General features: G+C 35.0%; 2 protein-coding genes across 2 annotated transcripts; both read left to right on the top strand.

Moving 5' to 3' along the window:
• Nucleotides 1–110,030: 110,030 nt before the first annotated feature.
• On the top strand, nucleotides 110,031–245,537 carry KLHL4 (kelch like family member 4). Its single transcript, XM_069463274.1, has 11 exons — nucleotides 110,031–110,546; nucleotides 197,671–197,838; nucleotides 198,183–198,319; nucleotides 206,609–206,805; nucleotides 210,764–210,976; nucleotides 213,733–213,919; nucleotides 225,084–225,308; nucleotides 226,631–226,793; nucleotides 229,203–229,415; nucleotides 243,829–244,000; nucleotides 245,478–245,537. The coding sequence occupies exons 1-11, from the start codon at nucleotides 110,125–110,127 to the stop codon at nucleotides 245,535–245,537; spliced, it is 2,157 nt and encodes a 718-aa protein (XP_069319375.1). The 5' UTR covers nucleotides 110,031–110,124.
• LOC138378026 (transmembrane protein 258) lies at nucleotides 177,779–178,170 on the top strand. The gene has a single exon (XM_069463275.1). It carries the CDS (start codon nucleotides 177,820–177,822, stop codon nucleotides 178,057–178,059), a length of 240 nt encoding a protein of 79 aa, XP_069319376.1. The 5' UTR covers nucleotides 177,779–177,819; the 3' UTR covers nucleotides 178,060–178,170.
• Nucleotides 245,538–288,358: the final 42,821 nt, after the last annotated feature.

Raw genomic sequence — 288,358 nt, 5'->3', positions numbered from 1 at the left:
TCTGCTGAAGCTCATTTTACTCAGATGAAAATTCTAAGTCCTTACAATGGCCTACAAGGTCCCTCATGATCTGCTCACCCTTACCAATCTAATTTTTCTTTGACATCACCTTTTACTACTTTCCTCCTTACTCATTCTGTTTCAGCCACACTAACTTTAATATGCCAATCACATCCTCAACTCAATATATATACCTGCTGTTCACTCTGCCTGAAATGCTCTTCCCTCACGTATTGCTTGATAAAACCCGTTGTTATTTCTTAATTTCATTGTTTAATATTGTTTCCCTTGCTAAAATATAAGATCCATGAAGACAAGGATCATTGCATGTGTCACTGACTGATATATCTCCGTTTTGTTTGTTTTGGGAGAAGTATCACACAACTGGTAGCAATCTTCAAGTTTTGTAATTTGAAGTTTGGAATTAAGCCATGTTGTTTTCCTACACTTACAAAAAAAAAAAAAACCCAAAAAACAAAAAACTAGGAGTCCAGTGTATTTCAAAAATAGTTTCTTTATCTAACTGGCACTTATTTTCATCATCACTTGGCACTATACATACATGCTCAACAGAAAATGTCAAGTTAATTTGCTACCTACAAGCCCTTTTAACATCCTATGTACCTTTTTTCCTCTTGAGGGAAAAGTTTCCATTTTATACATTGACCTTTTGAAACACCTACAAGGGAAGGACATTTAAAGGTACAATAATTTAAAAATGATGCAAAATATTAAAACCTGTAAGATGTTAGAGTTTAATATTTGGACTTCTCCCTTAGAACTCTAATAATGCTAAAAAAATATACTCTTCAGATGAAAGTGACCTATAGTGCCATTTTCCTACTTGACCCATTGAAGTGTCCTCTTATTGTCTTTCAGGCTCCACAATAAAATACTTGTGAAATGTAAAAGATAATTTCTTTCTAGTTGATATAGTTATGTATGCATTAACCAGTACTCATTTTCAGGAACAAACTTTAAAGATTCTAGATGCAATTAATAGTAAGTTTTGTGTTTTACATAACTTTATCATATAGGCATGTAGAAAGCTTACTCTCTACAGAGAAATACATTTTCACTTTGGAGCACAGGATGCCAGGGAGAGAGGGGAAAGCCATGGGGAGTCATGGAGCCCCCAAAATATGCCTTTGCATGCCTGACAACTTAACTGTGGGATGATCTTGGGACATATATTCCTAAGTAATTATTCAGAGTTGAGAATTTTATAATGAATCTATAAATGTCTGTCTCCAACAAGGTTATGCATGTGATCACTATTTATAATAATATTAGAGTTATCCTTCCCAAACTATCCTCCTTGGCATAGACCTATATTAGTATCCCAAAACTCATGTGGTAAGAGTTCTATTTTATGAGACATTCAGGACTGGAAGTTGGTCTGATAACTTTGAAAGTTATTAAAAGCAAGGGATCTCTGAAAATATATAATATAATTTTTATTTTTATAAAGTGGCTAAACATTCATTCATTCACAAATCTTTGATAGAAGATTTTTTTTGAATGTGAGTCAGCTGATAGAAAATTTTTTCATATATAATACCCATTTTTTCACAATTTTCAATTTCTTCAAAGAAGAACAAAAAGTTAAAAGACATATTGAAATTGATCTGAATACAGAATTTTTCTAGAATTTTGTAGATTTAAATTTTTTTCCTTATTGCCTTATGACTGATTGAACAGCAAAGAAATCAAGCAGGGAGGAGGCTGGAAGAAGGGATAGATGAAAACGTACCTAATGGGTACATAAACACTATCTTGGTGACCTGCACACTTATAACCATAACTCAAGCATTAAAAAAGCAATCCATGTAACCAAAACTATTTGTACCCCTGCAATACTCTGAAATTTAAAAAAATTTGTTTTTTATAGAAAAAAAATTAAATGACACACTTTTAAAAAAGCTTTCTAAAACATTGAATTAATTTTATAAAAATAATACATTTCATTTCATGCTCATGTTTTTATCATTTTCCATAAAATATACACATGTAATTATGATAAGTATAATTGCTATAATAAGGTTTGATGAAAGATATGACTGATTCTTGGGAACCATCTGATAGGAAAATAAATGAGTAGGCATATTATGCAAAGTAGCCTATTTACTGCATAAGTCAGTGTGCAGTAAATATTGCTAGATTTTTAAAAAGGAAAAAAAATAATGTGGTTATATAGTAAGTTAGTTAAGTAGATGGTGGTTAAGAGAGTTTTACTGCATTCCTCTATGTCACCGTCTGTGGAAAAGGGGTGGTTATTACTCATTGCTTTAAATTTATTTTCTTTATTTGCTGTTTTTTAAATTACAAAAGACACAAAACAATACTAACATGCAAAAATTTAAAGGAAAATGCCACCCACATCCCACTGTTTTCTTCTGGGCCAAGTGATACTAACAATTTAGTATTTATAATTGCATATGTAAGTCCTTATTCATGCAATTATAAACATATATACTTATATATTTTTAAAATTTTCATTGAAGTAAAATTCATGTAACATAAAATTAACCATGGTAAAATGATCAAATCAGTGGCATTTGAGTACATTTGCTATGTTGTAAAACCATCCCATCTAGTTCCAAAACGTTTTCATCATGCCAAAAGGAAACCCGGTACTGATTATGCAGCATTAAGGTGTAAATACACACACAGAAACACACACACACAGTTGAACCTTGAAAAACATAGGGATTAGGATCACTGACCCTCTGTACAGCTGAAAATTTTTGTATAAATTTTGACTCCCCAAACATATATCTATGGATAGCCTACTGTTGATCAGAAGCCTAACTGATAGTGTAAACAGTCAATTAACATATAGTTTGTATATTATATTTATTATATACTGTATTTTACAATAAAATAAGCTATACAAAAATGTTAATAAGGAAATCATAAGGAAAATATATTTACTATTCATCAAGTGGAAGTTGATAATCAAAAAGGTCTTCATTCTTGTCATCTTCACATTGAACAGGCTCAGGGGGAGAAGGAGATCAGGTTGTACTTGCTGTCTCAGGAGTGGCTGAGGTAGAAAAGGTGAAGGAGATGGAAGGAGAGGCAGGAGAGGCAGGCACAATTGATGTAACTTTAATTGAAAAATATCTTCATATAAGTGGACCTGCACAGATCAAACCCATGTTGTTCAAGGGTCAGCTGTACATATATATATACACACACATATATGTGTATATTTAATGTAGACATATGTATATGTACACACACTTATAAACATATATATATATATATACACATACTTATATACACATATATACAGGTTGAGCGTCCCTTACCCAAAATGTTTGAACCAGAAGTGTTTTGGATTTCGGATTCTCTCAGATTTTGAAATACTTGCATTACTTATGGATTCAGCATCCCTTATCCAAACATCCCAAATCTGAATTGCACCAATGAGCTTTTTCTTTGAATGTCATATTAGTCTTTAAAAAGTCTTGAATTTTGGGGCATTTTGGATTCCACATTTTCAGATTACGGATACTTAGTTTGTATACACACACACACACACACACACACACATACTTAGATGAGTTGTATTTCAATCTAGGTAGATATTCTGAGAGAGAGAAAGAGAAGTGGGAGAGAAAGAGAAGAAGAGTGAGAGAGAATGGATCAATCTGTCAGTCCAATCTATACTGGATTAAGAAACTTTTCTAACATGTGGCCTGGTTTTTCTGGGCCTGAGCTATGTAAAATTATTTCATTACAACTTAAAATCATGTTTGATTTGTCCCAGATCAATACATGACCCTTACAGAGTACAAACAAAACTATTTTCTTTATTCATTTTGAAATATGGTAACATGCTACCTTTCTTCTTCCTTTCATATTGTAATGGAAAAAAAATGAGATCGCTGTTCTTCTTTCAGAAAACCGCTAAAAAAGACAATTTTCACAAAAAAAACAGGGACTTTATCTCTTAGCAGTTACACAGGACACTTTATTAAAGAAAAAAATGATGACACTAAATGTAAGGCTTTCTTACAATTCTGCATCTGTACCTCAATAATTTGCCATGCTTTAGTTCAAAACTAGTTATCTTATACTTCAATCATAAATGTCTCACAGTTCATCATGCATATTATTAAATTTAGTGATTCTCCCCATGTTTTTCTAAATGCACAAGTGTGAAATGCGTCTGAATACCTACCATTTTGAATTCATAGGGAGAATATGTCTTAATAGATATCTAAAAGACAAATATAAGAAAAGGAGTGAGTAATAGAAAGGAAACTCTTTAACTAAAATCAACGTTCGGGTTACTTCAGAACTGAAAGCGTTCTTAGGAAGAGTGTGATTAACAACTGATACATACACCTTAAAGAGTATTCTATTCTCCTTATTAAGAAACACCTACCCAAAATTCATATGCTTCCTTTTTCTATCCTCCAGAACAGCGGTCCCCAACCTTTTTGGCTCCAGGCATTGGTTTCATGGACCACAATTTTTCCGCTGATGGCGGGATGGGGGGGATGGTTTTGGGATAATTCAAGCATATACATTTATTGTGCAAACTTCTCTGCTAATGATAATCTGTATTTACAGCCTCTTTCCCGTGCTAGCATCACTACCTCAGCTCCAGCTCAGATCATCAGGCATTAAATTCTCATAAGGAGTGCACAACCCAGATCCCTCACATGCTGAGTTTGCAGTAGGGTTCGCATTCCTATGAGAATCAAATGCCTTCGTTGATCTGACAGGAAGCTGAGCTTATGCAGTGACGGAAGTGATGGGGAAAGGCTGTAAATACAGATGAGACTTAGCTGGCTTGCCTGCCACTCACCTCCTGCTGTGTGGCCGGGTTCCTAACAGGCCCAGACTGGTACTGGTCCATGGCTCTGGGATTGGGGACTGCAGCTCTAGGAGACAAGAATAGGCAGCCTCATTAAACCTCATTTCAAACTCTGCAGCCAGATTACCCTCACTATTGAGAAATAAAAAGGCAATTTGATAATGTATGCAGAGTCCATAGCAGAGTTTCTGCCTCATTGTAGTCTTTCCTTAAAAGTCTGATTTCCCTTCTACATCCTGAAGAAGAGCTTACCACCTTACTTTCTATAAGAATGCCTAATACACAGTGAGACCCACATTAATTTATTTCTTCAGCTGGAAAATTAATGATCTTTAATAAAGTCAGGACATAACCAATTATTAAAATACAAACCATTGGGCTTCTAGGTTTGGAGTATGTGTGCCTAGTCATTCTCATGATTTTGAGAGATAAAATATAAATTTGCAGAGTACTTTCTTTAATGCCAGATATTTTAATATTTAGATCTCAGATGTCTACAGTGGTCAGAGAAAAAAGAGCAAAATGTAGGGATGAAGTGTCACTGTTCTTTAATATTTTCCTCTAATCTTCCACATGAAAGGGAGTGGAAGACCTAAGAGGCCTTGATAACATTGTGCAGTGGAAGAAAATATGTCTGGGATTTACGAGATTCATTTCTAGATACACTATTGGTCCTTAGTTAAACCACTTAACTATTATTTGACTTTCAGTTTTCTCATATATCAAAGCAGTAGATTGGGGAGAAAGAAGAAAAAATTCTAGCCTTGCTTATCTCATGGGACTGTTGAGAGGGAAAAAATGTGGCTAAATACATTTCCCAGTACATCAGAAATAGATATGTTATATAAATAAAAACTGAGGATTGTTATTATTATCTATGGAGTCTTTATTTCAAAGTTTCATCTGTATCTTTATGGGGGCATTGTCATAGGCATACATATCTATTGTTTTTATTTTTCTTTTAATATACTTTATTTTTAGAGCAGTTTTAGTTTCACAGTAAAATTGAGTGGAAAATACAGAGATTTCCCATATAACCATTGCTTCCAAATGTGCATAGACTTCTCCATTGTTAACATTCCCCACCAGAGTGGTACATTTGTTACAACTGATGAACCTACATTGATACATTATTACCCAAAGTCCATAGGGTTCATTCATGGTGTAAACTCATGGTTTTGACAAATGTATAATGACTTAGCAAAAGACCACCCATAAACAGAGCTTCCCCACTGTCAGCATCCCACACTAGAGTTGTGCATGTGTTACTCTAAGTGAACCAACTTTAACACATCATTATCACCCAAGGTCCATAGTGTACATTAGGGTTCATTCTTGGTGTGTATGTTCTATGGGTTTGGACAAAAGTCTAATGGCATTTATTCACCATTATAGTATCATACAGAGTAATTTTACTCCCCTAAATATTCATCTGCTTTTCCTCCTTAATCACTAGCAACAACTGATCTGTTCACTGTTTCCATAATGTTGCATTTTCCAGAATGTTGTATGTTGGAACCATATGGGATGTAGTCTTTTCAGACTGGTTTCTTCCACTTAGTAATACGTATTTAAGTTTCTTTTATATATTTTCATGGCTTGATAACTATTTTTACTTCTCAGTAATACTCCAACTTCTGTATGTACCATACTTTGTTTATACGTTCATCTATTAATACTAAAAGACATCTCAGTCACTTTCAAGTTGTTCAAAAATATGAATAAAGCTTGTAGAAACATCCATGTACAGTTTTTTTGTGGATATAAATTTTCAACTCCTTTGGGTAAATATCAGGAGCATGACTGCTGGATCCTATGGTAAGAGTATGTTTAGTTTTGTAAGAAACTGTCAAACTGTCTTCCAAAGTGCTGTATCATTTTGCATTCCCACCAGCAATGAATGAGAGTTCCTGTCAATCCACATTCTTGTCAGCATTTGGTGTTGTCAGCATTCTGGATTTTGGATATTTTAATAGATGAGTAGTGGTATCTCATTGTTTAAATTTGCATTTCCCTGGTAACATATGACATGGAACATGTTTTCATATGCTTATTTGACTTATGTTTATCTTCTTTGGTGAGATTTCTATTAAGGATTTTCTATCACTTTTTAGTTGGGTTGTTTATAGAAATTTTAAGTTTTTTTTTTTTTTTTTTGAGACAGAGTCTCACTCTGTTGCCCAGGCTAGAGTGAGTGCCGTGGCGTCAGCCTAGCTCAGAGCAACCTCAAACTCCTGGGCTCAAGCAATCCTCCTGTCTCAGCCTCCCGAGTAGCTGGGACTACAGGCATGCACCACCATGCCCGGCTAATTTTTTCTATATATATTTTTAGCTGTCCATATAATTTCTTTCTATTTTTTAGTAGAGATGGGGTCTCGCTCTTGCTCAGGCTGGTCTCGAACTCCTGAGCTCAAACGATCCGCCCACCTCGGCCTCCCAGAGTGCTAGGATTACAGGCGTGAGCCACCGCGCCCGGCCAGAAATTTTAAGTTTTAATGAAGTCCAGCTTATCAATTTTTTTTCCTTAATCTATTGCACCTTCGGTGTTGCAACTAAAAAAGTCATTGCTGAACTCAGCAGCACCTAGACTTTCCTATGAGTGGGGGAGGATTCCATCCATATTAGTGTTGCGGAATGATTTCTGCAGTGTAGGTTTGAGCTCTTCTTCATGAGTTTGGTAAAATTCAGATGTGAACCCAACTGGTCAGGGATTTTTATTGTTGGAAGATATTTTATTGATGCTTCAATTACTGTGCTTGACATTGGTCTGTTCAGGAATTCAAGCTTTACTACAAGGCTATAATAACCAAAACAGCATGGCACTGGCACAAGAATAGAGATATAGACCTTTGGAGCAGGACTGAGAACCCAGATATAAAACCATCCTCATATTGTCATCAAATCTTTGACAAAACAGACAAAATTATACACTGGGGGAAAGAATCTCTAATCAATAAATTTTGCTGGGAAAATTGGATAACCACATGCAGAAGATTGAAACCAATCCACATTACTCACTTCTTACAAAAATCAACTCACGGTGGATAACAAACTTAAGGCATGAAACCTTACGAATTCTAGAAGAAAATGTTGGGAAAACACTTACAGACATTGGCCTAGGTAAAGAATTTATGAAGAAGACCTCCAAAGCAATCACAGGAACAACAAAAATAAATAAATGGGACCTAATCAAATTAAAAAGCTTTTGCAAAGCCAAGGAAACTATCATTGGAGTGAATAGACAAATGGAAGAATGGGAGAAAATATTTGCATGCTACATATCTGACAAAGGGCTGATAACTGGAATCTATATAGAACTTAAAAAAAATTAACAAGAAAAAAATCAAACAACCCTATTAAAAAGTGGGCAAAGGACATGAACAGAAACTTTTCAAAAGAAGAAAGAATAATGGCCAGCAAACATATAAAAACATGCTCAATTTCTCTAATCATTAGGGAAATGCAAATCAAAACCACAATGAGATCTCACTTAACTCCAATGAGAATGGCTTTCCTCAGGAAGTTTCAAAACAACAAATGCTGGCATGGATGTGGAGAGATAGGAATGCTCTTACACTGCTGGTGGGACGGCAAATTAGTGCAACCTTTGTGGAAAGTAATTTGGAGATATCTCAAAGAACTAAAAATAGAAATACCATTTGATCCAGCAAACCTACTACTAGGCATATACCCAAAGGAATACAAGACATTTTACAATAAAGGTATCTGCACTTGAATGTTTATGGAAGCACAATTCACAACTGCAAAGATGTGGAAACATCCCATGTGTCCATCAGTACATGAGTGGATTAAAAAAATGTGGTATATGTATACCATGGAATATTACTCAACCATAAAAATCACTGGTGAACTAGCACCTCTTATATTATCCTGGGTGGCACTAGAGTCCAACCTTCAAAGGGAAGTATTACAAGAATGGAAAAAGAAGTACCACATGTACTCACCATGCAGTTGATAGTGACTGATCAACACTTAGGTGCTCACATGGAAGTAATATTCATCAGGTGCCAGGTAGGTGGGAGAGGGGTGGTGGGGATGGGTAACTCACAACTAATGGATGCAGAGTGCATTGTATTGGGGATGGGCATGCTTGGAGCTCTGGCTTTGGCAAGGCAAATGCAATATATATATCCAAAATATTTATATCCCCATAATATTCTGAATTTTTTTAAAAAGAAGGAATATAAATAAATAAATTTGAAGAAAAAGGGTATTTTTTGAAGGAAAAAATCCTTCTTAAAATTGAATGTCTTCTCTCTGAAATTTATTTAGTTATTTTTAATAAAATTCTTTATGCACCCTAATCTGTCAAATACTATGGAGATAAGAAAAGATTCTAAAAGGATAAATTACTTTTATTCAGAACATAAGGAGAGAAGTTCATGTGTTAATTGGATTTAGAATGAATGACTGGAATTTAATAGGGAATTATTTAAGGTCTGTCACAAATTTGAAAATCTATGATTTATTCAATGGGTATAACAAATTGAAAATATCAATTGAATATTTTATTATACTGCCACTATATTATCAATTTTTATAAAAAACATTAATTGACATTACATACATATTAAGTCATTATATTTATGTAAGCATAATATAGATAGAAAACTTTATATAACATTACTTCTATGGTTTCAAAGGGTCTCCCCACCCCAAAATTAACATATTGAAAACTAATCCCCAATGCAATTATATCTAAAGGCGAAAACCTTTAGGAAGTGATTAGGTTATGGGATTAGTGCTCTTATACAAAATGCCATAAGAAGCTTGTTTGCCCCTTACACCATGTGACAAAGCTGCAAGAAGGCATCATCTTTAAAGAAGAGAGAAACTTCAACAGACACTGAGTCTGCTGGCACCTTGATCTTGGACTTCCCAGCCTCCAGAACTGTCAGCAGTACATTTCTGTTGTTTATAAATTATCCAGTCTAAGGTATTTTGTTATAGCAGCCCGAACAAACTAGGAAAGTTATCTAATGCTAAATCTGAAGTGGGTTCTAATGGAAAGGCAAAGAACTCAGAACAGTGTCAGTCAAGTTCAATTTTTTTTCACATAATACATCATATTTTAGTGATTATATATTATAGTACTGGAAGGTTCAACAAATGAAAAAGCCATCTTTGTATTTTCTATTTTTTACACAAATGTTCATCTCCTGATTTAGGTTCCCATCAACAGATAGGCTTAACTTCATTGCTACGTAAGATAATGGAAGAAATGATTTATTACATTCTGTCATTCTTTCTAGAGAAGAATAATCTTCTTCCTCAGTATTAAAGTGGCTTTCAGGCAAATCAATCAACCATAGATCATGTCATAAGACTGCTTTCTGGTGATAATAAAGCATTCTGTAATAAGGAGTTTTTATGTGTTGTATTTATGGACAGTGAAAAAATTATAATAGGCTGCTTAAGAAAGGACTATAGTACCTTAATTTCTGAAAATATTATGCTTCAAGATTCTTAGCTGCATGGTTTTCTTTGTAAATACTAAGTATTTCAATATACCAACATATATTTTACTCATGCTGTGTTTAGAAGATTATATAAGAAGCTTTAGAAGTATATTTCATTAAAAAAACATATTTGGAAAATATGGAGACAAAATGACTCGTTATTCTGTTCTTGAGCATTTTCTTATAGATGATAGAATATCTTTATGCATTTATGTGCTTCTTGCTAGGATATGTTTATACAAGACTGAAATGAAAAGTTTACAATAACAAATCATTCCATTTTATTACTTATAATACAGAAATATTTTTGTATAATATGTGATGGTAGAAAATGTAAAAAATGAGATGGAAAAAATCAGTGCATATCAATTTCTAAAATAATGCCATACTTTATTTCAAATAGAGACAATTTTCTGGTTAGATATTCAATAAAGTAAGCAATATAAATTATCTATGAATACTTTTGGGCCAACTATAATTCATTGACTCCTTATTAACAGTGGTAAAGAAAGAATGACATTTACTACATATTTGAAATATTTAGGAGTATAACTGAATAATGACTTATCTTATGATTATCATATTCAGTTTGGTAATAGAGCAATGCATGTCCTAAGAGCATAGAAATAGAAGCATTGATAATCTTTTAGGAAATGGATAAGTAATTCCCTTTTCTATTATCTGGAACTCTGGTAATAGTTATTTGATTATATGTGTCAAATGCTTAATTTTGTAAGCTGGAATTTGATAGACATATCTGATGTTACTCAATATGCTCCTCAATAATTTATTTTGACAGTTCAAAAGTGAAGGGACAGCCATTGTGATCCTTGATTCAAAAAATAATGAAAAGAGGTAAATTTGCGAAGTGTTATGAAAGTAGTTTCAAAAAATAATGGAAGAAGCTAAATTTGCAAAATGCTATAAAAGCAGAAGACGTATGAGCAAAATCTCTTTTTAGAATCTAGAAGCATATTATTTTAAGCACAATGACATCCATAAATGGCATAAAATATTGAGATTTAAACTTTTTCTTTATTTGTTGATACATGTGGTTTCATTACTAAAGTCATATGAAAAAACTTTGAAAAATATGTGACTGCATTGTATTGATTAAATAAGAATTTCAATCTATAAGAGAAATGTACTTAATAATGACCCAAACATAAACCTCACTTACTTTATAAGCTTAAGCAAGCCTGGTGAATATGATGTTCTATTTCATACTAAGAAATTTATAGATATTTCTACGGTGTGTTGTTTATTTATACACAGTTCACCAGGTTATTTTTCATTTTAACTTGGTTTTCCCTTTGAATGACACAAATAGCATTCTTGTCCTCAGAGAATCATCTAACAGGAGTTTAGGTTTTTTAAAAAGTCAGTTAGGTTGTTAGGTTACTTATCAGGAAATACTAGTGAGTTATTTGATGTCCTTATGACACTGAATTAGATTGTCAAAGTACAACCTTTGCAATCTGTCACTTTTTCAGATTTTTTTAAGTGCCATTGATATCATCCTGGAAATTTCAATTACCACAGTGAGGATGGGCTTTAGAGATTATTGATGCCTATAATATAGTAATATGTCAAGGCAACAATGTCATTTTTGTGTGGCTCCCAGTTTGTGTAGGTATTAAAAGAAATGAAATGGGAGATAAAGCAGTCAAAAAACCTTTGTAAAATCATTCAGGAGTATTAAAATATTAAATTATTTTAAAGAGCTATAATTTAATACAAAACAAAGAACAGATGTCAAATGGTGAAAATTAAGTAATGAGGGTTAAACAGGTTTACAGAAATACAAAGAACTGCAAATTTAGTATATTTGTCAATCTCATTTCTTAAATTATCAAGAAATATTCTTTCTGTGGGGATCTAAATGTTCTAAGTTCATATTGAACTTTTATTCAACAAGCTGCCTTGTAGTCATGTTTTATCCAGTTAAAACAGTATGAACATGTGATCAGATAGCATATTATTTTCTTTTACCAATAGTTTAAAATGTAATAATGAACTTATATCAGGATTTCATAGAATAAATAGTAGCTATAAACAATAAAGGGATTATAAATATAATCAAGAAATGTCATTGTGCTTACATAGCTCCAAAGATATTATTGACTTGGAAATGCTAATCATTTGGACAATGCACACTCACTTACAAACTAAAAAATAATTAAAATGTAGCTTTTTGGTTTCCCTGAAAATCCCAAATTACTGGAATGTGGTAAATTAAAAATAGAATATAAAATGTGTTTGCTTAAAGAATGATTGTATAATTGTTTAAAAAAATCAAATAATTCAGGTATTTTCTAATTTATTAAAAGGGTTTTTTGTTTCAACTGGTTGTTTTGGCACCATACATGTATACATTTTTAATCATTTAACACAGTTGTGCTTATGTTTCCTTAATAAATTATATTATTTAATTCCATAGTCAATATATATAATAAAATTGTCCTTAGCATGATTTTTCTCTTGGGGGGGTGAGTAATATTTTCAATACCACCCATCAAATATCCCCTACTCTGCAGTCCAAGGAGAGCATTTCCTAGGAAATGTAATAGCTAGACAAAGCAATGCTATGATACAAGGACTGGAGGAAAGGCAGAGGAACAAAACCATGATAAATCACTGACATAAATATTTTCTTAACAATCTTAATTAAAAATATTCCCTAGGTAGAGCTAGTCACAAGAATAATTGTGTGGATATCACAAAATTAATTAACTTATTATCTATATACCTATAACCCCCCTAAGGTAGGTTTACCTATTATGCTTGCAACCTGTTCCCAAATAGTTCATTATTTTCAGTTGCTCACTTGTTTTCAACCTCAGAAATTTAATATTCTATAAACTAATTTTCCCTCAAACTGCCCCAATTTATTATAAGCAGCAAAGTCTGATCTTCCACCTTCACTCTGGATGTACTATTCCGCTTTCCCTAAGCATCGTCTAATTTCCATCTCCATTTATTCATTTACCTATCTATCAATCTATCATACCAGAGACTGTGATTTATACTTTATTGGTGTTCTTTGTAACGTCTTCCTGCCACTGAACAGCAATGGAAATAGAAAAGACTCATTAGTATTTATTGAGCATTTATCCCTTACTAAGAATTGTATTAATGCTAAATGTGTTTGTATTATTATTACCCCTAATTTATAGTTGAAGAAATAAGGGAAATAGATGTTAATTAACTTTCTGATTCATAAATGAACAAAGCTGGAATTCAAATCCAGAGCCCAATAAGCTAAAAAATGGACTATAGTGAATCCCAAATAGTAGACACTTATTTTTTCTTTTAGCATGCATTAATTGAATAATATTCTACTGGATCTTGGACTGAGAGGAAACAAGAATATAGGCCTACTATCTGACCAGAAAGGTAAGAATGTAAGAGCAAAGTTATCTCCTATAACTTATCTTCCTGACCCCCAACCTATTGGGTGGCAAGATTAAAAATAAAAATAATAATAAAAACATTTAATTTTTCAGGTAAGCATATCTCAATATTCTTTAGTTAAGCACATTTTTTTTTTTTTGGCTAACAGCTTCTTTTCCATAAATTCTTAGTTGTTCATATTCCCCCTTCCACAAATATCTCCATAAGAAGGCATCTGGGTAAATGGTCATGGGGGAGTGCTTATATGACTTCATGGCAATGAGGATGTATATGTATGTGGGAATTCTGCATCCCTGATAAAGTCTTTTAGCTATGGAATAGCTTGTTTGGTATAGTCCACGGATCATTGGTCTGACCTCACTTCCACCTGTAGTCTAAAGCATCTTCATCTGGACAAAGACCTCTGCTTAATGCTCTACTCGTACTTTACACACTTCTGTACTTGTCACAGGAGATGGGGAATTTCTGCGTGTTGTGTCAGGGCCTCGCTGAATCAGGAGCACTGTTTCAAGATCATTTACTTATTCTTACCAAAATTGTATTATCACTACTGCTGCCACCACCACTACCATCACCCAATGTACTCATGGTTTCTTTTCAGGTTTTCAAGTAGAGTCAAAAACTCTATTAAGACGTGGAAAAGTGGGCCTAGAATGCCAACACCTGCTTATCATACCACTGACTATATCCATATTCCTACAGTTCTTTGAGACATAGTTTTGCTTTCTTATCTTTTGAAAGACTTCCCTGGGTCATATTCTTCTCTTTTCAGAGGTATTTTTACAATGTGCCTTGCCCTGAAATAAAATGGCAAATTTTATACTATGAGAGAAAACACAATTAGAAAAATACGTTTTTTAAAAAAATATGTAATTATTCTAAATATATAACATTACCTGAACTTCTAATTTCTTTCAGTTAGCATAATAATTTTTGCAATATTAATAAATGTTCCATGGTTTTTATTAACTGCATGATATTAAAATGGTTGATTTAACTTTAGCTACGTAAACCTATTAACTTCATTATTAAGCATTTCACTTGTAACCTTTTGTCTTTTGATAATAGCCATTCTCACAGGTGTGAGTTGATATATCATTAGATTGATTTAATCATTCCACAATGTAAACGTATATCAAAACATGACATTGCATGCCATAAATATATGCAATTATTAGTTGTAAATTAAAAATGAAATTTAAACAAAAATTCAATTTTTACTTTCCCTGAGAAATAACATTGTAACAATATTCCCCCCCAGTTAGGATTATTTCCAAAGGATAGATTGCCAGATTGTAATTAATGGACCAAAGAATCTTAACATTCTCTTAAAACTTTTATTCATTTTTTCCAGCTTGTTGAAATATGATTGGCAAATGAAATTATATATATTTAAGGTTACAACATGATGATTTGCTATATGTATATATTGGGAAATGATTAACCCAAAAGTTACTTAACACATCTATCACCTCACTTGGTTACCATTTTTGTATGGATGTGTGGTGAGTACATTTAAGATGACTCTCTTAGCAAATTTCAAGTATGCAATACCATGCTGTTAACTATAGTCACAATGCTGTACATTAGATCCCCAGAACTTACTCATCTTATAACTGAAAATTTGTACCCTTTGAACAACATTTCCTCCACCCCTCAGCCCCTGGCAACAACCATTCTGCTCTCTGTTTCTAAGAGTTCATTTTTTGTTATAGTCCACATATAAGCGAGATCACACAGTACATGGCTTTTCCCTTTGGATATATTTCACTTAGCATAATTTCTTCAAGGTTCATCCATAATTGTCACAAATGGAAGACTTTTATCCCTTTTTAATGTCTGAATAATATATATACATACCACAATTTCTTTACACATTCATCCATCAATGGATGCTTAGGTTGTTTCCATGTCTTGGCTATTGTAAATAATGTTGTAATGAACGTGGGAGTGAAGATACATCTTCAACGCACTGATTTTAATTCCTTTGGACATATACCGAGAAATGGGATTAATGGTTCATATGGTGGTTCTATATTATTTTTTGAGGAACCTCCATGATGTTTTCTATACTGTTTACACTCATTTCCATTCCTATGGACAGTGCACAAGTGTTACCTTTTTTCCCCATCCTAGACAACACTAGTAATCTCCTACCTTTTTGATTAAAAAAATCCTAACAAGTGTGAGGTGATATCCAATTGTGGTTTTGATTTGCATTTTTTGCATAATTAGTGATGTTAAGAATATTTTTATATGCTTCTTGGCCATTTGTATATCTTCTTAGGAGAAATGTTTCTTCAGATTCATTGCCATTTTTAAATGGATTTTTCTTTTGCATTGAGTTGTATGAGTTTCTTATATATTTTGGATATTAATCCCTTATCAGATATATGGTTTACAAATATTTTCTCCCATTCCACAGATTACCTTTTCATTTGTTTATTATTTTATTTGCTTTGCAGAAACTTTTTAATTTGGTATAAACACACAAATTATTTTTGCTCTTTTTGCTTGTGCTTTTGGCATCATAGATAAAAATCATTGCCTAGACCAATGTCAAGGAGATTTTTCCCTATATTTCTTCTAGAAGTTTTACATTTTCATCTTACATTCAAGTCTTTAATACATTTCGAGTAAATATTTGTAAGTGGTATAAGATTGGGATCCAATTTCATTCTTCTGCATGTCGATATCCAGTTTTCCCAGCACCACTTATTGAAGAGACTAAAATTTCCCAATTGTGTATTCTTGGTATTCTTATCAATGTTAGTCGATTATATATGCAAGGATTTATTTCCGGGCTCTCAATTCTGTTTGGTGATGTATGTGCCTATTTTTAGGTCAGTGCTATACTGTTTTGGCTACTATGACTTGGTAATATAGTTTGAAATCAGAAAGTGTGATCCCTCTAACTTTGTTCTTTTTATAAAGATTGGTTTGGCAATTTGGGGTCTTCTGTGGTTCCATATGAATTTTAAGATTGGTCTTTCCATTCTGTGACAAATTCCCTTGGAATTTGATAGAGATTACATTGAATCTATATATCATTGAGTAGTATGGACATTCTAAAAATATTAGTTTTTCTCATCCATGAGGATAGTATACCTTTACATTTAAGTGTATCTTCAATTTCTTTCATCAATGTTTTAGAGGTTTTGGTGTGAAAGTCTTTCACCTCCTTCTTTAAATTATTCCTCAGTATTTTATTTTTTGATGCAATTGTAAATGGGATACTTTATTTTCTTCTCAGATAGATTGGAAAGTAAGTGAAGAGACGCCCAACTGATTTTTGTATGTTGATATTATGTCTTGCAAATTTACTGAATTTGTTTATTAACTCTAACAGTTTTTTGGTGGGGTCTTTAGAGCTTTTCTGTATTATAAGCTCTTGTGATCTGAGAATTTTACTTTTTGGTTTCCAATTTGTATGCCTTTTATTTTTTTCTCTTATCTAATTTCTCTGGATAGGACTTCTAGTGCTACATTGACTAGAAGTAGTGAGAATAGGCACCTTTTACTTGTTCCTGATCTTAAAGGAAAAGTTTTCAGCTTTTTGCCATTCAGTATGATGTTAGTGGTGGACTTCTCACATATGGCCTTTATTATGTTGAGATACATTCTTTCTATGTCTAATATGTTGAGAGAATTTATAATGAAAGGATGTTGAATTTTATCGACCTCTATTTTGCATCTATTGAGATGATCATATGATTTTTATCCCTCATTCTGTTTATATGATATATCATCCTCATTTATTTCAGTGTGTTGTATGATCCTTGCATCCCAGGAATAAATCTCAATTAATCGTAGTACATGAAATTTTTGATGTGACATCAAATTCAGTTTGATAGTATTTTATTGAGAATTTTTGAATCTCTGTTTATCAGGGATATTGGCCTGTAATTTTCTTTTCTTTAAATGTTTTTACCAACTAGCTTTGGTAAAAGTATAATTCTTAAAAAGATATATTACTTCCTGTTTCCAGTCTGTCATGTAAAGAGCACGGAAGTCACCACTCTGTCCTTACAAAAAAAAACCTGAACCAATTGAAAAACCAACAACTATTCTTAGTTGGTAAGCTAAATGAGGCCACATGCAAACTGGTACCCCTAAAATTGGAGAGAAAATACAAGTGAGTACATGGGATCACCATTGACCAGAGCAGAAATCCAAAAGGAAAAACATTTGCATGAACCAACGCGAGGGTAGGGAAACCTAAACTGTAGTTGACAAACTGCTGAGGTTCACTCTATGCAAGTGTGAGAGTTAAAAAATGAAGAAAAAAATATAATACATACTAAAAGGCAATGAACAAAATTTAAGATACATAACAAGTATATATTTATTATTATTACCTTAAATTCCTCGCCATCTACCAATAATAAATTTGAGTAATATACAGATAATCTTTACATACACACACACCCCCACATGTGTATGGAAGAAAAAAATGGAGTTTCTTGGTAAATTTATTTACAATAAGATTCCTTTTATTTTTATTTATATCAGCAATGTGCAAGAGTACCCTTTTTCACTCACCACGTTCAACATTGGCATTTCTCTTTTAATAAATTCTGTCAATTTTTTAAACTTTTTGAATGGCCTCAAATTGTAAGAGGTCAAATTATCGCCCTTTGCTAATGATATGATCTTATATCTAGAAAACCCCAAAGATTCTGCCAAGAGACTACTGGAATTGGTAAATAAGTTCAGCAAAGTCTCAGGTTACAAAATCAATGTACACAAATCAGTAGCATTCATATACACCAACAGCAGTGAAACTGAGAATCAAATCAAAACCTCAATAACTTTCACAATACCAACAACAACAAAAAATAAAATACCTAAGGATATATTTAACTAAGGAGGTGAAAGACCTCTACAGAAGAACTATGAAACACTTAGGAAGGAAATAGCAGAGAACTTAAACAGATGGAAAATAATGCCATGCTCATGGATAGGCAGAATCAACATTGTTAAAATGTCTACTCAACACAAAGTGATTTACAGATTCAATGCAATCCTTATTAAAATATCAACATCATTTTTCTCAGATAGGAACACTCATACACTGCTGGTGGGACTGCAAACTAGTACAACCTCCATGGAAAGTAATATGTGGATACCTCAAAGAGATAAAAGTAGAATTAAAATTTGATCCAGCAATCCCACTACTGGGTATCTACTCAAAGGGAAAAAAAAAGACATTCTATTAAAAAAGACATCTGCACAAGAATGTTTATAGCAGCACAACTCACAATTGAAATGATGTGGCAACATCTCAAGTGCCCATCAATACATGAGCGGATTAACAAAATGTGGTATACGTATACCATGGAGTACTAATTAGCCATAAAAAATGATGACCTACCTATTGTATTGTTGTGGATACAGCTGGATGACATTATTGTAAGTGAAGTATCACAAGAATGAAAAAAAGAAGCTCACCATTTGTACTAATTGATTGACACTAATATGCACATATAGGAAGTAACACTCATAGGGTGTTGGGCAGGCGGGGGGAGGAGTGGATGGGTAAATCCACACCTAATGGATGTGGTGTGTGATGTCTGGGGGATGGGTATGCTTGTTGGGTACTACAAAAGCAATTTATGTAACCTAAGTTTTTGTAACCCCATAATACTCTGAATTAAAAAAAAAGATGTTAATTATTTGATTGTCATCTGACATGTTTTCTGATTTGTTGATTACCTTTTAATTCTATGAAGTCTTATAATAAACAGAGTAATTTATTATGTTTTTATTTTTAAAATTATGTTCCTGTTAGGAAATTGGATTAAAAAAAGAATATTTCTAAGGAACGAATTAAGTCTTCCATAATTCTACCAACCAGGCTTGATTACTATAAATGTATTTTATTCCATTTTTTTAGATATGGACATATGTGTGTGCCTGTTCTGATTTTTAATACAAAATTAAGAATAAACTGTAGATTAAATTTTCTATCTTTACCTTTCCCATACACATTCATCTTGTTCATTACATTTTGTTTTATTTAATTGGAAAATATTTATTACCATCTTTGTGTGCCAGGCTCTGTTCTTATTGCTAAAGACTTTTTTAAAAGTACACAAAGTAAATTAGAAATGATGTCTGCACTATATTTTAGTAGGGGATACAATCAAGTAATCAGGCAATTGCAGTTTGGTGTATTTAAGTATATATTTGTGTGTGTGTGTGTGTGTGTGTGTATATAATATATATAATATATACTTACTTTTCTGTCTCTGTCATAGTAATCTGTTCTATAAATAAACCTTACTTTACTTAATTAGGGCTTTATTATTTATAAGATTCTGAGTGAATGTTGTAAAACAGCCTATAGAAATGTAGCATTAATTAATAATTTAATTAATGATGTTTTAAAGTACACTTGGAAAAATTAGGCATTATACTTAAAGTAAAATTCACTAATTTGGTAGAAAGTTACATCTCAACAGTATTTTAATTTTAATTTCTCACTACTGACATTAAACATTTTTTTCACATGCCATGGCCCTTTGTTTTTCCCTTGTTTTGTTGTTTTTGTGATATTTTTTTCATGCTCTTTGCCTACTTTTCTATTAAGATGCTTGTACTTTGCATATTATTTTGTTAAAACATTCTTTATATTAATTTTATTGAACTTTTCTCTTTCATCATCGTTTCTCATTTCTTCATCTGCCATTTTTCTTCTGATTTTGTTTATAAGCTTTTGTTTATAAGCTTTCCTATTTAGAAATACTCACAATATTTCTTTTTTATCTTCTTTTTTTGTTTGTTTGTTTTATTTCAGCTTATTATGGGGGTACAAAAGTTCAGGCTATATATATTGCCCATGTCCCACCCATCCGCCCGAGTCAGAACTTCAAGCATGTCCATTCCCCAGACAGTGCGCATTGCACTCATCATGTAGGTATACCCCCATCCCCTCCCCCACCTCCATCCCCCCGAGTCAGAACATTCAAGCGTGACCATTCCCCAGACAATGCGCAACGCACTCATCATGTAGATATACACCCATCCCCTCTCCCCACCCTGCACCTCAGTCCGATACCCAATTGGTGTTATTTCCAAATGTGCACTTAGGTGATGATCAGGTAAACCAATTTGATGGTGAGTACATGTGGTGCTTACTTTTCCATTTTTGGGATACTTCACTTAATAGAATGGGTTCCAACTCTCTCCAAGAGAACAAAAGAGATGCCATATCACCGTTATTTCTTATAGCTGAGTAATACTCCATGGTATACATATACCACAATTTACTAATCCACTCATGAATTGATGGGCATTTGGGTTGTTTCCACATCTTTGCAATTGTGAATTGTGCTGCTATAAACATTCGGGTACAGGTGTCTTTGTCATAGAATGACTTTTATTCCTTTGGGTAGATGCCCAATAATGGGATTGCTGGATAGAATGGTAGGTCTACTTGGATCTGTTTAAGGTATCTCCATAATGCTTTCTGCAGGGGTTGCACTATTTTGCAGTCCCACCAGCAGTGTATGAGTGTTCTGTCTCTCTGCATCCACGCCAACATGTGTTGTTTTGGGACTTTTTGATAAAGGCCATTCTCACTGGAGTTAAGAGATATCTCATTGTGGTTTTGATTTGCATTTCCCTGATGATTAGGGATGTTGAGAATTTTTTCATAGGTTTGTTAGCCATTCTTCTATCTTCTTTTGAAAAATTTCTATTCATGTCGTTTGCCCACTTTTTGATAGGGTTGTTTGATTTTTTTCTTACTGATTTTCCTGAGTTCTAAATAGATTATTGTTATCAGTCCTTTATCTGATGTGGAATATTTCATTTTTTATGAAGTCAAGTTCATCAACTTTTATGGCTTCTGCCTTTTGTGCTTAAATAAAGCTTTTCAACTCCCTCTCATATAAATATTCACCTATGTTTTCTTCCAAAATATTTATGATTTTTGTAGAAAATTTAACTCTTTAACCCATTAAGCATTTGTTTTGGTATGTGATATGAAAGGAACCAGTTTACTTTCCAATGCTTACCTCCACCATTACCCTGGTAATAAACCCATTGCACAAACTTTTTCATATTAATTTGAAATGTCATTGTATATGAATTTCTTATTTATTCTTCAGACTGTTTGTAAGCTTCATATTTCACTACATACAATGTAGTGGTTCAGAGCGTAGTTTCTGGAGTCAAAAAGACCATCATGTACTAGCAGTGTGCTTTTAGAGTTACTTAACCTTTTCTGTCTCAATACCCACATTTACAAACCAAGGATAATAATTATATCTACTTCTTAGGTTTATGAAAATATTAAATGAGATAACATATATAAAGTCGTTTAAATGAAATAGTCTGCATAAAATATTAAAAGTACTGCCTGATAAAGAAGGAATAATCAATGAATGCTAGCAATCACTGTATCTATTTATCAATTCCTATGTCAAAATCCTCATAGCTTGATTTTAATAAGTTTAAAACACATTTTGATAAATGGTATTCTATTCTCTCATTATTCTTTGATACAATTTTTTATTTTTGCTTATCTATTTTGCCTGATGAACTTAAATGCGATCATATGTTTAAAGAAATAGTCCCATCATCCCATGATTTTGTTCATTAGAATTGAATAACATTTATTATGTACTTTGCATCTTTTTATTTTTCAAGTATTACATGTATTTTAGTAAAGTTTAATTATTTCTTCATAGAAAGTCATAAATTTAATGTTAAAGTTATGTCACTGTTTTCTTTATTAAATTTCTATGTGGGAAGTAATTATTTTAATTTCATTTCCACCTTACTATTTAAACAAGACAATAAAGAATGAAATTCTGGCTCTGCCACTTTCTAGCTGTGTAAACTGGAGCTATTACTCAGTCTTCCTATTCTTTGTTTTTTCACATACAAAATAACAGATATATCAGGACCTATCCTATTAAATTCTTAAGAGGATAATTATGTAAATATTTTCTAATTATTATATTTATTTTGCAGCTGATTCTCTTGAATTTTCTCTGTAGCTATTATATTGCCTGCCACAAATAATTGAGTTTCTCACTTCTCATAGTTGTACATCTTATTTCTTTATACCAGTGCCAGAATGTACAAAATATTTTAAGTAATAAGAATTGTATATATCCATGTCTTGTTCTTTCTTTGACTAGGATGACAATGAATCATGACCATGGCTATTTGAGATAGAGGTGCTTTATCATACACAAAAAAATATGCTTCCATTCCTATTTTACTATGGATTTCTACCATAAATTGGTTGTTCATTTTATGAAATACCATTTTAGCATTTAGAGGAAATGTGTATGTGTGTGTTTGCGTGCCCATGCATGTGTGTATTACTTCATTTGCTCTATTAAGGAAAACCATCATAAGAAGAGATTCCCTGATTTTGAGCCATCCTCACATTTATGGAAGAAATTGTGCTTGGCCATAATATATGATTATGTTAACATGTTCATGAATTTCCTAAAATCCATGTACTAAATGTGTGAAACCTATGAATCTAAGATTACTTGTTGGATTCTTTTAAATTACTTCCAAATCTATGATTATAGCCTCTTTCTCATTCTTAATATTACAGGTCAGGGATCCCCATCAGGAGATAAATTCTCAGACTACATTTCCAGTCTTGGTGGTAGGTTGGAATTTAGATGGCCACCTTAAAATGCTGCAGAACATATTAGTATAGGAGGTGCCAGAGTCTACTAGCAAAATATGCCTTAGTTTCCTTCTACATCAACAAATATGCATGTTAACTTGTTTTTAGATTTTCTGAGCTAGAAGAAAGAAACATAGCTAGGAATTAGAGCCTTGCAGTTTTCCTGGGTCTTGTGGGACATTCCAATAGGGGAGGAGTGTAACAGTAAACAAAATGTTTCCTGGATTCATGTTCTGTCCCTTCTCTTTGCATTTAGCTACTTTCTGTCAGGATTTGCCTTAGATTATACAAGATGATTCCAAAAAAAAAAAAAAAAAAAACAGTATGGCTACAAAAAGTCATATTTTCCTCTTATTTTATTACCTCTCTCTAAAAGTTCTTCACACTCTATGTACATTTATATCATTGATATAAATATGCTTCTACATGTCACCAATCTTCTGAAAGAAACCAAAGGAACAAAAATTTAAAATATTTGCATCTTTATCCCAAATATACCTGATTCCAAAAGTTTTCACTATATTTTACTTCACATTGAAACAATACTGTAATGCATTTTCTGCTGATGTTTACATATTCCTTGATGTTTGGGCCCTGCTACCAATTATCCTCATTGGCTTCATTCAATGAAATAGATAATGTGAAAATCTTGCTGTACATAGTAATAGTTATTATAATTAGTATTTTTAATACTTTTATAATCTAGGAGCATGTAGAAATTGCAAAATAGTGTAAAAATATAAATTACCTAGTAGAAAGGTTGAAAACTTTTGCTATTATAATAATTTTCTCAAATATGCTTTAAAATATTAATCTGGCAATGTTGCTAAGAGTAACTCATAACAGTATCAATTTCAGAAATAATTTTCTAATATAAGAAACTAGAGTTTTAGCACACTCTAGTGGCAATTGTGTAATTTAACATAAAATAAAAGTCCTATAGCTTATAATAAACTAAACTAGCAGGTTATGCATATAAATAATTTATCTTACAGTGATAAAATAGCAGTGTTGTACAATAAATAAAGATATGCTGCAAGCATTTATACTTTGTTGCCTGCTGTAATTTTTTACTTATTTCTGTAAGATTAATCTAGCATTTATTAACAATAATCTACTGAAGCATACTTTTGATTCTCATTTGGTATTATTTATATTTAAAAATAATCTTAGTTTGAATTATCTGTTTTCATATTTCTGATATAGAAATTACCAATAAATGCTAATATTTGTTATGGATGGAATTTTTTGATACTGTTATCCTTTTCCTCAAGTTAGAAGTGACTACATTGTAATTTAGCTATATAAGTTTTTAGAGTTAACCAAAATGCAAGGTTGAAGCCCCAGTCCTACAGATGGCCAATTCTCATCAATGCTTCTCACCCTCACTGCAAGCAGTTAAGGTCCAGTGACAAAGTTAGAGGGAAGTGTCCACACAAGAGAAGTGTCCACCTTCACTCTGACACCATCTATAGGTTTGGAGGTTTCCCAAAGCTACCCTCAGGTTTGATAATTCACTAGAAAGACTCACAGAATTCACTAAAAACTATTATACTCTCAGTGTTTACTTCAGGGAAAGGGTATAGAAAATTGGCTCAAAGAAAGGAGAAATACGGCAGAGTCTGGGAAGATTCCACATGCAAAGTTTTCATTGTTCTCATGATGTGTTATCCTGCTGTCATTAATGTGTGACAACATACACCAAATATGCCAAGCACACCTGAATTTTTGTGCCCAGAATTTTTATTGGGATTTCAGTAAGTAGGCATGGTTGATTGATTGATTATTTATGTGTTTGAATTTAGTCTCTAGCCTCCCTACTCAAGAGGTCTGGCTAATATCACCTTATCACATGACTGGAGGGCCCACCAAGAGTCACCTTATTAGCATAAACTGTTAGATATGGTTCAAGGGGCCCACAATGAATAGCAAAGAAATTCATGTTTCTTGGGCTACTATAAGTGTTTAGAGGATGCCTCCCAGGATCCAGGGGCAAGGGCCAGAACTCTATTTGGGAAAGGCCACAAAAGAAATGACAGAGTAAAGAAGGAACAAGGGAAAGGACTATTTTCAACCTTGACAGCAGAAACTTCCAAAGATGACTTTAGTCATTAACACTTTCCAGTAACTGTCATACCAATTTAAAAAATATATTCTGGCCAGACTAGATCCATACCATTACAGGTTTCCTAAGGATTGCAGCCATACAGAGTAAGTAGCTTTTGTTAATAATTTATTTCTTAACTTCTTCAATTTGTGGATATGGAAAATGCTGTTTCAAGTCACACAGAGTCATGATTGTCAGCACTCTACCCTGGTCTTCCCTTTTCTGCAGGGATTTGGTACTTTGACAGAATTGAACTCAAGTCTTGATCCTGCCACGTATAGCTGTCTGGCATTGGACAGATTAAGCAACCTCTCTGAAAATTAGTTTTCTCCTCTGAAAAACAGAAATAATAAGGGCAACCTCATATGGTTGCTAGGATAATTAAATATTAATAAGATTATATATGATAAATCTTCGAAGAATCTCAATGTTTTATGGTTACCAGAATGAAGGTGTGACGGACCCTGCCTTATTAATAGTCAGATATGAAGACTGATGACACTTTACCCACCTTGAGAATTTGCCAGAAAGTTTATTATTCACACAAGGAACTCTGTATAGAGCAGAGTAGGTACAACCTTTCTGACTGGCATGACAGGAACAATTAACAGAGTTGTTTTAACTTTTATAATGGCTACAGAGTGGGGATGGAAAGGAGTTCTCACTCACATACTATGGCTGTGGGTTTCCAATTCTTTTTTTTTTAATTAAGTGAAATATTTATTAAGGTTAATGTCACCTTTTTTTTATTTCAGCATATTATGGGGGTACAAAAGTTTAGGTTACATATATTGCCCTTGCCCCCCCGCCCCCCGCCGCGAGTCAGAGCTTCAAGCGTGTCCATTCCCCAGATGGTGCACATCACATTCATTATTAATGTATGTGTTTTTTAATATGTTGAAAGATAGGGGTACAGTTTCATTCCTCTGCATATAGATATCTAATTTTTCCAGCACCATTTATTAAAGAGGCTGTTCTTTCCCTAATGCATGTTTTTGGCACCTTTGTTGAAAATCAGTTGGCTATAAATGCATGGATTTACTTCTGGGCTCTCTATTCAGTTGCACTGGTCCATGTATCTGTTTTTATGCCAGTACCATGCTGATTTGGTTACTATAGCCATTTAATAAATTTTGAAGTCAGATAATGTGATACCTCTAGCTTTGTTGTTTTAGCTCAGGATTGCTTTGGCTATTTGGGCTCTTTTTTGATTCCAAATAAATTTGAGAATAGTTTTTTCTATTTCTGTGAAGAATGGAATCAGTATTTTGATTGGGATTGCACTGAATCTATAAATTGCTTTGGGCAGTATGGTCATTTTAATGATACTAATTCTTCTTATCAATGGGTGTGGGATGTCTTTCCATTTGTTTGCATCCTCTTCAATTTCTTTCATCAGTGTCTTTTAGTTTTCCTTGTAGAGATCTTTCATGTCCTTGATTAAATTTGTTTCCAGTTTTTTTTTTATAGTTGTTGTAAACGGAATTGCCTTTTTCATTTCTTCCTTAGCTAGTCCATTATTGGTGTATAGAAATAGTACCAATTGAATGAGTGCTCAATTACATTTTATCCCTTGTAAGGTTTTTGTAAGATAGTCCTCTTTTATTATTATTATTATTATTATTATTTTGCTACTTGCTGTAGGGATTGGAACACAGTCATACCTATTGTTTGTTTATTGTCTAAGAATATTTTCCTGCTTCAATGACAAGAGTTTACTAGTCACAACAGAGACTTTATAGCCAGTAAACCAAATTAGTGTTCCTAATCTAAATTTATATATGCAAGCTCTAATCTTCAGTACTTCAGAACGTGACTGTATTCTCAAATAGGGCCTTTAAAATGGTGATTAAGTTAAAACGAGGACAATAGGGTGGGCCCTAATCCAATTGTATTAGTGTCTTTAAAGGAGAGGAAATTTAGACACACAGAAGGACACCACGGATGTGCACACACAGAGAAAAGACCATATGAGGACGATTAGAAGAAGGTGGACATCTTCAAGTCAAGTAAAGAAACTCTAGGAGAAACCAAACTTTCTATTTATTGGACAATGGGATCTTGGATTTCTAGCCTTCAAAACTGTGAGAAATTAAATTTCTGTTGTTTATGTCACCCAGTGTCATATTATATTATGGCAGCCCTAGCAAACTGTTAAACTGGCCGTTTATTTTAGAAGTAGACCTTTGTGCCTAATTCTTAGCTTTCCTGATGTTTCAGCTGAGTTCTAAGTGTATTTATTAATGAGGTTGTTCCAATAAGCCTCACCTTGAACTCTAATATTTGTCATATGGGACTGCGATCTCTTGTTTTCTTGTTTTTATGTTTTACTGTCAACTCTACAGCAGCTACTATTTATGAAGGATTTATGAACTCTAACTGTGAATGTGTAGTCCAGCTGTCTGTCAAATAATTGTAAGGTTTCCCTTACAATTACACATATTCCGGGCTCTTATTTCACATCATATACAAAATCGACTCAAAGTGAATTAAACAATTAAACACATAAGACATGAAACTGTAGCACTACTAGAAAAAACTATAAGGGAAAGCTTCATGACATTGATGTGGGCAATGATTTTTTAGACAATGACCCTAAAAAAGCACAGGCTACAAAAGCACGAATAGATGAATGGGATTATATCAAACTAAAAAGCTTCTGCACAGCAAAAGAAACAATTGGTGGAGTGAAGAGACAGCCTTCTGAATGGGAGAAAATATTTGCAAATCATATATCTGATATGGGATTAATATCCAAAATATAAATTTAAACAACTCAAGAAAACAACACAATTTTAAAAAATGCGTAAATAACCTAAATAGACCTTTGTCTAAAGAAGACATATGAAAGACCAACAGGTATATGAGAAGGTGCTCAACATTATTAATCATCAGGGAAGTGCAGGTCAAAAGCACAGTGATATGCCACCTCACACTTGTTGAAATGGCTATTATCAAAAAGACAAAGGTAACAAGTACTGGCAAAGATGTGGAGAAAAGCAATCCCTTACACACTGTCAGTAAAAATTTAAATTGTTACAGCCATTATGGAAGCAGCATGAGCTGCCTCAAAAATTTCAAAATAGAACGACCATATGATACAGAATTCCCACTTCTGGGTGTATATCAAAAAGAAATGAAATAAATACACGGAAAAATATCTTAACTCTCATGTTTATTTAAGCATTATTCACAATAGCCAAGATATGGAATCAACCTGTGTCCATCAACAGATTAATGGATAAAGAAAATGTGGTATGTATACATTATGAAATACAATTCAGCCTTATAAAAGAAGCAAATTCCATCATTTGTGACATGAATGAACCTGAAGGACATTATGTTAAGTAAAATAAACCAGGCATGGAAAGACAAATATCATATGATTTCTTTTATATGTGAAATGTAAAAATGTTTAATTCATAGAAGTAGAGTAGAATGGTGTTTTCAAGGGATTGGGTATGGGGGATGGGGTTGGGGAGATGTTGGTCAAAAGACACAAAATTTCATTTAGATAAGAGGAATAAGTTCAAGAGATCTCTTGTACAACACGGTGACTATAGTTAATAGCTTTATATTTTATTTTGAAAAACACTATAAGAGTAGATTTTAAGTGTTCTCACTACAAAAATAAGTCTGTGAGGTAATACTTATTTAAATAGTTCAATTGAGCCACTGTACAATGTCTACATATTTTAAAATATTATGTTGTATTTGAAAATTATATATTAGGTTATTAAGTATGGAATGTCCTATTTCCTTAAGTACTAAGTCTGACTGATGATATCTGACATTTCACTTTGACACTTTTTTTTTTCAGACAGAGTCTCACTTTGTCAACTGGGCTAGAGTCCCATGGCATCAGCCTAGCTCACAGCCACCTCAAACTTCTGGGCTCAAGTGATTCTCTTGCCTCTTCCTCCCGGGTATCTGGGACTACAAGTGTGCACCACAACACCTGGCTAATTTTTCTATTTTTTTAGTAGAGACGGTGGGGTCTCATTCTTGCTCAGGCCAGTCTGGAACTCCTGAGGTGAGGCAATCCTTCCACCTCCCAGAGTGCTAGCATTACAGCTGTGAGGCACCTTGCCTGGCCCTGACACCACCTTCTCCTCCTTTCTCCTCCTGCTCCTCCTTCTCCTCCTCCTCCTCCTCCTCCTCCTCCTCCTCCTCCTCCTCCTCCTCCTCCTCCTCCTCCTCCTCCTCCTCCTCCTTCTCCTCCTCCTCCTCCTCCTCCTCTTCTTTTTCTCCTTCTTCTTCTTCTTCTTTTTTTTTTCTATTGTGAAGGAGCATCCTCATCTTTCAAATGCATGTTTTGGCATGTGATCATCTTTCACATTTTTTAAGAGCAATTTCTGTGAAACCATGCATACATCAAAAATTCATGCTATTTTTTAAATGAGTTCTGTCGTGGAACCAGTGCAGCACAGACAGATAGAACTATCAATGAAGTGTTTGGGAAGAATGTGGCTAATAAACCATTGACATACTTTAAGAAGTTCCATTATGGTTATTTTAATCTTGAAAATGAGCCACGTGGGTGACCTGAGACAAAGGTGGATAATGATGAGCTGAAAGCTGTAGTGGAAGTGAATCCATATCAATCTATGCATGAATTATCAGCAAGGTTTGGCACTACTATTCCAACAACATTGGACTATTTGAAACAAATGGGTAAGTAAATAAGCTGAATAGATGGGTACTGCATGAATTAAATGAGCATCAGAAGAGAAATTGTCTCAGAGCTTGCCCTTCTTTGCTGTCATGACATAATGGTGAACCATTTCTACACCATATAGTTACATGTGATGAAAAATGGATTCCTTTTGACAAAGGAATGACAAATGACAAATGTTCAACACAATGGCTGGATAAAGTTGAAGTAGCAAAACATAGTCCAAAACCAAATATCCATCAAAAAAGCTAATGGTGTCTATTTGGTGGTCCAGCGCTGGTATTGTCCACTACAGCTTCATGAAACTTGACCAATCAATTACAGTGGATGTCTGCTGCAACCAATTGGATGAAATGATGAGGATACTTGCAATTAAGCAGCCAAGATGGGTCAATAGAGAAAGGACAATCCTTTTCCAAAAAAATAACTCTGCTCAAATAACAGAAGCTGGACTTGGAAACTCTCTGTCATCCACTATATTCACCAGATCTTACATCAACTGACTACTTCTAAGCTGTGGACCACTTCTTTCAAGGAAAAATATTTAATTCTCAACAAGCTGTGGAAAGCACCTTTCAAGATTTCGTTAGTACTGGCTCTCCAGGCTCCTGTGCTACTGGTATAAATAAGCTACCACTAAGATGGCAAAACTATGTCGATAGTTTAGGTGCATACTTTGATTAATTGTACTGCTTCTTATATGAGATATAATAAACTAAACTTTTGATTCAAAATAAGACATTTCATAAAACAATTCTTATTGACCAATTAAAAATAAAAGTATCAGCTAAAACTATAAAATATATAAAACAATTAAACTTATAAGAAAAGATGGGGAAATCATTATGACATTGGATTTGGAAATGATTTTTTTTAAGATAGGACACTAAAAGTACAGATATCAAAGAAAAAATAGATAAATCTATTGGACTTCATTAAAATTAAAAATTTATTTTCACCCAAGTAGACTATCACACAAGTGAAAAAATGACTCACAGAATGAGAAAAAAAATTCAAATCATATATTTGATAAAGGATTGATTTCTAGATTATATAAAGAACTTCTACAACTCAGCAAGAAAAAGGACACAATTCAATTGATCAATGGACAAAACACTTAAGTAGACAATTTTCCAAATAAATATGGAAGTGTCCAATATGTGCCTGAAAATATTCTCAACATCATTAGCCATTAGGGATATGATCTCAAAATCACAATGGGATTTCACTTCACACTTATTATAATGGCTACTAAAAAAAAAAACTAAAACTAAAACTAAAAATAACAAGTTTTGTTGAGAATGTGTAGAAATTGAAACATTAGTATATTGCTGATGAGAATGCAAAATGATATAGGTAGCACCTGTGGAAGACCTTATGTTGTTATTCAAAACATTAAACAGAAATACCATATATCCATAAATTCCACTTTTAAATATGTATCTGAAAGAATTAAAAGCAGTGAACTCGAACAAATATTTTACACCAATGTTCATAGCAGCATTATTTACAATAGCCAAAGAGTGGAAATCACCCAAGTGTCTACTTATGGATGAATGAATAATTAATATATGATATACATGCAAGCAAATACTCTTCAGCATTAAAATGGAAAGAAATTCTGACACATATTAGCACATGGGTGACTCTTGAAAATTTTATGCTAAGTAAAATAATCCAGATACAGAAGGACAAATATCGTATGACTCCACTTACATAAGATACTTAGAATAGTCAAATTCATAATGACGGAAACTAGAGTAGTGGTTATAGGATCTGGGAGGAGAGGGGAATCTGGAATCATTGTTTATTAGGCACAGAGTTTCATTTTATGAAGGTGAAAAAGATCTGGAGATGGATAGTAGTGATAGTCGTACATGAATGTGAATATTCTTAATTCCACTGAATTGGATACTTAAAAATGGTTAAAACAGTAAATGTTATGTTATAATTTTTTATCATCATAAAAACTGATAACAATAAAAAGGATGATTAATATGGACCGGTCCAAAAAGAGATGAGAAAAAAAATGGGTGAAATGGTTTTGGAATTAAGGATGTAGGCATAGGAAATAGAAGAGAGTTAGAAAAACGTGAACAAAGAAACAGAAATCGGTACAAAGACAATTGGTAGGTTAGGAAGGTAACATCAATTAGGTTATATGAAATAGAGAAGATATTTGTTGAGAGTGAGGGGAGCAAGGGTGGAACTTGGGTTTGTCCTTGGAAAATGGGTTGTGGTATAACAGTTTTTAACAGAAGTTCTCTGAATAATTTATGGGTATATTGATAAGTATATTTTGTTGTATTTCATTAGCACAATTAAACAGTAACATGGCATGATTAATTTATTTCTAAGCAGCAGAAATATTTTGGATGATTCATTTTAGAAATCTGAGCATGCTCTGTGTGAAGCATTAGTTTACATTTCAATAGTCCCATACTCCAGCAGAGGGACATCTTGAGTTAAAAATTAACAGAGCAGCAGTGGAAGCACAAGGGGAAGGATGAATCTATTTCCCTCACTCAACTGCCAGTATTATACAAGGTGACAAAAAGAAAATTACATTTTATTAAAAGTTTTAATGTACTTAATATGCTTTATAGCAATTAACGTCTAACTTTTCAAAATATAAATTGAGTTAACCCTTGGGTCTTACCAGCTACACATCAGTAAGATAATTAGCACTTGGACATAAAATTTTAGATCTTTTAATTATTCTGTTTAGATATAACATACATTATGTTCCATGTTCACCAATTATTTTTGGTTTTGTCTCCTATTATTTTATACTATTTATACATTTTTACTCTTATAAGTAGTCCCAAATTAAACAAACAGCAGCATTTGATAATAAGTTACATATTTAAACCTTTTGTCCTCCTCAATGTCATCATTCAGCTTTTAGTAGTTTTTTGTTTTAATTTAAAACAATTTTAAAACATAAAAATATAAATTTTAAATTAAAGATTTGCACATTTTGGATACTGTTTGCATTATTTTATGAGTTGTTTTATTTTTTTAAAAAATCAATAGGTTTTTAGTGACTTTTAAAATAGAGATTATGTAAATGAATAAAATACAGCAATTACCCTGTTACAAAATTGTGCTTCTAGCAGTAAAATGTTTGATAACATATCCAATTTGCAAAAAAAAAATTACAAAATCAAATTATGTCCTAACACTTTTGGTTTTGACAACATATATAAGAATTAACATTTTTCAGTTTTGATTGTTGTCAAAACCATTCACCTACTCTTTGGACAGAATTTCTTTAGCTTATCAAATATATACACTGAGTGACTAATTATGTTTCAGGTACCTATGTTCTAGATTCTGGGTATACAGCTGTTAAATAATAATAATGATAAACTCTATGCCCTCATGAAGAACTTGAATTTTAAATGTTAAAGGTTTACTGGAAAACCAGCACAATGAATGATGGTGGTTTTTACACAAATAATCATAACAATAAAATTTCAGAACACTGGAAGCAAAGAGATCTTGAGCATCTTTAGAGAGGAAGAAAGAAAATAAAATAGACTAGTTGCAAAATTCTAAGAACAAGAATGGTATTTGATTCTGAACAGTAATGCTTTTAAAAAATGACAGTTAAGTAATGCATTCAAAATTCTGAGGGAATATCAAACATAGAAGACGTGGTTCAATCCCTGATATTCTATGTTTGATATTTCTTAATTATTAAATTGTATAACTCTTTCCTCCAACTTAAACTTTTATCAGCCACTAGTGTTTTGAAACTATTTAATACATTAATTCATTCAATTCACCATGGCACATGGACATAATTTGTATAAAGATAAAGCATTATTTCTTGCTTCTAAATGCATGGGAGTTTTCTTAAAAATAAACTACAGATACATCCCTTAAAAATATTCTGAATGTAAGTTATATTCCACATAAAATTCTATATGCAGCTAAATTATTAATTAAATATGAGGGTAGAATAAAGGCATTTTGAAATGTGCAAGGTCTTAAATAATGTTTCCTCTCATGCACCAGTTTTGTTCTTGAGGGTATGTTCTATCTAGACAAGGGCATATATCCTAGAAAGAAAGAAACAAAACATTGGATCCACAAAACAAGGAACTCAACACACAAGAGAGGCAAGGAGAAGTCTGGGGATGATGGGGTAAGAAAACACTAAGAAAGAGGGAACGAGCCAGGATGACAGACTAGAAGCAGCCAGGCACACATTGCTCCCACAGAGAGGACCTAAAGTGGAAAGTAGACACTCACCTTCAGATGGGTACTCTAAGAGAGAGCATGATGATTCAACAGAAAAATGATACAAGGCACTGAAAGGAAAGGAGAGGGATGTATGGTGGCCCCTTCAACTGGATCAGCAGTAGCTGGGAGAGGTACCCACATGGGGGAAGGGATGAGGGATAGTCCCTTGGGGCTCCCACACTCCCACAACCGACATTGTAATCTTAGCTATGGGAGCACCATCCATCCTCATGAGCCTCCAGACTAACACAAGGAAAAGCCTAGAGACTGCACAGTGGCATTGTTCCCGAGAGGAAGCACAGCGGACTCCCATGGGCTTCTGAGCTCTGAACACTGCAGCCAGTGCCATTCTGAGGGCCCAGTCCCAGAGCACTACATCTGCCCAGGAGCCCGTGCCACCACCCCCTTCTTACCATAGCCGCTGTGCAGGGAGTCTGGGTGCTGTCACATGCTCCAGGGACAAGTGCCATCATGCTGCCACAACTGATGCCTCCACTGCTACCTCTGCTGCTGGACTTGGGTCTGGGAAAACTCCTATGGCTACCCACCCATACTGCAGCTGCTGAGGAGCATCTGCCCTGCTACCACTGCTGCTGCTGTAGTGGTGGGCCCCAGCCAGGAGTAAACCCCCATAGCTACCTGGCCCACTGCCATCACTGAGGGGTCCCTGCTCTACCATGCTGCCAATGTTGCTGCCTGACCCAGGCAGGAGGAAATCCCCATGGCTCCCTGCCTCTGCTGCCACCACTGAGAGGTTTCATCCTACTACCTCTGTTTCTGCTATTGATGCTGAGGGACCTAGGTGCCAGTGAACCCCTAAACCTGCCAGCCTCCACTGCCACTGGTTAGAGGAGCCTTCCCTGACCTTGTGCAAGCTTTCAACAGTGGTCAGGAGACCAGACTGCCCATGCATAAGAATATCCCTCGGTATCAGCTTGGACTATGACAACCACAGGGAAATGAGGTGATGCAGTAGAGTAACAGTGTTTCCAGAGTCCTGACCCATAAGGTGGGCTTCCCCAAGGGGACTAGGAAGTGTAGAAAATGCTTCTTAGGACAGAGGAGGGCAGAGAGTGCACTATTCCTCACCAGACAGTGACTGGCTCCTTGTGATCAGAAGTTATCTGCAACCCTCCCAGTGGAGACACAAGTGCAGAGAGGAGTCTGTACAGTAGGATAGTAACCCCACCCCAGAGCAGAAGTAGTATCAGATCCCAGGAAAGGATGTGGAAACAGGGACTGCCCCTCCTCCAACCTCTCAATGATGTGGCTATAGCTGCCTCTGCTCTCAAGCAGGAGCTTTTGGCACAGTGGTCCCACCTTAGGAATCTCAGCCCCTGGGTCTCTACATCACTGGATCCACAGCCAATGCTTTCCAGCACACACCTAGACTTCAGCAGCTTTGGGAGATTGCATTCCGCAGAGCTTGGGGCTTACTCTTTTCCCTCTAAAAAGCTGCAGCAAGTACTTCTGAGTGCCCCAAGGACAAAAGAGATTCCAGATGAGAAGTAACAAGTGTGAAAACACTGGCAATGTGATAACCCCAAAGGAATACACCAGTTCTCCAGCAAAGGACTCTAACCCAAAGGAAACTTTTGAAATCTCAGACAAAGAAATCAAATATGGATCGCAGGTAAATCCAATAGGATCAATGAAAAAGTTGAAAGCCAACACAAAGATACCTAAAAATAATTCAGGGCATGAATGAAAATTTCACTAAAAGATAGTTTTTAATTTAAAAACAAACAAAGAAAAAACAGACATCCTGGAAATGAAAGAGTCATTTAGGGAATTTCAAAATACAGTGGAAAATTTTAACAGACTAGAACAAGCAGAAGAATGCCAGAGCTTGAAGAAAAGGCTTTCAAATTAACCCAGCTAGTCAAAATGAAGAAAAAAAGAAGAAAGAGAAATGAAGAAAGTCTCTTAGAAATATGGGACTATATAAAATACCCAAACATAAGAATCATAGGTATCCCCAAGGGAAAGAAGGCAAAGCAAAAGGGTGGAAAATCTATTCAAGGGAATAAAGGAGGACATCTTCCCTGGTCTTGCTAGAGATTTGACATCCAGATACAAAAAGATCAGCATATTCCTGGAAGATTTATTGCAAATAGGACATCACCAAGGCACATGGTCATCAGTCTGGCCAAAGTCAAAGTAAAAGAGAAAATCCCACAAGCTGCAAGATGAAAGCATAAAGTAACTTACAAAGGAAAACTCATCAGACTAACAGTAGACCTCTCAGGAGAAAACTTATGAGCCAGCAGAGACTGTGGTCCAACTTTAATGTTTTTAAACAGAATAGCTTTCAGCCACTAATTATGTATTCTGCAAAACTAAAGCTCCACAACTGAAGGAGAAATAAAATGTTTTCCAGAGAAGCAAACTCTAAGGAAATTTGTAACCACTAGCCCTGCCTTACAAGAAATGCTCAAAAGTGCTATAAATACTGAAAAGACTAGTTGATACTCCCAGTGTAAAAACACTTGAAAGTAAAAACTTACAGCTGCTATAAAACAGTAACACAAAGGAGAAAACAAAGCAAATAGATAACATTATGACTGGAATAGTACCTTACTTATCAATATTAACATTGAATGTAAATGGTCTAAATGCCTCTACTTAAAAGGTAAAGATTGGCTGAATGGACAAAAAGATATCTGCTGTCACAAGAAACCCATTTAATTTGTAAAGAGTCACATAAATTCAAGGTAAAGGGATCAAGAAAAACATTCCATGAACATGGAAACTAAAGGCAAGCAGGGGCAGCTATTCTTGTATCTCATAAAATAGACTTTAAATGAACAACAGAGAAAAAGGAGATGGATGGTCGTTAGATAATGATAAAGGGATCAATTCAACAAGAAGATATAACAATCCTAAATATATATGCATGTACCAAAAAATGGAGCTCCCAGATTCATAAAACAAATACTACTGGACCTAAGTGATAAAATAAACAGGGACATAATAATAGCGGGGGACATCAACACTCCACTGACAGAACTGGGCAGAGCATCCAAGCAGAAAATCAAAAAAGAAACACTTGCCATAAACAGGACTCCAGAAAAAATGGACCTAACAGATATGTGCAGAATATTCTACACAAAACTGCAGAATATATATTCTTCTCATCATCACATGGGACATTTTCCAATATAGACCATATATTAGACCCAAAATCAAGTCTCAGCAAATTTGAAAACATTGAAGCCATACTATGCATCTTCTCATACCACAGTGGAATAAATCTAGAAGTCAATTACAATAAGAACTCCCAAAACTATACAAATACTTGGTAATTAACTTGCTTCTCAGCAATCTTTCGGTAAACAAAGAAATCAAGAAGGAAATCAAAATATTTTTTGAATTGAATGACAGTGGTGACACAAGCCACCAAAATCTGTGGGAAATTCATAGTGCTAAATGCCTCCATCAAAAATACAGAAAGATCATACTTTAACAACCTATTGTCACACCTCAGGGAACTAGAAATACAAGAACAAACTAAACCCAAAGCCAGCAGAAGAAATGAAATAACAAAGAACAGAGCAGAACTAAATGAAATTGAGACAACAACAAAAAAGTACAAAGGATCAATGAAACAAAAAGTTGGTTCTTGAAAAGGAAAACAAAATCAACATACCACTTGCTATATTAATGAAGAAAATAAGAGACAGCATTCAAATAAGCTCAATTTGGAATCAAAAAGGAGACATCAAAACTGATACCACAGAAATACAAAAGATCATCTGAGACTACTAAGAATACTTCTATGCACACAAATTAGAATATATAGAGGAAATTGATAAACTTTTATAAACAAACAATTTTCCAAGCTTGAATCAGGAAGAAATAGAAATCCTGAACAGATCAATATGGAGTAGTGAGATTGAAACATTAATATAAAAGAACTAAAAGTAGATATACCTTTCAGTCCAGCAGTCCCATTTCTGGGAGTCTACCCAAAGGAAGATAAGTCATTTTATAAGAAAAGAAAACTACACCTGTATGTTAATTTTAACAAAATTCACAATTGTAAAGATATGGAACCAACCTAAGTGCCCACCAACAATGGATTAGTGGATAAGAAAATGTGCTTTATATATATATGTATATATATAAAATCACATATATATATAATTTTATACACACACACACACATATATATATTATAGAATACTACTCAGCCATCAAAAGGAATGAACAACATGGATGGAACTGAGCTCATTATTCTAAGCAACGTAACTCAGGAACAAAAACCAAATAACACATGTTCTCATGTACAAGTGGGAGTTTAGCAATATGTATGCATGGTCACACAGAGTGACTTAGTGAACATTGGAAACTCAGAAGAGAGAGGATGGGGGGTGGAATGAAAAATTACATATTGGGTACACAGTATACTATTCACTTGACCAGAATATTAAAAGCCCAGACTTATCCACAATGCAATTTATCTATGTAATAAAGAACCACTTGTACCCCCAAATTTATTTAAATTTAAGAGAGTAAAGGAAATCCTAAGAAAGAGTTATTTAATAGGAATAGCTATCAAACTATCCAGAGAAGAGTATGTCAGATGGCTTCAAGTTATATCTCTTCCAGAAGAAGAAATAAATCAAGTACAAATAAGGTGAAACATATAAAGAAGAGACTTTAATAGTGTTCAATTTGAGGATAAAATTATAATAGAAAACGAATCTGATAAACAAAAAAACTCCACAAGATAAATAGTAACTTCAGTTGGAAAATTATAAGAGAATAAAAGTAATCATTTCTTTTTTTATTAAATGGATCACTTATACACAGTATTAATCATGATATTATAAACACTCAATAGTAACCTAACCAAAATTAAAATAGATCAGTTTTGATGGGGGGAGACAAGAATTTCTCTCATGCAGGTGGTAGAATTTGTGTGAAAGAAAGCTAAATCCTCATTTTTCATGTAAAGGAGTCAATAGATAATGCCTAACACTGAAAAATCAAGAAAATCAACTAGCTAAATAGCCACGTTAGAGGTCGGTAAATTTAAAAACATGATCAGTTAAAACAGTTGATAACATTTGCCTCTGAATTGCTGGGTGCAGGGCTTGGAAAGTGGTAGGAGAGTTTTTTGTTAGTTTGTTCTTGTTTTGGCTTTCCAAAATAGTCACTGTAAAATTATTGGGCTTCATGTTCTATGCACATGCATAACTTTGGTACAAATGGAAATAAAATTAAGAAAAACAATAGTCAATCTAGCATATAGACATACAGTAACTTATTAAAGACTTGTGGGCTCATATTGAGTTTTTATAAAGGATATCATTGATGCTTTCTGATGATATTCACAACATATATGATGGTCTTCACAGGTTTTTAGACTAAGGAGTCTATAAACCTGCCTCTCCTGAAAAGGAGAATTAAGGGTGCATTGTTTTGTCTAATGAAGAGCTGGATAAATATACATTAAATAATACTTATGGAATCTTAGGTTTGGAAATGGCCACATATGTCATTAATTTTAAAATTCATTCACAAATATTGGCCAGGAGTGGTGGCTCATGCCTTTAACCCTAACACTCTGGGAGCCCTAGGCAGGAGGATCATTTGAGCTCAGGAGTTCGAGACCAGCCTGACCAAGAGGGAGACCCCATCTCTACTAAAAATAGAAAGAAATTAACTGGAAAACTAAAAAATTATGTAGAAAAAATTAGCTGGGCATGGTGGTGCATGCCTGTAGTCCCAGCTACACGGGAGACTGAGGCAGAAGGGTTGCTTTAGCCCAGGAGTTTGAAGTTGCTGTGAGCTAGGCTGACACCACAGCACTCTATCCCAGGCAACAGAGTGAGACTCTTTCTCTCTCTCTCTCTCTCTCTCTCTCTATATATATATGTATATATATATATATATATATATATCATTTGTAATGTGCTACTAGCATTGTGTTAGATACTAAAGATTAAAAAATATGAGATAAGGTTATGGCCTTAATTAAGTTTAAAATTCAGTTTAGTGATCCCCTACTTCTTCCATCTTTTCTTTTAGTGGGGTGGCATAGAAATACAGGAAAATCACAAAGTGTAGTATAACACATGTTCATATGCCACTGCCTATAATTGAAACCTGATAACATTTTGTCTTATATGCTTTCAATCTGTTTCCCTATAAGTATATTTTATTAAAAATTCCCTCAAGTGATATAACATTAATAGTAATTATAGCAAATATTTATAAACTACTTATATGCAGGCACAATTATCTGTGCTTTTCATATAGATTACATCATTCATTCCTAATGTAATCTTTAGGAACCCATGTGGTAGGCATTTTACTTATGGCCATTTAGCATTTTATGGAACTGAAGCACAGAGAAGTTAATGACTTGACCAAGATCACATGGCTAAGAAGAGATTGATGCTTGGAAAAGAAACCAAGGAGTCTGTTTCCAAACCCCAGGCTCTCAACTAATTTATATTGCCTCCCAGTATGCATGTATAATGTATATATACATATTCTTTTCAATAAAACTAAGAAAGAAAATTAAAGTACCTTTAATTATAACCCACAGGCCTGTTCACATCTCCACATTCCTAGAGCCAAACACTTTCCTGAGTTTGCTGTGTATCCTTTCATCCTAGCTTTTGCATTTTATATATATGTATCCATGAATAATGTATAATAATGTTTTGTCTTGTCAATATATTAATGGTATACTTACTGTATGTGCTATCTTAAAACTTACTGTTTTCATTAAGGCTGCTTGGTTTTCTTTCTTTCTTTTTTTTTTTTTTTTTTTGCCAATACATGATTCCTTGTTCTTATATGTCTGCTGGTAGAATATGGATAATTTCAATTTTGTTAGATAGTATCCATCACTCACACACTGTGTTTTAACAATTTATCCTCCCATCAGCACTATATGAGAATACTACTCCCTCACCAACACTTGGTATTGTCATATTTTACAATTTATTCTATTTTTCTATTTAGTTGTGTCCATGACAAACACCTTGGTTTTTGAAAAATGCATATTTCCAGGTCCCACACTCTGATATTCTAATTTAAGAAGTCGTATGTACATCTGGGCTTATTATTTTATTTTATTTTGTTTTGTTTTTATTTCAGGATAATATTGGGGTAAAAACATTTTGGTTACATGTAATGCATTTGCCTCACCCATGCCAGGGCTACAAGCATGCCCTTCCCCCTTACAATGTGCTCTACCTCCATTAGTTGTGAGTCTACCAACCCCCACCTCCACCACCTGACTGGTATCCAATGAATATTATACCATGTGAGCACCTTAGCACCAACACTAAGGTACCAATTAGTAGTACCAATTTATCAGCAAGTGCATGTGGTACTTGTTTTTCCATTCTTATGATAACTCACTTCGAAGGATGGGCTCAAGCTCTATCCAGGGTAATATAAGAGGTGCTAGATCACCATTGTTTTTTGTACTTGAGTAGTATTCCCTGGTATACATGTACCAAATTTTGTTAATCCACTCATGTATTGATGGGTACTTGGGTTTTTTCCATGTCTTTACAATTGTGAATTGTGCTGCCATAAACATTCAAGTGCAGATGTCTTTATTATAGAATGTCTTCTTTTCCTTGGGGAGATGCCTAGTAGTGGGATTGTTGGATCAAATGGTATTTCTATTTTTAGCTCTTTGAAATATCTCCAAATTACTTTCCACAAGAGTTGTACTACTTTATAGTCCTATCAGCAGTGTAAGAGTGTTCCAGTCTCTCCACATCTATGCCAGCATTTGTTGGTAATGTCATAGTAGCTGAGTATTTCAACACCCCAGTGACTGAACTGGACAGATCCTCCAAGTGGGAAATAAGCAAAGAAACAATGGATTTAAGCAGAGCTCTAGTACAAATGGGTGTAACAGACATCTACAGAACATTCCACCCAATAAAGTTGAATATACATTCTTCTCATCAGCTCATGGAACTTTTTCCAAAATCAATCACACCCTAGGTCACAAATCAGACCTCAACAAATTTAAAAAAAAAATAGAAATTATACCATGTATCTTCTCAGACTATGGTGGTATATAATTAGAAATAAATTCTAACAGAAACACTCACCACTTCACAAAGTCATGGAAATTAAACAATCTATTTCTGAATGAGTATTGGGTCAAGAAAGAGATCCAGATAGAAATCAAAAGATTCTTCAAACTAAATGATAACAGGGACACAAGTTATCAAAATCTGTGGGATATAGCAAGAGCATTCCTGAGAGGAAAACTAATATCATTAAATGTTCACATCCGAAAGACAGAAAGGTCAAAAATCAATAAACTAATAAACCATCTCAAGAAACTGGAAAAGGAAGAGCAAATTAATTCTAAACCTAGCAGAAGAAAAGAAATAACTAATATCAGAGCAGAGCTAAATGAAATTGAGAATAAAAAAACTATAAAGAAGATCAATAAAACCAAAAGTAGATTTTTCAAAAGGCAATCAAAATTGACAGCCTTTTTGCTAGATTGACAAGACTAGAAAGGAAAGGACTCTAATAAACTCAATTAGAAATTAAAAAGGAGAGGTCACTACAGACATCACAGAAAGATAAAGCATTATCTTTGAATACTACAAAAATCTATATGCCCCCCAAACTACAAAATGTGGAGAAAATGGACAAATTCTTGGAAACATACAATCTCCCTAAGCTCAATCAGGAAGAAATAGAATTCCTGAACAGACCAATATCAAGCACAGATATTGGAACAGCAATAAAAAAAATCTTCCAAAAAAATAAATAAATAAAAGCCCTGGACCAGATGAGTTCACACCTGAATTTTACCAAACCTACAAAGAACTCATACCTACACTGCAGAAATGATTCCACAACATTGAGAAGTGTGTTATCTTCCCCAGCTCATTCTATTATATTACATTTTTTAAAAAAGAACTCCCCAAATAACATCAGCATCATCACCCAACTCCCACTGAGAGCCACATATGGAGAAAAATTTTAAACAATATAAGTTTAACACTATGTTAACTTTGCTGGAATAGAGGTGTGCAGAGTATAGTGGGAAAATAGAGGAGGTAGTGACCAATTTCCTCTAGGGTAAATCAAAGAAGGTTATACTGTGGTTAAGAAGACTCATGTGAGGTCAAGGGTGGTAGGTGAGTACTCCTGGTGGAGAAGGATTGATGTGACCAACGAACCAGAATCCTGGGGATATACATTGTCTTAGAGTAACTGTAAGTTGTTAAGTAGTCTGGAGCATATTGTGTGTATGTAGGGATGTCCGTATAAGTATCATGATATATAATAGTGGTGCTAATTTTAAATTTATTGCAAAACAGTAAGTTTAAATATAAGGTTCTAATCTAAAGTTTATTGTCATAGTGTAGCCCAATTTTAGTTTCACCAGAAGTTCTTGGTTTTCATTATTCATTGTCTTTTTCTCTCTTGGGTTCAAATTATTTAACAGTAATTCTTAATTTCCCATGCTTAGAAATGCTGTGACTAGGTGGTGTGGAAACACCCTACCTTACATAAGGCACTGATAATATGCTATGGATCAATGTACTCTGGGGTAGATCTTTGTTTTTTATTTATTTATGTATTTATTTTTTTATTTCATCTTGTTATGGGGGATACAGAATTGCAGGTTACATACGTTGCTCCTGTGCCGCCTTTCCCCCCAAGTCAGAGCTCCAGGCGTGTCTGTTCAACAGGTCGTGCACATTGCACCCATCATGAGGTATATATCCCTCCCTTCCCCACCCTCCTTTCCCGAGTTAGCACCTTCAAGTGTTACCACTCCTCAAACGGTGCGCAATGCACTCATTGTGTAGGCATACCCCCATCCCCTCCCCCACCCCCCACCTCAGTCTGATATCCAATTGGTGTCGTTCCCAGATTTGTATTTAGGTGATGATCAGGGAAACCAATTTTCTGGTGAGTACATGTGATGCTTGTTTTTCCATTCTTGGGATACTTCACTTAATATAATGGGTTCCAACTCTCTCCAGGAGAACGACAGAGATGTCGTATCTTCATCATTCCTTATAGCTGAGTAATATTCCATGGCATACATATACCACAGCTTACTAATCCAATCATGTATTGATAGGCATTTGGGTTGTTTCCACATCTTTGCTATTGTGAATTGTGCTGCTATAAATATTCGGGTACATGTGTCTTTGTTAAAGAATGACCTTTTTTCCTTTGGGTATATGCCCAGTAATGGGATTGCTGGATCAAATGGCAGGTCTACTTGAATCTGTTTAAGATACCTCCATAATGCTTTCCACAGGCGTTGCAATAGTTTGCAGTCCCACCAGCAGTGTATGAGTGTTCCTGTCTCTCTGCTTCCATGCCAACATTTATTATTTTGGGACTTTTTGATAAAGGCCATTCTCACTGGGGTTAAGTGATATCTCATTGTGGTTTTGATTTGCATTTCTCTGATGATTAGGGATGTTGAGCATTTTTTCATATGTTTGTTAGCCATTCTTATATCTTCTTTCGAGAAGTTTCTATTCATGTCATTTGCCCACTTTTTGATAGGGTTGCTTGATTTTTTTCTTGCTGATTTTCCTGAGTTCTAAATAGATTTTTGTTTTCAGTCCTTTATCTGATGTGTAGTATGCAAAAATTTTTTCCCATTCTGTAGGTGGTCTGTTTATTCTCTGGACTGTTTCTTTGGCTGTGCAGAAGCTTTTTAATTTAATCAGGTCCCATTCATTTATTTTTGTTGCTGCTGTGGTTGCCTTGGGGGTCTTCTTCATAAATTCTTTGCCTAGGCCAATGTCTGTAAGAGTCTTTCCTACATTTTCTTCTAGAATTCTGATTGTATCACGCCTAAGGTTTAAGTCTGTTATCCACCGTGATTTGATATTTGTGAGAGGTGAAAGCTGTGGGTCCTGTTTCAGTCTTCTACAAGTGGCTAACCAATTCTCCCAGCACCATTTATTGAATAGGGATTCTTGTCCCCAGAGTATATTCTTTCCCGCTTTGTCAAAAATTAGGTGACTATATGAGGATGGTTTTATATTTGGATTTTCTGTTGTGTTCCACTGGTCTGTGTCCCTGCACTTGTGCCAATACCAGGCTGTTTTAAGAACCACGGCCTTGTAGTATAGTTTGAGGTCTGGCAAATTAATACCTCCCATTTTGTTTTTGTTGCTTAAAATTGCTTTTGCTATACGGGGTCTTCTCTGGTTCCATACAAAGTGTATAATTATTTTCTCTACATCTGTGAAGAATGATGTTGGTAATTTAATAGGGATTGCATTGAATCTGTAGATCACTTTGGGTAGTATAGACATTTTAACAATGTTGATTCTTCCGATCCACGAGCATGGTCTATTTTTCCATCTATTTGCAAGTTCTGCTATTTCTTTTCTCAGTGTTTCATAGTTTTCCTTATAGAGGTCCTTTACCTCTTTAGTTAGATATATACCTAGATATTTTATTTTCTTTGTTGCTATTTTGAAGGGTATTGAGTCTTTAACTTGGTTTTCCGATTGACTGTTATTGGCATATATAAATGCCTCTGATTTGTGTATATTAATTTTGTAGCCAGAGACTTTGCTATATTCGTTAATCAATTCCAGGAGTCTCATGGTTGAATCCTGGGGGTTTTCCAGATATAACATCATATCATCAGCAAAAAGTGAGAGTTTGATCTCTTCCTTCCCTATTTGGACTCCCTTGATTCTGCTCTCTTGCCTGATAGCTCTCGCAAGGACTTCCAATACTATGTTGAAAAGTAATGGAGACAATGGGCAGCCCTGTCTGGTTCCAGTTCTAAGTGGGAGTGCTTTCAGTTTTTCCCCATTCACTATGATGTTGGCTGTGGGTTTGTCATATATGGCTTGTATCATTTTTAGGTAGGTTCCATCAATGCCTATTTTGTTAAGCGTTTTTATCATAAAAGAGTGTTGAATTTTGTCAAATGCTTTTTCTGCATCTAATGAGAGTATCATATGGTTTTTGGTTTTGCTTCTATTTATGTGGTGAATTACATTTATAGATTTACGTATGTTGAACCACCCCTGCATCTCCGGGATGAAGCCCACTTGGTTGTGGTGGATTATTTTTTTGATAAGTAAATTTTAAAAAGTCACTCTTTTGAAATAATGGTTCTCAGACCCAGTTATGCATTACCGTCACTTTGGGAACTTTTGAAAATATATATTACAGGGTTTTACCCCACACCTACTGAAATTAGAAGCCTTAGGGATGGAGTTTCAAATATTCATTTTTAATAAGGTCTCTTGTTGATTTATTTGCTTTTGAATTTTGTTTATTTCAAAATATTAAAGGAATAAAAATATTTTTGTTGCATGGATACCTTGTATAATGCTTAAATCAGGGCTTTTGGTGTGCCTATCACCAGAATAGTGTTCATTGTACCCAATCTCATATACAAAAAAATAATTCAAGATGAATAAATGAATTAAATGTAAGGCATGAAACCATAAAAATTCTAGAAAAAAATGTAGGAATAACTCTTTTTTTTAATTGGCAATAGTTTTATTTATTTTTTTTCAACAAAATTAAAATTATTTTATTAGCAGATACATAGAAAATATTCTTATTCTTTTTTATGGTTGTAATTGTTTATGTTTCATGCATTCAAATTAGTTTATTTGAACCAAAGAATTTCTCACTGTTACAATGACCTATTTGGTAATTTTTTTTGAAGAAACTGAGAACTGGGGTATATTTCTTTCTTTTTTTTTTCATCTTATTGTTATGGGGATACAAAATTGCAGGAATAACTCTTCTATACATTGGTCTAGATAAAGAATTTATGACTAAGATCCCAAAGACAAATACAGCAACAACAAAAATAAGTAAACGGTGGCCAGGTGTGATGAGAGGCTGAGGTGGGAGGATTACTTGAGGTGAGGAGTTCAAGACCAGCCTAAGCAAGAGTGAGACCCTGTCTCTACCAAAAATAGAAAAATTAGCCAGGCATGACAGGGTGAACCTTTAGTCCCAGGTACTCAGGAGGCTGAGGCAGGAGGATCACTTGATCCCAGGAGTTTGAGGTTTCAGTAAGCTGTGATGACACCATTGCACTCTAGCCAGGATGACAGAGTGAGACTTTGTCTCAAAAAGTTTTCAAAAAATAAATAAATGGGACTTAATTAAATTAAAAAGCTTCAGCACAGCAAAGGAAATAATCAACAGAGTGAATAGAAAACATACAGAATGGGAGAAAATATTCATAAAATATACATCTGACAAAGGACTAGTATCCAGAAACTACAAAGAATTCAAACAAATCAACAAGAAAAAAAGAAAAAGAAAAACACTGTCAAAAAGTGGGAAAAATACATGAAAATAAGTTTATTCAAAAGAAGATAGAGAAATGTCCTGACTACAAACATATGAAAAATCCCTCTTGTTGATTTCACTGCCATTCATACACTGGTGTTTTGGAACTATTGTTATAAAGAAGCTATCCAAAACTGTTTTTGTTTTTAACATAACATTTTCATATTCATTTACTGAAAATTAACATGACAGCCATTATTTTTTTCCTTTTAGAATAAGATCCTATATCTTAAAATAGAAATGTTGATTAGAGCACATCTAGTACTACCTCTATCCCAGTGTCACAATAATCACTTCCACAGAATCCCTGGTCTTCCAGCATCCACTTGCAAACTTCTGGCATTGACTGGGGAATGCCACCATGACCTGTCACACAAAATTAATTCATTTAAACATATCTATATATCAGGAATTCCTTCAGTTTTACTTTTTCATCTAAGTGCTAATAAAATTTAAAAAATTTTATTTTCTTTTAAAAATACCACGAACTTTGATCCTACTCTTACAACTTTAGTTCTGACTATAGTTGTTCACCTCTCCATTCCTACTTTCTTGTGTGTATTTTTAGACAGATATATAGACTCATATTTTATATGGTGGTATTCGTGTATACTTTTTTGTATTTACCCAAACTTTCATGAGGATGTGTCATTTCCATAAAAATAATAAAATAATCTCTTTTAAAATTATTCATTTAATTAAAAGCTTTTTTCAGATGTAATTTGCATAACATAAAATTCCCTCTTTTAAGAATATACAATTAAGTCTTGTTTAGTATATTCATAGAGCTGTGCAACCATAACTACTATCTAATCTTGTAACATTTTCATCATCTTCAAAAAGAAACACATTAGCAGTTACTTTCCTATTCCCTCCTCTCCCCAGATCTGGGTAATCATTAATTTACCTTCTGTCCCTATAAATTTTCACATTAAGCACATTTAATATTAATAGATTATACAATATACAGGCTTTTATGTATGTCTTGTTTCAATTAGAATTGTTTCATTTATGATTTGTCGTGTATCAGTACCTCATTCCTTTAATATTTCATTGTATGATTATACCACATTTTATTTATCCATTCTTCACCTGATATATATTTGGGTTATTTCTACATTTCACTGCTGTAAATAGTGTTGCCATTAACATTTGTGTACCAGTTTATTACGGACATACGTTTTTAAGCTCTCCTGGGCATGTATCTAGGAATGGAATTGTTGAATCATCTTGTAATTCTATGTTTAACATTTTGAGAAACTGCTAGACTTTTTTAAAGTAGCTGTACCATTTACAATCTCACCAATATTGTAGGAGAGTCATAATTTCTTTTTTGTTGTTCAGCATATTATTGGGGTACAAAAGTTTAGGTTACATATATTGCCCTTGCCTCCCCTCCCCTCCCCTCCAAGTCAGAGCTTCCAGCATGTCCATCCCCCAGATGGTGAGCATGACATTCATTATGTATGTATACACCCATCCCCTCCCCCCCACATCTGCCCAACACCCTATTAATGTTATTCCTAAATGTGATGTTAGGTGACGATCAGTGAAACCAATTTGACGGTGAGTACATGTGGTACCTATTTTTCCATTCTTGGGACACTTCACTTAGTAGAATAGGTTCCAGCTCTATCCAGGAAAATACAAGAGGTGCTATATCACAATTGTTTCTTACAGCTGAGTAGTACTCAATGGTATACATATACCACATTTTATTAATCCATTCATATATTGATGGGCACGTGGGTTGTTTCCACATCTTTGCAATCATGAATTAATTACGCTGCTATAAACATTCAAATGCAGATGGATTTTTTATAGAATGTCCTATTTTCCTTTGGATAGATGCCCAGTAATGGGATTGCTGGATCAAATGGTAGTTCTACTTTTAGCTCTTTGAGGTATCTCCATATTGCTTTCCGCAGAGCTTGTACTAGTTTGCAGTCCCACTAGCAGTGTATGAGTGTTCCTGTCTCTCTGCATCCATACCAACATTTATTGGTTTGGAACTTTTTGATAAAAGCCATTCTCAGTGGAGTTAAGTGATATCTCATTGCGATTTTGATTTGCATTTATCTGATGATTAGAGACGTTGAGCATTTTTTCATATGTCTGCTGCCCATTAGTCTTTCTTTTTTTGAAAAGTTTGTTTTCATGCCCTTTGCCCACTTTTTGATAGGGATGTTTGATTTTTGCTTGCTGATTTTCCTGAATTGTATATAGATTCGAGTTATCAGCCCTTTGTCAGATGTGTAGCCTGTGAATATTTTCTCCCATTCTGTAGCTCATCTGTTTGTTTTTGTGATAATTTCCTTGGCTGTGCAGAAGCTTTATAATTTGTTCATGTCTCATTTATTTATCTTTCTTGTTGTTGTGATTGCCTTTGAGGTCTTCTTCATAAATTATTTTCCCAGACCAATGTCTATAAGAGTTTTCTCAACATTTTCCTCTGATTTCAAATAACTTACTCTCCAAACAACAAAATGAATGAATGACAAAGATGGTCACTATATAATGGTGAAGGGTAAAATTCATCAAGAAGATATAACAATTCTAAATATTTATGCACCTAACTCAGGTGCACCCAGATACATAAAGCAAATCCCACTTGATCTAAACAAAATGATAAACAGTAGCACTGAAATAGCTGTGGACTTCAACACTCCTCTGACAAAATAGGACAGCTCCTCCAAAGAGAAAATAAACAAAGAAAACATGTTCTTATACATACATCTAGAACAAATGGGTCTGACTGATATTTATGGAACATTCTACCCCCAAACCACTGAATATACATTTTCCTCGTCAGCTCCTGGGACATTCTGTAAGATTGACCATTTCCTAGGCCACAAAACTTGTCTCAGGAAATTAAAAAAATATATATAAATCATACAATGTGTCTTCTCAGACCACAGTGGAATAAAATTAGAAATCAGCTCCAACAAAAACTCTCATCTCTACAAAAAGTCATGGAAATGAAGCAACCTTCTGAACTATTATTGGGATAAGGTGAAAATTAAGATGGAAATCAAAAGATTCTTTGAGCTAAATGGTAAAGGAGGCACAAATTATCAAAATCTGTGGGATACAGCTGAAGCAATACTGAGAGGAAAATTTATGTCGATATGTGCCTAAATACAAAGACAGAAAGATCAGAAATCGACAATCTAATGATTGTCTCAAAGAACTGGAAAAGGATGAGCAAACCAACCCAAACCAAGCAGAAGAAAAGAAATAGCAAAGAACAGAGCAGAAATAAATGAAATTGATAATAACCATACAGAAGATTAACAAAACAAAAAATAAAAAAAATTGACACAACTCTTGTAAATTTCATGAGACGCAGAAAAGATAGGACCCTGATAAGCTCAATGAGGAATGAAAAAGGATAAATTACAGCTGATATCACATAAATACCAAATATCATTTATGAATACTATAAAAACCTCTAGGCATATATACTTTAAAACATGGAGGAAATGGATAAATTCTTAGAAACATACAGCCTCTCTAGGCTCAATCAAGAAGAAATAGAATTCCTGAACAGACTGATATCAAGTACTGAAATTTAAACAGCAGTAAAATACCTTAAAAAAATTCCTGGAGCATATGATTTCACACCAAAATTTTCCCAGACCTACAAAGAAGAACATGTGCCTATGCTGTAGAAATTATTCCACAACATCGAGAAGAAAGAAATCCTCTCAGACACGTTTTATGAAGTCAACATCACCCTGATACCAAAACCAGGAAAAGATGCAACAAAAAAAGAAAACTACAGACTAATATCCCTTATGGGTATATGTGCAAAAATTCTCAACAAAATGCTAGGAAACCAAATTCAGGTGCTTATCAAAAAAATAATCTGTCATGATGAGGTGGACTTCATCCCAGAGAAGCAGGGATGGTTCTACATAAGCAAATCTATAAATGTAATTCACCACATAAATAGAAGTAGAAACAAAGACCGTATGATCCTCTCAATACATGCAGAAAGAGCATTCAACAAAATTCAGCACCCTTTTATGATAAGAATTCTTGAAAAAGATAGGCATAGACAGGACTTACTTAAAAATGATAAAAGCCATATATAACAATCCCACAGGCAATATCATACTGAATGGGGAAAAATTGAAAGCATTCCTCCTTAGAACTGGAACCAGACAAGGTTGCCCTCTATCACCACTTCTATTCAACATAGTGCTGGAAGTCCTAGCCAGAGCAATCAAACAAGAGAAGGAAATCAAGGGCATCCAAATGGGGGGAGAAGAGGTCAAAACTATCACTTTTTGCTGATGATATTATCTTATATCTAAACCTGGGTTTCTTAGTTAAAGTGAGGAGGAAGAGCATTGCAGTTTACCAGTCAAAGAAATGGTAATAGGACAATGGTCAACTTGGTATCTTAGTGGGTCTGAACCTTTTTGAATCTCAACATATCTGAAGGATTTAACTCACACCAATCAGAAACATTGAATAAACACTTTCAGGGGCATTGATTATTATGGAGATTGTGATAGTGGTGGCAGACATGGGGTCCTAAAAAGTAATATGTAGTTTGACAAAGCCCTAACAGGTGATACTGATATGCTCCCTGTCAGGCATGGGATTTGAATTTACTCTATTCACAAGCTACTGAGTTACCATGTGATCCTGGTAGAACACATACAAATCCTTGTACAGAGTAAACAGACTTTATTACTCATGGTACAAAAACAAGCATGATAATCAGCATTTTTGCACAGGTCTCACTTGCCCTGAAGTACCACAGTGACAATGTAGTATGGCCCAGAAAGATACACACAAGGGAGTTTGTGTCACAGTTGGGAGCATAGTGCTTGGGAAATCTACTGCTTTTGTGTCAAGCAGTATACAAGCATAGTGTTTTGTCCAGGGTTTAGGGAGAAGATATTACCTCATCCCTCAAGGTTATTTGTTGTAAACTGAACTCCAAAAAATGGTCTGGTAAAGAGCAGTTGTGGCCTGTCATTCTTGGCAACACAACAAGGTGTGTAGAAACATAAGAAGTTCAAAGAGAGTTGTCTCTTGCAACACTCCTCCTGTATTTTCAATCACTTCTCTAGAGTTACCTTTTTCCCTGTGGTCTAAAGTAATCATGGTACTAATTTTATGGAAACTAGGGTATGATTAGGTGATTTTAGACCATCTTAATGTTTTAGGTTTTTCACTTGAATCTTTGAAAGGTGAGTTCGCAAGAAAGATTTTTCCTATGGGGTCATCCCTGAGAAGAGAGACGTCATTCATGTATGTTTCTGTCAAATTTCCAGTCTCTTGGGAAGAATAGCTATCTTTACCATTGTTAGGGCTCAAAATGAATCACCCTGAGGTGTAACTGCACTCCCATAAAGGAATTAGCTTTGACTGCTTCCACCATTTGTCAAATTATTGTGAATTTTTTTTTACATTTGAATGTTAACTGATTATAATACTATTATGTCTATATGTGCTACAGCTCACAGATATCAATGTTCATTAGGCTAAATATGACATGTAAGGCTAGTAAAAATGATATTATTTAATTCTTTGAAGAGGATTATTATATTCTCAGTGACCCTTAAGTATAAAATACTACAAATAATTAATTAACAATTTAACTTATATTCTTGGCTACAGTAACTTTGCAACTGAGAATATCCAAACTGAAGGTCTCTGTATGCTTTGATGCTCTGCCTCACTGTGAGTAACTATAGTGAGTTTGATCAGCAGTAGATCCTCAAAATATAATTTGCAAACATAAGTACAATATAGATGTGTCACTAATTCATCAAAGGAGTATATCATGTGGCATAGTGTGTAGTCATATTCTCAACAATGTCTTACAATTAAAAAATATAGAGATCATTAAAACTGGTAGAGAATAGCTGGTATATACTTTTTACTGCTTACTTACATGACCAAACGCATATTTACATGAGCATATTGCAAACAAAACATTCCATCTAAATTCTAAATAACTATAACACACAATGAGCATCTTTGAAATTCATGCCTCTTTTATGCTAGCATTTGAAATTCTGTTGAATATCTTGACTAGCTCTGTTCTGATATAAATTTAGTTTTATTTTCCAGGTCAGAAAGATAACCACAGTATACACAGGTTACAAACTGACAACAAAATGCATAACAAATACAGCAAAATGCATAACATTTAAAACAGTGAGGAGGACCTAACATTTTTTTTTTAAAATCTGAAAGCACTTGGTGTTTCCAGTTTACTTAACAGACAAAACAGTATCTGAATTTGAAGTGTTAGTTATTCAATGAAGTGGGTGAATTTAGTCAAATTTATCAAATAATTTTTATTGGGAGGAAATAAAAAGTAAATAAATAGTAAACTTAGTTAATTTCTAGCAATGGTTATAAACATTAAGAGACTAGGAAAATAGAAATATTAACATTCAATATCTCTGTTTAAAAGTTACATTTATCTTCCTATCTAAATTTTTAGAAAAACTAAAACAGATTTATATGGCTGAGTTCATAATAGAGAAAAATAATTTTTCTTGAGAGGACAGATATTATCATATTCAGAATGTATGTGCTATTAAAATTCAGAGACTGTAAGTGTATCAAGCAAACAACAAATGTAAAGTTAAAATCAAGAAAAACTGTATAAGAAGAGAGATTATAGTAATTTAAATCAGTTGACCCAAAGAGGTGCTGAAAGGTAATATGATATAGTATTTAATTATTTTAATGGTAGCAGAACAGACAAGTAATTATTTCCTCTCATCATGGCAGACTAAGAAGAAAAGTGTTTACTTGTGAGAGGTTTAGGGTAGACATAAGGAAAACTTCTCAAACTATAATGCCTGTTGACATTGAAACAAGATGCCAGTGTGCTTGCCAAACATCTAATATTGACCCTAACATTTGGGAATACAGGTAGACTTTCATAAAGTTCATTAATATACTGTATTCCTTTAACTACCTATTTTATTCCTATAATTCTAGTTTATGTTAATGCCAGAAACAAACAGTAAGCCATACCAGAAGACAGCACTATATACCAGAGGATGAGAGGGACATATGCAGTGCTTCAATTCTTACCCTTCCAGGGTCTACTTTCTCTCTTCCCTCCTGTTCTGAAGATGGAATTTACAGTGGAAACATAAGATGTTTCAAATTTATTGTTCCCCAAAATATCACCCTGACAATGTTTTAGTACAGAATGGGGGAAGGTAATAATAAAAATGTACTATGTATTAAAAATGCACTTGTTTTTAGCATTGAGATTATTATTTATAATGAGTGCTACAAAGGTTAACATACATATGGAGGAATTCATGGAGAATCCTGGTTCTACCTTATTAACTTTTTATTTTCCTTGAAAAGTTGGATTGTGCTAAATATTATTGACTTGCAATATAATGTGCACAAATCTGGTATATTGAAATCTAACAGCATGGAATTTTATAAATAGTAGAAAAACCCTATTGTAACACAATTGTAAGTCATGAATTTGAAGAGGAGCATTAGAGTAAGGTTTCAAATGTAATTATATTTTCCACATGGTTGGCCTAGGAATTTTCAAACTAAGTTTTTGCAAAAAAAATCTGTAGGAGTCAAAACTAGACTTTTAGTCTTGTACAGTTCACATAAAACCTAGATACTTTCTGGCACTGTGTTTATTATCTGTGATAAACCTGAAGATAGTAAAGGAAATAAGATAATTTTTAAAAAATGAAATAATCAGCAGTTTTTTTGTCATCCTCAATACAATTGCCTAGTGAAAGGTCATTGGAAACATTAAGAATTGGACAACATATTTAAAGAGCCGGGGGAAAATATTTGAAACCCATGAATGACATTTTAAACAAAGATTTACTACCATAGGATATATGTTGTGGAACTAGCCTTTGATTGCCTGTACCCTGAAATAACAAAGCTGGTCACAAAAGAACAATGGGAGTACAGGGAATTGCTGACAGTGGAAACAAAACAGTATCATGAGATTTTCCAGTGTCTGGTTTAATGTTATTGAATGATAAAATTTGTCACCATTCTTTCATGGAACCAACACATCTATGAGAAGGCTTGGGATAATAAATGCATATACTGAAATGATGAGTATGAATTTTATTTGGTGATACAACTCATGCATGAGATAACTTTTTCTTTTTTTTTTTTTTTTACAAATAGAGCAATATGTCTCTGTAATAAATTACATTAAGTTAAAATTTTATGACTCAAGCTTCTTAAACAATTTTTGTAAATTTACATCTAAAATAAAAGCAAACTGATGAATACTTATGTAAATTAATTAATTTATCTATTTAACAACATGTATTGAGTGTCTATTATGCACCAGACACTATGCTACAGGTGGGTATACATTAATGAAAAAAATGATATATAATTTTTCCTCAAAGAGTTTATAATTTAGTCTAATTCATATATATTCATGTATGGTCCCAGTAGAAATTTAACTGAAGGTGTTCAGTGATGTAGACTGGTAACCACATATTGCCAACAAAGTTGCCATACCATAGTTGAAAAGTCAAAGATTTAATGCAGATTGCTCATTTTGCTATCTTATTAATAGATATCACATGTGAGGAGAGAATAAATCAAGTTTAATGAGACTGATGAATTAAATCAGACTGCCAATATTTTAATATTACATGAAAAACATACGGCCACATATTCTTTAAGAATTCTTTTTTTTTTATTGGAAACCATTATGCTAAATGAAGTATCTAAAGAATGGAAAATCAAACACCACATGTACCCACTATTAAATTGTAACTAAACAGTGTGCACACATGTGCATAGAGGGAAGTATAAATCAATGAAAATCAGTTGGTGGGGGTGGGAGGGGGGGACCGATGAAAACATACCTAACAGATACAATGAACACTATCTGCGTGACACACACACTTATGACCCTGACTCAAGCATTACAAAAGCAATGTTTGTAAGCAAAAACATTTGTATCCCTGTAATACATTGAAATTATAGAAAAAGAAAAAAAAAGAAAAATAAATAAAATAATTTTTTATTTGAACACATCACTAACTCTCATCAAACTTTAGTTATGGAAATCTTCTTTCAACATATTTAAGCACATTAGGAATCCTATCAATTTATTTCTTTTTGTATGGACATATGAAGATCATATTGTTTCTCTCTAGGTAGGACATATACAGGAAGCTAAATTATCATTATTTTTATTTCAGCATAGTATGGGGGTACAAAAGTTTAGGTTACATATATTGCCCTTATACCCAACCCCCCGAATCAGAGCTTCAAGCGTGCCCATCCTTAGATGGTGCAAATTGCACTCATTATGTATGTATACTCCCACCCTCTCCCCCCCAACCCCTGCCCAATACCCGATTAATGCTATTCCTAAATGTGCTCTTAGGTGATATCAGTGAAACCAATGTCATGGTGAGTATATGTGGTGCTTATTTTTCCATTCTTGAGATACTTCACTTAGTAGGATGGGTTCCAGCTCCATCCAGGAAAACATGAGAGATGCTATATCCCCATTAATTCTTATATCTGAGTAGTACTCCATGGTATATATATACCACATTTTATTAATAGACCCATGTATCGATGGGCACTTGGGCTGTTTCCACATCTTTGCAATTGTGAATTGTGCTGCTATAAACTTTCAGGTGCAGATGTCTTTTTTATAGAATGTCTTTTGTTCTTTTGGGTAGATACCCAATAATGGGATTTATGAATCAAATGATAGGTCTACTTGTATCTGTTTAAGGTATCTCCATATTGCTTTCCACAGAGGTTGCACTAGTTTACAGTCCCAATAAAAGTGTATGAGTGTTCCTGTCCCTGCACATCCATGCCAACATTTATTTTTATGGGACTTTTTGATAAAGGCCATTCTCACTGGAGTAAGTGACATCTAATTGTGATTTTGATTTGAATTTCCCTGATGATTAGAAATGTTGAGCATTTTTTCATATGTTTCTTGGCCATTCTTCTGTCTTCTTTTGAAAAATTTCTATTCATGTCTTTTGCCCACTTTTTGATATGGTTGTTTGATTTTTTTCCTTGCGGATTTTCCTGAGTACTAAATAGATTCTAGTTATCAGTCCTTTATCAGATGTATAGCATGCAATTTTTTTTCCCATTCTGTAGATTGTCTGTTTGCTCTCATGACAGTTCCTTTGGCTGTGCAGAAGATTTTTAAATTAATCAGATCCCATTTATTTATTTTTTTTGTTGCTGTGATTCCCTTTGGGGTCTTCTTGATAAATTCTTTGCCTAGGACAATGTCTATAAGAGTTTTTCCCACATTTTCTTCTAGAATTCTAATAGTTTTACACATTAGTTTTAAGTCTGACATCCAACATGATTTGATTTTTCTGAGAGGTGAAAGGTGTGGATCTTGTTTCAATCTTCTACATGTAGCTATCCAGTTTTCCCAGCACCATTTATTGAATAAGGATTCTTTTCCACAGAGTATGTTTTTGTCTGCTTTCTCAAAGATTAGATAGCTATATGAGGATGGTTTTACTTTTGGATTCTCAATTCTATTCCACTAATCTGTGACTCTGTTCCTGTGCCAATACCATGCCGTTTTAATAACCACAGCCCTGTAGTATAGTTTGAAGTTGGGTAAATTAATACCTCCCATTTTGTTCTTATTGCCTAAAATTGCTTTTGCTAAGTGGGGTCTTCTCTGGTTCCATACAAAGTGTAAAATTATTTTTTCTATATCTGTGAACAGTGATGTTGGTAATTTAATAGGGATTGCATTGAATCTGTAGATCATTTTGGGTAGTACAGACATTTTAACAATGTTGATTCTTCCAATCCATGAACATGGTATGGTTTTCCATCTGTTTACGTGCTCTACAACTTCCTTTCTCAGTGTTTCATAGTTCTCCCTGGAGGGGTCTTTACCTCCTTTGTTAAATATATTCCCAGGTACTTTATTTTCTTTGTTGCTATTGTGAAGGGTATTGAGTCCTTAATTTGGTTCTCCGTTTGATGGTTACTGTCATATATAAATGCCTCTGATTTGTGTGTATTGATTTTATTTCCTGAGACTTTGCTTAATTTATTTATCAGTTCTAGGAGTATCTTGGTTGAATCCTTGGGGTTTTCTAGACATAATATCACATCATCCACAAAGAGCGAGAGCTTGATCTTGATCTCTTCTGTCCCCATTTAGACACCCTTGATTCTGCTCTCTTCCTGATTGCTCTCACAAGGACTTCCAGGACTATGTTGAAAAGCAATGGGGATACTGGGAAACCATGTCTTGTTCAAGTTCTAAGTGGGAATGTTTTCAATTTTTCCCCATTCAGTATGATGTTGGCTGTGGGTTTGTCATATATGGCTTCTATCATTTTTAGGTAGGCCCTGTCTATGCCTATTTTGTTAAGCGTTCTTGTCATAAAAGGGTGTTGAATTTTGTCAAATGCTTTTTCTGTGTATATTAAGAGGATCATATGGTCTTTGTTTTTGCTTCTATTTATGGAGTGAATTGTATTGATAGATTTGCATATGTTGAACCAGCCCCACAACCCTGGGATGAAGCTCACTTGGTCATGATGGATTATTTTCTTGATAAGCACCTGGATTCAGTTTGCTAGGATTTCATTGTGAATTTTTGCACCTATATTCATAAGGAATATTGGTCTGTAATTTTCTTTTTCGGTTGCATCCTTTCCCTATTTTGATATCAGGGTTATGTTGGCTTCATAAAATGTGTTGGAGAGGATTCTGTCCTTCTTGATGTTGTGGAATAACTTTTTCAGAGTAGGCACCAGTTTTTTGATGTAGGTGTGGTGAAATTCGGGTGTGAAACCATCTGGTCTGGGTCTTTTCTTTTCGGGAAGATTTTTTATTGCTGTTTTGATTTCAGTTCTTCATATTGGTCTGTTCGGCAACTCTATTTCTTCCTGGTTGAGCCTCAGGAGGCTGTGTTTCTCTAAAAATGTGTCCATTTCCTCCACATTTTCCAGTTTGTGTGCATAAAGTTTTTGTAGAATTCAGATGATATCTTGTATCTCCATGGCATCAGTTGTGATTTCTTTCCTGTTCCTGATGGAGGTTATTAAGGAATTTTCTTTTCTGCTCTTGGTTAGTGTATCGAAAAGCATGTCAATTTTGTTTATCTTTTCAAAGAACTGACTTTTTGTTTTATTAATCTTTCATATGGTTTTTCTGTTGTACATTTCATTTAGTTCTGATTTGAATTTATTAATTTCTCCCCTTCTGCTGGGTTTGAGATGGGTCTGTTCTTCTTTCTCCAGCTCTGTGACTCTATTCTTTAGGTTGTCTCTTTGTAAATTTTCTGTCTTATTGATATAGGCATTTATGGAAATAAATTTTCCTCTCAGGACTATTTTATCTGTGTCCCACATATTTTGATAACTTGTGTCTCATTTATCATTTAGTTCAAAGAATCTTTTGATTTCATCTTGATTTCTTCATTTATAAAATAATCCTTCAGGAGAAGGTTGTTTAGCCTCCATGACTTTGAGTAGAAATAACAATTTCTGTTAGGGTTAATTTCTACTTATATTCTGATGTGACCTGAGAATATGCATGGTATAATTTCTATTTTTTTAATAATATTTATTTCAGCTTATTATGGGGGTACAAATGTTCAGGTTATATATATTGCCCATGTCCCACCCATCCCCTTGAGTCAGAGCTTCAAGTGTGTTCATCCATTCCCCAGACAGTGCGCATCACACTCATCATGTAGTTATACCCCCATTCCCTTCCCCCACCCCCATCCCCCCAAGTCAGAACATTCAAGTGTGTCCATTCCCCAGACAGTGCACATCACACTCATCATGTAGGTGTACACCTGTCCCCTCACCCAACCCCCCACCTCAGTTCAATACCCAATTGGCATTATTCCCAAATGTGCATAAGGTGATGATCAGGGAAACCAATTTGCTTGTGAGTACATGTGGTGCTTGTTTTTCCATTCCTGGGATACTTAACTTTATACAATGGGTTCCAACTCTCTCCAGGAGAACAAAAGGGATTCTATATCACCATTATTTCTATTTTTTTTAAATTTTTTAAAACATGCTTTGTGTCCTAGGATATGGTCAATCTTAGAGAATGTCCCATGGGCTGATGAGAAGAATGCATATTCAGTGGATTTTGGAAAGAATATCCTGTAAATGTCAGTCAGGCCCATTTTTTCTAGCATTCTGTTTAATTTATTATTTCTTTGTTTATTTTCTGTTTGGAGGATATGTCCTGTGCTGTCAGCGGAGTGTTGAAGTCTCCGGCTATTATGATGTTGCTGTTTATCATTTGGTTTAGATCAAGTAGGGTTTGCTTTATGAATCTGAGTGAACCTAAGTTGGGTGCATACATATTAAGTATAATTATGTCTTCTTGTTGAACTGTACCCTTCACCAGTATGTAGTGACCATCTCTGACTTTCATTACTTTTGTTGGTTTAAAAACTAAGTTATCTGAATTTAAAACCACCACACACACCTTCTTTTAGCTTCCATTTGCTTGAAATATCAATTTCCACCCTTTATTTTCAGTCTAAATGCATCTTTACAGGTAAGATGAGTTTGCTGGAGACAGCAGTTACTTGGCTTAGATTTTTTTATCCATTGGGCCAGCCTATGTCTCTTGAGTGGGGAGTTCAAGTCTTTCACATTTATTGAGAGAATTGATAGGTGGGGCAGATTTCTGTTCATCCAATTGGGTAGAACCTCATCGCTATATTTTCTCTCTTGAGCCATTGTGGTATCTGGACTTTGATGTTTAGTTTTTGAGTAGTTTTACATTCGTGAGTGTTTCTTGTGCTAGTCCATGTGCAACTCTATTTTGAGTACTTCTTGGAGGGCTGGTCTTGTCTTGGTGAATTCCCTCAGTATTTGTTTGAGAATGTGTTAATTTCTCCTTTGCATACAAAACTTAGCTTTGCTGGGTACAAGATTCTAGTCTGGGCATTATTCTGTTTCAGAAGAATGAGAATGGGGCCCCAGTCTCTTCTTGCTTGTAAGGTTTCAGTTGAGAAATCTGACGTTATTTTTATGGGCTTTCCTTTGTATGTCACTTCTTTCTTTCGCCTTACAACTCATAGAAGGGCCTCTTTTGTGCATATTTTGGTCAGTCTGATGACTGCATGATGTGTCAGCTTCCTACTTGCAATGAAGCTCCCAGGGATCCTTTGGGTTTCTTGTACCTGGACATCTGGATTTTTAGCAAGGCCTGTGAAATTTTCCTCAATTATATCTTCAAATAACTTATCCAACCCTTGCTTATTATCTTCTTCACCCTCAAGAATGCCCATAACTCTTACATTAGGCTTCTTCACATAATCCCACATTTCTTGCAGTCTCTCGTCTTTTCTCTTATTTCTTTGCTCTATCTCTGTGACTGACTTATTTAATTGGTAGGTGTTATCTTCGATCTCTGAGATTCTTTCTTCTGTTTGATCTACCCTGCTCTTGAGGCCTTCCACCATGTTTTGTAGTTCCCTGAATAAATTCTTCATATCCAGGATTTCAGTTTGATTTTTCTTTAATATTTCAATTTCTTTAGTGAATTTTTCTTCCAAGTCCTAAATATTTTGGTTGTTTCTTTGTGTTGGTTATCCATTTTTCTTGCATATCATTGAGTTTTCTTACAATCCATGTTTGAAATTCTTCTTCTGACATTTTAGTGTTCTGAATTTGGTTACTGTCCATTGCCAGAGAGCTGGTGTTTCTCTTTAGGGGTGTTTTCTGTTTGATTCTTTATACTTCCAGAGTTCTTTTGCTGAGCCTTTCCCATCAGGATCAATGGTTGCTTCCCACCTTTCAGCTTTCATTTGGAAAGTAACATGCCTTTTTCAGGCTCTGTTCCTAGGCTGCCTAACAGCCTAGGTGTGTTGCTTCCTTTGTCACTAGGGCAATCCACTTATGTGTTATTCAGGGTTCTTCTACCACAGTTGGGGGGCTGCTCCTGGTGGGAGGGGTTACTTTGGGAACCTGTTTTGGCCTCATGCTGGGATTTTGTTTTTTTATTCCCCCTGGCTGCTAAACCCAATTTTGGCAGCCAGCTGGAGGTAAAAATCTAGCTCCAGGTTTTTGACTTGATCTAAACTCAGTATGATGAGTTAAGTCACTGGGCAGACAACATTTGATCTGCAGCCAAGATTCACACTAGTTGCTGAGAGAAAGTGGCTTTTTCTTGTCTCTCCTTATCCCCAGAGGTGGCGCCTACATCTTTCAGCAGGAAAGATGCTGGCTAGGTGTAGGGGGTGGTCCCACTGTTTGCCCAGTGCTCCAGCGGCCACAGATCCTGTGGGCAATGGTCTACCCCACCCCAGTGCCCACAAGGTCCAAGCACCAGTCACTCACAAATAGGGGAGCACTCAGAGTTCACACATCAAAACGGGACCCACGACTGTATGTTGCACAAGGGAAGAGCTCATAGTGAGAGTCCCCGGGCTGGGGAAGGGAACCACCCAACACTGTATCACACCGCAACGGCCAGGCTGTGGGCCCCGAAAATGGTGACTGCCCGCCCACAGAGCACCAGCACGGGAAGGATGATTGTTCATGGGTCAGTAAGCTGTGTCATCAGAATGCCCCCTTGTCTCTTTTATGTTGCCCTCCCACAATCTCACGCCTGTTCTGCAGGAGCTGTCGCTCTTTCTGATCCACCCTGAGTGGGCTTAATAGCCTGCAGTGGTTTCCAGGTTAGAGTCCCCTAATTAGTTTTCACCTCCATCGATCTGGACTCACTGAGTGGTAGAGGCAATTTACCTGTCTCCTAACTGCCTCCAGCAGTAGCCCAGATCAGTCCCTCCCCCACCCAGTGCAGTCCTGGCACAGAGCTCGAGGAGTTTAAGATGCTTCCAACTAATGTCTCCTCTCCACAGAACCCCACTTCTCCCGCAGTGATTTTTGCACTGACTTCAGGCAGATCCTTGTCTGAGTGGGTGTGGAGGCCAGTGGGGAAGCAAGACATTCTCCTGTGGGACTGATCCCACCTCAGTCACTGGCGAGGCAGGCACAGCTGTCCCACACTCTACTCTGTATTGATTACCTTGCACTCCCCAGATTTTTGTAATTTTATCTCCCATTCACCTTTTCTTTTTCCTGCTTTTTGTGTCCCATGCTGATTCTCTGTCAATTCACAATGCTGTTTCTGTGGAGGAGCGATCCACTCACGTGTAGCATATGGATATCCACGCCTCCCTCTCTGGGAGCAGGAATCCAGGAGGTTACCTCCACTCGGCCATCTTTTTCTCTCCAGGAAGCTAAATTATAAAGAAAAGGTAACTGGTGAACATAGGATCAGGACAAGAAAAGTTACCAGTTTAAGTTAGCAGAATGTATTCTTTTCCAATGGTGACTATATACATACAGTATATTTAGTGGTCATGCTTCAGAGTAAACTCTAGCCAGTTAAAATATACATTTTGACTTTCTGTGTCATGGAATCTATGAATTAGTGGTTTTCCTCAGTCTCTGAAAAAACGTAGTGATATTTTTCTCTTCATAAATAAATAAGCTAAGACATTTCAAAAATGCTTGTGAAGGTATAGCATTTCTTTGATTGACTCATTACGTGGGTCCTCAGACAGAATGTGTGGAATAATAAGAGAATTATCATAAAATTTAAAGTTGTGATCTTTTTACACATGCATTTTAAAGGTTTTTATTTAATTTGATATAATTTTAAATTTACATGCAGTTGTAAGAAACAAAGGAGAAGTATCTAATGCATGTTTTTCCCAGTTTCCCTAATGTTATCATTTTGCAAAACTAAAGAACAACATCAAAATGGATATTGACATGGGCCCAGGCAAGATTCAGAACGGTACTACCACTACCAGGATGCCTCCTGCCCATTTACAACAATACGCATCCTTTGTCTCTGACTCTGACATCTAGAAACCACTATGCAATTTTCTGTTTTCATAATTTGTCATATGAGGTATATAAATTGAATAGCATTGTATGTAAACATTTGGTACTGGCTTTTCTCACTCAACATAATTTCCTAGAGATACATCCAGGTTTATAACTCTATAACACTTAGTATTATTCCATGGCATGGATGATTCAGTTTATTTAACTAATAATCTACTGAGGGTCATATATTTTTTCCAGTCTGGGGTTTTTATGAATAAAGCTGCTATAAAAATTCATGTACAGGATTTTGAATTTTGCTGCTATAAACATTTGGATGCAGATGTCTTTTTTATAGAATGTCTTTTGTTCTTTTGGGTAGATAAGCAATAATGGGATTGCTGGATCAAATGGTAGGTCTACTTGTATCTGTTTAAGGTATCTCTATATTGCTTTCCACAGAGGTTGCACTAGTTTGCATTCCACCAGCAGTGTATGAGTGCTCCTATCTCTCTGCATCCATGCCAACAGGCATGGTTTTGGGACTTTTTTTTTATTTCAGCTTATTATGGGGGTACAAAAGTTCAGGTTACATACTTTGCCCATGTACTGCCCATCCCCCCGAGTCAGAGCTCCAAGCGTGCCCATTCCCCAGACAGTGCGCATCGCACTCATCATGTAGTTATACCCCCATCCCCTCCCCCCACTACCCACCTCCCCGAGTCAGCACCTTCAAGCGTGACCATTCCCCAGACGGTGCACAACGCACTCATCATGTAGGCATACACCCATCCCTTCCCCCCACCCCCACCTCAGTATGATATCCAATTGGTCTCATTCCCAAATGTGCATTTAGGTGATGATCAGGGAAACCAATTTTCTGGTGAGTACAAGTGATGCTTGTTTCTCCATTCTTGGGATACTTCACTTAATAGAATGGGTTCCAACTCTCTCCAGGAGAACCAAAGAGATGCCATATCACCGTTATTTCTTATAGCTGAGTAATACTCCATAGTATACATATACCACAATTTACTAATCCATTCATGAATTGATGGGCATTTGGGTTGTTTCCACATCTTTGCAATTGTGAATTGTGCTGCTATAAACATTCGGGTACAGGTGTCTTTGTCATAGAATGACTTTTGTTCCTTTGGGTAGATTCCCAATAATGGGATTGCTGGATCGAATGGTAGGTCTACTCGAATCTGTTTAAGGTAACTCCATAATGCTTTCCACAGGGGTTGCACTAGTTTGCAGTCCCACCAGCAGTGTATGAGTGTTCCTGTCTCTCCACATCCATGCCAACATGTGTTGTTTTGGGACTTTTTGATAAAGGCCATTCTCACTGGAGGTAAGTGATATCTCATTGTGGTTTTGATTTGCATTTCCCTGATGATTAGGGATGTTGAGCATTTTTTCATATGTTTCTTAGCCATTCTTATATCTTCTTTTGAAAAATTTCTATTCATGTCATTTGCCCACTTTTTGATAGGGTTGTTTGATTTTTTCTTGTTGATTTTCCTGAGTTCTAAATAGATTCTTGTTATCAGCTCTTTATCTGCTGTGTAGTATGCGAAAATTTTTTCCCATTCTGTAGGCTGTCTGTTTATTCTCGTGATTGTTTCTTTGGATGTGCAGAAGCTTTTTAATTTAATCAGGTCCCATTCATTTATTTTTGTTGTTGCTGTGATTACCTTCGGGGTCTTCCTCATAAATTCTTTGCCTAGGCCAATGTCTGTAAGTGTTTTTCCTACATTTTCTTCTAGAATTCTAATCGTTTCACACCTAAGGTTTAAGTCTGTTATCCACCGTGATTTGATTTTTGTGAGAGGTGAGAGGTGAGAGGTGGGGATCCAGTTTCAATCTTCTGCATGTAGCTATCCAGTTTTCCCAGCACCATTTATTGAAAAAAGATTATTTTCACTCCAGACCGCACTCACCTTTTCATATCTGATATCAACATACTTTACATGCAGCTTTACAAAGATAAGTTTATCTTATCATGATGTACCCTCATTAGGGAATAATTTCAAAAAGATTAATTTAATGTCTATAAATAAATAATTATATTTTCCAGCCCCTGTGAGAATAGAGGTTGTTTATATACGTGGGTCACTATGCCTCACAGGACTCAAGTCTGTGCATTTAGTTTTATGCTAAAAATAGCGCAAAAAGATTGTTAATTTTTTCATCAAAACATAGCGCATATATACATATATATATATATATATATACACATACACACATACACGCACATTTATACATACAAACACTGACACACACTTACACAACTAATAGTCTTTATTTTTATAGCAGTTATAGGTTTAAGGAAGTTTTGAGTGGAAAGTACAAAGTGTTCCCATATACCCTGCTTCCCTGTACAATTTCCTTTATTATTGACATCTTTCATTAATGTGGTACATTTTGTGTAATTTATGAGCCAAATTTTAATAGAGTTTATTTCTTAATAGTTTTAGGTTCAGGGCAAAATTTTTCATAAAATAAAGTTCCCATATACCCCGTACCCAACACATTCACAGCCTTATGCAATGTCAACATGCCACAACAGAGTGGAACATTTGTTACCATCAATGAATTTATATCAACGTGTCAATATCTCTCACATTCCATACTTTATACTAGGATTCACCCAATGTTGTACATTCTATGAGTTTGGACTATGAACTAAAATAAAATCTTAACCACACCTCTACCAGATGACTGAATGGACCCCCTTTTGGCAAAAGAGTTACCTAAAAGTGAGTTACTGGCCATTAGAAAGGAGATCAGACATGCTTTCTCATGCCCTCCTCCCTTCTTGGAGATATCCTTTTTATAATAACTCACTAAGAGTCCTAAGGCTATGCAAGACAAAATTGCAGGTCCTCAGTTTACATAACAAATCACTTGAGTCTATGTGTAAGTCTGGTGGCTTGTTTCTGATTAACAGATTTCCTTATCTTAACTTAAAACATTCCTAGCCTTTAGTCAAAGCTTCATTTCTATAACCATCTATAATTTAAAAAGTCTTTAAACCCACCTATGATCTATAAGGCACCCTGTGTCGAAAAGTCCCACCTTTTCAGGCCAAACCAATGTATGCCTTCTGTGTATTGATTTATGACTTTATCCATAATTCCTGTCTCCCTAAAATGTATCAAACCAAACTTTAACCCAACCACAGAGAGTCCACTTGCTCAAGGCTTCTTGGGCGAGGTTTCAGGCCATGGTCCTCAAATTTGGCTCAGAATAAATCTCTTTAAATTATTTTACAGAGTTTGGCTTCTTTTCCATAGACAGGACAAATATATAATGATATGCCTCTACCATTATAGTATCCTTCAGAATAGTTTCACTACCCTAAAAGTTCACGGTGCTCTGCCTGTTCATCTCTCCCTCCCTTCTAATCTCTGGCAACCACTTATTTTTTTTTACTGTCTCTACAGTTTTACCTTTCCCACAATGCTGTATAGTTGAAATCATACAGTATGTAGCCTTTTCAAATTGGCTTCTTTCCATTAGTAATATGCATGTATCACAATATATTTATACATTCACCTACTGAAGGATATCTTAGTTGCTTTGAAGTTTTCACAATTATAAATAAAGTTTCTATAAACATCTGTGTACAAGATTTTGTGTGGACATACAATTTTAACTCCTTTGAATAAATACCAAAGAGCATGATTGTTGAATCATATGGTGAATATGTTTATTTTGTAAGAAACTGCCAAAATGTCTTCCAAAGTAGCTATACCATTTTTACATTCTCACCACCTATAAATGAGAGTTTGTATGGCTCTAAATACTTATAAGCTGTTGGTGTTTCTAATTTTTTAAAAAATTTTGGCCATTATAATAGATGTGTAGTGGCATCTTATTATATTGATGAGCCAAATTTGTTTTTATTAACAAATTGTTTATCATTATCAAGAATTTTATTATTACTTAAGTCCTTAGTTTATAATGGTGTTCACACTTTTTGTTATACAGTTCTATGGCTTTTGACAAATACATAATGCCATGTATCTATCATTAAACATCATACAAAAAAGTTTCACTGCCCCTCAAATACCCTGTGCTCCATTTATTTATTTCTCTCCACTTAATACTGCTATATTAGTTTTCTAATTCTCTCATAACAAAATAACACAGAATGGATGGTTTAAACAACAGAAATTTATTTCCTTATAATTTTGGAGCTAAAAGTCCAAGACCAACAGGTTGGCAGGTTTGCTTTCTTCTGAAGCATATCTCTTTGGCTTGTAGATGGCTGCCTTTTCACTGTGTCCTCACATATTTACCCCTACATCTATGTGTCTGTGTCCTAAGACATTCATACTGTGCTAGTACCCTCCCTAAAGACCTCATTTAACTTAATTACTTCATTAAAGGATGTGTCTACAAATACTGTAACATTCTGAGGTACTGGGGCTTAAGATTTGAACTGACTGGTTGAGGCCCACATACATTATGGGTGATAATCTGTTATACTCAATGTCTATTTATTTTTATATTAATTTCATCTAAAAATGCATTCACAGAAATATCTAAAATAGTATTTGACCAAATATTTCTAGGTACTTTGGCCTAGTCAAGTTGATACACAAAATTAACTATCACATCTCCCTGGAATCCCTGGAAACCACTGATCTTTATACCATCTCTACAGTTTTGCCTTTTCAAGAATGTCATATATTTGGAATGTTATAGTATGCTGTCTTTTCAGGCTGGCTTCTTTCATTTAACAATAAGTTTAGCAGTCTTTCATGTATTGTGTGTGCTTGACAGCTTATTTTTAAAATAATCTTGTTTGTGTCTTTATTATTGTGGTAAAATACACATAAAATAAATTGTCAAATTCACAGAACAGCATTTTTAACTATATGCACATTTTTGTAAAACAGATCTGTAGAACTTTGCCATCTTGCGTGATTGAAACTCTATATTCATTGAACAACACCCCGTTTCCCCCTCCACCTATCCCCTAGCAGCCACCATTCTACTATTTCTATTAGTTTGATTATTTTAGGTACTTCATATAAGTGGAATTGTGGCATATTTGTCTGTGATTGGCTTATTTCACTTAGCATAATGCCCACAAGGTTCATCCATGTTGTAACATATGATAGGATTTCCTTCTTTTTTAGTTTCAAAGTATTACTGGGATAAAAATGTTTTTGGTTACAAGGATTACTTTTGTAATGTATGAATCAGGGTTATAAGTGTGCCTGTCACCAAGACACAGTTTGTTGTACCTGATAGATAGGCTTTTGCCCATCCCTTTCTCCTCCCTCCCCGGATTGATTTCTATTGATTTATACTTCCCTCTATGCACATGTGTGCTCATCAGATAGTTCCAATTTAATAGTGAGTACATGTGGTATTTGTTTTTATATTCTGTAGATACTTCACTTAGGATAATGGTCTACAGTACCATCCATATTGTTGCAAAAGGAATTAAGTCATCCTTTGTGTCTGAGTAGTATTCCATGGTATACACATGGCACATTTGTTAATCCACACATTAATTTATGGGCATTTGCGTTGATTCCACATCTTTGCAATTGTAAATTGTGCTGCAATAAATATTTGAGTGCAGGTATCCATGCAATCACCATTGAAATACCAATGTCATATTTCACAGATCTACAAAATATAATTCTGTGCTTCACTTGGAACCAGAAAACAGCCTGAATAGCCACAGCAATCTTAAGCAAAAGGAAAAAAATCTGAATATATAACATTACCAGACTTCAAACTATACTACATGACTGTAATAACAAGAACAGCATGGTATTTGGCACAGATATAGAGACATAGACCAAGGGAACAGCACAGAGAACCCAGATATAAAACCATCCACGTATTTCCATCTTAATCTTTCACAAAGCAGACAATAATACACACAGGAGAAAATAATCCCTATTCAATAAATGGTTCTGGGACAAACGGATAGCCACATGCAGAAGAATGAAGCAGGATACACATCTCTCACCTCTCACAAAAATTATTTCAAAGTGGATTAAAGACTTAAATGTAAGGCATGGAACTATAAGAATTCTAGAAGAAAATGTTGTAAAAAATCTTCTAGATGTTGGCCTAGGCAAAGAATTTATGAATAAGACCCTGATGGCAATTGCAACAATAGCAAAAATAAATAAATAAGACTTGATTAAATTAAAAGGCTTCTGCACAGCCATGGAAATAATCAACAGGGTAAATAGGCAACCTTCAGAATGGGAGAAAATATTTGCAAGCTATACATACAATAAAGGTCGATTTATTTATTTATTTTTGAAACAGAGTCTCACTGTGTTGCCCGGGCTAGAGTGCCATGGCATCAGCCTAACTCACAGCAACCTCAAACTCCTGGGCTCAAGCAATCCAACTGCCTCAGCCTCCCAAGTAGCTGGGACTACAGGCATGTACCACCATGCCTGGCTAATTTTTCTATATGTATTTTTAGCTGTCCATATAATGTCTTTCTATTTTTAGTAGAGACAGGGTCTTGCTCTTGCTCAGGCTGGTCTCGAACTCCTGAGCTTAAACAATCCGCCCACCTCGGCCTTCCAGAGTGCTAGGATTACAGGCGAGAGCCACCACACCCGGCCAGAGGTCTAATAACTAGAATCTACAAAGAACTGAAGCAAATCAGCAATAAAAAAAGGAAACAACCCCATTAAAAAGTGGGCAAAAGACATGAACAGATGCTTCTCAAAAGAGAAAAGACAAATGGCCAAGAAACATGAAAAAATGCACAATATCACTAATCATCAGGGAAATACAAATTAAAACCACAAGGAGATATCATCTTATTCCTGTTAGAATGCTTTTTATTAAAAATTCCAAAAACAGTAGATGCTGGTACAGATGCAGAGATAACGGAATAATTATACGCTATTGGTGGGACTGCAAATTAGTGTAATCCCTATGGAAAACAGCATGGAGATTTCTCAAAGAATGAAAAGTAGACCTACCATTCAATCCAGCAATCCCACTACTGGATGTCTACCCAAAGGAATATAATTCATGTTTTCAAAATGATACCTACACTCAAATGTCTATTGAAGCACAATTCACAATTGCAGAGACCTGGAATCAACCCAGTGCCCATCAATTCATGAGTGGATTAACAAAATGTGGTGTATATATACCATTCTCAGCCTTAGAAAAGGATGAACTGATGCCTTTTGCAGCAATGTGGAAGGAATTGGAGACCATTATCCTAAGCACGGTATCTCTAAAATGGAAAAGTAAGCACCACATGTACTCTATAATAAATATGAGCTACCCAATGAGCACACAAGTACATAGAGGGAGGTAAAAGTCATTGGGAATCAAGTGGGGGGAGGCACAAGGAAGGGAAGAGTAGAAACCCACACTATTTGGGTGATGGGCACATTTATAGCCCTGGGCTTAAGCCATGTAACACAAATATTTTTACCCCCTTAATATTTCGAAATAATAAAAAAAAAAATAGATCCTGGAGTGGCTGCAGAGAGAAAGGAACACTTATACACAGGTGGTGGGACTGCAAATTAGTACAACCTCTGTGCAAAACACTTTAGATATTCCTCCAAGAACTAAAAGTAGACATATTATTTGATCCAGCAATCTCACTGCTAGGTATCTACCCAAAGGACAAGAAGTCATTTTATAGAAATGATACCTGTACTCCAATGTTGATTGCAGCATAATTCACAAGTACAAATATAAGGAATCAACCTAAATGCCCATCAATTCACGAATGGATAAAGAAATTTTGATATACACACACCATGGAGTGCTACTGAGTCATAAAAATGAATGAAATACTGTCGTTTGTATAAACTTGAATGGAACTGGAGACCATTACTTAAGTGAAGTATCTCAGAAGTGGAAAACCCTACACCATATTTTCTCACTAATAAGTGGGAGCTAAATGATGTGTACACACTGGCATAAAGGAATATTAAGGACATTGGAAACCAGGGAGTGGGAAGGGTAGGAGAGGTATGAGGGATGAAAACTTACCCATTGGATATAATGAACAATATTATGGTGATGGGCACACCAAAAGCTCTAACTTAAGCAGTATACATGGTATCTATGTAACAAAATCATTTGTACCCCTTTAACATTTTGAAATAAAAAAATAAAAAATAATCACCTCAATACTTAACAGCTTAAAATGATAAGCATTCATTATGCTACATGAATTCTGTGAGTGGGGAATCCAAGAACATGTTGACTGGGTGTTTCTCTAGGTAAGGAATACAAGAGCAGGTCGTATGGGTGTTGCCCTGGTGAAGTTCCAGTCAATTTGTTGACTGGGAATACAGTCATTTAAAGAGTTGCTGAACTGGAGAATATGCTTGCAAGATAGTTCATTCACATGACTGTTGACAGAAATTCTCAGTATTTTGCCAAATGGACCTTCCGTTGATTGTTTGCATGTCCTTATGAAATGGCAGCTGGCATTCTTCCAAGTGAGCAATCCAACAGAGAGCAAGAAGAAAATTGTGTTGTCTATTATGACCTAGTTTCCAAAGTCAGATACCATCACTTTTGTTTTTTATCTATTGATCACCCAATCTGGCCCATATTTAAGGATAGGAGAAGCAAGAATTGACAATGAATTTGTGGACATATTTCAAAGCACCACATTGGTTCAGGTATGGAGTCTGGAAGTTTGAATTTTTAACAAGCTCCCAGCTTATGTTAAAGCTGTAGCTACAGATCACACTTATAGGAGAAGCAAGAATTGACAATGAATTTGTGGACATATTTCAAAGCACCACATTGGTTCAGGTATGGAGTCTGGAAGTTTGAATTTTTAACAAGCTCCCAGCTTATGTTAAAGCTGTAGCTACAGATCACACTTTGAATACAAGACATTAGATTACGTTGCACATGATTTATGTGCATCTCTTATAGGTAATCCTCAAAAAGCAATCTTTAATCCCTTATTTCCTAGTTTACCTAGTCCTAAGTCATTTTTTTTTAAATTTCATCTTATTGTTATGGGGGATACAGAATTGCAGGTTAACTTTAACATTAGTTTCTTAAGTCTATGTCCTGTTCTCAATTTTCACCACCTTGTTTATTTTAATCATCATTAGTCTCCCAAATAACTTCCTCATCTAGTTGTTTCTTTTTTCAATTTTGTGGACATATCACAAAGCTGATTTTCTAAAATATTGCTCTACCCACACGAAACCTATGACCTAGCTATAATCAGTTTGAGAAAGATCATATATTTTGAGTGAGCAAAACTCCTACATTCTATACTATGCAACCTTCTCTAAGCCTCAGTTTCTTCATCTCCAAAATTGGGATATCTGTGCTGACTTCAAAATGTTATAGTAAGGCCCAATATGGTGGCTCACACCTGTAATCCCCGCACTTTGGGAGGTGAAGGCAGAAGGATTGGTTGAGGCCAGGGGTTCAAGACCAGCCTGGGCAACTTAGTGAGACCTCATCTCCATGCAAAAAATTAAAAATAAAATATTTATCTGAGCATGGTGGTGTGCACCTATAGTCCTAACTATTCAGGAGTCTGAGAAAGTAGGATCATTTAATCTTAGGAGTTCAAGCTTGCACTATGCTATGATCATACCACTGCATTCCAGCCTGATGATACAGTGAGACTCTGTCTGAAGAAAATAAAAAGGTTGTAGTGACTCATCAAATAGTATTTATAAACAAGCTTAGCATAATACTTGAAGCATAAGTATTTCCTTTTCTCTTCAAAAACAGTGCCTAGTAAATGAATATAGAAAGACAAATCAAGAAAAAGCAAAAGAAAAATGCTACTTAAAATTCACAGAAATGTGTAAAAATTTGTGAAAAATAATAACGAAATTGAGCTAAGCAAGCAGTTTGCTATGCAAGATAAGAACTTGAAATTTCTGAAAGTGTGCATATGAATATAATCAAATCCCTTTTCCATATGTCATGGGAAAATTGAGATGAAGGTTAATCAGATAACAATCATTGTCATTGTCAAATGGTTATATGAAAAAATCTAGGGATCTTTGAATATATTCTTAAAAGGCAAATTTCTCATGTTCTTATTATTCATAATCAGAGAAACAGGTCAAATCCAAAATCCATATTTAAAAATTGGATTAATACACAAAAATGTCTTAAAAGACAAGAATATAATCTTCATTGAAAACATACTTTCAACTGGAACAAAACATTAGAATTTCAAGTAAAGCCAATTGTACTTTAGGAGATTTTAAGATAACAACTGCTGTAGAATAGATTATTTTTCTTTCTTTATTGTGAAGAGTTATGCAAAAAGTGTTGAATTGCAAGATGCAAAAAGGCAGATGGGTATACTATCACAATTTTAGAAGAAAGAAAAATACAGGCAGAGGATACCAAACAAACTAGAATGCGGTAAGTAAATACCCATTATTTGGTTTTAAAACAATAACAGAGGCCATAAGAAAATTTGGTCCCTTAGCAAAGCTACATTCCCAGTTCTAGATCCTATCCCAAAAGGATAACATGAATATGACAAACCAAAGATAAACCCAAGAGGAAAAGAGGAAAGTCTTCAAATTTATTTAGTTGGGTGAAGACAAGGCTTTGGTGCCATTTAATGTACCTTCTCCATGAGGAGATGGATATGCTAATTTGCTTGACTGTAGTAATCATTTCACTAAATATATATAATATATATGTATATAAAAACATCATGTTGTACACCTTAAATATATACAATTTTTTTAAAGGAGGACAACCTTGTGTTTCCAGACTCTATTAATCGGAAAAAAAGGAAGGAATGTCTTCCATTGAAACTGAAGAAACCTTAGAGATTTATTCAAATGTAAAATAGGGATGAAAAGTAGATATATTTAAAGCATAATTTCAAAAACAAAGAGTGTCTCTCGTATAATTATGTGATATTTTATTTAACCCACTGAGAATCAGTGAGAGGTTAAAAGCATTTAAAAGAGTTTTTGAGGCCTGGTGTAGTGACTCACGCCTGTAATCCTAGCAATCTAGGAGCCCGAGGTGGGTGAATCCTTTGAGCTCAGGAGTTTGAGACCAGCCTGAGCAAGAGTGAGACTCCGTCTCTACTAAAAAAATAGAAAGAAATTAGCTGGACAACTAAAAATATATAGAAAAAATTAGCCAGGCATGGTGGTGCATTCCTGTAGTTCCAGCTACTTGGGAGGCTGAGGCAGTAGGATTGCTTGAGCCCAGGAGTTTGAGGTTGCTATGAGGTAGGCTGACACCCTGGCACTCTAGCCCAGGCAACAGAGTGAGACTCTGTCTCAAAAAAAAAAAAAAAAAAAAAAAAAAAAAAAAAAAAAGAGAGAGAGAGAGAGAGAGTTTTTGAAAAGTTAGGTATTTATAAGCAACATTGGGATAAGTTTTCAGTGTTATAAAAAATATGCGGGGACTAGGCACAGTGGCTCATGCCTGTAATCCTAGTACTTTGGGAGGCCAAGGAGGTGAGAGGATTGCTTGAGGCCAGGAGTTGGAGATCGGCCTCAGCAACATAAGGAAACTTCATCTCTACAAAAAATAGAAAAATTAGCTGGGTGTGGTGGCATGTGCCTGTAGTTTCAGCTACTACTCCGGAGGCTGAGGCAGGAGGATTGCTTGAGCCCAGGAATTTGAGGTTGCAGTGAGCTATGAAAATGCCACTGCACTCTATATCAGGCAACAGAGCAAGACCTTGTCTCAAAACAAAACAAACAACAACAACAAAAAAAACCCACAACTTGGTTAATGCCCAACAGGCCAGAAAATGTAATCTTTACCACCAGATAGAAACTATTTGTATCTCTGCAGAACAAAAACAAAAACAAAAATCTATATTAACATATAACTTTGCTATCAGTCCTTTATCTGATGTGTAGTATACAAAAATTTTTTCCCATTCTGTAGGTGATCTGTTTATTCTCGTGACTGTTTCTTTGGCTGTGCAGAAGATTTTTAATTTAGTCAGGTCCCATTCATTTATTTTTGTTGTTGCTGTGATTGCCTTAGGGGTCTTCATCATAAATTCTTTGCCTAGGCCACTATCTGTAAGAGTCTTTCCCACATTCTCTTCTAGAATTCTAATAGCTTCAGACCTAAGGTTTAAGTCTGTTATCCACTGTGATTTGATTTTCGTGAGAGGTGAAAGGTGTGGGTCCTGTTTCAGTCTTCTACATGTGGCTATCCAGTTTTCCCAGCACCATTTATTGAATAATGATTCTTTTCCCCAGAGTACGTTTTTGTCTACTTTGTCAAAGATTAGATGGCTATATGAGGATGGTTTTATATTTGGATTCTCTGTTCTGTTCCACTGGTCTGTGTCCCTGTTCTTGTGTCAATACCAAGCAGTTTTAATAATCACAGCTTTATAGTATAGTTTGAAGTCTGGCAAATTAAAACCTCCCATTTTGTTTTTATTGCTTAAAATAGCTTTTGCTAAACGGGGTCTTCTCTGGTTCCATACAAAGCATAAAATTATTTTTTCTATATCTGTGAAAAATGATGTTGGTAATTTAATAGGGATTCCATTGAATATGTAGATTACTTTGGGTAGTATAGACATTTTAACAATGTTGATTCTTCCGTTCCAGGAGCATGGTATGGGTTTCCACCTGTTTATGTGCTCTGCAATTTCCTTCCTTAGTGTTTCATAGTTCTCCCTGTAGAGGTCCTTTACATCCTTAGTTAAATATATTCCTAGGTATTTATTTTCTTTGTTGCTATTTTGAAGGGTACTGAGTCCTTAATTTGGATCTCTGTTTGACTGTTATTGGCATATATGAATGCCTCTGATTTGTGTGTATTGATCTTGTATCCTGAGAGTTTCCTGAATTCATTGATAAATTCCAGGAGTCTCTTGGTTAAATCCTTGGTGTTTTCTAGATATAATATCATATCATCAGCAAAGAGTGAGAGTTTGATCTCTTCTTTCCCTATTTAGACTCCCTTGATTCTGCTCTCTTGCCTGATAGCTCTCACAAGGACTTCCAATACTATGTTGAAAAGTAATGGGGACAGTGGGCAGCCTTGTCTAATTCCAGTTCTAAGTAGGAATCCTTTCAATTTGTCCCCATTCAGTATGATGTTGGCTGTGGGTTTGTCATATATGGCTTGTATGATTTTTAAATAGGCCCCGTCTATGCCTGTATTGTTAAGCATTCTTATAAAAGGGTGTTGAGTTCTGTCAAATGCTTTTTCTGCCTCCATTGAGAAGATCATATGCTCTTTGTTTTTTATTCTATTTATGTGTTGAATTACATTTATAGATTTGCATATGTTGAACCATCCCTGCATCTCTGGGATGAAGCCCACTTGGTCGTGATGGATTATTTTTTTGATAAGAACTTGTATTCGATTTGCTAGTATTTTATTGAGAATTTTTGCATCTATATTCATAAGAGATATTGGTCTACAGTTTTCTTTTTTTATTACATCCTTTTCTGGTTTTGGTATCAATGTTATATTGGCTTGGTAAAATGTGTTGGGGAGAATTCTATCCTTCTCGATGTTGGAGAATAGTTTATGTAGGATGGGCACCAGTTCTTCTTTGTAGGTGTGGTAAAATTTGGGTGTTAACCCATCTGGTCCAGGGATTTTCTTTTTGGGAAGGTTTTTAATTGCTGTTTTGATTTCAGTTCTTGATATTGGTCTATTCAGGAATTCTATTTCTTCCTGGTTGAGCCTGGGAAGGCTGTGTGTTTCTAAAAATTTGTCCATTTCCTCCACATTTTCCAGTTTGTGTGCATAAAGATTTTTGTAGAATTAATGGATGATATCATGCATTTCTGTGGCATCAGTTGTGATTTCTCCTTTCATGTTCCTGATGGAGGTTATTAGAGATTTTTCTTTTCTGCTCTTGGTTAGTCTAGCCAGAGGTGTGTCTATTTTGTTTATCTTTTCAAAGAACGAACTTTTTGTTTTATTAATGTCCCTTATGGTTTTTTGTTGTCCTTTTCATTTAGTTCTGATTTGATCTTAATAATTTCTCACCTTCTGCTGGGTTTTGGGTCAGTCTGTTCTTCTTTATCCACCTCTTTCAGTCAATTCATTAGATTGTCTATTTGTAAGTTTTCTTTCTTTTTGTTATAGGCATTTTTGGAAATAAATTTTCCTCTCAGGATTTCTTTAGTTGTGCCCCACAGATTTTGATAACTTGTGTCTCCTTTGTCATTTAATTCAAAGTATCTTTTGATTGCCATCTTGATTTCTTCATTTATAAAATAATCGTTCAGGAGAAGGTTGTTTAGCTTCCATGACTTTGATTAGGAATGAGAATTTCTGTCAGGGTTAATTTTTACTTTTATTCCGTTCTGATCTGAGAAGATGCATGGTATAATTTCTATATTTTTAAATTTTTTAAGACATGATTTATGTCCTAGGATATGGTAAATCTTAGAGAATGTCCCATGAGCTGATGAGAAGAACATATATTCAGTGGATTTTGGGTAGAATGTCCTGTAGATGTCAGTCAGGCCCATTTGTTCTAGCATTCTATTTAAGTCCATCATTTCTTTGTTTACTTTCTGTTTAGAGTATTTGTCCTGTACTATCAGCGGTGTTTTAAAGTCTCTGGCTATTGTATTGTTATCTATCATTTGGTTCAGATCAAGTAGGGTTTGCTTTATGAATATGGGTGTACCTAAGTTAGGTGCATATATATTAACTATAGCTATGTATTCTTGTTGAATTGTGCCGTTCACCAGTATATAGTAACCATCTTTGTCTTTCATTACTTTTGTTGGTTTAAAAACTAAGTTATTGGAGATTAAAACTGCCATGCCAGCTTCCTTTTGGCTTCTGTTTGCCTGAAATATCGATTTCTACCCTTTTATTTTCAGTCTAAATGCATCTTTGCATGTTAGATGGGTTTCCTGAAGACAGCAGATACTTGGTTTGTATTTTTTTATCCACTGGGCCAGTCTATGTCTCTTGAGTGGGGAATTCAAGCCATTCACATTTATTGAGAGAACTGATAAGTGGGACAGAATTCTGTTCATCTTGTTGGGTAGAACTTCATTGCTATATTTTCTCTCTTGAGCCATTGTGGTAACTATGATTTGATCTTTAGCTCTTGGGTAGTTTTACATTCATGGGTTTTCCTGTGGTGGTCATTGTGTAGCTCTGTTTTAAGTACTTCTTGGAGGGCTGGTCTTGTCTTGGTTATTTCCCTCAGTCTTTGTTTATCTGAGAATGTCTTAATTTCTCCTTTGTATACAAAACTTAGCTTAGCTGGGTACAAGATTCTAGGCTGGGCATTATTCTGTTTCAGAAGAGTGAGAATGGGGCCCCAGCCTCTTCTTGCTTGTAAGGTTTCAGTTGAGAAATCTGGCATAATTCTGATGGGCTTTCCTTTGTATGTTACTTGTTTCTTTCTCCTTACAGCTCGAAGAAGGGTCTCTTTAGTGGATATTTTGGTCAGTCTGATGACTTCATGACGTGGTGTTTTCCTATTTGCTATGAATCTCCCAAGGGTTCTTTGAGCTTCTTGTACCTGTATATCTAGAGTTTTAGCAAGGCCTGGGAAATTTTCATCAATCATGTCTTCAAATAGCTTATCCAAACCTTGTGTATTATCTTCTTCACCCTCAGGGATGCCGATAACTCTCACGTTAGGCTTCTTCACATAATCCCACATTTCTTGTAGACTCTGATCTTTTCCCTTATTTCTTTGCTCTATCTCTGTGACTGACTTATTTAATTGGAAAGTGTTATCTTCGATCTCTGAGGTTCTTTCTTCTGTTTGATCTACCCTACTCTTGAGACTTTCCACTGTGTTTTGTAGCTCCCTGAATAAATTCTTCATTTCCAGGAGTTCAGTTTGATTTTTCTTCAATATTTCAATTTCTTTAGTGAATTTTTCTTCCAAATCCTGGATTTTTTTTGTGGTTTCTTTGTATTGGTTATCCATTTTTTCTTGCATATTATTCAGCTTGTTTATAATCCATATTTGAAATTCTTCCTGTGACATGTTGCTATTTTGAATCTGGTTTGTGTCTGTTGGTAGAGAGCTGGAATTCCTCTTTGGGGGTGAGATTTCCATTTTCTTCTTTATACTCCTCGATTTCTCTCACTGAGACCTTCCCATCTGGATCAATGGATAGATCTCGTCTTTCAGCTTTAGTCTGGATAGTGGCAAGCCTCATACTCTTTTCTTAGGTTGTGTAGTAGTCTAGGTGTTTTGCTTCCTTTGTCACTAGGGGGAGCCTGTTATGTATTGTTTAGAGTTTTTGTACCTCAGTTGGGATGCTGCTCCTGGTGGGTCCATCCCCAGAGGATTGATTTGACCTAAGACCGAATTGATGAGTTAAGTCACTGTGCTTTCGACTTTCAATTAGCAGCCAGGATTCACACTGGTTGCAGGCAAAAAGTGTCTTTTTTTTTTTTTTTGTCTCTTCCTCTCCAGGGGTGGTTTCTGCCTCTTTCTGCGTGAAAGACACTGGCTAGGGGCAGGGGGCGGTGCTCTCGCTCGCTCAGTGCCCCGGCTGCTGCAGCTCCCACAGGCAATGGTCTGCCCCGCCCCAATGTCCGCAAGGTCCACACTCCACACTCTCAGGACTGGGGAAGCACTCAGTGTTCACACAAGGGTGGAGCTCCTAGTGAGGATCCAGGGACTAGGGGAGGGAGTGGCCCAGGGAGACACCCTGCACCCTATGGCTCCACAGCGGCTAGGCTGTGGACCCCGAAAATGGTGAGTCTTCGCCTGCAGATCGCTGGCGCTGGGGGTGAATTTTCATGGTCTGTCAGTTTCCAGAGCCAGGGATCTAGCGAGCCCAGGAGCCCACAGTAGCCCCCAGGCTAGAGAGCCGCCAAGTGAAAGCTGCAATTTGGCCATCTCCTCACTTCCTTTCGCTGTAGCCCAGAACAGACCCTCCCCCACCACACACCGTCCCAGCGGAGAGCTCCAGGAGTCCAAGCTGCTTCCCACTAATGTCTCCTCTCCACAGAGCCCTATGTCTCCTATGGTGATTCTGCACTGACTTCAAGCAGATCCCTAATTGAGTGGGTGTAGAGGTCAGTGTGGAAACAAGCTGCTTTCCGGTGGGGCTGAAGCCACCTCACTCGCTGGTGAGGTGGGTACAGCAATCCTGCACTCCACTCTCTATTGTCCATCCTGCACTCTCCAGATTTTTGCAATCTTATTTCCCATTCACTGCAGTCTTTTCTTGCTTTCTGTGTCCCACACTGATTTTCCGTGGATTCACACTGCTGTTCTTGTGGGGGAGTGATCCTCTAGCATTGTGGCAGGCCGAGATCCATGCCTTCATCTCTGGGAACACGAATCCAGGAGGTCACCTCCATCCACCATCACAGGAAGCCTTCCATTTAGATTTTCATATAAAGTTCCTGTAAATGTAGAAAATCGAACCTATTTTTAAAAAATCTCCTTATAAAATATGAAGCACATTGATTAGTTAAAATGTATATTTTATAGTTATTTATTTTGTCTAAACATTTCCTTAAGATCAGGTATAAAAAACCTTATAGTTTATAAGACAATTTTCAATGCAGTTGTAAGCCTCTTCTGCTTGATTCCATCTACTTGGCAAAGCTTTTTCCTGTTAAGTGTTGTGGTTTGATTTTTCACTCTTTAATGATGTCTATAATATTTATCTTGTACATAAACTATCTTCATCATTCTCATTTTTTCTGAGGTATTATATTCTATACCACAAGAAACAGAAGTGCCAACAATTGCTATTTTTTATGGTTGATAAAAAGAAGTGATAGAGAGTATAATTAAAAGCAAACATAGCTGACTTGCAGACAGCATAGTGTGAAGAAAATATTCATCACTGTTTTTGACTACACAATGTGAGAAGTTTACCAACAAAAGTGAAATATTTCCCCTTCTATTTTAATAAATTTGTTAAGCAAATCTTTCTACTTAGAAAACATGTATTTTTGAGTTTCTATATCAGATAAATGTATACAAATTTTAGGAGATTTAGGAAATTGAGAGAGGTATCCTATGGTTCTTATATGTTTTAAAGCAGATTTCACATATTCTTTTGTTGGCATCAGGGTATCATTAGAATGAATTTCCAAATGAACCCAGTTAATCCCAGAGCTGGCCATTTAAGAAGAAGGCGAAGAGAAAGCACTTCTCTTGTGGCTGAAAAGGAGGTAGTGTAATCTCTGGACTTAAATATCACTTTCCTTTCTCATTAGCCATGGCACTCAAAAATATAAGTATTATCTTTCCTTTGTATTAAAAGGATAATAATCAACCACACTCACAGAATGGGTGGGCAATACCATATCAGAACATCAAAGAATGGGTGAAAAAGAGAGTTACATATTTATTAAAAGAAGCCATAGGAAATGATGGCATTTTCAGAAATGATTTATGGACTACCAGCTATGTATTAGCAGAAAATGAAAGTAGAACCTAACATCACACCATTTATACAATAATTACATGTGAATTATACATGATTATAAGAATCACATGAAATATTATAAGTAATTAAAGGATAATAGCTGTATATTCTTAGATGGAGAGGGCTTTCTTAAGACAAGGATCAGAAAAGCCATAAATAAAAAAGAATTTTGTTAAATATTTATGTCTGGCAAAAGGGAACATCATTCAAGTCAAAAGACAAGTGATAAGTCTGAGAAGAAATGAATAAATTATTACAACACAAAACAAAGTGTTTTATTTGTAAATATTTTTGCAATAAATAATAGGCACCTACAAAATATTATGAATATAACAATCAATCTAATGGACAATAAAAGGAACATAAATAAGCAATTCATAGTAGAGGAAATGAAGAGAGTAAATATAAAAAATGCTAAATAGCTATAATAATAAAAGGTCAAAAATTAAATCAATAAAATAACTAGCTGTGTAATCTTAGGCCACTTAGCAAATCTATACCTCTGATTCAATTTCTTCATCTACAAAAATGGAGATGATGATGGCTCCCATATTATAGAATTATATTTGTATTGATTATTTCCTTACAATAGTTTCTGGAGCATTGTAAGTCCTATGTAAGTGTGAGCTAATATTATTAGCATTGTTGCTATTATTGGTAACAATGTTAGTAATCCATTGATATTTTTAATTGTAAATTTACATTTCCTTTCAGCTAGCAATCCCACATTTAGGAATTTATTTGAAGAAATAAAAATTACCTCTATGGGCCGGGCGTGGTGGCTCACGCCTGTAATCCTAGCACTCTGGGAGGCCGAGGTGGGCGGATCGTTTGAGCTCAGGAGTTCGAGACCAGCCTGAGCAAGAGCGAGACCCCATCTCTACTAAGAATAGAAAGAAATTATATGGACAGCTAAAAATATATATAGAAAAAATTAGCCGGGCATGGTGGTGCATGCCTGTAGTCCCAGCTACTCGGGAGGCTGAGACAGGAGGATCGCTTAAGCTCAGGAGTTTGAGGTTGCTGTGAGCTAGGCTGACGCCACGGCACTCACTCTAGCCTGGGCAACAGAGTGAGACTCTGTCTCAAAAAAAAAATAAATAAATAAATAAATAAAAAATAAAAAATTACCTCTATGGAAGGGACTTATCCATTTCCATGTTGTTTGTTGCAATAATAAAACTGTAAGTGACTTTGAGTTCTATTTACAGGGAGATGATACAATAATATATGATATAGTGGCAATGGAATGTGATGCAGGTAATAAAAAGGAAAGGTAAATTTATATGTAAATACTTGAAAGAATGCCCATGTTGTTTTGTTAAGTGAATAAAACCAATTATATAAAAAGATGTATAGTGTGATTCTATATCTGTATAAAACCTAAACAAGTATCTGCATGTCCATATATGTTTGTATAAGGAAAAGACAAGGTATGGAAGAAGAGGTGCCAAGTTCTTGACGATAGATATATTAAGGAGATGGAATGGTAGGATTAAAGATGACCTATTCATTTTACTGTAGGAGTTTCTGGGCTTTTAGAACTTGAATGTCAGCTCACAAGGGCAGCACCATACATGGCTTATTCATTGCTGTATATTCAGTGCCCAGAAATAAATATTTTTACATGAATAAGGAATGACTGTTCACATTGTGGTAAGGGCATGTGTAACTTTTGTAATACAAATTGCATCTCAGTGTTTTGTAAGCCATTAAGTACTATAAAAGCATATACTATTATCATAGTCATAGCTCTGTCACTAACTTTGACCAATTTATGACTTCTGAGCCTGTTTCTACATTTTTCAAATGTCCGATTTTACCTTCTTCTGAGGTATGAGACATTACCTCAAGTAGAATATTACTATACTTCCATTGAGAATTTAGGCATAGGATTATATACCAATCAGCTAATAAGTGAGCAGCAACTACTATAATTATGATGCTAATTTTAAGTTCATTCTTAATTAAAATTGGTGAAGAATAATTTAATGATCCGTGTTCTATTTTCTCATTTTAGAAACCTCTTATAGCTTCTGTTTCATTCTGTGATAATACCTTCTAGTATTACTAGTTGAAGGGTATAGGCCCTTATATTTGGGGCCCTAGAGTTGACAAAAGTTTTCATGTGTATTCTCCCATTCAGGCCCTTGTACCAATTCTATAATATTATCTGCCTCCATTTTATAGGTGGAAAAACTGAATTCTGAAAAGTAATGTGCTCAAAGCCTCACAGGTATTAACTGTGCCTCAAAGCACTCTCAAAAGTGTAACTTACAAGCCTATCTGAGATTTCTTGCCTGTTGTAATTTCCCATTTAGAAGGTTAGGAAATGGTTTGTGGTTTGTAAGATCACAATAAAACTAAGATACCTACAATGCAATATAGCAATTTAAATAGGCGACGGGGGTGGGAACAGCATGGTGTCATGCACTTTAATTCATTGAGGGTGTAGAAATATCAAATTATGCAACTTGTAGTTTTATACAGTGCAACTCCATTAAATGGAATGCAAAATATATTTGTTTGAGAGAGATGCTTCCCTTGTTGAGATATAAAATTCTGTGGGGGAAATATAATACTTTGTGTTATAGATACAGGCTTAGGCTGTCTACATTCACCTAGTAAGAATGACATATTTAACAGTTCTATTTATGTATATTCTTAAAAATAACAAAAATAAACATAATCTCTGCACACTTGCATTTCCATACGTTGTCAACACTTTATTTTGTGTGGCCATTTTTTGTGCTTGATGCCACATTTGCCTTTCCTGTTTCAGACAAATAGAAGTCTGAAAGATGTGTATCTTTCCTTTATTTCCTGACAATACAACAATGCCTGAATAGTGTAGGTAGCAATTGGGCATCAACTCCAAGTCTTTCAAAAATTCCATTCACACCCAAAGCTATATTCTTTTTTAGGGCAATGACTCTCCAGAATGTGGGAAAGCAATCTATTTTTATAAATATTTGTAAATACTTAAAGATTAGCACTCAGTCTTGATACCAATAGTTAGAAACTCCTGAACACATGCACACATAAACAATCCCCCCGCCATGTGGAGAGGAAGACAGAGAGAAAGAAATTTGGAGTATTACATTTTACTATAAGACAGTGAATTATAAGTTCAGTGTTTTTAATTAAAAATAGCAGTGCAATTCACTTTAGAATCACGGAAAAGTAGAGAAAGTTAGATGAATTGTAAAAACAGTTAACAGTAATATTGCCATAGTTAAGTCTGATAGCTGTGGTATATAGGTCAATGTAAATAACATTTTTAGATTTTATAATGTTTTCCCATCACACAAGTTAGCCAGCAATTGCATGGAGTGTTTAAAGATTCAGACATTTATTAGTGATCTAAAAGCACCAAATTATATGAGGCTTATGGAAATGTTATATTTTGCTTTTATTGTTTAGAATGGCTTTCATTTGGCATGTATCAATTTATTTATTTATTTATTGTTTGTTTGTTTGTTTGTTTGAGACAGAATCTTACTCTGTTGCCCGGGCTAGAGTGAGTGTCGTGGCATCAGCCTACCTCATAGCAACCTCAAACTCCTGGGCTCAAGCAATCCTTCTGCCTCTGCCTCTCGAGTAGCTGGGACTACAGGCATGTGCCACCATGCCCAGCTAATTTTTTCTATATATGATTTTAGCTGTCCATATAATTTCTTTCTATTTTTAGTAGAAACGGGGTCTTGCTCTTGCTCAGACTGGTCTTGAACTCCTGACCTCTAGCAATCCTCCCACCTCGGCCTCCCAGAGTGCTAGGATTACAGGCATGAGCCACCGTGCCTGGGCGTATCAATTTATTTTTGAGTTGATTTTATTAGAATCTTGAATTTTATCAAGATGCATTCAGCAAGATAGGAAAATGGTCATACTCATTGAGAAAAGTCTCAAAGACTTTGAAACTATTCAAAGCAAGAGTATGAAAGTAACCATTCAGAGAAACTCTTAGAAAGCTTGGTTTAAGTGGTTGTGATTGTTTCCAGAGCAGATTTTCAGGAAGAATGCTCCTTCAATATTTTTAAAGGTTGGTGTGTGTGTGTTTGGAAAGGGTGTTGGTGGAAAGACAAAGATGAGTATTCAGTTGTTTTTTTTTTTTTTTCCTGATAGGATTCAGGAAGAAATGAACCTGCATTCCAAGAAGGAAGGGTGGAGAAGAGCTCACGTGAGTTTGGGTATGTGAAGCCCTGAAGGGCTTTCTTCCTAACTACAGGTTTATATCCAGACCTTATTTTATGTTTCCATCTCAGTCCCCTTCGTACCCCATTCCATTATTACTTTGATATCTATGCCCACTATGGCAATCTGACCTTGAGTTGCTCTAACAGTTTGGTTTCATAGTGATGGTCTCAGGCGATTTCAGGAGAGTAACTAAGTCTGCTAAGTTGTTCAGCTACAAGGATCTAAGTCTCTCCCATGACATTGTAGTGGTTAGCCTATTAAATGTAATTCCTTTTTTTATTTTAAACTTTCAAACAAAGTGTGTTTTGCATACATGGGTTTCCACTACCATGGGAAGCATATTAATATTGTGAAAAGAGTACTGGAATAGGGATAATGCATTGGTGAGAGTAGGATCAAGTCATGATTTTATCTTCTGAGATGGTATGTGACTTTAAGCAAGAGCTACCTTCTTCAGGGCCTGTCAGAGGTAGTCACAACAGTAGCCAATTGGAGGCAGTAGAGCCTCGCAATGAATACCATCGACTACGAAGTCAGACTTCCCTGATTGAAGTCCTGGCTTTGCCACTTACAAGTAGTGTAACATTGGATAACTTACTTAATTTCTTTGTTATTTAGTTCCCTCATCTGTAAAATGGAGATAACATTAGTATCGCATAGGGAACCAGGTCTGCTATATCCAAAGTCCTTGCTCTTTCCACTCTATTATGCTGAGATAAATTATGTTAAAACGTATTGAGATGGACAAAGTAATATAAATTTAAAACATTTATAAAATGAGAAAAGCTTTTAATGATAAAAAGAATAAATAAATCACTGTAAAACAGCATTTTAAAAAACTCCATCTTGCCACCTCAGTGAGGTAAGCCAGCTGTTTAAAGTTAGATCTTGTTAAACTTCTTTTTAAAACAAAAAACAAAAGTGAATATTATCCTGTCAAACCACGGTATGCAGGAAATGCCAAAGATGTTGGCCTTCCCCTGGAAACACATGACTTCCATTGTTGTCAATATAAATCTGGGAACTTTTGTGGGAAAGGACATGAGCATATCTTAGTTATCATGTGGATCCATAAGTATCTGAGTTTAAATCATATTAGACTTCATAAAACACAGTCACTTGCTTGCAGAGCTTGTAAATTAAAATATAGAGAGTGTGATCTTCCTTTTTTTAATATTTGACCTACCCACCTTCTAAGGTCTAGGTTTTGAGGAGGTGTAAGTTAAAATCAATGTGTTTTTGTAGCTATAGAACATCAAAACTACTGGTTGGTTCAGTCAAATAAGAAAAGAAAATGTTAACTTATAAACTCTAAAATAAAATAAAAAGTAAAGGAAACTGATTATTGGCATTATGTTGATGAAACTGGGTAAGTGAATTTTTCTACTTTTTAAGCTATGAGCATGAACTGTTTATGAAACATTTTGACAATAGTTTTTGGCAGAGTAATAAAATTTGTCTATATGGTAGCATGATCATCAGAATACTGCAAGTGTCAATTGTTCCAAGCATACCTCCACAGACACTACTAAGAAACCTAACTCAAGCTGGTGGCTGGCTCCTCTCTGAGGTGATATCATTCATTCTCTCAGTTCTAGATATCTATATGTTAATGAGATCCAAATCCCTAGCTCCACCTCGAAGTTATCTGAGTATGATTTGTATGTGCAACTGCCTACTTAGCAAGTTAGATGATTCATAGGCATCTCCAATTTATCAAAAATTGTACTTGATATTTTCCCTATTCTTGCCTTTCTTTCTCATTAAAGTAAATGGGAGCACTATTCACCCTGTTGATCAAGACAGAAATCTAGAAGGCTTTGGTGATTCCCTTGGTTCCTTTACTCTGTAGCCCATATCTCATTCATCACTAAGTCTTGTGGGATTTACCTCTGAAACATATATCTTCACTCTCGCCACAACTTTTCATCTCTATTTCCACAAACTAACATGGTCTGAGCAACTATCATTTCTATCTTGGACTATCTAAGTAGCCTCTTATATGGCCTCCTTGCTTCTATGTTTCTATTCCTGATCTTCTCTGATCTATTATCCAAATAGAAAATCTGCTTAAAGTATAAATCAGATCAGTCCTCTGTCTAAAAATGGCTTTTATATTACAATTAGAATAAAATCCAAACTCCTCACTATGACCTACAAAGCTCGCTTGGTATGGCTCCTGCTTGTTTCCCAACCTCATTTCTTCTGATCCACCTTTTGTTTCCTATACTCTAGCTTTCTTTCAGTTCCTAGAACACATTAGGCTAACTCCTGCTTAGGACCTAAAGACATTGTTGCTGCATTTTTCTCCTGCAGGTGTTTCACATGTCATATCTGACTCTTTTGCGTCTCAACATAAATTTAACCTCTTCAGTGATGTCTTTCTTAACCATCCCATCTCAAGTAACCCCTACCTCTCATTTTCTGTAACAGCATCTTTCTTCTTTGCTTTCTTCATAGCACTTATTACAATCTGTAATTATATTTTAGATTATTTATTTACTATCCATCTTCTCCACTAGAACTCAAGCTCACTAGGGCAGAATATATGTCTGTATTATTTACTGATTATTCCCCAGTGTTTAGTACAATGTATGGTATAAGTATACACCTAACAATTATTTGTTAAGTCAATGTATTATTGTATTGAATCTCAGGCCTTTTAGTTTATTCAATATGAGTTTAATTTATTCAACATCTTTAGATGTCACTTGGGAGAAGACAAACTGTCCCAGGGTAACAAGGTACTTTGGAGGCAGAAGTGACCAACAATAACAGAATTGAATGAATTGGCAAGGACATATGATTTAATAAAGGTCTAAGGAAAAGTTGTTCTGACTTTGTATCAGCAACTATATTAATACCCAACCAAATTTAATGTAAGTGGATTCTAAGCTTCAAATAATTTTTTCTTCTAACTGGATTATACTCACTTAAGGACATGCTTCTCTTTCCCAGAACCCCTAGGTCATATCTTTGTGCATCATAGATGTCAATAATTATAATCAATTGCCTACAGTTTGGCATCAATTATTATAAAAGTAGGAATCGGAAAAAGCACTATGTAGAATAAATATCTTAGCATGAAAATATAGAGCATATGAAAATATTATTCCATTGAAAGAAAACCTGAATGAAATCCAGAGAAAGAAGAACATTTATGGAGAATCTTAATTATAACTTTGACAAAATACATACCTTTATTTCGGGCTTTTTTCATGACCTTCATTAAAGTAAAGAAAAATTCAAAACCAAGATAAAAAAGACTAAAGATAAATACTGTTCTCCATCTACTGTCAGTTATAAAATTAATCATTGCTTTAGTGAGAAGGATGGGTATTCAGCTAAAGCAAAATATAATTTTCTACCAAAGCAATTTTTATATGTACGAACAAGATGGAGTCAGGCAGAAGATATATTTTTGTAAAGATCTCTACAAAGCACAAGCCACCCTAGGGGTATGGGCTAAGTCCACAGTAATTGTCCTCTAGAAATAAAGTTAAAGTGTATAATAAGTACAGTCTGAAGAAGTCAGCCTAGTGAAAAAAACTGTGTTATGAACTGATTCTAAGTTTCAGAGGCCAAGTGCCTATTTAACAATTTTGGTACACTTTCTCCAGCAATTTCTTTTCCCAATCATTGCTCAGCTAGCACATACTTCTCTTATTTTTTAATACAAAGTGCCCTTGGGGTTATCTATCAATAACTGTAACTGTGGTCTTTTTATAGCAGAGATTTTTATAGTTGTGGAAACATTTTACATACATTCATAAATTCATTTAATCTTCAATAAGCCTAAAACTCGGCCAGGAGAGGTATCATTATGCCCATTTCACAAAAGAAAAACTCAAACTCAGAGTGATTAAGTGATGAGTTCAGAGTCACACATCTAGTAGCCCCAGACATATACCAAAATTCAAAGTGTTTTGAATTATCCCCAGTGCACTCTTGGTATCACTCTCTCTCCTTTTTCCTTGCTTTCTTCTACACAGCACCCAGATATTTTGAAGTGATGAATTAGACAACTACTTCTACGCATTAAGGGATGATATGAAAATATAAATCAAAAACCCTGTCTAGAAGCTTTGTAGGGTACATGCCGATCTCGAAGGTCCTTTCTGATTCTTACATTCTATCAATCTTTGAACTTACTGAAGTCCCAGTTTATACTCTGTTTCTTGCATCCTGGAAGATTATAGTTAACTAGTATGTTCTATGATATGAGATACAATGAATAATTCCATAAAAGATATTTTGGCAAATTAGGCTGCATTTCTTTTGCTTAAATGTGATGACATTGGTATAAATATATTGGAATGCTCTTTATAGTAGCTCAAAGGTAGATTTATATATTATGCTGAATTTAAAAAAGTGTTAAGTCATCAGTTCAAATATTATAACATGTACGATTTTAATGTAATGCAAATTAAGCATCCTACTTTAACGAATTCAGCCAAGAGTTTTTATTCCCATAGTGATGGTTATTAAAAGTTAATATAGTTTGCACAAATGCATTGTTAAAGGATATTCATGGGAATTAAATCCAAATGCTGTATTTTACATCTTAATTAGCATCAAATGTACTAAGAATGTGGTGTGGCAGTTTACTAATTATCAAAACCTTTATGGCTATTTCTGCGCAGTTTAAATCCTATCATAATGTATTAATCCTATTTCAAAGTATTATTATAATTCCATTTCACATTGTAAGTAGTAAATGAAATTACCTATTATTTTTATCATTACTCTATTATTATTACCCTGATCTGATTCTATCTTACTTTTAATTAATAAAGACAAATATAAAAACATCTGAGATAGAAATAAAGAACTTGGGGAGAATTCAGAGATGTTCGTTTTAAAGAAATCGTGGAAACAGACTAAAGCAGACTTCACTTTGAACCAGAAAAAAAAATATATATATATATACACACACACACATATACATATATATGTTTTCCAATGTATTAATAGATACATTTTCAAATATCCTTGACAGAATTTCAGAAATAAGTAACCAAAACATGGATAATCTTAAGCCTCTCGCAAAATATGTCAATTAAATGTGGTTATTGATAATTTATTATTGTATCTTATACTTTCATAGGTTACTTGTAAATAAATACCAATTAATATTGACTAGAGAATTATTGTTCTCTAACTATAAATTCTAGTGCTTGAAACTTATATTTTTTTAAGATAAAAATAAATATCTTTTGTCATAACAAAGTGAAAAAAGATAAATCACAGATATGAGTGAACACTAGAGCTATATTGATTTTCCCATTTTCTCTTGATATGCTTGTTTTCCTTAGGGAAAAAAACACAGTTTTTTAAGTTATGACACAAAGGCATTATATAGTTTTCATGATCCAGATTTCCCAACATACCTCTGAGTTTGTGCTTGTGTGGTACTACTTCACAAATAGTACTTTTGGAGGTCATGTGACAGCTTTTTGCTTATAGTCTCAATAGCATAATCCTTTTAAAGTAAGCTATAATTTTTAAGCTAAGTTTTATGCAATATTCTTGAGATTTGGTAGATTAAAACATATTTAGTGCATTTATTTTTAAAATTACTCCACAATGCATATAGACTGTATCTTTTATAAAATGGTAAATGTAATTTTTCATATTTATAAAATTAAAGAACAAAATTAATCTCTTACTATGCACAAGGTACTGTATGGGACTGAAAATATGAGCAAAACAAAATCTTTGTCACTAAGGAGCTAGCTCAAGCTATGCCAAACATTTTGTTTTTTCATCTCCTCTTCAGGAGAATAAATTCTCCCTTGGACAATTATTTTTTACAAAAGCATGCAAACATAAATTCTACAACTTACTGAATTTATCAACTTTTTACGGACTACTAGGAATATTGCAACCAAATGTGGGGCATAAGAGTAGGTCACTGTAGCACATATCTCATAGCTTCTATTTTCTCTGCTAATTGTGAGTCAAGTCATCTGATGAAAGGGAGCAAGAGAGATGGGGAGGTGGTTTAAGAATTAAAAGAGACTGGTATAATCATTTGATTAGAAAAACATGAGATTGTCAGCTGGTGGTCAGGGCTTATTCAAGATGGGTTACTGTCATAGTCTGTCATGTATTGCTATAACATAATATCTGAGAATAAATAATTTATAAAGAATAGAAATTTATTTGGCTCATGGTTCTGGAGGCTGGGAAGGCCAAGAGCATAGTGCTTGCATCTGGCAAGGGCCTTTGTGCTGCCTCATCATATGGCAGAAGGCAGAAGGGCAAGAGGGCGTGAGAGCAAGAGGGGGTTTGAACTCACTTTTAAAACAAGCCCAGTTTCATGATACTAACCCAATCCTGTGATACTGACATTAATCAATTCATGAGAGAAGACTCCTTGTGACCTAATCACCTCTTATTAGTATTCATCTCCCAACACTGTTGCATTGGGGACACATTTAAATCATAGCAGTGACCATATCTCTAGTGTATAATTGAGGTAGGATGGAGGTTATTAGAAACTAGAGTGTAGGATGGGTCATTCTACATTCGATCCACCCAGGATGATTCATGGATAAAAGGGGTCTAGATGTTTCTTCTAACTACAAGCATGCCATAGGTCTAGTCAGCACTAAATGAAGCAATTTAGAGATAAAATCTAGAGGTGTAGGTATTTCTGCAAAAGGAAAATGAAATGATTAATTTCAACTGTAAAAATATGTGCAAACTGGAGGCAACTGGAAAAATATGTGCAAAACCTTAGTTCAAATGTATAAATTGTGGTTTAAATAGGCTTTTGTTGGCAATTTGGGAATCTAGCCACTATTTAATATATGTTTCTATGGGAAATGCACTTTAACATGGAAGTATAAGCAGTCAATGTATTTATGTACTTTTTGAATGCAACCTTCATTGAATTTTGGGAAAACTCTGATTGCCTACTCTAAACTGAACATTGTGTGAAACGTTGTATTAGAGTAGGAGTCTACAAACTTTTTCTCTAAAGGACTAGATAGTCAATATTTTTCACTTTGTGTGACATATATTGTCTCTGTAACAACTACTCAAACTTGCTGTTGTAGTGGGAAAGTACCCATATACAGTATGGAAGTGAATGAATGTGGCTTTGTTCCAATAATTCTTTATTTATGGCCATGAAAATTTGCATCTCTTATGATTTTCATTTCATGTGTCACAAAATAGTATCCCTCTTGATTTTTTCCCAACCATTTAAAAATGTAAAAACTGTCCTTAGCTCACTGGCCATACAAAAACAGTAGATGGGCTAGATGTGCCTTGTAGTCATAGTTTTCTGACCCCTGTATTTGAGAAAGTAGTCTGAATATTGGAGAAAAAAAACTATATTACAAAACATTGTTTTCATTCTGCTACAGATTAAAAATTCTACGACTCTAGAGGTGTTATAAATAGGCCATGAGTAGGGCTCTACCTGGATTTTGTAAGGTAGAAATGCTACTTCATATTTTGGATGTATGTATTTTATGCCTTATCTCCCTAACTAGGACTGACATTTACAGTCAGTAAATAGCACAATTTGTCATACGCTGTGATTTGGGCTGAATTGTGTTGCCCCAAAAGTCACATGTTTAAGCCTTAATTCCCAGCACCTCATAATGTGACTGTATTTGGAGATAAACCCTTTAAAGGTGTGATTAGTTAAAATGAGGCCATTAGTGTGGGCCCTAATCCAATCTGACTGGTGTTCTTATAAGAAGAGGAAATTTGGACATGCAGACACCAGGGATACATGCACACAGAGAAAAGACCACATGAGGGCACAGTGAGAAGATGGCCATCAGCAAGCCAAGGAGAGAGGCCACAGAGTGAAACCAACCCTGCTGACACTGATATCTTGGACTTCTAGCCTCCAGAACTTTGAGAAAATAACTTTCTGTTGGTTAAGCCACCTAGTCTGTGGTATTACTACTAAACTTATACACCTGACTTGAGCATTGATACAGTAATTGCTTTCTTTTTCAATCTGGAATCTCCTTTCAAGAAACTGCAGCAATTCTTTTCTAGTTTCCCCCATATGATCCTCTCTATTTGTAATTGGCCCAAAAGCAAAGAACATTTACCAGTAATAAATATGCAGTGCATGAACATGGCTAAGAAATAACCTAAACTTAAAAGAAAGATAAATATCCTAAATTAGTTTTTCTCAGATGGAATTTTCTTATTTCTCAATAATACATTTTTTTCTGTATATTTCAGCTATTATTTACTCTTTCTATCTAAAATAATGAGATGATAATCCACTACAATGAGTGGAGCACATAGATCTGTACATCAAAAAAGTATGGATTTCTTTCTTCCAAGTTTTCCCTTCAATAAAGTGCTTTCAAGCATAATCTAGAGTGACTCCTTACTGCTTAGTCAGTGTGGGAGGAGTGATCATGAATTGATTTTGATTCTACTTTCTTGGTTTGTTGAAGCTAAGGTAGTTGAAAACAATATACTGAAATGCAGTATGAAGCCACATTGAAATAGTCATTCAATGTAATATATGTCAACGGATACTGTGATTCACAGTTGGTGCTTTTATTCTTTAATAGCTTATAGAGTTGTCTGCTACAGATTAAGGATGAAATTAGCCAATTATTAGTGCTGTTATTGTTGTTGTTGTTTTATTTCAGTAACAAATTTGCTAAAGGCTTTTCTTCCGCTTATTTTGGTGGAAGTCTACAACTTGGTACATAGTAGGTGTTTGGTAAGAAATAAATATTACTATTAGTAATAATAGGAAAAGAAAACTCTCAGTAGTCATTTTGTTTTCTATATTTTAGTTGTGGCTCCAGTTTTCTTTATATAAAATATAAATCTTTTTATCCATTTCAACTACAAATTAAATAATGGATTATTTGAGTCTGAAGAATTTGGAATATAAAGACCATAAACAGTTCAGCCTCATGGACCCAATTCCAAAGTAGAAGGATTTATTAACTACCTTTTACTTCAAGTTAGTGAGTGGGAGACAGCAGGTCTGACCATATGTCAGTCTCCGAGATGACCTCTTAGTAATGATTCTTGCCTCCTGGTATTTATGTCTTTGTGTGCCCCCCCCCGCCCACTACATTGAATAGGACTGACATGGATAACCAATGCAATATTACACAATTGACACAGTGTGGTTATTGAGACTAACTTATGTAAGACCTTATGGCTTTTGAATTGTTCTTTTTTTTTTTCTTTCTTTTTTTTTTATTTCAGCATACTATGGGGGTACAAAAGTTTAGGTTACATATATTGCCCTGGGCCCCTCCACCACCCTGAGTCAGAGCTTCAAGCATGTACATCCCCCATATGGTGTGTATCACACTCATTATGAATGTATACACACATCCCTGTTGCCCACCATCTGCCAGACACCCAATTAATGTTATTACTATATGAGCTCTTAGATGTTAATCCGTAAAACCAATCTGATGGTGAGTACATGTGGTGCTTGTTTTTCCATTTTTGGCATACTTCACTTAGTAGAATGGGTTCCAGCTCTATCCAGGAAAATACGAGAGGTGCTAGATCACCATTGTTTCTTATAGCTGAGTAGTACCCCATGGTATACATATATGATATTTTATTAATCCACTGATATATTGATGGTCAGTTTGGTTGTTTCCACATCTTTGCAATTGTGAATTGTGCTGCTATAAACATTCGAGTAGAGGTGTCTTTTTTATAGAATGTTTTTTGTTCTTTTGGGTAGATGCCCAGTAATGGGATTGCTGGATCAAATAGTAGGTCTACTTGTATCTCTTTAAGGTATCTCCATAGAGGTTGTACTAGTTTGCAGTCCCACCAGCAGTGTATGAGTGTTCCTATCTCTCCGCATCCAAGCCAACATTTATTGTTTTGGGACTTTTTGATAAAGGCCATTCTCACTGGAGATAAGTGATATCTCATTGTGGTTTTGATTTGCATTTCCCTGATGATTAGAGATGTTGAGCACCAAATGCATTTTTGATGTTACAAGTTGTCTGCACTGCTTTATGACCCATTTTGAACTCGAATAAGAAAATTGCTCGAATTTGCTTTTTGTCTAACATCATTTCCATAGTCTAAAATAAATATCAAAGAAACATCAAGTAATAAGACATTAGCAAAAAAAAAAAACAGAAACATGGAGCAAGAAATGTGCATTAAAATGATATATAACATAACCACATTTAAGAATGTATTCCAATGTCAAATAGCAAATTTCAGCAATACTAAAAGCACATTTTCTTTTGCACCAAGCTGGTATATTTAGGATATATATTTGACAGATACATGCATATTTAGAATATACATAATTGGAATTTGCATATCCTGAGGTTATATAAAAATATTTAAGCTATACATATACTTGGGATTATATATACATATTTTGGCGATATATGTGTGTGTGTGTATGTATGTGTGTGTATATATATATATATATATTTGCTATAGAGGTTTAAGGAAATTCTCGGCCAGGCGTGGTGGCTCACGCCTGTAATCCTAGCACTCTGCGAGGCCGAGGTGGGCGGATCGTTTGAGCTCAGGAGTTCGAGACCAGCCTGAGCAAGAGCGAGACCCCATCTCTACTAAAAATAGAAAGAAATTATATGGACAGCTAAAAATATATATAGAAAAAATTAGCCGGGCATGGTGGTGTATGCCTGTAGTCCCAGCTACTCGGGAGGCTGAGACAGGAGGATCGCTTGAGCTCAGGAGTTTGAGGTTGCTGTGAGCTAGGCTGACGCCACGGCACTCACTCTAGCCTGGGCAACAAAGTGAGACTCTGTCTCAAAAAAAAAAAAAAAAAAAAGGAAATTCTCATCAACTCCAGCAAAGATTTTTATAAACATAGAAAAGCTTCTTCTGTAATTTATAAGAAAGGTTTAAATAGCTAAAACAATCTTTAAACATAAGAATATAATGTGGAAACAACCCAAGTGCCCATTAATACATGAGTGGATTAATAAAATGTGGTATATGTATACCATGGAGTACTACTCAGCTATAAGAAACACTGGTGATCTAGCACCTTTTGTATTTTCCTGGATAGAGCTGGAACCCATTCTACTAAGTGAAGTATCTCAAGAATGGAAAAACAAGCGCCACATGTACTCACTATCAAATTGGTTTCACTCACCAACACCTAAGCGCACATATAGGAATAACATTAATCGGGTTTCGGGCAGATGGGGGGATGATGGTTGTATACATACATAATGAGTGCAATGTGCACCATCTGGGGGATGGACACGCTTGAAGCTCTGACTTGGGGGGGAATGGGGGGGGAAAGGGCAATATATATAACCTAAACTTTTGTAACCCCATAATATGCTGAAATAAAAAAAATGCATTTGGCCTAGGAACTGCTAAAGAATGTACAGTGCAGTGGTAATTCAAGAAATTTTGCAAAGGAGACGTGAGCCTTGAAGATGAGGAGCACAGTGGCTGGCCATCAGAAGTTGACAACGACCAATTGAGAGCAATCATCAAAGCTGATCCTCTTACAACTACATGAGAAGTTGCTGAAGAACTCAACATTGATTATTTTATGGTCCTATGGTTTTTTGGCATTTGAAGCAAATTGGGAATGTTAAAAAGCTCGATAAGTGGGTGCCTCATGAGCTGATTGAAAATAAAAAAAAAATCATTTTGAAGTGTCATTTTTTTCTTCTTTTATGCAACTACAACAAACCATTTCTTGATCTGATTGGGATGTTTGATGAAAAGTAGATTTTATATGACAACCGGTGATGACCAGCTCAGTGGCTGGACTGAGAAGAAGCTCCAAAGTACTTCCCAAAGCTAACCTTGTACCAAAAAATGGTCATGGTTACTGTTTGTTGGTCTGCTGCCGGTCTGATCCACTACAGCTTTCTGAATCCCAGCAAAACCATTACATCTAAGAGTTTAGCTCAGCAAATTGATGAGTTGCACCAAAACTGCAGTGCCTGCACCTGTCATTGGTCAACAGAAAGGGCCCAATTCTTGTCCACGACATTAGTTGACCGCATGTCACTCAACCAATGCTTCAAAAGTTGAACGAATTGGACTATTAAGTTTTGCCTCATCAGCCATATTCACCTGACCTCTCGCCAACCGACTACCACTTCTTCAAGCATCTCAACAACTTTTTGCAGTGAAAATGCTTCCACAACCAGCAGGATGCATAAAGTGCTTTCCAAGAGTTTGTCAGATCCTGAAGCACAGATTTTTATGCTACAGGAATAAACAAACTTATTTCTCATTGGCAAAAATATGTTGATTGTAATGGTTCCTATTTTGATTAGCAAAAATGTGTTTGAGCCTAGCTATAATGATTTAAAGTTTGGGGTCTAAAATTGCAATTACTTTTGCACCAACATAATATATAGACATATGTACTAAATATATACATATATATATATATACACACATACACACATACATATACACACATACATACGTAAATTTGTCTTTCTTAAAGTAGTTATGCAGTAAAGCTTAACATTTACCCTTATATCTCACTGTGAAGCCTTGTTTTGTCTCTCTTAAATTTTTTTCTGTACCACAGACACTGGGTTATCATAAAGGACAATTCCGCTCATGATATTGTTTGCACATACTCTCTTTTGACTAAACAAGTTATTCTATTCATAGTGTTATGATTTTTAGTTTAGATACATGTTAATTGATTTATTTTTATTTATTTTTCTTTTTGAGTGGTATTTTACTGTATAACTATATCAAAACATATTTACTATTCTCATATCAATAAGAATTTGTTGTTTTGGTTTCATCTATTACAAACAATCATGAAACAAACATTTTTATATATGTCTACTTATGTTCATGTGTCAGAGCTTCGTATCATATATTTATGAGTGGAATAACTTGTTATACAGTATGTAAAACTTCAGCTTCATTAAATGTTGCTAAAAATTATTTTACTAATATGTACCCTGAGTAACAGTGAGAGTAACTTCCTGTTACTCACATAACTTCACATCCTAGCAAATACATGATATTTTAAGGTATTTTAATTTGTGTCAATTTGATGGCTATAAGATCTTGTTTCATTATTTGTTTTCATTTGCATTTTTAATTACTCATGATTCTGAGCTTTTCGTCACATGTTCATTGGACATTAAGTTTTTCTCTTCTGTGGATTACCTGTTCACATACATTACCCCCTTTTTACATGGTTCTTTGGCTAAATTTAATATATTTCTTACAAAGTGGTTACAAACAGTGCAAATTCCCTGTACAGGAAACTCTGTGTGTGTGTGTGTGTGTGTGTGTGTGTGTGTGTGTACAGAGAAACAAATAGGAGTTTTATGAGAATGGAGTTAACATATTAAAACAAAACTCAACAAAATGGTTTATAAAAATACAGATTTTTTTTTTTACTGTAAGAAATCTAAGCACAGATTGCAGTTTTAAAAATTGGGAACAAAAAAGGTACATTTTTCCTATTTTGAACTATAAGAAGTAAGCATTATTTTTCTCCTTGGACAGCACAAATAGTATACTTTTCTATTAAATGCATTTCCTTGTTACTTGCTTTGTTCATTCTAAAGTGACAGCCATGCTTATGAGCTTACTTAGACGAGATAAATGGCATCATTTAGGTAAACTATTAACCCTGGGAAGAATATTTTACTCACTTTTTTATGACAGAACTGTAGCCCCTTTTAACTGTTATAATGCTTCCGATAACTACCCTTCCAATCCTCCCAATATGTCTGCCTGTTCCATTAGCTAGCAATTTAGCATTGAAAACTGTGGATTTTCTTCATTTTTTATAACAATACATGAGACATAAGTGTGCACCCAGAGAAAGCTTTACAAGAATAATCCTCTTTAATAATGGTTTTGAAATGAGAAATTATATTTTTACATTGCCTTTTTCTAGACAGCTATAAACACCCTATAGATTAAATTGCATTTTTTCAGGACATCTTACAACCTGGAGAGAGGGCATATTATTCTTTACTTTCTTTTATGAAAGGAAAACCTGAGGCACAAGACAGTTTTTATGATTTTTCTCACACAAGATATCAATAAGGAAACTGTTCAAAGGTTTCCCTCTAGATGACTATGCTGCTTCCACTTGATGTTGTTATTTATTACAGAAATGTCCTTGAAGGTAGATGCCCCAATAAACCTAGGCTTCTTTATCAAATGGAATTTTACTCATAGCATCTCAAAATAAGCTGAAAGCCTTTTATGGAGCTCATCATTCTGCATGACCAAGTAGGCACTAATCTGATTTGAAAGAAATACAACTATTGATCTCTTAAATTATTAACATCAATACATACTTGTTTGCTCAGCCTTAATACTAATTGAGATTTCCAATTACCTGTGGAAACTAATAGGTAAGCATTTACAGTTGTGTGCACAGTTTTATCTGTTGTCACAATTCACATCTTGAAGACAGCTAAAAATGCTGTTTAGATAGCATGTAATGTATCTTGTAAATTTCTTCACCCTGCACCACAGTATTTTAATGGATAATTAATACAAAAAATTACTCATGAAATGTTCTCTACCTGTTGCCTTTTAGGTGAAACAATGTAATGTCTAAGCAGATATTAAACACAGAGTTATCCTTAAAGCCTCTCACCTTGTAACCATGAGCTCAGAGTTTCATTTTATATAACAGTATAATTTTAAATTGTGTTGAAATTACTTTGAGTTTTATTATGTCTAATTCATCTAGATTTTGTTCTAAAATTTTAATCTGTTTTTTCCCTAATTCTTTATTCCTTTAATTTTACGATCTAGGTCTGGAATCCTGGATTCTCACTAAAAAGATTCCCTAAACCGTTTCCTTTCTGTCCCTACCTCTTTCTCTCTTCTTTCCCTCTAACAGCAATTTGTGTGAGATGATCCACTAATAAGCTGTTTTGTTTTTTGTTTGTTTGTTTTCTCTTTTTTATTTCAGCATATTATGGGGTTATCAACTCTATGTTTAAAATTCCCAAATATTTATCTCTACCCTTGATCTCTGTATTGAGCTCCAGATGCGATTTTCTAACAACCAGCTGAACATACATGTGAGAGTTTATATTTCACTGAGATACCATGCCAATATTTCGCAGAGATACCAAACTCAATCTATTCCAAACTGAACTTATTATTTTGCATCCTCTGCTCTTCCATTCTACCTGACAAGCTGTTCCTACTTATGTATTAATATTTCCTACTTCCTCATCAACCTCTCAATTACCAAGGACAGAAGTTAAATAATTATTTGTGATTCATGTCTTCATATTAGCATCCACATCTAATTAATCATCAGATCCTGTTAATGCTATCTCATGATTTCTTTCATGTTTTTCCCCAACTTCCCATTTTCATCAATCTGGATCAGGCCTCTGTCATCTCTTATCTATGCTACTGCAGCAACCTCCTGATTTTCGTTTTTCTTCTCTTTTCTCTGTAATCTAGTCTTCATACTATCGCTATATTTATCTTGCTAAAATTCAGACTTTAGGAAAATCCTAATCTTTCTAAAATCTTATTCATAGTTCTATTATAGTACTTATTTCATCTTCATTTTTATTATAGCTATTGTTTATATATGTTTTCAGCTATTTGGTCATAAGCTTTTTGAGAAAATGGGCAATAAATTCTCCCATTACCTAGCAATGATTTGTTGTCTGTGCATCCCTAGGATGCAAATATCTATAGAAATAGTGAATAAATTTATACTCAACATTTTTCTGAAGCTATTTATGATAAACTTTTTTTTTTCTTAATTCAACTGCTAAATTTAAACAAAGTAATTATAATCAATATATACATTGAGAACTTATTTGTGAAGGACAGGCTATCAGAATGAAGTGGCATAGTAATGTAAATGTCTTCTTTATGTAATGATTATGAGAAGATAAAGAATGCATGTGTGGCCATGCATGGTGTTGTGCCCCTGCATTCCTTGCTACTCAGGAGGCCGAGGGAGATGGATCCCTTGAACCCAGGAATCTGAAGTTGCAGTGAGCTTTGATTGCACCTCTGCACTCCAGCTTGGACAACAGAGTGAGAACTTGTCTCTAAAAAATGTATATGTATGCAATATTCTTTTGAATAAATTTATTTCTTTACACTAAAGTGTACGACAATCAGTGTGTGTGTTTGAGTGTTCCTGTCAGTATATGAATGTGCACATGTGCCTGTGCCAGAGTGTGTGTGTTTATCTGTGTACTTTTATAGGGATGGGAAGTGAACAAATCATTTTATTGACTATATGACAGAGAATTTACAGCTTGAAGTTTTCTTATTTAGGGGACATGATTTGGGTCATGTCATACTGATTTATCTGTCTCTCTGCATTTTTAAAGGCACATACACACACGAAATCTGCATTACAGTATTTTTATTTATTTGATACTATACTGTTCTATACCCATAAATTGGCCTTTTTGTTATATTGAAATTTTTAAATTCTCTTTCAAGTTTTTGCCATATCTCTTATTATTTCATAATATTTTAAGAAATGAATTTTAATTAAAATCCTAGCAGAATTTGGACTTTGACTTCTCTATAACTGTGGACATATTAGTCCAAATTATTATAGATAATTCAAATTCAACCTTTGCCTGCTTCAGTTGGAACATATGTTGTTTCTTCATCATACATGAAGTATCTGGCATTTGAATGCAGGTTTCCAAAAATGACAGAAGCAGCCCCGAAAGGAAAAGGCCCTGTTGAAAATATTAATAGTACACCCCCCCAACACCACTGTTCTGTAATTAAATGCTATTTTCCTCTATTCAAGTTTCCATCCTGAAGTTATGATAATGGCTTCAGCTTAAAATAGTAAAAGTTATCCTAACTTTATTGCTTATGATTAAACATAGTATGTACAATTATCTAGTTTTTTAATGAATTCAATCATAATGGCAACCAATTTTGGATAATTTTAATATTTTTTCTTACAAAGCATATTTGGGAGGTCTAATAATTTTGGCTTATGTTCTCAGTTTTACATTCAATTTGGTCCTGGAACCAAATCTAAAATATTTTAATATGAGTTTTTATCTCAGCAAAGCAAGGTTTTTACATTTTACTTCTTTATGACTCAAGGTAAAATATGAATAAGAATAAATGATTTTTGGAGCCAGAGTGATGGCTCATGCCTGTAATACCAGCAAATTGGGAAGCTGAGGAGGGAGGATCACTTGAGGCCAGGAGTTTAAGACCAGCCTGGGAAACATAACAAGACCATGTCTCTAAAAAATTTTTTAAATTAGCAGGGCATGGTAGCATGCATTTGTAGGCCCAGCTACTCAGGGGGCTGAGGTAGGAGGATCATTTGAGCCTAGGAGTAAGAATGAATGATTTTTATCTTTTCAAAAATTAAACATTTAGAAAGGTTAGAAATAAAGGACATTTGGACATTTTTACTAAATATTAAAGTAGGTTATGACTATATCTACAAATAATTGTAATATTGAAAATGTATTTTTGGTGGCTAACCTTAAAGGATATTTTAATTTCATATAATTTAAGACAAGTGCCATGTCTAAATTTTCAATTAGGTTCACACTGCTGAGGGCCAAAATAATTTTTAAAGCTCTTTTTTAAGGTAAAATCTTGATTCTTAAGACACCAAAACCAGTTTTCTTTAATTGAAAGACAGAAAAAGTTTAACTCAAGGTAATTAGTATGTAGAATGACTGATACTATATTTCTTCTATAACTGCTGCCACACTATGAAGAGAGAGAAATAAAAACTTCTATATATAGTAAGATCTTGTAGGGATCGAGAGATTTGGAACCAAAGTATAGGTGAGAGTAGGGTTTAAAATGACTTAGAAATCAGTGACACAGAGATCACGACTGAATCTTGGGTAAATAAATAAATCTTATATTTAAGATAAAGAAGTAAAAGAAGTGTAACAAGGCTGATATCTGAGACTTGGCCATAGGTAGATGTTTGGGTGAAAAAGACAGAGTAATGGAAATCAAGGCATGGACATAAGGGAAAGGAGAAACAGTGTATTATGAAAGATAAAGTGGAGAAGGTTTCAAAAATGATGGGATGGTTGAGAGTGCAAAAGGTAAGCTCTTGTGTGCACAATGGTATTTGCATCCTCAGAGCCTGGAAAATAGTAGGGGCTCAAGAAGCCTTTGTTAAATGAATGAGTGAATAAATTCATAAATAAAATATTCCTGCCAAGGAAGTAAGAAATGAGATGAAATAGTTGTGTTCAGCTAAGGCCACATTGTTGGCTACTTGAAAGCACTATTTATTAATTTTCTGTGGGCCACCTGCAAAGGGTGACTTAGAGTGATTATTGAAAAGGGTTCTGGACCCTACTTCAGAACCACTTGATCAGAATGTGCATTTTTAATAAATGACAGATGTAAAATCTTAGCCCACAAAAGTTCAAGAACAGATGCACAAGAGTTAACAACTTCAGTGTAGACATAGGGACAGCAGTCAGATTTCATGGGAATTAATGGGGAAATAAGTGGGGTTTGTGAAAACCTATTGAAGAACATTCCTAATTAACTATGAAACAGAGTGAAAAGGGACTTAAAATGAAATGATAATCTTTCAAACTTGGGTTAGCCTTAGGCAGTTGTCTTCAAATATTTTTGCTCCACATATTCCCTACAAAAAGTTTGAAAAATTATGTACAGTCTGATGAAGCTCACATTTAAAATATTACAGTGGAAATTTAAACAGTGAGAAAAGATGCAATTTCAGCCATATTTTTAAATGTTAGTATTTCAAAATAAATTTTTAAATCATTTTCTTTCAAATATATCCACTGTAATCTAAATACTGTGATGATTTGATACCTCTATGATTCATTTAATAATACATGAAGTAATTTTTTCATTAGGTGCAAAAATTACAAATACTACCTTTTTCTTCTTGAACTTACATTTTCATTCAACTTTCCTAAAAGAATTATTTCCTAATATTATATATTTTTGCTTACAAGGGTGTTATTCATTATCATATCATAATTTCTGCAACAAAAACATATGCATAAATTGAATTTTAGTTTTAAATTTCCTTTGACTCTAAATATAATTTTTATTGAGGAATCATTATAATTATTAATATGAAATTAAACAAAACAATGTAGCTGTATTTTATATTTTGTGAAAATATCTATTAGCAATTTATTTTTAGGAATGCCACACTTGAGATAGATAGGATGCTTCTGTGCTCTGTTTGTATGTCAACAATGAATGTTATTGCTAGAATAATACAGGAGTCAGCATCAATTATTTCATTTTTATTTGTTTTTATATATGTGAAAATATTTCTTCACCTAAATAAGTGGAATTTTATTATAGTAATACCATTCCATTCTTTAATTTTTTTCAGGGGTCAGGATATTGGCGGTGGCATGAGTCAACATTAATGTTATTTTTACCTCTTTTAAAATCTGTAGTGATACTGGGGTCAGTGATTTAGGATAGACTTTTAAAGTCATGTGTTTAGCATACAACCTTTCAAACTCAGGCACTACTTTTGTTTTAGCCATTTTAGTGCTGCCCAATGTATCTCATGCAAAATGAATAGTTCCACCTCAGGACCATGGTAGGTTGTTGATATGAAACTTTCAATACACCAATGTCTATATTGTTTTTAAGTTGTTTAATCAAATAATTATGTGAAAGAAATAGAACAAAGTATTTCCAAGTTCATTTGAATAATTTTAACTACCATAGTGTCCTAGTATCTGACTAATTTAAATTGCTAGACAGGTTTTTGCTCAGAACACAATATGGAGAGTAACTTCATGGCTGTTAAATTGCCCTGAATATCTAACTGGTTTGTAGGCTGGTTCTCTCCCTGAACAATCAGTAATTATTTAGATGGGCATTTTAGCCCCATAGCAGTTTTGGCATTTCTCTTTTACTTTAAAATTCTGGCATTTATTGAGAAAGTAAATTCATGTGACAATAAATTCAGTTAGAATTTGTCACTTATTAATTCTACATAGGTCAAATATTACAAACTGTGAAGTAAATTATAAGGCAGTGGGAAGGAAATGATAAGATATGATTTCTATCCTCATAGTCATTTTCTGCATTTCTCTTTGAATATGCTTAAATCTTTATTTTATAATGAAAAATTTAAAAAGAATCCTTGTGCTTGATAAAATACTATTCTCTTCAACTTTTTTCTAGTAGATCTATATGCTTTCTTAGTCATTCTACAATTTTGTGTTCAGTATCAAGGAAAAGGACTATATTCAGCATACTTTCAAAAAGCACGTTCTCAGTAAATTCATACATGGTATTGTGCTATCAAAGTTGAGGTTTTGACATATATTCATTAATCTTCATCTTATTTTAAGAGGTACACATGCAAATCCACAATTATATCTAAATTGTAACAAGCTCAGGGAACATGTTAAAAAATAATGTGGTATCCAAGATAAGGTATTATTTAGAGCTACTTAGATGGACAATTTATTAAAACAGTACTTTGTGTTGCTACTACTATATGATATTTATGTCTCCATTATAACATTTCATTTATTTTGCCTGGTATTTATAGTTTGCTTCCTTTATATGCAAGATTGTATTTTAGATGCAATGGGTCTAAAATACAGATGCTGATCCCAAGGAGTTCACATGGAATGTTATCTATCTAGATAACAGAAAGGTAATTCTTGTTTAGTTGCCAGTACTCACGGATGTGCCTAGAGCTCATCAGAATAAATTTTGAGATTTTATTCAGTTATTTACATGCTGGGTACCATAAATACAGTCGCCAAAGAGAGATTATTATAGATTCTAACACTTGGGTTAAGGAATTTGTTGGAAAATAGGTTGGCAAATTGGAGATGGGAATAACCTGTTTGCAAGTCAGATAAAAGTCAGCTGCATGTCTATCAGTGTGTATTTAATAATTTCCAAGTAAGAGAAAAAAAACCTACTATAATATATGAGTCAGGGTTCTCCAAATAAACAAACCAATAGGATGGATATGTGTGTGTGTGTGTACACACATATGTACACACATATGTATGCATTTTATTTATATACATACACACAGATAGACTGATTTATTATGAGGAATTTGTGCTCATGATTATGGAGGCTGACAAGTCCCAAGATCTGCAGTTGGCACACTGGAGATGCAGGAGAGCCAAGGGTGTGGTTCCAGCCCAAATGCTGGCAGGCTCAAGAACCAGGAAGAGCCAATGTTTCAGTTCAAGTTTTAAGGCAGAAAAAAACCCATGCTCCAGTTTGAAGGCAGTTAGGCTGGAGAAGTTATCTCTTATTCAAGGGAAGGTCAGCCTTCTGTTCTATTCAGGCCTTCAGCTGATTAGATGAGTCCTACCAAGTTAGGGAGGATAAACTCAGTCTATCAATTTAAATGTTAAGCTCATCCAAAAACACATTCACAGAAACACCCAGAATAATGTTTAACCAAATATCCTGGCACCTCATAACTCAGTCAGGTTGACATATAAATTAACCATCACACCTACAGAAAACAAACAAACAAACAAACAAAACAACCAAGAGGGGAAAGGGAAAGGTATAATTAGATTTAAAGAAAACTGTAGATAAAATGCTTACCAGAACTTAGAAAAATATATTCATTTCATTCTGCTTCTATGTTCTTTTCAAATCCATTGCATATCAGTGCTGGTGGAAACTTAGAAATCTGCTCAGCCTCCCTATAGTATATATGAAAAAATCGACATGCAGAGAAGTAAAGTGATTTATTCAAGTTCACACAGCTCATTAACCATAAAGCCAGAACTAAAACCAAAATCTTATGATTTCAATATTCTTTCTAAGGATACACTAGTATAATTTCCTCATTATCATCTGTATGCATGACATGAGAGCTGGATAAAGTTCAAACTAAATTTCAAAATGACATTGGTAAATGCATTCTTGATGCATGACTGTTGTACAAACAGTTACCCCTGTACAAAGTAGTGATTCTGATTCAGATCTCAAAGCACTTTGGGCATGGTTATTACTGAGTAGTGTGGTTGTTTGGATTTAATTCAAAACATGCTCTGTTGCATCCTCTCATAAAGGCTTTTGAACAAAGAAAATAAACCTTTAGCATTGCCTTTGAAAGTAAAGGGCATGATAAGGAGGTGTTTATCCAGGCATGTAGCCAGAATGGACTATTCATTTTCAAGCTTTGGTCACTGAGAGAAGACATCTCTTTTAACCTAACCAGCTTAGAAAAACAATATTTTCTTCCTTCATATGTAGGCTTAAAATACTTTTTCTACATCCCCAAGTTGTGGGGGGAGTGTCTGTGTGTGTATTCATGGAAAAGCAACACGTTTTATGTTTCTGAAATTGTTCAGGTTGTCAGGTAAATGTTTACATAGAGACATTCACATTTCCAGATGAGTTTTGTAAAAAGTAACTACAAACATGCATGAGGGGATTGATGAAAAGATTCTTTCCCTTAATGAACCACTTTCAAAATTTCCATAAAAAGAATCTCAAAATAGATCATAATGAATTCCCCTCACAAATTCTCCTAGGATAAAGTGGCACATTTTTAGAAGTGGGCTACATAGAAATGAATCTGGCAGGGGAGGAGTAAGTGGAAGGAAGCTAGAAAGAAGTGAGTTTAAACACTTTGCTTTTGCTCACTTGCCTGGGTTTAAGCTGCAGCTACTGTACTTCGGTACCAAAGAAGCTGGATTAGATATTTACAAGTCCAGGAGAGAAGGCTGGGAGCGTGTACAGATCTAACAGCTGGAGTGTGTTGTGGTAGCTATTTTCCTGTGCTAAGCTGATTTACTTGTTTAAGGTCTGACCTCATCATCCTGTCAGCACGGTTTCCCACCTACAGTTAGCTGCAGCTTTCTGCTTCAGCTAGAAGGCTAAAGTATTCACAGTGTATCATAGGCAGCGGGGGAGGGGAGAGAAAGCAAGAAAGACTGCTCTCTCTCGCACTTGTGCTTTTGTTAGCCCTACAGAAGAGGCAGAGAAACAAGAGATAACAAAGGCTCCATTTCCTTTCTGTGAGAGAAGGCTTTTTTGTCTTTCCTCCTGCAACGATGTCCGTGTCAGGCAAGAAAGAGTTTGATGTGAAACAGATCCTAAGGCTACGCTGGAGGTGGTTTAGTCATCCTTCTCAAGGTTCGCCCAACACTGGAAGCTGCCTTCAGCAGGAAGGATATGAGCATAGAGGGACCCCGGTTCAGGGCAGGTTGAAGAACCACTCTCGGGACAGAAACGGACTGAGGAAAAGCAACAGTCCTGTCCACCACAATATACTGGCACCAGTGCCAGGACCAGCCCCTGCCCATCAAAGAGCCCTTCAGAATTGGCACCAACAAAACCTGATAGAACATCTTCAAGCAAATGAAGATACTCTTAAAGCAGTTCCAGAAGAGAATTTATTCAAAGAGTCTTGTGAGAAACGCTCGCAAGATTTGGAGATGATGGCTGATGACAATATAGAAAATTCTACAGCAAGGTAGGAGTTTTTGCTCACATGACTGAAAGCCATAGCCTAGGTTGACTTATCCTCTAAGAATCTCATTTAGTGTTTAAATACAGAGTGCTATAATAATCTCTGGATTTGTATTCAGCCAATCGGGGTTCTCAAGAAGCCCTTTCCTCTAAGTCTATAAAAGAAAACAATAATAGTACATTTGTTTGGATAATTAATGAGATTTTTTCTTTTTTTTAGGATTTCGAGTTTACTTCTCCTATTCCATTCCTATTCCACTAAGAGTTCTGTTTGCATTCTCAGAGGTGCTTATTACAATAATTAATTTTCTGTAAATATCCTTTCTGGCTTAGACGTCAAATAATGATGATTCTTTGTGCAAGTGTAATGAATCATACAGAATTCTTTCTGACTGTGAGTTAGGACAACTTTGACAAAATAAAAGCTCTGACTTCTCAGTACATCCTTATTTGTTCCATAGTACATAGTTGCTGTATCGACTCTTGAAACTATGTTATCTTTATGTGAGGAAAAGGAACAGCTTTCTTTGGCATTTTGAGTTTCATTTCAGGTTGTAATTACTTTCATAGCTAGTTTGCAAGCATAAAAATATTCCTTATAAAACAATAATGCAATGCTATGAGATATTGAAGTACTAAGTGGAATATGTCAGCTAGTTCAGGACATTAAAATGGAATAAGAAGTAATATGGTATAATTTGGGTATAGTTCATAAAATATTTGATTTTACTTTTGAGTGGAAGAAAATTATATCTGTCCCCTAATGTTATCAAATGTGACTTAACCTAGTGGATCTTTACCTCTTTGTTTTTGCTTTTTCACTATCAGACATTTTTATATTTCCAACATGTTTTAGACACAGTTGATAATCTTGGCAATGTAATTAAACTGCAGAAATGCTATAGAAAAAGAAGTATTTTTATGTGTTTTAAATCGTATGGCAGTTCAATATGAAGCTATGCTAATTAATTTGGAAACCTGGATATTTGGCATACCATGTCTCTACATAAGTGTAGAGAAGGACTGGCAAATTTGCTTCTTGATATAAGTTTTTCCAGTATATCTCTCTGACAGCTTCTTGCTTCCATAAATCAAAACAGAATATAAAAAGAAAAAGCAGCGTATCAACATTATGGCAAAAGATAAATCAACTGTGTAAAATGATGCCTTTATAGGAACTGACTCTTGCTGAAATGTAAATATGCAGAAGACTTTGTGAAATGACAAAATAATATTAGATTGTCTGTGATATAGACTTCTTAAGAAAAAAAATCATGTATCTGTGAATTTTCCTATTTTGTGATTATCCAGGGAAATGCTATATAACTGTTGGGACTGCAAGTTGCATTAGGTACAACTAATAGAACTTTCAAAGTAATATAGAGTCCATACTTTTAGATTCACCAGTTGTCAAATTATCTCTCCTCAACATGAACAACAATTTTAAAAACTGCTAAATTTGGAGATTAATAAATACATTTAATTCTTTTGTAGAGAAATTTAAATTACCCCCTGTGACATTCTAACAAAATTCTTTGAGGATCCGTGAATTGATTTTCCAGTATAAGAATATTTACTATAAAATAGATGCTAGAAAAAAAATGCTGGATAAAATGTCAAATCTAAAGTGTCATCGAATGATATTTTTTTAAAAAATATTTCTCTTTTGATTTTATTCCTGACATCTTTCATGTTCTAAAAATATGTTCTGTTAATTATCCTATGGTTTCAGTATAAAGTTAATATTTTTTAAAATAAATAAAATAAATGATTTTATTTGTGTGCCAAGGATATCTTAGGCAGAAAGGAAGGGGTAAATTGAGAATCTTATTAATTGAAATATGATGATTTATTGTCCTCTCATTACTCATTCTAAATCTCCATATCTTGACAGAGGACAGTTAGAGAAGGAGCTTTATGATGTTCTGCTTCTCTAATGCCTCTCTTCTTCAGCAAGATTGGAGAGAAGGAGAAAAGCCTGTCATCCCCTCAATATAACTCTAGTTTGTTTTTTTTTTTTTTGGAAACAGTAGTCAAGTGTGGAGAATTATCACACTAGCACAAGATTGGCTCTGACACCTGGGGCAAAGGAAGGGCCTTTAAGCCATTCTATTTCCTTAAAAAATTACAGGGAATAGTTTTTGGGAATTTAAAAATTCAAATACATTCCTATGTAATTGAATTATAAGTATGCAGTGCATTTAGGAACAGCTCTGTCTCATGACCCCATGCTGTGAATATGCATATACCAATATTATGGCTGTCATCTGAGACTTGGGCTCAACTATTATTTTCATTTTTTCCTAGTTATCTACTAATTCTGAATCTTTGCTTCCCCAAGGACACCTTGCTCAAGTATCCTTTCTTTTTCTATTTCAACCATTTCTTTTCAAATAAAGAACACATATTTTAACAGTGTATTATGATCATGCTTCCTGTATGTCTCAATATTTAGATTTGAAATCATATGTAAATATATTTGCAATTGATCATAAATAAATGATTGCATAAGAACACAGGTAGATGTCACAATATTAACATTATGCAACATTATGGTAAACTGCATTTGCTAAAACAAATTCAGGGATCTATCTCCTCATTGTGCTTGAAGATACTGAATAAAATGCAGATATCTATTTATGGGTCAAGGACACACCCCAGTACAAAATCAGAGGTTCACAGTGCTGTTTCATTTTAAGAAATTGGCAGGAATTGGGATAATGCCCCTCATTCTACCAACTGGGGCTTTAGGATTTTGCCTCACCTAGCAATTTTACTGATATGTGGCGCTGAATATCTTTTCCCAGTGTTGCACTGTTGGACAAGACTCCCGATTCCTCTCTGCTTGACCGCTTTCCGATTTTCAAGTGAGGTTTGCCTAGAAAAAAGAACTCCTGTCATGTATACATTGATATCCTATAGAAAGTAAGATTCGATGAGTAAGACTTAGAATTTAATAATAATGAATTCCACAAATATTGAGAATTTATTGTGTGCCAGTTACTCTTCTAGATGTTAGTGATAAAACAGCATCAAAACAGACAACCTGTTTTCATGCAAGATGCATTCTTTTTTCTTGATATTTTAAAAAGTTTTAATTATTATGGGTACATAATAGTTGAATATTTTTTAAGATATATAAAAGTAAAATTTATTTTATCCTTTAGAAGGACAGAGAGAATGGGGGAGGAGAGAGAGGGAGAGGGAGAGAGAGGGAGGGGGAAAGAGAGAAAGAGAGAAGGGGTGGGGGAGAGCAGAGAGACAGTGTGGCATCCCAAAGAAAGAGAAGGGAGATGCCAGCGGCTAGGCCAAGTGGCTTGCTGCTTTTATGGGCACAAAGAGAAAAATAGTTAATTGTTGTGAATTGCCTTATCTGCTCCTTCTCTTCTTCTTAACTGCAAGCAGATAATGGAATCTGTTATGTGAAACTGCTGCATCCATTCCCTTTGCTTTAGGGATAAAGTGACCCTGCCCTCAGGATATGATTTTGGGCTGGGTTTGATGTCTGGAAATTGTCCCCCATACCGTCATCCAGGAACTTCTCAGGAACAACTCCAGGCTGTAGAAACAGATGTTAAAGAGGCAGTTTTAGTCAACAGGTCTAGCAACTGTTAAAAATTTACATTTCCTTTTGTCTGTTGGGCTCCTTTCAGATGTTCAGAGCTCTGCAGGGCATCTGTTAGCTAGGTGGAGAGAGAGGGAGAGAGCAGAGAGATAGCAGAGAAAGAGCAGAGAGCTGATATATTTCACTCACAAGACCCACACTCCTTTCATTCTCTCTTCCTTTGGTTAAATTAAATTTCTGTTAAAAAAAAATGAACTCAGAAAACTGGGGATCATGGATGGAGGTCTCTTTTCTTCTGTAACTGATTTCTGCTGACTCAGGGATGATGGATGTCCCTACTTGATTGATTTAATTTGGGTCGTTAAGAGGGAGGAATTGAAAACTGATGGTCTAAGGTAGGTTAGAGGTGGGATGGGGGTTTCGCTGGAGAGAAATAGCTAGGGCCTGAATTTGGTTTCTTATGAATGTTACTAGATATTGGGGAATATAGGGTTCAGAAACTAGAGCTAAAAGCAGGGTTGCTAAGGGCATTAGCCAAGAAACCTTAGATCACACATGAGAAGAGTTCACAGTTTTTGGAAGGCAGAGAGCCTCTTGGACTGTGGGCAGATAGAGATGACACAGAATGCCCATAGTGGGGAATGGAAATTAAGGTTACTGCTAGGGCTCCCAGCATAGGCAAAGGAATGACTGGCCTGGTATATAAGCTGGGCTGTGGCGGCATTCATAGAGTGACAGGATAAGTATAAAGGGAGGCAAAGCACAATAAGGAGTCATGTATACCAGAGGATATTATTGGAACCTGGTATTTGTGAGGGAAAAGTACTTTCAGAGATTTCACCGTAAGTTATAACAGTTTCTGGAGGGCCTGTAGGTTTGAGTCCTGAAAGATGACTCTAGGACAGATGACTCTAGGACAGGACTCCCAGAAGCTCCACTGTAGTGGTGAAAGCAGCGAGAATTATTTTAAAAGGACCTTTTCAGGTTGAAGGGGACCCAGTTTGTCCTGAGAAATCCTTGAGTAAAATTTAGTCTCTAGGCTGTAAATTTTTATAGGGTACATCTGATGTTTTAATATAGGCATACAATATGAATTAATCAAATCAGGGTAATTGGGGCATCTGTCACCTCAGGCATGTATCATTTCTTTGTGTGAGGAACATTCCAATTCCACTCTTTTCATTATTTTAAAGTACACCATAGCTTATTGTTGATTATAATCACTTTGTTGTGCTAACAAATATTGTTCATTCTCTCTAAATATCTAATTATATTTTTTGCACAGAATAACAATGCCCACATAATCCCTCCCTTCCTGCTACCTTCCCAACCTCTAGTAATCATCATTCTACTCTCTGTCTCCATGAGATCAATTGCTTTTAATATTTAGATCCCACATATGAGTGAGAACATGTGAAATTTGTCTTTCTGTGCTTGGCTTATTTTACTTAATATAATTTTCCATCCATGTTGTTGCAAATGGCAGAATTTCATTTTTTGTGGCTATATATTATAATATTTCATTGTGTATATGTACCACAATTTTTTTTATCCATGCATCTGTTGTTGGACACTTAGGTTGATTCCAAATCTTGGCTATTGTGAATGGTGCTGTAATAAACATGGAAATGCAGATATCTTTTCAATATACTGAATTCCCCTCATTTGTATATATATCTAGCAGTGGGATTACTAGGTCCTATGATAGTTCTATTTTTAGTTTTTTGAGGAACCTCCATACTGTTCTTCATAATTGTTGCACTAATTTATCTCCACACCAACAGTGTATGAGAGTTCTCCTTTCTCCACATCCTAGCAAGCATTCGTAATTGCCTGTGTTTTTGATAAAAGCCACTTTAAATGGGTTGAAGTGATATATCATTGTAGTTTTGGTTTGCATATCTCTGATGACTAATGATGTACATTTTTCGTATGTGTGTTGGCCATTTTCATGTCTTTTGAGAAATGTCTATTCAGATGGTTTGCTCATTTTTTAATCGGATTATTTGATATTTTTTCCTATTGAGTTGCTGGAACTCCTCATATATCCTAATCCCTTGTCAAATAGGTAGTTTGTAATTATTTTCTCCAATTCTTTGGGTTGTTTCTTCACTTTGTTTATTGTTTCCATAACTATGCAGAAGCTTATTAGCTTGATGTGGTCCAATTGTGCTTTGGCTGTGTGTGCTTTGGGGGTATTACTTAACACGTTCTTGCCCAGATGAGTGCCCTGAAGCATTTCTCCAATGCTTTCTTTTAGTATCATGATTTCAGGTCTTAGATTAAAGTCTTTTATCCTTGCATCCCTGGGATGAATCCCACTTGATCATGATGAATAATCTTTTTAATGTGTTGTTGAATTTGATTTGGTAGTATTTTGTGGAGGATTTTTGCATCTATGTTCATGAGAGATATTGGCCTATAGTTTTCTTTTATTGTTGTGTATTTGTTTGGTTTTGGTATTGGGATGTTACAGGCCTTGTACAATGAGTTTAGGAGTATTTCTTCCTCCTTGATCTTTGTAATAGTTTAAGCAGGATTGGTATTAGTTCTTTGAATGCTTGGTGGAATTCAGCAGTGAAGCATTGGGTGTTGGGCTTTTCTTTGATTAGAGACTTTTTATTACTGCTTCTATCTCCTTGTTATTGGTTTATTCAGGTTTTGGATTTCTTCCCATTTCAATCTTGTTAGGTTGTATGTGTCTAGGAATTTATCCATTTCTTCTAGGTTTTTCAATTTATTGGCCTGTAGTTGCACATAGTAGTCTCTAATGATCCTTTGGATTTCTGAAATATCAGTTGTAATGTCTCCTTCTTTATCTCTGATTTTATTTATTTGGGTTTTCTCCCTTTATTGTAGTTAGTCCAGCTAAATATGTGTCAATTTTGTTTATCTTTCTTAAAAACCAACTTTCTATTTCAGTGATATTTTGTTTTGTTTTTCTGGTTTTAATTTCTCTTATTTCTGCTCTAATTTTATCATTTATTTCTACTAATTTGGTTTGCTCTTGTTTTTCTTTTAGTTCTTTGAGATGTATTATTAGCTTGTTTAATTGAAGTTTTTCTACTTTTTTGATGTAGGCACTTATTGCTATTAACTTTTGTCTTCTTACTGATTTTGCTATATCTCATAGTTTTGATATATTATGTTTTCATTTTCATCTGTTTTGAGAATTTTTTTTAGATTTTCATCTTATCTCTTTATTGACCCACTGACCATTCATGAGTATATTGTTTAATTTTCATGTGTTTGTATATTTTCTAATGCTCATCTTGTTATTGATTTCTAGTTTTATTGCATTGTGGTCAGAGAAAATACTTGGTATGATTTCAGTTTTTCTGTATTTTTTAAGACTTGTTTTGTGGCCTAACATATGATCTATCCTTGAGAATCATCCATAGGCTGAGGAGAAGAACTTGTATGCTGCAACTGTTGGATGAGATGTTCTGTAAATATCTATTAGGTCCATTTGGTCTGTCGTGCAGATTAAGTCAAATGTCCCTTTGTTGATTTCCTGTCTGAATGGTCTTTCCAATGCTGAAAGTGGAGTGTTCATATATCCAGCATTAATGTATTTGGCTCTATCTCTCTCTTTACCTCTGATAATATTTCCTTTATATATCTGGGTGCTCCAGTGCTGGATTTATATATATTTAGAATTGTTATATCCTCTTGCTGAATTAACCCCCTTATCATCATATAATAACCTTCATTGTCTCTTTCTACAGTTTTTTCTTGAAATTTACTTTATATGATAGAAATATAGCTATTCCTGTTCTTTTTTGGTTTCCATTTGCATGGAGTATCTTTTTTTATCCCTTTATTTTCAGTCCATGTGTGCTTTTATAGGTGAAGTGTGTTTCTTACAGACAACATATAATTGGCTCTTGTTTTTTTTATCCATTCAGCCACTCCATGTCTTTTGATTAGAGAGTTTAGTAACTTCACAGTCAATGTTATTATTGGTAGGTAAGGCCTTTCTATTGCCATGTTGTTATTTGAATTCTGGTTACTTTGTGATCCTCTCTTTCTTTCTTCCTTCCTTCCTGTATTTCTTTGTTAAAATGATTTTCCCTACTAGTGTGTTTTTAATCTCTTGTTTTTTTGTGTATCTCTTGTAGGTTTTTTAATTTGAATTTACAATGAATCTTGCAAGGAACAGTTTATAACCAAGTATTTTAAATATATGACAACTCTGCTTACAAACAAATAAACATTCAAAGATATATCTAACAGGCATTTGACACTTCAACTGCCTTCCACCCTGCTTTTTAATTTTTTTTGTTGCTTCTATCTATGTCTTTTTATACTATCTTTCTCAATAAGCTGTTGTAGTTATTTTTGATAAGTTTGTCTTTTATTCTTCCTAATCAAGTTCTAAGTGGTTTTTATACTTCAGTTACAGCAATGGAATAATCTGTTTGTGTCCTTAATGTTACCAATGAGTTTTATACCTCCAGAAGATTTCTTATTGTTCATTGATGTCCTTTTCTTTCAGATTGAAGAACTCCTTTTAAGCATTTCTTGTAGGACAGTTCTGGTGTTGATGAAATCCCTCAGCTTTTGTTTGTCTGCGAAAGTGTTTATTTCTCCTTCATGTTTGAAGGATATTTTTGAAGGATATAATATTCTAGGGTTAAGAAGGGTGACATGTCTCCATCACTCCAGGATTTGTTATTGGTACCTTATTTAGTTTGTTTTGTGAGGTCATGCTTTCCTGGATATTCTTGATGCTTGCGGATGTTTGTTGATGTCTGGGAATTGAAAAATTAGGTATTTATTTTAATCTTCACAGTCTAAGATTATATGAACCTGTCCTTCTTGAGATGGCTTTCCGGATAGTCAAAGGGAATTGAGCATTGTGATCTAAGTCTTTGTTTACTACAGCTGTATCATCGCTGAGGGCACCCCAAGCTCAGTAATGCTGACTCTTGCAGACTCCTGCTTGTACTGCCTCAGTGGACTTCAGTAAGATATAGGAGAATATCCTATGTTACCAGGCAAAGTTTCTCATTCTCTTCCCTCACTTTCTCTGCTGGGTTGCTGGAGTTTGGTGGGGAGTGGTGTGGCCACTCCCTCATGGCCACCAGCACCAGGTCACACCTAGAGCCAGCTTGGTCTCATTCAAAGCCCACAGTGACTGATGCCTGGCTACCTCTGATGTTTATTCAAAGTCCAAGGACTCGTTAGTCAGCAGGTGGAGAATTCTGCCAGGACTGGTCCTTACCTTCAAGGCAATATATTTCTTTCTGGCCCATTGTGGGTTTAGAAATACTGTCCAAGAACTAAAGCCTGGACTCAAGGTGCTTCAGGAGTCTTCTTGGTACTTTATTTTACTGTGGCTGAGCTGGTACCCATGTTAGAAAACCAAGTCCTATTAATTCTACCCTTTCCTTTCCCCAAGTGGAAGAAACCTCTCCCTGAGCTGTACTCCCTGGAATTGGGGAAGAGGATAACATAGGCACTGGTTTAGCCACCCTGACTGGTGTCTCTCTGGGTCACGTGCATCCCAAATCCTCTGGCTCTAGGCCAGCCCGTTGCAGAAATTGCCCAAGGGCTGCAACCTTTGTGGCCCGACTGCCTTACAAATTTAGTTCAGGCCCCAGGCTGCTTCTTTTCAGCCTTTGGTGTGGTTGGCCAAAACTTGGGTTTCAGGGTGAAGGACTTACCTCTGGCCTGGCTGGTCTAACTACTCCCTTGCTGGGTGCCGGCATAATTTGCCCTGTGCTGTGTTCCCCTGTGCCAAGGCGGCACTGGGTTTCAATGCAAAGTCCCACAATCACTTCAGTCTTTCTCCCTGGACACATAGATTCTCTCTCCACTTGGTGTGCTGGCGTGGTGCTGCAGGACAATGGGGGAAGGGTGGCATAAGCATTGCAAGATTGCCTTTTCTGCCCTCCTTATTGCCTTCTTCCTTGATATAATGTTAAAACCAGGTAATATGATTACTCATCTGATTTTTGGTTCTTCTGAAGGTGCTTGCTCACTGGGATAGTTGTTGAATTTGGTGTTCGTGTCCAGGGACGATTGTTAGAGTTTTCTATTTGGCCATCTTGCTCCATCCTTTTCTTGCAAGATACATTCTAATGGGGAGATAGAGGCAATACAAATAACCAGAAATATAATACTTAAGTGGTTATAAATAGTATAAAGAAAAATTAATTAGAAGGAAGATAGTAAAGGACAAGGTTTTCCTTCACACAGAGAAGGGTTTTCTGATGAGGTAACAGAGATTTAAGTGAAGTGAAAGAAGAAGCCAGAATATCTGCCTCAAGAATTTGAGGCAAGTGAGAGTTATTGCTCCTGTGCCACAGGAGAGCCCTTAACCACTACATACCTTTTTCTGTTTAAATCAATGTCACATATCCCCACAAAGTCCATTGATTAATGTCCAAACTATCTTCTAACTTAACTGGTGAATTAAAAAATATGGTGTTCACATTTACAATTGATATTTCTCCAAGTATTATATTGTTGGATATCCGTTGTTGTTGATTATCTTCTTACAAGGCAAAAATAGTATGATTTTCTAGAGTACAGAGCTAGGCCTGCTTTACTTTACTTTGTACTGCATTATTCAGTACAGATTGTTATACAAAGGAAAGAATAAAAAATAAAGTATAAATTTATTGTTGTTTATATATAAAGGTTAAGGTTAAATTGTTTTGCCTATGGTTTAAAACATATCACATGAAGTCTCATAAGTTGTTCAATTGCTTTCCTAAATTTAGAATATTTCAACAAATAACTTAGATTTAATGCAATGATTTGTCTCCTTTACAGAGATGGAACCTCTGTTGGTTGATTTCAAATCCTTGCCACTCACAGTCTCATTTCTGAGAGTGAGGGGCCATGGTTTTCATGTCTCATTCTTGACAATTTGGGTTTTTTTTTTATTTCAGCATATTATGGGGGTACAAAAATTTAGGTTACGTATATTGCCTTTGCCCCCTCACCCCCCTGAGTCAGAACTTCAAGTGTGTCTGTCCCCCAGATGGTGCACATCGCACTCATTATGTATGTATACATCCATCCCCTCTCCCCCACATCTGCCCGACACCCAATTAATGTTATTCCTACATGCGCTCTCAGGTGATGATCAGTGAAATCAATTTGATGGTGAGTACATGTGGTGCTTATTTTTCCATTCTTGGGATACTTCACTTAGTAGAATGTGTTCCAGCTCTATCCAGGAAAACACAAGAGGTGCTAGATCACCATTGTTTCTTATAGATGAGTAGTATTCCATGGTATTGATGGGCACTTGGGTTGTTTCTACATCTTGAAAAAATGCTCAACATCTCTAATCATCAGGGAAATGAAAATCAAAACCACAATGAGATACCACTTAACTCCAGAACAAAAGACATTCTATAAAAAAGACATCTGCACTCAAATGTTTATAGCAGCACAATTCATTCTTGACAATTTGATAAGTTAATATCCAGTAAAATATAAATATTAATATATATCCATAAAATATATTTGAACATTTAGGACTCCCTTCCATCTGGGGATTCTAGTGATACTTTAAGCCAAGTTCCTTTAAATATTATTATTAAAAACCTGTAGTTATTTCTGATATTTAAAAGGCAAGTATCATTTCATTTCTGCATTCAGAAATTAAAAAAAAAGACTCAAAATTTATTGTGCTATTTAAAAATATCCAATTTAAGGGACAACATATTAATTATATTGACTTGTTGCAAATTGCACAAATGTTTAGTCACTTTGTACTGTAATTTGAAGTTTATTTCTTCAACTTGCAGGTATTCTTTTTGACTTTTTTAAGACATCTTCCCCTTAATGCTAATCTTGGTGATGTCCTATAACTTTAGAAGTCATATGACTTTATAAGTGAAAATAGTTGCAATGCTTTATACATATACATACAAAACGTGTATGTTTATCAAATGAAATTCTTGTATTTCAAGAGAAGGAAAACTGAAGTCCAGGGGTAGGACTGGGGTGGGGAATATTGGATCCACAATTGAGAGACTTAAGTCATAATATAATATTCTGTAAGATGGACCTGAAAGATTTTGTAGTGTCAGAAAATAAGAAGTATTCACAAAAAGGTGGAGATGTGTCAAAGCAACACAGGAGCCAACTGAAAGAGCTCCCAATGGCCAAAACTGGAACAATTTGAACAACAAAATAAAGTAGTATTGGATTATATACCAAAGTATAAAATAAACACCCATGAGTCCATACTGATATAAATAAATGATTGAATAAATAAATGAGAGAGAAAAGATAAGTCTCTTGTGCAGAATTCCAGATAATTTATGTAGATATCTGTCCTCAAGGAAGTGAAAGAGAATACTGGTCCTTAAGTGTGGGCTGCACACAGTGACTTCTTTCCAAAGAGTGAGCACAATGTAGAAGAAGTCAGGAAAAAGTGTACATTTACATTGTCTGTGGAGAAACTTGTCAAACATTACCTTATCCTGGTAATCAAGATTAATACCAAAAGTGCTCAAAATTACTAAAATAGATTTTTAACATTCTCACCACAATAGAATAATAAATTGGTGAGGTGATAGATATAATTAGCTTGGTTGAATCTTTATATAATGTATATATGGGTCAAAACATCACATCACTTTGTACCCCATAAATACACACAATTATTTGTCCATTAAAATTTGTGAAAATTAAAAATTGTTCTATCATGTCAACTGTATGTGCACTTAGTATGATGTGCTGAGAATTACATTTCACCTCTGTTCTCTCCCTTCCCCAAACCCATAACCCCAATCTAATCATGAGGAAAACATCAGATAGATCTGAATAGGGGAGCACTCCACAACATTTCTGTTCAGTAATCCTGAAACTGTCAGTGTCATCAAAAGCAAAGAAAGCCTGAGAAACTGTCACAACCAAGAGGAGCCTATGGAGACATGATGAATAAATGTAATGTGAAACAGAAAAGAGACCTTTGGTAAAAACTGAGGAAACATGAATAATGATGGACTTCAGCTAATAATAATGTGTTGATATTGGTTACTTACTTGTAACATATTTACCACACTAATAAAATGTTAATAATAGAGAAACCATGTGTGGAGTGTGGGGTACATGGGGACTGTCTACGCTATGACTAAGTTATCACACATTTTCTTACCAAAAAATACAGTACTTTATCAAGGCCTATCTTAGTAGATAGATTTCCTAAATCAGCAATAGAGGACCATCCATTTGTGAAAACTGAGTACTGGTTGGTTGTTTTGTTTGTGTTCTTTGGCAATTAGTTAAAAGGATACTGAGTCAAAATAAATGGGCTGTTAACCTTCTCCAGTGCATAAACCTTACACATTAGAAATAAGATAATATCCTAAAGGCAATCCTAGGCAAGTTAGCTAAAGTTTTGATAACATCTAGTAACTACATGCAATCTCAAGTCCTATCCAGATGATATTAATTGTGGCTACCATTTGGCATGTGCCAAGTTTGAGAGTACAGAAACTAATAAGATCATGGTTGGGTATAACAGAATATTGTTTTGTTTTGTTTTGTTTTGTTGTCTTTTTATCACTGAAGATACTGCAGACACTAATGAAGTGGCATATATTTATTGATACTTTTAAATAAAATCATGGCCTCCACTTTTTAAAAATTTCTTTACATTTCTGTCTATGGCTTCTTTATCTCTCAGGTGGAAAACAATGACACATATAATATAAGTTTTCTTACATAAAAATCTTTATCTTAACTATGCTAAATGAAAAATATAGTCACTGAGTATATTTTATTTATGGTGGTTCCATTACATTTAGGTAAAATTTCACTAAAGATAATGGAAAATTTGCAGCCCTAGAGGTTTAGAAATAAGATTTGTAAATAGACTTAAAAAAGATTACTATCAGTTTCACATTATCATATTTACTGAATATGACACACATTATCATATTTACTTGAAACTGTCGGAAATGAATTTGTAGCCCATCATAACTCCTGGTTAACTTTCCTTAACCTTTCACTATTAGTCACAGTGACTTATCCCTTGCATACTTTCAAATGTTACTGTACAGAATGTACCTCTTCCCTCCTTCACCCCCTGTCTTTTTCTCTTGCTTCGTCAGTAGTCATAATAATCAACTTTGCAATTTTTTCAACAATTTTCTAATATAAGTGATTGGTTTTTGGTCATACCACTGCTAGCATACTAAATGAAAGCTATGTGTTAAAGTTTTGTCTACATTTTCCCTGTAAAATAAACTTCTGTCATCACATTGATATTTAGGTGTTATTTGCTGGTTAATGTTGATTAAAGTACCTGTAATACTAATAAATAACTGCATACATGAGTAACAGACTGTCATATAAAATTTTAAGCAACACAGTTAGTTTAGTCTGAAGTATATTGCAACATTCAACAAGTAAGTTGATAACTAAGATATTGGTATAATTTTAATGTTTCCTCCATTTAAGAAGTATTTATTGAGCCCCTATTTATATGCATTATGCTTTTCTAGGGACTATAGGGCACAAAAAGGTAAATATTAATAATACATGCCATTTCCCACTAGAGGCTTATGCTATGGTTGGAGAGATAAAGTGTATTCACCTGAAAGCTTTCATAGCCATAAAAAACAAGTACATTATAAGAAGAGTTTAGGTTGCTTAGTCATTGAGCTCTACAGGCATTCAAAGACAAGAACAAATTACTTTGGCCAGAGCAACCTTGGAATGCTTCATAGAGGTGATATGATTTTAGTTAATTTATGAGGAAGAATAGCATTTTAACACAGACTGAATTTGAGGTAGGAGGAAAAACCTTTCTATGTACAAAGGTAATGAAGCAGAGACATTTAAACTTTGCTCAAATGGCAGATTTAAGTTTGGGAAAAGTGAATTATATATATTGGAGAAGAGTACAAAATTAGGCTGGAAAAGAAGGTCAGGGTTAGATTACAGAAGATCTTAAAAGATGGGATGGAGAATCTCTCTGGACTTTATTTTAGAAGTGAGGGCTTATTAATCCTCAAGAAATCTCTGAAATATTTTGCATATGTAAATATTTTAGGGAGAGGTTTCATGCACATTCTAAGATTATCAAAAAGTTCTAATTCATAAGAAATTATAAACAATGAAAAGTCAGTGAAAGCTATCAAACTATGAAAACTATCAAACTATGGAATGAAATAATCAAAACAATAGAAAATTTGTCATTGAACTTCCTGAGCAACAGAGGAAAATAACTTGTAACTTTTAGTTGATAAAATTTTGCAGGTCAGGTTTTCTAGGCATTTGGGAGCACCCAATTTTTATCTTTAGACTAATTATCATCTTTTTTTGAGACAGGGTCTTGCTCTGTTGCCTGGGCTAGAGTGCAGTGGTGTCATCATAGCTCACTGCAGCCCCCTACTCCTGGATTCAAGTAATCCTCCTGCCTCAACCTCCTGAGAAGCTGAGACTATAGGCATACACCACCACACTCAGCTAATTCTTCTATTTTTTGTAGAGATGAAATCCCACTGTTGTCCCGGCTGGTCTTGAACTCCTGGGCTCAAGTGATCCTCCCACCTCAACCTCCCAAAGTGCTAAGAATATAGGCATGAGTCACCATGCTTGGCCTAATTGTCATCTTGACTCATGTTACTGAATCTACTATAAAAGATTCAAGCTCTTGAAGACTTTCTTAAAAATATGGTTCTACACTCCCATGGCCTAAGCTGATACAGCATGGCACAATCTTGAAACCTGACCCACTACTAGAGTGTGTTTTGGACTGCGGGCCAGTAGTCACTGATTCCCTTGATCCATGAGGCCCCACAGTCATTCCATAACATTAAAATGGTTGCCTACAGCATCAAAACCTTGGCTTACAGGAGCCTAAGCTTAACAGATAAAACAAGACCTTGGCATCTAAACCCACACAACCCCCTCCCACCCCAGGAGAACAGTTGGATATGCCCAATAGGGAAGCCACTGAACAGCTAGCTGGCCTGCTACAGCCACAAGTGCTTGTGTGTGCCCATGCTCACTCTGATAGCCAGTCTTTCAGTGACCCCATCTCACTGTAAAGCTTGCCACTCACTCTGTTGGCCTGCTGCAGCCATGCACACCCAGCCCAATAACCAGCCCAGCAGCCCCTGAACAAGAAAAACTGTACCAGTGTTACTTCAAAAGCCCATAGCCTAGGCCACTGACACAAATGCATATATAGCTGATGAGGATTGTAACTGAGGAAGCTACATGGAGACCATGTTACTGAATCCACTGAGAATCAAAACCAGTGTAACCTATGTAATGAAGATCCTACAAACAATCTACAGGAAAAAACCTCTCCCTATGAAAGCTACTCAATAAAATTGGGAAAAAAAAATGACTGATCCACTAGATATACAGAAACTGATGTAGGGACACAAGAAACGTGAAAAATTAAGGAAACATGACTCCCCCCAAAAAACACAATAAGTCTCCAGTAACCACCCAGAAAAGGAAAGGATATTTACAAAATGCTTAAAAAGGAATTTGCAATAATGATCTCAAACAAATTTAGCATGATATAAGAGAATACGGCAAATAATTCATTAAAATCATGGCAACATTCAGATCAATTCATGATCTGAATGAAGAATTCAACAGAGATAAATACCATAAGCAGTAGAAATCTTGGAGCTGAAGAATTCAATGATGAAATAAAAAAAATTGATTAGATTAAGCAGAAGAAATAATTTTTGTGCTGGAAGACAGGACTTTTGAAATAACACTATCAGAGAATAAAAAAAGAAAGAAGAATAAAAGAGAAAGAAGAAAGTCTACAGGACTTATAGGACACCATTAATCAAAGAAACTTTCTCCTTATAAAAATGTCAGAGGGAGAAGAGATGGAGGAAGTCACACACACAAAAAAACTATTTAACAAAATAATGGGTGAAAAATTCCCAAGTCTGGGGCAAGATACGGACATTAGGTCCAGGAACATCAATAATTCCCAATGAGATAAAATACAAAAAATATTTTCTTTGAAGCACATTATTAACAATCTGTAAAAGGTCAAAGACAAAGAGAGAATTCTAAAAACTGCAGGAGAAAAGTATCAAATCACATATAAGGGAATACACATTAGACTATCAGCAAATTTCTCTGTAGAAAATTTACAGGCCAGGAGAGAATTATGATGATATATTCAAAGTGAAAGAATATAAAAAAACTCCAAAGTGGTTTTCCATAAATACTATATCCAGAAAAAGCTGTCCTTCAGGACTAAAAGAAAAATAGAAACCTTCTGAGACAAACAAAAGCTGAGGGAACCCATCACCACTAGACTGACCTTACAAGAAATACTTAAGAGAGTGCCACAACTGGAAATGAAAGGATGAAAATTACTGTAATGAAAACACATGAAAGTATAAAACTCAAAAGTAGAGATAAATTTATAATCAACATCAAAATATATCACCACTGTAATGGTGCTATGTAAATATTCCTATCCTCTATTATAAAGTTTAGAAGTCAAATGGTCAAAATGAACAACAGGTACAACTAGTGACTCATACTAGTGAACATACATCGAAATTATAAAAGCCATATATGAAAACCCCACAGTCAACATCAATGAATGGAGAAAAGTTGAAAGTATTTCCCCTAAGAACTGGACCAAGACAAGAGTGCCCTTTGTTACCACTTCTATTCAAAATAATAGTGGAAGTACTATGAGCAATCAGGCAATAGAAAGAATTAAAGGACATCCAAATTGGGAAATATGAAGTCAAACTATCCTTGTTTGCTGAAGATGTGATCTTGTATCTATAAAAACCCTAAAGACTCCACCAAAAGACTCCTAGAATTTTTTTTTTTTCATTTATATTTTTAAACACAATCAATAGCTATGGTAAGCATCATAGTTTTATTTATTTATTTATTTTTTTTTTCAACAGAGATAAGTCAGCCTGTTTAATAATAAACCTGTCTCTTTTTTTTGTTTGTTTTTTTTATCTTTTTTTTTATTTAATTTTACAGAATCAAAGAGTCTAACAGTATATCTTGTTAGATACAGTATGTCCTCATAATGTATACATTATTTCTTGTACAATGATATGAAATAATATGGGAAATATTCATGATAAATTATTAAGTGAACAGTGCAAGTTAAAAACAATAGTTTCATATTTTTTCCCCACCCCCCCTTTCCCGAGTCAGCACCTTCAAATGTTACCACTCCCCAAACGGTGCGCAATGCACTCATTGTGTAGGCATACCCCCATCCCCTCCCCCACCCCCCACCTCAGTCTGATGTCCAATTGGTGTTGTTCCCAGATTTGTATTTAGGTGATGATCAAGGAAACCAATTTTCTGGTGAGTACATGTGATGCTTGTTTTTCCATTCTTGGGATACTTCACTTAATATAATGGGTTCCAACTCTCTCCAGGAGAACCATAGAGATGTTGTATCTTCATCATTCCTTATAGCTGAGTAGTATTCCATGGTATACATATACCACATTTTATTAATCCAATCATGTATTGATGGGCATTTGGGTTGTTTCCACATCTTTGCTATTGTGAATTGTGCTGCTATAAACATTTGGGTACACGTGCCTTTGTTACAGAATGACCTTTTTTCCTTTGGGTATATGCCCAGTAATGGGATTGCTGGGTCAAATGGCAGGTCTACTTGAATCTGTTTAAGATACCTCCATAATGCTTTCCACAGAGGTTGCACTAGTTTGCAGTCCCACCAGCAGTGTATGAGTGTTCCTGTCTCTCCACACCCACGCCAACATGTGTTGTTTTGGGTTTTTTTGATAAAGGCCATTCTCACTGGGGTTAAGTGATATCTCATTGTGGTTTTGATTTGCATTTCCCTGATGATTAGAGATGTTGAACACTTTTTCATATGTTTGTTAGCCATTTTTATATCTTCTTTTGAAAAATTTCTATTCATGTCCTTTGCCCACTTTTTGATAGGGTTGCTTGATTTTTTCTTGCTGATTTTCCTGAGTTCTAAATAGATTTTTGTTTTCAGTCCTTTATCTGATGTGTAGTATGCAAAAATTTTTTCCCATTCTGTAGGTGGTCTGTTTATTCTCTGGACTGTTTCTTTGGCTGTGCAGAAGCTTTTTAATTTAATCATGTCCCATTCATTTATTTTTGTTGCTGCTGTGATTGCCTTGGGGGTCTTCTTCATAAATTCTTTGCCTAGGCCAATGTCTGTAAGAGTCTTTCCTACATTTTCTTCTAGAATTCTGATTGTATCACGCCTAAGGTTTAAGTCTGTTATCCACCGTGATTTGATTTTTGTGAGAGGTGAAAGCTGTGGGTCCTGTTTCAGTCTTCTACAAGTGGCTAACCAATTCTCCCAGCACCATTTGTTGAATAGGGATTCTTGTCCCCAGGGTATATTCTTTCCCGCTTTGTCGAAAATTAGGTGACTATATGAGGATGGTTCTATATTTGGATTTTCTGTTGTGTTCCACTGGTCTGTGTCCCTGCACTTGTGCCAATACCAGGCTGTTTTAAGAACCACGGCCTTGTAGTATTGTTTGAGGTCTGGCAAATTAATACCTCCCATTTTGTTTTTGTTGCTTAAAATTGCTTTTGCTATACGGGGTCTTCTTTGATTCCATACAAAGTGTATAATTATTTTCTCTATGTCTGTAAAGAATGATGTTGGTAATTTAATAGGGATTGCATTGAATCTGTAGATCACTTTGGGTAGTATAGACATTTTAACAATGTTGATTCTTCCGATCCACGAGCATGGTATATTTTTCCATCTATTTGCAAGTTCTGCTATTTCTTTTCTCAGTGTTTCATAGTTTTCCTTATAGAGGTCCTTTACCTCTTTAGTTAGGTATATACCTAGATATTTTATTTTCTTTGTTGCTATTTTGAAGGGTATTGAGTCTTTAACTTGGTTTTCCGATTGACTGTTATTGGCATATATAAATGCCTCTGATTTGTGTATATTAATTTTGTAGCCTGAAGACTCCTAGAATTGATAAACAAATTCAGCAGTCTCCAGTTACAAGATCAATGTACACAAATAAGTATCATTTCTATTAATATATACTAATAATGTTCAAGTTGAGAGTCAAATACAGGGCTCAATACCATTTACAATAGCTACAAAGACAAGAAATTACCTAGGAATATCCTTAACCAAGGAAGAGAAAGATTTCTACAAGGAGTACTGTAACACACTGATGAATGAAACTGTAGATAAAACAAATGGAAAAAATCCCATGCTTAAGGACTGGTAGAATAAGATCATCAAAATGTCCATACTGCCCAAAGTAATTTACAGATTAAACACAATACCCATTAAAATACCAATCTCATATTTCACAGATCTAGAAAAAAAATAATACTAAGTTTCATTTGGAACCAAAAAAAAAAAAAAAAAAAAAAGAGAGCCCAAATAGCCAAAACCATTTTAAGCAAAAAGAACAACCACAGGGCATCACATTACCTGACTTCAAATTATACTGCAGGGCTACAGTCACCAAAATAACATGGTAATGGTATAAAAGTAGAGACATAGACCAATGGAACAGAATAGGGAACCCAGATATAAAACCATCTATCTACAACCAACTAATCTTTCACAAGCCAGACAACAACATACACTAGGGGGAAGAAGCCCTATTCAATAACTGCTGCTGGGAAAATTTGATATCTATATGCAGAATAATGAAACAGGACCCCTATCTCTCATCATATACAAAAATTAATTCAAGATGGGCAAAAGGTTTAAATGTAAGATATGAACTCATAAAAATTCTAGAAGAAAATCTAGGAAAAACTCTTCTAGACATCAGCCTAAGCAAAGAATATATGACTAAGACCCAAAAGGCAAATAAAGTAATATCAAAAATAAATAAATGATACTTAAAGTAAAAGCTTCTGCACAGAAAATGAAATAATCAACAGAATGGGAAAAAATATTGGCAAACTATACATCGGAGAGAGGGCTAACATCTAGAATTTGCAAAGAACTCAAAGAAATGAGAAAGAAAAAAAATAACTCCATTAAAAAGTAGACAATAGACATGGACAGAGATTTTTCAAAATAAAATAGACAATTGGCCAAAAAACATATGAAAAACTGCTCAACATCAGTAATCATCACAGAAATGTGAATTAAAACCACAGTGAGATATCACCTTACTCTTGTCAGAATAGCTGTTATTAAAAAGTCAAAAACAATAGATGTTGGCATGGATGCAGAGAGAAAGGAACACTTATGCACTTTGGTGGGACTGCAAATTAGTACAACCTTTATGGAAAACAGTATGGAGATTCCTAAAAGGAATCAGTGTAGACTTACCATTCAATCTAGACATCCCACTACTGGTTATCTACCCAAAAGAAAATAAGTCATTTTATTAAAAAAAGACACCTGTACTCGAATGTTTACTGCAGCACAATTAACAATTACAAAGATGTGGAATCAACTTAAATACCCATCAATTCATGAATACATAAATAAAATGTGATACACATACATACACACACATACTCACACATATGCACACCATGCACTACTACTCAGCCATAGAAGGGAATTAAATAATGTCTTTTGAAGCAACTTGGATGGAGTTGGAGATCCTTATTCTAAGTGAAGCATAATATATCATGAATGGAAAAACAAACACCACATGTACTTACTAACAATAGGGAGCTAAATTATGGGCACACACGAGCACAAGGACATGTAAAGGACAATGGAAACAAAGGAGGCAGGAGAGTGGGAGGGGTGTGAGTTGTACAAACATACTTATCAGGTACAGTGAACACTATTCTGGTCATAGGCAATCTAAAAGCCCTGGCATAAGCATTATACAAGGTAAACATGTACCAAAAACATTTTTACCCCTTTAATATTTTGAAAAAAGAAAGGAAAAAAAAACGTACCAAACTGGAGTAGTAAACAATGGAGGAAGAAAGGAACCAAAGATTTATAAAACAATCAGAAACAAATTAGCAAAATGGCAGGAGTAACTCTTTATCTATCAAAAATAACCTTGAATATAAATTGATTAAATTCTCAAATTAAAGTATAGATAAAGGAATACAAAACTTAACTATATTCTCTTCACAAGAGACTTGCTCCAGTGTTAAAGATAGACAAACTTAAAGTGAGGGGTTGAAACGATGTGTTCCATGCAAAGGTAGACAAAACCAAGCATGAATAGCCATACTTAGGTAAAATAGATTTTAAATCAAAAGCTAAAAAGAGAAAAAGAAAGTCATTATGTAATGATAAAGGGATTGATTCAATAAAAAGCTATGACAATTGTAAATATATAGGTACCTAACACTGGAACACCCAAATATATAAAGCCAGTATCATTAGATCTAAACTGAGAGATAGACTGCAATACAATAACAGTAGTGGACTTCAACAGCTCACTTTTACCAATAGACAAATCATACTACACAGAAAATCAGCAAAGAACCACAGACTTAAACTGCACTATAGGCCAAATGGACCTAACAGTCATTTACAGTTCATTCTATCCAACAGCTGTAGAATATAATTTGTTTTTAAATGCACATGGAACATTTTCCATAATAGATCATATGTTAGGCCACAAAACAAATCTTAACAAATTTAAGAAAATAGAGATCATATCATGTATCTTTGCTGATAATAATGGCATGAAACTAGAAATCAACAACTAGAAAAACTTTGGAAAATTTACAAGTGCAAGGGAATTAAACAACATGCTCTTGAATAACCAATGGGTTGATGAAGAAATTAGAAGGGAAATTTAAAAAAATATTCTAGGGACAAATAAGCATGGAAATACATGAGCATGGCATGAGCCAAAACATAAGGGATATAACAAAAGCATTTTAAGAGGTAGGTTTATAAAAATAAATGCCAACATAAAAAAGAGGAAATATTTCTAATAAACATCCTAATGATCCACCTAAATAGGGTAAGAAAAATAAGAAAAAAATTGAGCACAAACTTGGGAGAAAGTAGAGAATAATAAGACCCAAAGCAGAAATACAATAGAGATGAAAAGAAAATACAACTCAAAAGGTTAACAAAAAGAAGAGTTGGATTTTTTAAAAAGATAAATGTAATCAACTAAGCTTTAGTTAGGTTAACTATGCAAAAAAAAAAAAAAGAAAGAATTCAAGTAAATAAAATTAGAGATGAAAATGGAGGCATTACAACTTATACCACAGAAATACAAAAAATCATAAGAGATGATTATGAACAACTACAGGCCAACCTATTTGGTAATATGAAAGAATCAGATAAATCCCCAGACACATACAACTGACCAAGATCAAATTATGAAAACAATAAAAAATCTGAACAGACCAATAGTGAGTGAGGAAACTGAAAAAAGCCTTCCATTAAAGAAGACTCCAGGACTTGATGGCTTCACTGCTGAATTCTGCTAGATATTTAAGGAGGAACTAATACCAACTCTCCTCAAACTATTGCATACAGAAAATTGAAGAGTAAAAAATACTTCCAAAGTCATTTTACAAGGTCAACGTAATCTTTACTGTAAAACCAGACAAAGATACAACAACAAAAAAAGAAAAATATGGGCAAAGGTCCCTGATAAACATAAATGCAAAAATTCTCAACAAGATACTAGCAAATCAAATTCAACAGCACATCAAAAATACCATTCACTATGATCAAGTGGTAGTCATCTCAAGAATGCAAGGATGGTTCAACACACACAAATCAATACACGTAATGTACCACATTAAATGAGACAGAAAAACAAAAACCATAGGACCACACCAGTAGACACAGAAAAAATCATTTGAAAACATTTAACATCTCTTCATGATAAAAACTTACAAGAAATTAGAAATAGAATACAGGCCACATGTGACAAACCCACAGCTATTAATAACATTACATTGAATGGGCAAATATGGAATGCTTTTCCTCTCGTATCAGGAACAAGACAATGATGTCCACTTTCACCACTTCTATTCAACATAGTAGTGGAAGCCCTAGCCAGAGCAATTAAGGAAGAGGAATAAATAAAAGGCATCTAAATTGGAAAGGAGAGAGTCAAATTGCCTTGTTTGCAGATAACACGATCTTGTATTAAAAATACCCTAAAATTCCACCAAAAATCTGTTAGAACTAAGAAAAAATCAATAAAGATGCAAGATACAAATTTAACATACAGAAATTAGTAGTGTTTTATATGTTAATAGTGAAATATCTGAAAAAGAAATCAAGAAAATCTCATTTTTTTACAGAAATATTTTACTTCCTAGGATTTGTTATCATTTAAAGCAATTACATATATGTTTCTTGGATGATTTCAGTTGAGTCTTACAGTTAGCAGCATAAATTTTACTGGCATATGTATTTATTTCTTTTGCCAAATTGTTTATGAATCATACTATAAAACACATTTTAATTTTGCCATTTTGATCTTGTTTTATCTTTCTAGACTCTACTTTTTAATTGGCCCCACTGACATTTTAACAGCATTTTTATTTTTGTGCTATGTACATATTTTGTATTTTTTATGGCAGCATATTAGGGGGGTACAAATGTTCAGGTTTAGGTTGCATATATTGCTTTTGCCCCACCCAAGTCAGAGCTTCAAGCTTGTCCATCCCCCAGACAGGGCACACCACACTCATTAGGTGTGTATATACCCATGCCCTCCTCCCCCTCCCATATACCTGACACCCAATTAATGTTATTATTACATGTACATTTAAGTGTTGATCAGTTAAAACCAATTTGATGGTGAGTACATGTGGTGCTTGTTTTTACATTTTTGTGATACTTTGCTTAGTAGAATGGGTTCCAGCTCTATCAAGGATCATAAAAGAGGCGCTATATCACTGTTGTTTTTTGTGGCTGAGTAGAACTTCATGGTATACATATACCATATTTTATTAATCCACTCACGTATTGATGGGCACTTGGGTTGTTTCCACATCTTTGCAATTGTGAATTGTGCTGCTGTAAACATTCGAGTGCAGATGTCTTTGTTGTAGAATGTCTTATGTTCTTCTGGATAGATGCCCAGTAATGGTATTTCTGGATCAAATGGTAGTTCTACCTGTACCCCTTTGAGGTATCTCCACATTACTTTCCACAGAGGTTGTACTAGTTTGCAGTCCCATGAGCAGTGTATGAGTGTTGCTATCTCTCCACATCCACGCCAACATTTACTGTTTGGGGGTTTTTGATAAAAGCCAGTCTGACTGGGGATAAATGATATCTTGTTGTGGTTTTGATTTGCATTTCCCTGATGATTAGAGATGTTGAGCATTTTTGCATATGTTTGCTAGCCATTCGTCTATCTTCTTTTGAAAAGTTTCTGTTCATGTCCTTTGCCCACTTTTGATAGGGTTGTTGGATTTTGTCTTGCTGATTTTCCTGAGTTCTATATCCATTCTAGTTATCAGCCCTTTATCAGATTTGTAACATGCGAATAGTTTCTCCCAATCTGGAGGTTGTCTATTTGCTCTCATGATAGTTGCCTTGGCTGTTTTGAAGCTTTTTTATTTGATCAGGTCCCATTTATTTATTTTTGTTGTTGCTGTGATTGCCTTTGGGGTCTTCCTCATAAATTCTTTCCCTAGGCCAATGTCCAGAAGAGTTTTCCCAACATTTTCTTCTAGAATTCTTATAGTTTCATGCCTTAGGTTTAGGTCTGTTATCCACCATGAGCTGATTTTTGTGAGAGGTGAAATGTGCGGATCCTGTTTCAGTCTTCTACATGTGGCTATCCAGTTTTCCCAGCATCTTTTATTGAATAAGGATTCTTGTCCCCAGTGTATATTTTTGTCTGCTTTGTCAAAGATTAGATGGCTACATGAGGATGGTTTTATATCTGGTTTCTCAGTTCTATTCCATTTGTGTCATGAGAACAATCAGGGAATCTTTTCCGTATTTCCTTTGTATAGTGTCACCGAACTTTTTTATGGTAGAAGTCATATTTATTGAAATATTAATACATTTGCTATAAAATTTGTAACAGGAATATTTACTGAATGTTTTGATGCATAAACCTGAATGTTATATACAAAGTATTAGACAGTAGCACTATTTTCCCTTTATTTACACTTTATGAAAATTGTTATGCAATCTATGTTAAAAGAACTCATGCTATATACTGTCACTTAACTTTTATTATTAGATTCTATATATTTGAATGCTATAAGATAGATTACATGGTTTTGAAAAAGAAAATGCTTGTTTGTTTCCAGCACAGTCATGTTACTGTAAAAGGCTGTACATAGCAGGCAATTTCATAGAAGACGTAGAGACATAAAGTCAGACTCTTTTAATAATCTTTGAATAAAGATCAAGCCAAAAATACAAAATGGAATATATCTTGGTAAGACAATAAAAGGGTTCATTCTCTTTGAGGAAGTAATGTCTAGTTATAAAACATTTAGATCGATACAATTTAATTGCCTTAATTCTGGGGCACTTCCTATTCCAGGTTAATCAGGCAAATAGGATAATTTACTAGAAATTTTTCAAAAGAAGACAGAACAATGGCCAACAAACATATGAAAAAATGCTCAACACCTCTAATCATCAGGGAAATGCAAATCAAAACCACAATGAGATTATCACTTAACTCCAGCGAGAGTGGCCTTTATCAAAAAGTCCCAAAACAATAAATGTTGGCATGGATGCAGAGAGATAGGAACACTTATACACTGCTGGTGGGACTGCAAACTAGTACAGCCTCTGTGGAAAGTAATATGGAGATACCTCAAAGAGATACAAGTTGAAATGCCATTTGATCCAGAAATACCATTACTGGGCATCAACCCAAAAGAACAAAAGACATTCTATAACAAAGAAATCTACACCTGAAAGTTTATAGCAGCACAGTTCACAATTGCAAAAATGTGGAAACAACTCAAGTGCCCATCAATACATACACGAGTGGATTAATAAAATGTGGTATATGTATACTATGGAGTACTACTCTGCTATAATAAACAATGGTGATCTAGAACCTCTTGTATTTTCCTCGATAGAGCTGGAACACATTCTACTAAGTGAAGTATCCCAAGAATGGAAAAATAAGCACCACATGTACTCACCATCACATTGGTTTCACTGATCATCACCTAAGAGCACATTTAGGAATAACATTAATCAAGTGTCGGGCAGATGTGGGGGAGGGAGGGGGTGGATGTATACATACATAATGAGTGCGATGTGCACCATCTAGGGGATGGACACGCTTGAAGCTCTGACTCGGGGCGGGGAGGGTGGGGGCAAGGGCAATATACGTAACCTAAACTTTTGTACCCTTATAATATGCTGAAATAAAAAAAAGAAATTTTAGCAAATATTATAAGCAAAAAATTATCACAGTAGCCAGCCCAGTGTGATAAAGCTCATCTCCATAAAATAAGGATGTAACTTCGACCTTAAAACCTATTTCGTTTTCCCAATGTTAGTAATGAGCTTTGATAATTTTCACCTACAAAATCTATCAGTCTATGTACCAGTAAAAAACTTCTCGTAAGGGAAAGGAACTCAAAAGCTTCTTGTTAAGCCACAACGAATGATTTAACCAAAAATCAGGTATATAGTCAAGAGTAAATAACATTAAGCCCAGGTCATTGAGTAAAGGGAGCTTCAATTAAGAGTTACAGTTAGTTTATCTCGTCAATGCCACAAAACTGGAGGCCTGAATCTGGAATAAAGGGGACAAAAAAATCAAGAATGCAAAGCCAAGGTTAGAAACTCAACAGGGATAGAAGAAAGCACCTCTGTTAAACGTCAAAGGTTATAAAGGTAATGGAGTAGAGTGAGGTAGGTAGGTAATTGTCAGAGACCTTTGTAAAAGCAGCTACTTTCCTGGTAATGCTAAAAAGATCTTGGGCATTTCTATGCCCAATAATTATCTGGGGAGCTTGTTACTCATAGAAATGTAGTTTTTCAGTATATATCACCAGCAAATTTGATTTATTAGTTTTGGGGTGGGATATAGGAATCTGAGTTTTTAACAAGACTTTTAGGTGATACTGATTCAAGAACTACACTTAAAAAAAAAACTTTGTCAACTCCTAGGAGGTAGCACAGTTTATCAGAATTCTTACAGAATCCTAAAACCTGATATATCAATAAAGATAAGCATGAAAGAAATAAAACACTAAGACTTGAATCTATGATTTACATTCACAAGTTCTGACATGTTACCAGGCTAATGTTTAAAAAAGAGTCAACATTCCATGGTATACATATACCACATTTTGCTAATCCATTCATGAATTGATGGGCATTTGGGTTGTTTCCACATCTTTGCAATTGTGAATTGTGCTGCTATAAACATTCGGGTGCAGGTGTCTTTTTTATAGGTGGGGGCTGGGGGAAAGGGATGGGTGTATACCTACTTGATGAGTGCGATGTGCACGGCCTGGGGGAAACGACATGCTTGAAGTTCTGACTGGGGGGATGGGGGTGGGGGGAGGGGATGGGTGCATACCTACATGATGAGTGCGATGTGCACTGTCTAGGGAATGGACACGCTTGAAGCTCAGACTCGGGGGGATGGGGAGGCATGGGCAATATATATAACCTGAACTTTTGTACCCCTATAATGAGCTGAAATAAAAAAAAAAAGAGTCAACAGCATTAATTTAGCCTTGCAATCCTCCTACATGTAACATATTTTTTTAGGTTCTGTGGAAGGATGGCAAATGAATAATCCTTCAGATCCTGCCCTTAAGGAGTTCATAATAAAGTTGGAATGGAAAAATATACCCCTCCTCCGATAAAAGCTTTAAGAGAAATTATAAAGCAGCAACTTGATATACATCTCCTGGTGTTTAGTATAGAGGCTATCAAGGATAATTAAGATCGAATTAAGATTAATTATTCAAGATCTCTTAAAATGCAAATATATTAATAGAAAGGTTAATTCAAGAATAGAAACAAATGCCAACCACAGGGAATTTTTAAATTTAGTTTCTGTTTTCCAATCTCAGAAACAAAATGACAGTTTCCCATTACTAGGGCTACCCTCGACTCTCTGGTGACCAATTTTGAAGTTTGGAGAATAATTCCTAATATAATACTCTATAGGTTTAAGATATTTATTGAAAATGGTGATTATATTTTGGCACACTGCCCACAGACTGCCTTCCCCCCTCAGTTCCCACAACTAATAAGCCACTCTTCTTTCACTTTCTCTTTACTTTTTGTTATTACTTCAGAGTTGTTGCTCTCTTCACCTATGTTTTCTTTGGTTTTGTTTGCATGTGCTAACATATTAAAAGTACCTAAATCTGAAACTGTGTAACCCTGAAAGGGAAAACAATAAAAAGGAGAAATGGTTTACTGTCATTTTTAAACAAGCCAGAAAATTAGGTGAAAAATAAAGCCTTTCTCTACAAATTATGAATCTAATTAAGATATTTAATTTGTTAAATAATCACCTTTCAGAAGTACTTGGCTGATCTTAATAATAACACAGGGAAGGAAGTTTGATAGTAATTAGCATATATTTTGCAACTGATCAAGATGTTTTTAATTTCTGCATAACGTATTGTAGATACACTTGAACTTGCCACAGATGATCAGAACAAGTACATATGCTATAATAATTTTCATAACTAGAAAATATTGAAGATAAAGGAACTTTCTGCTCTGAATGTTTTTATCCTTTTTACTTCAGTTGAATTGTGTCTATAATTGCATAGTTATATATATCGGCATTTAGGGTTAGAAAGGACTTCAAAAGAACTGTACAGGTGCAAAAGGTGAAGCCTAAAGCACTGAATGAGTACAGCTAATTACTGGCAAAACTGGGACAATAAGCCAAATTTTCTAACTTCTAGATTCTCAACACACTGCTCTCTCAACAACATATTTGACTCCTTATTTCTAATTATGAGTGTCCAATCCACATTATAGCTGAAGTTAGAAAGTGCTTAGATTAGGCTTATCACAGAATTTCTTAGAATTAAATATTTGAAATAATTGTGACATTTTAAATCAGATAACTGCCACTTCAAATGCATAAATTAGTACATTTCATAAACCTTAGTATCATAGAAATAGTTAAATCATCTTGTTTATTTCACTGCTGTTTGCAGAAAATATCTAAAAGATTCAGTCAATTCAGGAGATGTTGTACTTTGTCAATTGTCTATCACCACATGGGGCTTCTCTATAGTCTCAGTTCAAAAGCAGGGAAAAAAAGTTCTCTGGTTGGGGATTCATCTGCTCTTTTTTGGCTTCTGCTCATTAGTAGTTTGGGTAACCAAGAACTGAATCAGTTCCGATTTATGCTTTGATTATCCCTAAGTAGATCAATTTTGCAATGTTATTCAAGAAATGAGGAGGTAATTCAAATACTATTGACAAGTTTTCTGAAAACTGACCAACAATTATCCTAAAACAATTTAGGCCCTATTCTCTTATTCTCCCTTCAGCAATATAAAGGTGGTAATAAATATCTATTAAACATCTATGATAACTTTTAATGTTATCCTGCAATGTTTTCTTTTTCAACACAAATTGTCAGAATTCACATAAGGTACTTAAAATCCCCTTTCTCATCCTCCAGATAATTTAGTTTTCTCTTGACAGCAATACACTAGTAAGGGCCATATTTTTACTTTTGTGTTTCAAAGTGGCTTGCGAAAATAAATGAAGAACTGCTGGTTCTACTCTAAGTTTTAGGTCATTGAAACAGAAAAGAATACTTGCAAAAACATAAAAATTCATGAAACATCTGGTACTGCTTCCACTAGAGCTCAAATAATAGGTATTTCCCCTTGTGTAAAATCATTTCCTTTTATCATTCTAGCATAGCATAGATGTTTACTAGTATTTGAGAATTCTAGTCATTTGCGGAAAATATAAATCCAAAAAAAGTGTGAAGAAGACCCATGTGGGGGATATACTGTGCAGAACTAATATATAGTATTTCATTGTTCTTTCATTTTGAATGAATAAAATATAATGATAGCCCTACTATAGTTAATTTAAGACAGAACTGCATAGACAGTTAATTAGGTCATTCTTTTTTTTTTTTTTTTTTAAGTTAAAAACAATAGTTTCATATTTTTTCCCCACCCCCCCTTTCCCGAGTCAGCACCTTCAAGTGTTACCACTCCCCAAACAGTGCGCAATGCACTCATTGTGTAGGCATACCCCCATCCCCTCCCCCACCCCCCACCTCAGTCTGATGTCCAATCGGTGTCGTTCCCAGATTTGTATTTAGGTGATGATCAGGGAAACCAATTTTCTGGTGAGTACATGTGATGCTTGTTTTTCCATTCTTGGGATACTTCACTTAATATAATGGGTTCCAACTCTCTCCAGGAGAACCATAGAGATGTCGTATCTTCATCATTCCTTATAGCTGAGTAATATTCCATGGTATACATATACCACAGTTTACTAATCCAATCATGTATTGATGGGCATTTGGGTTGTTTCCACATCTTTGCTATTGTGAATTGTGCTGCTATAAACATTTGGGTACACGTGCCTTTGTTACAGAATGACCTTTTTTCCTTTGGGTATATGCCCAGTAATGGGATTGCTGGGTCAAATGACAGGTCTACTTGAATCTGTTTAAGATACCTCCATAATGCTTTCCACAGAGGTTGCACTAGTTTGCAGTCCCACCAGCAGTGTATGAGTGTTCCTGTCTCTCCACACCCACGCCAACATGTGTTGTTTTGGGTTTTTTTGATAAAGGCCATTCTCACTGGGGTTAAGTGATATCTCATTGTGGTTTTGATTTGCATTTCCCTGATGATTAGAGATGTTGAACACTTTTTCATATGTTTGTTAGCCATTTTTATATTTTCTTTTGAAAAATTTCTATTCATGTCCTTTGCCCACTTTTTGATAGGGTTGCTTGATTTTTTCTTGCTGATTTTCCTGAGTTCTAAATAGATTCTTGTTATCAGTCCTTTATCTGATGTGTAGTATGCAAAAATTTTTTCCCATTCTGTAGGTGGTCTGTTTATTCTCTGGACTGTTTCTTTGGCTGTGCAGAAGCTTTTTAATTTAATCATGTCCCATTCATTTATTTTTGTTGCTGCTGTGATTGCCTTGGGGGTCTTCTTCATAAATTCTTTGCCTAGGCCAATGTCTGTAAGAGTCTTTCCTACATTTTCTTCTAGAATTCTGATTGTATCACGCCTAAGGTTTAAGTCTGTTATCCACCGTGATTTGATTTTTGTGAGAGGTGAAAGCTGTGGGTCCTGTTTCAGTCTTCTACAAGTGGCTAACCAATTCTCCCAGCACCATTTGTTGAATAGGGATTCTTGTCCCCAGGGTATATTCTTTCCCGCTTTGTCGAAAATTAGGTGACTATATGAGGATGGTTCTATATTTGGATTTTCTGTTGTGTTCCACTGGTCTGTGTCCCTGCACTTGTGCCAATACCAGGCTGTTTTAAGAACCACGGCCTTGTAGTATTGTTTGAGGTCTGGCAAATTAATACCTCCCATTTTGTTTTTGTTGCTTAAAATTGCTTTTGCTATACGGGGTCTTCTTTGATTCCATACAAAGTGTATAATTATTTTCTCTATGTCTGTAAAGAATGATGTTGGTAATTTAATAGGGATTGCATTGAATCTGTAGATCACTTTGGGTAGTATAGACATTTTAACAATGTTGATTCTTCCGATCCACGAGCATGGTATATTTTTCCATCTATTTGCAAGTTCTGCTATTTCTTTTCTCAGTGTTTCATAGTTTTCCTTATAGAGGTCCTTTACCTCTTTAGTTAGATATATACCTAGATATTTTATTTTCTTTGTTGCTATTTTGAAGGGTATTGAGTCTTTAATTTGGTTTTCTGATAGACTGTTATTGGCATATATAAATGCCTCTGATTTGTGTATATTAATTAAATAGCTTGATCATCACATACTTTTAACGTTTAATTTACAAGTTTTTGAAAAACAGAATTTAAATATCTATATTTTTTCATGCTGAATCACTGATAGTAATTTATGATTAATAAATAAATAGAAATAGAATTGCTTTTTATGAATGATAATTGTTTATATTTTAAAAGTGTATTTAAGAAACACTTGTAAGCTAATGGGCTATTAAGTATTTTTAGTGGTTAAGCCATTTGCATATCTAGTATTTATAAGATTTTTCTTATTTTTTTTTCTGATGGATGCAGGACCATTTAGTAAGATATGCTGCAGACTCTAATGCATTGAATACATGGAATGGTTTATTAATAGTTTTGAGCATGGTATACATTGTAACATCAGAATATACTGTATTTATTGAAGTCAAGCTGATTATTCAATTTATTTCATTTATAAAACATCTCTGCGTTGAACCATCTTAATCACTCATCCTTGCTACTGCTATATTATTGTGCTATTTCCCAGAAGGCATGCTTTGATGCTGGTATGTGATCAAAAGAAACAAAACACAAGGAACTAATTATTTGTAGTAAAATACTATCTCTCCTCATCTCTATTTCCATAACTCTAAAAAGAGATGGCTCTAGCATTTACAAGAACAGTGTTCACATCACTAAGAGAGCTGCTCTGGTCAAAGTCGCATCCACAATATTGCCAAATAATAAGTACATTTATGAGTAAAAGAGTAAACTAAAGATATCTCGATAATTTCCAGGCCTTTTTGCTTTAGTAGTTGATATGTGAGAACCAAGAGATCACTGATTTAGAGCAACTTACCCTTTAAAAACATACTTATTTGACTACATCAAGAAGATTTAATAAAATACAGGATGATTTTTATTTATATTAATTTGAATTCTAAAGGACATTTCCTCCAAAAGATTTTAATTTTTATATTTATTAATGTTTTGATTTTATATGATTTTCTAGCTTTTCAACTTTAATTGGAAATTACAGAAATGATTCTAAAATCTTCATATCAAAGTTTTCATAATCCTATTTAAACAATTTATGTATATATAGAGAGATAAACAGATATAGATACACATACACATATATATATACATATATACTTCTTAGAAAAAGTCATGCTTTCAAAAACCATGCCTTGTTCTCAAGGTGTAATTAACTAAATATATTTTGTTTTAGTGACTCAATGACTAAATGAAACTGAACTAGCATAAATATTAATGCATGTCCTTTAAATTTTACTTAAGTTTTAAAAAATTTCTTCATACTTAGTTATTTATATAAATAACTATAAGCTCACTCTTCCTATTTGTTGAAAACTAAGAATATATGGCCAGGAAAAGGAGGGAATGGGGAATTTTCATACTGATTTGGTCCTTGTAATTACTGTCAAGTATTCTGATAATTGAATAAGAGGCAACATCAAATCACTTATTTGGTAGTTCATTAAGAAATGTTTATTAGGGCATGCATTTAACTGTAGGTAAGTCTGGTATGCTGGAAAGTCACAATCTTGTACTTAATGTCAAATAATGTAGAAATCAAAAGGTTGAGAGTCTCACTGCAGATCCCCATTCTAGGCTAGACATAGACAACATCTAAGCTTCTGTTATTTTCCAAAATCGGATCTTTTCTCTTTCTCCCTTTCTTAACTCTTTCTTTCTTTCTTCACTATTTTAATTCTTTTCATAAGAGGGAATGAACTGAAATAGGAATTGATTTACGGAGGGGCATCTCAGCTCTAGATTTGCTTCAAAAATGGAACTCCAAGGTGCAACACAAGTCAACATGAATTAAAGGAGTATGTTAATCTGAGCCTGATGTATATTAGGGATGACAATGTTATAAAGTCAGGGTTGTGATGGAACTGACTGTTATAAAGATTGTGTCTGAATATCTGGGTATGAACTGTGAGGATTTTTGATATTTATTTTTGGAAGCTACTGTATTTATACCACTAATTTTTGCTAGGTGTGTTATTTTGCTAGAAGAAGGAAAACATAATTTGGTGTTTTCAGGTGACAGAACAGGCCTTGAAAAAAGTATCAATTATTTTTAGAGGAATATTACTATAGTTAGAATATCTAATTAAATTAGAAAATTTTCTTTAGAAGATTCTATTTAGTAAATTCTACTCATACTGGTCACCTTGGTAAATCACAATTTGATTTCACTTTTTTTTAAGGAAGAGCTTTATTTTGTGGTAATTTGCTGGAACTTCATGGTGAGATATAATGGAAAGCCCCAAATTCTATCACCATAAATTACTCGTGCAATTTTGAGTATGTGCTTCACCTAGCTCTACATCCTTCACCCCCATTATTTTGCCTTCCTCATCTTAAACTTCAACCATTTACTATGAGAAAACCTTGAAAGGAGAGAGACAGTGCCACGGACCGCAAAGCTGCAGATAATCTTATATTTGAGTTGCTTCTTTTACTGGACAGTGTTTCCAAAATCCTTGGCTTCTGTCATATTTTACTGAGGAGTATAGACTCCTTAAATATTAAATAAAGCAAACCATATATGTCTCTTTTCATTTTATTTCTCTATTTTATGAATATTGATGTCTAAAATAAACATTAACATTTGAATACTGCACAGTAAATAAAATAATCTAATTTTCATGAGATTAGCATAGTCCTAACAAATGAGAAATATACAGATTATGTTCTGTATATTATATACACAGTATAATATGCAGTGTATAAAATGGTAAGACATTTAAGTTACTTTTTGCTTTAGACTGTTTCCATGCTGATATCTCTGAGATATTCTACTCCTGAGGCTTTCATCATTATGCAGTATCTGCTGCATTTCATGGAGGATGGTAGTCTCTAGTTCCTTTAATGTCTCTTCCCAGTCTGGAAAGTAATTTTATCTCTTCACCTAAATAAAACATATTCTTGGTAAATTATTCATATTTTCTATTGTTGTATCTGATTTTTATATTCATTTTTTCTGGGCTTTAGAAATATTAAACAACCTGTTTTTAAGACTTTTCACAGGGCACAGTGGCTCATGCCTGTAATCCAACCTGCTCAGGAGGCTGACTGCACCACTGCTGTTCAGCCTGGATGACAGAGAGAGACCCTGTTTTTAAGAAAAAAAAATGCAGATTTTTTTCATAACTCTTCATTTCTCTGAGATTATTATTATATACATGCAATTTTTCTGGATCAAAATTCACAATGTGACAGAGTATTCATCATATGTTGCTAATGGCTATAACCTTCCTCATATCCAACATTGAAACATTTAGTGAAATTCTTCACTAATAAATGGAGTATTCAATCATCTACATGCGTATCTGCAGGGGATATAGTAGATATAGTAGTAGAAACCAGGTACCCAGGAAAGGAGTGGAAAGCTAGATGGACTTTTATTGCGACTGACAATTGGTTCTACTGAATACTTCCAAGGCAGTCTCCTAACACTTTGAACTAGCAAGTGTAGATTCCATAATGGCAGCTTAAATGGTGGCAAAGTGGAAATAGCCATGGTAAAATAAACATCATCTACAAAACATCTAAAATAATATGGCATTATAAAAAATATGTCTGGTTGATTTTAGAGTGAACTGTAACTGAAAAGTAACCATTGTAATTTGTCAAGATTAGTTTCATGAATCAATAGCTATAATTTTTAAGCAAATATCACTATAGAGTCAAGTCTGAGCTTGTATATAACAATATTCTCTTGCTGCTGTGGCAAATGCAATCCACTTAGCCTCCTGTCTTTTCGTTTTCTTTTTTTAAATTTCAGAATTTTACGGCGGTACACATGCTTTGGTTACATAAATTGCCTTTGTACTGCCAAAGTCAGAGATACAAGCATGACCATCCCCAAGATAATGTGCACCACAACCATTAGGTGTAAGTTTACCCCCCCCCACCTACCAGATACCTAATGAATGTTACTTGCATATGTGCACATAAGTTTTGATAGATTAGTACCAATTTAATAGTCAGTACATGTGGTGTTTGTATACTTCACTAAGAAGAATGGTCTCCAGCTCCCCCCAGGATAATACAACAGGTAGTTCACCATTATTTCTTATGGCTGAGTAGTACTCCCTGGTATACATATAACACTTTTATTAATCCGCTCATGTATTGATGGGCACTTGGGTCATTTCCACATCTTTGAAATTGTGAATTGTGCTGCTACAAACATTTGAGTGCAGGTGTCTTTTTTATAGAATGTCTTTTTTTTTTCCCCTTTGGGTAAATACCCAGTAGTGGGATTTCTAGATCAAATGGTAGTTCTACTTTTAGTTCTTTGAGATATCTCCATATTACTTTCCACAGGGGTTGCACTAGTTTGCAGTCCCACCAGCAGTGTATGAGTGTTGCTATCTCTCCACATCCACTCCAACATTTGTTGTTTTGAGAGCTTTTGATAAAAGCCATTCTCACTGGAGTTAAATGATACCTCATTGTGGTTTTGATTTGCATTTCCCTGATGATTAGAGATGTTGAGCATTTTTTCATGTTTGTTGACCATTACTCTGTCTTCTTTTGAAAATTTTCTGTTCATGTCCTTTGCTCAGTTTTTAATGGGGTTGTTTGATTTTTTTTCTTGCTGATTTTCCTGAGTTCTGTATAGATTCTAGTTATCAGCCCTTTATCAGATGTACAGCATGCAAATATTTTCTCCCATTCCGTAGGTTGTCTGTTCACTCTAATGATCATTTCCTTGACTGTGCAGAAGCTTTTTAATTTGATCAGGTCCCGTTCATTTATTTTTGTTGTTGCTGTGATTGCTTTGGGGGGTCTTATTCATAAATTCTTTGCATAGGCCCATGTCCATAAGAGTTTTTCCAACATTTTCTTCTAGAATTTTTATGGTTTCATGTGTTAGGTTTAAGTCTGTTATCTACTGTGATTTGATTTTTGTGAGTGGTGAGAGGTGCTGTTCACTCTTCTACATGTGGCTATCCAATTTTCCCAGCACCATTTATTAAATAAGGATTCTTTTCCACAGTGTATGTTTTTTTTCTCTTTTTCAAAGATCAGATGGCTACATGAGGATGGTTTTATATATGGGTTCTCAGTCCTGTTCCATTGGTCTATCTCTCTGCTCTTGTGCCCATACCATGCTGTTTTGGATACTATACCCTTGATCTTCTCCATGCTCTGGCTCCAAATATAGAGAATAATTGGCAATCACTATGGATAGCAGACAAAGTGTGACTTTGTAGTATACGGTTTTTTTCTCCCTAGAAGGGTCATTATTTTCTTAGTCTGTATCAGTTTACACTCAATCTGCTCAAAATATCAGGCATCATTTCTTTTATAAAACTAATGGAAATGACAAAGCACTCTGATTAGATGTGTAATATGATAAGGTAACAAATTAATTAATTGATATAAGCAATTTAATTTATCTTCATATCATGCTATGAAACCTATTATGTTCATTATTTTCTACATAAAGGCTGTTTATGGCCCCATGTCCACTCCAAGTAAAAGGTCCTTGTTTTCTGGGTTATTTTCCTAGTGAGCCCTATAGAAAAAGGCAGAATAGGGTGCATCATGGAGTCAGAATGTCTAAGTTCAAATGTTAGTTATTCCAATTGTTTGTTGCTATGACCTGAGTGAGTTATTTAACCTCTTTAATCCTCGGTTTCTCTAATTTTTAAAATGAGAAAAGTACATGCACATATTTCATATGACTGTGTGGAAGTTTAAGTGAGAGAATAAATGCAAAGGTTTTGGACTAGTGCCTCAGATATAAGGGTCCAATAAATGTTAACATCATCATTTTACATGTTTGAACAATTTTTATTATACCTCATGCATCTTATATGATAACGTAGACCATTAAGCATACCATAGCTGCTTAGAGGTGATAACAACTGTCCCCTGATTATTTAGCCATTGCTTATTCACTCAGTTAATTATTTTACATAAAATATAAGTCATTGTTATTTTACTAATCCTTTCATTCAACTTCTCATTTGTAGAGATTTCCACATATCTCCATAATTCAGTCAATTACAAACATCCTTCCTTCATTTGCTAAAGTGGATTTCTGGAATGGTAATGGTTAGAAGCTAACAATTTTTAGCAATTCACACAGTGGATGGAGAGATTTAGGAATCCATTTAATACATCAGTGTCTTATTTGAATTGTGGTAAAATCAAACCAAAAATATAGAAAATAGGATAATAAAAACTTTTAATTATTTTGTTGGATGTTCTAGAAACACATTACGAGGCGTGAATGTAATCAGTGTTGTGGAACAGGGGTAGGTAAGCTTTTTGTGTTAAGAGATAGAGAGTAAATATTTCAGCCTTTGTAAGCCACCTGGTCTCTGTTACAAGCACTGAACTCTGACTTTAGCTTGAAAACAGCCATAGATGACACATACGTAAGTGAGTGTAACAAGGTTCCAATAAAACCACATTCATGGACATTGTATTTTGAATTTTATAATTGTAAATTTTCTTGTTCTTTTTTAATTTTAACTACTTAAAAATATAAAAATCCATTCTTAACTTATAATCCATACATAAACTCATGGCTGACTGGATTTGGCCCATTGTCTGTAGTTTGTCAACCCCTGTTCTGGAAGCACTTTGGGAGACATAAAGGGAATATTTTCTACAACATAGAACCATTAAAATGCTGTCATGTTGACAGGCTTAGTTGAGATAGTTGGAGCTTTGTACCTTTCCACTGGTTCAGTCTTTCTCACTGTTCAGCAGTGTTTTGATTTGACACTCTAGATTCAGTTTTATATGTCAAGATGCTCTCACTACTTTTTATTAAAGAAGTTAAATTAATTCTGACTGCAAGTTTTTTACACTGGTAGAAAACAGTAAATAAGAGCCAAGAAAGTGAATTACTATAAATTTCTCTCATATTTAGAAAACAAAAAAACACAGGAAAGGTAAAAAATTTCCCAAAACTACTACTTTAATCATAAATTCAATGAACATTTAGACTGGTTAACAGAAGCAAGACACATTGATTCAAAGAAGGATGTATAAAAAAATTACTTTCAAGTTGTTTGTTCTCTAGTAAAGAACATAAAATATGTATATCAATAACTATAATGCAAATGGAACATAAGAAGTGCTATAATAGTACTATATAATAATAGTGTACCCAAAAAAGCCATAGATGATGTTGGTATTTTGTATATGTTAATAATAATATAATAGTAATACATCCAATAAACTTTAGATAATGTACTTTGTAAATTAGAAAAAAAAAAATTGCTTGCAAAAGTATACCCTTCATCGCACTGTCAACTACTGAAGTATGGTGTGTTTATATATGTGAGACATACTTATTCCTTTCAGGAATAATTAGGTACCCAAAAAGAGCTACCTGTGCCTCTCTATAGACAGGGGAAGACTTCTGTTAAGGTAAGCTCCAGATACTGAAAGGGAGTGTTGCCCATTAGCCTTTTCTTTTAGAGCCTTGTGAGAACAATGCTTCAATTTTACCTTAGTACTCCTTGTTTTGTTTCTCTTAAGTAGACAGAGTGTAATTTAAGGAATACTAGAAAAATATGTCGTGTTCCAAATATTCTACCCTTATCCATGTCATTAATTTCCACATTTATTTTTGGATTACTTCCTCTTTTTCAAGGCAGCCATTGTTCTTTGTTAAGCCATAAATAGCTGTAGTCTCTACTGCTTTCAATAGGAATATGTTCATTTGCAGGCCTCTGATACAATTTTCCATATGTTGTTAGCTAATTTTTTATTGTGGCAAGAACACTTAAAAATGAGATCTACCCTCTTAGAAAATTTTTAAGTGCAAAACACAGTATTTTGTCAACTATAGGAACAATGCTTTAGAGCAGACTTCCTGAACTTACTCTACTTGTATAACTTGTATCCTTCAACAAGCAATCCCCTATTGTCCCCACCCCCAGTCCCTGGCAACCACTATTCTACTCTCTGTTTCTATAAGTTTGACTATTTTACATGCCTTATATAAATGGAATAACGTATTTATTCTTCTGTAACTAGCCAATTTCACTTAGCATAATGTTCTCCAGGTTCATCCACATTGTCACATATGACAAGATTTCTTTCTTTTTATATTTCATTATATGTATATACCAAAATTTCTTTATCATAAGTGCGAATAATGCTGCAATAAACATGAAAGTACTGATATCCCTTCAGCATCCTGATTTCACTGGATATCCATATACAGAAGAATGAAACTAGAACCCTATCTGTCACCATATACAAATATTTACTCAAAGTGGATTAAAGACCTAAATGCAAGACCCAATGAGGGATGTGAAATCTACAGCCTCAAGGCCAAATGTGGCCATCCAGATCCTAAAGTGCAGCCCCTCAACCAAATCCAAACTCATAGGACAAATCTGTTTAATGAAATCCTTTTAGTAAAATTTGGATTCAGTCAAAAGGCCATACTAAGAATCCAGAAGGCCAAGTGTGGCAACAGGGCTGCAGGTTCCCCACCCCTTTAGGATTATATCATACTAAAAAGCTTCTACACAGCAAAGGAAACAATAAATAGAGTGAAGAGACAACTTGAAGAATGGGAGAAAATATTTGCAAACTATTCATTTTGCAAGGGATTGATATCCAGAATAAACAAGGAATTCAAATAATTCAATGGCAAAATTAAAAACATTTAAAAAAATAATCTGACTTAAAAATGGGCAAATGATCTGAGTAGACATTTCACAAAAGAATATATAAAATGGCCAAGTACATGAAAAAATGTTCAATGTCACCAGTCATCATGGAAATGCAAATCAAAGCCATAATGAGATTTCATCTCATCCTAAATACAATGTTTTTTTTATCAAAAAGACAAAGAATAACAAATGCTGGAAAGAATTTGGAGAAAAGGGAAATCTTGGCCGGGCACGGTGGCTCACGCCTGTAATCCTAGCACTCTGGGAGGCCGAGGCGGGTGGATCGCTCGAGGTTAGGAGTTTGAGACCAGCCTGAGCAAGAGCAAGACCCCGTCTCTACTAAAAATAGAAAGAAATTATCTGGCCAACTAAAATATAGAAAAAAATTAGCCGGGCATGGTGGTTCATGCCTGTAGTCCCAGCTACTCGGGAGGCTGAGGCAGTAGGATTGCTTGAGCCCAGGAGTTTGAGGTTGCTGTGAGCTAGGCTGACGCCATGGCACTCACTCTAGCCCAGGCAACAGAGTGAGACTCTGTCTCAAAAAAAAAAAAAAAAAAAAAGAAAAAAAAGAAAAGGGAAATCTTATGCATTGTTGGTGATAATGTAAATTATTACAGCAATTAGGGAAAATGGTATAAAGGCTCCTAAAGAAACTGAAAATAGGACTCCCATATGATCCAGCAATTCCACTGCCAAGTACATATCCTAAAGGAAGGAAATCAGTATGTCAAAGAGATATCTGCACCTTCATGTTTATTGCCACATTATTTAAAATAGCCAAAATATGGAACCAACCTGTGTATTCATCAACAAGTGAATGGATAAAGAAAATGAGGTATATATACATAATGTAATACTATTTAGCCATAAAAGGAATGAAATCCTGTCATTTGTAGCAACATGGATGAACCTGAAGGACATTATATTAAATGAAATAAAACAGACACAGAATGATAAAGATCACATGTTCTCATTCATATTTGGAAACTAAATGAGCTGATATAATTGAAGTAGAGAGTAAAACAGTGATTACTAGAGGCTGAGGATGGTAGTATCGAGGAAGAGATGGGGAGAAGTTGGTATAGAGTTATGAAACTACAGTTAGGAGGAATATGTCCTAGTGTTCTCTAGCATTTTAGTGGGATTATAGTTAACAAAATTTACACTGTATTTTCACATAACTAGAAAAGAGGATTTTGAATGGTCCCAACACAAAGAAATGATAAATTTTTGAGGAGATAGATATGATAATTACCCTGATATGATCATTATAAGTTGTATACAGGTAAAGAAGTATGACACTGTACCCCATAAATATGTACAATTGTTGTGTGTCAATTAAAAAATTTTAAAAGGATTCTGATTTCAATTCTTTTGGATTAATACCCAGAAGTGGAATTTTGGGATCATATAGTAGTTCTATTTTTAATTTTTTGAGGAATCTTCATACCATTTTACATAATGGCTGCAGCATTGTACATTCTCACCAACAAAGTACAAGGGTTCCAGTTTCTTCACAGTCTCACCAACATTTGTCATCTTTTGTTATTTTGATAAGAGCTGTCTTAACGTATGAGGTGATTTCTAATTGTTGTTTGTATTTGTATTACCCTGATGATTATTAGTGCAGTTGAGCATCTTTTTCTATCTTGAAGCAATGTCTATTGAAGTCATTAAAACCGGGTGATTTTATTTTGTTTTGCTGTTGAGTTTGAGGAGTTACATATCTTGTATATCAATGTTTCATCAGATACATGGTTTGCAAATATCTTCTTTCATTCTATAGTATGCCTTTGCACTCTGTTGATTGTTTTCCTTTGCTACAAAAAAGACTTTTAGTTTGATGGAGTCCCATATATTTGCTTTGCTTTACTTTTGTAAACTTTTGGTATCCTGCTCAAGAAATCATTGCCTAGAACAATGTCAGGAAGCTTTTCCTTTTGTTTAAAGTAAAGATTTTTAATTTATTTCATAAGTGTTGATCAATTGGTTCCAATTTAGTATTTAGTACATGTAGAGCTTGTTTTTCCAATCTTGCAATACTTCACTAAAAAGAAAGGTCTCCACTTCCATCCAGGTTCTTATGAAAGTTGTTACATCAGCATTTTGTATGACTGAGTAGTGCTCCACAGTATACATATATCACATTTCATTAATCCACTCATGTATTGATGGGCACTTGGGTTGTTTCCATGTCTTTGCAATTGTGAATTGTGCTGCTATAAACATTCGAGCACAGATGTCTTTTTTATAGAATATCTTTTTTCCCCTTTGGGTAAATACCTAGTAGTGAGATTGCTGGATCAAATTGTATGTCTATTTTAGTTCTTTGAGGTACCTGCATACTGCTTTCCATGGAGGTTGTACTAGTTTCTGTTCCCACCAAAAGTTTATAAGTGTACCTTTGTCTCCTCATTCTTGCCAGCACATGTTGTTTTGGGACTTTTTGATAAAAGCTATTCTCACTGGAGTTAGGGATATCTCATTATGGTTTGGATTTGCATTTTCTTGATGATTAGAGATGATCAGTTTTTAAATATGTTTGTTGGCCATTACCCTATCTTCTTTTGCAAAGTTCCTGTTCATGTCTTTTGCCCAAACTTTAATGAGGTTGTTTGATTTTTTTTTCTTGTTGATTTTCTTCTGTTCTTTGTAGTTTCTGGTTATCAGCCCTTTATCAAATGTATAGCATATAAATATTTTCTCCCATTCTGTAGGTTGTCTATTTCCTCTGTCGGTTGTGTCCTTGGCTGTACAGAAGCTTTGTAATTCAATTTTTTCAATGAATGTGAATGGCTTGAACTTCTCTCTCAAGAGACACAGGCTGGCTTAATGGATAAAAAATATATAATCCTAGTATCTGTTATCTGCAGAAACACATCTAACCTACAAGGACTCATTTAGACTCAGGGTGAAAGGATGGAAAACAATATTCCATGCAAATGGAAACCAGAAGAAATCTGGTATAGCTGTTCTCATGTCAGATAACATAGACTTCAAATCAAAACTAGTAAAGAAAGACAAAGATGGTCACTGTAAAATGGTGAAGGAAACAATTGAGCAAAAGACTTAATCCTAAATATGTATGCACCTAACACAAGAGTGTCCAGAGTCATAAAGCAAATCCTACTCAATTTAAACAAAATGATAAAGATCCGGGGACTTCAACACCCCACTGACAGAACTGGACAGATCCTCCAAATAGAAATTAAGAAAAGAAACAATCGACTTAAACAGAACTCAAGAAAAAATGGGCCTAACAGACATTTACAGAACATTTTACTCCAAAACTACTGAATATACATTCTTCTCATCAGCTCATGGAACATTCTCTAAGACTGATAACATCCTAGGCCAAAAAACATGTCTCAACAATTTTTTTAAAAGTAGAAATCATACCGTGTATCTTCTCAGACCACAGTGGAATAAAATTAGAAATCAATTCCAACGGAAACAACTCATCTCTACACAAAGTAATGGAAATTAAACAACCTATTGCTGAATGATATTTGCGTCAAGGAGGAGATAAAGATGAAAATCAAAATATTATTTAAACTACATGCTAACGGAGACACAAGTTATCAAAATCTCTGGGGTACAGCAAAAGTAGTCCTGAGAGGAAAACACATAACCCTAAATGCCCACATTCTAAAGACAGAAAGATCAACAATCTACTGAATCATCTCAAGGAACTGGAAAAGGAAGAGCAAACCAATCCTAAACCCAGAAGAAGAGACTTCTTTTCATCCTTTGGGCTTTGTGAATCTATATGTCTGTATCCCATCTCAGACTTGGGGAATTTTCTGCCATTTTTTAAAATAAGTTTTCTCTTCCTTTTTCTTTCTCTTCTCCTTGTGGAAATTCTACAATGTGTTTATTTATTCACTTGCTAGTATTCTATAATTCCAGTAGGATATCTTCATTCTTTATTGTTCTTTTCTTTCTGAATATTCTAGGAGCCTCTCAACCCTTTTCTATGAATGTGCCTTTTCTGTATTTCTGTGGGTAGATTCCTAATTAGAGGGAATTTACAGATTTATGTTTTTTGTTTTTTTGTTTGTTTGTTTTTCAGAAGCCTATACTCTCTTGTTCCCTCTGGTGTCTGAATGCTGTACCATGGGCCAGGATGTTGGAGGCATGCTCCATTCCTCTCCCTCCTTCCCTCTGGAGAAACATCAAGTTATTCACCTTCTTCCAATCATACAGAGCCATGAATGAGTGCAGTAAGACACCTGCCCCTTTTCTTTATTTCTTAGCTAGCCCCCACCTCCTAAACTTTACGGGTTCTGTCACTTCTTTAAGTTTGGCAAGACAGAAGCCAGCACCTTAAGCAGTGCATTGAAAGGTCAGAATGTTGAAGGCATGGTCCACTCCTCTCCCTTTCTCCTGGAGAAGAAACCTCAGTTTCTGTGACTTTTCTCAATCTCACAGAACTGCCTGCCCCTCTTCCTATGTTATTAACATTCTTTAGGCATCTAAACTTTTCCTGTTCCATTAGCACTACATGCAAAGCAAGACGGAAAATGGTTTTGGCAGCACACCAAAAGGCCAAGACATTGAAGACATGCTTTATTCTCTTATTTAGCACAAGGAAGAAGATTCATACTGATTCAGCCTGTCTCAGTGCTGAGCTGTGCTTGCTTGGGAGAGGAGCTGATGCAGCTAAATTGAAATTGCTTTTCCTTAGCGATTTCAATGCAGTTGTTCTTGGTTTTGTGTTCATCTTGAGTATTGCAATGTCTTTTTTTTTTTTTTTTTTTGTGAGACAGAGTCTCCCTTTGTTGCCCAGGCTAGAGTGAGTGCCGTGGCGTCAGTCTAGCTCACAGCAACCTCAAACTCCTGGGTTTAAGCGATCCTACCGCCTCAGCCTCCCGAGTAGCTGTGACTACAGGCATGCGCCACCATGCCCGGCTAATTTTTTTTTCTATATATATTTCAGTTGGCCAGATAATTTCTTTCTATTTTTTAGTAGAGGCGAGGTGTCGTTCCTGCTCAGGCTGATCTTGAACTCCTGACCTTGAGCGATTCACCTGCGTCCGCCTCCCAGAGTGCTAGGATTACAGGCGTGAGCCACCCCGCCTGGCCTATTGCAACTTCTTAAGTGGATTATGGTCTTCTCATAAAGGAATTTTGGTGTACATATCATTGTTAAATCAATGCTTCTGTGGGAAGCTAGGGCTAGAGCTTCTTATTCCACCATCTTGCTGACATCATTCTTTGTTAGCTTAATTTTACCTTAATGTAGAAAAGGCAAAAATTTATCAAAGTGGATCCTTAAATCTGCTTAAATTTAAATTAGATTATGTTACCTTGTAAACATTACCATTCCATTAATCTTCGGTAGTAAATGAGGGAAGGACATTTTAATTTAATTTCATCCTGAAATAGGGATATGTTTGGAAATATAATCAAAATACAATACAAAAAGAGGAAGGAAACTTTATCAACAAGAATAAATTCTAGAAATTGTCACCACATTTTGAAAATCAGAAAACTGTATTAAGAAATATTTAACATTTCTGTGGTATTGAAATACAGGTATTGTACATAAGTATTTCATCAAAGTTACCATTTGGTGGCAATGCATTGACAACCAAATAACAGGGACATGGATATTTATATTTTTGTAGGGTTTTTCTAGCACAAATTTTTATAATCACATTATCAAAGTAAGATCAGTTGAGTTCTTGATTAAGACCCATGAAAACCTTATGTAATATCAGTGTTATTGAAGTGTTTATTTGTTTCATATAGAAAGCCTTATTTATATTTTAAAAAGATATAGGAAAAAAGAAAATATAAAGATATATAAGCTAAAATAATTTGTAAAATGAATCAAGGCATGATTCTATTATCAGACAATAGCTAGAGTTATTGATTATACAGTTTTAAAAAAGAATTTTTAATATATTCAATGTTTTATCATATAATATATGCTTTAGAATGTTAGCATACACCTGCCTATATGCTATAATTTAATTCAGCATAGCTTATTTAGTGGTGAACATCTCTCCCTACTGTGTAACTTTATAACACTATTTTAATGTTAAGTGATCTAATAAAAAATATGGCATTTAAAAAGCCTTTCATTTCTCATGAGGATTCAATCAATACCATGCTTAATGTCTAATTATCATTTTTTCTCATGGGCTAGATTTATTATTTTGTATTTTAATGAAAACACTTTATTAAAATATGTTCATTTCAAATTAGAGTGTTAAACTAATTGACGTCTACATATTTGCTGACTATTCAAGAAATATATATATACATATATGTACATATATGTGTATAGGGAGAGATTCCTCACAGAAAATATTTTATTTTTGAAAGATCCGAATGGTATTACCAGGTAGTTGATCAATGTTACATATTAACTAGTAAAGGAGTATATAAAGCTGTCACAACTCTAATGATTTCATGATAGACAATAGTCACATCACAGGAACTATAGTTTTAGTATACTTTAGAAATACATCTAATAAAATAATTTTATAATGGTATAGACTCCACATAATTCATCAATTGTAGTTAATTTTATTTTAAAATAAATACATTTCATTTGTCATTGAGTTTTTTCTCATTTTTGTTATTGTTCCTTCTATTTTTAGCTTACATGTAATAATTATATTTATTTATAGGATAGAGAGTAATATTTCAATACATGTATACAATGTGTAATGATCAAAGCAGAGTAATTAGGATATACATTACCTCAAATATGTATTATTTCCTTGAATTGGGAACATCTAAAATTCTCTTTTCTAACCTTTTAATATATATTTTTAAAGTTTTCTTGCCATGGATTTTTCTTCCTTTATATGATTTATTGATTTAAAATACAGATCCACATAATATGTTCATTTTACTTTTCATTTCTTACCGCAGATCTCCAAAACTACAGCAAAGCAAAACAAAACAATCTCTCTTTTTGCCATCAAGGGTGAAGAGTGAGGGTGATCACCAACCTCATCAGAAACGATAGCTCCCAGTTGTCACTGTTTCTATGCAAACAAAAACCTCTGACTATTTATTTTTAATATCAAAGGATTGTGGAAATCTCACTGAAAGGGCAAACTCCAATGTTACTCATTACCATACAGATTTCCCTTAAGATTTATTAATGAGATTTCTATGTTAGGTATCCTGTCCCAAATTTTTATTTCAGTATAATCAGAAACAAGTGCTTTCAGTAGCTTATATTAGCTTAGCAATTGTATTTGCTTTTCAGCCCTTCAAATTCAGTTAAATAGAAATGAAATCCAAGATTTATTGACTCTAAATGTATAGCTCTCTCAAGTACACATTTCTTTTTCAAATTCCATTCTTAATGCCCAGATTAGATTTTGCCTCTCCCCTAAAGCTTTTCCTGACTACTTCAGCCCACAATGATATTTTTTTTACTTCTGCTAAACTGTAAAACATATATGTGTCTTATTTCAGCTGTTCCTCTTCATATCACATGGTTTTCCAGACTTCTGACCATCTTGGATATTCTATTCCAGATATACTCCAATTTCAATATCCTTCATTTAGAGGATGGTGACTATAATTAGACCTAAAACTGCAAATGTAATCTGACCAGCAGAGAATCCAGTAGGTCTGGTATCACCCATATCCTGTTCCCCCGACCCCTATGTCAGGAAACTTCTAGTGAAGTAGCCAAAGATTGTATTGGCTTATTTTGGTAGCCATATGACATACTATTGGTTCATATTGTGATTGTTTAAAGTCTGAACAGTTAATGACAAGGAAGTTCTTCTGGTTCATATATATTGAACCTAATTCTAGGACTTTCCATTAAATCCTTTTATATCACATCTTATTGATCATGATATAACATTCTAGGTTATAAATAAGTTTTAATGATAACTGCTTTTCAGTGAATCAGAATGCTTTACAGTTTACAGAACAGTAGAACACAGATTTCATTTTATACCCAACATTATAAAGTATGTTGTGATTATTACCCTTTTAAGTTAATGAGTTAATAAATAGCAGATATGATATTATTTCTCAGTTCTTCTCATTTCAAATCCAGTATACTCCTTTCAAACCATGAAGTCTTTCATCATCTCCAGATGATTCCAACCATTACACACATACATGAATGTATTCACCCCCACACAAAAATTATCCTATCTTAATTTTTGCTTGCCAAAAATTTGAATTTATTTACTTATGAATTCATTTATTTATACCCTGCCTTATTCCAAAAAAAAAAAAAAAAAGATTTGAGGCTATTTTAAGTGTGCAAAATTAACTGAATACTTTGAATAGGTGAATTTTATGGTATGCTAATTATAACTCAATACAGATAATTATAAAAGGCTCATTGATAGTTATCTTCTTGACAAACTGATTAGGTCTCTCAATCTAATACGTATTTAGAAAACAGCTATTAGTTTGAACATTGTTATTGTTTTATTTCACCTGGAAAAGTGATTAAGAAAAACATGATTTTTTAAAATGCATGTTTTAAACTCCTACTAGCCTTGGAATTTATAGATTAGAATTACTCATGAAAAATTACACACTTTCAGTATACATGAGTATTAGTAATCCTTAAAAGCTTATACAATAAAATAATACTTCCAGCATCATTATGGTTTAGGTTATTATTTGGTATAATCAAATTTCTATTTGAAGGGTGCAGCTCAGGACTAGTTTTTAGATATTTTAAAATTTTAAATTTTATTCTGAACTGCACAAGCACACCTACTATTACAAATAGGAAGTGAAGTGTTCTCTTCCATGCTGATAATGAGGGGTATTTTATTGTGATTAAAAAAATAAAATATTAAATAAAAAATAAATAAATAAATAATTTATTGTCACAAAGAACAGATTACATATTTTAATGATACTGCTGCATTTCGCACCCATTATTCAGTACTTAAGTGGACAGCATTGAATGACTCTATCTAACTGCTCAAATAATTCAGTCCCTTGTGGCTTTTAGCTTACTATGTGACATCCATGAAGATGGAGACATAGAGATTCTTTTAGGACTTTCCTTTACAATTAGAAACCAAAAGTATTTTTATGGCTTACTGCTTTGGGGTCTCAGCCAAATATGTATTAAACTTGTCAGGTATATTGAAGTTTTTTTTTTATTATTGAGTCCAATTTTTTTCTTTCTTTCTTTCTTTTTTTTTATTTCATCTTATTATGGGGGATACAGAATTTCAGGTTACATATGTTGCCCATGTACCGCCTGTCCCCCCAAGTCAAAGCTCCAGGCGTGTCCATTCCCCAGACAGTGCGCATTGCACTCATCATGTAGGTATATACCCATCCCCTCCTGGCACCCCCCCCCCTCCCGGAGTCAGCACCTTCAAGCGTGACCATTCCCCAAACGGTGCGCAATGCACTCATCATGAGTCCAATTTTTTACAATACCTGCAGGTGTTTCTGCAATCCATTTCTATACACAATTGTGATTGTCCTCACATGAATCAAGAATAAAATAAGTCTCTTAATCTTCATCACAGAAATTAAACCCAACATTGGGTCTTCATTATTTAACCAACAGCATATACTACTAATAATTAAGGTACTTATATGCCCCTCCATCAAGTAAATAAATTTCCAACTGTCCATTCATTCTCTAACCCAAAGTACCTTGTTCTATTTTGTTCATAGAACTAGTCACTATTGCAATTATCTTGTTCATTTACTTGTTTACTTATGTGTCTCTTTCCCCTCACTTCAGAATAAGCTCCATATGAGCTGAAATTCTACCTGTCTCTATTATGTTAGCTCAACAAAAAGCAACAACACTGAATTTCATAATGTGGTAATGCAAATGCCTTTACTGAATTTACAATTTAATTTATTGTCTCCTCTTTGTGTAGAAAGGCATTAAAAGAAACATTTTATGAGAAATTTTTGTGTCTTTTATAAAATTAATCAAAGACATTTTCCTTTGAGTAACATAATGGTCATTATTTTAACGAGTCTACAAACAGGTTCCTCTTTACCTTTATGCCAAAAAAGCTCTGTCTTTCCCAATGACTTTGTATGTTTCCATGCCTTAAATAATTATATGACCCAACATTTTTTTCTTTAGCTTTGCCTTATGACAATCTCAAAATAAAGTTTACCATCCAATAATAGAGACTAATTTATGTCAAGTAATTCATTCTTTTATTTCCAGTTGTTTCTTTGCATGTTCCCAGAGCTGTCTTTTATAAATGTAACTCTGATTATAATTGTTCTTCAGTATATATTTTAATATTTCAAGCCACCACAAATTCTGGCTGGAAAAAAGTAGAATGTAAATAATAAATACAGAATTTTTTTCCCTTTAAGAACAATTTTTAATCAAAGTAATTTGTATTGTAAATCTCAAAATCCACTTGAAATCAAAAGGATTCTATTTTTATTAATCTTAATTTTTTTATTTCAGCATATTATGGGGGTATAAAAGTTTGGGTTTTGTATATTGCCCTTGCCGCCCCCCACCCCGAATTAGAGCTTCAAGTGTGTCCATCCCCTAGACAGTGTACATCACACTCATTATGTATGTATACAACCATCCCCCCCATATCTGCCTGACACCTGATTAATGTTATTCCTAAATGTGCTTTTAGGTGATGATCAGTGAAACCAGAATTTTTAATGTAAAAACATTAAATATATATTTTCTTATATCTGTTTGAGTATAAGTACATGTGTGTATTAGCTCATGGAAGTGGGGGGAGAGAGAGTCCTTTTTGCATAGAGCCTTGTATATATTAAGTACTTACTCTGTTAATTGAGTAACTACATGTGGAGACTAATGATAAAATTGCAATTTATACCTGAGGAGGGTAAGAAAAAGTAGACAATTTGAGAATTTTACCTCTTTATGAGCTTTACTTTCCAATGACTTATTGAGTAATATTTTATACCTTATTTAGAACTGTGTTTATGTGAAAGCTTTTGCAGAACCTGGTTCTTTCGTATGAAATGCAAGATGTGATGCAACTACACTTTATTTACCAAGAACCACAAATCTTCCAGTTAAGCTTAATATTCTTGGTGCTTAAGTCATCAAAAGAGGGGTTTGTCAGAATATTTTTTGTTGTAGGAAGGTAAAAAAATATAATGTGAAAAGGATCCTTTAATCTAAAAATTTAATAAGACTGATGGAGAATATATTCAATGTTATAAAAACTAGAAAATGAATGAATAATTTATTACAAGTATAAACTACAGTTTAAGCCTTAAAACTCACAGAAGTATAATATATATATGGAAAACAGTAAAATACATTTCTGAAAGAGGTGAATTCTATGATTATAAAATATGTACCGTGAGAGTTGTTACAGTTTTAAAAACAAATATCGATAGAGGTTTACTTAAATTTCCAGGCAACTTATCCCTACTAATTAGGTTACTAAATTCTGATCATGGCACTTCCCTCTCTGAAAGCTGTTAATGAATCTCAATTTCCTACTAACTTAAGCACAAAATTGGAATGCAAGCATTCATCACCAATAGCATGCCACACCTTCTCTTCCCTGACCTATTTGCCAAATTCCATTTGATCCTACCTCCTAAATATTTTCAAATCCTTTAACCTCTCTACTCATTTCACTACTTCATACACTTTTACTTCTTCACACTACTAATAGAATGATATTTAAAGGCATAAATTCAGTTACGCCATTCCCCTTTATTAAAATTCTTCCCTTTGCCCTTGGGAAAATATTAAAAATATGTGTTATTTTCTACAAAGCCCTGATTGATCTGGCCTAACCTCCTTTAATTTCTGTGCTAACTCTCCCTCTTTTGCTCTCTCCAACTATACTTGGGTTGACTGTAACTCCAGATTTCCCTTAGGGAGAGTTCCAATTTGCTACCGTTGTCTTGGCATAGTTATCAATAGCAACTCCCTTTCAGTCTAAAAAGTGTTCATGTTCAGAAGGTAAATGATATGGTCACCCTCAGTGTACTTCTCTCTGTTCCATGAATCAGCAATGCTCGTTCAGGGTGTTGTGGCTCCTTCTATTTAGAATGCTTGCTCCTATCATCCTCAATGAGCTACCTTATTCATAGCAGACAGTCTATAAATATTTTTCAACTAACTGCCCTTACATATATATCTGACATATACCTATATACTAACTGACACTTTGTCCCAGGATCATGTAAATATCACCTCCTTTTTGAAGCCTCTTTCCCAAATCTTCTAAACTAGATATAATGTCTTCTTCCTCTCAAGTCCATATGTTTTATTTGTACCTCTTATGATATTCTGTTTTTGTACTTATCTTCCTTTAATATTATAAATTCCTTTAGGAGTTGACTGTGTCTCCCTTAGCCTATTCTCCTCTGCAATGTATTTAGCACAGTACCTTGAACACAATAGATGTGCTCAATAAGAAAACAATTATTATTGTGGTAATATTTAATTAACACATAAAAAATCACCATTTTAGCCATTTGAAAATATAAAATTCAATTGCATTTAGGACAGTGACAATGTTGTGTAACCATCATCACTGTCTAGTTCCAAAATGTTTTCATCACCCAAAAGAAAATGCTATAGCTATTAGACACTCTCCTTTTCCTTTCCCTCTATCCCTTGACAGCCATTAATCTGATTTATGTCTCTGTGACTTTGTCTATTATGGATACTTTGTATAAATGGAATCATATAATATGTGGCTTTTTGTATCTGGCATCATTCAATTAGTGTAATGCTTTCCAGGTTCATCTGTGTTTAACAAGCATCAGTGTTTCATTACTTTATGTGGCTGAATAATATTCCATAGTATTTTATCACATTTTGTTTAGCCATTCATCAGTTGATGGATTTGGGTTGGTTCCACCTTTTGGCTATTGTGAATAGTGTTGCTGTGAATATTTCTTTACAAGATTTTGTTTTTAAATCTGTTTTCAATTATTTTGAGTATATACCTAGGAGTGGAATTGTTGAGTAATATGGTAATTGTATGTTTAACTTTTTGAGGAGCTCCCAAACCATTTTGCACAGTGGATGCACCATTTCACATTCCCACCATCAGTACATTAGGGTTTCAGTTTCTCTACATCATTGCCAACACTTATTATGTTCTTCTTTTAATTATAGCCATCCTAGTGGTTATGAACTGGTATTTCATTGTGGTTTTGATTTGCGTTTTCCTAATGACTAAAGATATTGAGCATCTTTTCATTTGTAAGTTTTCTTTATATATTCTAGATACAAGTTCTATATCAAATACATACTTTGCAAATATTTTCTCCTCTTTGTGGGTTGTCTTGTTCACTTTCTTGGTAGTGTTCTCTGAAGCACAAAATAGTCAATTTTGATTAAGCCCAATTTATCAATGTTTTCTTTTCATGTTCTTTTGGTGTCATCTCTAAAAAACAATTGTGAAATCCAAAATAATGAAAATGTTTTCTTTTAAGAGTTTTATAGTTTTATCTCTTATATTTAGGTCTTTGATACATTTTCAGTTATTATGTATCTGATTTGAGATAAGGATACAACTTCATTACTTTGCATGTGGATATTGAGTTTCTCCAGCACCATTTGCTGCAGAGAATATTCTTCCCCCATTGCATGGTCCTGGTATATTTGTGAAAAATAATTTGACCTAGAGGAGACAAGGTGGCTAACTAGAGAGAGCAGTCACAAATCATCTCAGAAAGAAGAAAACGTTTTAGTTAAAAAAAAAAAAACACAAAAAACATAGCTCAGGTGTAACTCTGAGGGAAAGTGCCAGAACTTACTGGTGCTTCCACAAGAAGAAGTTGCAGAACAGAACAAGAAGGGGCACAATTGATGGAGAAATTAAGCCTTTCCAGACAAACACTGAGGGAATTTGTCATGCCCAGTCCTGCTGTGCAGGAAATACTCAGAAATGCATTAAACACGAATTAGCATGATAGATACACACCAGTGTAAAACAACTGAAAAATGCTAAAGCTCAAAACTCTTATAAAATGATAGCAGAAAAAGGGAAACAAAACAATAAGGTACTATCCAACATGATGAACAGAACGGCATCCCACATATCAATTCTATCATTTAATGTTTATGGTTTGAATGTGCCACTCCAAAAACATAGGCTGTCTGAATGGATGAAAAAACGTAACCCAACTATCTGCAATCACCAGGAAACACAACTAAACCACAAGGACACACACACACTCAACACGAAAAGATGCAAAAAAATATTTCACACAAATGGAAATCAAAAGAGAGCAAGTGTAGCCATTTTCATGTCAGATAAAATTGACTTTAAGCCAACAAAGGTAAAGAAAGACAAAGAGGGTCATTACATAATGGTGAAGGGAGCTGTCCAGCAAGAAGACATAACAATCATAAATATATATGTGCCCAACATAGGAGCTCCCAGATACATAACATTTTATCAAAAAGACCCATGCACTTGAATGTTTATTGCAGCACAATTCACAATTGCAAAGATGTGGAATCAGCACAAGTGGCCAATTCATGAATTGTTTAAGAAAATGCGGTATATGTACACCATGGACTACTACTCAGCCATAAAAAGGATGAATTACCTGTCCCCAGTACCTTTGGGGACAATCTGGATGGAGCTGGAGACCATTGTACCTAAGTGAAGTATCTCAAGAATGGAGAAACAATCACCACATGTACTCACTGTTACATAGGAACTAACCGATAAGCGCACAAATGCACAGACATAAGTAAAACTCAGTGGAAAGCTATCAGGAGGAAAGGGGAGGTGGGGATGGGAATAAACCAACTTACTGGGTACTATGAATACTATTTGGGTGATGGGAACACCTATAGACTGGACCTAAGCATTACAAAAATGATCCATGTAACCTAAAATATTTGTACCCCCTTAATATTTTGAAATTTTAAAAAAAAGAGATACTTCTCATAGAGTAAGCATAATAGTGGTAGGGAGAGAATAAGAAAATGCAAGACAATAATAAGTGTTATGATAAAATATCAAGAAATTATAACCAATGTGAAAAAAATTATCATAATAAAACGATGTTTATCCCCTAGAAAAAAAGTCAAGTGACCATAGATGTATGGGTCTAGTTCTTAACTCTAAATTCTATTCTGTTTGTCTATATTCTTATGCAATTACCACTCTGTTTTTATTAACATAGCTTTGTACAAAGATCTGAAATCAGGACGAATGAGTCATTGAACTTTGTTCTTCATTTTCAAGATTGTTTTGGCTATGCAGATTCCCTTGCTATTTTATATGAAGTTTACAATCAGATTTTCTATTTCTGCAAATAAAAATGCCATAGATATTTTATAGAGATTTTATTTAATCTTTAGATTTCTTTGGGGAGTATTACCATCTTTAAAATATTAAGTCTTCCAATTCATGAACATAGGATGTCTTCCCATTTATTATTTGCTTGAATTTCATTCAGCAATGTATTTTTATTGTGGTAAAATACAAATAGCAGAAAAATTAACATTTCAACAACTTTTCACTATATAATTCTGTGGCATTTAGTGTACTTGCACTATCATTATTTTCTATCTCCAGAACTTTTTCATGATCTCAAAATGAAATTGTGTACTCCTTAAATAATACAGCCCCATTCTCTCCTCCCCTCAACCTCCCATAACCAATATTATTCTTTCTGGCTATATCAATTTGGCTCCTTTAGAATACATTATTATGTCTGGTTTATTTCACTTATCATAGTGTCTTCGAGGACCATACATGTTGTGGCATGTATTAGAATTCTAATTATTTTTTAAGACCGAATAATATTCTATTATATTTACATATCTCTTTTTGTTCATTCATCAGTTCATGGATATTTGTGTTGTTTCCACCTTTTGGCTACTGTGACTAATGCAGCTGTGAACAATGTTGTACAAATACCTACTTGAGTCCCTGCTTTCACTTCTTTGGGTATATTCCCAGAATTATAATTGCTGGAACATACTGTAACTCTATGTTTAATTATTTGAGAAACTTACATACTGTTTTCAACAAAAGTCATCATTTTCTATACCCCCAGCAAGGTACAAGGGTTCTAATTTCTCCACATCCTCACCAATACTTGTGACTTTCTGCTTGCGTTTGTTTTATTATTATAGCCATTATAATAGATATGACGTGGCATCTCATTGTAGTTTCTTTCACCATTAACCATGATGTTAGCTGTCAGTTTTTCCCTAAATGCCCTTTGTTAGGTTAAGAACAATGCCTTCTCTTGCTTCATTCTTTTAATCATGAAAGGGTGTTGGATTTTGTCAAATGCTTTTTCTGCATTAAGATCGCCATATGTTTTTCCCCTTTATTACATTAATATTACATTGATTGATTTTCGAATGTTGAACAAACTTTCCCAGGTCATTGTCTAAATTTCTTTCAATATGCTACTACTAGACTTAGTTTGCTAGTACAGATGGTCCCTGTCTTAGAATGTTTCAACTTAATAATTTTTTGACTTTACAATGGTGCAAAAGTGATAAAACATTCAGTAGAAACTGTATTTCAAGGACCCATCCAACCATTCTGTTTTTCACTTTCAGTATAGTGTTCAATAAATTACATGGGATATTGAAAACTTATTATAGAATAGGCTTTGTGTTAGATGATTTTGCCCACACTTTATGCTACTGTGTGTGTTCTGAGCACATTTAAGGTAGGCTAGGCTAAGCTATGATTTTCAATAGTTTAGGTGTATTAAATGTGTTGTTGACTTATGATATTTTGACATATATTTTCAACTTATGATGAGTTTATCATGATGTAACCTCATCATAATTCAAGGAGTACAAGGAGTATCTGTATTTTGTTAATGGTTTTTGTGTCAATACTGATGGTGGATATGTTGATGTTTTCTTTTCCTGTGATGCTTTGTATTTGATAACATAGCAATGCTGGCCTCATAGAATGAGTTGGGAAGTTCCCCTCTACTTCTAATTTTTGGAAGAGTTTGAGAAAAATTAATGTTAATTCTTTTTTAAATGTGTGGTAGAATTTACCAATGAAGCTATGTGGTTCTGGCTTTTTGTTGTTGTTGTTGGCAGGTTTTTGATTAACAATTAATAATTCAATCTCTTTAATTGTTATAGGTCTGTTCAGATTTTCTATTTCTTTTGTAGTGAGTTTTTTATTTTGTGTGTTTTTTATAAATGTGTCCATCTCATCGAGGACACCTAATTTGTTGGGATATAATTGTTTATATTCTGCTTTTATAATCCTTTATATTTCTGTACCATCAGTAATATTGTCTCCTATTTAATTTCTGATTTTAGTGTGGTCTTTTTTATTTCTTTGGTCAGTCCCCAAAATAGATTATATTTGTTTTTTAAAATCTGTTTATAGCTATAAAACCCCACCTAATCACTGCCTTCACTACACCCCATAAGTCTAATATGTTGTGTGTGTATTCCTTCAAAAAATCATCTTGAAGTATTTTCTAATTTCCTTGTGATTTCTTTGCTGATTAATTCATTATTTAAGTATTTATTGTTTGATTTATACATAACTCTGAATTTTTCACTGTTCTTTTTGTTATTGATTTCTAGTTTTATTCCATGTGGTCAGAAAAGAAAATTTATCCATAAACTTTTTAAATTCATTCAGACTTGTTTTTTGGACTAATATATGGTCTTCCCTGGAGAATGCTCCATGTGCACTACAAAAGATTGTATATTCAGCTGTTGTTGTGTGAAGACTTCTGTATACATCTGTTAAGTCTTTTCAGTTTATAATGCTTAAGTTATCTATTTCTTAACGTTTCTTCTGTCTAGTTATTCTATTATTGAAAGTTGATATTGAAGTATCCAATCAATTTTATTGAACTATCTAATTCTACCTGCATTTTTGTCAGTTTGTGCTACATAGGATTTGGTGCCATGTTGTTGAGTACATATGCTTTACTACTGAATTAGTCCTTTATCAATATATAATATCATTATTTGTCTCTTAAAATAGTTTTTGCCTTACAATCTATTCTGTTTAACATTATTATAACTACACTAGTTCTTTTTTTGGTTACTATTTGCAATGGATAACTTTTTATACCCTTTCACTTTCAACCTATTTTTTTCTTTGATCTAAAGTGAGTCTTCTGTAGACAGGAGATATGTGCATTCTTTTTTTTTTTTCAAATCCATTCTACAAATGTATTCCTTTTAATAGGTGTTAACCTATGTACGTTTAAAGTAAATTCTGTTAATAAAGGACATACGGGTGCTATTATACTACTTGTTTTCTATGTGTATTATATCTTTTTGCTCCTCAATTTATCCATTACTGCTTTCTTTTGTGTTTATTTGACTTTTTTAGTGTACCAGTTTGATTCCATTCTCACTTCCTATTCTATAAATTTTTGGTTATTAGTGGTTACCCTAAGGATTATAACTGACATCTGAACTATGTAATATTCTAGTTTGAATTAATACTGACTTCCCTTTAATGATATTAAAAATCTGTTCTTATACAGCACCACTTTCTGTTTTTGTTGTCACAATGTGTATGTCACCACTTTCTGTTTTTATTGTCACAATGTATATGTTTATGCCTAGTGTTCCCACTAAGATAGATTTCAACTTGTTGTACGGATTTTTTTTATTTGTATAGATAAAATAGGACGTATAAACCAAAAATACAACTATACCAGATTTAATTCTACCTATTTAATTACCTATACCAGTGTACTTTATTCACTTGTGTGGTTTCAAGTTACTATCTATAGTCCTTATATTTTAGCCTGAATGACTCACCTTTGGATTTCTTTCATGGCAGATCTACTAGTGACCAACTCCTATAGCTTTTGCTCTTCTTGGAATGTCTTGATATCCCCTCCATTTTTCAAGGATTGTTTGCTAAATATACAATTCTTTTATTTATTTATTTATTTATTTATTTCAAGATATTATGAGGGTACAAACGTTTTGGTTACATTTTATGCCTTTGCCTCACCTAAGTGAGGTTTAGAGGCATGCCCTTCTCCTTTACAATGTACACCGTGTCCTTTAGTTGTGAGTTTACCTCCCCCAGCCCCCTAATCCCTGGAGAATATTACTACCATGTGAGTACCACAGTGTCGCTCAGTTAGTGCCAATTTGACGGCGAGTACATGTGGAGGCTATTCCTCTGATCTTGTGATACCTCACTGCACATAATGGGCTCAAGCTCAATCCAGGAAAATATAAGAGGTGCTAGATCACTGTCGTTTCTTATAATTGAGTAGTATTCCATTGTATACATATACCAAATTTTAGTAATCCACTCATAGATTGACAGGCACTTGGGTTGTTTCCACATCCTTGCAATAGTGAATTGTGCTGCCATAAACATTCAGGTTCAGATGTCTTTATTATAGAATGTCTTTTGCTCTTTTGGGTAGATGCCTAATAGTACTATTGCTGGATCGAATGATATTTCTACTTTTAACTCTTTGAGGTATCTTCAAATTCTTTTCCATAGAGGTTGCACCAATTTGCAGTCCCACCAGCAGTGTAAGAGTGTTCCCATCTCTCCACTTCCTTGCCAGCATTTGTTGTTTTGGGACTTTTTGATAGAGGCCAGTCTCACTGGGGTTAGATGACATCTCATTGTGGTTTTGATTTGTGTTTTTCTAATAATTAGAGATGTTGAGCATTTTTTTATATGTTTGCTGGCAATTATTCTGTCTTCTTTTGAAAAGTTTCTGTTCATTTGCTTTGCCCATTTTTTGATTGGGTTGTTTGGTTTTTTTCTTATTGATTTTTTTAAGTTCTAGATAGATTCTTGTTATCAGCCCTTTATCAGATGTGTAGAAAGCAAATATTTTCTCCCATTCTGTAGGCTGTATATTTGCTCTAATGATAGTTTCCTTGGCTGTGAAAAAGATTTTTAATTTGATCAGATCCCATTTATTTATTTTTGTTGCTGCAGTAATTGCTTTGGGGGTCTTCTTCAAAAATTCTTTGCCTAAGCTGATGACTGAAAAGGTCTTCCCAACATCTTCTTCTAGAATTCTTAAGGTTTCATGCCTTAGGTTTAAGTCTGTTATCCATCTTTTTTATAGTTTTTTTTTTTTATCTTTTAGCATTTTAAATCTGTCACTACACTGCCATTTGTTCTCCATAGTTTCTGATGAGAAATCTGCTGTTAATCTTATTGAGGAGCCCTAGTATGTAATGAGATGTCTCTCTTGGTGTTTTCAATATTTTCTCTTTGTTTTTGCTTATGACAGTTTGATTTTAATGTGTTTCATTGCAGATATCTTTGAGATTATCCTACTTGGAGTTGGTTGAGTTTCTTATATGTATAGATTCAGATCTATGATCACATTTGGGAAATTTTTAGCTAATAATTCTTCTAATATCTTTTTCTATCCTTTCCCCTATCTTCCTTCTTTCTCTTACTTCCATTATGTATATGTTGGTACGCTTGATGGTATCAAACAGGTCTCTTAGACTCTGTTAATTTTTCTTCATTATTACTTATGCATATGTTGGTATGCTTGATGGTATCAAACAAGAATCTTAGACTCTGTTAATTTTTCTTCATTATTACTTTGCACTCTCAGATTGGATAATCTCACTTGGCCTGTATTCAGGTTAGTTCATTCTTTTACCTACATGGTTATAGAAACTTTTGAACTCATCTGGTATATTATGCATTTTAGTTATTGTACTTTTCAGCTCCAGAATTTCATGAGAATTTGTATGGATCCCTTTTACAAGTTTTACCTCTTTATCAGTATTTTCTATTTGATGAGCCATTGTTTGTGTAATTTCCTTTATATTTTTGTCCATGGTTTCCTTTATCTTTTTGAGCATATTTAGGCAGTTAAAGTCTTTATCTAGTAAGTCCAGTCTCTGAGCTTCCTCAGAAAATTTCTATTGATCTCATTTTTTTCCCTTGTGAGTGGGCCATATATCTTTCTTTCTTTGCATGCATGATAATATTTTGTTAGAAACTGGACATTTTGAATATTTTTGTGTGGCAGCTCTGGAAATCAAATTAGCCCTCACCAGTATTTGTTGTTGCTGCTTGATGAGGGTTGTATTTGTTTGCTTATTTTTGTAAAGACTGTATTATTTTTTATGGATTGTCACTAAACCCTCTGTTCTATTATCTTAGTGGTTAGCTAGTGATTTGCCAGATATCCTTATACTCTTGGAAGAAACAAAAAATACTCCCTCACCCATTGTAAATTGGCTCTGTGTTGAGTCTCTCTTTCAACACTTAGCAAGATTATTTACAACTTTGCCTTAGCCTTTGCCACCTGTTTGTATGGAGCCTATGTTAGTCATGGGTGAAAGCTTAGGGTTTTCTCAAATATTTTCTGAGCATGCACCCATCCTTGGGCATGTGAGTGGTTTCCTAGATTTTCAGGTATGTATGGGAGCTTTTCAAAATCTTTGTCCCTCCATGTCTCTCCTTCCCTAGCCTATTTCTTCCCATGCTTTTTGGTCTGTCTGCTGCTTGCCTGATCTCTTTTACCTTGTCCCAGGGAAATGTGGCTAGTGTATTTTCATTTAAATACCTTGAACAAACAGCACCTGAGAGGCTACCCCACCCCTGAGGAATCTCTGAGGCAGGTGGAGAAAAGGCAATCCCCTGAGCTTTTCTATCAAGGAGCCACCAGAAAAGTCCATGTCCACAACCACAATTCTCAGATCAATGCCACAGTGTTCCCTGTGTCACCGTCAATCCCCACCAGGGATGCGGGCTATCATCTTCACAAACATCACTCTCCTGGAGAGTAGGGGATTATTTGGCATTAATCTCACTCCTTTATGTTTCAAACAATTATATCTCAAGGCATGAGGATCATGTGTTCATTCACTTAAATATAAGGAACACTTGGCTTTGATATATTTCACTTGTTCGATGATAAAGGAACTGAAATTCCCATTAAAAGAAATGGTTTTTATTTCTGACATCAAAAGGGTTGTAGGGCATTGTAAGGAATTAAAGGCAATATTTAATTAGTCTCTCCATGGAAATCAAGACAATTCATTTAATACTTTTGTGTGGACTGCATTATTCTGGGTACTCACAAACAGAATGCATCTGTTCAAGCAGTTAAGCAAACTTTGCCAGCTCCAATTCTTTAAATCTAAATATAAAGTATAATATAAATTTATGTGTCCCATTTTATAGGCTGTGTTTATATAGAAAATATTAGTAGAGGAATTTAATTACAACCTTTCTACTATATATTGGTATTCAAAGTACACAAGGCGAGAAGTTGAATGTAAGTTTAAATTCCTATACACTTTCAAGGTACCTGTGAATGATCCAGTTAAGCAACTGTGAAATCAGAAACTTTTTGGTATTGATCCATTTTTCATGCCTACATGTGTTAAACTGTAGAGTGGGCATCCTCACACTTCATTCCTGCTCACTCATTCCTTCCTATGTCTTTCCTGCTATGACTACTTCCAGGAGATTAAAGGAGACAAATATCCTTTAGTCCATGTTATGGTATCCAACTAGAACAAGGTATGATAGGGGACAACTATAAGTTATCACATATAAGTCTATTATCTCCAACCCTACTCCCTAGTCCCAGAAACTATGTGTTGGTGTTGCAATAGAGATCCACTAGAATCAATTGGAGTTGATGTCATCCAGAGATGGATCTTAAAGAATGTTGTATCTGTCATCTCACTACAACTAAAATCATGAGATTTTCCCATTATTTTGTGGATTTTTTTCTCACTGAATTTCAAAATCACCACAAAAATCTTTTTTGTCTCACCAAATCTGATTTTGTTTGCTTCATGGTTAAGACATTTCCAAAGACTTTCTAGGAAATTCTGGGCCTAAATATACTTCTTATCAAAAGAAAGAGAGGGGAACTAACCTCTACAATGTCATAATATTAAATTGAGCTCTGGTCCAGGAGCCATTAAAATGCTATCATTCATTTCCCTCCTCCACTCCTCTCTTCGTTCTCCTCATTAGCTGATACTTAGTAGTAAACTCTCATTTCCCTTTACACAGTAAGACAGCCTCAAACCTTATTCACAAATGTTGATTTGGATAGATTCACTTGGACATTTCTACTTATACCTTGTGATACTCCATCTCTGCACAGTAAGTGTACACAATCTTCATGATCTGTGGAGTGGAATTCAAACCAGCCCACCCCAACTAAATTCAGACTATGTCCTCTATTGAACTAAACATGTCATTAGTTGAAGGGTGAATTCTAAATTATAACCCTTATCTAAATTCTTAAGTTGCCTCATTCATCATCTTACCCAAGGTGCATGACTATAATACCACTGAATACACAGTCATGTATACCCCACTTTTTTTCCTGGAGGATAGAAGTCAATTTTTTACCAGGTCCTGTGAGGCATATTCTCAAGCCCTTATGTTACTTGGCCATATGAGTAATAGTTTCTTAATGAAAAAGGAGTGGCCTTTAAATAATATACTTTAAATTCATACTTGTTTCTATGTTTATTATGTTAGAAATTAGAAAAACATATCCAAAATTGTACCTAATTATGTTGTTGTGGAATAATATCTAATTATAATATAAAAGTATAAGCTAAAAATGCTAAATATAAACTTTAATGCATGCAGTGTTTTATTTTTAAAATATTTGTATATAATTATAATGTAAAACTAAGTTATTCATAAAAATAGTTTGTTTCGTTCTCTCATTTTTACTACTTGAGACACAGTATTTTATCACATAAAACCATTGAAAGGGGAGGACCTTGTGATTCATTCTTCCTTTTTGAGTAGTCATTCAATAAATACTTGAACTTTTATTGGATAAGTGAATTTCTACATTCTGTTTAGAAAATCATTTAGTTAGCAAAAGATGAGAAAATATTCAATAAATAAATTACCTAAGTGTGTCTCAAGGAAGTTTAAGAGTTAAATTATATAAGAGTTTAGGGGGAAGTTTACCTCCAAATACAGTACGGGTACATTACCAGTTCCCTTGCATCTGAGTTAAAACACAACTATGTGGAGACAGGGCAGAACACAGTAGGGCTTTTGAAGCTTCTCTCCCTAGGTTTCTGCAACTATTGCTTCTAATCTATATGTAAGAAAATTGGAAACGCAAACAGTCTCTTGGGCAAACTTCCAAATTCTGGGATACCTTAAAGGATCTGGCATATGCTAGCAGTATAATTATCCAGATCCTGATAAAATTTAATGTATTATTTATCGTTATTAATTTGAATGTAATCTCCAATGTTAGTCAAGAAAAAGAAAAATTAGACAAGAAGATGCTCTGGATAGAGAGGCGATTTTGTTTAGTAGTTAAGGCTCTGGCTCTCTAGAGAAATACAGCGTGGATTCAAATCCTGATTATGTTGGTTAGCCACTTTTATTTTTATTATTATATTTTAATTGACACATAATAATTGTACACATTTATCCACAGTTTACATAACGATTCTGAGCAGCCTGTTTCCTCCTCAGTGAAATTAGTGTGGTAAAAATAGAGTTGTTGAGAGGATTAGTTACTTTATATGGACTACTTTGAGAAGTACCTGTTACATAGCAAATGATCACTCAGTGTTAAGTATGATTATTATTGATATTAATGCTGTGGCTAAAGTTCATTCCAGAGCAGAAAGATTGCCTTAACATAAGGAATTGAAATTCTGATACCTATTCCTCACTCTTCTTTGATTAGAAAGAATAATAAAATCAAGGTTTCTCTAATTCTCCATTTATATTTCTAGGGGTTAACACAGACTTTTCTGATACAAAATCCTTTCAAAGATGCCATGACAATTCCAGGCTTAAATTTTATCTGATCTTATTTCTCTGTAGTTTGTTCTCAGTATTGAAAAAGTTATTCTAATTGAAATTCAATGAGGAAAATAAATTATGATAAGTTTTAGGCTCATAGAATACTTATGGAAAGGGGATAAGACAGTGGTTACTTCAAGGCAACAATATTCTCTTTTGGTTCATATTTGTTTTAGTATATGTAGAAACTGAGGACAATATTTGGCTGTAAACATTGTTTCTCGGGAATTTGATGGTAAAGACCTTTTATAGAAAGTAGTAGGCTGTTCATGTGTGTTATGGTACGTGATATATCAGCACAGTGCCTTGTACATAGTATGCTCTCAAATATTTGATAAATTGAATGAATTTACATTTTATATATTATTTTCCAGTAGTATTTGCAAAGTGCCACCTTACTATCATTTGATATGCTATGTAGGAGGATCATCCTACATAACACTAAATTTATAATGCCTTTTCATTGTAGAAAAAGTCAGTTTGTTCACTCAATTTTGATTTTGTTTCACTAATTGGTATTAGGTGATAGGACAACATAGTAATGGAATTCTTATTTCTATACTATTTTGAAAAGAAATAAAATTGTATTAAATGCATACAGCCTAGTAGGAATATTATAATAGTATCTACTAAATTATAAGTAATGAATATATAAAAATCCAAAATCTTCTTCTCTGCTTATACTAGGCTTATATTTTGGTATATAAATCAATGTTTCTAATATACTTTAAAACCATGCCTTCTCTTTATTTGGTAAATATTTCCCTTTGCTCTTCATTAACTTTCCTGGTAAGCTCTTCAACAGTATCAATCTACCACCTGTTTGAAGTATTACAAATTTCACATTGGTGAATTCCAAATTAATGAGGACTATAACAGGACTATTATAATAGTCAATGTGAATACAGAATGTGAGTATAGAACATACTAACACTTTGGCTTTCCATTTTAGTGAAAATACATGGTCATAGGTCCCTTTTAGAGCCACTGTGAATAGATTAGGTAAAGTAATCCAACAATTTAATGAAAAGAAGATAATACAGTTTTATTATCTACTGCTTTAAATGTCAACTTATTTCATTTTGCAAAATAATTAGAAAGGGGATAATGCACCAATCTAGGGAAGAGATAGAAGTGAATAAAATCATTAAGCATATTGGTGAGAAAAAGTAGATTTTTTGAGAAGTATTAAAACTCTCAGCTTAGCTTTCAACCAAGTCAAATGAGTGGAGATAAAAGTAAAATTCACACTGTTACAGGAATGTTAAAAAGTGTATGAACCTAACATAACAGATTATGATAGTTTAATATTGATATTTTTCCTTCAGAAGACTAGCAAAATGCTAGATTCTTTTGTACTTCACTGTTGACTAATAGTTTGTCCTGAAGTATTTTATGCAATGGAAAATGAAAACTTCCAGAATATATTAATACATGTACAGTGCAACATTTTATAACCTTTATGAGATCAAGAAATAATAACCTTTTTTCGACGTGTTCTTCCGGTGGCGGAGTGGCGGCTTACCCTGTGCTGGGCGAAATGGAGCTCGAGGCCATGAGCAGATACACCAGCCCAGTGAATCCGGCTGTCTTCCCCCATCTGACTGTGGTGCTTTTGGCCATTGGCATGTTCTTCACCGCCTGGTTCTTCGTTTATGAGGTCACCTCCACCAAGTACACTCGAGATATCTACAAAGAGCTTCTCATCTCCTTGGTGGCCTCACTCTTCATGGGCTTTGGAGTGCTCTTCTTGCTGCTCTGGGTCGGCATTTATGTGTGAGCTCCCAAGGGTACCAACCAGGCGGCTTCACTGAATCTCTGCTTTTGTAAATTAATTTTTTTTACTATTGCTGGAAGTGTGTCACCTGCTGCTCACAATAAAGGCAGATGTGTGACAAAAAAAAAAAAAAGAAATAATAACCTTTTTATGGCTAAATCATGGGAAATAAGACTCAAACATAGTCATTGTGTGTTTAGATAACATAATTTGCTCTATGAATAATCAAAATAAATATAATATTTTATAATATGCTATTATATAATATATATTATAACATCTTTTCCATTTGCTCCTCTTGGGTACATGCTCAGACTTTTGACATCGTTCCTTGTCTTTCCATGAATATGTGTCCATTTCATTCTCATCTACCTGCCTACTTATCTGTCTCTTTGCTTTCTGAGACTTTCACTTTATTTGCTATCCTGAATCCTGTACTTTCAGACTGGGTTCTGATACATTGCCCTACCTAGATATATCTAGATGTCAAATTCATAATATCATAAAAGGAATAAAGCATTTCCTGGGTGGGAACATTAAAAGCCTAGAAAATGCATTTTGCTTTTCTAGATCCAAATTTAATCTGGCTTTAAGAACAGAAATAATTTATTATCATGCTTTTTCAAAAACATGTATAATGTATGAATTACATTTAGTTCTATTCATACTTTTTTTAAATTATCACTTGTGTTCCTTTTCTACAGTTATAGACTCTGAATATTTTAAACATCCAAAGTAAATATACAATCAAATTCATATTATCCTATAAAGGTTTAGATATCTGAAAAAAAAAGGAGCAAAGAAACCAGTAATGTGATTCCCAGAAAGTACAAAACACAGGCTTGCAGGATAGTACCATCTGTGCTGCTTTGAATAGAGCATTCTCAGATCACTGAAAGGGCGTGATTACTTTAGTTCAGCATTTCTACTTCTCACACTTTCCCATCCATGGCTCTATTAAATACTTTGGGTTTGGCGATGGCACCCTTCCCTGAAAAAAGAACGAAGAAAACTTTATGTAGCCTAACTGTTCAAATAAATCATATATGAAAATTGAAGTAAAGCCATCCAACTCTATTAGATTAAGAGGAAAACCATTATTCTGCTTTTGGGTCTTCTGACAGTTCCTGTTTTCCAAGTACAAATCAAAGATTTGGTACAGGAGTCTAAAAGATATAAATCAAAATCAAAAGACTGCATCATCAACCTGGAAATATTATTCAAAGAGAAACACCATTTCTTACTTTTTGTGTCTCCTCCATAAAATATGGTAGTGAAGAACACAGTTTTTTGCTTCAAAAATATCCATAGAAAGGGGTACAAAATTTCAGTTAGGAAAAATAATTCCTGGTGATCTATTGCACAGCATGGTGACTATAGTTAACAATGTATATTTTAAAAAAGACAAAAAGTAGGATTTTAAATGTAATCACCACAAAGAAATGATAAATGTTCGAAGTGATGAATGTGCTAACTACACTGTATTACAAATGTGTACTTATCAAAATACTACACCGTACCCCATAAATTATGCAAATATTATATTGTAAATTAAGAATAAAATAAATTTAAAAGTAAAAATATCCATAGGTAAGATTTTTTTTTAGAGAACAGTAAATGGGATAAATTTAAGAGGCCTCTTTTTCTGAGACAAGTTCTAAAAGTAAAGGGTCTAAAATACTAAAATTAGTAGGTCAGCCCAAGAAACAAGTGCACCTCTCAAGTGACTTCTAAGCCAAGTGATTCTCAAATCCCTTTTCTTCCTACTTAAATGTATCTTGAGCTAAAAATGTGATTTCCAGTTCAATAACTTATAATCCTTACATTTTATCAGTATATACCAGTATAATAAGTGATTTAAGAAGTTAATATGATTTATCAGAATTCTGTCATCACATTAAAATTTCTCTATTTTTAGAATAAATGTATACTTTATCAATACCATCTTAAATTAAAACTGTTTAGAAAACAATACGAAGATTCTGACATCCTATAAATTAAATGTGCAATGTAATGTACTAGCTATGTAATATTAGGCAGCTTTTTAATCTTTCCTAGCTTGAGTTTTCATACCTGAAAAAGAGGGATAACATTTAACTCACAGACTAAAAAGATTAAATGGATTGATACATAAGACAATATCTAGCATATTGCCTGGCTCATAACTGACACTCAATTGTTTATTATTATTATTACATTGGTAATGTAAGGGATATCTACATCATTTTTCTTTTCCTTTTTTTTTTATTCTTTTTTTTTATTTTAGCATATTATGGGGGTACAAATGTTTAGGTTATATATATTGCCCTTGCCCCACTTCCCCCCAAGTCAGAGCCTCAAGAGTGTCCATCCCCTAGACAGTACACATCACACTCATTACATATGTATATACCCATCCCCTCTTCCCCCCTCCCATCTGCCCAACACCCGATAAATGTTATTCCTATAAGTGAACTTAGGTGTTAATCAGTGAAACCAATTTGATGGTGAGTACATGTGGTGCTTGTTTTCCCATTCTCGGGATACTTCACTTAGTAGAATGGGTTCCAGCTTTATCCAGGAAAATACAAGAGTTGCTATATCACCATTGTTTGTTATAGCTGAGTAGTACTCCATTGTGTACATATGCCACATTTTATTAATCCACTCATGTATTGATGGGCACTTGGGTTGTTTCCACATCTTTGCAATTGTCAATTGTGCTGCTATAAACATTTGAGTGCAGATGTCTTTTTTATGAAATATCTTTTGTTCTTTTGGGTTGATGCCCAATAATGGGATTGCTGGATCAAATGGTAGTTCAACTTGTATCTCTTTGCGGTATCTCCATATTACTTTCCACAGAGGCTGTACTAGTTTGCAGTGCCACCAGCAGTGTATAAGTGTTCCTATGTCTCTGCATCCATGCCAACATTTATTGTTTTGGGACTTTTTGTTAAAGGCTATTCTCACTGGAGATAAGTAATATCTCATTGTAATTTTTATTTGCATTTCCCTGATAATTAGAGATGTTGAACATTTTTTCATATGTTTGTTAGCCATTCGTCTATCTTCTTTTGAAAAGTTTCTGCTCACATCTTTGCCCACTTTTTGATAGGGTTGTTTGATTTTTTCTTGCTGATTTTCCTGAGTTCTATACAAAAACATACACTAGGGAAAAGAATCTTTATTCAATAAATGGTACTGGGAAAACTGTAGCTACATGTAGCTGACTGAAACAGGATTCACACTTTTCACCTCTCACAAAAATCAACTCCCTGTGCATAACAGACTTAAACCTAAGGCATGAAACTATAAGAATTATAGAAGAAAATGTTGAAAAATCTCTTATAAACATTGGCATAGAGAAAGAATTTATGAAGAAGACCCCAAAGGCAATCACAGCAACAAAAAATAATAAATAAATGGGACCTGATCAAATTAAAAAGCTTCTGCACAGCCAAGGAAGCAACCAAGAGAGCAAACAGACAACCTACAGAATGGGAGAAAATATTTGCACTTTACACATTTGATAAAGATCTGATAACTAGAATCTATATAGAACTCGTGGATGACGTTTTTTAATGTGCTGTTGAATTCAGTTAATACCATGTTGAGAATTTTGGCAGCTATGTTCATGAGGGATATTGATCTGTAGTTAGTTTCCTTTCGTTGTTGTGTTCTTTTGACTCATGGAATCATGGTCATTCTGTTTTCCTTAAATGACTTTGTAAGGCCAGGCGCAGTGGCTCACGCCTGTAATCCTAGCACTCTGGGAGGCCGAGGTGGGTGGATCGCTTGAGGTCAGGAGTTTGAGACCTGCCTGAGCAAGAGTGAGACCTCGTCTCTACTAAAAATAGAAAGAAATTATCTGGCCAACTAAAATATATATATAGAAAAAATTACCCGGGCATGGTGGTGCATGCCTGTAGTCCCAACTACTCAGGAGGCTGAGGCAGTAGGATTGCTTAAGCCCAGGAGTTTGAGGTTGCTGTGAGCTAGGCTGATGCCACGGCACTCACTCTAGCCTGGGTAACAAAGCGAGAATCTGGCTCAAAAAAAAAAAAAAATGACATTGTAAATATTCCCTCCCGTTCAATTTTCTGGAGTACTGTGAGGAAAATTTGTATTAGTTGTTTTTCAGTTATTTGGTAGAATTCAGAAGTGAACAAGCTAACTCAAAATTAGTAGAAGGAAGGAATTAATAACTCTAAGAAAAGAAATAAGTAAAATAGAGACTAAAAGATTTCAAGATATCAGCAAAATGATGTTGTTTTTTTAAAGGATAAACAAAATCACCACACCTTTAGCTGGACAAACAAAACAAAGAAAAAAGACCCAAATATATAAAATCAGAAACGAAAAAGGAGACATTATAACTGATATAACTGAAATACAAAGGATCCTAATACACTATTGAGAACAAGTACATGCCAACAAATTCAAGAACATAGAAGAATTGGATAAATTCTTGGGTACATACAACCTATCAAGATTAAATTATAAAGAAACTGAAAGTGTAAGCAGAGCAACAACTTGAGAGGAAATTGAATCAGTAATAAAAAGTCTTCCATCAAAACACAAACTTAGGTCTTGATGTCTTCAACAAATATTTATTGAAGGTCAATGTTTTATTAGCTTTATGAATACCAAAAAAGTAGAAACTATTTTCTCTATGTTATAGGATTTACACTTTAACAGAGATATAAAGACGTAAGTAGAAGCTACTTCATGTACAGTATAAAATAAAAGGTTTAGACAAGAAATGCTTCCTAAAGTAAGAAAGAAGATTAGACTATCGGCCGAGTTAACAAATAATGGCAACATTTTGGTTGTATATTGAGGACTTATATAAAACATCCCCTAAATGCTTTGTGGAGATTATAGATCTCTGAGATTAATAGTCTGTTTATGTAATTTATGGATAATTCCCCCTCATTCCTTGAGAATTTTAGTTCCTAGCCTACTATGTATATTTCCTGTTCTACTATATCTCTTTAATTCTTGGCAATCTTAATATCTGAGCAGATGCTTATTACAGTAGCCTAGTCTCTCAGTTCCTTCACCTCCAGTAATCTTGTGCTTCACCCTAGCTCGGCTTCCAAATTTCTTAGCTATACTCCAGAATCTTGTCATTATCAACAACTGCATATTCTCCATAGCATTAATTTCAAGCAACCAATTATCTGACCACTGCCTCCTACCTTTTTAGCTCATTACTTCAAGGAATTCTTCAGACTTCTTGGGTCTGCCAACCCACTAACCATCACACATTCCTCATATCCTCACTTCCCTTTTTACCTAGTTTATACTTCATGTAACATCATCAGAATCACTTCCCTGCATATACGGTTACCTTCTCTTTTTCCATTGTGATTTTCTAGAGGGAAAAAAGCCCTGGTTAAATACAGCTTGCCATATGTTTTTTTGCGTGCATTTAAGAAGTTAAACATGGCCTATACTGACAGTCTAATTTTAAATATACCCACAAAACTTAACTCGGCCTGTAAAGCTACATAGTCCTGTATTTCCCTAGTCAATTTACTCTTCAGTTCTCTTAATGAGCTCTTCCACACCATCATCTCTTTCCTAAACTTTGAAAATTTTCTCCTGATGCTCCTTTTTCAAACCTCTACATGCCTGCAGGAATCACCATAAGTAGCCTCAAACCTCTTCCCTAACAACATGCATTCTCTGCGGTGATATCATTTAGTCCCATGGCTTTTAATGACATTGTTCACTGATAATGGCCCAATTTATATGATAATTTTACTCTTAATGCCAGACTCATATGTCTTGCATCCTCTTCAATATATCCCCTTGGAAGTCTAATAGGTATCACAAATATAATATGTCCTAACAGACTAACGATTCCCCAAACCATCCTTCCCCATCTCAATAACCATTTTCACCATGTATGCAGTTGCTCATGCCCAAAACTAGCAATAATCCTTTATTCCTCCCTTTCTCTCACATCTGCTGCCTAATCCATCATCAAGCCAGTGGTTCTATTTTTTTTTTTAATTTTATCACTTTTTTATTTTTTTATTTATTTTTTTATTTTTTTTATTTTTTTTTATTTAATTTTACAGAATCAAAGAGTCTAACAGTATATCTTGTTAGATACAGTATGTCCTCATAATGTATACATTATTTCTTGTACAATGATATGAAATAATATGGGAAATGTTCATGATAAATTATTAAGTGAACAGTGCAAGTTAAAAACAATAGTTTCATATTTTTTCCCCACCCCCCCTTTCCCGAGTCAGCACCTTCAAGTGTTACCACTCCCCAAACGGTGCGCAATGCACTCATTGTGTAGGCATACCCCCATCCCCTCCCCCACCCCCCACCTCAGTCTGATGTCCAATTGGTGTCGTTTCCAGATTTGTATTTAGGTGATGATCAAGGAAACCAATTTTCTGGTGAGTACATGTGATGCTTGTTTTTCCATTCTTGGGATACTTCACTTAATATAATGGGTTCCAACTCTCTCCAGGAGAACCATAGAGATGTCGTATCTTCATCATTCCTTAGAGCTGAGTAGTATTCCATGGTATACATATACCACAGTTTACTAATCCAATCATGTATTGATGGGCATTTGGGTTGTTTCCACATCTTTGCTATTGTGAATTGTGCTGCTATAAACATTTGGGTACACGTGCCTTTGTTACAGAATGACCTTTTTTCCTTTGGGTATATGCCCAGTAATGGGATTGCTGGGTCAAATGGCAGGTCTACTTGAATCTGTTTAAGATACCTCCATAATGCTTTCCACAGGCGTTGCAATAGTTTGCAGTCCCACCAGCAGTGTATGAGTGTTCCTGTCTCTCCACACCCACGCCAACATGTGTTGTTTTGGGTTTTTTTGATAAAGGCCATTCTCACTGGGGTTAAGTGATATCTCATTGTGGTTTTGATTTGCATTTCCCTGATGATTAGAGATGTTGAACACTTTTTCATATGTTTGTTAGCCATTTTTATATCTTCTTTTGAAAAATTTCTATTTTTAAAAATTATTTAGAGGGACCTGATCAAATTAAAAAGCTTCTGTACAACCAAGGACACAATCAATAGAGCAAATAGACAACCTACAGAATGGAAGAAAATACTTGCATGTACATCCAATAAAAGGCTGATAACAAGAATATACAAATAACTCAAGCAAATCAGCAATAAAAAATAAAACAACCCCACTAAAATGTGGGCAAAAGACATGAAAAGAAACTTTTCAAGTGAAGATGCACTAATGGCCAACAAACACATGAAAAAATGCTCAATGTCTCTAATCATCATGGAAATACAAATCAAAATCACAATGGGATATTACTTAAGTCCAGTGAGAATGGCTCTTATCATAAAGTCCCAAAAAACAGATGCTGGCATGGATGTGGACTGCTGGTGTGACTGCAGACCAGTACAAACTCTATGGAAAGTCGTATGGAGATACCTCAAGGAACTAAAAGTAGACCTACCATTTGATACCGCAATCTCACTACTAGGTATTTACCCAAAGGCAAAAAAGGCATTTTATTAAAAAGACACTTGCACTTGAATGTTCATAGCAGCACAATTCACAATTGCAAAGATGTGGAAACAACCTAAGTTCCCATTAATACATGAGTATATTAATAAAATATAGTATATGTATACCATGGAGTATTACTCAGCCATAAAAATGGTGATCTAGTATCTTTTATAACAACCTGGATGGAACTGGAGACCATTCTTCTAAGTGACATATGGAAAGAATGGAAAAGCAAATACCACATGTACTCAATACTAAATTAGAACTCATATGTCAACACTTATGTGCACTTATGTAAATAAAACTCAATGGAAATCTAGTGAGTGAGGGGGGTGGAGGAGCTAGGTTAATTCACACCTAATGTGTACAGTGCACACTATCTGTGTGAAGAGTACACTTATAACTTTGACTCAAACTTCACAAAAGCAAATTGTGTAACCAATATGTGTGCACTCCTGTAATATTCCAAAATTAAAATAAATAAATAAGTAAAATTATTTGAGAATCTAATCACCCCTAACTGCCACTATCAATACCACCATTTCTGTCATGTTGATTACTACAATATCCTTCAACTCTTCTCCCACTTTCCACCTTTGCCTCACAGGAACCAGAAGGAAATGTTAAAGATATAAATCACATGTCACTTCTGTTTAAAATGCTATAGCTTCCTCATGTCCCAACATGGCTTGGTGTCCCACTAGCTCTCTGACATCATTGCTTATTCTCCTTCATTAGTTCTGCTTTGAACACACTGAACAGCTACTGTTCCTTGAGCCATGCACTGAACACTTCTCCTTCTGAGGGCCTTTCTCCCAGGAATTATTTTCACTGGGATATTTACATGGCTTTCACAATTAATTCACTCAGCTGTCTGCTTAATCTTATCATAGAGGCCTTCCATTACCATTCTATATAAAATACCACCAGCCTTCATCATTCTCTATATTGCCTTTCCCTACCTTATTTTTCTTCATAGAACATATCACCATCTGGCATATTTATTTGCTTATATTCTAAACCTCCCCGTGAGAGAGAAAGTGTCACAAGAATCAAAGTTTTGTTGTGTTTGCTACTATATTATCAGTCCCTAAAACAGTGCCATTGAAGTACTAAGAAACCAATAAATAGTTGTGGAATGAATAAATCTGCTTTGGGATCTTTATATGTGAAGTTCTGCTGAAAATTATAACACACACATATTCAGTAGAAACAAGTCTAAGATATTAACTCTATAAAAGCAGTATTTTTACATCAAGAATAATACCTGATGACTTACTATTTGTAATAATTCAAAAGTTTCTGTGTATTTTTCTTCTGTCTGCTTAGTTTCTGCTAGACAACAACTCTTTATGCAATTTTCTGGACATTTCTGCAGTTAGAATAATCAAAATACAATTATTTAATCAAACTCATATATTAATCTATCTGATAGTAGATAGAAAGGAGATCAAAATCATTGCTGGTATTCTTTTTTTTTTTATTTCGGCTTATCATGGGGGGCACAAAAGTTCAAATTACATACGTTGCCCATGTACCGCCTATCCCCCCAAGTCAGAGCTCCAGGCGTGTCCATTCCCCAGACAGTGCGCATTGCACTCATCATGTGGGTATACCCCCATCCCCTCCTCGCACCCCCCTCCCCGAGTCAGCACCTTCAAGCGTGACCATTCCCCAGACGGTGTGCAATGCACTCATCATGTAGGCATACACTCATCCCCTCCCCCCACTCCCCACCTCAGTCTGATATCCGATTGGTATCATTCCCAGATGTGAATTTAGGTGATGATCCTGGAGAGAGTTGGAACCCATTATATTAAGTGAAGTATCCCAAGAATGGAAAAACAAGCATCACATGTACTCATCAGAAAATTGGTTTCCCTGCTGATATTCTTAAACTATTCATTCTAATAAAACACATACCTGAAATATGTAACTGCATTTACGAAGTATCTTTAGTGTTCTCTTTTTAATTTTGAACAGCATAAATGAAAAAGTTTTAGATGATTAAAAATAAACCTCTGAGTATAGACACTCTAAATTAAAACACCTTTTATTTATTTTTATTTTTTTAGGAAAAAAGGGAACTTTAATAGTATGCTTAAATTTTACAACTTTCACATTTCTTATCAATGAGTTAAACTGAATCAGTATTTTCATATTGAAACACTAGATAACACATTGTCTCATTTCTTTTTTTTATTTTTTATTTTTTTATTGATACATATACTCTGGTTTCTCTTCAAAATGAATAAATCTTTCACCTTTTACACTGTCTCATTTCAATATATAACTCATTAGAACTATTTAGAGTTGGCCTTTGTATGGAAAGATATTTCATGAATCTCTCAATTGCCTACCCTACTTAATGCAATGGCTTGTTTTTGGATGTAGTATATGTACCCGTTTCATAGTTGTGGCATTTACCTTTGGATGATGTAATATTTTGAATTTCATTTATAATTTGGATTCTAAAAATATGGAGGCACTGAATAAATTTAGATATTTATCATTAATAATATTTCTTCCATCAACATATGACCAAGGATAGCTTGGTGATTGTAGGTGGACTAGGTCTAATCTCGAGAAGCATGTTTATCAATGAAACCAAGCTTTCATTTGAGTTGGCTATACAAAAATAAGGTTAGAATCAACTAGGTCTCAATTACCACATCTAAAGTCTAAGATTCCATGAAGATCATTAACCTAAAAAATACCACAGTTGTTTAACTCATGCTGTAGATGATGAATAATAATGACCTATCCATCTCAAATACTATTTACAGTATAACAATCTTTCAATGACTTACTACAAAAGTGAAAAAGTGCTAGAAATTTCACGTAATGAAAGAGATCATTGGTGGAGACATTTGGGGCAGTGAATCCATTCAAATAATATGTTTATAGATTTTTAGGTCAGAGATTGCCTGAGACTATATGTAAAAGAATATTTTTTAAATTGAGAGTATTCAACATTGGGAAAAAGAAAACCCATATTTAACATCAAACTGTCAAGATCTAATCATTCTTCATAATTTTTAGATAACTTCTGCAATATGTTAATATGTATCAATATATAGATGATTGCTAAATACATTGAAAATATATTTCTTTTTATTCTGCTTTTTCTTTCTTTTTTCTCATGTCATCTTGGTGAATGAGAACTACAAATGCACTTTATATGTAAAAATAATGATTTTTCTCTTCTCCAAATTTCATTTCTAAGATTTTTGTTCAGGTTTTTTTTTTTTTTTTCTATTCTGGAGCATTTCTTTAATTTTTTTAAATTTCAGCTTATTATGGGGGTACAAAAGTTTAGGTTACATATATTGATTGCCCTTGCCACCTCCCCCCCAAGTCAGAGCTTCAAGCGTGTCCATTCCCCAGACAGTGCGCATCGCACTCATTATGTAGGTATACACCCATCTCCTCCCCCTGCCACATCTGCCCGACACCCGATTAGTGTTATTCCCAAATGTGCTCAAATCAGTTTCACTGATCATCACCTAAAACACCTTTTTAATTAAAACCGTTAACGAAGCTGGAAGCACCACAAATGGAATAGCATAGTTTTCTAAATATACATCATATTTCACAAGTTCTATAGAAATAACTGCCAAAATATTAAGAAGGATATTTGGTAATTAAAAACCTTCAGATATTTTTTTCAAATGTTAACATTTTAGTGTTTGGCTCTTTTAGTAAGTATTTAAGATTGTAGGTGGTAGAGCATAGTGCTAATATCAAAGATTCTGGGATACAATGGAATTGGTTCAAGTACAGTTATATGCTTCAGAATGACATTTTGGTCAATGACAGACCACATATATGACAGTTGTCCCATAATATTATAATGAAGCTAAAAAAATTCTATCTCCTAATGACGTTGTAACTGTCATAATGTCATAGCACAATGCATTATTCACATGCTTGTGGTTATGCTGATGCAAATAAGCCTACTGTACTGTCAATCATATAAAAGTATAGCTCATACAATTATGTACAGTACATAATACTTGATAATGATAATAAATTACTATGTTACTGGTTCATGTATTCACTATACTATACTTTTTAGTTTTTAATTTTATTATTTCAGCATATTACAGGGGTACAAATGTTTAGGTTACATGTATTGCCTTTGCCCTACCCGAGTGAGATACTTTTTATGATTATTTTAAAGTGTATTTATTATACATATTTTTTTAAAGTTAACTGTAAAACAACCTCTGGCAAATCCTTCAGGAGATATTCTGGAAGGCGGCATTGTTATCACAGGAGATGACAGGTCCATGCATGTTATTGCCTCTGAAGGCCTTCCAATGGGACAAGATGTGAAGTTAGAAGACAATGATATTGGTGATCTTGACCCTGTGTAAGCCTAGGCTAATGTGTATATTTGTGTTTTAGTTTTTAGCAAAAAAAGTTTAAAATTTAAAGTAATAATAATAATTAAATGTTACTACTATATTTTCCCATAAGTGTTGATCAGTTAATGCCAATTTGATGGTGAGTACATGTGGTGCTTGTTTTTCCATTCTTGTGATACTTCACTTAGTAGAATGGGCTCCAGCTCTATCCAGGATAATACAAGAGATCAGGCAGGTGGGAAGGGGAGGAGGGGATGGGCATATTCACACTTAATGGATGCAGTGTGCACCTTATGGGGGATGGACATGCTTGAGGCTCTGAGTCGGGTGGGACAAAGGCAATATATGGAACCTAAATATTTATACTCCTGTAATATGATGAAATAAAAAATAACAAAATATAATAATAATTAAAACATAAAGCTTATAGAATTAGGATATAAGAAAGCAAATATTTTTGTACAGCTATATAATGTGCTTGTGTTTTAAGCTATGTATTATTGTAAAATAGTAAGAAATTTTTGAAAATTTAAAAATTTTATGAAATAAAAGTTATAGTAAGCTAAGATTAATTTCTTATTTAATAAATAAAAATAATTTTAATGATTTTGTGTAGCCTAAATGTACAGTGTTTATGAAGAAGACAGTAGTGTACAGTAATGCCCTAGGCCTTCACATTCACTCACCACTCACACACTGACTCACCCAGAGCAATTTCCAGTCTATTCATGGTAAGTGTCAATACAGGTATTCCATTTATTTTATCTTTAACACTGCATTTCTTTTTTTTTTTTTTTTTTGAGACAGAGTCTCACTTTGTTGCCCGGGCTAGAGTGAGTGCCGTGGCGTCGGTCTAGCTCACAGCAACCTCAAACTCCTGGACTTAAGCGATCCTACTGCCTCAGCCTCCCGAGTAGCTGGGACTACAGGCATGCGCCACCATGCCCGGCTAATTTTTTGTATATATATATATATTTTAGTTGTCCATATAATTTCTTTCTATTTTTAGTAGAGACGGGGTCTCACTCTTGCTCAGGCTAGTCTCGAACTCCTGACCTCGAGCGATCCACCCGCCTCGGCCTCCCAGAGTGCTAGGATTACAGGCGTGAGCCACCGCGCCCGGCCAACACTGCATTTCTATAACTTTTCTATGTTTAGATATGCTTAGATGCACAAATACTTACTATTGCGTTATAATTGCCTACACAAGTGGTCCCCAACCTTTTTGGCACCAGGATCCAGTTTCATGGAAGATAATTTTCCCACAAATGGTGAGGGGCATGGTTTCAGGATGATTCAAGCACATTACATTTATTGTGCAGTCAAACCTCTCTGCTAATGATAATCTGTACTTGCAGCTACTCCACGGCACTAGCATCCCGACCTCAGCATCACCTCAGACCATCAAGCATTAGATTCTCATAAAGAGTGCACAACCTAGATCCCTTGCATGCACAGTTTACAGTAGGGTTGTGCTCCTATGAGAATCTAATCTGCTGCTGATCTGACAAGAGGTGGAGGTTATGAGGTGATGTGAGCAATAGGGAATGACTATAAATACAGAGGAAGCTTCCCTTGCTAGTCAGCCACTCACCTCCTGCTGTGCAGCCTAATTCCTAACAGGCCACAGACTGGTGGCAGTCCGCAGCCTGGAGCTTGGGGAACTGCAGGCCTACACTATTCAGTAAGCTAATGTGTTGTACTGTCCCAGGTATGTAGTAGGCTATACCATGTATGTTTGTGTAAATACACCCTATAATGTTTAGACAATGACAAAATTACCTAATGATGCATTTCTCAGATGTATCACTTTTGCTGAGTGATGCATGAATGCATAATATTTTCATTCTAATAACAATTTTAGTCATTTATAATAGCATACTATCTTAAAATGTAATCACATGTGATATATTAAAATACTCATTTCACACAAAGGAATGCATCATTTCTTCAGAGAAAATTCTCCACCTACTATAGACTTAGAATGTTGGCCTTATTTGTGACACTCTGAATCATGATACTACTCACATGACTGCAATTTTTTCAATATGTATCACAGCTATCATAGTAAAAGCTAAGTTTAAAGTTTGTGATTTGTTTTTGAGATTAAATTTATCCATTTCTAAAGACCCAAATGTAGTAAATTTCAAACTGTACTAGCATTAAAATATGTGCATAAACTAATACATTCATCAGACATTTAATGAGTGCCTTCCATGTGCCAGTAAAAACACATGGCTTTAATAACTCTCCAAAGAAGCATCGGTACAAAAATCTTGTTTAAGCAATAAAGTTGTCTTCTGGATTTTTGGAGAGCTATTTTTCATGTAGTCAAGCATCACCATGTACAAAAAAAATTATTTTTTTCTCTGCAGATTTGTATTCCCTCACTAAGAAAATAACCTTTTCTATAATGAGTTTTGGGAACTTAGGCAGCACCATTAGATGAATGAATTTCCATTTAGACCCCATGGCTCTCTGGAAAAACAAAGCAAATGCCTGACAAGACAAAACTAGAAAAAAATATTATGAAACTATTTTAGAAAAAGAAATTCAGAAATATTAAATTATATACTCTATGTTACCATCACCTGGTTATGTGCATTTACAACATATGAACTGTGGTAAAAGACACACTTCCTAATATATTTGGAAATAAACTTTCTACTTCAGAACTTGGAGGCTTCTCTTTGTGGCTCCCCAAGAATGTCTTTATACAGTATGTCTATATTATTTTTTAAATTTATATTACCATATATCTTTCCAAAGAGGCTGCCAAAATTGGTAGTCCCAATTTTGAAGACAATGCCTTCCATTCTTTCTCAAAGTAAATTTGTTACAAAATAGTTTTGCAATAAAATAAATTCCAAAGTTTTATTTTCATAATGTCTGTTTTACTGTTACACATAAAAAACATAGGAAATTATAATATTATCATTAAAATAAACTAAAAATCAGACACAGTAACTTTTGTGATGTCAGCATGATGACAGATTAACAAGCTCCAGGCATCTTGTTCCCTGACAGAAAATATCAAATAAACAATTATAGACTGATTAAATAGCTTTGTATGAGCTCTGGAATCTATTAATAGTCAAGGATATCTAACAATCAAGAAAAATGGCTAATCATGAAAAAGCTACACTCAAAACAGTAGGAAATTTTGTGGCATTTATTCTTGCCCTTACCACATCCCCTCCAGAGAGTCAGAAGAAGCAGGCTCATTTCTCAGTTTCCTCTCTCAAGATGCAAAGAAAATAATTGAACTTCACAATGTTCTGCCCTGTCTGTTGGCTACCTGAGGGACTAGTTTCAGTATTGCCTGACTCAGCACTCAGAAGAAAACATTAACTTAGTTTGGATCTCCGGTTGGAAGCCACAGAAGAGGGTATCACAGTGAGTGAAAACTGCAGGGAGACTATAGACCTATGGATGACTGAAGGCAAGAGAATAGGAGCAAAGGAATACAGTAGAACATATAAGACCTTAACAAAAAACTTATGGTCAGAAACCTAGTAGTAGCAGAGATAGGGCTTGAACCTAATGTTTTATTCTAAAATCCATGCTCTTTTCACCGTATCGCACTTTATGAACCACTTTATAGGAACAAGCTTGGAAAACATTAATTATGGAGCACAAGGGAGAAGGAGGAATGTCACATAACTCCAAACTTTGGAAGAAAAAGAATGAGTGCTTAGACACACTGAGTTAAAAGTGAAAGAAAAATTTCCCTGTAGAAGTGCCAGGTTGGTAGTTGGATATGTAAGTCTATAGCTCAGCAGAGAGGATAGTTATAAATATTTGAACTCATTTGCATTGAGATGATAGTTGAAGTCATGAGAGTGGATTAAATTACAATAGCAAAAAAAAATGCTAAAGATGGAATCTTCAAAATCCCAACATTTAGGAAGTTGGATGAGGAAGAGAGGCCAGTGAGGAACGCAAAAAAAAAAAAAATCAAATATGTCATGGAAATCATGGAGGAGAAAGATTCAAATGGGAGGGCATAAAAAAAACAGCATCAAAATTATGGGTTCTGTTATTATGAAGGAAGACTCATATATATGTGTGGACATATCCAATCCATATTATCACATAAGTATTATTTTCATACAGAATTTTAATGTACATTTCAATATACATATTCAGGGATGTAGATTTGGATTAACAGTTGCCAAAATATTTTCATTAGCCTTAATTTTAATGTGTGGAACTAGTCAGTAAACACGTTTCCAGTAAGCATTTTATCTGTGTCTCCAAGTGCTTAAAGCAAGATATCTAACAATAATCTTTGGTCTCTCAATTTCTTATGAGCCCGTTTTGAATACTGAACAGTTCTTTAGAAGGCATGATGTGGCTTGCATACAGTACAAAACTATGGGTGTTTAAGAACATGTTATTTTATTTCTTTTCTTGTTTTCATTAGGATCTATTTGAGGCACACTGTTAGGAGAAGAATAATTGTATTTAGGACAACCAATTTTTGCTTTGTTTTGGCTTGTTTTGGATTTTATGTTGGCTTTCAATTCTGATTCACATGTTCAATTTCTAATGTCACCCTAAATTTAGACTCTTTCAAAAAAAAAAAAAACAGTTTTTATTTAAGTTAGTGATACTCATGTGAAGTGTCACCTAAGCACAAAGGACTCTAAATACCTTGTGCATCAAATTGACACTTGAATTTTAATATTAAAACACAATTTACTGGGTTAGTATATATACATATATCCCTTTGCTCTGTCATCTGAGAGAGCCTAAAATCAGTGACACCCAGTAGCAATGAGCCCAGATATAGACTTATAAAACAATTCTCCAATAAAAAGAACTAAGACTCCTTGGAGAAATAGCTAATTTCTACACAGATGACCCCAGAGCACATTTTAGTGCTAGAAAGGAAATTCTAAAAAATAACCTTATTGCATATGTTAAAGGGATACAGGAGCCAGCTACAAGACCTCCCAATGACTAAAGCTGGGACAATTTAAACAACAAAATGAATAAAGTAATATTGGATTATAAGCCAAAGTATAAAAGAAGTATCCATGAGTTGGTATTGTTACAGATAAATGATATTCCAGTTCTATAACTGTAGATTAAATAAATAAATAAATGATAGATGGATAGAAATTTTTTGCAATTCTATAATTTCTCTAAAATTAAAGTCTGTTAATTAAAGAAATAACAGTTCAAGACAATTTCTAAAATATATATCTAAAAATTGGAAATAAAAATGGAACTAACTACATCCTAGCAGTTAAATCTAACTTAAGACTTAACATCTGTACAGAGAATTTTCATGTACATTATTTCATTTAATCCTCTGAAGAGCCCTGTGGCATAAGCATTATTGTTGGTAGTATTAATATTATTTTAATCCCCATTTTGTAGGAGAAAAGTAGTGCTTAGAAGGTAAAATGACTTGTACAAGATCACTCATCCAGTAAATAGCAAGCACTAGAATTAAATCCAGGCATTATGATTTCAAATCACAGTCTCTTTTCTTTCCACCATTCTGCCTCCTAGGTTGAAATCCGTAGTTCCCATACGATGAATAAAAGGGATAAACATTCTGTAGTGCAGTGGTTTCCATTATAACATCTAATCTGATATAGTATCTAAAATGGAGGCAAGAGAACTGAAATTGATGAGCTCTGAGAATTCACTAAGATCAGATTGGTTTTCTTTTTTTATTTATTTGTTTTTAATTCAGGATATTATGGGGGTACAAACATTTTGGTTACATGAAATGAGTTTGATCAGATTTGTTTTCAATAGATTAGTTTTCTTGTTGGTGGTGATGATGATTTGTTATTTGTTATATTACATTTTACATTAATAATGACCAAGAGGCCGGGCGCGGTGGCTCACGCCTGTAATCCTAGCACTCTGGGAGGCTGAGGTGGGCGGATCGTTTGAGCTCAGAAGTTCAAGACCAGCTTGAGCAAGAGCGAGACCCCATCTCTACTAAAAAATAGAAAGAAATTATATGGACAGCTAAAAATATATATAGAAAAAAAATTAGCCGGGCATGGTGGTGCATGCCTGTAGTCCCAGCTACTCGGGAGGCTGAGACAGGAGGATCGCTTGAGCTCAGGAGTTTGAGGTTGCTGTGACCTAGGCTGACGCCACGGCACTCACTCTAGCCTGGGCAACAGAGTGAGACTCTGTCTCAAAAAAAAAAAATAATAATAATGACCAAGAGAAGATTATCATTTTTGTTCTATTTTATATCTTTAGATTAATATGTTTGTTTTATTTAGTTGCCAAATTTTGATCTACTTGTACTTCTTTGAGTACTAATTTCTTATTTCTTGATGTGACAGAAGATAGAGTTGCCTCTGTCTTTGTAAAACTTAATGAACTTACATATGGTTCATATTTATAGGATATTTAGATACTAAAACTCTGCATTTTATTTAGAAAATGTACTTCAAATATCAAATACATTTACTATGCCCAGATAAAAACATCCCAAACTAGCTGGTAATTGAAGATACATTTTTTGTCCTTAACTAACTTACACTGATGAAAATTCAGAGAATAAAATTGTTTCCTAGTCAGAACCTCCCAAATATATTTCTTTTTTAGAGTATGTTCCACTCCAATACAAGGTGTGGTTACATGAGGATAGCTAAGATAATTAAACATTGAATGTTTACTTGACTCAGTTAATGTGAATTGGACCATTATTCAAGCAGAGGAAAGATTAGGATAAGGTGAGTTAAATGCAACATGAATGCTTTCTAGTCTATAGTGCCAAAGAATCGTTCCTTTCTAGAATAAGTAAACAAGAGTTCATCTGCAGGGAGATAGCAGGCAAGTTTTAGGCTATTCATACCATGCTACTCTGATTATCAATACAATATTGTGACTGGATATCCCAAAGATTCTTTAAAGATTAAAAAGATTTACAGAGGAATATTTTATTTGAATTAGACAAAGAGAATAATATCACCTTGGACAAATTGTCCTCAAAGAAAGATAGGCTGAGTTGGGGCTGGGGGAACCTAAAACTAATCCTATCTAATGGTTAGAAAATGATGCCTCGAAGTGAGAAAAGTAACAAGCAAACTATTTGTGTATTCATTCAACTATATAATTTTTAATCTTCTGATTGTTAGCAGTATTGTGTGATGTACAAAATACATGTAGATGTATTTCATTATTGTAAATTCAATATCCATCACATTTGTCTAAATACTAAGAAATAAAAGTGGAAATATGTACGCTTTCTTGATGGAATTGATGTTATAAAAAGTATTTTGGAACTCTTAGGCTTGAGATTCTTCAAGAAATATTTTTGATATAAAATGATGCCCCATTATATAAAAGCTTTAGGACATAATCAAATTTTGTGAATTATTTTAAATCAGATATAAGGATTTTATAGCTAATGACATAATTATGGTACCCATATGAATCAATGAAAGAGGGTATTATTTTGACATTTATGTTTATAACAATCATCACTAGCCCTGTCAATGAAACATACATAGTTACGGTTCCATTACTGATATAAACACTAACCATGACATTTCACTTTAATGGAAGGTTAGGCAGTAATAACAGTGAAATACTTGAGGCATATTTTAATTTTATTCCAGTTTTACTTCTTTTAGATATTGACATGCCTAAATTTCCACTGGAAATTTGTACAATCACTAGGAGAAAAATTGCAGTTTTTACAAAATGATGTGATAAATCATATTTACATCCTTACTCCCTTTTTAGATTAGGTACAGAACATCTTGAAGAAATGAATGTCACCAGATCTGAGGAGCAGTTTCAAGCTGTAAACCATGCAGAGCAAACTCTCCGTAAAATGGAGAACTACTTGAAAGAGAAACAACTGTGTGATGTGCTACTTATTGCTGGGCACCTCCGAATCCCAGCCCATCGGTAAGTATCCTTATGCAGACAGCATGTTCAGTGGGTAAAGCAAGTATGAATAAAAGCGAATCAATACATTGATTATAAATTGTAACACTGGGGAAAATGTATAGTTTCCTATATTGAAAAAGTATTAGCATATATGATTCATATATGAAGAGACTTATGAAGAAAAAGCACAGACAAACCCTCTGAAAGATCAATTTACTTCTAACTTCACTACACTTCACTGAATTGTGAAAGTTTATTCAGAAAACAGACTCACCAATATTACAAACTTACTGAATGCACTGCATGCTTTTCAATTAAATTATGGATTGATATAAGTTCCTATGAAACATTCCTATCTCCAGGTTGGTTCTCAGTGCAGTGTCTGATTATTTTGCTGCAATGTTTACTAATGATGTGCTTGAAGCCAAACAAGAAGAGGTCAGGATGGAAGGAGTAGATCCAAATGCACTTAATTCCTTGGTGCAGTATGCTTACACAGGTAAGTGTTTGACATACATTAACTCACAATAAGCCTACATTATATAACACACATTATTATTATTTCCATTCTACAGGTAAGGAAACTGAAGGCTAGACCAGTTAAGTAACTTTCCTAAGGTAGTAAAAAGTCATAGTCAGGATTTAAACTCAATAATCAGGCACAGTGGCTCACCCCTGTAATCCTAGCACTCTGGGAGGTCGAGGCGGGAGGATCGCTTGAGATCAGGAGTTCCAGACCAGCCTGAGCAAGAGTGAGACCCCATCGCTACCAAAAAAAGTAGAAAGAAATTAGCCAGACCACCAAAAATATATAGAAAAAAATAGCTGGGCATGGTGGCACATGCCTGTAGTCCCAGCTACTCAGGAGGCTGAGGCAGAATGATTGCTTGAGCCCAGGAGTTTGAGGTTGCTATGAGCTAGGCTGATGCCACAGCATTCTAGCCCTGGCAACATAGTGAGACTCTGTCTCAATAAATAAATAAATAAATAAATAAACTCAATAATATAAAAGAACAAGAAGGAAAAAATATGCTGTAAAAATATTTTGACCCTGAGAACAGAGAGCTATTTATCACAAACATACAAGTACATGTCTTTCTGGAATGTTGTGGGTACATTCTTGTTTGTAAAAAAAGAAAGTGAAAGTATGATCTTCCAATTCTATAGTAGAGATTTAGTAAATCTCTTCCTTCGGGAAAATTAAGTCACATTTACTTAAACTGTACAACAAAGGTAACAGGATGAGTTTTGGGGCCAAAAAGTATTTTTATCTTTATTCCAGAATCGTTATATCATCTTTAGGGTTTCCTGGTATTTAATAGTATTTATATATTCTTAGGTTCTTCTAAAGACTAAAATATTACTTCTTGGTTTTCCACAAGAAAGTTGTTTTCAAACATTTTTGCTTACACTGTCTCTACAAGAATTTTAAAATACTGTGTGCTCCACTTACATTTTCCATTAATGAGTAAAATTTGTTGTAATTTTAAATAGTTGTAAAGTATATAATCCCTGATACATTTTAAATATTAATATCTTTTAAAAATCACTATTGCATTTTCACTTTAAATGTACTTAATGGCATCTCATCCCTATAACAATTTGATGCCAATAGCCATCCATTTAAAAATGTGTGCAAATGGCAGGTCCTCAAAAGTTAAACAATATAGTTATCTTATAATCCAGCAATTCCACTCGTAGGTATAATACCCAATTGAAAACATGTCCACACAAAAATGGGCACACAACTGTTTATATCAGCATTAGTCATAATAACCAAAAAGTAGAAAGGACTCAAATGTTTATAAACTGAGGAAGGGATAAATTATATTATATGTGGTATATGCATGCAACTAGATATTAATAGACAAAAACCAGGAATGAAGTACCAATAGATGGCTTCCATGTAGATGAACTTTTAAAATACTATGCTATTAATAGATAAAAAAGCCTGTCATGAAAGACCATTTATTGTGTGATTCCATTTATATTAAATGTCTAAAACAGGGGAATTCATAGAGACAGAAAGTAGATTAGTGGTTGCAAGAATATGGAGGGAATTTGGACTGTTAATAGGTGTGGGTTTTAAGGGTGATGAGTGAAACTGGTTGCAAAATTTTGTGAATATACTAAAAAACACTGAGTTGTACATTTTGAAAGGCTGAATCTTAATTGAATTAGATTACAATAAAATCTATATGAATAAACTTTTATTTCAGAATTTTTCTATGCCTCACTCCCATAATGTAGCATAATACACTTCTGGATAGGTGAGGAATGTGGCTTTCTTTTCTGAGGTGAGAAAAAGGCAATTGTGGAAGGGACACTGGGAAAGGTGAACCTATGTGATGAGACCTGTTTTGGAAGCAGATCATTTTTAAGAAGTGTATGTGGAAGTTGAGGTTCTGAAAGCTATTAACATAAAATTTATCTGTGTATTGTAAAGGTTTTATGTCCCTCTAGTGATATGCATACTATCTGAAGACCACGTTCTAAAAAAATTACTTCCAAATTTCACTTTTTCTCACTCCCTTCCTTCAACTCACACCTTTCTTCTGACAAGTTTTTAAACAAATATGTTCCCTAAATTTCCTTTATGTTCTAAAATTTCTACAGACTTCCTTAAATCATGGGATGGAATAGAACATTCTTGAGTCCTCATAGAGACTTCTGTTTTCTTTTCCAGACATTTAAGGACTTTGTTTCTCCTATCTGATGCATTTCAATCCTAGAAAATGTCTTTTTGTTCCCAGTGAACATCTTTTCCTAATCATGTGTAGACCAAGATAACTCAACCAGCTGGCTTGTCTATCCTTTTACTCTTTATTTATTTATTTTTTTTAATTTCATCTTATTATGGGGGATACAGAATTTCAGGTTACATACGTTGCCCATGTACCGCCTGTCCCCCCAAGTCAAAGCTCCAGCTGTTTCCATTCCCCAGACAGTGCGCATTGCACTCATTATGTAGGTATATACCCATTCCCTCCTCGCATCTCCCCCTCCCGGAGTCAGCACCTTCAAGCGTGACCATTCCCCAGACAGTACGCAATGCACTCATCATGTAGGCATACACCCCTCCCCTCCCCACCCCCCATCTCAGTCTGATATCCGATTGGTATCATTCCCAGATGTGAATTTAGGTGATGATAAGGGAAACCAATTTTCTGGTGAGTACATGTGATGCTTGTTTTTCCATTCTTGGGATACTTCGCTTAATATAATGGGTTCCAACTCTCTCCAGGAGAACCATAGAGATGTCGTATCTCCGTTATTTCTTATAGCTGAGTAATACTCCATGGTATACAAACACCACAGTTTACTAATCCATTCATGAATTGATGGGCATTTGGGTTGTTTCCACATCTTTGCTATTGTGAATTGTGCTGCTATAAACGTTCGGGTACATGTGTCCTTGTTATAGAATGACCTTTGTTCCTTTGGGTATATGCCCAATAATCGGATTGCTGGATCAAATGTTAGGTCTACTTGAATCTGTTTAAGATATCTCCATAATGCTTTCCACAGGGGTTGCACTAGTTTGCAGTCCCACCAGCAGTGTATGAGTGTTCCTGTCTCTCCACATCCACTCCAACATGTGTTGTTTTGGGACTTTGTGATAAAGGCCATTCTCACTGGGGTTAAGTGATACCTCATTGTGGTTTTGATTTGCATTTCCCTGATGATTAGGGATGTTGAGCATTTTTTCATATGTTTGTTAGCCATTCTTATATCTTCCTTTGAGAAATTTCTATTCATGTCATTTGCCCACTTTTTGATAGGGTTGTTTGATTTTTTCTTGCTGATTTTCCTGAGTTCTAAATAGATTCTTGTTATCAGCCCTTTATCTGATGTGTAGTATGCCAAAACTTTTTCCCATTCTGTAGGTTGTCTGTTTACTCTTGTGACTGTTTCTTTGGCTGTGCAAAAGCTTTTTAATTTGATCAGGTCCCATTTATTTATTTTTGTTGTTGCTGTGATTGCCTTAGGGGTCTTCCTCATAAATTCTTTGCCTGGGCCAATGTCTGTAAGAGTCTTTCCTACATTTTCTTCTAGAATTCTAATCATTTCACACCTAAGGTTTAAGTCTGTTATCCACTGTGATTTGATTTTTGTGAGAGGTGAAAGCTGTGGGTCCTGTTTCAGTCTTCTACATGTGCCAATCCAATTTTCCCAGCACCATTTATTGAATAGGGTTTCCTGTCCCCAGAGTATGTTCTTGCCTGCTTTGTCAAAGATTAGGTGTCTATATAAGGATGGTTTTATGTTTGGATTTTCTGTTGTGTTCCACTGGTCTGTGTCCCTGTACTTGTGCCAATACCAGGCAGTTTTAAGAACCACAGTCTTGGCCGGGCGCGGTGGCTCACGCCTGTAATCCTAGCACTCTGGGAGGCCGAGGCGGGTGGATCGCTCAAGGTCAGGAGTTCAAGACCAGCCTGAGCAAGAGTGAGACCCCGTCTCTACTAAAAATAGAAAGACATTATATGGACAACTAAAATATATATATACAAAAAATTAGCCGGGCATGGTGGCGCATGCCTGTAATCCCAGCTACTCGGGAGGCTCAGGTAGTAGGATCGCTTAAGCCCAGGAGTTTGAGGTTGCTGTGAGCTAGGCTGACGCCACGGCACTCACTCTAGCCCGGGCAACAGAGTGAGACTCTGTCTCAAAAAAAAAAAAAAAAAAAAAAAGAACCACAGTCTTGTAGTATAGTTTGAAGTCTGGCAAATTAATACCTACCATTTTGTTTTTATTGCTTAAAATTGCTTTTGCTATACGGGGTCTTCTCTGATTCCATACAAAGTGTATAATTATCTTCTCTACATCTGTGAAAAATGATGTTGGTAATTTAATAGGGATTGCATTCAATCTGTAGGTCACTTTGGGTAGTATAGACATTTTAACAATGTTGATACTTCCGATCCACGAGCATGGTATGGTTTTCCACCTATTTACAAGTCCACCTATTTCTTTCCTTAGTGTTTCATAGTTTTCCTTATAGAGGTCCTTTACCTCTTTAGTTAGATATATTCCTAGGTATTTTATTTTCTTTGTTGCTATTTTGAAGGGTATTGAGTCTTTAATTTGGTTCTCTGATTGACTGTTATTGGCATATATGAATGCTTCTGATTTGTATATTGATTTTGTAACCTGAGACTTTGCTTTATTCATTAATAAATTCCAGGAGTCTCTTGGTTGAATCCTGGGGGTTTTCCAGATATAACATCATATCATCAGCAAAAAGTGAGAGTTTGATCTCTTCTTACCCTATTTGGACTCCCTTGATTCTGTTCTCTTGCCTGATAGCTCTCGCAAGGACTTCCAATACTATGTTGAAAAGTAATGGGGACAGTGGGCAGCCTTGTCTGGTTCCAGTTCTAAGTGGGAATGCTTTCAATTTTTCCCCATTCAGTATGATGTTGGCTGTGGGTTTGTCATATATGGCTTGTATCCTTTTTAGGTAAGTTCCATCTATGCCTATTTTGTTAAGCGTTTTTATCATAAAAGGGTGTTGAATTTTGTCAAATGCTTTTTCTGCATCTATTGAGAGGATCATATGGTTTTTATTTTTGCTTCTATTTATGTGGTGAATTACATTTATAGATTTAAGTATGTTGAACCACCCCTGCATCTCTGGGATGAAGCCCACTTGGTCGTGGTGGATTATTTTTTTTGATAAGCACTTGGGTTCGATTTGCTAGTATTTTATTGAGAATTTTTGCATCTATATTCATAAGAGATATTGGTCTGTAGTTCTCTATTTTTGTTGCATCCTTTCCTGGTTTTGGTATCAATGTTATGTTGGCTTGGTAGAACGTGTTGGGGAGAATTCCATCCTTCTCAATATTGGAGAATAGTTTATGTAGGATGGGCACCAGTTCTTCTTTGTATGTGTGGTAAAATTCGGGCGTGAACCCATCTGGACCAGGACAAATTTTTAGAAACACATAGCCTTCCCAGGCTCAACCAGGAATAAATAGAGTTCCTGAATAGACTAATATCAAGAACTCAAATCGAAACAGCAATAAGAAACCTTTTACTCTTTATTGAGGTAAAACCTGCACCCAGCTATAAGCAGCCTTTCTTAAGCATTTTTGTAACTGAATACTGTACACTGTAATATATGAATGGTTTCTTAGAACATCCTATTCCTTTATAAGTGAAATATTTCTCTGAATTAATATTCCTCCCAATAACTAGGACTAATTTCAATGTCTATAGCAGGTGAATTTTTTTTTTTTTTTTTTTTTTTTGTTGAGACACAGTCTCACTTTGTTGCCCAGGCTAGAGTGAGTGCCGTGGCATCAGCTTAGCTCACAGCAACCTCAGACTCCTCGGCTTAAGAGATCCTACTGCCTCAGCCTCCCGAGTAGCTGGGACTACAGGCACGCGCCACTATACCCGGCTAATTTTTTCTATATATAGATTTTTAGTTGTCCATATAATGTCTTTCTATTTTTAGTAGAGACGGGGTCTCGCTCAGGCTGGTCTCGAACTCCTGACCTTGAGCGATCCACCCGCCTCGGCCTCCCAGAGTGCTAGGATTACAGGCGTTAGCCACCACGCCGGGCCAACAGGTGAACTTTTATATATCAATGCAAGAATATTTCATGCTTCTTTAGGACTCATGAGATATGAGCAGGGCTCTTATCTTCAAAAAATAGAATGATATAGAACAAGTAACAACATAATGAAGTCTGTTGATGGATGGTACCTCTTTACAATATATTTTACAGGTTTAACTAAATATAGAGGACATCACAATCTGTATTAATCTTTTTCTTATGATTATGTAATCATATAGGATGTATATTAAAGTATTTTAGAAGAAAAAACTATAAAAGAGTAGATTATAGTTTATATAAGCCATATGAAACATTCTTTATAACTTATCTACAACTTGTCTAAAACAATAAAAAAGTAGGAATATAGCTTATAAAAATAACTTATAATGTTTGCAATGGGTCATCAATAATGCTTGCTCTAAAAATAATACAGATATATCAATTTAAAGGAACTGCCTTAAACTGCCTCTGATCCTGTTTTTAAAAATTCATTACAGATATTTTCAAACAGAGCCTGTTTGTTATACCAAAGCAAATAACCATATAAGCAGTTCTTCATTTGCGGACTCTTTTTTTTTTTTTCATTGTCTAATATCTATTCTCCTTTATTGTCCTGACATTTGTAAGGACCCTTTGAATGGTGCTGTATACCAAAACAAAGGAATTGAACTAACATTAATTGATCATCATCCATGTGCCATGCTCAGCACTCTTCTAGTGCATATGCCGTTGCTTTCATCTAACAGTCCTATGAAGCATATCTTCGTTTTATTGATAAGGAAACTCGACTAAAAGTTAAAAAATTTATCCCATGTACCACAGATAGCAGCAGCAGAGCCAGTACTCAAACCCAGATTGATATTTTTCAGATCCATGCTTTTTTTCCACTAAACCATACCACTTCATTAGAAACATTTTGAAATATTTACATCATACTAATAAGAAAAAAATTAAAACTTTTCCAAAAATCTAAAACAGTGCTTCCTTATTCCTAAAATTTTTATTATTTCCTCATCATCAAATTATTTTTTGAACTCAGAAGAGTCAATGTGATATAATGGAAAGAAAATGGCATTTGGAGCCTGAACAATCTGGTTTTGAATCTGAAATCCACTATTAACTTGCTTTACATTCATATTTTCACTCTTCTCAGCCTCAGTATTTTTTGTTTTCTTATTGTTTGTTTTTGTTTTTAATATATGAGAAGAGGATAATACTATCACCAGATAGTGGGTTGTAGGAAACCTAGATCACTGTTTACCAAAAAATAAACACGCAATAAATGTTAGTTCCTTGGAGAACATTTTTAGTATTTTACTACAGACTTTAAAATTTTTGTAAAGGTCCCCTTCTTAGATAGCTTAAATTACTTAACCAATTTTACTATTATTAATTAAAATTAATAATTTTTGTTAAAAATAAGTCATTTTTCTTTAAATTGTAGTGCCATTAATAACAGTGAAAAACATTTCGTATATAAATGTGAGAGAAAAAAGTATATGAAATTTTAATAACAGCACGATTACCATTTGCGGACTCTTGACAACATTTTTTACTTTTTGAGACAGTGCTAGGGGTCAAGTCCAGGCATAATATTTGGGCAAAGACATCCTTACCAGCTAATATATGTAGATACAAAAGAATGGACATATAAGTTCAATATTATTCTTAACAAAAACAAGGATGTATACACTCAATGCTTTTCTCATTCACCAAAATATTCAGCTCCACACAAATGACAGTTAATTGTATGGCCAATTGTATGATCCTTATATAATATGACATAATTTTCTTGATTCATAATGAAGACAATTTTTTTCAACTTTATATGGTTATTGACAAATAAAAATTGTATACATTTAAGATGTATAACATGTACTCATGTACATATACGATGTGAAATGATTGATACAAGATTTAAATGCAAGCTTAAGATCATAAAGAAATAACAAATTGCTGGTTTTTGCAATTATAGTATTCACTGTTTATTTGCTACAGTTGTTTTTAATAATCTAGTCTGGTTCCCTTCAGCTATATTATTAGTGTTTACCCAAAGATTCCCTTGCATATACTGGCCTCAAAATGTATTCCCAGATTTGCTACAGCACACTAAAAAGCATAGCCCTACTAGAGAGGGAAATGGAAAAATTCAACTAGCTGGCATAGTTATGTCTTACTTTATGGGACATATAATCAATCTTTATTTTTTTCAAACCATCTAGGTGTACTACAATTAAAGGAAGATACCATTGAAAATTTGCTGGCTGCGGCTTGTCTTCTGCAGCTGACTCAGGTCATTGAAGTCTGCTCCAATTTCCTCATAAAGCAGCTCCACCCTTCAAACTGCTTAGGGATTCGATCGTTTGGAGATGCCCAGGGTTGTGCAGAGCTTCTGAATGTAGCACATAAGTATACTATGGTAAAATCAATTGCTTCAGAGTAACTTGTAGTAATATATTAAATGTTGGGATAAAATTAATAAGCAATATAAACTCATAATTTAAAGTTAACTTGCACATAATATATTAGATAAAACATTTGTCTGGTTGATCTGTACTCAAGTTTTTCAGTTTGGGAAGTGAAAGGTTTAATTAAACGTCAACACTTAGGGACATGAAAATAGTGGAAAAATTAAAATGTACAAGTGCATATTTCAAGTACATTCTACAGTAATAAGAGACTATTAATTCCCTGATGTTTTTGCAGAATTGGAACTCCAGTTTGTAAAATTGTGCAAATTATGGTTTTAATGAAAGTTAAATGTCATTTAATAAGGAAAAAGTTAATATTAACGGATCAATATTAATTGGAAGAGCTTAAGAACTACCAAAATGAGACACTTTTATTAAATGGACTTTTTTTGTCTTAGTAAAAACCTTTGTTTGGTTAAAAAATTTTGCTGTTAAATCCTTTAACTTAAATAACTTAAAATCCCTCTCAATTCTATTGGTAATAAATTAAATAAGCATGTCCATATGTGGTAATTATTTAAAAATTGCAAAGGATAAGATGATCTTTATTCAGTCAGGTAACAATCACATGAAATATAGACACTAGGGAGGCAAGAAAAACTGGAAAGAGCATGTTAAATACAGCTTTACCATAAGTATTAATAATTCCCTGATGCAAAGAAGAAAATAAACTGTTTTTACCTCTGAAACAGGGAATGACACAAGAGATGGATCTTTCTGTAAAACGCAATCAACAGATGAATATGCTAAACAAAGAAAATTGTTCCAGTTATTTAAGATTTAAAAAACAAAAGGCAATTGCCTACAAGTGAACAATAGAGAATCACAAATAAAAATGAATAAAAGTAGCATTATTTTCAGGATATAGATGCATATAAATACAGTATTTTTAGAGTTTTATACAGAACTTAATTTTTTTTTAATTTCTGAAATTTGAATTCTCAAAAAAATTCTTTTACATCTTTCTCCCTCCTTTCCATCGTAAGTCATGGCTCAAAATTTGAAGTTTGAAACATATTCCTGAAACAATACCATTATATGCAGAATCACATTATTGTAGATTGGCATTTTAAAATGTCATTTAATTATTCTATTTATGTTTCTGTGTCCTAAATACAGATGACATATAATCTGAATGAACAGCAGTTATGTAGTTCAAAGGTTAATCTTACCACAAAAGCCAAACATGAAAACTTCCTGTTAAATTACTTAAATTCTTGAACTAAGTATTAACAGCTTCCTGTCTGGTATCTTACCCTTGCAGACAAAATGCATTCTGATAAACAGCTTAAATTACTTTTGTTGCTCAAAATGAACTTGTCTTCCTTTTCCTATTATGTGACCAAAACTGAGTGTTAAAGCAGGATGTACAAAAAAATGCAATACCATTGTCTCCCTTAATCCCTCTTCTTTTGTTATTTTAGTATCTACCGCGAATACAGTAAAATGGGTAAAGGTCTTGTTATAATAATGCTTTTACAATACCATATTGATAGTATAAGAATATAAATAATTTTAATTTCTAAGAATAATGTTAAGCAATTTAGGGATTCAGTTATAATCATGTGAATTGGTAGAATGAATAAAGGGCAATGCAGATTGCACTCCCTAATATGGGTAGGCCTCATCCAGAAACACCTTCACAAACAAACCCAGAATAAAGTTTGGCCAAATGACTGGGTACACTGTAACCAAATAAAGTTTGAACATAAAATTAACCATCTCAATCATATAAATAGTTGTCTGAGTCAATGAGGCATTTAGAAAATATGCTATATGCATTTAATAAATTTCACAATTTACGGGTGAATTTTAAAAATATGCATAGTGAACCCAAGGGATGAAAGATGACTCCCTGGGAAGGTGCATAGAATAAAGTGTTTACTTGAAATTAGGAGCAAATAATTCCAAATTCAAACAATTTAAAATGAGACTTTAATGATTTCTCTGTAGTACCTGATACTGCCCTATCATATATATATACTTAAACAAATATGTTTATTTTTAATTTAGACTAATATACTGTATTGCCTGGCAATGTTCAATAGTTCAATGTTCAGTGTTCAATAGAACAATGTTCAATGTTCAAGCCACAACTCTGAAGTCATAACAACTTCTATCAGAAAATCTAATTTCTGGCTCTATCTAAATACAACAATTATATAAGCCATTTAATCATTTCTTAACTGTCTCAACTGCATAATGAAATTTAATGGACTGCACTGTGATCTACATTGGCCATTGAGTAGGTCTTACACACCAAGATAATATTGCTCTCTTACTCTCTCTCTTTCCCTAATTGCTTTTTTTATTTTCTTTCATTGGAGAGTAGGTAGAAAGGAGAGTGAGATACATAATTTTCCATAATACTAACACAGTTTCAGAGTTTACATACAATACCAGTAATAGATAACCATAAGTTTTATAGCATTTTATATTTTCTTAACCCTTTCATAAAAATTATGTCACTTATGAGAGGCAGTTGCAGTATCAAACAAAATGCAATAGACATGATTTCAGAGGCTAATGTTTGAGTTCAGACTTTGCCACTTACTCCATAAGAGATCAAACTACTCATATTGCCTACTTACTCATTGGAATAATTCCACTTTCTCACAAGATCACATTGATGATGACAATGTTCTGAACGAACTCATTAAAGTCTGAAGTGCTGTGTAAGTGTAGTAGCGGTAGTACTTTCACCAATGTTTGCTATAAGTGAGAGGATTTTAAGCCAGAGACATGTGATACAGTAAGAATAGAAGTTCTATCTCAATTGCTTGCCTTAATCACATAAGAGTTCTTTGTCTAAATAGGCAAATTAGTTTGGAACTTACAGCGTGAGAGTTTTCTGAAGGGTCTTTCAACCTTGATAATTGCTGTATGGATAATTTTTCTATTAGGCTAACTCTATTTCATGATCACTAAACTAAGAGTAAAGCTGAGGGAATGATTTGATTTATTCAGAGTCCCCAATTATTCAGAACTTGTCTTAAGTTGTTCCCAGAATATCAGTTTATTGTGCAACATAAATTGCCAAGTAGACATGTTTATCTGCATTTCAGAAGTATATTCTATTATGTTTAAAACTTGAGTTCTTCACTATGAAAAATGATAGAAATGATAATTGTGTTGTCAAAAAAGAACATATAATATTTAAAAGCAGAAAAAATGTGATGGTGTTTTGACAAAAAAAATGAAAAACAGCTGTTTGAAATTTGATACTTGACCAAACACAAGACAACACAGTGACAGAAGGAAGACTTGAGGTATAATGTATAAAATATGAAAGGCAGTCCCACTCTTTTCTAAATAAAACTTCCATAGGAATCCCCTTTAAATTGTCCTGAATCTGTAGATTTTTATCTATTGCAAAAGGATACATTTCCCTTGGTCAATAGAAGGTCATTCTTTTCCAAAACAGGAAAGAGTTGTCCATCAATGTCTTTTTCTCATCTCAAAGGAGTTCAGTCTATTGCTGCTTCACATGCTCAGCCAGTGTTAACTCCCCCGGGCTTTCAAGATAGCCTCCACCCTGAACACTTTCAGCCTTTATCTTAGGGCTTTTGGCTAAAGACCAACTGGACAGTCATTTCTGGAGTCATGAGCTGTTGCTACTTACAACAGCTGGGAGCAAAAAGCACTGATAGGGCATCCTACACTCTGCTCATGTGGCCCGTGAAGCAGTTGTGTTCAATAAATAATTCCCAGTGGAAGAATTTGGCCTCTCAGCTTCAGAAGGCTCCACATACCCCTGTCACAGACAGCAATAGCTCCTGTTATAAATGGATGTAACTTTCTCTCTGGCCTTTTCTGAAGTTTAACAAAGTGAAATGCTTTGATATGCTTATTTCGTTGAGAAGTTTCTGAAGTGCACACTTTTAGTAGATGGACTTTCTTTTCTAGGAACACTTCATTGAGGTAATACAGAATCAAGAATTTCTCCTGCTTCCAGCTAATGAAATTTCAAAACTTCTGTGCAGTGATGACATCAATGTGCCCGATGAAGAAACTATTTTTCATGCTCTAATGCAGTGGGTGGGACATGATATGCAGACAAGGCAACAAGACCTGGCGAGGCTGCTTTCTTACATCAGACTGCCATTACTCCCACCACAGGTATGGAAATTTACCCAGGTAATGTATATTATAGTTCTAAACTACCACTAGACACTACTCCGTTATTTATTTGCCTAATTTTATTTTATCAGAGAATTTATGGTAATTGAAGTGTACAAGATTAGTTTTGCAGAAGGATATATCCAGCCTTCAATTAGAGGTGTTAATAAAGAAGAGGAAACATGATTACAAAAAACTATAGGTAATCCCTAAACCTCAGAATACTCACTAGCTTCAGTTTCACCAGATAGCATTTGTAAAAATCAGGGAAAATTACTAAACCAACTCTTTTTCTTTTCCTGTTCACCTTTTAGGCAAGATGTTAGTAATTACCACAATGGCCTCACAAAAGAGACTCTAGGGAGGGAGTCAGATCTTGGATAATACCTACTAACAAGGATAATTATCTGCTATATTGGAAAGCATGCTATCATACTTTCAGATGCATTGGTGCATCATGATAATGGCATCCTCATTATGCATTCTGAAACGAGGATTATAGCAAAGATGATTCTAAAAACAAACACCCTTGGATAAGATCCAAGTTTGACTCACCTCAAACTGAATTTTAGCATGAGAAGTTTAGTGAAGCTTGAATGCAGTCATGCTACACAATTTCACCATTGACGATAATTACAATTTTTCCCCTGGAGCTAATTGTTCGATAGTAGATAATTTATAATGTATATGAATATATTTCACATATACATTTCATATAGTTGAGCCTATGGCTAAAATCCTCAAACATGATCTACATTAGAAAGAGAGGCTTTGTCTGGACTTAGTTGATTAATAGTTTCATAAATATTAAAAGGAATCAATTTTTTCAACAAATTACTAATTAAATGTTAATATTAAAAAGTCAATGTTACAAGATAAAATAAAAAAAGAAAAAAGAAAAAAATAAAAAAAAAGTCAATGTTAACCTAGTTTAATCCACATTTTTTGTTATTTTTAGCTACTAATTATTATAAATTCCATGGAACTATATATTTGCTTTTAAGAATCTATACATATGCAATGAAAGGACATTGACTGCCCTTCTGAGTATAGCAAGTTTATCCAAAGAACAAGGCAATAGGAACACCAAAAAGAGAAACATTAAAATACATATGTAATTTTAAACCCAAAGTTCTAAACTTGGATATTGATAGATGAGCTTCAGAATCTATAGAAATTTTGACTGTGCAAATTTTTGTACACTTATGTGTGTTATTTTCCAAAGAGTTTATATGATTTATTAGATTCTCAAAGGCAGTGCCATTCAAAATATTCCTGGGTCAGCAACATAGCATTGCCTGTGAGCTTATTAGAAACACAATTTCTCAGACCCAACTCCAGACCCAGTGAAACAATTTTGGGAGGTGAGGCCAAGGAATCTGAGTTTTAACAAGTTTTCTAGTAAACATGGAACCTCATTTTTCTTCTTACCTTTAAACATCCAAAAATTTGAGATGCACTGTTGGAAGAGATCAGAAATGCTTAACTTTACACAGTCTTAAGTAATATGACATTCTTTCAGCAAAGTGCTTGGTTTGAACTTTTCTTACTTTTTCAGAATGAGGGGAAATTTTCAGCCCAAATGCACAACCAGGAGTACCTTGGTCTCTCACCTCTAATTATGTCTTAGGCCTAGAATGTGGACTGTGTGAACTTTTTCTGGTGATTGTAATGATGGGCAATGGCAAACAAATATTGGTCTTCCAAAACTATTTTAAAAGTGACCTTAAAAATATTTTATAAATGAAATATATGAAGAGAATGGTGATGAATCTCTGAAGAGTAATTTTAGGAAAAAAATTACATAGCCTAGTTTTCAGACCTATTTCCAACATCATATGCATTAAAGAAATACCTAGGGTCTCATAAAAATAGTGATTCATCAGAGATTTCAGATGGAGTGAGAAAAGAGCTGTAGTTAATCCATGCAGAGCAGGAAACTTCAGATAAGTTTTGTGGAGTAAGATTAGCACTTTCATTCCAACAACCTGCTTGCTATTCCTCTCAATGTCCTATGATACTGTAGACCTCAATCTCCAAGGGAACTAATCTAACAGGACTCTTGACAGTATTTGGAAACATACTTTTGATTTATCTACAACTAATCTCAGGAAAAAATATTTTACTTAGCTTTTATCAGTGCCAATTACAGTGTTACTGTCACCCAGATAATAATAGTTAAAAAGAATTGATCAACTATTTATGCTGATATGTTGGCTAGTTACTAGTATAGATACCTTAACCCAGTTAAAAAGCACCTGTTTTCAGAATATTGTACAGAAATAATTGGTGATAAAGATGTCATTCCCTATGTGTTATATTATTTTAACTAGGCATGTTTGCATGACCACCACCGCCACCACCCCAAATCCACCAAAAAGCTGCCTACTTGAATTAGCTACATGTAGTAGAATAGGAGATGCTTGCTTTGTGCAGACATAGCCATTCTGTTTGATTGCTTTCAGTAACACTTTGTATGAATGCTTTTTTACTCTCTCTTCAGATTATATAGGTACATATTCAAAAGATGAAAAATATGTCAATTAAATAAATCTGCATAAATAATTAGATACTACTATGAGGCTTTCAGTTACTTTACATAAGGAAAAATCAAAATATCTTAGTAGGTAACTTAAAATATCAAATAATAAAATGTCCACAGTGGATTAGCTCCAGTTTTCTCCAAAGTTATATAAACAAAAATGCTATTTCTAATCATGAACTCTTCATTCATGCCATGCATCATTACTTTTTAGTTACTGGCAGATCTTGAAAACAGTTCCATGTTTACTGGTAATCTTGAGTGTCAGAAGCTCCTGATTGAAGCTATGAAGTATCATCTCTTACCTGAGAGAAGACCCATGTTGCAAAGCCCTCGGACAAAGCCTAGAAAATCAACTGTGGGGGCACTTTATGCTGTGGGAGGAATGGATGCTATGAAAGGTAAAAAGAATAAATTAATTAATTTAGAAAGTGTCTTCATTTAAAAAAGAAGATTTATTCTCAACACCCTCCAAATATGAGGGTGGTATTAAAGTCACGCTAAATGAGTGAACCTAAACCTAATTTCATAAGTAGGGTACTTTATGTGATTTTTGTTACCTCATTTTTCTTCTTGCCTTATACATAACCCTTTAATTTGTATTGGTTAAACTCTTAATAGAGTCTCTTACTTTATAGAAGCAATTTTAATATTTGCTTTGGAGTATTAAATCTTATCAGGGAAAACTTATTTAATATTTATCATAAAGGGAAGAGATGAAGCCCTTCAAATTTGATTTTGATGGAAACTGAGGAGTGGCCTCTAACTCTCACTGTCAATTTCCTGTTAGATGTTCAGAGACAATTTATGTACAATCTTGAAGTATCAATAACAGGATTAGCAATTCAAACATGGAATGAAATAGTGACTTTAAATAAGAATTTCATCAAATGGATAGGAAACAGATTCCAAAGCCATCGTCCCTACCCTGAATCCTTCTTAGTACCAAATTCTATATAGCTCTACCTTTTATACGTGATTTATCAGTCTGTGAATTCATGTTGCTAAGACAGTGAGGAAGATATTTTATTATTAAGAATTGGCTTTGTAGGAAATAAAATCAATGCACTTAAAGGTAAGTGTATCGGTAAATCATACATAGAAATGTCATATGACACCTTGTAGAAAATGATGCAAAAGTCAAAGTTTTGTGAGAATGGAAGCCTATTCTTTCCTTTGATATGTATAAGTGAAAATTAGAAGAGTACATAGGAAATATGCCAATTCATCATAAGCCTATAAAACAAGAGACTGCAAAGGCAATCATTTCCAAAGTTGCAGAGTTACTCTACAGAACCAGTGTTCTTCAGAAAATAACAAGTACAGTGGGATCCTACAATTAATTTGAAATTTGGCAAATTGATACTTTATTGCATTTTGTTGCATAAAATGAATATTCATAACACGTTAGAAGGTTTCTTGCTTTGTATTTAAATTATAAAGGTACTAAATAAAAACTTCAAGTGTGTTATCTGTAGTATCTGATTTCTTAAAAAGCCTAATCTGCAATGTGAGAAATGGAAAATTTTGTGTTTATTTGTTTGGTCCTTGTATTTGCTTTCTATTTTTGTCATTTTTTCAGGCTCATTTCGTTTAAATTGTTTAAATTAACATTACATAAAAGAATGGGTTTAAGAATCATTATAAGTATCTAAAACTCCTTGTCAGTTTCTAAAATTGAGAGAAATAAGAACCTATAATCCCTGAAATCTATTACCACACTTGAGTATGGAAGGAAGTGAGGACATCATTTTGAGACACTTTGAGTTTCTAGTATATAGAGACACTAGGAAAGGTTCTTTGGGAAGTTGCAGACTATTAGAAAAGTAAAAACTACCATTTTGAGTGCCTATTTCTTAATTTTCATTTCTCATACATAATTTTTAATCCTCACAACAATGTTATATGATAGGATTTATTACCTTCACTTTGCACATCTTCAGGTTAGATAGCCAGTCCAAGGAAAAACATCTAGAAAGGCTGGAAGTAGAATTTTTATTCAAATTCTATGTTTCTAAACTGCCACTATTACAGAAGAAAGCACAAGAAAACTGTCTCCTGTCTTTGAGGAGTCTTCGAATCTACTGGAAAACCAGGGTGAGCACTTAGTAACAAAAAAAAAAAAGGAAAAGAAAGAAAAAAACTAAGAAGTATAGTAAATACTTTAAAGGGGTAGTATTTATCTGTATAAATCAGTATTACATGGAAAAATGTACCAATTCACATTGTTTGAAAAACTATAAAAAAGAATTTCTATACACATGCCTTATCTTGTAGTGTGTTGTTTCAGTTATTTTTTTAAGGACACTTTTTGAACTTTCACCTTTTGATGTCTAGGAAATACAGTACTTCCTCAGTCTTTCATTTCCTCTCTGAGTCATACAATGAACTCAAAATTAGTTGTTAAATATAGATAGCATACAAATGGCTGGGATTAACTATAACTACTATAATGTATAAATTTGTAAATATCTCAAAGAACTAAAAATAAAAATACCATTTGATCCAACAATCCCACTACTAGGCATCTACCCAAAGGAAAAAAAGACATTTTATAATAAGGACATCTGTACTTGAATGTTCATGGCAGCACAATTTACAATTGCAAAGATGTGGAAACAACCCTAGTGCCCATCAATACATGAGTGGATTAATAAAATGTGGTATATGTATACCATGGAATGCTACTCAACTACAAAAAACAATGATGAACTAGCACCTCTTATATTATCCTGGAGACAGCTTGAGCCCATCCTATGAAGTGAGGTATCACAAGAATGGAAAAACATTCACCACATGTATTCACCACCAAATTGGTACTAACTAATCAACACTAAGGTGCTCACATGATAGTAATATTCATTTGGTGCTGGTCAGGTGGGAGGGAGTGGTGAGGATGGGTAAACTCACAACCGATGGATGCGGAGCACACTGTATGGGAGAAGGGCATACTTGTAGCCATAGCTTGGGTGAGGCAAAGGCATTACATGTAACCAAAATGTTTGTAGTCCCATAATATTCTGAAATAAAAAAAAATAATCAACAGGAAGTTCTAAGTATGATCACAGAATCAAAATTTAAAAATAATCAAGTGGTAAACTTTGGATAGCCAGGTTTCGATCTTAAATGTCAGTTCTTAGCATGCTCATGGACAAAGAATGACCAGATACCAAAGTAAGGCAAACATGAAAATGAATTTATTGAGGAGAGAGAGGGGGACCAAAAACAACACTACAACCTGCTCCTCCAAGCAATCACAACCTACTGACAGGGAGGTCATTCTGAATACCCTTTTATTGCATCTACAGACTCATTATATAGGGTGTGGTCGAATCTCACCCACAAACACCACCTACTGGCTCAGAGACTAAAAAGGGTGTGTCATTATCCAAATGAAAATTTAAAGGTAAGAAGCGACAGCTGATCCAGATGGGAGGCAATCATTGAAAAAACTCTAGAAGTATGAAGAATCAAATGGAAAGCACACCCCCAAAGAGAAACAGCACCTCTCCAGCAATGGACATTAATGAAATTCAGAACAATAAAATGACAGAGAATAATTTCAAACATGAATCATAAGAAAACTCAATATATGTAAGAAAAAAATGGATAACGAACACAAAGAAAGCACACACACACACCAAAAAAAAAAAAAAAAAAACAGGATTTGGAAAAAAAATTCACTAAAGAAATTGAAATATTAAAGAAAAATCAAACCAAACTCCTGGAAATGAAGAATTTATTCAGGGAACTACAAAACACAGTGGAAAGCCTCAAGAGCAGGGTAGATCAAACAGAAGAAAGAAACTCAGAGATTGGAGATAACACCTTCCAATTAAATAAGTCAGTCACAGATATAAAGCAAAGAAGAGAAAAGACCAAAGTCTGCCAAAAGTGTGGGATTATGTGAGGAAGCCTAATTTGAGAGTTATGGGTATTCATGAGGGTGAAGAAGATAATACACAAGGGTTGGATAAGATATTTGAAGACATAATTGAGGAAAATCTAGATATACAGCTACAAGAGGCCAAAAGGACAACTGGGAGATTCATTGCAAATAGGAAGACACCACGTCATGCAGTCATCAGACTGACCAAAATATCCACTAAAGAGGCCTTTCTTCAAGCTGTAAGGAGAAAGAAACAAGTAACATACAAAGGAAAGCCCATCTGAATAACTCCAGAATTCTCAACTTTAACCTTACAAGCAAGAAGAGACTGGGGCCCCATTCTCACTCTTCTGAAACAGAATAATGCCCAGCCTAGAATCTTGTATCCAACAAAGCTAAGTTTTGTATATGAGGGAGAAATTAAGACATTCTCAGATAAACAAAAACTGAGGCAATTCACCAAGACAAGACCAGCCCTCCAAGAAGTACTCAAAACAGAGTTGCACAAGGAACAACACAAGAAACACGAATTTAAAGCTACTCAAAAGCTAAAGTTCAAAGGCCAGACCACAATGGCTCAAGAGAGAAAATATAGCAATGAAGTTCTACCTAACAGGATGAACAGAAATCTGCCCCACCTATCAGTTCTCTCAATAAATGTGAATGGCTTGAATTCCCCGCTCAAGAGACATAGGCTGGCCCAATGGAAAAAAATACAAGCCAAGTATTTGCTGTCTCCAGGAAACTCATCTAACCTGCAAAGATGCATTTAGACTGAAAATAAAGGGGTGGAAATTGATACTTCAAGCAAACGGAAACTAAAAGAAGGCTGGCATGGCAGTTTTAATCTCAGATAACTTAGCTTTTAAATTAACAAAAGTAATGAATGAAAAAGGTGGTCACTATATAAAGCTGAAGGGTACAGTTCAACAAGAAGACATAACTATACTTAATATGTATGCACCCAACATAGGTGTGCCCAGATTCATAAAGCAAACCCTACTTAATCTAAACCAAATGATAAAGAACAACACGATAATAGCCAGAGACTTCAACACCCCACTGAAAGCATAGGACAGATCCTCCAAACACAAAATAAACAAAGAAATAATGGACTTAAACAAAACGCTAGAACAAATGGGCCTGAGTGACATTTACAGGACATTCTATCCAAAATCCACTGAACGTACATTCTTCTCATCAGCACATGGAACATTCTCTAAGATTGACCATATCCAAGGACACAAAGCATGTCTTAAAAAAATTAAAAAAATCGAAATTACACCATGCATCTTCCCATATCACAGTGGAAAAAAAGTAGAAATCAACCCTAACACAAATTCTCATTTCTACTGAAAGTCGTGGAAGCTAAACAACCTTCTCCTGAATGATTATTTAATAAATGAGGAAATCAAGATGGAAATCAAAAGATTCTTTGAACTAAATGACAAAGGAGACACAAGTTATCAAAATCTGTGGGACACAGCTAAAGCAGTCCTGAGAGGAAAGTTTATTTCCATAAATGCCTATATACAAAAGACAGAAAATTCACAAATAGACAACCTAATGAATAGACTCAAAGAGCTGGAGAAAGAAGAACACACTGACCCCAAACCCAGAAGAAGGAGAGAAATTAATAAGATGAAATCAGAACTAAATGAAATGGACAACAGGAAAACTATACGGGAGATTAACAAAACAAAAAGATGGTTCTTTGAAAAGACAAAATCGACATGCCTTTGGATAGATTAAATAAGAACATAAAAGAAAAATCTCTAATAAGCTCCATTAGGAACACGAAAGGAGAAATTACAAGTGATGCCATAGAGATACAAGATATCATCTATGGATTCTACAGAAAACGTTATGGACACAAACTGGAAAATGTGAAGGAAATGGACAAATTTTTAGAAACACACAGCCTCCCTAGCCTCTACCAGGATGAATTAGAATTCCTGAACAGACCAATATAAAGAACTGAAATTGAAACAGTAATAAAAAACCTTCCCAAAAAGACAAGCTGAGGACCAGACGGTTTCACACCCGAATTTTACCACACCTACAAAGAACTGGTGCCTATTCTGCAAAAGTTATTCCACAATATCCAGAAAGGTGGAATCCTCCCCAACACATTTTATGAAGCCAACATGACCCTTATAGCAAAACCAGGAAAGGATGCAACAAAAAAAGAAAACTACAGACCAATATCTCTTATGAATATAGATACAAAAATTCCCAATAAAATCCTAGCAAATCAAATCCAGGTGCTTATCAAGAAAATAATTCATCATGACCAAGTGGGCTTCATCCCAGAGATGCAGGGATGGTTCAACATATGCAAATCTATAAATGTAATTCAACACATAAATAGATACAGAAACAAAGACCATATGATCCTCTCAATAGATGCAGAAAAAGCATTTGACAAAATTCAACACCCTTTTATGATAAGAACACTTATAAAATAGGCATAGATGGGACCTACCTAAAAATGATACAAGCCATATGTGACAAACCCACAGCCAACATCATACCGAATGGGGAAAAACTGAAACCATTCCCACTTAGAACTGGAACCAGACAAGGTTGCCCACTTTTCCAGCTGCTATTTATCATAGTGCTGGACGTCCTTAAGAGAGCAGTCAGGCAAGAGAGCAGAATCAAGGGTGTCTAAATGGGGGCAGAAGAGATCAAATTCTCACTCCTTGCAGATGATATGATATTACATCTAGAAAACCCCAAGGATTCAACCAAGAGACTCCTGGAACTGATAAATGAATTCAGTGAAGTCTCAGGATACAAAATCAATACACACAAATCAGAGGCATTCATATATGCGAATAGCAGTCAAACTGAGAACCATATCAAAGACTCAATATCCTTCACTATAGCAACAAAGTAAATAAAGTACCTAGCAATATATTTAACTAAGGAGCACGTGAACAGGTGGAAAACCATGCCATGCTCATGGATCGGAAGAATCAACATTGTTAAAATGTCTATACTACCCAAAGTGATCTACAGATTCAATGCAATCCCTATTAAATTGCCAACATCATTTTTCACAGATATAGAAAAAATAATTTTACACTTTGTATGGAACCAGAGAAGACCCCGTTTAGCAAAAGCAATTTTAGGCAATAAGAACAACATGGGAGGTATTAATTTACCAGACTTCAAACAATACTACAAGGCTGTGGTTATTAAATCAGCTTGGTATTGGCACAAGAAGAGACCACAGACCAGTGGAACAGAATTGAGAATCCAGATATAAAACCATCCTTATATAGCCATCTAATCTTTGACTAAGCTGACAAAAACATACACTGGGAAAAATATTCCTTATTCAATAAGTGGTGCTAGGAAAACTGGATAGCCACATGCAGAAGACTGAAACAGGACACACACCTTTCACCTCTCACAAAAATAAAATCATGGTGGATAACAGACTTAAGCATAAGGTATGAAACTATTATAATTCTAGAAGAAAATCTGGGAAAAACTCTTATAGACATTGTCCTAGGCAAATAATTTATGACGAAGACCCCAAAGGCAATCACAGCAACAACAAAAATAAATAAATGGGACCTGATTAAATTAAAAAGTTTCTGCACAGCCAAAGAAACTGTTATAAGAGAAAACAGACAACCTACAGAATGGGAAAAAATTTTTGCATGCTACACATCCGATAAACAACTGATAACTAGAATCTATTTAGAACTCAGGAAAATCAGCAAGAAAAAATCAAACAACTGTATCAAAAAGTAGACAAAGGGCATGAATATTAATTTTTCAAAAGAAGACAGAAGAGTGGCCAACAAACATATGAAAAAATGCTGAACATCTCTAATCATCAGGGAAATGCAAATCAAAACCACAATGAGATATCACTTAACCCCAGTGAGAATGGCCTTTATCAAAAAGTCCCAAAACAATAAATGTTGGCATGGATGCAGAGATAGGAACACTCATACATTGCTGGTGGGACTGCAAACTAGCGCAACCTCTGTGGAAAGCAATATGGGTATACCTTAATCAGATACAAGTAGACCTACCATTTGATCCAGCAATTCCATTATTGGGCATCTACCCAAAAGAACAAAAGACATTGTATAGAAAAGACATCTGCACTTGAATGTTTATAGCAGCATAATTCACAATTACAAAGATGTAGAGCAACCCAAGTGCCCATCAATACATGAGTGGATTAATAAAATGTGATATATGTATACCATGGAGTACTACTCAGCTATAATTAATAATTGTGACTAGTACCTCTTGTATTTTCCTGGATAGAGCTGGAACCCATTCTACTAAGTGAAGTATCCCAAGAATGGAAAAATAAGCACCACATGTACTAACCATCACATTGGTTTCACTGATCATCTCCGAAGAGCACATTTAGGAATAACATTAATTGGGTGTCAGGCAGATGTGGGGGGGAGAGAATGGGTGTATACATACATAATGAGTGCAATGCCCACCGTCTAGGGAATGGACACGCTTGAAGCTCTGATTTTGGGGGGAAGGGGGAGCAAGGGCAATATACGTAATTTAAACTTTTTTACCCCCATGATATGCTGAATTATAAAATAATAATAAAAATTAAAGTAAAATTAAAAAAATACTAGACTGCCTTTAAGAAAGAAAAGCAAAAAAAAAAAAAAAAAAAAAAAGCAGACCAAGATGCAGGTTTACAGAGTGTAACATATGCCACAGATGATGGCCGGACCCACTGTCACAGCAAAGAGAGAGCAAAAGGAAGGGACAAAAGGTTTATTTTATGGTCTCAGTTTTGTTTTATAGTGCCTGGATTGGGACCTCCATGTGGCTCAGACATCACCATGAAACCACTTTGATTGAATAGTTGAGAGTTGCATGACCTGAGTCTTACTTCATACGTGGGTTGTTCTAGGTCAATTTCTGGACTCTATGGTACCTATGCTGCTTGCCTCGTGGGCTAGAGAGTCCTCTGCATTCTTTTGCAGCTGGTGCTCTAAGTTATGATTGGCAGATTCCTAAGGCATTCCCTCCTCCCCTAGACATGGCAGTAGCTCATGACAGTATTAAGGTGGGGCAGGACCAAGATGGGGGCCTGGGGCCTACCCTTGTCCTTCTTCCTAAGTCAGGCAATTTCACCAAGGCAAGGCAAAACTTTGGTCCCTAGAAGACCTAGAATCCCTTGCTAACTCCCTAACCGGATGCCTTGTATATACAAGGTATTCAGTAACATTTTATTAAAGACAATGAATTCTGAAAGAAAGTGCGGTAGGAGACAAAGTTAAAGTTAGTATACTCACTTTTAGAACATTTTAAAAACAGGTGGAGGAAATCACTAGATCAGATATATTCACTCCAACAGGAACTACAGTGTTCCCATCAACACTGTAAAGTTTGGTGGATTTTGTTCACTCTTGAACAGAGCATAAATGAGGATTGGAGAGAAGCTTAGCAATGAACTGAGAAACAATATTTGCAACATTCTAGGGCAGAAGGTTGATTGTACAGAAAATTTATAAAGAAAGGCATTAGTGGAAAAATATAATTTATGGTTTTCCATCAAATATAGATCTGCCATAGTAAGCCAGGTAGAGTATTTAGATTTTGATTAGTTATAGCATTGGTGGGGGTGGACAAAATTCTGGAGATGTCTTCAGAATTCAAGATTCAGAGCTAGTCATGACGGGTGCAATGCGCACGACCTGGGGAACAGACACACCTGGAGCTCTGACTTGGGGGGAAAGGCGGTACAGGAGCAACATATGTAACCTGCAATTCTGTATCCCCCATAACAAGATAAAAAAAAAAGATTCAGAGCTAGTAGTCATAAATGTTCATGGTTTCAAACAAAAGGTATGGGATAATTTTATCTTCTCTATTTAATCTAATACCTGGAACAAATTAACCTGACATGAAGCATATGTTTATATTTCTCTGTATAAATTTCTATATACAGATAATTAATGTAGCTTTTTATAATTTCCTGACTAATTACTTCAGCATTAACATCTCCACAATCTTAATAATTAGTGCAGATTAGCGTTCATTTCCTAATCTAAACTGTCTGTTTGGTAAATTCCACTAATGAAAAGAGAAGTAAAAAGTTAGGAAGCAGATAGGAAGAGAGATTGGGAAGATTGAAATGAAGAAATGGAAAGATATGAAAGCATTCAGAAAAATCTGGTTGAAAGCAAATAGAGTGAAAATATATGCTTGTCTGTAGATATTCCAGTTTTGACAGTATCATCGAAAGATATTTACTGTAGACAAGAAACTAATAGGTGCTGTATTTTGATCTCTCAGCCGTAAATATAGTCAATAGAGCAATTGCTGATCTGTAATTCAGCATTCAGCCGAATCCACATTATTAGGGAAAGATGAAGCAAATAAAGAGAACAAGTAAGTGTCTGTATATTTAAAAGTTTTTATTGTGAAAATCCAAAATATTGGAACATAAATACTTATCGTACGCTATTCACCAGGAAAGATTTCAAATTAGAGGAAAGAAACATACTGTTTTCATTAGTCCAATCTGTCCCAAGACAAACTTTCAGAAGCAGCTATGGATATAATATATACTCCACTTAAATTTTGGCTTGTTATGACCCCATACCATAGCCCTGTAAGTGCCAATGGATACTGTTCAAATGTTAACTCTATCTTCAATAAAATCAATGGGTTACATTTTCTTTCACAAATCTCTCAGTAAAGGAACACTTGGGAAATGTTTTTGCTTATTCCTGTGGTTGACTTTTTCAACCAAATGAAATTCCAAAAAACTTGCCACAAGTTGTCTTAGGTATGCTATAGGTCTTAATAATAATTCTGTCATTTTCCACCTTGGTGGTTAGAAGCTTCCTGCTGTGAAAAATTAGCTTTTACTAAAAAGTAGCAGCAGCTATTATGAATGAATGGTGAGAAGTATTGCCAAATGAAGTGACAATATATTATGACAGTAGTGATAATTTACTATGGCATAGTGAAAGTACACTATGGCAATAAACTAAGTATTTCAGTAATTGAGTAGAAAATGAAATTTTATTAACATATAGAGGAAGTAATACCGCATAATTCTATATTCTTAACTATAATCCTTTGTATTACCATCATAGAGCATTGCGTGAATCAACACTAAAGGCCTATTTAAAAGGAATTTTCATTTTTGGTCCTTTAGTCCTTTGTCTTTTAAATTAACACACACATGCATGCACGTGTGCGCACACACACACACACACACCCCAAACTGAAAAAATAAAAGAACATAAATTAGTATATTGAATGGTCATAAGTAATTAAAGCTGTAACAGATGTATAAACATTCAATAACAGAAACCAAGGTATTTTTGTTGTTGTTGTTAAGTATGCTGTTTGACATCTATGTTAGTACTACCAGTAGCATCATATAAACCTAAGAAGGAATTATGAGGGTATACACCATACATATTAAATAAACTTTTTTTTTTTTCTGGCTCTTTCATTTGGATCCAGCAGTGGTAAAATCTTACCCTTTGCCTTATTTCCCAGGTCGTAGAATCATCTGGGCTACTTACTTAATTTGAATTGCAGTCACTGATACTGTGCTGTAAGTTATGGCTACATAAATATAATGTTTATGATGCCAATTCAAAATTTTAATAAAGTGTTTTTTTTACCATTGTTCAATATCCCTTTGACAGGTACTACTACAATTGAAAAATATGACCTCAGGACTGACAGTTGGCTACACATTGGCACCATGAATGGCCGTAGGCTTCAGTTTGGAGTTGCAGTTATTGATAATAAGCTCTATGTTGTAGGAGGAAGAGACGGTTTAAAAACTTTGAATACTGTGGAATGTTTTAATCCAGTTGGCAAAATCTGGACTGTGATGCCTCCCATGTCAACACATCGGCATGGCTTAGGTAAGAGCTTAATGTTATATAGTTTCTCAAGAATATGTAGTTAGTAGAGCTTTTTAAAAATTAAATCTAGCCTCACATTAACTGAGATTTAGCCAAACCCTTAGTCAAAATATTTCCAAAATGGTGAAACGCTTAAGCAAATGGTAAAAGACTGTGAAACTTTTTTTCTTGTTGCATTTGTTATACTTGTTAGTCCTGACTCCCTTCTACCAGTATTTTAAAGGGGTTCCATTTTAGAAAGGATAGCAACTTTTAGAACGGATGTATTTTTGAGGAACATAAAACTACAATAGGGAGTTTTCTTCTAATCTCAATTTAGAAAGGAGAGCACTTGGTGATGGAGAGCAATTTTCATTCTAGTTGGATGAATCATGTCCCCATAGTGGGAAACTTTGGTTTTCCTGAATACTTGTCAGGGTACCTCTTTCTTAATGCTAGACTCCATATGTTTTCAATAGCATTGAGTTTGTCTAAAAACAGAAAAATTGACATTTTTTTTTAAGAATTTACCTTTACACAGCTAAAAAGTGGCAGTTCCAGGACTGGCATTGTTTGCTCCCAATTATCCTGATAAATTGTCTCTGCAAAATGATATACTATATAATTATTCAGCTCAGTTATGTCAGTGTAATTCCTACACATGACTTAGAAAGCATGTCATAAAGGAAAATCAGTGCAAGCTTTTTGTAATCTAATTGATATTAGTAAAATGGGAGACGATGTGATATACTACTGAGAGTCTGACTGGGATGGTGAAGGTGGGGAAAAAGCCAGTTATGTGAATTCCCAAAGCAGATAAGAAGCATAAAGGAGCTATTTATAATAGCTAACAGATCAAGCTTCTAATTGAACTTTTAAAAAGCCCTGTCTAGTTAACCATCTCACAGGAATATTTTTTATCCCTATATTAAAAATCAGGGGTTATAAAGACCCAGAACAGTCAGCCTACAATTCTAAGGTTTATCTAAGATTCAACATCATACCTACCCCTTCCATTCAAAAAATGGCACTGAAATTATGCCGGAAAAAACCCAGCTTCCCTTTTCTATTACCTAACTGAGAAATGATGCATTTCACTACCTCCTCTGACTTTAGTGTTACAACAATGATACCCTTTCATGATATGGTAACTATGACTGAACATTACTAAGGTTAGAAAACCATATATCATTTTATAACAGAATCAGTAAATTATTCATATGTATGCAAAGCCACTTAAGAAACAAAACAGAAAATTTTAAGCAGTCAATTGCTTGCAACATGAAACAGTATCCATTGTGTAGCATACCTAGGTGAGCCCTCATACTATTTTCATCCCTTAGGTGTAGCCACACTTGAAGGACCAATGTATGCTGTAGGTGGTCATGATGGATGGAGCTATCTAAATACTGTAGAAAGATGGGACCCTGAGGGACGCCAGTGGAATTATGTGGCCAGTATGTCAACTCCTAGAAGCACAGTTGGTGTTGTTGCATTAAACAACAAGTGAGTAAGTCTAAACACCCATGCTCATTGCTCACAGTTCATGTGGTACAGAACTTCAATGACATGATCCATCAATCAATAAGAATTCTAAATGACCAGGACACACTTGTTATCAATAATTAAAGGCCTTTTTTAGTACCCTCTCTTCATTATTGTGGAAAATACTTATCTAGAATAAACATTTGGTTAAATATTCTATAGGCTGTTACTAATCAAATTGCGGTCCTAAGACTGGCAGCATTTGCATTCCCTGAGATGTATTTATAAATTCTGAATCTTAGCCCTACCCTAGACTGCCTGAATCAGAATCTTATTTTTTTTTTTTTTTTTTGTTGAGACAGAGTCTCACTTTGTTGCCCAGGCTAGAGTGAGTGCCGTGGCGTCAGCTTAGCTCACAGCAACCTCAGACTCCTCAGCTTAAGCGATCCTACTGCCTCAGCCTCCCGAGTAGCTGGGACTACAGGCATGCGCCACTATGCCCGGCTAATTTTTTCTATATAGATTTTTAGTTGTCCATATAATGTCTTTCTATTTTTAGTAGAGACGGGGTCTCGCTCAGGCTGGTCTCGAACTCCTGACCTTGAGCAATCCACCCGCCTCGGCCTCCCAGAGTGCTAGGATTACAGGCGTGAGCCACCGTGCCCGGCCGAGAATCTTAATTTTAATAAAATCCTGAGGTGACTTGAGTGCACATTAAATTTGAGAGGGACTTTTGTAGGGTTATGCCAGTTCCAGTTTTACTCCCAAGAGGCTACCACATTTTTAAATTATGACTTATTCTTGACTTATCAAAATTTGGTCTGTCTGTGTTTGTAACAATGTTAGTCTTTTTGTTCTTTCAACAATCCTTCTTTTGAGTGTTCAGGGTTCCCAACTATAGAATGCCACATAGTCTCACCCTTCCTGAATATTTACCTCTTCCTGATCATTTTCCTATCACTTGAAAGCTAATATACTAAAACCTAATGATGTTAGAGGTTTCCAAGAGCTTGAATTCTTACCAGGTAATTATGTATTTTCTGACATGGGACCTTTGGAAACAATGATCAGCATAGAGAAGGGACTTGAATGATGAGAATTTAAGACAATAGGATGGTTCAGTTACAGGAGACAGCCTTGTGTGTCTATACTAACTATGCATAAAGCCAATGCCTCATCAGAGAAATAAGCTCAGTTGAAATTTCCACACAGATTGTGTTTAGCACCTTGTGTAGAAAGAAATAGGAAATATCTAGAGTTAAGAGGAGATCCAGCTTTACAGTGTCTTAGAGCTTAAGGTACTCCTAAATCTGACTATCTCTGGCCTGATCTGAATTATGTCAGGTGATTCAGTAACATAATCCCTTGTCTATTACAGAACAGTCTAAAATCATCAAATTTGACTCATTTAATTTTATTTTGCTGAGTTACTATAGTTTGAAACTCGGCATGAAGGGCAGTTATAGACATATAGTTTAATAAATATTTGTCTTTATTGATGCAGGATTAAATTTAAGTTAGATTAAAAATATTGTTCATCAAAAGAATTGGCATTTTAAAGTTTATGGGAGAAATGCCATAGCCAATATCTCTTCCTAGGAAGAACCTAGTTTCTAGGTTCTATCCTATTCTCTTAGTTGTTTATTAAGTTAACGCCTTCTTAGTGATCATTTTTATACTAAATAAAATAGTTTATAAAAACAACATAAATTCTGATGCTAGGCAGTTGGACCTAGTTAAAATTGTAAAGTTATTGGAGTTGGTCTTTGGAACCATGCTGCCAACCCTTTTGATATTTCCCTCCTTTCTCTCTACTTCATTTCCCATGGGATCTTTCAGTTTGTTATGTCAAAGTTACTTTGGTAAAAATGTTGAAGAAGGGAGATTTGGCCAGGTATGGTGGCTCAAACCTGTAATCACAGAGTGTTGGGAGGCCAAGGTGGGAGGATCACTTTGAGGCCACGAGTTCAACACCAGCTAGGGCAACATGGAGAGACACCGTCTCCACAAAAAAAAAAAAAAAAAAAAAAAAAGCTGGGCATGTTGACACATGCCTGTAGTTGCAGCTACTTGGGAGGCTGAGGCAGGGGGACCACTTGAGCCCAGGAGTTTGAGGCTGCAGTAAGCTATGATTGCGCCACTGCAACCCCCCACCCCCAAGCCTGGGTGACAGAGCAAGACCCTTTTTCTAAGAAAAGAAAAAAAAAAGAGAGAGAAAAAGAAGAATAAGGGAGGTTTGGGTTTGGGGAGGTAGTCCTTAACAAGTACCCTCAGGTAACTATCTATTCACAAATTCAAGCATGCTGTTTGCTACAAAATAGTATGAGAATAAATTCTATAGTCAGAAACTTGAAATGGTTTAAAGTTCTATCACTCTCATTCTATGCACAAGCTTTGTATGTGTATACACACAGTTCTTCTGTTTTCTAGGTTATATGCTATTGGTGGACGTGATGGAAGTTCCTGCCTCAAATCAATGGAATACTTTGACCCACACACTAATAAGTGGAGTCTGTGTGCTCCAATGTCCAAAAGACGTGGAGGTGTGGGAGTTGCAACATATAATGGATTTTTATATGTTGTAGGAGGTCATGACGCCCCTGCTTCTAACCATTGCTCCAGGCTTTCTGACTGTGTGGAACGGTAAATTGTTTATCTTCATGCATGTGATTATTTGGTCATTTATGTTTTTCAGAAATGAGAAAGATTTTTAACTACCAGAAAATGGTCTTCCAAGTGAGACCCTGTCTCTATTAAAAATAGAAAAAAGAAATTAGGTAGGCATGGTGGTGCATAGCTAAAGTCCCAGCTACTCGGGAGACTGAGGCAGGAGGATTGTTTGAGCCCAGGAGTTTGAGGTTGCCCTGAGCTAGGCTGATGCATGGCACTCTAGCCCGGGCAACCAAGCAAAACTCTGTCTCAAAAAGAAAAGAGAAAAGAGAAAAGAAAATAATCTTCCAAATGAAAGTTAATCCTTTCAGCAGATTAAATATTTTGGAAGAATCCTCCTTATACATTTCCAGATCCAGCATAAACATATATAAAAATAATATTCTGTCTCATTGTTTGGTAGTCAGACTATAAAATATTGAGACAAAAGGGATGGAAAAATAAGGCAATTTTATGCCAAGCTGTATCACTCAACCAATTCAGCAAACTCAAATCCAAATAATTTTACCGTTTTTAAAATCAAATTAATCCATAAAAGGATAAAGACTTACCATTACAAAATATACAGAAAGAACTCCTGAAGAGTTATGTTAATAATGTTGTGAAATATGACTATATTGCAGTAAGTATTGTGTTTCCCAAAAGTAACTTTCTTGAAAGGGAGACATTCATTTGTATTAATATTAAGATATGCTGGTTAAAGTGTCATAATGACTTTGCAGTTATACCATTTACATTCTTTTTCAAGATAGAAAAAGTATATACACAAAAAAGAATAGTTAAATATATTAACCTAAGAGACTAAGTGACAAATTTACAGTAATAATATTATCAGAATTCAGAAGACAGACAAAATTATGGGGTAGTGTCCTCAAGGGAAATTCATGGAATAGGTATAATTTATACTTTGCAGGCATACAAAAGTAAGAATGAATTTAAGGCCTAGAAAAAAATGCAACAACCAAAACTATGGAGATAAAGAAGGAGAAATCTTTGTAGATGAGAGCAGACATTTTGTATTGAAATATAAGTTGGAAGAGCAATTCAAAAAAACAATTAAGGGCCAAATTGTCTGATAGCCCGAAATGCCAAGGTGGAAGCTTTGAGAATGTATCATGCAGGAAAAGGAACAATTAAATTTGGGGGAATTGGAATACCAGAAAGAAAGTGGTTTTGGAGAAATTGATAAAGCAGTGATATAAAGGATAAAATATAGGAAGAAGAGACTAAAGGAAGAAGATGAATATTATTTAGGTTGGTGCAAAAGTAATTGCGGTTTTGGACCCTGACTTTTAAATCATAACTAGGCTCAAACACATCTTTATTAATCAAAATAGGAACGATTGCAATCAACACATTTTTGCCAATGAGAAATAAGTTTGTTTATTCCTGTAGTGTAAAAATATATGCTTCGGGATTCAACAAACTCTTGGAAAGCATTTTCTGCATCCTGCTAGTTGTGGAAGCATTTTCCCTGAAAAGTTGTCGAGATGCTTGAAGAAGTGGAAGTCTATTGGTGAGAGATCAGGTGAATATGGCAGATGAGACAAACCTTTGTAGCCCAGTTCGTTCAACTTTTGAAGCGCTGGTTGTGGGATGTGCAGTCAGGCGTTGTCGTTGAGAAGAATTGGGCCCTTTCTTGACCAATGCGGCTGCAGGCAATGCAGTGTTCGGTGGATCTCATTGATTTGCTGACAATACTTCTCAAATATAATGATTTTGCTGGGATTCAGAAAGCTGTAGTGGATCAGACCGACAGCAGACCACCAAACAGTGACCATGACCTTTTTTTGGTACAAGTTTGGCTTTGGGAAGTGCTTTGGAGCTTCTTCTGGGACCAACCACTGAGCTGGTCATCATTGATTGTCATAAAATTCACTTTTCCTCACACATCACAATCTCATTGAGAAATGGTTCATTTTTGTTGCATATAATAAAAGAAGATAACACTTCAAAACGTGGATTTTTTTTGATTTTCGGTCAGCTCATGAGGCACCCAGTTCAGCTTTCCAATTTGCTTCAAATGCTGAATGACCATAGGACCATAGAAAGGTCGACATTGAGTTCTTCAGCAACTTTTCCTACACTTGTAAGAAGACAAGCTTCTATGATTGCTCTCAATTGGTCGTTGTCAACTCCCTATGGCTGGCCACTGTGCTCCTCATCTTCAAGGCTCTTGTCTCCTTTGCAAAACTTCTTGAACCACCACTGCACTATACATTAATTAGCAGTTCATGGGCCAAATGTGTTGTTGATTTTGCGAGTTGTCTCTGCTGCTTTATGAACCATTTTAAACTGAAAAAAGCAATCACTATATGTACTCACCGTCAAATTGGTATTAACTGACTTAACTGACTTAACACTTAAGTGCACATATAGTAGTAACATTAATCCGGTGTCGGGCAGGTGACAGAAGGAGGAGGGGGATGGTTATATTCACACCTAATGCATTCAGTGGGCACCATCTGCAGGATAGACATGCTTGAAACTCTAACTTGGGGGGGGCAGTCAAAGACAATATATGTAACCTAAACATTTGTATCCCTGTAATATGCTGAAATTAAAAAAAAATAAAAAAAGAAAATCACTCAAATTTACTTCATGTCTAACATCATTTCCATAGTCTAAAATAAATATCAAATAAACAGCAAGTAATAAGTTATTAGTAAAAGAACATAAAGCAAGAAATGCACACTAAAATGATGTATAACACAACCACATTTATTTAAGAATGTATTCCAATATTGAAGGGCAAATGTTAACATGCTAAAACTGCAATTGCTTTTGCACCAACCTATATTTTTTCTTCTGACAAGCATACCACTGAGTAATAATTCATAATTAAGGCTAGTAGTTTCTTATAAGGAATATCTGAACTGTGGCAATTTTTTAAACAAATTAATTCTAATTGCTCCCTACTACTCAGTGTATATCTGGAATGCTTCTTTTGATATCAGTTCTTAAGAGATGCGAACTTACTTTTTTAAGATTATGCAAACCATCAATAAGGTCAATCACTGCCTCAAATGTATAAAGTATTCAAGCATGTCCATCCCCCAGACGGTGTGCATTGCACTCATTATGTATGTATACACCCATCCCTTCCTCCCCCCTCCCATCTGCCCAACACCCGATTAATGTTATTCCTATATGCGCACTTAGGTGTTGATCAGTGAAACCAATCTGATGGTGAGTACATGTGGTGCTTATTTTTCCATTCTGGAGATACTTCACTTAGTAGAATGAATTCCAGCTGTACCCAGGAAAATACAAGAGGTGCTAGATCACCATTGTTTCTTATAGCTGAGTAGTACTCCATGGTATACATATACCACATTTTATTAATCCACTCATGTATTGGTGGGCACTTGGGTTGTTTCCATATCTTTACAATTGTGCTGCTGTAAACATTCGAGTGCAGATGTCTTTTTTATAGAATGCCTTTTGTTCTTTTGTTTAGATGCCCAGTGATGGGATTGCTGGATCAAATGGTAGATCCACTTGTAATTGCTTTAAGGTATCTCCATATTGCTTTCCACAGAGGTTGCTCTAGTTTGCAGTCCCACCAGCAATGTATGAGTGTTCCTATCTCTCTGCATCCACGCCAACATTTATTGTTTTGGGACTTTTTGATAAAGGCCATTGTCACTGAGGATAAATGATATCTCATTGTGGTTTTGATTTGCATTTCCCTGATGATTAGAGATCTTGAGCATTTTTTCATATGTTTGTTGGCCACTCTTCTGTCTTCTTTTGAAAAATTTATATTCATGCCCTTTGTCCACTTTTTGATACAGTTGTTTGATTTTTTCTTGCTGATTTTCCTGAGTTCTAAATAGATTCTAGTTATCAGTCCTTTATCTGATGTGTAGTATGCAAAAATTTTTTCCCATTCTGTAGGTTGTCTGTTTTCTCTTGTAACAGTTTCTTTGGCTGTGCAGAAACTTTTTAATTTAATCAGGTTCCATTTATTAATTTTGTTGTTGCTGTGTTTGGCTTTGGGGTCTTCTTCATAAATTATTTGCCTAGGCCAATGTCTATAAGAGTTTTTCCCACATTTTCTGGGGGGCTAGAGCAATATACATAACCTAAACTTTTGTACCCCCATAATATGCTGAAATAAAAACAATCACCTTTATTGTTACTATTATTATTGTTTTTGAAGGCTAACTTACATATTCACACATTTTAAGTGTATAATTCAATGATGTTTGGTAACTTTACCAAGTTGTCAGATTATTCTTTAATAAAATTTTTATAAATTAATCAATGCATTTCCCCCCCTTGGATGGCAAGGTATGATCTACCAGGCTTAACAATAAAATGTTGCCCTTGTGAAATCTTTACTAGGGGCCGTGTTACTTGCCTGGTCCTTTTTCCCAGGAAAAATAACATTTTTAAGCCTTCAATTTTAACCTAAAAAAAAGTTCATAATTTTTAAACATTAAGTCATATTTTGAATATTCCTTAAAAATCCTTTGCATACCATGAAAAAATGTATAATGTATTATAACCAAATGTATGTGACAGTGAAATTATCCACATTAGTTCTTTTCATAGTTAGCATAAGTAATAATCAATCACCTCTTAATGATACATTTTTTATTGTTGCAAAAAATACATAACAAGAAATTTTATATTTAAACCAATTTTTTATTTCAACCAAGTTTACTAACATTAAATATATTCATATTTTCATGCAAACATCACTACCAACCATCTCTTGAACTTTTTTCATCTGCTTAAACTAAAACTCTTTACCCATTAAACAATAAATCTCCATTTTTATCTCCTCCCTGACACTGGCAACCAACATTCTACATACGTTCTGTTTTTCTAAATTTGACTAGTCTTGATACCTCATAAAAGTAGAAACATAAATATTTCTTATTTTTTGACTGACATATCTCACTTAGCATATTTTTTCAGTTTATGTAATAGCATATATCAGAATGTCCCTTCCTTTTTAAGGCTCAATAATAGTGCAGTGTGTGTGTATGTGTGTGTACTGCTTTTTGTTTGTCTATTCATTCATTGGTGGGCATGTGGGTTGCTTTCACCTTTTGGCTACTGTGAAAAATACTGCTATGAACATAGGTGTACAAATATCTGTTCAAAACAATGCTTTCAAGACTTTTGATTATATACCCAGAAATTTAATTTCTGGATATATGGTAATTATACTTTTAATATTTGAGGAACTTCAATGCTGCTTTCCACAGTGATTGCTGCATTTTTTATTCCCACCAAATAAACAAAACGGATCTGATTTCTGCACATTCTCGCCAACATTTTTATTTTCTGTTTTTTGTTTGTTTGAGTTTGAAATGGTATCTCACTGTGATTGTGATTTGCATTTTTCTAATGATTAGTGATGTTGAGCATCTTACCAGGTGCTGTTGGCCATTTGTATATTTTTTTATAGAGGAATGTGTATTTGAGTCCTTTGCACTTTGTTTTTGATTAGGGTGTTTTGACTTTTTGTTGTTGAGTTATAAGAAGTCCCTTAAATATTCCAGAAATAAATCCCATGTCAGATATATGATTGGCAAATAGTTTCTCCCATTCTGTGGGTTTCCTTTTCACTATGTTGACAATGTCTTTTGATACACTTTTAATTTTGATGATGTTCAATTTATCTATTTTTTCTTGTTAACTGTACTTTTGGTGTCATATCCAAGAAATCATTGCCAAATCCAATTTCATAAAGATTTTCATCTATATATGCTTGTTAGAGTTTTAAAGTTTAGCCTTATATTCAGGCCTTTGATCCATTTGAGTTATTTGTTATATATAGACTAAAGATCCAACTTTATTCTTTTGCATGTGGATATCGAGTTTTCCCATCAGCATTTCTTGAAAAGACTCTCTTTCTACATCAAATAGTATTGGCACCATTGTCAAAAATCATTTGACTATATACTTAAAAGTTTGTTTCTGGGCTTTCTACTCTGTGCCTTTGGTCTTCATGTCTGTCTTTATACCACTATTGCATTATTTTGATTAGTATAGGTTTGTAGTAAGTTTTTAAATTAGGAAATGTGAGACCTGCATCTTTGTTCATTTTCAAGATTATTTTGGCTACCCTGGGTCTCTTGAGATTCTATATGGAGTCAGGATAAATTTTCCCATTCCTGCATAATATGTCATTGGGGTTTCAATAGGGATTACAATGAATCTTTAGATCACATTGTGTAGTATGGACAGTTTAACAATATTAAGTCTTTGAATCCATGCACAAGAGATATCTTTCCATTTATCAGTGTCTCCCTTAATTTCTTCCTTTCCAATTTGGATGCTTTTTATTTCTTTTTCTTGTTTAATTGCTCTGGCTTAAATCTTCTAGTAGTATGTTGAATAGAAGTGGGCACTTTGTCTTGTTCCTATAGAATTAGCCAGTAATGCCATCTGGTTCTAGGCTTTTCTTTGTTAAGAGTTTTTTGTTGTTGTTGTTACAAATTTAATCTAAAATATTCTTGATTGCTATTGTTCTATTCACATTTTATATTTCTTCATGGTTTAATTTTGGTAGGTTATATGCTTCTAGGGATCTCTCCATTTTATCTAGTTTATCTAAATTGTTGATGTACCATTGCTCATAGTACTCTCTTATAATATCTTTTTACTGTAAAATTGGTAGCAATGCGACTTTCACTTCTGATTGTAGCTATTTGAGTCTTCTCTCTTTTTTCTTATTCAATTTGTTTTAGGGTTTATCAGCTTTGTTAATCATTTAAGAGAGCTAACTCTTGGTTTCATTGATTTTCTTTATTGTTTTTCTATTCTCTACATTATTCATCTCTGATCTAATCTCTATTATATCCTTCCTTTTGTTAGCTTTGAGTTTAGCTTATTATTCTTTTTCCAGTTTATTAGGTGTTAAGTTTGGGTGTTTATTTGCAATCTTTCTTCTTCTTTCTTTCTTTCCTTTTTTTTTTTTTTTTTTTTTTTTTGAGACAGACTCTCACTGTGTTTCCCGGGCTAAAGTGCCGTGGCATCAGCCTAGCTCACAGTAACCTCAAACTCCTGGCCTCAAGCAATCCTGCTGCCTCAGCCTCTCAAGTAACTGGGACTACAGGCATGCACCACCATGCCCGGCTAATTTTTTCTATATATATTTTTAGTTGTCCAGCTAATTTCTTTCTATTTTTTTAGTAGAGACAGGTCTCTCTCTTGCTCAGGCTGGTCTCAAACTCCTGAGCTCAAACAATCCGCCTGCCTTGGCCTCCCAGAATGCTAGGGTTACAGGCATGAGCCACCGCACCCAGCCTGCAATGTTTCTTTTTAATGTTAGCATTTATAGTTATAAATTTTCCTCATAGCACTGCTTTCTCTTCATCCCATAAGATTTGGTATGGTATGCCATGTGTTCATTTTCATTTGTCTTACAATATTTCCAAATTTCCCTTATGATTTATTCTTGGATCTATTGGCTGTTTAATAGTGTGTTTTCTAATTGCACAGATTTGTGGAATTTCAAGTTTTATTTCTGCATTTCATTTCTAGTTTTTATCCATTATGATCAGAAAAGAGATCTTGAACGTTTTCAGTCTTTTTAAATTTGATTAAGACTTGTTTTGTGGTTTAACATATGGTCTATCCTGGATAATGTTCCATGTTTATTTGAGAAAAATGTATTCTGCTGTCCTTGGGTGTATTGTTACCAAGAGTTCCAGTTGGTCTATAATGTTGTTCACTTTCTCTATGTACATTGATCTTTCTGGTTGTTCTATCCATTATTGAACGAGGGGGATTGAAGCCTCCTGCTATTATTATAGAGCTTTATTTTTCTCTTTCCAATTGTCTCAATGTCTGCCTCATATATTTAGGAGCTCTGATGTTGGTTTATATATGTTTATAATTATTAATATTACATGCCCTTTGTAATTAATCTTTTTATTATTATATAAAATCCTTCCTTGTCTCTTATAGTTTTTGTCTTTAAGTCCATTTCGTCTAATATTAGTATAGCCACCCCTTCTCTGCTTTAGGTACTATTTGGGATATCTTTTTCCATCCTTTCACTTTTGACGTATATGTGTCCTTAGGTCTATAGTCCATCAAAGACACCATATAGTTGGATCCTGCTTATTTTTATCCATTTTGCCAAAGTATGTCTTTTTATCAGGTAGTTTTAATCCATGTAAATATAAACTAACTACTAATAGGGAAGGATCTATTGCTACTTTGTTATTTGTTTTCTGATGTCTTATATAGCCTTTTTGTCCCAAATTTCCTCCCTTCACCCTTCCTTTGTGTTTAGTTGTTTTCTCATGGTAATAGGTTTTCATTCCTTTCTCAATTCCTTTTATATATATTTTATAAATATTTGCTTTGTAGTTATCATGGAGATTTCATATAACATTCCAAAGGTTTACCAATCTATTTTAAAGTATCTGTATACCAACTTAACTTCTATCACATCAAAATACTCTACTCTTCCCTTCCCTATATTTATGTTATTGATCTCACAAATTATGTTTTTATATTTTGTGTACCCATTAGCAGGTTTATAATTATTTTTATACTGTTGTCTTTTAAATCCCGTAGAAGAATAAAAAGTGTAATTATAAACCAAAATTACCATACTTTTTTTATAACTGTCAATGCAATTACCTTTACTAGAGAACTTCATACATCCAGATAACTTTGACTTATTTTCTATGATCCTTTCATTACAACTTGAAGAATTCCATTTACTATGTCCTATAGGGCAGTTCTAGTGTGAATGAACTCCTTTACTCATTGTTTCTCTGGAAATGTATTTATTTACCCCTCAGTTTTGAAGGAAATTTTAATTAGATATAGAACTCTCATCTGATTGTTTTTTCTTTCAGCCATAAGTGTGCATGTGTGTGTGTGTGTTATATATCTTCTCACTGGCTTCTCTCTTCCATTATTTCTGTTGAGAAATTCACTACTAATCTTATTAAGAATTCTTTGTATGTGGCAAGTTACTTTTCTTTTCCTGCTTTCAATATTGTTTCTTTGTCTTTTACTTTCGACAGTTTGATTTTAATGTGTCTTAGTGTGGGTTTACAGTTATTATTTCTTCACATATTCTTTCCACCCCTTTAACTCTTCTTCTTTTTTTTCTTCTTCGTCTTTGTCTTCTTCTTCTTCTTCAATTTCCACAATGCACATATTGGTCCACTTGATGTTGGCGCATAAGTTCCCTAGGCTTTAGTCACTTTTCTTCATTCCTTTTGTTCCTTACACTTGATCATTTCAAATGAACTGTCTTCAAGTTCATTTATTCTTTCTTCTGCCTCTCAAGTCCTGTGTTGAACGCCTCTAGTAAATATTTTTTACCCAGACCTTTTATTTTTCAGCTCCAGAATTGTTTGATTATTTCTCATAAATTTCCCCTTGTTGACATTCTCATTAAATTCATATATCATTTTCTATTCTTTGTGGTTTGCTTTTAGCTTTGAGCTAAGGCAGTTATATAATTGTCTTGTAATTCAGATCCCTCTTTGGGTAAAGGGACAGTTTCTGGAGATATATCTTATTCTTTTGAATAGACATTGTTTATTCTGTTTCCTTCTATGCCTTATTATCTTTTGTTAAAAACTGGGCATTTGAAAATACAGACACCTCTCCATATCTTTGCAGATTGGCTTCATGCATTAGAAGACCATCACTAATTAGCAGGTTGTATTTTGTGCCTTAGATCATCCCAGCATGAAGGGTTGAGGTCTTTTCATGCATTTTCTAGGCATTCATGTTTTCTGGACCTCTGTATGTATGTGTGTGTGTCTGTGTGTGTGTGTGTGTGTGTGCGCGCGCGTGTCTGTTTTGTCAATGGAAAAGAAGGAAACTCTGTAAAATAATTTAAAGAGTTTTATTCTGAGCCAAATTTGAGGATAATGACCCATAACCATGCCCAAGAAGACTTGAGTAAGTGGACTCACTGTGGCTGGGTTACAAGTTGGCTTTATACATTTCAGGGAGACAGGGGTTACAGGTAAAGTCATAAATAAATACATGGAAGGCATACATTGATTTGGTCCGAAAAAGTGGGCCACTTTGAAGTGCGGAGGTGGGGTGGTAGGGGTAGGTTACAGGTTATAGGTAGGTTTAAAGATTCTTTGACTTGTAATTGATTCAAGAGATGAAGCTTCTTCTAAAGGCTTGGATTGTTTTAAGATAAGGAGGTCTGTTAATCAGAGACAAGCCACCTGACATATATCTTTTGTGTAAATTGAGGACCTGCAGGTTTGTCTTGCATAGCCTTTGGCTTATTAATGAGTTACAAAGGATATCTCCAAAAGGGGAGGGGAACCTGATGAGGCATGTCTGACTTCCCTGCTCCTAACAGGCAATTTAGTTTAAGATATCCTCTTGACCAGGAGGGCGTCCATTCCGTCAGCCAGAAGGAGATTTAAGATTTTCTTTTAGTTCACAGTGTGATTCACCAAATACATGGTTACTTTTAAATGTCTAAATTTCCCTAAGAGTCTGAGCCCTGTTGCTTCTCAGGGTCTTAATCCATAATCTCTTGGCCTACTTGTCTGCACATCCCTGGTATGCCTTTGGCTTTCATGAGTTATGTATGCTATTTGCCACAGCTTTCCCTGGCCTGAGATCTAAGCTGTTCCATCAGAGTTAGTCAACATAGAGATTAATCCATTAGGCACCACCCAGACAGATCATTGCATATTAGGTCTTCTTTTTTTCTCTGGTTGGAAGGAAGGAGCTGGGGCTGGGCTCCTGCTTCCCCCAATCTGCATCACTTCATGTTGGGAGGGGGTGGGTCAAGGGCAAATAAAAACTCCATAAAATTTCCTACTGATGTGAATGTGGATTTTTCTTGACGAAGCATTCACTTGATTGCTATGGATCTTTGATTTCCAGAACTCTTATAAAGTAATTTTAGCCAGTTTCTGTTTGTTAATGTTTCCGTGGAGGAATGAGGTCTGGAGCTTCCTAGTCTGCCATCTTGCTGACATCATTCTTCAATGATGCTACATTGACAACGTGATAAAGAGTACATGAAAATCACTTTCAGTTGCCTGTATATTTAAAATATAAAGCTGATTTCTCTCTGCCCTTTATTTATTACTATATCCAGAAGCATGATACTGGAATTATGTGTAATTACAACCAGAAAAGGCCATGGAAATCTGGTGCATCCTTATCACTTTACAGATGTGGAAGTTGAGGCCCTCTCTGGTTAAATGAAAAACAAATAATGACAAGAGTATTTTTCCATACATGTAGAGTTTGTAAAAATATGAAACCCATAATATTTGACTTTCCATTTTGGTATAAAATCACAGTTTGCCATATTACATCAGAACTGATAGAATTACACTTTTAATCAATAATTTCTACTTTTATTGATACAGAATTTTATCATGTGTGCCAAATTTTAAGCATTTACTGTGTGTAAGTACGTAGCTATGGAGAATATTTTCCTTTAAAAAAATCCCAAAGAATGCAGTAGACTCAAAACTCGTTCAAACAAGTCTGCATTTTGAGTGGTATGTATTACTGCCTATTTAAACTGATATACACATTTTAAGCCATTGTAAAAATGTTCATGGTATAGACTACAAAATTAAATATTTTCATACATATTCTATAATGAAATGTTTAATTTTATTTACTGACATAATTACATTTCTAAATTTACTGATTTTTAAAATTCACATACACTTTAAAATTAAAAAAAGAAGAGAGAACTTTACACATACTAAAAATATGTATAGTAGTTAAAAGCATTGACTAGATGTCAGACAAATCTGAGTTCAAATTCCACATCTACTATTTACTAGTTATATAACTTTTATCCAGTTACTTTACATCTCTAAATGTTAATTTCCTCATGTGTAAAATGGGAATAATAATAATATCATCTCCATAGGGTACAACATAGAAAATTTTAATATATTTAGCACATTGCCTGTAATATATTAAGTACTCAATAGAAGTTAGTTCTAGGTATTGTCCTTTTTAGTACTAATCAGTATTATTGCTAGAATCAGTATTATTGTTGTTATCATTACCCCCTTATTGTCATTTTTCTTTAAAAGACCTTGAGAAAATGGCACGTGCTAAAGTATAATTTTCAAAAAGCTAAAATCATGGCTTTCATACAAGCATAAAGTAATGTATTCTGTGCATGTAACAAAATATCATATGTACCCCACAAATACGTACATATATTATATATAAATAAAAAACTTTAAAAAAATGTAAAATGAACATGTTTCAAATATTTTATGTGATTCATTGATTAATAAAGTAACCCTAAGATGTTAAAAAACAGTTCAAAAGAGTATTTGAAGAGAAGAAATTTAGACAATTAGGAATGCTTAAAAGAAATTCTTCACAGATACAAAACTAGTTAAAATCATAGTGAATAATAAAATGTAATCTTTGGGAGTCATTATTTCCTCATGGTGAAAATCAATGTATATATATCAAACAATATTTATTTGTATTATTATGGAAAGCAATCACAAGAAAACTCAGTATTTTACAACATAATTTCTACACATGCAGAGTTGTAAAACAGCCTTGCCAGTAGAAAGGCAATCAAAGGAGCACACTCTATGGAATTAGACAATCCTCATTTCCAAGTCTTGAACAATTTTCCTGACACTATTTTCTACTAAAACACCTTTGGCCTACCCAGTACCTTAGGACTCTCTTATCTAATTATTTAAGATAATCATTTTAATTAAAAGTTTCTAAATCCATCAGACTGGTTAGGTCAGGGATTACTATTACTATGATGTTAATGAGAAAATTGAGGCAGATTATCTCTAAATACTCTAGGAGAATAGAGTATTTCTCCTAAGTACTCTAGGAGAATAAATCTGTGACAAATTCTCTCGAATTCATTCTCAATTTTATTTTCACTAGAATATGTATACTTATCTCCAAAATAAGAGTAGACAGAAAAGCAAAAGAGAAACAGAAAGAGGAGTTATGATATTTTAATTTGAATATGATGGCTAGCTTTTTCTTTAGTAAGTTCTCCTGTGCATCTTTACAGATAGTAACCATATTGCCAAGGTTTTTTTCTTCAAAAGATTTGACATTCCCCAAACTCCTCTTGTCAATCAAGCAGTAACCAGAAAACAGTAACATTAGCCAGATTTTGAGCATTAATTACCATGCCTATGCAGAAATGTCTTGGGTCTTTAGTTGCAAATCTATAAGGAAATCCTGTGAGTTTTGGCTGACCATTCATATATGTGTGTACCCAACTGTTAGCTGAGTGCAGCATCAATTAACAAGTGCTATTGTTTTGAAGATTCAGCCTACGTAAAGCATATAGCTATGGATTTTTCTGGTTCTGGGTTTTATTATAACATCAGAATTTAAGATAATATGCTGCATGACACTCAATAATACAGAATGGGTATTGAGGTTGTCTTAACTATTGCTGATTCCAGATAGTATTAAAAAATCATGGATGTGAAGCCAATTTCAGAAAGAAGCTGAGATCAGATGATTTAGAATATGATTAAAGAGATAAAAACAGAAATTAAAGTGGATAATAGAAATATAAGTAAATTAGTAGAAGGTGATACATGAAAATCTCTTTTGTAAAAGAAAATCTTTACCATTGGGTTTTTATAAATAGGCCAATATAAAATCATAGAATATTTCCATGTATAATTATATTAGTTTTCTTTAATGTTCACCTTATAGATTTTAGTGTTATATATTTTTAAAATAGACCTCAAAGTTTAGAAAAGATTTTCTAGAGAGAATTTTAATTAATATTACTTATTGAATTCTCTTTTGTTTCACTTACTAAAAATGTTTGAGTATTATTCAGATTAAGATGGAAAAAATAATCCCAGGCTCATGTAAACATAAATAAGAACTCTCAGAAAGAAAGAAGAAAGGATACTACCATGGCCATTCTAACTGAAAATAGTATTAAAACCAGGGTAACACATTTCACAGAGCAAAACTAAAACAAAAGGCAATTATATTTAGGTTTACTTTAAAATATGAGATCTCATATAAACAGGATCAGACATCTCATGTATAACTTTGATGAACAAATAGTAAGAGAAAATCAAAAGCTCTTTAATCAGAATACTAAATGAGAGAGGAGGTATTTTTCATATAATGTTAGGATCATAATATGTGAAAATTCCTCAAAGAGAATCTGGGTACTGGAGAAAGAAACACATGGTATCCTGGACAGGGAAATATGTTTTTGGTATGCTTTGAGAGACCTCTTGTGGCTGAAGAGAATTTTGTCATATATATTCTTAATATTTTTTAGTCCACTTACACTTGATATTTATAATGCATTTTAATTGCATATTTTAGATATGTGTACGTTTTATGTCTATTATTTTCCACTGTAACACTATTGGCCATCCCCTCTCAATTGTTTCCTAAACCTTTTAAGATATGATCCAAAGAATGATTCATGGTCAACAGTGGCGCCTCTGAGTGTTCCTAGAGATGCTGTTGCTGTGTGCTCCCTGGGAGACAAGCTCTATGTGGTTGGAGGATATGATGGACATACTTACTTGAACACCGTTGAGTCATATGATGCACAGAAAAATGAATGGAAAGAGGTACTCCCATACAATACTCAAATTAGTATATTTCAGGCTTTAATAGATTTTTAAATGTATTTTTTGAGTTAATTCCATTCTATTTCTCTCTAGGGCCTAACCAGATCTTTCAGTAAAATTTATAGTATGTACTTTATCTATGTCTTAGAAAATTACTAGTTGGTCTAATTGGTCATTAACAGGATCCATCAGTACTTATATGAAGGGGGACAGACCATTATCCTGAATTCATGAAAGTATTCCCTTCACAGAAAAGAAGTGAATCAAATTCATTAATTCAAGAGCTTTACCCTGGTAAACTTTCTATGTAGGTATTATGACTTGAGAACCAAAGGGCAATGTCCTCTTCCACAAGTGTCTGCCCTTCTTATTGGTTGGTGCCCAGAAGAGCCTTCAATCTTTTCCTTATAGAGATTGTGTAAACTACAATATTCCTAACTTCTTCAATTATTCAAGGAATTTAGTGCACAGTAAGAAGCCATAATTAAGCTCTCTCAAAAGTGCTGGACATCTAATAGGAAAAATTCTAAGGAGGGTACAAAAAAGAGCACTGAAAGGGCATCTTGGAGATGTTAAAGGCTAACTTGACCCTTTTGATAGTCTTACCAGTGATAGTCCCAGATGTATTTCAACATATCTAATGGTATTTTGTCAATTAAATAACATATTAATAAAAAATGAAGTATGAATAACTCTTCACCATCTCCACAAACAGGCAAACCTTGTAATTGGTATCTAACTTCACCTTTCCTTATACCAACTTCATGCTACTCTGCATTCTACAGGGTAAAATTGGCTACTGTTCTAATTAATTAGGTGTTAATATAGAGACAGTTGATAATGGGTTTTTATCTCTCTCCTCCAACAGTCTGACTCATTATGACCCTCAGAAACCCTAATATCCTACCATATAGGGAGATCCTTACCTTATCACTGCTTAGGACCAACCAGAAATGGAAGAAAAAAATTAGCAAACAAGGGGTTATGTCAAATACAATAATCAAAACGTTTAAATAAGCTTGTGGAATTTACTTTTCTGAAGATTGTAGACCAGTAGCTAAGAGACCTAGATTCTATTCCTGGCCTCTGTCATTATTTCATTGTGTAATTTTGGATGAGTGAAAGAGAACTAATATATGGTGGTATTATAAATACTATATGCCAAATCCTTGTCTTTCCTTATTTCACTTAATCCTCACAAAAACCTTGAAGGATGAGTAAAATATGCTGTAATTTTTCAAGTGAGAAAATTATCACAATGGTGAAACTTACCCAAGATCACCTGATCCTCAAACTAAGGTCTATAAAAATGCTATGTTCTTTCCACCACAATAAACTGTTATCTGGGCTGTAATTTCCCTTACATTTATACAAGGTAAAGTTAGACAGAATAAGTAAGGACTTTTTCAATTCCAGCATTCCATATTATGCTAAAAGAAGACTTCAAACAGTTTTTCTTTTCTTGTTTTTGTTTTAGGAAGTTCCTGTTAACATTGGAAGAGCTGGTGCATGTGTTGTGGTGGTGAAGCTACCCTAAAGCTATTTTTATCAAATGGAATGAAACTGGATAATTTTAAGAAACAGAGTAGAAAGGAGAAATGAAACACATGTTATTTAAACATGTTATTTACTGCTGTTAAGATCAAATTGGAAAATTATTGTGCTGTTTTAATGTGTAGTTATAATTGCTCTTATTTGTGAATCCAACTCAAGGTTTTAAATGTGAATTACATGAGTGCTAAGTGTACGTGTTGTTGCAGCTGACAATATAAAGGGAAATCCAATAGTCTAGGTTTAGCCTCATTATTATAAAATGCTGAAATATTTAAGGAAATTGATGGAGGCCAAAGTGTGAAGGTTATAAATGCATCAGTAATTTTCATGTTAAGAGCCTTAGAAGTTAAAAGTATTTTCAATTTCAAAAAAAGGTACTCTATTACCTGGAATATAACTTAATATAAAAGAGAACATCTTAAAGCTTAAAACACAAAGTTTGATTTTTAGTAAGACACCATTTTCTTATTCAGATAATATCCCAACCATCTAAATAATACCTCACATTTACCAAAAGGAAAGCTTTCACTGTGTTGAGGCCAAAAAATATGGCTCATTGACATAATTGGTAATGCTGATCACAGTATATCAAAATTCTCACAAGCTTACTCTTTTTCAGTAACCACCTGCCAGAGCACACATATAGATTTGATATTTCTTAACAAATTTTCTTGTTAGATTTGTTTCTGGTAAGATATTATTGTAATTTCATATATACAATCTATACAATAAAATAATGAATATTTATCATATTGATACAAACTGTGACCTCAGCTTCAGAGTGTCAGAGCCCCAACTTGTATAGAAAGTGATGTCCTCCTCAAACATTTATGTGAACTTTGTAAACACATATCATTAAGTTAAACAAGTTTTCAAAAACAGGATAATTTTTTAAATGCATTAAAATTGAGATGTTCCACAATATTAGCACATGGAAACACTAAAATGTTCAATATGCATGGTCAATTCTACAGTTATCTTTTATGTACCAATACATGCCTTTCTGTTAATGTTGTATTTATCCAGTAGAAAATGGTAAGGATGTATACATTATACAAAAAAAAAAGACTTTTTTTCAATTGAAAAAACAAAAAAATGGCTAGTATTTTAGTAGTATTTTATCTTTAAAATCTTACCTCCTTTCCATTCAATTATAAAACTAAGATGAAATATTGAAAAGAACCTTTATGAAAGTAACTTTTCAAGTAAATGTACAATTTTAAAATTTCTACAATAAGTTCTTTTAAACAGACTTTGTATTATAATTTGTGAAACCAACAAATAAAATCCAGAGAGATACTTATAAAATGTACTACTACCTTTTGAGTTTTAAAAAAGAACAACATAAATAAAAGTTGTAGAAAGATATTTGTACTTTGACAAATTGAATTCAAATAAAATATATTTCCTCTGGTTATAAAGAGTGTGGCTTTAGAATATATCAAGTACAGCCTGGATGGACTTCTTGATATTATATTTATCCAATAGTTAAAATATTTAAATATAAAAATAAAATTCCTCTCCTTTTTTTCTTGTCTGCCATTATCTCTAATTCTAAATAGAGGACTATAGATTTCTCCAGTTTTAGAGGTGGAAATGGAGATATAGAGACACTGTAAAACACACATACAGCCCTGTTGGATCTTTGGAATTCATATCCTATCAAAATCAATGTAGAATTGAGTTATCTAAACCATTATGCTCAACACACAGCTTGGCCTGTCAAATTTAATGGAAATGTGAGCCAGTAGGTAAGAGATATGTCAAATGACCTATCATAGCCTAGTTTGTCAATGCTTCAGTAACAGCTAGTTTGTATTAATAAGCAGATTGTGTCCAGAGTCATGTTTGGTCAAATAAGTGGAGATTGAATACCATCTTCTTGATGGAACATCTGGGTTTGCTTCAGTTTGATTAAGTATTTTCTCATAGAAGAGATGCATGTGTTTCCTACAGCTACCACAGCACAGCTGCATTCAAAAAGTGTGTTTAGACCACTATGGCTGCTGTGATCTGAATGCTTGTCTTCCCTGAAACTGATGTTGACATTTAATCCCCAATGTGGCAATATTGAGAGATGGGGCCTTTCAAGGTAATTGGGTCATGAATGTTTTAATCCATTTATGGATTAATGGATTGTCACAGGAGTGGGACTGGTGGCTTTACAAGAAGAGGAAGAGAGATCTAAGCTAGCATGCTCAGCCCCTTGGCTAGATGGCCCTGTGCCACCTTAGGACTCTGCAGAGAGCCCCCACCAGTGAGAAGGCCCTCACCAGATGTATCCCCTCAACTTTGGACATCTCAGCCTCCATAATTATAAGAAATGAATTTCTTTTCTCTATAAATTACCTAGTTTCAGGTATTCTGTTATAAACCAACAGAAAATAAACTAAGAAAATTGCCTAGTTGCCAAAACCTGAGCAGATGTGAGCAATCAAAATGGATAGCTGCAGAGGCCCCCATGGGGTACCATAACATAACTGTGTTTTTGTCTCAGTCAAACCTAGTTGGGGAAAAGAGAGATACAGGCAGGACTCTTGCCATGACTCAGTAGAGATGACCTGCCAGGGCTAGTTTCAGCAAACAAGAATAGAAAAGGGACTTATTAATCTATATAGTCTCTCAGCAAGTGTACGGATTCACACATTTAGGCACTATACAAATATAGGGGAAAAAATCCCTTCTTGATTTTTCTATAATCATTAAGACCATGTTCTGGATCCTCTACCCTGCAGCTCTCAGCAAACATCATGATGATTCTCCAGACAACACCATCAGTTACCTTCTCTGTATTTCCACAGGACATGCAGGAACTTCTAAAAGTCTATGATACCACACTGAATCCAAAGGTGACTCTGGGAACTAAATTCATGTCCTCCCTCTGCCTAACTATGCCATGTACCACCTTGACTCAGATGTGGCTGCTGCCCCATTTTGAAATTGAGGGAACACTGAAAGGCAGTTTCCTTCTGGAATCCCAAATGAGATATAGAACAAAATCCTCCCTGATTTTAGATTTTCTCTTAAGTTCTCTAGCAAGACTCCCACCCTGAATCTTATTTTAGAAAAAGAAAAAAGACCCTGAAACATATGTTTCCTCAGCTGTTACCATTCTCTTTCTACTGTCTCCACATTCATTTGATGTAGAAGGGACAGATTTTCAGGTAATTTTCCTCTTTGTCATGCACTTCCTTTGCATCATATGTACCTTGCTGGAGACACTAAGCCTTAACCTAAATGATGGAAGGATTATCTCCTCTGTTGTCTGTGGAAGACACCACGTGAACTACCTAGTTCACAAGCATGGCTCTCCATATGTCAAAGAAAAATTTTGAAAAGTGTTTTAATGTCAAATGTCTCATCACAAAAAATAATGGTTAAGTGAGATGATGGATAAGTTATTAGCTTGACTTAATCATTCCATATTGTATACATACATCAAACATCACATTTTAACCAAAAGTATATACAATTATGATTTGTAAATTAAAAGAATATTTATAAAAATAATTAAAGCTTTTGTACCCTCTCTTGACAACACTTGCTTTACAAGATTATGGCGCGCTATAGACTAGGAAAAAGTCCTATTCTTATTGCTAAAATTTTAATATTGATACTATCTTTTTGCATTTCTGTTATAATCCTAATCCCTTCCCTTAACTCACACACTTAAAGACACACAGCATACACGAACAATGAGGGAAATAGGCACATCTTGCAAAATATGGAGAAGGTCACACATGAGTGGATAATATTGTTCAAAAATGTTATCCCTGTGACACAAACATTTATTAAGGATCTACTATGTTTGAGGTTCTGGTTATATGTACATAAATTAGGGCTAAATTTATGAGATTCTCACCAAATCCAGGCCTATACAATTTAGATTATATTCCAAGTGAGGGAGAATCAAAATTTGATGGTTTTGTCTCTACAAAAGCCAGTTTAATTTTCCAAGTTCATGTTTCATCTAAGTCCATGGAGACCTCATTCAAACATCCCTGTTCTGTATGCTAAATTCATTGTATATCTGAATGGTTAAACAAACCTACTTGGACCAGAACTAATTAGATCTTACCAGACTAAGGATATAGAAGTTCTGGCCAACAGAGCACAATTAGTCATTTAAAAATAGGCCTCAAAAGATAAAATCAGATGCTGATCTTTAAAAGCCATACCTTCACCAATCCACTTAGGTTTGTTTCAATTCTGTCAAGTCTTCACTAATGGAATGAGGCTGAAAAAAGCCAGTCATGCTGGGAAGGTCCATCTGCATTCATAGAACAGTCCTGGTTAATCCAATGCATAGGAACTTGCCCAATTGAGAGAAGGTCTGAGCCAGTAGAAACAAACAATACTCTCTCTCACTGTAATCTCTCTGATGGATTTTTTTTTTTTTTTTTGAGACAGAGTCTCACTCTGTTGCCCAGGCTAGAGTGAGTGCCGTGGCGTCAGCCCAGCTCACAGCAACCTCAAACTCCTGGGCTCAAGCGATCCTCCTGTCTCAGCCTCCCGAGTAGCTGGGACTACAGGCATGCACCACCATGCCCGGCTAATTTTTTCTATATATATATTTTTTTAGCTGTCCATATAATTTCTTTCTATTTTCAGTAGAGATGGGGTCTCGCTCTTGCTCAGGCTGGTCTCGAACTCCTGAGCTCAAACAATCCGCCCACCTCGGCCTCCCAGAGAGCTAGGATTACAGGCGTGAGCCACCGCACCCGGCCAACTGATGGATTTTTTATTCATTATAGTATCCCCAGTGTCTGTCACAGATTCTAGTACAAAACATTTTCAATAAATAAGTATGGAAAAAAATGAATGAATAGATTTTTTGATGGAGTCAAAGACCAGGTATTTTATGAGGATGAGATTCAAATAATGGTTCTTGAAACATGGCAGAATAAGCAAAGGCAAAGAGGCTTCTCTTCCTTATCCCATCCCCAAAGATTAAACAAATTAAAAACACAGAAATGAAAGATAAAATTGCAAATGTTTAGGTACAAAGCTAAGCTCTAAAGAAAGGAAGGCAAATCTCCATATTCCAGGAGCTCAGAGAAAACTTAGAAAAGAATAGTAAACTCACACGGTAATGGAGATAATCTTGGAGTCAATGAACTCAGTTATAAACACTAATGGCATAGTTTTTAACACCAATGTGTAGACAAGAATCATGAGACATGGTCTTGAGACTGTTGCTAGGTAGATAAAGGCTGGAACATCCAGATATGGTCACTTTAATCACTCAGAACAAAAATTCACTGGGGAGATGAAATAGCAGATGAAGCATAAATAAACAGATAATAAACTGTAAGGAAGTTCTCAGTACATTACACAGAATATAGTACATAAAAGTTAAAAATGGAAAACATGAAAGAAAAAGTTAAGAAGAATAGAAGTTAAAATGAGAAGGTCACATTTGATATTCTTCACATTGAAGAATCACATTGATATTGAAAAACTGATTCTAACCTTTATATATAAAGACAAAAGACTCAGAATAACCAACAAAATATAGACGACTGACACAACTTGACTACAACTTATTGTAAACCTGCAGTAATCAAGGTAGTGTGGAATTTCCAAAGGAGTAGACAAATTGATCAGTGGAACAGAAGAGAAAGCCTAGAAATAGATCCATATAATCAACTGATCTATTGATCAAAGGTAATACAACGAAGAAAAGATAGGCTTTCCAGCCACTGCGGAGCCATGGGGTGCCATGCGGCTCCCTGGGCGGCTACTTCCCCTAGTCCGTGGACCCTCTCTAGGAGCTCCGCCCTTGTGTGAACACTGAGTTCTTCCCCAGTCGCGAGAGTGTGGAGGGTAGACCTTGCAGACATTAGGGCAGGGCAGACCATTGGCCATGGGAGCTGCAGCAGCTGAGGCACTGGCCGAGCGAGGACAATGCCCCCTCACCCTAGCCAGTGTCTTTCGGGCATAGAGTGGCAGAAACCACCTCTGGACAGAAAGCAAAAAAAAAAAAAAAAAAACCGACTTTTTACCTGCCTGCAACCAGGGTTAATCCTGGCTGCTAACTGAAAGTCGAGAGCATAGTGACTTAACTCGTCAAACTGGTATTAGGTCAAATCAATCCTCTGGGGCTGGACCCACCAGGAGCAGCGCCCCAACTGAAGTAGAAAAACTCTAAACAATACATAACAGGCTCCCCCTAGTGACAAAGGAAGCAACACACCTAGATTGCTTCACAGCCTAAGAACAGAGCACAAGGCTTGCAGCTATCCAGACTAAGCATAAAGAAGAGATCTAACTATTGATCAAGATGGGGAGGGCTCAGCAAAAGAACTTGGGGAGTATAAAGAATCAAACGGAAATCTCACGCCCAAAGAGGAATTCCAGCTCTCTACCAATTGACACAAACAAGATTCAAAATAGTAACATGCCACAGGAAGAATTAAAAATATGGATTATAATCAAGCTGAATAATATGCAAGAAAAAATGGATAACCAATACAAAGAAACCACAAAAAAAAATCCAGGATTTGGAAGAAAAATTCACTAAAGAAATTGAAATATTGAAGAAAAACCAAACTGAACTCCTGGAAATGAAGAATTTATTCAGGGAGCTACAAAATACAGTGGAAAGTCTCAAGAGAAGGGTAGATCAAACAGAAGAAAGAATCTCAGAGATTGAAGATAACACTTTCCAATTAAATAAGTCAGTCACAGAGATAGAGCAAAGAAATAAGGGAAAAGATCAGAGTCTACAAGAAATGTGGGATTATGTGAAGAAGCCTAATGTGAGAGTTATCAGCATCCCTGAGGGTGAAGAAGATAATAAGCAAGGGTTGGATAAGCTATTTGAAGACATAATTGAGGAAAATTTCCCAGGCCTTGCTAAAACTCTAGATATACAGGTTCAAGAAGCTCAAAGAACCCTTGGGAGATTCATAGCAAATAGGAAGACACCACGTCATGCAGTCATCAGACTGACCAAAATATCCACTAAAGAGGCCTTTCTTCGAGCTGTAAGGAGAAAGAAACAAGTAACATACAAAGGAAAGCCCATCAGAATTATGCCAGATTTCTCAACTGAAACCTTACAAGCAAGAAAAGGCTGAGGCCCCATTCTCACTCTTCTGAAACAGAATAATGCCCAGCCTAGAATCTTGTATCCAGCTAAGCTAAGTTTTGTATACAAAGGAGAAATTAAGACATTCTCAGATAAACAAAGACTGAGGGAATTCACCAAGACAAGACCAGGCCTCCAAGAAGTACTTAAAACAGAGTTACACACGGACCACCACAGGAAGACCCACGAATGTAAAACTACACAAGAGATAAAGATCAAATCCCAGTTACAACATTGGTTCAAGAGAGAAAACATAGCAATGAAGTTCTACCCAACAAGATGAACAAAATTCTGTCCCACTTATCAGTCCTCTGAATAAATGTGAATGGCTTGAATTCCCCACTCAAGAGACATAGACTGGCCCAGTGGATAAAAAAATACAAACCAAGTATCTGCTGTCTTCAGGAAACCCATCTAACATGCAAAGATGCATTTAGACTGAAAATAAAAGGGTAGAAATCGATATTTCAAGCAAACAGAAGCCAAAAAGAAGCTGGCATGGCAGTTTTAATCTCCAATAACTTAGTTTTTAAACCAACAAAAATAATGAACGACCAAATGGTTACTATATACTGGTGAACGGCAGAATTCAACAAGAAAACATAACTATACTTAATATATATGCACCCAACTTAGGTGCACCCAGATTGATAAAGCAAACCCTACTTGATCCGAACCAAATGATAGATAACAATACTATAATAGACAGAGACTTTAACACCCCACTGACAGTACAGGACAGATCCTCCAAACAGAAAATAAACAAAGAAATAATGGACTTAAACAGAATGCTAGAACAAATGGGCCTGACTGACATCTACAGGGCATACTACCCAAAATCCACTGAATATACTTTCTTCTCATCAGCTCATGGGACATTCTCTAAGATTGACCATATCCTAGGATATAAAGCATGTCTTAAAAATAAAAAAAAAATAGAAATTATAGCATGCATGTTCTCAGATCACAGTGGAATAAAAGTAATAATGAACCCTAACACAAATTCTCATTCCTACTCAAAGTCATGGAAGCTAAACAACCTTCTCCTGAATGATTATTTTATAAATGAAGAAATCAGGACAGAAATCAAAAGATTCTTTCAATTAAACAACAAAGGAAACACAAGTTATCAAAATCTGTGGGGCACAGCTAAAGCAGTCCTGAGAGGAAAATTTATTTCCAAAAATGCCTATATCAAGAAGAAAGAAAACTTACAAATAAACAACCCAATGAATAGACTCAAAGAGCTGGAGAAAGAAGAACAGACCGACCCCAAACCCAGCAGAAGGTGAGAAATTACTAAGATCAAATCAGAACTAAATGAAAAGGAAAACAAAAAAACCATAAGGGACATTAATAAAACAAAAAGTTGGCTCTTTGAAAAGATAAATAAAATAGACACACCTCTGGCTAGACTAACCAAGATCAGAAAAGAAAAAAGTCTAATAACCTCCATCAGAAACATGAAAGGAGAAATCACAACCAATACTACAGAGATACATGATATCATTTATGAATTCTACAAAAATCTTTATGCACACAAACTGGAAAATGTGGTGGAAATGGACAAATTTTTAGAAACACACAGCCTTCCCAGGCTCAACCAGGAAGAAATAGAATTCCTGAGTAGACCAATATCAAGAACTGAAATCGAAACAACAATAAACAACCTTCCCAAAAAGAAAAGCCCTGGACCAAACGGGTTCACACCCGAATTTTACCACACCTACAAAGAAGAACTGGTGCCCATCCTACATAAACTCTTATCCAACATCAAGACGGATAGAATTCTCCCCAACACATTTTACCAAGCCAATATAACATTGATACCAAAACAAGAAAAGGATGCAACAAAAAAAGAAAACTACAGACCAATATCTCTTATGAATATAGATGCAAAAATTCTCAATAAAATTCTAGCAAATCAAATCCAAGTGCTTATCAAAAAAATAATCCATCACGACCAAGTGGGCTTCATCCCAGAGATGCAGGGATGGTTCAACATACGTAAATCTATAAATGTAATTCACCACATAAATAGAAGCAAAAATAAAGATCATATGATCCTCTCAATAGATGCAGAAAAAGCATTCGACAAAATTCAACACCCTTTTATGATAAGAACACTTAACAAAATAGGCATAGATGGGGCCTATCTAAAAATGATACAAGCCATATATGACAAACCCACAGCCAACATCATACTGAATGGGGAAAAATTGAAAGCATTCCCATTTAGAACTGGAAACAGACAAGGCTGCCCACTGTCCCCATTACTTTTCAACATAGTATTGGAAGTCCTTGCAAGAGCTATCAGGCAAGAGAGCAGAATCAAGGGAGTCCAAATAGCAAAAGAAGAGATCAAACTCTCACTCTTTGCTGATGATATGATATTATATCTAGAAAACACCAAGTATTCAACCAAGAGACTCCTGGAATTGATCAATGAATTCAGTAAAGTCTCAGGATACAAAATCAATACACACAAATCAGAGGCATTCATATATCCCAATAACAGTCAAACAGAGAACCAAATTAAGGACTCAATACCCTTCAAAATAGCAACAAAGAAAATAAAATACATAGGAATGTATTTAACTAAGGAGGTAAAGGACCTCTATAGGGAGAACTACGAAGCACTGAGGAAGGAAATTGCAGAGCACATAAACAGGTGCAAAATCATACCATGCTCGTGGATCAGAAGAATCAAAATTGTTAAGATGTCTGTACTACCCAAAGTGACCTACAGATTCAATGCAATCCATATTAAATTACAGACCTCATTTTTCACAGATATAGAAAAAATAATTTTATGCTTTGTATGGAACCAGGGAAGACCTTGTTTAGCAAAAGCAAGTTTGATCAATAAAAACAAAATGGGAGGCATGAATTTGCCAGGCTTCAAACTATACTACAAGACTGTGGTTATTAAAACCACCTGCTATTGGCACAAGTGTAGGGACACAGACCAGTGGAAGAGAACACAAAATCCAAATATAAAACCATCCTCATATAGCCATCTAATCTTTGACAAAGCAGACAAAAACATACTTTGGGGAAAAGAATCCTTATTCAATAAATGGTGCTGGGTAAACTGGATAGCAACATGTAGGATACTGAAACAGGACCCACAGTTTCATCTCTCACAGAAATCAAATCATGGTGTATAACAGACTTAAACCTAAGGTGTGAAACTATTAGAATTGTAGAAGAAAATGTAGGAAAGACTCTTGCAGACATTGGCCTAGGCAAAGAATTTATGAGGAAGACCTCTAAAGCAATAACAGCAACAACAAAAATAAATAAATGGGACCTGATCAAATTAAAAAGCTTCTGCACAGCCAAAGAAACAGTCACAAGAGTAAACAGACAACCTACAGAATGGGAAAAAATTTTCGCATACTACACATCAGATAAAGGACTGATAACAAGAATCTATTTAGAACTCAGGAAAATCAGCAAGAAAAAAATCAAACAACCATATCAAAAAGTGGGCAAAGGACATAAAGAGAAATTTTTCAAAGGAAGATATAAGAATGGATAACAAACATATGAAAAAATGTTCAACAACTCTAATCATCAGGGAAATGCAAATCAAAACCACAATGAGATAACACTTAACTCCAGTGAGAATGGCCTTTATCAAAAAGTCCCAAAACAATAAATGTTGGTGTGGATGCGGAGAGACAGGAACACTCATACACTGCTGGTGGGACTGAGAACTAGTGCAATCCTTGTGGAAAGCAATATGGAGATACCTTAAACAGATTCAAGTTGACCTACCATTCTATCCAGCAATCCCATTATTGGGCATCTACCCAAAGGAACAAAAGTCATTCTATGACAAAGGCACCTGTACCCGAATGTTTATAGCAGCACAATTCACAATTGCAAAGATGTGGAAACAACCTAAATGTCCATCAATTCATGAGTGGATTAGTAAATTGTGGTATATGTATACCATGGAGTATTACTCAGCTATAAGAAATAACGGTGATATAGAAAGCCTTTTGTTCTCCTGGAGATAGTTGAAACCCATTCTATTAAGTGAAGTATCCCAAGAATGGAAAAATAAGCACAACATGTACTCACCAGCAAATTGGTTTCCCTGATCATCACCTAAGTGCACATTTGGGAATAACACCAATTGGGTATCGGACAGAGGTGGAGGGTGGGGGGAAGGGATGGGTGTATTCCTACATGATGTGTGCAATGCAGACTGTCTGTGGAATGGACACGCTTGAATGTTCTGACTCAGGTTGATGGGGGTGGGGGGAGGAGATGGATGTATACCTACATAGTGAGTGGGATGCGCACTCTCTGGTGGATGGACACACTTGAAGCTCTGACTCGGGGGGATGGGGGGGCATGGGCAATATATATAACCTAAACTTTTGTACCCTTATAATAATCTGACATAAAAAAAATTTAAAAAATTTAAAAAAGAAAGAAATACAGTAAAAGAATAAAAAGGAAAAGAATAGTGAATAATTAAAAAGTAAAATATCTTAAAAACAGTTAAAAACTATGTGTGTTTTATGACTTCTTATTACTATATTTATTCTGTACTATACATTCAGTGTTTCTACATTATAAATCTTAAAACCATTTCTTTATACACCCTAAGATCACATCCAGCTGCCAGGTTATGGATGCAGATCACAAATTGGAATCCCAATTCTCTGGAAGAATAATCTGTTTAGGTTTTTAATTTAAACTGAATGACTTTAGGCAAATTTATCTAGTTTTATCCACATAATAACTCCACATGCAATGTTTGCAGCCACATGAAGGAATGGGGGAGGATTTCACCTCTTGCTTCTACAAGAGTTCTGTCTAGCACACAGAGCATGGCTGGATAAAAATAGGCTGCTACATACATCAGTTGGCTTTGAATTTCCTGTGAATATCTTGCAAAGGCTGCACGAAATAAAATTAAATAATTAAATTTTAAAGAACACTACAAAAATCCCTGGAGACTATCTCAAGTACGTAAACATACTCTTAAGGTAGAATGGGGATGGAAGGAAGATGGCGGAATGGTGGTGACCTCCTGGATTCGTGCTCCCGGAGTGGAAGGCATGGGTCTCGGACTGCCACAATGCTAGAGGTTCACTCCCCCACAAGAACGGCGGCGTGAACCCACGGAGAATCAGCGTGGGACAGAGAGAGAGAGCGAGAAAGGACTGAGGTGATCGGGAAATACATCGCGAAAAACTAGAGAGTGCGGAGGGTCATCAGAGAAGGGAGCGCGGGACGGTTGTACGCACCCCACCAGAGAGTGGGGTGGGTTCAGCCCCACAGGAAAGCATCTTGTTCCCCCTCTGACCTCCACACCCACTCAATTGGGGATTTGCCCAAAGTCGGCGCAGAATTGCCGCGGGAGACGTGAGCTCTGCAGAGGAGACATTGGCGGGAGGCATTTTGGACCCTAGAGCGCTGTGTGCGGCTGAGGCGCCTAGCAACTGTCTCCTATACGCGGGCTTCGGGGCTGCCTCCCTCCCGGCTCGAGCAGACGCCGATCTGTCTCGTTTAGGCGGGGCTGGGTTCTCCCGGTCTCGGCTCCTCTGGCCTCTGCCGGTCGCTGAGCGTTCAACCCCAGTGACAGTGCTGCAGACGGGCGGTCGCCATTGTTGGGTTTTGCACCCTAAACCCGGTGAAATGATTGGGTACCGGGCGGCTCCCTTCCCTAGTCCACGGACCGACTAGGAGCTAAGCCTTTGTGTGAACACTGAGTGGTTCCCCAGTCACGAGAGAGTCGAGCGTGGACCTTGCGGACATTGGGGCGGGGAGGACCATCGCCCACGGGAACTGCAGCAGCTGGGGCGCTGGGCGAACGAGGGCGCCGCTCCCCTCCCCCTATCCACTGTCTTTCTCGCAGAGAGAGACGGAAACCACCTCGGGAGAGGAGGAGGAGCAGCCCCCCCAGCGGAGGTAGCAAAACCCTGAACAACAAGCGAAGGGCTCCCCCTAGCGACAGAGGAGGCAGCTTACCTGGCGCTCACGGCCTGCCCCTTTCCAGACTAAAGCTGAAAGAAGGAATCTTAAGGATTCATCCAGATGGGAAGGGCTCAGCGAAAGAACCCTGGAAGTATAAAGAATCAAGCTGAAACTTCACCCTCAAAGAGGATTACTAGTTCACCACCAATTAACACAAACCAGATTCCAAATAGCAACATGTCACAGGAAGAATTTCAAACATGGATCATAAACACGCTGAACAGCATGCAAGTAAAAATGGATAATCAACATAAAGAAACCACAAAAAAGATCCAGGACTTGGAAGAAAAATTCACCAAAGAAATTGAAATACTGAAGAAAAATCAAACTGAACTCCTGGAAATGAAGAATTTATTCAAGGAGCTACAAAACACAGTGGAAAGTCTCAAGAGCAGGGTAGATCAAACAGAAGAAAGAATCTCAGAGATCGAAGACAACACTTTCCAATTAAATAAGTCAGTTACAGAGCTGAAACAAACAAACATGAGAATTAACCACAGTCTACAAGAAATGTGGGATTATGTGAAGAAGCCTAACGTCAGAGTTATCGGCATTCCTGAGGGTGAAGAAGACAATAAGCAAGGGTTGAATAAACTATTTGAAGATATAATTGAGGAAAATTTCCCAGGCCTAGCCAAATCTCTAAATATACAGGTTCAAGAAGCTCAAAGAACCCCTGGGAGATTCATACCAAATAGGAAGACACCACGTCATGTAGTCATTAGACTGACCAAAATATCCACTAAAGAGGCCTTTCTTCGAGCTGTAAGGAGAAAGAATCAAGTAACATACAAAGGAAAGTCCATCCGAATCACGCCAGATTTCTCAACTGAAACCTTACAAGCAAGAAGAGATTGAGGCCCCATTCTCACTCTTCTGAAACAGAATAATGCCCAGCCTAGAATCCTGTATCCAGCTAAGCTCAGTTTTATATATGAAGGTGAAATTAAGACATTCTCAGATAAACAAAAACTTAGGGAATTCACCAAGACAAGACCAGCTCTCCAAGAAGTACTCAAAACAGAGTTACACATGGTCCAGCACAAGAAGGACCCTCGAATGTAACACTAATCAAGAGATAAATATAAAAACCCAGTTATCATAATGGCTCAAGAGAGAAAACAGATCAATGAAATTCAACCCAACTTGAGGAAAAGCAATCTGTCTCACCTATCAGTTCTCTCATTAAATGTGAATGGATTGAATTCCCCACTCAAGAGACATAGACTGGCCCAATGGATAAAAAAATATAAGCCAAGTATCTGCTGTCTTCAGGAAACTCATCTAACCTGCAAGGATGCATTTAGGCTGAAGATAAAAGGATGGAAATCAATATTCCAAGCAAATGGAACCCAAAAGAAAGCTGGCGTGGCGGTTCTAATCTCCGATAACGTAGTTTTTAAATCAACAAAAGTAAAGAAAGACAAAGATGGTTACTATATACTGGTGAAGGGTACAATTCAACAAGAAGACATAACTATACTTAATATATATGCACCCAACCTAGGTGCACCCAGATTCATAAAGCAAACCCTACTTGATCTCAACCAAATGATAGATAACAACACGTTAGTAGCCGGAGATTTTAACACGCCACTGACAGTTCAGGACAGATATTCAAAACAAAAAATAAGCAAAGAAATAGTGGACTTAAATTCAACGCTCGATCAAATGGGCCTGACTGATATCTACAGGACATTCTACCCAAAAACCTCTGAATATACTTTCTTCTCATCAGCTCATGGGACATTCTCCAAGATTGACCATATCTTAGGTCATAAAGCATGCCTTAAAAAATTTAAAAATATAGAAATTATACCATGCATCTTCTCAGATCACAGTGGAATAAAAGTAACAATGAACCCTAACAGAAATCCTCACTTCTACTCAAAGTCATGGAAGCTAAATAACCTTCTCCTGAACAATCATTTTATAAATGAAGAAATCAAGTCGGAAATCAAAAGATTTTTTGAATTAAATGACAAAGGAGATACAACCTATCAAAATCTGTGGGACACAGCTAAAGCAGTCCTGAGAGGAAAATTTATTTCCATAAATGCTTATACCAAAAAGACAGAAGACTTACAATTAGACAATCTAATGAATAGACTCAAAGTGCTGGAGAAGGAAGAACAGACCGATCCCAAACCCAGCAGAAGGAGAGAAATTATTAAGATTAAATCAGAACTAAATGAAAAGGACAACAATCAAACCATAAGGGAGATTAATAAAACCAAAAGTTGGTTCTTTGAAAAAATAAACAAAATTGACACACCTCTGGCTAGACTAACCAAGAACAGAAAAGAAAAATCTCTTATAACCTCCATCAGGAACACAAAAGGAGTAATTACGACTGATGCCACAGAGATACAGGATACCATATATGAATTCTACAAAAATCTTTATGCACACAAATTAGAAAACCTGGAGGAAATGGACAAATTCCTAGAAACACACAGCCTTCCCAGGCTCAACCAGGAAGAAGCAGAATTCCTAAATAGACCGATATCTAGATCTGAAATCGAAACAGCAATAAAAAACCTTCCCAAAAAGAAAAGCCCTGGACCAGATGGGTTCACACCTGAATTCTACCATACCTACAAAGAAGAACTGGTGCCCATCCTACATAAACTATTCTCCAATATAGAGAAGGATGGGATTCTCCCCAACACTTTTTACCAAGCCAACATAACCCTAATACCAAAACCAGGAAAGGATGCAACTAAAACAGAGAACTATAGACCAATTTCTCTTATGAATATAGATGCAAAAATTCTCAATAAAATTCTAGCAAATCGAATCCAAGTGCTTATCAAAAAAATAATCCATCACGACCAAGTGGGCTTCATCCCAGAGATGCAGGGATGGTTTAACATACGCAAATCTATAAATGTAATTCATCACATAAATAGAAGCAAAAATAAAGATCATATGATACTCTCAATAGATGCAGAAAAAGCATTCGACAAAATTCAACACCCTTTTATGATAAGAACACTCAAAAAAATAGGCATAGACGGGGCCTATCTAAAAATGATACAAGCCATATATGACAAACCCACAGCCAACATCATACTGAATGGGGAAAAACTGAAAGCATTCCCACTTCGAACTGGAACCAGACAAGGCTGCCCACTGTCCCCATTACTTTTCAACATAGTATTGGAAGTCCTTGCAAGAGCTATCAGGCAAGAGAGCAGAATCAAGGGAGTCCAAATAGGGACAGAAGAGATCAAACTCTCACTCTTTGCTGATGATATGATGTTATATCTAGAAAACCCCAAGATTTCAACCAAGAGACTCCTGGAATTGATTAATGAATTCAGCAAAGTCTCAGGATACAAAATCAATACACACAAATCAGAGGCATTCATATACGCAAATAACAGTCAAACGGAGAACCAAATTAAGGACTCAATACCCTTCAAAATAGCAACAAAGAAAATAAAATATCTAGGAATATATCTAACTAAGGAAGTAAAGGACCTCTATAGGGAGAACTATGAAACTCTGAGGAAGGAAATCGCAGAACATGGAAATAGGTGGAAAACCATACCATGCTCATGTAGAATCAACATTGTTAAAATGTCTATACTGCCCAAAGTTATCTACAGATTCAATGCAATCCCTATTAAATTATCAACATCTTTTTTCACAGACATAGAAAAAATAATTTTACGCTTTGTATGGAATCAGAGAAGACCCCGTTTAGCAAAAGCAATATTAAACAACAAAAACAAAATGGGAGGTATTAATTTGCCAGACTTCAAACTTTACTACAAGGCTGTGGTTCTAAAAACAGCCTGGTACTGGCACAAGTGCCGAGACACAGACCAGTGGAACAGAACAGAAAATCCAAATATAAAACCATCCTCATATAGCCATCTAATCTTTGACAAAGCAGAAAAAAACATACTCTGGGGAAAAGATTCCTTATTTAATAAATGGTGCTGGGAAAACTGGATATCCACATGTAGAAGACTAAAACAGGACACACAGCTTTCACCCCTCACAAAAATCAAATCACGGTGGTTAACAGACTTAAACCTTAGGTCAGAAACTATTAGAATTCTAGAAGAAAACGTAGGTAAGACTCTTACAGACATTGGCCTAGGTAAAGAATTTATGAGGAAGACCCCTAAGGCAATCACAGCAGCAACAAAAATAAATAAATGGGACCTGATCAAATTAAAAAGCTTCTGCACAGCCAAAGAAACAGTCACAAGAGTAAATAGACAACCTACAGAATGGGAAAAAATTTTCGCATACTACACATCAGATAAAGGACTGATAACAAGAATCTATTTAGAACTCAGGAAAATCAGTAAGAAAAAATCGAACAACCCTATCAAAAAGTGGGCAAAGGACATGAATAGAAATTTTTCAAAAGAAGATATAAAAATGGCTAACAAACATATGAAAAAGTGTTCAACATCTCTAATCATCAGGGAAATGCAAATCAAAACCACAATGAGATATCACTTAACTCCAGTGAGAATGGCCTTTATCAAAAAGTCCCAAAACTATACATGTTGGCGTGGGTGTGGAGAGACAGGTACTCTCATACACTGCTGGTGGGACTGTAAACTAGTGCAGCCCCTGTGGAAAGCAATGTGGAGATACCTTAAACAGATTCAAATAGACCTACCATTCGATCCAGCAATCCCATTACTGGGCATCTACCCAGAAGAACAAAAGTCATTCTATAAAAAAGACACCTGCACCCGAATGTTTATAGCAGCACAATTCACAATCCCAAAGATATGGAAACAACCCAAATGCCCATCAATTCATGAATGGATTAGCAAAATGTGGTATATGTATACCATGGAATATTACTCAGCTATTAGAAATGATGGCGATATGGCATCTCTTTGGTTCTCCTGGAGTGAGCTGGAACCCATTCTATTAAGTGAAGTATCCCAAGAATGGAAAAACAAGCACCACATGTACTCACCAGCAAACTGGTTTCCCTGAGAGCACATTTGGGATTCACACCAATTGGGTATTGGACAGAGGTCGGGGCTGGGTGGAAGGGATGGGTGTATACCTACTTGATGAGTGCGATGCGCACTGCCTGGGGAATGGACACGTTTGAAGTTCTCTCTGGGGGGGATGGGGTGGGGGGAGGGGAGGAGTGCACACCTACATGATGAGAGTGATGTGCACTGTCTAGGAAATGGACACAACTAAAGCTCAGACTCGGGGGGATGGGGAGGCATGGGCAATGTATATAGCCTGATCTTTTGTACCCCCTTGATGAGCTGAAAAACAAACAAACAAAAAAAAAAAGGTAGAATGGGAGCAGAGCAGTGATAAAATAACATGCTCTAGTCCTTCAAAGAGAAGATACATATGGCTCCCTTGATATAAAACTACAGAGCTTTCTAGTCAAAGGTTACTGTTAGATGAGGTCTTTAATTAATTAGTTGGAGAAATGTGTAACAATAATTTGCTCCCTTAAACATCAGGTCATGGACCAGCATTCTTTTCATTGAAAAATGGGATACAATGGAATAAATCTATAATGATGAACAAACGAATGATTTTTTTCCAAAGAATGATATTAAATTAATCTGTGTAAAATATCTTAACTATCTGAATAAATAAGTTTCAGATGTCAGGCAGAGAACTACTAATTGTCTAAAAGAATACATTTAACCTCAGTTTGTTGTTTTTTAGCTTTATCTACTCTAAATTATTTTGGCCTGAGCCTTAGAGATGTCATTCTTAGGATAAAACATGAATTTACTGATAAATGATTATTTAATTTTGAAACCCTTTGGACTCTTCATATCATATAGTGGCATTTATTTGCTTATCATAATATTTCTTTTAAGGTTTTTGAAATTTAACCACAGACCAACAATAAAAAGGTAAATACATATTAAACACACAATTTACCTTCATGATTAGCTTTTAAGTTAACAAAATTTGTAAATGGTAGTTCCTAATTCCAGGCATATCTCTACATGATATTTCCCTTTTCAGTTTACACAGCTGCAGAAACTAACACATTTCATCAGGGTAAGCCAAAAATGCATGGCACAACTGCTAATTCAAGCCTAGACTCTTTATGAATGCCAAAACAAGAACAAAGCAAGTGGCTAACTGCACATATCAGAAACAAAAACAGACAGAAAATATATTAAGTAACATGAAAGGTCAGAGCAGTCAACAAATAATTCAGAAAATATTGGCTTGGTTTTATCTTATCTTTTATAACATAAACAGATTTAAGTAACAGCCATGTACTCAATGCACACTTCAGAACAAATTTTCATTCATCCCTGGGCCAAAAACTGAAAAAAAATTTAGTTGGTATGGAAGATGGATTTTATATACATATATATACTGCTCCTGAAATGAGCAAAATGATGGATTTTAATGTCAAAAATGGTATAGCATTTTTAATTCCCATGTAATCTTAAGAACAGAATGGCAATGTTCAAGGTTTTAAGTTTTCATTTATCTGAATAAATTAGTTTCTGTGTTACTGTTAAAAAAAAGAAAGAAAAGATAGACTTTTAACAAATGGTGCTGGAAAACTAGATGTCCACATGAGAAAAAGAAATGAATTTAGACACAGGTGTTACATGCTTCATAAAAATTAAGTCAAAATGGACCACAGATACAAATGTAAAATATAAAAACAGAAAACTCCTAAAGGATAACATAGGAGAAAATCTAGATGATTTTGCATTTGGCAATGACTTTTTAGATACAACATCAAAGACACAATCCATGACAGAAAGAATTAATGAGCAGGACTTCATTAAAGTCAAAACTTTATGCTCTGCAAGACACTGTAAAGAGAAAGAAAAGAGAAGCCACAGACTGGGAGACAATATTTGAAAAAGACATATCTGATAAAGTACAGTTATCCAAACTATTCAAGAACTCTTAAAAACAACAATAATAAAACAGACAACCTGAACAAACACTTGTTGGGCAAATAGGCTAAGAGACGTGAAAGGTTTCAGGCATTTTGCAGGGCTTTGCCTTGAAGGAATCTGTGGACATGTTAGTTCACAGAATAGAAGCTGCTTCCAACAAGGGAGGCATTGTCAGAGGACGTTTGCAAAGCAATGTTTTGTCTTTGCTGCCAGCCATCACCTTGAGTTTTTTTGCAAGGCAGAAGCTCGGTTTGGGTCCTTGGTGGAAAAGCTGATTAAAATGCCTGCCCAGCAGATAACATGAAGCTGGAACTATCCTAGACTTCAAGGCTATTCCTGCTTCACTCCTGACTACCTATCTCTGTGTTTAGAAGAAGTGTATTAGAGTAGTACACAGACTCAGTGTTCTCATTTTATACATTTTATCTTTAATTTGTATGCTCAGTTAGATCTGTTTCTAACTCAGGGTTTAACATGCTTATCTTAGAAAAATTTTGTAACCATCTATTCTTATAGACAGAATTAGGTAAGGTTCCCCTGGGAACCTCAAAGAATGACCTGTACACACAATTCTTTACAAAAGACAACTATTTGCTGTAATAATAAATACCGATGTGGGATTTCAGTTGGGGCCTCACAGCTCATGGGAATGTTGGAGAACCCCTGACTCTCCCATCACTTTAAACTGCACTTTGTCTCCTTCTCAATTATTTCTCTGTCTATATTATTTCACTATTTCTATTATTTCTAAATCTCTTGCGATGATCCTGCCTTGGGACCTGTTTTGCTGGGAGAGTAGCTAACTCCCAGCAAACACTGCCTTAGCTGAGGCTGCTATAACAAGATGGTTTATAAAAACAAATTTATTTCTCACAGTTCTAGAGGCTGGAAGTTTAAGGTCAGGATGCCAAAATGGTTAGGTTCTGGTGAGGGCCAACTTCCATGTTTTAGACTGCTAACATCTCCTTGTATTCTTACATGGTGAAAAGTAGAGGGAAGCATGCTCTGTCAGGTTTCTTATAAATGTGCTAATTGCATTCATGAGGGTTCTACCCTCATTTAATTGTAATTTACTTCCCAAAGGCCTCACCTCCTAATATCACATTGGGGGGTAGGGTTTTAGTATATGAGTTATAGGGGGTACAACTATTCAGTCCATAACATTCAGCTGCTGGCCCCCCAAATTCATGTCCTTTTCACATGCAAAATACAATCGGTCCATCCCAACAACCCCAAAACTCTTAACTATTTCCAGAATCAACTAAAAAAATCTAAAGTCCAATGTTTTATCTAAATATCTAAATCGAATATGGGGGAGACTCAAGGAATTATTCATTTTAAGACAAATTACCCTCCAGCTGTGAATCTGTGAAACCAAGTTTATTAATTTGTTTACAAAATATAATGGTGGGACAGACATAGAGGAGGTAGTTCCATTCCAAAAGGGAGAAATAGAAAATACAAAAGGAATAAGAGGTCCCAAGTAACTCCAAACTACAAGGGAAACTCCATGAGATCTGAAGGCTTAACAATAGACCTCTTTGGCTAGATGCTCTGCCCTCCATTCCCACAGCAGTGGAAGTACTGCCATTGATACACACTGGGACAGAGTTACAGCCTTCCACATCTACTGGGGCAGGAGTCCTACCTTCAACCTTCCAGACCCACTTTGGAAGAGGTCCCAACTTCTGGACCCACTGGGGTGGCAATCCTATTTCCACAGCTTTTCTGGGAAAGAATTGGGGGCCTCTAAATCCCAATATTGTATAATCTTATTTATATTAAATGTTTAGAATAGGCAAATCTTTATAGACTTAAAGTAGATTAGTGGTTGGCTAGGGCTTGAGATGAGAGTGATGGGAAATGGGAAGTGAGTGACAGTAAATGTATATGGGATGATGATGAAAGTGTTCCAAACTAAGATTGTGGTTATGGTCCCACAACACTGTGGATATAATATTAAAAACATGAATTCTAAAATGTCAATTAGTAAATATTATATTAATTTGTATCTAAATAAAAACGTGAAGAAGTAAAAATTATACCATGTCTCACATTGTAAACCCTAGGAATGTTCCCTTTCAGAGTCATAGGCCAAATACCTAAATGCTAACATCTTATCTCATTAGCCTAACTTGTTAACTCAGACATCTGTGTCAAATATGCACCAATTTTGTTAGAGGAAAGAGAACTTTTTTTGCTTCTACTTGTGTAACAGTGTAATAAATTGACATTATCTGGGGTATACTTTATTTCTCTTAATTCACTCTTATCCTGTAACCATCTCTAATTTGGGCCATTATAGTCTCAGGCAGGAGTTGTAGGACTAAAATCTTACATTATAAGCTCAAAGGCCACTGATCCGGTTATAATAAAAAAATATTTAACAAGAAGATATGTTAAGTTAGATGCAGAATTTTACTGTTTTCCCACTAACACTAGATAAATATATCATGGGCATGGAGGGAAAGCGTCTTAGGAAGAAGATTGGTAATAAAACAAGTTAGACATTGAGTTCATAATGGGTGTGAGGAGAGCTTGCCATGTCCCCATTTTATCCAACTGAGTTCTATGAGCAAATAGAATCCCCAGGTAGGATTAAAGACCCCAGAACAGAGAGAATGTATGCCTTATTTTTTAGGATAAAACCTTGGGAGATAGCAAGCTTCAACACCATGCTGAAGTAGTTGTAAATTGTAAATAATTGTATAACATGTCTAAGTATAAAAGGGCTGAAAATAACTTCTGAGTTTCCTGTGACCATAAATGGTATAGAGAAGTGTCCAGGAGTTCTTGTGGCCTCTTAAAAGGGGCATAGAAATTACTTTTAGATCAACAGAGTGGTCTTGTGGCTGAAATAATTGTATGCCTGACACAGAGGATATGGAAGGAATCATAAAGATGGCAATTAGATTGAGGTGGCCTTTTTGTTTCTGTAGATATCATTACTGAAAAAGAACACACCAAATGACCAGATAGGATAAGTTGTTTCTCAAAAGGGATGAGATAATATTATTCTATTTTTTAAACTTCAATAAATAACTATATGTATATATAAAAGTAGAAAACAATGTACTGGAAAGATACACATTAACCTAATGGTAATGGTTGGCTCTTTTATGAAAACAAAACAAAACAAAACAAAACTGAAAATAAGTATGGCAAAATGTTAGCAGATACATACTGGTGTCAATTCTGAATATCTAGTATTCTTTTTTCAGGAAAATGAATGTGGCATAACCTATAACTGTTACCAGAATAAAATAACTAGAATTTTTTGTTACAAATTGGAAAATCACAAATAAGTAATTCTATGTGTATAATAGCTGCAACTCTAATTACATAAAGTCAGATGTCAGGTTTCTTTATTATTTTGAAAAAAAGTAGATAAAATTCTACTCTGAGTAAATCAAATTCTACTAAAGTTGATGCTTTCCCCATATTCAACCCTTGATCATCCTTTCTGAGGTCTTGCCACCCCTGTCCTAGCTCCCTAATGAAGCAAGTTTTGTAGCTGCACCTCTGTATCTTTTCTAGTTTGGGAAAAATCTCTCTTTCAGCCTCTCTGCCACATTCCTTCTATGCAATCTTCAGAAAGTCAGGTCTTTGGGTAACAAAGGTCACATGCTTTTTTTTCCCCCTTGAGTTGTCCTTCCGGATTCATTTCCACACTTTTTTGCCCTGCTCTCTACCATGAGAGGCTGACTTCTAAGGACTATATCAACCTGGATCCTTTGTTCTTTGACTTCTACCTGTAAAACTTTTCAACCAGAGGCACTGTGAGAGATGTTAGGATATTTATTCCCCTGGCCTTCTTCCTGCATGGGTACAGTTTAGCAGTGTCTGTGTTTTATAAAAGGGCACAGATTCTGTTGGGCATCCATCTCCTATAACTATAGCTCTCTCTGGGTTTTAATAACTATGCCCTTCCCCGTCTCTTAGGTTTAGGGCTACTTGAGGTTACCTACCATTGGTAGTCCTAGGATCCTTCATTATACATTATTCCTATATATGATACTTGCTTTAGGTTTAAACTGCCTTTCATGACAAACGGAGATGGGACAGAGTCATCTACAATTACTTGGTGAAATAATAATGCTTTTATCACTAAGATAGGGTAGGCCAGAGTAGGGGCCAAGACGAAAATAATTTTAAGTTCTTCAAATGCTGCTGCCACAGACAGTGGTGCAGAATATCCCCTTCTGTACTGAGCTGACAGTTAAATTATAATATGTGTATATTATTTGCTAGGTATTGTATTAAATGATCTCTATGTATTAATTCATTTTATCCTGCAGTATCCTTAAAGGGATTCCCTTTAGTCCTATTTTACAGATGAGACAACTGAAACTCAAAGACATTAAGTGATGTGACCTAGACCACACAACTCCTAAGTGGCAGAGCCAGACTTTGGCTCCATAAAAAAAAAATGCATAAAAAAGATACCATATCTCTGGAAGAGATTCATCCTCTCAAAATGATGGTGGAGGTGTAAAGAATGAGGCACTTTCATTACTTAGAAAAACCCATTATTAGGCCAGGCATGGTAGCTCATGCCTGTAATCCTAGCACTCTGGGAGGCCGAGGCGGGTGGATTGTTTGAGCTCAGGAGTTCAAGACAAGCCTTAGCAAGAGAGAGACCCTGTCTCTACTAAAAATAGAAAGAAAAATTAGCTGGACAACTAAAAAATATATAGAAAAAATTATCCAGGCATGGTGGCATATGCCTGTAGTCCCAGCTACTTGGGAGGCTAAGGCAGAAGGATTGCTTTAGCCCAGGAGTTTGAGGTTGCTGTTAGTTAAGCTGACGCCATGGCAACTGCACTGTATCCCAAGCAACAGAGTGAGACTCTGTCTCAAAAAAAAGAAAAAAAAAAGAAAAGCCCAGTATTTGTCCATATTATTCATGACTTTAGAAACTTTTAATTCATTGTCTAGCATCATAGAGATGCTCTGGGGAAAATGTAGTATTCTCAAGAAATACAAAGCATATGGTTCTCCAGCCACTAGAAGATAAAGTTGTGACAATATTTACAGCCATCAGGATGGGCCAAACAAGGCTATGCTAGTAAAGAAACCTGAAACCTTAAAACCTAACTTGCTTAGCATATTAGATGTTTGTTTCCCACTCATGTAAACTCCAGCACATTTTGTATGTATATGGTGTGTGTGTGTGTGTGGTGGGTGGCAGTGGTAGCATGGGTTCAAGATGGGAGTGGGATTTTCTTTATCTTGTGACTTAGAGATTCAAGTGCTCTACATCTTGTAATATCAGCATTCCGACTTCTCTTCAAGAGCACTAAGACAAAAGAAGATGGAGTGTAGAATAGCATACTGGCTCTTAAACTTAGCCGACACGAGACATACCAGTTACATTATGCCTATTGTTTAAGTCCCTGTTCTGCTGCTATATCAGAATATCACAGAATTGGTAATTTATAACAAACAGAAGTTTATTTGGTCCATGGTTGCAGAGGCTGCAAAGTTCAAAAGCATGGTATTGGCATCTGGAAAGGATCATTCCTTGGCAGAGGGCAGGAGGCAGAGGCAAGCACACAAGACAGAGAAAGGAAATATGGCCAAAATCGTTGTTCTTATTTAGAACCCACTCTTTCAATTACTAATCCACTATCACAATAATGGCATTAATCAGTTTATGAGGGCAGAGCCCTCATAATTTAATCATCCCTTAAGGGCCCCATCTCTTAATAATGTTAAACTGGCAATTAAGTTTCCAACACATGAGCTTTAGGGGACACCATAGCATTGCTCCACTGAACCCCAAAATTCATGTTCTTTTCACATGCAAAATGCATTCATTACATCCCAATAATACCAAAAGTCTTTCCCTGGTCCAGCACCAACCCAAAATTCCAAGATCCAGAGTCTCATCTAAATAAGATATGGATAAGATTCATCCTGAGGTAAACGTCCTCCAGCTGTGAGTCTGTGAAGTCAAAACAAGTTATCTACCTCCAAAATACAATGGTGAAACAAGCATAAGATAGACATTCCCATTCCAAAAGGGAGAAATAAGCAAGAAAAGAAGGATAATCAGTCCCATATAAGTTCATAACCCAACAGGCAAAACAACATGAATTCTTAAAGCTCCAGGATAATCTCCTTTGACTTCATACCCTGCATCCTGGGCACACTGAGGGTGTAGGGCCCATAGGACTTAGGCAGCCCTGGTCCCGTGGCTTGCTGAGCTCAGTCAATCCAGTGGTACTTACAAGTTAGATTCTGGTGCCTACGGCTTTGCTGGGCTAAATGGCTAAATTTGCATGCTGGTGGACCTATAGTTCTGGAGTTTGGGGAATAACCCAATTCACATGGCTCCATTAGGCTGTGAGAACAGGGGTTTGCTGCAGTGAGCTTGATCCCTACAGCAAGTCTGCCACAAAGAGTAGAGGCTTTCTGAATCAGCTTCACCTCTGTAGCAAGTTATTTTAGGGGCTTCCTGGTTATCCACAGCATCCTTTGAAATCTAGATGGAGGTAGCTATACCCCACAGATCATGCATTCTGCATGTCTGCAGAATTAGCATCACATGGAGACTGCCAAGACTTGCAGCTTCTATCGCTGGAGCAGAAAGTTGAGCTTCACCTAAGCCCACTTAAGCCATGGCTTCTGTGGCCAAGGGGCACTGCACTGAAATGCAGGGAGCAGAGTCTTGAGGCAGCTCTGGGAGTGAGCTTGCAGAAAATGCCCAAGGCCCATTCCCCAAAACTATTCTACCCTGCTAGAGCTCTAGGCCAGTGACAGGAGGGGCAGCCTCAAGGATCTTTTAAATGCTTTTAGATTCTTTCTCCTATTGTTTTTGTTTGTTTGTTTGTTTGTTTTTATTTCAGAATATTATGGGAGTACAAATGCTTTGGTTGCATAAATTGCCTTTGCAACACCCGAGTCAAAGCTACAGAGTTCCCATTCCCCATACAGTGTGCACTGCACCAATTAGGTGTGAATTTACCCATCTGCCCCCCACACCTTCCTGATCCCTGATGATTGTTATTTCCATATGTAAACATAAGAGTTGATAGATTAGTATCGATTTAATGGTGAGTACATGTGGTGTTTGATTTTCCATTCTTATGATACTTCACCTAGAAGAATGGGCTCCAGCTCCATCCAGGATAATGCAAGAGGCATTAGTTCACCATTTTTATGGCTCAGTAATACTCCGTGGTATACATATGGTACGTTTTATTAATCCACTCATGTATTGATGGACACTTGGGTTGTTTTCACGTCTTTGCAATTGTGAACTGTGCTACTATAAACATTCAAGTGCACATGTCTTTCTTATAAAATGTTTTTTTTCCTTAGAGAAAATACCCAGTAGTGGGATTGCTGGATGAAATGGTACTTTACATTTAGTATTTTGAGGTATCTCCATACTATTTTCCAAAGAGGTTGTATTAGTTTGCAGTCACACCAGCAGTATATGAGTGTTCCTATCTCTCTACATCCATGCCAACATTTGTTGTTTTGGATCTATAGTAACCAAAACATCATGGTAATGACACATGAATAGAGACATAGACCAATGGAACATAACAGAGTACCCAGATATAAAACTATTCTCATATTACAATCTGATATTTCACAATGCAGACAAAAACATACTCTGGGGGAAAAAAAAACTTTATTCAATAAATGGTGGCAGAAAACTTGGATAGCTACATGTAGAAGACTGCAACAGGATCCACACCTCTCACCTCTCATAAAAATCAACTCACAGTGGATAATAGACTTAAACCTAAGGCATGAAACCATAAGAATTCTAGAAGAAAATGTTGTAAAAGCTCTTATAGACATTGGCCTAGGCAAAGAATTTATGAAGAAGACCCCAAAAGCAATCATAGTGTCAACAAAAATAATAAATGGGACCTGATCAAGTTAAAACACTTCTGCACAGCCAAGGAAATAATCATTTGAGTGAATAAACAACCTATAGAATGGAAGGAAATATTTGCATGGCATACATCCGATAAAAGGCTGATAACTATAATCTATAAGTAATATAACTCTGGAAAATCAGCAAGAAAAAAATCAAACAACCCCATTAAAAAATGGGCAAAGTACGTGAACAGAAAATTTTCAAAAGAAGATAGAGTAATGGCCAACACACACATGAAAAATACTCAACATCTCTAATCATCAGGGAAATGCAAATCAAAACCACAATGAGATTTCACTTGACTCTAGTGAGAATGGCTTTTTCCAAAAGTCCCAAATATCCTCTTGGTTTGGTGAATAGTACCTCGATCCCTTCTATCCATCTTAATCTTTATAATATAGTTGCCTGGCCACACACTGAGTCTCCTGGGAACATGATTTTTCCACTTTTCACTCTTTACAAAGCTAAAATGTGAATTTTCAAATTCTTCTGCTCCACTTCCTTTTTAATTACAAATTGTGTCTTTAAATCATTCCTTCATTTTGCATCCTACTGTATGCAGCTGAAAGTAACCACACAAGTGCCTAAATTCTTTACTGTTTAGATATTTCTTCCACCATACTTTCTAGCTCATCACTCTTATATTCTGCATTCCATAAAGTCCTGGGATGTGAACACAATTCAGCCAAGGTCTTTGCTACTATAAAACAAGGATGACCTTTACTCCAGTTTTCAATACCTTGTTCCTCATTTCCATTGGAGCCTCATCAGCATGGACTTTATTGTCTATATTTCGACCAAAATTCTGGTCATTACCACTTAAGTAATCTCTAAGAAGCTCCAGACTTTCCCTACAGCTCCACTCTTCTTCTGAGCCCTTTCCAGAATCACCTTAATGCTCCATTCATGGCAGTAAAGGTTTTTTTCATAGCCTTCTCTTCCAAATTCTTCTAGAGTCCACTTATTATCTAATTCCAAAGTCACTTCCACATTTTTGTTTATTTATTTTATCAGCAGCCCCATTTCTTGGTACCAATTATCTGTCTTAGTAAATTTTCTGCTGCTATAACAAAATGTCCCAGAATAGCTAATTTATGAAGAACAGACTTTTATTTGCATCACAGTTCTGGAGGGTGGGAAGTCTGAAAGCATGGCACCAACATCTGGAAAGGGTCACTCCATGGTGGAGGCACCAAAGGTGAAAAATATTGCGTGAGACAAAAAAAGGAAACCTGGTTGAACCCATCCTTTTTTATCAAGAATCCAGTCCTGCAATAGCTAACCCATTGCCATGATAATGGCATTAATCTATTCCTCACATGACTTAATAACACCTTAAAAGGCATACCTCTTAATACTACTAAAATGGCAATTAAAATTTCGATATATTAACTGTATGAGGCATATTCAAACCATAGCAGAACCAGTCACATGACACCCACCAATAACTGGAAAGGGGAAAGGGATATTAGTCTCTTTATTAGTCCAGGAAAGAAATGAGAAATGTATTTGAATAAGCACTACTACTGTCTAAATTTATCCAGTGGTCTGTAGATGAACAGATTTTAAACTATTACTGTGTATCAACATTGAGGCCCACATTCAAAAATCAATGTAATATGCAACATTAACAGTATAAATGAATGAAACATAATCATTTCAAATGATGCAGAAAAAGCACTTAACAAAATTCAACATGTATTCATTAAGAGAAAAAAAAAACTTAAGAAACTGAAATACAAGGAAACTACCTCAACATAATCAAAGCCAAATATGAAAATCCTATAGCAAACATTACATGCAATGATAAATGGATGAAAGCTTTTTCTCTAAGTTCAAAAACAAAACAGTGATGAATGCTTCTACTTCTATTTAACAAAGTACTAAAAGTTTTAGCCAGAGTAGTTAGGCAGGAAAAATAAATAAAAGTCAACCAAATTAGAAAGAAAAAAGCAAAATTATCTTTGTTTGGGGACGACATGACCTTATATGTAGAAAATTCTAAAAATTTCAAATAAAATCCGTCATTAGAACTGTTAGAACAAATAAATTCAGCAAAATTTAAGGATACAAAACACACCAAAACCAGTTATATTTCTATGCAATAACAATGAATCATAGCAAAAAAATTAAGAAAGCAATTCCATTTGCAATAGCAACAAAGGAATAAAATACTTAGGAATAAATTTAACTGAGAAGGTGATAGACTTGTGCACTAACACCTAAAAACGTTGCTGATAGGAATTTAAAGAGGTACAAATAAGAGAAAAGACATCCATTTTCATGGATTTGAAGACTTAATATTAAATCTTAAGATATGAATAATACCAAAAGCGATCTATAAAGTCAATGCAATCCCTATCAAAATACAAATTAAGTGTTTTCTTGTAGAAATAACAAAATTGATGCAAACGTTTATATCAATCTCAAAAAGGAAAAAAAAACCCTGAATAGCCAATGTAATCTTGAGCAAGAAGAACAAAGCTGGAGGCATCAGACTTTCTGACCTCAAAACTTACCACAAAGCTACAATAATTTAAAAAGTATGTAACTGGAATAAATATAGACATATAAACCAATGGAACAGAAAGAGAGAGAGCTTACAAATAAAACCTCACATGTATAGTCTAATTATTTTCGATAAGGTTGTTAAGTCCATTCAATGGGAAAACATAGTCTTTTCAAGAAATGGTGCTCGTAAAATTGGACAGTCACATGGAAAAGAATGAAGTTGGATGCTTGTCTTTATCTTTACATAAAAATTAACTCAATATTTATCAAAAAAATAATGTAAAAATCTATTGAATTCTTAGAGGAAAATGCAGGGGAAAGATTCATGAAACTGGATTTTATGATGATTTCTTGAAATGATAAAAAAAAAAAAAAAGCACAGATGAGATGGTTAATTGATGTGGCAAATTCTCTGGGCCAGGGATACACAGAGAGCTGCTAAAATGTATATTTCTGGATGAGTCTATGAGGATGTTTCAGGAAAAAATTAGCATTTGAATCAGTAGACTGATTCAAAGAAGATCACCCTCACAAATGCATGTGGAAATCATCCAAATGTTGAGAGCCTGAGTAGAAAAAAATTGCAGAGAAAGGGTGAATGTGCTTCTGTCTGAGCTGGAATATTCGTCTTCTCCTGCCTTCGGACATCAGTGTTTATGGTTCTTGGGCCTTTGACATGGACTAGGACATATACTATTTGCTCTTCTGTATCTTAGGTCTTTGGACTTGGATTGAATTATACCACCATCTTTTCTGGTTCTTCAGCTTGCAGATGGTAAATCATGGGAATTCTTAGCCTTTATAATTGCATGAGTCAATTCATCTTTCTTTCTATCTATCTATCTATCCATCATCTATCTATCTATCCCTCCTTGAATCTATCTATCCTATTTGCTTTGAATCTCAGGATTATCTGGAAAATCCCGATTAACAAAGATTTCAGTGCCGAGAGAGGTTCAACAAGAACATAATTTTAAGTATAAATTTCCTTTCTTTTTATGTATACCTAGATTATGTAGAATCATTTTATTTGTTTATTTATTATTTCAGAATATTACAGGGGTATGAAGGTTTAGGTTACATATATTGCCTTTGCACTGCCAGACTTAGAGCTACAAGAATGCCCATTCCCCATAGGGTGTGCACCCATTAGGTGTTAATATGCCCATCCCCTCCTTCCCCCTCCCACCTGACTGACACCCGATGAATATTACTTCCATATGTGCACATAAGTGTTGATCAAATAGTATCAATTTGATGGTGAGAACCTGTGGTTATTGCTGTTCCGTTCTTGTGATACTTGACTTAAGAGAATGAGTTCCAGCTCCATCCAGGATAATACAAGAGGTGTTAGTTCACCATTGTGTTTTGTGGCTGAGCAGTGCTCCATGGTATACATATACCTTATTTTATTAATCCACTCATGCATTGATGGGCACTTCGGTTATTTCCACATCTTTACAATTGTGAATTGTGTGGCTATAAACATTCAAGTACAGATGTCTTCATTATACAATGTCTTTTTTTTTTCCTTTGGGTAGATGCCCAGTAGTAGGATTTCTGGATCAAATGGTAGGTCTACTTTTAGTTCTTTGAGGTATATCCATATTATTTTCCACAGAGGCTGTACTAGTTTGCAGTCCCACCAGCAGTATATGAGTGTTCCTATCTCTTTGCATCCAAGCCAACATTTGTTGTTCTGGGACTTTTTGATAACAGCTATTCTCACTGGAGTTAAGTGATATCTCACTGTGGTTTTGATTTGCATTTCTCTGATGATTAAAGATGTTGAGCATTATTTAATAAGTTTATTGGCCATTAGTCTATCTTCTTTTGAATAGTTTCTGTTCATTTCATTTGCCCATTTTTTAGTGGGGTTGTCTGATTTTTTTTCTTGCTGATTTTTCTGAATTTTATATAGATTTTAGTTATCAGCCCTTTATCAGATGTATACCATGCAAATATTTTCTCCATTCTGTAGGCTGTCTGTTCATTCTAGTGATAGTGTCTTTGGCTGTTCAGAAGATTTTTAATTTGATCAGGTCCCATTTATTTATTTTTGTTGATACTGTGATTGCTTTGGGGGTCTTCTTCATAGATTCTTTGCCTAGGCTGATGTCTATAAAGAATTTTTCGAACATCTTCTTCTAGAGTTCTAATGGTTTCATACCTTAGATTTAAGTCTGTTATACACTGTGAGTTGATTTTTGTGAGGTGTGAGGTATGGATCCTCTCTCAGACTTCTACATGTGGCTATCTAATTTTCCCACCACCATTTATTGAATAAGGATTATTTTCTCCAGTGTATGTTTTTTTCTGCTTTGTCAAAGATCAGATGGCTATATGAGGATGGTTTCATGTCTGGGTTTTCAGACCTGTTCCATTGGTCTGTGTCTCTATTATTGTGCCAGTACCATACTGTTTTGGTTACAGTAGCCTTGTAATATAGCTTGAAGTCTGGTAAATTGATGCTTCCCAATTTGTTCCTTTTTCTTAAGGTTGCTTTGGCTATACATGACCTTCTCAGATTTCATAGGAAGCATATAATTATTTCTTCTCATTCTGTGAAAAAATGATGTTGGTATTTTAACAGGGATTGCATTGAATCTGTAGATCATTTTGGGTGATATAGACATTTTTCACAATGTTGTTTCTGCAGATCCATGAGCATGATATGGTTTCCATATGTTTACTTCCTCTGCTATTTCCTTCTTTAGTGTTTCATAGTTCTCCCTGTAGAGGTCTTTCACCTCCTTAGTTAAATGTATTCTTATGTATTTTATTTTCTTTGTTGCTATTATAAAATATATTGAATCTTTAATTTGGCTCTCAGATTGACTGTTGTGGTTGTATATGTATGCTACCGATTTATGTACATTGATTTTGTAACCTGAGACTTCGCTGAATTTATTTCTCAGGTCCAGTAGTCTTTTGGCAGAATCTTTGGGCTTTTCTAGATATAAGATCATATTGTCAGCAAAGAGTGATATTTTGACCTCTTCTGCCCCATTTGGATGCCCTAGATTTCCTTTTCTGATTGCTCTGGCTAGGACTTCCAGTACTATGTTGAATAGATGTGGTGATAGAGGTCAACCTTGTCTGGTTCCAGTTCTAAGTGGAAATGCTTTCTGTTTTCCCCCATTAATTATGATGCTGGCTGTGGGTTTGTCTTATATGGCTTTTAAAAATGTGTGGAGCTAAGTGTCTCTGCATATAATACTTTCAAATTTTGTTTTAGAAAATTAAGGAATGTAATAACATTGGTTGATTTCTTCTAATGTTACTGGACAAATTGGTGAAAACAAAGAATGAGCTCAGGAATTTGAATTTCCTGCTCAAATAAAACATAAATGACTTAGGTCTAGGTGTTCTCTGAAGGAGACCCTTTCTCTGGAAGCCACAAGGTGAAACTATGGAAGTCAAATGAAAGAAACCCATCCTGTGATAGATTGATTTGAAATTTACCTTGAATTCTCAGCCTCATAGGGTGTCTACTAAAGTTTGGGAAAGAATGAGATCTTGCACCTTGATATGGGGATATACCAAATACCCTAATAAAGCTGGAGATATTATGCCCCTAAATTCTGATAACCCTTCTTTGCCACTGGAAGAGGTCTCCCCACTACCAGTGGAAGTGGCCTCACCACCTCCAATGGCAGGGACATCTCCACCCTCAGTAGTATCATTTTCTCCTACTATAGTGGTATAAGCTTATACAATTCCATTTAAGGAGATTAACCCTGCATTACCTGAAGAAATGGTAATGTCCTCCCATGAGGTAGTTGTCATACAAGACAATGATGATTTTCCTCAGTACCTTCCTCCAAATCTTCTCTTTCCTTCTAGATCGATAATTAGACTCAAGTCCCAGCATGCCCCAAAGGTGAGGTACAGAATATGACCTGTGAGGAAGTATGTGAAACTTCAAAATGATTACTTGTATTTTCTGATTCATATATCCATAAATCTAGGGAATATGTGTGGTAATGGATATTAAGGTTGTGGACCAATGGAAAAAGGAACATAAGGTTGAATCAGGACAAAATTTAATGTTATGGTCTCTCTAAGCTAAAATTTGATGCTACAGATTGGGGAGGTAGAAAAGGTTCCAATAGTTTGGTTGTTTTGTTCGAACACAGACCAAAAGATGGCTTACTATGAGCAAATTGGAAATTCCTGACCTTTCTTGGTTTAATGTATAGGAAGGGATTCAAAGGCTTAGGAAGATTCAAATGTTAGAGTGAATTTGTCATTTCAGACCTTCTCACCCAAACTAGGAGGCTCCAGAAGATATACCTTTTATGAATTCTTTGAGAAACAAATTTGTGAAGGGAGCCTTAGCATCCTTGAAGAACTCCATGATTGCTCTCATCTTCACACTAGACTTTACAATGGAAACCACAGCCACATAATTGTAAATTTTAAAAGCAGTGGGAGAAATTTGATCCCAGGATGGCAGGAGCCAAGTGGCAGTGCTCAACTGTCAAAGTCAAGGTGGTATTGTAATGGATAGTAGAATCAAGCAGCAATCAGAATTTTTTTCACTCATGTAGACCTATGGTGTTGGATAGTTAATCATGATGTTTTTTTTTAAGTCTTTTTGGACTGTTGTAAGACAATAATATGAATTTGTTAGCTTATAGACAAAAGAAGTTTATTTCTTAGTTTTGGAGGCTGGAAAGTCCAATATGAAGGCACTGACAGTGTCTGATGAAGGCCTGCTTCCTCACAAATGACACCTTCTCAATGTGTCCTCACCTGGTAAAAATGGGCAAACAAGATCCCTCTAGCATCTTTTATATGAGCACTAATTATATTGATTAAGACTTTGCCTATAAGAACTAGTAATCTCTCGAAGGCCCTACCTCCTAATACTATGACATTAAGTTGCAGTGACCTAAAATGTGTGACTAAGGCAAGGATCTCAATCAATCTAGGTTTATTAAGCCAGCTCTAGAGTGTATCTGGGAAAAAAACACAAGCCACAGACACATCTTTGACTGCTTTTTTTTCAAAGAGGTTTTTCAAAGAGGTTTTTAAGAGGTTTAATATTTGTATAATTCCTTCAAAGGGGGGCGGGGATGTAAGAAGAGGAACAGGTTGGCGGTAAGACAAATGATTACCTTCTTGTGAGACTTTAGTTAGTTCCCAGGAAATCCACATTTCACATAAGGTAAGATAAATGTTTGAAGCCAAAACAGGAGTAAAGGAAGAATCAGTTATGCAGTCTCTGGGTAGGTAAAGAAATGATTGATTTCTTTTTGCCTTTGTCCTGCGCTGAGGAAAATAAACTTGTATCAACATTATCTTTGTGGAATGGAATGGACATTAGTTTTAGGCAATAGACTCAGCCTGAAGACCTAAAGTTACAACATGCAATGCCCTTGTTTATGGGAGGCCAGTAAAGAATTTCCTTATGAATGACCTGTGGGAGTACTTAATTGTACATGCCCTAGGCCTTTTACTTTTCTGTGGCGATTTGGCTGATGCATAATGTTAGTTAACAGCTATTCATTTCCAAAGGGGTGATGCATGACTCAGTCTCCAGGCTTGACCTTACATTTTGCATAAGAAGTTGGGGGTTCCTGTGATTTTTATTTTCCTTTACAGTTTTAACATATGAATTTAAGGGACACACAAACATTCAGACCATAACAGTGTTTCTAGATGTGAAATATCCATAGATATGAAACCTACTAAATTCTTAATTGACCTTATGGACAGAAAGTTCTAAGTGAAAAGTATAACTTCAATCATAAAATATGAGAGTTGTGGCACCTCAATCAATTCCCAGAATTAAGCCAGCTTACAGACCCAGAACCCTTTGGATGCAAAAAGGAGAAGAGGGTCGCTGAAGGAAAGACCCCAGTACACTACTAAAATTTTATACTATTAATCATTCTCCCATCCCTTCCCAAAGGGCTCTTGTTTGATTTGTGTTCATGTCCTAGTGTTCTGTGGAAGATAGAACTTACAAGAGATAAAAATGGCTATTTGAATAGGAAATATATAAGCAAAGTGTTGAAAGAATGGCCTTCTTTCCTTTGGCTGCTTATAATAAAATGCAAGAAGAGAGAAATGACTTAAATATGGAATTGTTAATAATAAAAAAGGAAGCAGAAATTAAAAATTTGGAAAATCCTCCCTGAATATATTAGAAAAAATAAGATAGCCTGCTCCAGGAAAGAACAAGGTTGTGGCCACAGGATAATTTGATAAAAAGATTAGTATGGATTGGACATCTCAGTGGAAGCCAGATGCTATTCATCAAAACAATGGGGAGATTAGTGAGCCCTCTAAACAGAAATGAGGACTTACCGTCCAAGACAATGGAAGAATGACCCTGAAGGAATTTTGGAACTCATTAGGACTCACCATCCCATCACAGGGCCATAGTGCATGGGCCTAGTGCAGGAGTGCTGAATGACTTAAAAGGAGGGTCCATCATTGCCCAGTACTGCTGCCCGATGCCACCTCACATCATGGGCTCCAATACCCAGCCACCCCAGGTATGGCTCAGGCAGGTTCCAGTGTGGCCTGCACTATACCCAGCAAAGCAATGGGATCATGGATGCCTCCACATAGGTATTAAAGGATGTACCAAAAAGCCACAGTGCCCATGCAGAGAATAGCTGCAGGGGTAGGGCCCCTGAGTTGAGGCCCCACTAAGATCATGCCCAGCAAAGCCATGGGAGCAGGGCCACCTAGAGCAAACAAAGCAGTGAAGGAGAAGGTCTGGAAGGCAGGAACTCTGTCCCAGTGGGCTTGGAGGGCAGAGCATTGAGCCAAAAAATTATTCTCCATCCTTAAGGCTTTGAATTTGCTTCAGAAATGTCAGTACTTTCTTGTTTCCTTTTTTTCTTTTTCCTTTTTAAATGAGAATGTCGCTCTTATGCCTGTCACATCATTGTATTTGTAAGGTTATAACGTATCTGATTTCACAGGTTCAGAGCTGAAGAGAAATTTGGCTCAGAATTAATTATACCTTGAGTCTCACCCATATCTGGTTTAGAAAATAATTACATAAGACCTTTGACTCTAGAATTTTGAGTTGATGTTGTAATGAGTTAAGACTTTGGGGGCTATCGGGATGGAATGAATGTATTTTGCATGCAAGAAAGACATGAATATTAAGGGTGGCTGGAGTGGAATGCTATAGTCTGACTGTGTCTTCCCAAAATTGGTATGTTGAAAGCTAATCACCAAGGTGTTGGTGTTAAAGGGTAGGGCTTTTAGAAGTTGAGTAGGCAGAGGCCTCATGAATGGAAATAATGCCCTTATAAAAGGTGCCTCAGGGAGCTGCTTTGCTTTTCCACCATGTGAGGACAAAGCTAGAAGGTGCCATCTATGAGGAAGAGGGCATTTGCCAGACACTGAATTTGCCAGCACCTTGATCTTGGAAATTCCAGCCTACAGAACTGTGAGCAATGAATTTCTGTTGTGTATAAAATAACCAGTCTGTCATTTTGTTGTCGTAGTTTGAATGGACCAACCCACCCAATATTTTTTTTTTCAATTTCCCTCATGATTTTTTCTTTGACCTATTGATTGCTCTGGAGTGTGATGTTTAATTTTCACATATGTGTAAATTTTCCAATTTTCAATTTGTTATTGATTTCTCATTTCATACCATTGTTAGGAAATATACCTGATATGATTTCAATATTCTTAAACTTGTTAAAACCTCTGTTTTGGCTTAAAATAAAATCTATACTGGAGAGTGTTTTATGTGTGCTTGAAAATAATGTGTATTTTGTGGCTGTTGGATAGAATGTTCAACATATGTCTGTTAGGTTAATTTGGTCTAGTTTGCATTTTCCTTGTTGATTTCTTTTGTTTGGATGATCTATCCATGATGAAAGTAGGGTATTGAAGTCTCCTATTAATATCATATTGCTATTTCTCCCTTCAGTTTTGTTAACATTTGTTTCATATATTTAGGTTCTCCAATGCTGAGTGCATACATATATTAAATTGTTATATCCTCTTGATTTAATTGATCTCTTTATCATTATATAATGATCTTTGTCTTTTGTGACTTTTTTGTACCTAAATTCTATTTTATCTGTTATATGTTTAGCCATCCCTATTATCTTTAGGTAATCATTTGCATGGAATATCTATTAATATTTCCACCACTTCACTTTTAGTCTATGTGTGTCTTTAAGGCAAAAAATGAGTCTCTTGATATTTTTTTCCTTTCTTTTTTTTTTTTTTTTTTTTCTTTGCGACAGAGTCTCACTCTGTTGCCCAGGCTAGCGTGAGTGCCGTGGTGTCAGCCTAGCTCACAGCAACCTCAAACTCCTGGGCTCAAGCAATCCTCCTGCCTCAGCCACCCGAGTAGCTGGGACTACAGGCATGCGCCACCATGCCCGGCTAATTTTTTCTATATATATATTTAGCTGTCTATATAATTTCTTTCTATTTTTAGTAGAGATGGGGTCTCGCTCTTGCTCAGGCTGGTCTCGAACTCCTGAGCTCAAACGATCCACCCACCTCGGCCTCCCAGAGTGCTAGGATTACAGGCATGAGCCACCACGCCCGGCCGAGTCTCTTGATAACACAGAGATAAATTTCTTTTATCCATTTTGCCACTTTATGTATTTTGAGTGGAGAATTTAATTCACTTATATTTAAAGTAATTATTAACACTTAAGGATTTACTGTTAGCATTTTGTTGTTTTCTGACTGTTCTGTTGTTCCTTTTTATCATTCTTTTCTTGCTATCTTCTTTTGTGATTTGATTACTTTTTGTAGTGAGATGTTTCAATTCCTTTCTACTTATCTTTTGTGTAGCTACTGCAGGTTTTTCCTTTGGGATTACTAAGAAGCCTACATAAAACACTTTATAAAAGTCTATTTTAAGCCAATCACAAATTAACTTCAATTGCATACAAAAACTCTACATTTTAACTTCTCCTCCCCACACTGTTTATGTTATTAATGATGCAATTTACATTTTTCTATGTTGTATATGCATTAACAAATTATTGTTGCTATAATTACTTTAATACTTTTATATTAATATTTTAAGTTTTATACCAGAGTTAAAAGTGATTTATGTACCACAATTACAGTGTAAGTGTATCTGAATTTGACTACATTCTTATCTTTACAATGATTTTTTCCTTCTATTTATAATAATGTTGTTAGTATACTTTTCATTTCAAATTGAAGAATTCTCTTTATAATTTCCTGTCAAGAAGATATAGCTATACTAGTGATGAACTCCTACAGCTTTTGTTTGTCTGGGAAAATGCTTATGTCTCCTGAAATTCTGAAGAACAACTGTGTAGGTATTGTATTATTGGTTGGCAGGTTGTATTCTTCTTTTGGGACTTTGGATATATCATCTCACTTTCTCCTGGTCTGCAAGGTTTTTACAGAGAAATTTGATGACATTCTTATGGAGGTCTCCTTATATGTGATGAGTTACTTTTCCCTTGATTCTTTTAAAATTTTCTCTTTGTCTCTGACAAATTTTATTATAATTTGTCACTGTGAAGATGCCTTTATATTTAATCTATTTGGGTTCTTTGGGATTCATGGATCTGGATGATTATTTCTTTTTCCAGATTTGAGAAGTTTTGTCATTATTTCTGTAAATAAGCTTTCTGCCCATTTCTCTTTTTCTGCTCCTCCTGAGAGTCTGTAATACATACATTGCTTTGCTTCATGGTGTCACATAAGTCCTGCAGACTTTCTTTCCTCTTTTTCATTCTTTTTCTTCTTTTTGTTCCTCTAAGTGGTAATTTAAAATGACCTGTCTTCAGGCTCACTGATTCTTTCTTTTACTTGATCAAGTTTTCTGTTGAAGATCTCTATAAATTTTCAGTTCAGATATTGTGTTCTTTAGCTTCAGAATTTTTTGCTTATTTTTTATGGTCTATCACTTTTATGAACTTTTTTTTTCATGTGTTGTTTACCTGATTTTGTTTATTTGTCTGTGTGCTCACTGAGTTTCTGTAAGATGAATATTTTGAATTTTTGTCACATGATTCACAAATCTCCATTTCTATTGGGTTGATTTACTTTGTTCCTTTTATATTGAAATCACCATATTAAAGTAATGTAGGGCCAAAGGGAAGAGCTGTGGTAGAAATCTGATTTATGCAGAAGCATAGGCATAGCTATAAAGTAACCATCCATTGTTTCATGGCTTTCTGTAATTGCTTACTGCCTAGGAGTCACGAATCCCTGACTATCATAATAAGATTTGTAACTTCCCTAATTGCTTCTATAGATAACATCATTATTGTAATACCTAAGAGTGGTCTTGGAGATACTTTCCAGACTCTGTATTCAGGTGGGCCAACTGATGACAACTGTAGCAGTGGCCATAATTAGGAAGTGGCTTGACAGTTCCTGCGACCCTCTACCTAGGAACAGACTCAGCGCAAGAAGACAGTTTCTGCTTCCCAATACTATGAGTTTATTCCCAATCAGCAGACTCAATTCCTAGCCCGTCGGCAAACTGCCTTTAAAACCCTGGCCTCAAAATCCTTGAGGAAGAAGATTTGAGAAATTTCCCTAATATCCTCACTCAGTGGCCTTGAGATATTATACTCTTTCTCTACTACAACACTTGCTGTTTCAGTGGATTGGCTTCCTTCTTTGTAGGAGAAATAGAACCTGGTTAGGCAGGAGCAGTGGATGTCATGCTTCCTTGATTAGTCATGATCGTTGTGGTCTTATATTAGTATCTGTCCCTTTAAAGAAGTAGGCACCCATTCCAGTCTTTATAGACTGGATTTAGCAGGAAAATACCTTCACTAGTTATCCCACCCAGAGATTCTGGGTGGATTTTTGGTGGGCTTCAAGGGGAAGTTTGTTGCTTGAGTACTTGATAAGACTAGTCTGGTGCCTAGGCATGCTGGTGGGTGTGCCTAGTACCTGAATCCATATGGGTTTCACTTTAGCATGGGTTCATGGTGTTAGGCCTGGAGCTTAGATCCACTGGGACCAACCTGGCATGAGGGTAGGCCATAATCCTAAGTCCACAGAGGCAGGTCTCGGTCCTGAGTTTATTGGAAATGGCTTGGGTCCTGGGGCTGGCCTGGTGATGGGGCAAGCCTAAAGCTTGGGTCTGCTGCCTGGACCCTGGGTTAGCTGCTCCATAAGACCATGGGGGATAGCCTGTAGTCTGGGTGTGTAGGGACCAACCAGGTGATGAATAGGCCTGGAGCTTGTATCCATGGGGACAAGACTGCAGCCTGGATCCAATGGTCCCAGTCAGGTGACTGTGGCTGCAGGGGCTGTCATGGTGTTAGGGTATTCCAAGAGGCTGGGTCTGTGAATGCCAGCCTGGGGTCTAGAGCTGTGGGGAATAACCTGGCACTGGAGTGGGCCTAGAGCTTGTGGCCACAGGTGACTGCCTGGGGATGATGGGGTAGACATATTGCTGTGGCAAACCTGGAGGTTTGGTCTGCAGTGCCACCCTGAATCCTAGGGGCATGGAAGCCAGCCTATAACCAGATTTCACAGGGGTAGGCCTAGTGCTGAGGTTTGTGGCAATATTAGATGCTCACTTCCCTCTCCTTTCTCCTCACAAGGGTATCTCCACAATATGCTGCCTTGACTTGGGAGAAGGGTGATGCAAGCAAGTAATGTGAAACTGCCCTTTCTACACTCTTCAATGCATCTTTTATTATTTTTGTGAAACAATCAGGTGCTGTAATCTCTTACCTGGATTCCTTAGCTCCTATGAAGATATTTTTACACATGGGTAGTTGTTCAAACTGATGTTTCTGTGAGAAGACAAGTGCTAGAAAGTCCTATTCAACATCTTGCTGACAACTCCCTAGGTTAACTTTTTCCTGTTATTATAACTCTTCACCATGAGTATCCTTTCTAGTTTTAGCTACTACAAAATATTCTGCTAAAGCCATGATAAGGAACATGCCAACCTAACTTTGGGTCATTGTGTATAAAAATATTATGAAATGGATGCTACAAGGTACACTGATAAAGGGGAGATACTTTCCACTAACAATGCCTTTTCCTCCGAGCATATAATTTTTTATGGGGGCATCACAGCATTTTGCATTACCCTACCAAACTGGGAACAGATCCATATACCTGTAGTTTTGGCTAGGGAAAAATTTGGAATCTTTCAGATAAGTAATGTTAGATATATTGCCTGCCTTTCTATATTGTCATATCAAAGACACAGAGTCAAAGGTTTACTACTGACTTCCTGAGACAGTGGTATAATTAGAAGATGTGATGCCTCCTGGGTTTCCGTTTAGTGATAACCTATCCTTTTGGAAACATGCTGTGTGTTCTCTAGGGTTTGGTGCCCTTGATTATATACCAGGTAGGTCTGTATGCTTTTGTAACCCTATTCTTTGGGACCAACCTGGCTGCCTCTGGTTTGCACAAAGATGCAGTTTCCTCGTCCTCAA

Source organism: Eulemur rufifrons, chromosome 30 (genome assembly GCF_041146395.1).
Source record: "Eulemur rufifrons isolate Redbay chromosome 30, OSU_ERuf_1, whole genome shotgun sequence".
Lineage (NCBI taxonomy): Eukaryota > Metazoa > Chordata > Mammalia > Primates > Lemuridae > Eulemur > Eulemur rufifrons.
Note: the sequence above shows the minus strand (reverse complement) of the source record. Positions and strands in the feature narration are given on the sequence as shown.

Coding starts and splice junctions, on each gene's coding strand:
- KLHL4 (XM_069463274.1), top strand. CDS start 110,125: ATGTCCGTGTCAGGCAAGAAAGAGTTTGATGTGAAACAGATCCTAAGG. Junction 213,920..225,083: donor AGGAATGGATGCTATGAAAG/GTAAAAAGAATA, acceptor TCCCTTTGACAG/GTACTACTACAATTGAAAAA. Junction 229,416..243,828: donor CTTTCTGACTGTGTGGAACG/GTAAATTGTTTA, acceptor AAACCTTTTAAG/ATATGATCCAAAGAATGATT.
- LOC138378026 (XM_069463275.1), top strand. CDS start 177,820: ATGGAGCTCGAGGCCATGAGCAGATACACCAGCCCAGTGAATCCGGCT.